Below are 288358 nucleotides of genomic sequence, written 5' to 3'. Positions count from 1 at the left end.
TGCGAACCAAAATAAAGCCCAAAACCTAACCTAATTTTCACTGGCACAGTAAACAGATGCTAGGCAAAAGCCAGAACGTGGTATCCTGATTCCTGCATTCAGCTCTCTGCATGGTAGGAAATGCAACATGGGAGAGAAAATGAAAGCCAAATGAAAGTGCAAAACTGCATGCAGAATATTTGTGCACACTTATGCATGGTGAAGGCTGGGCCTACCAAGAGGAAAAGGGAGGTGGTGATCTCAGAATTAAAATGAGAAACAGGGCCACAGGGTGCAAATTCCCAGTAAGATCTCCAGTATAATGAAATGAATGGGAAGCACACAAAGGAACAGCTCCTGTTCACTACAATAAAGCTTGCAGAGGAAAACTCTGTGGGTTCTGCCACTCACATGGGTCAATGGTAAGACCTAACAGGCTAGAAGACACAAGAGACAGGGCCTTTTCAGTGGTGGCCCCATCACAGTAAAACTTTTTCCTCTGGGATGTTTGTTTGGCTTCCTCACCTATTGTTTTTAAAAGGGTTTGACTGTTGAAAACCCCTTTTTATTGAATAATGATGCTGGTCTGTATTTCCAATCCAGAGTTTTAACTGCTGCTACTGTTTTATCGATGGCTTGTAGAAAAGTTATTTTAAGTTGTTGTTTTGATGAGCTGAACTGTATCTTTTTAATTTGTTTTACTAATTTAATTGTGAAACCACCTTTAGGGGGTTCCCCCTCCAAAGTGGCAAGCAGAAAAATCCTAAAATAAAATCCTTTAATAACACAGAAATCAGAATTTGCACCATGTAATCATCATAATAAAGGCCCAGAATCCTCTCACCACTACCACACTTTAACATATTCCTTAACCTCTGTAGTTATGCTTAACTACCATTGCCTTGACTCCGAACGGAAGCGTCTTCACCAGTTTTGACACTCTGCGAACTTGCCGACACGGAGCTGATGCTTGAAGTCCGAGAGTGATTTTGAGAAGCAGCTGCTCTGCTCTTCTCTCGCTTAAGGTCCATTTTCCCATTTGGTTCCTTTTCAGAGCTATTGAGAAAGTCAAACAGGAGTTCGTCGTTGGGTTCGGACTTTTTCCTTCTCACAAACTGGGAAGACGGTCTGGGCATGGATGCTGCCTCTGTGGAAGGGGAAGATTCCATGGCTATCCTGGACGATGCTTTAACATTGGCGGTTCCTGCCAGGATTGTTGCCTTTTGATGTTTAATATTATCTGCTGCCGAGGAGACAAAGCCAGACTTAGATGATGCTGGATACTGCTGATCCCGGGTCTGTTGGTGCACTTTGGGGAACTCGCCGACATCATCCAAGGTGCTATTGCTGTAATTTGCATTGCCAGAACTCTCTTTCTTGCTCAAAGCAGACGCAGCACCTTGATCCACCTTGTTGAGAAGGTCCTCTGCCTTTCCAGCCAAGTCAGCAAACCAAGACATAATGAAAGTTAAAAAAATATATGGAATTTGAAGATCCAATATCCGCCCTGGTGGGAGAAGAGAAGAGTCAAACAATGGGATTTTTAGATCACACATAGGTTATTATTATCTTTAACTAAAGCATTCAGCTGGTATTTCCTTCAGGTTGCCACACAAAGTCAATTTTGTAGAGCTTGGTGGAGGAAGTTGTTCCATCACCACATAAACCGGAGCTGGAACCCAACAAATCACCAAGTTAACATTTCTCTTACTCTTTAAAATTATATCCTCAATGAAAGTGTCAGGCAGAAGGGCAATGCCTGGACAGCATCTCCATTTCACTCAGCAGTACTTTTAGAGGCAGCCCTACAGGACATAGGCTGTGGGAGAAAATCCATGGGTTTCAACACAGATCTAACTCAATCACACAGAAAGAAAGAATGTCCTATTCAGTGAGCAAAAGGGACGAGTGGGGGAGAAGTATAGCTTAGTTGGCAGAGCATGAGACTCAGGGTTGTGGGTTCAAGTTCCACATTGGGCAAAAAAAATATCCTGCTTTGCAGGGGTTGGACTAGAAGATCCACATGGCCCCTTCCAACTCTACAATTTTGTGACCTTGACTGTTCTGGTGGAGTTGGACTATGGGGACATAAGCTATGCGATGAAGAAAGATACATCTTGGCTCAGCCATGCATTCCTTTTGCTCCACAAATCACTACTTTCTATGACATTATGGAAGATCTGGCTGTAAACATGTGTATTGGATGCAATGACATAACATTTGGTGCTTGCAGGTATATATATGGATTTTGAGAATTATTAAAAGCAGACAAATGGCAGACAGATTTACACAACAAGACAAAATTCACTGTGAAGCTCTTCTGTACAAGTCATGCTGAAATCAATGGAAGCTGTGCCAGAGACAAATTTGGACATATCAGCCTTTTTATTTACAATAAATCCAAGTAGAATTCTATATTACATCAGTTCAAATGCCAAACAGTTTTCTCCAAGGAAGGAGGCTACAAAACAGTACTGGTTTAAGTATTTATATATGACAAGTTCATCTACCCCACTGCTGGAAAATGTGACCAGAAATACGAATAAAGATCAGTCAAAAATATTAATAAGTTTGTTTGGCTGAGCTACCACACATCATCTAGGGTCCATCCACACAATAATTTATTATTCATATGAGCAATTCTGGCCTCAATAAAAATGTTACATTTCTCTAGGAAACACTTTTAAAGAACCTAAAACTTTCTAAGTGTTATACAGCTATTAAAACATAAGAGATCCCCTGTTGGCAGGTTCACAATCCAATAAATATGATACAAAAGGGAAAAGGATGGAGAACGAAGAGGGAAGCAAGCAAAATTTAGAAAGTCACAGCAGAGTGGTTTAATAATAATAATAATAATAATTTTATTATTTATAGAGTGTGGGGAAATACTGCTGCTCCTCTACCCAATGGATGGGGCCAAGTTAGTCTCCCCCTTGCTATGACGTTCATCCAAGGAGGCAAATGTGTGAAAACAATCACAGAAACAGGCAGGCAACACCAAATCCTTGGATCATGGCAGCAGATTTTTAAACCTCTACCATCATGAAAACAGCTGCCAGCCAGTGATTGCTCCACTCATGTTTTACATAAATGTATTCCAGGCCTGGGGATGGTTGCTACTGCAAATCTGGAGGAAAAAAACAACACATTTTGTGGAAAGAAAGAAAAACCACAGCCAAGTTATCTCTAAATATATAGCACTCTACAACCAGTTTTTTTGTTGTTGTTTTGTTTTTAGAAAGCCACAACCTTGGCAAACCCTTGCCTGCTATGTAGATTAAATTGTGTGGGTGTTTCTTCTAGTGCACATGAGGAACATGCTTCAAAAATAAAAACAACATGTGGGTGGGGCCAGGGGTTGGCATAAATACTGAGATGTGCATTGTTATTTGCTCAAACTCCAGTCAGTCAGTCAATCAATAATACTCATTTTCTCCTATTCTATTTGTTTGCCTTTTAAATTTTAATCTTGCTCATCGGATCCTGCTCTGCCAAAGGCTCCATCTTTTCCCAGAGATATTACCTTAATTTCTGCTCCATGCCCTCACTGCAGCCAGTAAATTCCACAAAGCTCCCAACCCTCTTCTTCCTACCTATTTCTTTCTATATTTGACCCGCACATTCCTCTCTATGCAAACCACCTCACCTCTTTAACAAAGAACAGTTCTACAATGGCAGTAATTCCATCACGGCAGGGTTGTCACCTTTTTAAAAATTTTGTGTGGCCAGGCTCCTGTGCCTTTTCCAGCTGAACAACAATAATCTCTTTTTTTGGAGGGCAGAATCTCTCTGCTGCAGTTCTCTACGGGCGGAATTCACCTGCTAAATCTCAACTTAGTTCACATTTAACAGGCTACTTACCTTCACACTGATTTGAAGCCACTGTGTCCTTTCTAAAAGAGGCTCCTGAGAGGCCAGAAGAACATTGCTGGAACAACTCTTGAGTTGGGGCAACTGACTAAAATGTTTTAAAGGGTTCTAATTTTGGTTCCTCTGTTTTGTTTTTGTCCGGTTGATGTTGGGTAAATGTTTAGTTGGGGTTGGCGGTTATTTTAATTTGGGTATAAGTGTAAACTGTTTAATATTTTTATTATTGTTATTGTTGTTATCATTGGTTTCTATTGATTTATTGGTTGGTTGGTTTGTTGATTGTATAGGATCTTTTGTTTTTTAATGTTTGTTGCTTTGTTGTGTTTTTATATATTGTTGCAAGCTGCCCACAGTGGCTGGGCAAACCCAGCAAGATGGGCGGGATATAAATTAAATAATAATAATTATTATTATTTTACACTGGCTCTCCTCTCTCTCCCGCCAACATTAATTATTCGCGGGAGAGAGAGAAGAGCCAGTGCAAAATAGTGATTAAAGCCTTCAGAGGGAAAGGTGGGCTGTAAATAAATGAATAATAACAATTATAAGGGGGCTTAAAGAAATTAATAATAGTAGTAATAATGATGATGATGATGATGATGATGATGATGATGTCGGGCTAAGACCTGGAAGACCAGGATTCAAATCCCCACTCAACCATTAGGCCCACGGGTTGATTTCCAGCCTCTCAGCCTAACCTACCTCGCCGGGCCGTTGTGGGGATGAAATGGGAGAGCGGGGCGAAAATGAAGACTATAAACCGCCGGTGTAATCATAAACAACAAATAAAGTCGCAATCGCGCGGTACTAGCCGCTCCACAAGACACAGCAAAATTACAACCACAGTAGAAAACTTAATTGCAATTATTATTACCATTATTATTGCTACTGTTGTTATTGCTATTGCTATTGTTACTATTAGGGGTCCAAACCCCGCTCCCAGGTAGGCCTCTGCTTACCCTCGCGGCCTCATTCCATGCCGGCTCCTACCCAGGTCTCCGAAGCCGAGGAGCCCACGCTGGGCCTTCGACGCCGAGGAAAGGAGCGAGGCGGGTCAGAAGCCGACAGCGGCAGCAGCTCCTGCCCAGGCCGCAGTCTAGCCAGGGCTCCCCGGATCCATCTTCCGGGAGACGTGGCCACTAACCAGCAGGCACAAGGACCCAGCGGCGTCAGCTCCACGTCGGCGAACCCTTCGCAAGGCGGCTGACCCCGTGCGGAAGTGACGCGAGCACGCACGTCCGCGATGGCCGCGCCCCCGTTACGTAGAAAGGAGGCGTTCGAAGTGTCTAGAGATAGGGCCACGGGTAGAGTAGCCCGTGGAGTTGAAACGTAGCCGAAGTTTCTTTGCTTTCTCCCTCTTTGCCTTGCGAGTGCCTTGAGGAGAGGGAAATCCGCCCAGTTCTTTAGATGGGGGAGTGATCCTGATAGCTGAAGGGGTTTCCCACTCCTACTTCCAATGATTTGAGCTTCTGCCTTTTCTCCAGTTGCTCAAGACTTCCCAGATCAGGGTTTCCCCAAACTTGGGTCTCCAGCTGTTTTTGGACTAGAGTTCCCATCATCCCTGACCCCTGGAATGATCTCTACTACTCAGAAGTAACTGGAGGGAAAGCCTTTATTGTGCACCAGGTGTTTGCACATGTGAAATTCTAGCAGATAGCTACAAAAGTGTCCTTCTCTGCTTCTTATGTGGATGGTGATCAGATGATGATGCCATCATGTTTTAATTGGACTGAGGCTGAGATCACACATTGTTGTCTTAGAAAACTAATCTCTACAGAGGACATTGATATTAAATGTATTTTTGTTTCTTGCAATCCATTTTTGCAATCACTTTAGGTGTGGTAACACTATATTGATGATGTTTTCATCATATGGGAACAAGTATGACAAGTAGTATTTAATAGCCTCATCTTCCATGAGGTTTCTTCCCCCCCCCCAGCACTTCCAAATCCTTTATTATTTTATTCACATAATATACATTCTTTACAACAAACAAGTCCAAAATAAACAGACAACTCCAAAATAAAATCATATGTAACAAAACCGTAAGTCTCATGTTTTCATTTACACTGATCTCTCCGATACCTTTACTTGATATTTCTTGTTGCTTTCTGCTTTCCTTATAGAATATAAAAATTTAAATCTCTTAAATCCTATACCAGTCTTTAGCAATTTCAATTAATCCCTTCACCTCCCTCCCCCACAGCCCAGTACTTCCCTCCACCCATGAGGTTTCCTAATTCTCCTTTAAAGCTTTAAAAGTTGTTGAAAATTACTACATGTTGTGGTAGCGAATGCCAGAGTTTAACTATGAGCTGCATGGCCCTTTTTCTTGCATCCTCATAGTTAAAATTCTCAGGGTTCCCTGGGAAGCAAGATTGACAAGCTACTCTGTCAAACTGTAGTTTTGGGAAGGGAATAAGAGTCTCTACAACAAATCTCAGGACCCTTCACAAACCACAGTTCCCAGGAATCTTTGGGGGGAAGCTGTTCAAAGTTGTATAAAAGTGCTTTAAATGTATGGTGCAGATGCAGGTCTTAGTTATGGGTACAAAACAGGACACAACTTCATTGGTTATAGTACAATATCAGGCTGGGTTATAGTACTATATTGGCTGGGCATGGACAGGAATAATGATCAGATAGCCTGCTGCTGCCCAGTGTTACACTCCAGCCCATTTGATTCTGGTGAAGTGTGTCCATGAACACAAGATATGCACCCACTACTGTCCCATTGTGTATACATGTATTTTGGGATTTTCATTCCATTGCAGAGTGCTGAGTGTGGCTTGCAAAATACTGTTGCATGCTACCCCAATCTCTGAGTGGTGTGAGATTCCAGGGGTTCCAAGCAAGCTTACCCATGGTTTGTGTTTCCTTTCAGAAATGAGGCACAGCGGAGACTGTGTTGTTTTTATGATATATGGTTTATTTACACATATATACAACCTGAGCCTACGATGGAGGAGTTAAAGGATTAACATCCCAAGAGGGTCTTGCTCAGGCATAGGCAAACTCGTCCGTCCAGATGTTTTGGGACTACAACTCCCATCAACCCTGACCACTGGTCCTGTTGGCTAGGGATGATGGGAGTTGTAGTCCCAAAACATCTGGAGAGCCGAGTTTGCCTATGCCTAGTCTTGCTTCTCCCATAGCTGTAACCCTGGATTCAAGCAGACATTATGCTCTGCTTGCTGCTTTGCATCCCAGTCACATAATCCTTAACTCACATTGCTTCTCACTCTAAACCTCTCTAAAATCTGGCTTTATTGTCTAACTCTGAGTTGAGGGAGAGGCCTCAGCCATTTGCTATCTCACACAGTCTCTTTGAAGGGCTCGTTCCATAAACTATCATCTCACAATGAAGCTTACCCTAATTTAATTGGCTTTTTAATCCTTAATTAGCTTTCTAATTCCAGGGGATTAAAAGTGTATTGCACACAGCTTAATACACAGGAGTCTGGCACCTATTCTTAACATCAAGCTTTAATTAAATTCTAGAGCCAGGAGTACTAGGAATGTCTAGTACCTACAAACTCATAACAATATCATAAGCTTGTAGTGAAAGTGAAGTAGCATCTGAGCTAGTGATGCTTTTAGGTAGTATCTGACTAAATTCTACTTAGAGTAGCCCCATTGAAATGAATGGTCCCAAGTTATTCAGGTTGATGACACTAAATTGTTCAGGGTTGCTAAAACAAAAAGAGTTTGCCATGGTTAGTAAAGCTGGGAAGAAAAGTTGGCGCAAGGGCGAAAGAGAGATTAAAAATTAAAAATATGTTTTGAACTGAAACTTCCTTCTCCAGCAAATGGAATTTCAGTTTTCATCCAGCAGAGGTCACTGAAACTTCTCAAATGTTTTCGAAGTATATTGTGTAGTGGAGCCACATGACCTCTAGACCTGTCCAAAGACATTTTGTTCTCTGGGGCAGAACAGCAAACTGGCCCCTCACCTTCAAATCAAGGTACATAACAATACCGAAGGCCAGCCAAGCTGAGAGACAAAATCCTACCCTCCCTAAAAAAACCAGTTGCCTGAGAACAGCCTCCACACTCTTGTCTAATGATAGGGCGCCGGCTGTGCCAATCCGCGTGACCGGTGATTAAAATGTTTGAGGAGAACCTGGGAGACCCGAGTTCAAATCCTCACTTCAGCCATGAAGCCCAGCGGGTAATCTTGGGCCAATCACCTTCTCTCAGCCTAACCTGCTTCACAGGGTTGTGAAAATAAAAATGCCCCCCCCCCGTTTCCCATGGAACTCAATGTATTAAAATATACACAGGGATCGTGCTGTGAGCAAGACTCATAAACTGATTTCAGAAATCATCATCATTTATTGAGTTTATACACCGTCCTATACCCGCGAGTCAAAGAATAAAATCAAGATATAAAACCACAAAATACAAAATAAAAACAAAAACAACCAATAGGGCTGTCCCCACAAAAAACGCATTTTAAGAGAGCATAAGATGTAAATCATTATTATTAGGATGTATTATCATTATTACTGCAAATAATAATAATAATAATAATAATAATAATAACAATTGTTGTTGTTGTTATTACAGGTATAGCCCACTCTTCCGCCAAGAAGTTCAAGGCGGCCCCCTTTTTATCCTCACACCCACGAGACACTAAGCCCCGCTAAACTCAGAGCGGCCTGCCTCGCAGGGCCGGCCGGCCGCCTTGTGTTGTGAGCGCGGCTTTTCCCCCTTAGCGGGAGCCCCGCCCCCAAAGGCGCTCGGCAACGGAGGCCTCCCATTCCCGACATGCACCGCCCGTTCCATAGGGATCTCCATCCCGTCCGATGTGGGCCGACCCCCTCGCCGCCCAGCCAGTGGACTCCAGGCCTGCCCGTCACGCTCTTGCCCCGCCCCTGCCGCTCCTCGCCTATAAGTATCTCCCGCGGCCGCACGAACCTCAGCCGCTGCCGCCGTCTCCGCCACCGCCACCGCCAGGCTTCGGTTTCCTGTGTTTGCAGAGCGCGGGGTGGGCGCGAGAAAGCGGGTGGCAGCAGCAGCAGCAGCAGCGACGACGACCCGCCCTCTCCTTCCAGCTTTTGGTAAGAGGTCGGGGCCCGGGGCCTAAGTCTTAACGGTGCGCGCGCGTATATGTAGCAATGTATAGAAGCGTTATGCGCCCCCCTCCCCTTAAATTTGGGCTGCCAGTTGTGGGGGGCGAGGGCGGCAGTGGGACCGCACTGTGGAGGGTGCGAGTCAGTGAGACCACAAGATTCGTCGCTTTGCTTTGCCGGAGGTCGAGGTGGTCTCTCCTCTTGCCCGAAGCCCGCCAGCCGCTTCGCCTTTTGCGGTGGCTGCAACAACCTTGTGGTTTTCCTGTTGTGCGCCGCCCTGACATTTACGCATCAAAGGGCGGAGCACAAATTTAATCCAGAATAATAATAATGACAACGTGCACAGCAGGAGTTTCTACCAATGTGGGTCACGTGCGCACACCCCCAACCCACACACATCTATGCATCATCCCCAGGTTGTTGGGGTTATACTGGATTTCTGTAGGTATGCACAACCTGATCCTACTCAAGCGTTCTGGAACTCATTTGTTTCCACGGATTGAGGCTCTCATGCATATACTCCCCCCCTCCAATCACTTGCATTACAGTTTTGTACTCATAAGTCCAACTGAGCAACAAGTATTTGATAATGTTTTGCTCAGAGGAGCCCCACTGAAATTAGTTAACTCCCAACAAGAGTTGGAGCACCCCATAGGCTTTGCTTTTAAGGATGGAGGACCGGCTGGAAGTAACATGGATTCTGTTGGGCCGGAGCCCCTCCGAGACTTGGGGCCTAATATCAAAGACTATCAAAGAGACTGGCAGAAAGGAACTGAGAGAGATATAAGGGCCTCGGACGTGAGATCTCCAGGCTAAATAAATAACATAAAGACTGACGGTTATTGGTTGGGGACTGGAACCGGGAAAAGGGTGGGTGGAGGTTGGGAATCCAAAGGGTACATAAGGATAATTTGCTTTTTATATTTTGTTAGTGGTAAGGAATTTGGGTAAATCGTGGAAGGGAAATTTTGGTCGACTTTAGGAAAAAGGTCTAAGAATAAATAATGAGGTATAAGTATTGATCTACAATTTTAAAAAGGTAAAATTGGTTTTTTCTTTTTAAATTAATTGAAAATAAGGTTGCTAAAAATAAATTGAGGAAATGGAAAAAAGAAGTAAAATAAAATAATAGTATGTTAGAATAAATGTTTAAGCTAAGGTAAAGAATTAAGGACTTGCTGAATTGACAATTTAAATTGGAATATAAGAAGGGGAGGTGTGAGGAGGTCTGAGAAATAAGGTTAAGAATTACAAGTAACAGAAACTTTATGTGTTTTTTCTATTTTTTCTTTTTTGTGTTTAGTTTTGAATATTACGTATTTTTGTGTTTTTTGTTTTGTTTATTTTTTGGTTTTTTGCTTGTTATGTGTTTTTTGAAAATGCTAATAAATATTTTATAAAAAAAATGAAATTAGTTAACTCCCAATTATTATTAATATAATAATTTATTATTTATACCCCGCCCATCTGGCTGGGTTTCCCTAGCCACTCTGGGCGGCTTCCAACAGAATATTAAAATGCAATAGTCTGTTAAACATTAAAAGTCCAGTTGCACCAGGAAGTGATCTGACCATGGCTAGAGTGTGGTGCTTGATAACTCCAAGGTCATGGGTTCAGTTCCTCATAGAGGCTGCCTGCATCTTCCTGCAGTGCTGGACTAGATGACCCTCGAGGTTCCTTCCAACTCTACAATTCTCATAGCTGTCAACCTTCCCTTTTTTTGAGGGAAATTCCCTTATTCCAGCACCATTTCCCGCTGCTATCCCGGATTGTTAGATATCTACGCTGATCCCTTATTTTCGAGGCTGCTGATCCCTTATTTTCAAATCTGAAAGTTGACAGCTATTACAATTCTATGATTCTAAGTTAGGTCCATTAATTTCATTTGGTGAGCTCTGAGTGAAACTTAGCGGAATAGCACCCTGGAGGAACTCTGATTACACCCCTCTGTGTGCTTTGGGGTGAGGCAGTTGGTTGTATATCTTTTCCAACCAGCCATGCTATTTGCATTTTAAGATGTGGGAGGACTTTAGGTACCTGTAATGCCTTTTCCTGGAACTCAGACATGTTTCTCTGGTATTGTAACCCTAGTCATGTTGAGTCCTGAGTGGGGGAGGAGTTGGTTTGGTATTCAGCTCCGTACCTTTTGCAATAGTTGATAAGAGAGTTTACAGAGATAAATTTAAAATTCCACAAGTGTAAATATTTAGCTGCAGGCTTGCTTTTGAAAGTTGTTTGCAAACAGGAACCAATAATAGGCAGTGAAGAACTTGTAATGCATACCATATTTTCCCTTGTATAAGACCCCTGTTTTGGGGGACTCCAAATTAAGAAAATGGGGGGAGATTGCCCAGAGTCGTTAAGCTTTTTTGGGGGGGGGGAATTGCCGAAAAACGCTCAACCGCCCGCTGCTGCCAATCGCACACCTTGACCGCCAAATTGCTGCAGCAACAGCCAATCGCAAGCAGCCCTTGCCACAGGCATCAGTCACCCGCCCAATTGCCACTCAAAATCTCCTGCTCGCAGCTGCCACTAGTCACTCATCCCCCCTGTGCACTATCCATGTATAAGAGACCCACAATTTTTAACACTTTGTATTGGTGTAGTTGGTGCGCTTGAACTGTCGAAGCCATGTGTCCTAGTGAAACTGCCAGTAGGTTCAGGGAAGACTAGAGCAGGAACTAATCCTGCCTTGTGTTGAGAGAGCCAGTGTGGTGTAGTGGTTAAGAGCGGTAGTCTCGTAATCTGGGGAACCGGGTTCGTGTCTCCGCTCCTCCACATGCAGCTGCTGGGTGACCTTGGGCCAGTCACACTTCTTTGAAGTCTCTCAGCCCCACTCACCTCACAGAGTGTTTGTTGTGGGGGAGGAAGGGAAAGGAGATTGTTAGCCGCTTTGAGACTCCTGAAGGGGAGTGAAAGGCGGGATATCAAGTCCAAACTCTTCTTCTTCTTCTTGAGAGAATTCATAAGGAATTACTTTCCCACAAACCAGCCATCCAGTGACCTGTTTTGTATAAATTTGTCAAAAGCCATCAGTCATGATGACAAAATGGAACTTTTTGTTTACAGGCTGGGTATCTTTGTGCAGACATATTATTGGCTGCTGAAGACAAACAACCGAAATAGTTACTAACATTGTGCCTGGTCCCTGCTGGGGAATTTCCCAGCAGGGTTTCGCTAGTCATTGAGGGAGACTAGATGGACTTTATTCCAGTTCGGTGAGGCAATTTTGATGATTATTGTTAAGCAGTACCATTCTCCACTCTTCAAAAAAACTCCAAAAATTGTATTGGTTTTTTAAACAAATGCAAATACAATAACCATTAAATACTTATCCAGCAGTACAGCTAACGGTGTTTGTTCTATCCATCGTCTCTAGACCAGTGGTTCCCAACCTTTTTTTTTGCCATGCCCCACCTAAGCATCCTGATCCCCACCCCGTGACATATAATTCTTATTATTCAAAAAGTGAACTCCTATTCACATGGAGAAAGGCCATTAACTTGGTCTAAACAAACTTCCAAATTGCCCCCCCTGTGGGGCATGTGCCCCATGTTCGGAACCACGGTTCTAGTCATACACTTACATATTCAACATTCAAACATACTACCTAACACAACCTCCAGCCATGCTGGAAATCCAGTAACATTTGGAGGATCACAGGTTCCCCATCTTTCTTTTAATTAACGGTGGAACAAATTGTCCTGTGACATGCAAGTGGTGCAGAACTTAATATAGACACCGTCTCCGAGAATCCCTCTGCTATCGCTGCTCCTCAGAGGTGTGCTTGAAATTGAGTTGCGGTGAGGTTAGCGCACACCCTGAAACATAAGGCTGGCTTTGGAAGGCTGTATGTTTGTGACGACATTTGTCAATTACTTGGCTGAACTGGCTGTTCTTGTAAATCGCTTAACCAAGGGTGTAGCATGTAGTGGTGTAAGAAGCATTATTTTGTCCTGCTGTTCAGGAGTTTCAACATGAGTGAAGTTGTATCCTTTTCTAGTATTTGTATAGTTCTGAAGCTGTATGAAAGGGAAGCTTGGTTGAGATGAGAGGTGACAAGACAATCGTCCCCCCCAAACACAGCTTGTTATCAAATTCAAACCTTTCCCTGTGAAGTCTATGGCTTTGCAGACAAGCGCCTGACTCTGCCTACTGTGGGAAACAGGGTGTTGGACTAGATTGGCTTTTGGTCTGATGTGGCAGGGCTGTTTGGTTGTTATGATCAAAAGGGAGTGCCGGGTGTTTGTTGTAGGGTGAACCTTCAGTAACGTGCAGTTGCCTCCTATGGTTCAACAGGCCTAGCCAGCCCCTTGTGTGGGCTGAGTGTGTGCCTGAAGAATACAATTCTTCCATGACACCCACAGAGGCTTCTCCAGAGGCAGTGCAGAAAACACTACTGTAATGTTTAGAATGAAGGAAACCAACTTTAATATTCTTTTAAAAAATACTTCAAAATTCATTTAGTGATTATTATTTTTTAACGTTGATTCCAAATATTGTTGCACTGTGGTGTGTTACAATAGAATCCTAGAGTTGGAAGGGACGCACAGGTCATCTCGTCCAACCTCCTGCAATGCAGGAATCTCAGCTAAAGCATCCATGACAGATGGCCATCCAATCTTTGCTTAAAAACCTCCCAAGGAAGGAGAGTCCATCACCTGTGCTCTGATGGTGTTTCCTGCTTGGCAGGGGGTTGGACTTGATGACCCTTGTGGTCTCTTCCAACTCTATGATTCTATGACCTCTTGTGGGAGTCTGTTCCACTGTGGAACAGCTCTTACTGTCTGATTGTTTTGTTGAAAGTTTAGTCTGAATATCCTTTCTTGTAACTTGTATATTCTATTACAGTTTAACACCATGCATGGGAGACTGGCCGGGTTACTACATATGTGAAATAAATAAAAATGGCCTATACTATTTTAATAAAGTATTTATCAGGAGGCTTTGTCAGAACCAACTGATCTTGGTATGTGTGGTTTTAAAAATATATATATATATATGAAAAAGAAAAGGGGGAAAAGGCAAACTTTAGTGAAATTTCTTTTTGGCAATGTTTAACATTCCATATGTTTGATTGATATTCTGTTGTACTTTATCAAGGAAAGACAATGGAATTCAAACCAAAGGTGATTGGCTTTTGGTGATTTCTATTTAAAATTTGCCGGGTGCTTAGTTTTGCTGCTGTTCTCTGATCAAGTCTGGGATCTGATAATGTCGCTGTTATCACCAGTTGTGCCCACATTACAGTTTAGTCTTCATTTCAAATCTGACCTCATTGCTGTCAGATAAGTTATCCTGGTCTAAGAACTGGGTCAGCACCATGTTGCACAGAAAGGAGAAAATGAACATTTAGTCATGGGTATGGTATAATTGGGACGCGGGTGGTGCTGTGGGTAAAAGCCTCAGTGCCTAGGAGTTGCCGATCGAAAGGTCGGCGGTTCGAATCCCCGCGGCGGGGTGCGCTCCCGTCTTTCGGTCCCAGCGCCTGCCAACCTAGCAGTTTGAAAGCACCCCCGGGTGCAAGTAGATAAATAGGGACCGCTTACTGGCGGGAAGGTAAACGGCGTTTCCGTGCGCTGCGCTGGCTTGCCAGATGCAGCTTTGTCACGCTGGCCACGTGACCCGGAAGTGTCTCCGGACAGCACTGGCCCCTGGCCTCTTAAGTGAGATGGGCGCACAACCCTAGAGTCGGACACTACTGGCCCGTACGGGCAGGAGTACCTTTACCTTTACCTTTATGGTATAATTAAGTTGAGATGAAAGTGAAAAATGAGTGTCCCCCCCCCCTTTCTCTCTCTCACACACACTGATGAGAAGAAAAAAACATGTACTTTCTTAATTCTCACACATTCCCCAGCCCTGCAGAAAATCACTTCCCACTGCTGCAAAAAGGGAGAGTTAGGCTGAGCAAACGTTAGGGTGAGAGTAGACAACCTCCAGATGTTGTTGGACTTCAACTCCCATTAGCCTCAGCCTTTATGGCAATTGATCAGGAATGATAGGCATTGTTGTTCAACAAAACCTTGAGTGCATTAGGTTGGCTGTCCCTGTGTTAGGACTTTCAGACTGCTAAATAATGTCAGCCTCTTCATATTGTATTCAAAGACTTGGGGCGGGGGAGGAGGAAGGAAATGGCTATGCAGGAAGTTTTCCCGCACAAGAACAACTCAAAATGCAAACAGCAGCCTTTGCCAAAATAACAAGATATTTTGGACCACCACCGTACTGCCTGGGGCTCATGGGAGTTGTCATCCCAAACGTCTGGAGGTTGGCAAAGGCTGCATCACAGCCTTGTATTGATCTCCTTTCCTGAAATGACCCAGGTGCAAAAGATTTGCAGATGGAAGGAAAATGATTAACTACTTGATAGTGTTTTCACTGCTTCTAACAGTTGTGCACATTCCTATATGCTGGCTGAAAACAAGGACCAAGGTCCAAAGGAGTGCTCAGCTCTTTTTGCTGCTGCAAGACTTTTTTTTAAATGGGGGGGGTTTCCACAATTTTTGGCTAGCTTTGGTGGTCAAGGCACAAACACCTGGTTGCCATTTTCTCCTCTTGGTGGTTTGGCAACTGTGGAGAGGTTATTTCCCAGTCTTCATAGCCCAGTAGAGGCCAAGAATGGGAAATAAAGGGGGCAGAGGGATATGACTGTCATTCAGTTGTTTCTGCTCCCTCCAAAAAGAAGTGGGAGCTTAGGAACACTTCAAGAAGTCTGCTTCTACTTTTTATTCCAAATGAGGGGGGGACGACATCATGTGGTTAATGTCCTTGGATTTCTTATCACCTTTCTTTCTGTGTTCAGAGTGTGTAATCCTTTAGGAGGAGGTAGAAGATCTTACATAAACTTTAGCCAAATTGACCTTTTCTTCCTGTTGTGATTCTTTTCTGATGATTCAGGCATAACGTGACTTGGCTGAGGTAATTTATTGTAAGCATTAATTGTGTATCCAGGCCAACCAGCTTAAACAGATAACACTTCTTAGCAGAGCTAGCCGTGCTGTGTGGCTTCACTCCCCATGGGTGTAGCTGGGGGGGGGCAGGGGGCAGTTGTTGCCCCTAAATCAATAAAAAACTGAGGTTCTGCCCCCCCTAACAAAAGCCTGCCCCTCCTAACATAAATCCTGGCTATGCCCATGCCCCCCCACACATTTGCACACATGTGAGTGCCCACAGAGTTTAACATGTCCTAGTATCTGTACTTTCATATCATGAGCAGTAGCAAGTTATTGGGAGAACTGTTGTTTGGTAATGGCCTCGTATGTGCTACACATTTAAAGCAGTATCAAACTCTCATGGCTTCCACCAAAGAATCCTGGGAATGATAGTTTAAGGGTGCTGAGAGTTGTGAGGGGAATAGGGGATTGCCTAACCACTCTCAGCTCCCTTTACAAGCTACAGTTCCCAGGATTCTTTGGGGGAAGCGATTAATGTTTAAAGTGGTATCATACTGCAGCTCAAACTTGTGCGGAAGAGGGCAGGCAATGATGACCAAGGGTCTGGAAACCAAGATGAATGAAGAACAAGGTTGAAAGTGTTGGGTTTGTTTAGCTTGGATAAGAGGAGATATGATATCCATCTTCAAATATCTCAAGGGCTGTCACATGGAAGATGGAGCAAGCTTGTTTTCTCCTCCGGAGGTTAGGACTCGAACCAGTGGATTCAGGTTACAAGAAAGGAGATTCTGGCTAAACATCAGGAAACACTTTCTGACAGGAAGAGCTGTTCAGCAGCGGAACAGTCTCCCTCTGGAGGTTGTGGACTCTCCTTCCTTGGAGGTTTTTAAGCAGAGCTTGGATGGTCATCTGCCATGGATGCTTTCTTTTAGATTCTTGCATTGCAGGGGGTTGGACTAGATGACCCTTAGGCTCCCTTCTATGATTCATAAATCTATAGTGCAGATGGGGCCTAAACTATGGACTAGGAAGTTCCTGGTTTTAATTACTCACCTACTGTGAACACAATAGGTGGCCTTAAGGAAGCAACTCTCTCTGTCCTCCATCCACAAAATGGGGCGCAACACTGGTTTTACTCCACAGGGTTGTTGTAAGGATTACAGTATAACTAGAAACTACACGTGAAGTGCTTTAAGGCACTATATCAATGTTTAAGTATTATTATTATTATTACAAATTTATTATTTATACCCTGCCCATCTGGCTGGGTTTCCCCAGCCACTATTAAACTATTATTGTAAAGTAATGGAACTGATGCCATTTATCTGTTGGATCTAATTGGCTCCAGATAGACTCTCTAAGTGTCTTTAAATATTAAAAAGAGAAACCTTTGCCCGAAGTACTATTAATGGTCTGCCTAAATGGTCTGTACTGAACTGAAGTAAACTTCAGGGCAGGCTTCCTTGTAGCATAACAGGGTGTATGTGCCTGGTGAGTTTGTCTGCCCACCGTCTTCTTTTGTCTTTGTCAGAATGATACACCATTGAGTCCCAGAGACTCCTCAGGCCTCCACACACCAGAAAAGACCATCTTGCTCTCTGTACCACCAACTGCCCACAAAGGGAAGCAGGAAGCAATGCTAACTAGGCTGTGCCTGGCTATATTCTTATCCTAGCTGCACTGTGTGGTGATGGGCAAGGATTCCTATGTCCCAGTGGCCTAGTGGGCAGCCACCTTGTCCATTGGGCTACATGAACGTGCTCACTAAGCTCGGATTAAGGAGCTAAGAGTTTCCTGCCAGGCTGCACATCATCCTAGAGGCCCATGCTCCTCCTGTCTCCTTCCATGCTCACCACAGACCAGTGTCTTTGCCCATCCTAAAGGTAAAGGGACCCCTGACCATTAGGTCCAGTCTTGGCCGACTCTGGGGTTGCGGCGTTCATCTTGCTTTACTGGCCGAGGGAGCCAGCGTACAGCTTCCGGGTCATGTGGCCAGCATGACTAAGCCACCTCTGGCGAACCAGAGCAGCGCACAGAAACGCCGTTTACCTTCCCGCCGGAGCGGTACCTATTTACTTGCACTTTGATGTGCTTTCGAACTGCTAGGTTGGCAGGAGCTGGGAACGAGCAACCCGTCGCGAGGGTTCGGACCGCCGACCTTCTGATCGGCAAGTCCTAGGCTCTGTGGTTTAACCCACAGCACCACCCGCATCACTTTTGCCCATCCTACACAGGCTTTATTCAGATGCAAGTCCCAGTGAGTCGCTCTCTCAATGAGCGTGAGTATGATTGCATCTTTGGGAAGACACACCCTTCCTCCTCTAGCTTGGAGCTGCCCTACTTCTATAACAGAGTTTGTATAACTAAATTGTGATAATTATGTTGTCCACTGTCAATTATTCCAACAAGGGATAAAGGCAATCCAAGAGGAATTGGGCAATGTGGTGTTCTTACCCTGGGGGTTCCTCACTCGGTTGCACCAGACTAATTTTCATGGAAGACAGCTTGCCTGCTGCTATTGATCTTCCTGTTCAATGTGAAGAAGCTGTGAGTGGGTGTCTTGATGCATTCCAGGGCGCATTCTGTTTCTAGGATGGGGGTGGCTAGACACTCACACAGGAGGACTGCATAGCAGCTAACCACAGACATGAGCATCCCAGAATGCCTTGCAACAATTAAGGGTTTCCTTATTAGGCAAATCAACAATGGCATTGGTTACCTAAAAGATTTGAAAGAAATACTGCCACTGGATGACAGAACCAGCAGCACAGGAAGCGTGTGAAGAAGAGGGTGCACATAGATTCATAGGCCATTTCATTTAGAACAGGGGTGAGCCTGCTGGGGGAGGCCTTGCAGCCCAGAATCGGGAGAACTGGATGATGGCATCTAGACCTACATGGGAATCGTGAACCTAGACGCTTGAATTTTCTGTTCCTGGTGGAGCTTATGCTCCCAGAGCATTTAATTTATTTCTAAAATCATTTATAGGGCATATTTTGGGATGTAACTCAAACAAGTCAGCTTAAAAAATACAGGAAAAACCTTGCGGAATCAGCTACTTCAGAAACATAAGCCAGTTACAGGAAATAGAAGTGACAAAATATCCTGAATGAATAGAAAAGCTATTCGCCTTTAAAATGGCTCTCTAATACTGTAAGACTTATTTATAAGAAGACAGACTAAAATAAATGATTTTTTAAAAATTAAAATAATCTACTTTAAAAGCTTGCAGCGGCCAAACATACGTACCACAATGCAGAGGGAGTGCTACAATTTGGGGCCATCACAGAAAAGTACCCCCCCCCCCCCGCAGTGCCACCATGAAGCATCTACTTAATATCATTATCTTGCTGCAATCACTAATGGTGGTATCTAATGCTAGTCCTATTTAGAAATCGATAAGGATGACTAAGACCCTTATCTGCATTGTACATTTAATGCATCCACTTTGAACATAACTTCCCCCAAATCATCTTGGGAACTGCAGTTAAGGGCGCTGAGAATTGTCACGAGACCCCTATTTCCCTTGCAGAGCTGCAATTCCCAGAGTTCCCTGTTAAACCACTCTGGGACTGTAGCTCTGTAAAGGAAATAGGAGTTTGCCTAACATCTCTCAGCACTCTTAACTACACTTCCTAGGATTCTTTGAGGGTAAGCCCTGACGGTTTAAAAGTAGTAATGATACTGCTTTAAATTTATATTGCAAATGGTGCCTAATTTCATTTCAGTGGGCCTACTTTGAGTACAACTTAGATGAATGTCGCCCTAATCTTGTGACACGTGATCCTTATCGCACTACCTTCCTAGATTGGCAGCATCACATACACTTTATTTGCCACAATGTGGTGAACAATATGTGAGAACGAGTCTTGTTCTGATTCCCCGCCATATCTTGGATTTGTGTGTCCTCATTTCCCCCGCCTTGAAAAGGAAGTTGCAGATTTGCTTCCTCTGCTAGACATTGTCTTGAGGGATGTGCTGGCAGGCGCAGAGCCATGATCTGTACCAGTGTTGTTGCGTTGGTTGCTAAAAGATCTGCAGTGCCATTTCTCTTCTGCTTTTTCTTAATTCTGAGGCAGACGGAACCATCCATTCCCTCCATCAGGATGGCGCCTTGGTCAAAGAAATGCAAGTACAACAAATTCTAGGAAGTCTGTCTCCTGCTGGTTTTAACTGCTGGCAAGAGTGGTTTTACAACCCAGTGCATGTTTACTTGGAAATTCTTGGGTGGGTCTTAATTCTGAGCAAGCCTTCGTAAAACTCTGTTACCTGACCACACAAGCCCCAGTAAGAACTCAAACTGCCTCTGTTTTTACCTACACCAGAAAGAACATCCAGTGTCCCACTTCCTCTGGACTTTGGACTACAGTCTCTTAAAACTGGCTCTGCACAATAAAATTTAAAGGACATCGGCGGATTGTGGCTCTTCTCCCTCCCTCCTCCCCCAGTCTGACATTTTATTTGTGTCCCATAGTTCCTGTACTTCGTGAAGAAGGAAGAAAGAGCATGGCTTTGAAGGTAGCAGTACTGCTCAGTTTTGTCCTAGGAATCAGCACCTTTCCCCTGGAGGACCCCGAGGATGGAGGCAAGCATTGGGTTGTCATTGTCGCTGGTTCCAATTCCTGGTATAACTACAGACACCAGGTAAGAGTTGGCTGGGCGAAGGGAGTTGTTGCATTGAACAGAGTTGGGTTCTCTATCCTGGCTCTTGCATGCATGAACACCAGTTGGTTTCTCTTAAATAGCACACAGGTGGTGAACCTCTAGCCTGCTGGCTTTCGCACTTGGACCACCAGGTCATTTTGGCCAAGCCACGCCCACTTCCCTTACACCTGATGTCATAGGTAAAGATGTACCAGGGCCATAGGGGGTTTGCAGGCGCTTCTGATCGGCAGCACCTAGAAAGCCCTGCTAGCACCAGACTTTGCTAGCACAATCAGCTAATTGTGTATGCAAGCAAAAATGGGTCACCTGATGTCACTGTGAAATTGGGTGGTTGACAGGTGGGTGGCTCTGCCCATCTGTGACACCTGGCCCATGAAGGGTGTGGGAGAACAGGGATCCAGTCCATTGGCCAGATACAGTTCCCCACCTCTGCTGGAGCACTCCAAAAATGTTTTGACTTCAGCCTCCATCATCCCTGACTATTGGCCATGTTGGCTGGGGCTAATGGGAGTTGGAGTCCCAGCAAGAAAGAGGGAAGCTGCAGGTTCCCCATCTCTAGGCAGAAGGAGTGTCACTAGAGTCTACTGGGAAAGAATGGTCTGGTGATTTTGAAGATTGTGTCTAGGTCATATTTACACTTGCAAGTCAGCACATAACGATGGCGCAATCCTCAAGTGTGGACATTCATCACATGAGCTGAGTATAAGAGTGACTGGGATTAAGTCATTAGGCGGTTTACTTGCCAGCTTGTTAAACTAGCTGATTAATCTGCTAAATATTGCAGTCCGAAAAGCTTACCCTAGCATTCTGGGGACTCTTTCTATTGAAGTGGTGTTGGTAGGCTGCTGTGGTTCTCTGTGCCATCGTAATCCTGCAAGCCTGAAAGGTTTGCACAGACATTTAGGTCTAGCACACTTCTTCCCTCCCCATCTATAGTGCAGAAGTAGGCTGGCACAAACAGAGCTACGTGGGAAAGCTTGTGCAATCCCTACTCAGCTCTCTAACCTCAATTGCAAGCAGGTCAGGGAGAGGCAGTTGTGGTTAGAGGTAGAGGATCGAACAACACTGTGTGGGAGGAGGAGGAAGTCTAAATTCTTTAGGCAAGGACTATGAACTGAAATTCAGACATGCGAGGAAAGCTTGTCACAGACTTCTTATCATAGCAGCCTGTGTCTCTGATGTAGGTTCTTGCACAATTTAGTAACTTTGATTTGTTCCAGGTTTGAATTTCCCAGGGTAGGGTTTCTTAGCCTGTGATCCCTATGCTCCTAGGCAGTCTGTGGTTGAGCTTCAGTGCAGAAGTGTGCAAGTCTTCATTAAGACGAAAGCTGCAGATTTGGATGGCAGCGTTTCTAGGAAAGGATGCAAAAACAGATCATAAAAGAGACCCTCAGCCCAACTGTGGTCTGTTGCCTTTCATGGCCCAGCTCCTTTTTGTAGACGTTCAGGCTGGGATTCTATATCCACTTACCTGACTTGGTCATATGTCACTGAATTAGACTTGTAGTTAGAGCAGACCCCCTGACATCAACGTGACTTAAATTTGTTAAGTCTCATTGGTTTCAGTAGGTCTACTCTAACCATGGCTAAATCTGAATCCCATCCTGTCTTGCCTTGGGGGTGTGTGTGTGTGTGGAGGAATCTCTGCTAGTTTAAACAGGTTATTGGTAAACATTGTGGTGAGTTTTTGCAAAAGGCTTCAATGTTTACTTAACGCTTGAAGTATTTTGAAAGTGATTTCTTAAAGTGGTATTATGAAACTTAAAACATCTGTGTTTGGCTGTCTTGGAGAAAGGGGCAAGGAAATAAAAAGGCCTTTGCAGGCGCTAGATGGCGTCCTACAGTGAGAACGTGCTGAAGTCATGAGAGTTGTTCTCTTGGCATATATGCAAGCCTACATGACGCAGGACTTGTTTCTGCATAGCAGGGGTGAGGGGCCTGGTGTGCTTCAGAGGTTGGACTACAACTCCCATCAGCCCTTGCTCACATTGCAGGTGATTAAGTCCAACAGCATTTGGGGAAGGGGCACAATTTGCCACACTTTCTGTACAGATTGCTTATCTATTTTGTTCAATATCTTCCTGTCCAAGCAGTGTAAAAGCATCACTGTTCATAGTTTTTCCCCTTCCCCCCATTCCTATTTGGATTTACTGCAATGCAGTGATTTTTGTGAGAATATCAAGTTATCAAATGGACAGGGGCTTTGATTGTGGCTTCTTGAGATTCTCTAACCAGCTTTTATTTTATAGCTGCTTGGCGTTTCTCCACCCCAGGTTTTCCCCACAGCAAACATTGCATATTCTGTAGTCACAGAATATCTCTGTCCACATTAGGGTGGGGGGGACCCTCTTAGGGTTTCCCCCTATTTTTGCATATCTAGTGGTTCCCTTGAGTGTGCCAATACCTGCCTCTGTTTTTCCGTTGCCTTATTTTAACTACAGGTGACCCCCCACTTACGTGAGTGTTACATTCCTGGGTACTACGCATATATGTGAAATCACATTTAGTGGGGGGACACCATCTTAAAAAGCCCGCAAACACCCTCTAAACCACTTGCTCCTTCTTGGGTTTCTCAGCACCCAAGGAAGATGATGATGCCTTGCATTTAGGTGCCATCTCAAAATAATCCTCTTTCAAAAATTCATGGGATTGCAGTTGCAAAGGCTTCTGGGATTGCTAGCATTTTCCCTGTTCTTTTCTCTCCATTTTTGCAGTTTCCCCACTCTTTGGGGGCCATTTTTGCCCTTTCTGTGCCTTTTCGCTCTTTAATTTTTTTATTTCCTGGCACCACACATATATGTGGTTGCGCACAAGTTGAATGTGTGACAGGTTGGTTTGGTTTATAAGGAAAGAGGGCTTTGGAGTGGATTGTCCCAGGTTTAACTGGAGATTTCTTTGCGTGAAAAGAGAGACTTCCACTGGAGGCCAGTGACAAGTGCTACAACTTTTCTGTTTCCCGTAACACATTTAAAAATCACCCAGTAAATAAAACTGTCCTGTGTCTTTTCAGGCTGATGCCTGCCATGCTTATCAAATTGTGCACCGGAATGGCATTCCAGATGAACAAATCGTTGTGATGATGTATGACGACATTGCCTTCAATGAGCAGTAAGTATCAGAATTTTGGCAGGAAAGTGAACTTTGTGTGCAGGGCTGTTGCTGCGTATCGGAAGTGGGAGACCTGTGGCCTGTGGTTCATTTGTTGCTGAACTACAACTCCCAGTGCGCATGGCCTGAAGGCCCAAGGAGTTGGTGGGAGTTGTAGTTCGACAACATCTGCAAGGCTACAGGTTCCCTACCCCTGCTGTATATGAATCTAGTGTCTCTGTCACAAGACCTAACAAAAGCATCTCACAGAATGGCAGACTTCACTTATGGTTAGAAGGGGGCCAGCTGCTACACTTCTCAAGTGTTTAGTCTCCTGTTTTCCACAGAAAGAGGGAAATCCCTGATCCTGTATTGTTTGGATGAAGCACAGTTTGGTGGCAAGGAATGCCTTCCATCAGCTTCAGCTGGTGGACCCAGCTGCGCCCCTGTCTGGACAGGAATAGCCTGTTACTGCATGTTGTAGAGGTTTTTTCTTTTTTTAACTTCGAAAAGAAATGACTTCACTTTTTGCCACTTTTAACATTTCCTGTCCACTTCCTCGCTTCAGGAATCCAACCAAAGGAATCATCATCAACAGGCCCAATGGTACAGATGTGTACAAAGGAACACCAAAAGACTATGTAAAAGAGGTAGGAACTAGATTTATTCGCTTGGTAACCTAGGAACATTGCTAGCTTTGAATATCAAAAGTTTCCCGAAGAAATAGGATTTTATTAACCCACCTGAAGAGTGGGCCACTTGAGTTCGGATGCTTTTGTCCAGAACCTAGCGACTTTGCTTCAGTTTAAATGTAAACCACATATTTCAAGTGAAGCAGGACTAGTTAATTGTAAGTACACCCTCGGTCCACTAGCACAAAATCCACTGCATGCAAACCCCCTCCTGCATGGCAGATCACCCCCTCCTTGAATTGCAGCCTGAAGTCTTGGAAGTCTTCCAGGCAGTTGCTTCTTTGTTCTGCAGCTGATGGGCATAGAGATCAATTCATAATTCACCATTGGCTTTCCAAGTCTGTTGGGGATACTCGCTTATCTCAGCCTCACTTGTATTAAATTTAGCTATCTGTATTTCCTTAATTTCCCACCCCCATCAATTTACTCAGAATGCTTTTGAACCATCTTAGTAGCATGTATAGTAGGTTTAGGGGGTAAGATGGACACCTGTGGTAGAGGCAGGATGAACTTTAAGCTAAGATGGTTGGTTTATTAAAGGGATACTATAGACAGATACTGATAGTGGAGTCTTAATGGTGTTTGATGACAGTTTCTGAAGGCTCAGGAGACACTGTCGCTGACACTAGCCTGTAAGATTTTTTTAACTCACTGAATTTCCTAAAACTCCAGCCCAACCAGTTACTCCCACATCCTAGTGCAGCTACTGGGGATAATCTGCCCTACAAAGCAGCCCTCACTCATAGTAGTGGGCCAGTACACAGAGACTCTGAGGAAACACTGTCTATATTAAGGGGTGCAGTTGTGCAGGGTATATGATTCAACCATGCCTGATCTCTCTATTGGTGTTTTGCAACTTCCTGACTTGTTGCAGGACCTTAGCCAGACCTAGCAGAGTGTACACAGAGTTCACAAAAGCAATCGGCTGCAGGCAGGATGGACGAAGCAGGAACCAGTAACTTGTACTTATAGGTGTTTATTATATACAGTGGACTATTTACAGGAACAGAACAGAACACGGATCTTTAACTAGCTCTCTCCTCCGACTCACAACTCTCAAGCCTCCAACTCCTACTCTCTGACTAACACATTCCAGTCAGTAGGCCATAAATCATTATTCCCGTGAGAGCTTGACCAATCATGGAGCTGTCTCCATGCCTCTGTATCACCAGGCAGATTTTACTCCTTCACGTTGCCTTGGCTGTCGGCCAACTCCTAATTGACTATGTGAAGCTGCACGTATTCAAAATCCCAGCACTCTCCGTCTCCCCACATGAACTGAGAGCCAGTCTAAAGTTCCAGGGTTCTGTGGATGTGTGTTGCTGGCGAACATTTTTATATGCAGGGTTCCCCAGAGCACTCTTTGAAAGCCATGGTTCTGCTGGATAGGAGCCAACACGCAGAAGTCAACTTTTTATTTTTTTATTTTAAAAGGAATGTTGCTGGCTGCATTTCAGCTTCAAATCTCTTTCCAACCTGTAGGATGTTACACCGGCAAACTTCCTTGCTGTGCTCAGGGGTGATGCTGAAGCAGTAAAGAATAAAGGATCGGGAAAAGTACTACGAAGGTAATTGGAAAGACGTGAGAATGGAATGCTGTCATTTCTTCATCAATATAGTTTTAACACCAAGTTGGAATTTAAGTAAAAGATTGGAAATTAAGAAGGTTTTCTCTCTCTGCAGTGGCCCTCGGGATCACATATTTGTCTATTTCACTGATCATGGCGCCCCGGGACTTCTGGCTTTTCCATCTGATGATGTACGTAATACTTTTTTCCCTGTCTTAAGTAGCACTGATTTAGTTCGCAAGCCTAGAAACACTTGTTTTCTCAAGCTACAGTTTGGCTGCATTGTATCAGTATATTGTATGAGACTTCTCTCTCACTCATTGAAGGCTAGAAAAGGAGCTGTTTTGGGACTTTGGGTAATATATACAGTGGTGCCCCGCAAGACGAATGCCTCGCTAAACGAAAAACCCGCAAGACGAAAGGGTTTTCCGATTTTTTAGCGGCTTCGCAAGACGAATTTCCCTATGGGCTTGCTTCGCAAGACGAAAGCCCACAGGGAAATCTCCGGGGACAGCAGGGAAGCGCAGCGCGCCTTCTCCTCTGTTCCCGGACCTGTCCTAAAGGCTTGCGGTGGGAGGTCCGGGAACAGAGGAGAAGGCGCGCAGCGCTTCTCTGTTCTTGGACCTGTCCTGAAGACTTGCGGTGGGAGGAAGGTTTGTTGGGATACTGCCAGGGAGATAATGTCCATCTGAGCCCCCAAGCTCGGTGCCGGACGATCCATCGACCTCCCGTAGTCACGCAGTATCAGCAATTTAGCGACACTAAGCCTCTGGCTTAGTGCACACTCTTAACAGCAGAATTCACACAGCAAAAGTTGCACAAGCAGGAGAGCATATTTACAGTTTATTTGGCGTTGGTCAGAACAAAGAAAACATGACCGTCTGCTCCGACTGCTCAGGCAAAACAGCAGAAAACGAAAGGAACAGATAACATAAACATCCTGTGAACAGGAAATACGCAGGCTGTTATACAAAACATCCTGCTCCCTTTTAAGGTGGAACGGAAATATCCTAACAAGGTTTTCCTCCCCACCGCCAACATTCAGAAGGCTGTTCTGAAGGCTGGCGGTGGGAAAAAAAGCCCTTCTCCCACCGCCAGCCTTCAGAAGAGTTCCCCCAGGGCTGCCTAGGCTGCGGATAGCAGCCTGCTGCCCCGCACGAGGAGCGCTCTGCTTCAGAGCGCCCCTCGCGCGGGGCAGACATTCGCAGCTTGGGGAGCCCTGCAGGACTTCCCCGCAGGGCTCTCCAAGCTGCGGATAGCAGCCTGCTGCCCCACACGAGGGGCGCTCTGCGCCCCTGGCGCGGGGCAGCAGGCTGCTATCCGCAGCTTGGAGAGCCCTGCAGGGAACTCCTGCAGAGCTCCCCAAGCTGCGAATGTCTGCCCCGCGCGAGGGGCAGCAGGCTGCTATCCGCAACTTGGAGAGCCCTGCGGGGAACTCCTGCAGGGCTCCCCAAGCTGCGAATGTCTGCCCCGCGCGAGGGGCGCTCTGAAGCAGAGCGCCCCTCGCGCGGGGCAGCAGGCTGCTTTCCGCAGCTTGGAGAGCCCTGCGGGGAAGTCCTGCAGGGCTCCCCAAGCTGCGAATGTCTGCCCCGCGTGAGGGGCGCGCAGCCTAGGCAGCCCTGGGGGAACTCTTCTGAAGACTGGCGGCGGGAGAAGAGCTTTTCTTCCCACCGCCAGCCTTCAGAAGGCTGTTCTGAAGGCTGGCGGTGGGGAGAAAAGTCCTCCCCCCGCCAGCCTTCAGAAGAGGTCCGGGGACAGACTGTCCCCGGACCTGGCCTGAAGGCGGTCTCCATAGGAACGCATTAATTGATTTTCAGTGCATTCCTATGGGAAACCGTGCTTCGCAAGAAGAAAAACTCGCAAGAAGAAAAACCTTGCGGAACGAATTAATTTCGTCTTGCGAGGCACCACTGTAACAGCCAGGAGAATGCATTGACAGGACACCCAGCAAGTGTTTTCAGTAGAGCAGGGGCAGAATTCTTGGCCTTCCCTGCCTCTGTCGGTTAATATGGGAATTGTGACAATGCAAGCCCACCTTGCAAGGTTATTGTAAAGATCGCTGATAACTTACTTTGGAGTGCTTCACATGCCTGATTGTATGCTAGATGTGTTTCTTATTTAGTGGACAGCAGTGGGATATGATCAGGTACTTCCTTGTTTTACAGCTCCACGTAGAAGAATTGAACAAGACCATTTCATATATGTACCATCACAAAAAATACCAGAAGGTAAAATGACTATTTTCCACATTTACCTTATTTATTTAATTTTAAGAGTAACAGCCATTATAATTGCATAGGACTCAGCTTTGTGAACTCTTCCGCTCTAAATGCTAATTGTTACTGGAAAGGATGTTGTAGTAGAGTCCTAAACTCAATAACACAGAAGTATGTGGAAAGGTGGTATGATTAAGCTTTCCCCCTCTCCTTTTTGGACTTTATCATCACCTTTTTCTTGCATATTGAGAGAATCTTGCCTTGGCATACCTGGAGTAATACAGTTCTGAAACTGGAATGGGAAGTGTCCTCTTTCTCTTTCCCAGTTCAAAGTTTCTGATCTTACAGAGCTGGAAAGAGAAGTATCAGTCAACATGGGTTAACCCCAAAGTTTGCAGGTTCTCAAAAACACCTTAAGGTGGGAAAACACCCTAAAGGAAATAACCTATGTGAACCAGGAAGTGGCCTCTCCAGAAAAGGAAATAGTTCTTTCTATAGGCTTTGATTTCCATGTATCTTTCCCCTCTTCCCACTACGTCATTCCATTCCTCCTTCCACCCAGTTGTGAGACTGGGCAGGTCAGCCAGGAGACCCTGACCTGGGATGGGATGGTACAACCCCACCCAACATTTTGTGGCACATTCTACTTTCAGAGTATCTAGTTTGTGTATAATGTTCAGCCAGTTTCTATGCATTCTGCTCTGGAGGGTAATGTGAAAATAAACACTTGTTTTTTAAGGCAGTATTAAAAATTCTGCTTGATTAACTGGAAGTAAGTTCTATTGAACTTGGAAGGTGCATCTTCTGAGTGAATATGAAACATGTATAAGGTCCAACAAATTCTGGTAAATGTGAAGTTGAAGTAAGGTGGCGCCTTTTTTATACCTGTTATGACCACAGCTATTCAAAAAGGCAAGAAAGGATGCTAGAGAAACCCAGGGTTGAACTTAGGGACAATTCAGTGAAAGTTGGTTTTTGCAAGTCTTTTGGGTAGGGCCAGTTTGCACGTGATGCTAATTTCTGAATAGCGTTATGTGGATAAGGTTAGTGAGTGCTTGCTAGAAGACTGGAAGCTTCTGAGTTAGATTAACTACTGCTTAGTGTTGCATTCAACTAACTATGGTTAGCTGTTGAAACAAGCTGTGTTTGATGAAGCTGGCTGGTTTCAGATAGTAATTGAGATTTAATTACCTTGGTATGGTTTGCACATCACAATAAGCCAGTTTTCCTCCCCCTCTAGTTAGAGCCATGGTGAGCAGTAATAATCTATGATCAAATATTAGAGTACCTTCACTATATGATGGAGATGGAGCATGGGTCAGTGAGCTTATGGGTAAGGGAAAGGATACCTGGAAGAAAAAGCGGGTACCAGATCTTTACCCAAACATCTAGAAGTGTGTCTCACTATTTCTTAACATAAATTGCAGATGGTGTTTTACATTGAAGCATGTGAATCTGGATCAATGATGAAAAATCTACCTCATGATATCAATGGTAAGTGAACAGTCAGCGTTCTGGTCTGAGACCAATCATCTGATTGTACTCAAAACGTCTTCATTGGGAGGTATTGAAAACGTGAAAGCATTATTGCACTTTGGGTTAAATATGGTTTTTAAGTCTTATCTACACCAGGGGTGGGAAATTGGATCTCCTCCCACCCTCTTGTTTGCCAAATTCAGCATGAGGCTAGAACCGCCTAGCTGTCAATCGTCTGGCATCACAGTCATGTCAGGTGACCCCTTTTTTGCCTGCAGGGTTTGAAATCAAGACTATACCGTTAACTGAACAGCCTGCAAAGCACCTTTCAAGGTGCTCTGCTGATCCTTTAGTCTTGCAGTTGTGAGGTCTTCTGGAGTGCTTTGCAAGGGGCTTCACGAGATCAGCTGACAGTCAGCTGATCACAGGGCTTTGCAGTTGATTGCCGGGGCCTGGAAAGCCTTTCAGCAGAGTCAGGTCCTTGCCTGCCCCACACCTGACTTCCTATGCATGACATTGGGTATAGCACAGGTTAGGCTTGGCTTGACTGCAGTGGCTCTGCCATCTGGCGAAGCTTGGAGGGGTCTGGAAGTTCACTGCACTGATCTACACCAACCTTGGGTGCTCAGATGAGACTCCAATGGGGATTATGGAGGTTGTAGCAGAACAACATGGGGGCCTTGAGGATGGGAGTTTAAATATTGAGAGCTTTTACTTTTCCTCTACCCAGTCGCTGCTTTGCTCGCCAACCCTTCCAGCTGGCACATAATTGGCATCCCTCTGAAGGGTTGCATAGTTCCATGTGTGGAGCTATATGTGTGAAAGCTTTCCCATTCATTCTTCGTTGCTTTTAGGGGAAGGCTTTTGAATGTGCGCAGAGCTCTAGATTGGATCAAATGTGTCTAAAATTGGCTTAAAACCAAAGTTCTTAATTTCAGCAGGGTTTAGATCAGGCCACTCGGACAAGCGCATACGGCTGCTGTGGGGAAGCAAGTAAATACTGCCCCCTCCATTTGCCTTGCAGTTTACGCCACGACTGCTGCTAATCCTAGTGAATCGTCTTACGCGTGTTATTTTGATGAAAAGAGGCAAACCTACCTTGGTGACTGGTACAGTGTCAATTGGATGGAAGATTCCGATGTGGTGAGTCCCCAAGATCCAGTAACTTGCTTTTTCTTTCATCTGACATTATGGCTCTTGTTTTGTTTTTTAAATGCTTTATTTAGTGCAGTTTTGTTTACCACCAAGAGCCACACTGGGCCCTTTTAGAGTAAGAGAACCAAAGCCAATGTATTCTCAGGAGTGTTTTCTCTAAGCTGACTTGATACATGTCTAGTACAGGCTTTCCATTGTGCACCCCAGTATTACCAGCCACATCTAAGTAAGAAGGTGGCTTGCTGCTTACTAGTAGCGACCTCTTTCAAGCAGGGAACTGACTCACAAGAGGTGCGTCTCTCGATCCACATGCTTGCATCCTGCACAGAGGATTTAGCAGCATCTAAAGGCCTGGGCGTTGTAGATGTCACCTAGAAGTGATGACATTATCTTGAGTCTACAAGCCACAAGCTTTCAACACCTGTGTAAGCTTAAATTTGCTGCCTCAGCCTCTGGGGGCAACTTCACCCATGATGTTGGTGGTACAGGTTCCCCGGACGTTGATCCCTGTGCCACCACTTTATTTCTCGCTGCCATCACCCAGGCCCTACCTGGTACAATACTGAGTCCAGTCAGGGTTAAATTGGAACATAAACTTCTGTTTATTTATTGCAGTTTAACAAGCGTGTGGTTTCATAAACGGTATCGGTCAATTACAATCATGGGGTGCCTATCCAGACCTATAACTTCCGCTACCTGCTCTCACTCACTAAACCACCTCTCAGATATTTACTTGTATTCCAAGCTCCTAACTGTTCCTGACTCAGCTTCTTTTGCTACACTAACTCAACCTACCCACAGACTCTATCCCAATTCACTCCCACTCCAACCAACCACCCAACTCCCAACGAACTCCTCCCTTCGCCCCTCCCAGAGCTGGTTTTATAGACCCACTGACTCCACCCCCCCCGGGTTCTGATTGGGTAACTTGTTTAACTATTTCACCTCCAGCACACTCGTATGTTAATGTCACAGTGCTCTCCTGGGAACCTTTAGAGGTGCCAGGGTTTAATGACGGCTCCTTTGTGTTTCTCAATATCCCAACACCAATAGATGATAAACAGACAAATTCAAGAGTCAGTTGCTCTAAGTTAAGAAGTCTTTCCCCTCTCCCCCCAGTTGTACCCTCTGCTCTTCAGACAGCAGGTTTGCTGGGGAAAGGGCTACGATGGCCTGACAGGCATATCCAAAGTCTGTTTCAGGGGCCTAATCCGGCACGCTGGTTGGTTTAAGCTCAACGACTTCACTCCTAAAAAAGGTCCAAAACTTTGGTAGGCCCCCACAGCCCTTCACTTCATCAAATCTGGCCCTCTTTGAAAAAAGTTTGAACACCACTGGCCTAAGATAACTATTGGTGGGTGGATTTATGCAGGGGACAGCAGTCCAGCAAATACTAGATTCAACAAGAGGTTGTATGCATTGCCATTGTGGACTGTTGTGTTTTGAGCTAACTGCAGGGGAGATACAGGCTGTAAATGTCTGAAAAGGGCACAGATAACTTGTATTTATTAAAACTATTATTAGAACTATTTCCATAAACCAAACAGATAAAAGCATTGGCAGGATTATTATAATAACCCGCAGTTTCATAACAGTGTATATTTATAGAGGAATAAATGAACAAATTAAGTTAATTTGGATATGTAGAAAATGTTAAAAATAAATTTAAGGAGTGGGGGGAGGAAGTCAGGTTTTGAAATGTAAAAATGATTGTAAAATCAGTGAAATGTATAAATTTGAAAAAAGAACTATTTCCACAAACCTGTCATGAAAGCATCACAAACTGTTGAACAAAAATACAATCAAATGGCATTCAAACTTGCAGACTGAATAAATCTATAGTACTATTTGTTCCATAGTTCTTGATGCCCAGTCATTCACTGCAGACTTCCTAACTGACTAAGAATGAATGAATCACGATGGGAGTTTTGCCCAAGAACTAATGATTCACGATGGGAGGTCTGTTGAAGTACCGTTTCAAGTTTTCTGATTGCACAATCACATTAGGAACTTGGTCAGCAATTGCTTCGTTGTCGTCTTTTTTTTAGCTCCCCTCTTTCCCAAAAGGGAAGTAAAACCTTTTCAATTGCGTTGGTATGTAAATAGCTGAATCATGTGCAACTTTTCTTTCTTTTTCTCTCTATGCCTTTTTTTTTTGGTCTGCAGGAGGATTTGAAGAAAGAAACTCTGCACAAGCAGTTTCTGTTGGTAAAGAAGCATACAAACACCAGCCATGTGATGCAGTATGGAAACTTGGTGAGTGTTTGGTCTCAAATGGGCAATTGCGGACAGTTGTGTTTTGCACCAATGTTTACTTTGTATTTCTTACCCTTGTGTGGTTTTGTCTGTGATACTACAACAACCCCTGTGAGGTAGGTTAGGCTGAGACACAGCATCTAGCCTCAGGTCGCCTGGTGAGTTTCATTGCCAAGTAGGTCTCCCAGCTTCCGGTCAAGCACTCTAACAATACAGTGGACGCTCAGGTTGCGAACGTGATCCATGCAGGATGCACATTTGCAACCCACAGTGGCGCGTCTGCGCACGCACAGGTTGTGTTTTGGTGCTTATGCGCAAAGCGCAATTTAGCGCTTCTGCACATGCTTCACTGCCGAAACCCGGAAGTTACCCGTTCCGGTACTTCCAGGTTTTGGCGGTCCATAACCCGAAAAAACACAACCTGAAGCGTCTGTAACCCAAGGTATGACTGTACGCCAAATCATAGCTATTTTGAACTGGACCTTCCAGTCTGCATCCTAAATCTTGAAGCTGGAAAAAGCAGAAACAAATGGGGGAACAGAACCTTTATTTCTTACTTTCCTTAGAGTTGGGGGCGGGGAAGTTGCGTACATGGTTCCTTCCTTCCCTCCATCCCCCCCCCCCCACTTTAACACAATAGCCTCGTGAAGTAGGTAAAGTGATTGCCCAAGGTCTCCTGGTGTACTTCACAACTGAGCAAGGATTTAAACCCAGGATTTCCTAATCCAGCACTCTACTGTTCCATCCTACAGCAACCCTACTTTAGAGGGCTTGTGTTGTGCAATTTGTTCCTTACACTAGTCCTCTGTTCATCCTCTCAAGGAGCTCAGTAGTTTGCTAAAGGCCCCAGGCGCAATTCCCACTCGGGAGGCTTAAAGGCCCAACCCTGCCCTGCTTCAGCAGTCAACCTGTGTCTTAATGCTGCAAGACCAACCATCCAGGGCATGGCTGCTTCCTCTTTCCCCCTTGTCCCTCCAGTTTTGCAACATGCTCTCCTTCCAGAGCTGAGACGACTCCTGGTTTCCCCAGCCCTCCGTGTTTTCAGCCAATTTCCAATTTCAGAAGGGTCCTATATCCCTGTGGTAAAGCACATACGTTATGCATGCAATAGGCCTCAGATCCAGTCCCTGGCATCTCCCTGGGTTACACATGCCCTGGGACCCTGGAGAGCTTCTGCCAGTCAGAGTAGGTAGACAATACTGGGCTAGATGACAAAGCAGTTTAACCTGGTATAAGGTAGCTTCTCAGGGTCGCATCCAACTTAAGCCCCAAAGAATCCTGGGAAATGTAGTTTAAGGCTCCTGAGAGTTGGTAGGAAACCTTCATTCCTCTCACAGCTACAGTTTAACAGTCAAATCCCTCTTTCCAGAGAACTCTTGGGAATTGTAGTGTCATGAGGCAAATAGGTCTACTCTTGAGTATTATTACTATTTGTTACGGTTATATCCCACCTTTATCTTCCAAGGATCTCACATGATTTTCCTCCTCACAACAACCCTGTGAGGTAGGTTAGGCTAAGAGACTAGGCCCGAGGTCACCCAGTGAGCTTCATGACAGAATAGGGATTCAAACCTGGGTCTCCCAGATCCTAGTCCAACACTTCTTAACCATTGCGCCACTCTGGCTCCCAGTGTATCGCCAAGTATGGATACTTTGGATACAGTTTGTACATTCAGGCCTCTGTAAATCACTTGCTTATAAAATCACCGGTGCTCTTGAAGCGCAGCTTAATTCCTCCACGGCCTCTCCATTCGAGATGTTTTATTGGGTGCGTTAACAGTGCCTAGAGACAGATGCCAGAGGACCTAGCTCAGATCCTTGCTTTCAGTCTGCCAGGTAGCCTTAGGAACCTTGCCCATCTTGTCTCAGGGGCTGCTGGAAGAACAAACCAATCGACAGAGAGGACCAGTCCCCTCCAGATTTTCAAGCAATTGCAAGCTTTTGAAAGCAGCACTGCTTCCCAAAAATGCGTCCGTCCCATTAAAGTGGAGGGTGTCTTTTTCTTCTCTCCCCCGCCCTTGCAGTCCATCGCTCACATGAAAGTGGCGCAGTTCCAGGGCACAAGAAGCGCCTCCAGCGCTCCCATTTCATTGCCCCCCGTGAGTCACTACGACCTCACCCCCAGCCCTGACGTCCCCCTTGCGATCATGAAGCGCAAACTGATGGCCACAAACGACGCGGTTGAGGCCAAGGCGATTCTAGGAGAGATGAAGAGACACCTGGAGGTAAGAGCCGAGAGGGGTGCAATATTAACGACAGTGTGGCAGGGTCGGAAGTAGGAGCTCACTGCACCCGTGCGAATGCTGCTCATTCGTGTCATACTCCATTTGATAGAATAATGTTCTGAATCACCAGCCCAAAGGAGGGAGGGCTCTGTGCAGTGGTTGGTGCAGGGGTACCAAAAAAAGGATGTTGAAAACATCCGAGTAATCCATTCTAGTGCTTTATGAAAGAAAGATGTAGACTTGCAGCAAATCAGCCTGTCAGGTCTCGCAGCCTTTGCAGACATGGGACGGACACTGCAACAAGGAGATGCCTTCTCCATGCCCAAGCAAACATTCATATGTTCTTTATACACAAAGCAGCATACGTCACTTGGGCCAGGGCTTCCCATCACTCCACCTGACCAGATAAGGGCGTAGGTGGCAAATACCCAAATCTTCCAGATATTTTCCTTTGCTGGGCTCAGAGACCAGCACCCCAAGCACGCAGATAACATCAAAGCAAGCTGATCGGCCTATATAAAAAATATAAACTTATACGAGCTGATTGTTACAACTACTGCCAGTTAATTGTGGAGTTATCTTGACTACCAAGATGGCATTTGCAGAGCTTCTGAAATACTTTACCTTTGGTCCTACACAAACAGGCAGGATATGCCCCTGAGCACTGTACTCAGCGCTGATCTGCTTGAGTGCTCCTGCTTTGCACGTGCAAGGGTTGAAAAAAAAATGCTGCTTCCTTAAAATACCTCTTCTGCAAATTTTGGTGGTGGACTTTTGAGCGAGGACGAATTCAGCATTGCCTACTGGCAGCAGTTTTTGAGAGTTGGTCAGCATCTTGCAGTACAAAATACTTGTTGTCTGTGTTGTCCATGATACTGTCTCATGATCTGAGAAGCACCTCAACAGGCTGCCAACTAGCTTGGAGGTTTTCTGTTTTCAAACTGGAACTTCCCAAGCTTCCTTTTTCAGTATGTTTTGCGTGCACAGTCCTCAGAAAAGGTGCTTTCACAGCAGACTGCGGGAACCATCTGTTCCAGCGTGAACAGAAGGAAGAGACGTGTTTCCCCCCCACGTGAATGGTGGGGATGTGCTGTGCTTTCCCCCAGAGGTCACCTGAGCACAGCAAGATGCGAAACTCAGCCTAGGATGCTTTCGGTTCTTGTATTAAGAATGTCTCAGCCGAGACTTCTGTGATAACTTCCAGCTCTGAGTTATGTGACCAGAAATGAGATGTTCAAAAGGCAAATGGACATGGTGGTTGTGGCTAGCAGACTTCTTTGGTTTGACCCTTCCCTTCCCCTCCCCCCCCCCCAAAGCTGTGTAAGAACAGGAGGTTTCTGTTAGAGCCGCAGTTGCCTAGAGGGCACTAAGGAGCTGTTTTCTAGATAACAAAAGAGTTACTCTTGCCTCTTCCTCCACAGGCTAAAGAGCAAATCCAGAATGCCATGCGCAAGATTATATCCTTCGTAACGCTTTCCAGTGAGCACACAGAGCAGCTCCTGTCGGAGAGGATGAGCCTCACGAATTACGACTGTTACGAGGCCTCAGTGCGTCACTTCAAGAGCCATTGCTTCAACTGGCATGCCTCCCCTGTGGTAAGTCTCTTCAGACTTGGAGCCAAGGCTCAGGCACTGCACCCTCGAGGAAGGCGCACGTATCAGTCCTTCCCAAAATACGCAGAACACCCTGTCACGGAATTCTACTCAATATTGATCCAGAGTAGATTCCAATGTATAGTTAGCAGAGTAAAAAACAAACACGTTGCAGGATTCCCCCCCAAATAGATCAGAGGCAATTATATTTCATCCAGCAGAGCTTTACTGCTACTGAAGGCAAATGAGCATAATGGTCACAAATCCAATATATTCAAGATTGGCACTGTCCATAAGAAATCCAGTTGCAGCAGACTTGACTGAAACTTACAATAAGACTAAACCTTAACACTATATACAGAACACAAAACCAGAAGGGGGGGAGAGAGAGAGAGAGAGAGAGAAAGAAAGAGAGAAAGAAAGAGAGAAAGAGAGAGAGAGAGAGAGAGAGAGAAACTCAGGCTCTTTCTGGCCCTACTTTTATAGTCGGGCATGATCTTGACAGAAAGAGATGAGAGAACCAGTTTAAGCCAGCTGTACTCAGCTTCTCTGAAGGTATAACCCAAACATCATGAACCTTCTGCTTGTTTCAAACAGAAGCTTTCAGAACCCTCTTGAATTAATTAGAATAGGAAAGATATCTACACATCAGATCAATACTTCTGTACTAAGAAATGCAAACTGACACTCTTATCTATCCCTGGTCACCACCTCTGTCTGCACTGGAAAGAGAAGCAGCAGTTTAAAAAAATGTTTGTATGGTCAACTCCCCACTTGTGCACACATGCGTGGCATTGGGAACCCGAAAGTGGGGAGCAGCCTGGAGAGTCCTCCTGGCTTGTGAGGAGACCCCCCCCAAAGCCTGAAAAGAGGACGTCCTCTTTGGGTTCTGGAGAGGGTTTCTTCATGAGCCACAAGGGCCCCCACTTATGGAGGGGGGGGGCGGAACATAACCACTGTGTAAGTGGGGAGTCACCTGTACCATATTTTGGTTGGCGCAAGGTGTGCATATTTTCCATTTTGCTAAAGTATAGTGACACTTAAGTGCAAGGTGAGTAGACTGGGCTAACTGCTGCATCTCTCTGGGAGGAGCTTGCATCAAGATACCTTGGTTGTCTTGAGAGGGATATTTTATATCTGATCAGTTGCTTTACTTCTGTGAGTGAGCTGTTGGTGAGTGATCAGTTCGTGCCTCTGGCAAGAGTGGTCTGACCTCCCCTGACATCAAACTGGGTGGGAATGAAGGGGAGGGGGAGAGAAGCCATGCCCCATGCCATCTCTTGCTCTGGTTTCACCCCCACAGACTTCAGCTTCACCCCTAGCCATTACTCCCCTCTCCCCACTGAAAGGGACTACAGCCCTCAGATGAACGGCTGCCTGCCTTAGGATTATGCGTTGAGTGGGGAAAAGGTGTAATTTTCCTCCTTGTTTCTATTTTTCAGTATGAATATGCTCTGAGACAACTGTATGCTTTGGTCAACGTCTGCGAAACAGGATATCCCATTGACAGGTAAAATCTGTGTACCAATGATCTAGAGGTGTGATGTGCATTTTCTAGAAGGAGAATATCAATTGTATATTTGGGCTAATTCTTACTACCTTCTATAAGTAATTTGAAGATAGATAGATAAGATAGATAGCCTATCTATTGACACAGGGAGAGAGAACTGTTATATGAAATGTGCTTTTAGCATTTACGTGCCAGTAAACCATAGATAGATATGTGTGTCTTTGTTTAATCTTACTGTACTATATTTGCGCCTGCCCCTTGTCGTGCTAGTGATGGAATGTGCATCTGCAGCCAAGTTTAAGCAAGGTGAGAGAATCATAGAATTGTAGAGTTGGAAGAGGATCATCTTGCCCAACCCCCTGCAATGCAGGAATATGCAGCTGTCCCAGGCAGGGATCAAACCTGCAACCTTGGCATTATCAGCACCCTGCTCTAACCAACTGAGCTATCCTGCTGCCCAAGCAAAAGGGAAGAGCAAGGGGCCATTGCTGCTGCTTCCGCCGCTGGCACCCAGGGGTAGGCAAGAAATGTCCAAGCCGCCCAGAGTGGCTGGGGAAACCAAGCCAGATGGGTGCGATAGAAGTAATAAATTATAATATTATTATAAGCAGGCCAGTGAAGCAAGCAGCTGCCACCAAAGGGCAAGGAGGCAGCGGAATGAAAGGGAGAAATGTTCAAATTGCCGCTGCCACCAAAAGAAGGGAGCCTGTGCTTCAAAACTGCATCTCTCTTCGCGGGGTGGGGGTGTGGGGTCTTTCTGCTCTTTGTCCTCCCACCCACTGGCGGCAGTCAGAAGAAGTGTGTGAGCAGATAGAGAGAGCAAGCGACTCAGGCAGGTGGGTGGCAAAAGGGAGAAGTCAGTTTGGTGCTGCTTATTGAAGATGGAAGTGGGAGGTGCAGGGAGGTCCACCCCACACCCCTTCCCCTCTCTGCAAGTGATCTGAAAAGCTGGGGAAAGCAGCACGACCTTCTCTCACCAGGTGCCACTGTGAAGTGCAAGGAGCTGTGGCAGGTAGGCAGGGCTGGCGGGCAATGCAAGCAGGGGATGCAGCCCCACAGTACAGTGTTCCCAAACTTGGGTCTCCAGCATTTCGGACTACAGTTCCCATCATCCCTGGTCCTGCTAGCTAGGGATCATGGGAGTTGTAGTCCAACAACAGCCAGAGACCGGGGTTTACGAAACACTGCCCTAGTACGCAAAACAAATCTGTGCCGTGAGAAAACTCTTGTTTTTACGCTTGTCGTTTCTCTTGCAGAATACTATCGGCCATGGATCAAGCCTGCAATGAATTTTAACCGAAAAGCAATTCAGTCGAGAAATTCAGCAACGAGCAGTTAATAATGTGGTAGTCGTCAAACCCAGGAACTAACATAAAGCAAAGGCAGACAAGTGTGTCCTCTGTCAATAAAAAGAAAAAAGCTATGGAGGTATAGCCACCAGGTTCTGCACTTTAAAGCCTTTGGGAGGGTGAGACAGGATCCCTTCCAAGGGTGTGTCTCACTCCAGAAGCTGCTCCTGAAGTCTTCTGGAACGGACAACATCAGCGCCTTCAGAATCGCATTATTGAATCCCACTCTCAGACTGTTTTGGCAATTACAACAAAGGGATTGCTTTGAATTGTACTGGTTTTCTTTTCTTTTTTTTTAATCGTTTGCTCAGGTTTTGGTGGCCTCCTTTTTTGAGAATTAACTAAGGAATTCCACACAGAAAAATGGCCTGTGGTGGATATGGCATTTCTGTTTGTTTTTATAATTGGAAATTAATGCTTTAAGGACCCAAGGGTTGACTGCAAACTTCTAGATTGCACATCTCAAGAAGAATAAAAGGCCCGCTGTAAATTGGGGTTGTGCGGAGTGTGTGTGAGTTAATTGCATAATTTGATTTAAAGTGCTTGGGTTTTGTTTGAAGATAAAACCATGGTCGCAAAAGCCCCCCACACTGAAGGAGACAAATGTCTGTTCTGTTTTCTGATTCTTATGTAATTGTATGTTTACACGACTTGGTGGGAGATTGTGCAGTGTTGACCTGTGAAGGATAATAAAACATGTTGAGCTGCTTATGCCTCACTCTAAACTCACGTTTGTCTCCAGTCTTTTAATTGGGTGGTTTGTTAAGCAGCAACTTGCACCTCAGGTGTGTTTGTGGTTTAACTTTAGCCTCTTTGATGCTTCCCCAGTGGAACTACATTATTGCCATTTCCTGAGGCACTCTAGTACTATAATGCAGCGAAAGTAGGATTTATTTTCTCCTATTTTTGCCAAGCACCTGGAACATTGGTGATGTAAGTTAGAGAGAAAGAGGCACAGGGAAAGCTCTTTCAGATAACCACATTGGATCCCATTGTAAAAGCCCACATAGAGCAGATGTGCCCTTGGCTTAGTCCAGTGGTCTGCATTCACCCCTGGACAGCAGGGTTGCATGACAGTGGTGGCTCTGGCCAAAAGTTGGGTGGCTTTATCCCCACACTTGCATACAGCCCCTTCTTCAGCTGGTTGGTGCGGGTGAGCTGAGGTGTTTTTCCCCATCCCATAATCAGGTAATCAAGAAGAGAACATCTTGCATTTCTTAATAGGGTGCTCTGCTCTGCTCTGCTCTGCTCTGCTCTGCTCTGCTCTGCTCTGCTCTCCCCAGCATAGCACCAACTTAATTTCATCCTGTTGCCGCTGCCAAAATCAGTGGGGTCTTGGGGGGAATGTGGCGAAAAGGTCCAATCGAGTCCCCAAACTGGGAGTTAGCAACCACTGAAAGTAGCTATTCACCCACCTTGCTGCCTTTTCCTAGCTCACCGTTCCTTTGTATATTTCAAAAACACCAACTCTCAATAATGTGACATTTTGCAAGTGCTTACAGAGCTGCGGGTGGCGCTGTGGGTAAATCCTCAGCGCCTAGGGCTTGCCGATCGCATGGTCGGCAGTTCGAATCCCTGCGGCGGGGTGAGCTCCCGTCTGCGGTCCCAGCTCTTGCCCACCTAGCAGTTCGAAAGCACAATTAAGTGCAAGTAGATAAATAGGTACCGCTTTATAGCGGGAAGGTAAACTGCATTTCCGTGTGCTGCGCTGGTGCTGGCTCACCAGAGCAGCTTCGTCACGCTGGCCACGTGACCCGGAAGTGTCTGCGGACAGCGCTGGCCCCCGGCCTCTTAAGTGAGATGGGCGCACAACCCTAGAGTCGGACACGACTGGCCCGTACGGGCAGGGGTACCTTTACCTTTACCTTACGGAGCTGCTTGTAGCCCCAATGTTCTATGCTAGGAAGTTGCAGGTAAAATGTTGTCGTTGCCTTCTGAAAACATTGAGGACTCATCCATTCATTATTCGCTGAGACCTAGACTGTTGCGCAGGATCCCATGTACTCTGCATCCTGAGCACTCCCACCACTCTTTCAGAAAGTGGTGTATATCCAATATTATTCGGAGTCCATATCCGTCCTGTCTTTTCCTAGGAAAATACTTCGTTTTGATGCATTCCCCTGCCCCAAGCCGGCTTTTGGTTTGAATTGAGAAAAAGAATGACTTAGCTGTGTTTTAAGCTCTTATACACGCACGGCCCAAATGCTGAACACCAGCAGGATGCAAATTAATTGTATTGTGGCAGGAGCTGTAGTTCAGTGGTAGAGCACCTTGCCTTGCAGCCAGAAGGTCCCAGGTTGACCGGGCATAAGCTCCTGTCTGGAGAGCTGCTGCCTGCCAGTGCTTGCAATACATTGTCTGCTAAGACTCGAGGCAGGTTTCTATGTTCCTAATGCCAGGCCTTAAAAAATTGCAGTAGTGACATGTTTACTAATGAGATATTGGTGTATGGGTGTCTTGAGTAGTATATTTTCCCAGAAGTATACTACTGAGACACCCATACACCAGTATCTCAATAGTAAATAGTATATTTCCCCAGAAATATACTGCATTCTCTGGAGTGACTAGGACATTTCTTCTTGGGCAACAAGTCTCTTGTAATCTTGCAGCTGCTGCCAGTTGTACTCCTGGCACAAAGTAGTAGACCTTTTTTTGAGAGAGAGAGAGAGATCTGCCAGTTAAACCAACAGCACAGATCTATTCTTTATAGGAATGTTTCCAAGACAAGGTGTAGGGGTGCCTTCAGACCCTTTCTATTTTGTGGGTGGGATTTCAAAGAATCATAGAAGAACTAGAGTTGGAGGGGACTTGGGTGGGGGGTCACCTAGTCCAACCCTCTGCAATGCAGGAGTCTTGACTGGCAAGTTCAAGATTGCACAGTGAAAGTGGGTTTGGCACTCTTGCACAACTAATCCGCTTCACTGAGAAGTCATTTTTATTTTGTAATCAGCAAACGGATTGATGCAATATCTTATAACTTCTCCATAAACAAAGAACAGTGCATGCTCAGTAAGTAGCAGTTGTCAAATAATACCCAACCCTTGAGGATTGAAAGTTTGAGGAATTTATATTACATCCAACCTAATCCTATGTCTAGGTAAAGGTAAAGGAACCCCTGACAGTTAGGTCCAGTCATGACCGACTCTGGGATTGCGGCGCTCATCTCGCTTTATTGGCCGAGGGAGCCGGCGTACAGATTCTGGGTCATGTGGCCAGCATGGCAAACCAGAGCAGCGCACGGAAACACCATTTACCTTCCCACCGGAGCGGTACCTATTTATCTACGAGCAACAGGAGCTTACCCTGTCGCGGGGATTTGAACTGCCAACCTTCTGATCGGCAAGTCCTAGGCTCTGTGGTTTAACCCACAGCGCCACCCGCGTCCCTGATTCTATGTCTACCTAGAAGTAAATCCCACTGTGTTTGACCCTGCTCCCAAATTACTATGCATAGAATTCTACCATTAAACCATTTTATATTTTAGAATGTCTGTGTCTGTATGGGTTTGTCATGGCCTTCGGCTAGCACAATTAATTTACTGAATTTGAGTTTGAACTCTGCCAAAATTGTAAGGTCCCTTAAACCAGTTTGCTTTTCACCCCACTTGGATAGCATTTTTATTTGTTGCTGCTAACCACAGAATGCTTCTGCAAGTCTTCCATTGTCCACACTTCAACCATATCATGTTCTGGTATGATTTTGTTCCAACACAAACATCGAATGTTCTGTGAAATGCATGTTTTACAGCTGCTGCTGTTGTTTTTTTAACCACACAATGCTCAGTGTTAGGCCCCAGGATGCTGATTAAATGCTACTTATGTGAAAACCCACGCTATTGAAATCACCACCAAGGCTGCATGTACAGTGGTACCTCGGGTTACATACGCTTCAGGTTACATACGCCTCAGGTTACAGACTCCGCTAACCCAGAAATAGTACCTCGGATTAAGAACTTTACCTCAGGATGAGAACAGAAATCGTGCTCCGGTGGCACAGCGGCAGCAGGAGGCCCCATTAGCTAAAGTGGTGCTTCAGGTTAAGAACAGTTTCAGGTTAAGAACGGACCTCCGGAATGAATTAAGTACTTAACCTGAGGTACCACTGTATTCAAAGAGGAATTCTCTGCAAGAACTTGCCCCCTTTGACTGATCAATTTTTCTGTGACATAGAAAATATCTTTTTTTCCCCCCTGGGAGAGCTCATCCTAGTCTAGTTTTCCACAACCTGCTGCCCTCCAAAACTTTTTGACAACAACTCACATCAGCCCTTCCTGATGTAGGCAATAAAATATCCCTTCCAAGACAACAGCCATCAGTACCCTTTTTAAAAGCTAGGGTATCTCTTCCATTCCTGGATGCACCAGTTATACCAGGAGCAACACTGCTCACTTTACATTTTCTTCAGATATCTTTAATTTCAAACGTGCTTCCCCCTTGTTGCCCAGGGATGGGGAGGAGGCAGCCCTCCAGGAGTTATTGAACTCTAACTCCCATCAGTCACAGCCAGCATGGCCAACGGTCAGGAATAATGGGAGCTGAAGTCCAATAACACATGGGAGGGGCACAACTTGCCTATAGCTGCCTTACCCCGTGGAACATAAGAAAAGCCTGCAGGATCAGGCCAATGGCTCATCTGGTCCAGCATCCTGGTCCCACAGTGGCTGAACACCTGCCTGTAGGAAACCAGCAAGCAGGATTCACACACAAGAGCCTTCTCCTGTGGTTTCCAGCAAGATGCATTCAGGAGCCTTGCTGCCTCCCAGAATGGAATCCCAGGGTGGTCTGCAGGCCATTGCAACACTCCATACAAGGCAAAGAGAGATGATCACCTAAGGCAGTGGATGCTGGAGGGCAGAGAGTGGTTGCTGCACAGTGATGGACCTACATTTGAGGCTCCCTGAAGCTTAAACTGTTATGGGGGCTCCTTTGCAACCAGCAACAAGGTCTGGGTAGCCACTGTTATCTTCTTCAGAGGGGTGGTTCCATGACAGATCACCACAATTTTTTTTCGTGAGTTTGCACTTTAGGTATCTACTTAAGTTGTGTTACAAAAGTTGGGTGCCTCGCCATCTCTCTGCTGAGTGGTAGCAAAAGTCCATGGGGCTCCAGGCACTCACCCAGGGTCTGTGGCCTTTTGGAGAATTGAGACACGACAGAGACTGGGAAACAAACTACGAGATTGTTGATGCTTCAGTGACACACTGGGCAATAGATATAGGACACAATATAGATCTCAACCTCTGGAAGAAACTCTGGAAAAGCGACCTCAAATTTGCAGCATGCTATTCATTGAAAGAGAACTATTTGAAAACGATTCATAGGTGGTACTTGACTCTGAGTAGGTTGGCTAAGATGTATAAGACAGAATCAGATACATGCTGGAAGTGTAAAGAAGTGGCGGGAACATTCTTCCACATGTGGTGTGTAGGAGTGCAAATATCCAGAGTGTGGGGTCAGGTGGGATTACTATGAGGAATTATAAAATATGCATCAAGCCATTGTGTCCACGATGAATGCATTGTGTTGACTGGGTTTGATACATTGACAAAAATTTCTGACCAAATCCCACAACCCTCTGCATCTCTGGCCATTTCCTCTACTGTCCATTTCTCTCTGCTTGGCAAGTCACGTACACAGCCCAGTTCAGCCCAGTTGTTTCGCCAGGCAGGCTCCTGGGTCATTAAAGATAGTAAGCAAGCTTCTTTGAAGTAGCTTTCTGATATGTTAATCTTAGGATGTTAATCTTAGGGCCAGGAAGCAGATCTCACATGAAGGTGATAATGATAGCTGTCCTCCTGGCCATCCTTCTTATCATGTATATTGCTTGTTTATCACCTCCAGGGTTGCCAAATGTACTCCTTTGTAGTTCTGTTAATTAGTTTTGGTAGTTTAACTTTTTCCCCACGTGGGGGTTGTTGAAATGCTCAGAAGAAATCTGATTGGTTCTTATGAACACTCTGTAGAAGTTCTTTTGTGAATAAAACGACCTGGGCCGAGAGGTGGAGAGAGAGACACAGAGAGAGATTATTATACGCACCCTTCCCAGAGTCTTGCTGGTTCAAGCCTCTGTGTGTATTCTTATCAATCAGAGTTCAATCCTTCCTTTACCTTGGGAACGCCTCATGGTGGACATGTAAAAAGGTAAAAGGGTAACGGGAAATAATTTATAATGAATTGAAAAAAATGTTCAAAATTACTTCCCCCCCCTCCAAAACAGAGTCATTTTTGCTGGGGATAACCCAGACTGAAATTCCCAGGTGTCAGAAAAGGTTATTTATGTATGCAACAACTGCGGCCCATGTTTCATTAGACCCCAAAATGGAGAGTCAGCGAGGTCCCAACTAAAGAGGATTGGCAACTTAAGTTGACAGAATATGCACAACCTGCAGATTTAACACAGAATAAGAGAGCAAAAAGAACATATGTTTAAAGAAGATTGGAAAACATTTATTGAATATATGGAAAATAACTGTGTACAGCTGAAAATGCTGGCAGCGTTAAGATAATTCCAACACAGTAAATAATTTTTGATGGATGAAAAAGTGGAAAATTGATTTGAATGGTTATAGTAAATATGCGGGGATATGTAAAATGAACCATGAAAAGAGAAGAAGGGAAGTCATTGGATATTTTAAAGTTTGTAAAATGTTTATTTGAAATTGTAAGACAGAAAAGTTAATAAAAAAATTATTACAAAGACATGACAGAGACCATCGGAGCTTGAAGAAATATGGTTTATTCACCATTTACACCTTCAGTCTGTATGGAGGGAGGGAGTCCAGATTTTATGGTCATTTCTAGAGGGGCCTGTCCCCCACAGCAATGCAGCCCCAGAGTGCAAGGCATCTCTCCCAGCCTTTTCCCTTCTTCTTCCCAGCAACCCTTGCTCAAAAACACTCTTTTCCTGTAACCTCAATCACACACCCCATCACCTTGGCACCTTGGCAACGTCTGTCTCCCCGCCCCGACCAAAGGATTCCTCTCAGAGAGCCCATCAACCCCTTTGTCATGTCAACAGATTTGCTCTTTGCTAGACCAGCCACCAGGGATTCCTTGCCTGGGACAGTTCTGCAGCTTGTTGTTGTTTAGTCATTTAGGGTTGATGGGCTCTCTGAGAGGAACATTTAGTCGTGTCCAACTCTTCGTGACCCCATGGGCCAGAGCACGCCAGGCACTTCTGTCTTCCACTGCCTCCTGCAGTTTGGTCAAACTCATGCTGGTAGCTTCGAGAACACTGTCCAACCATCTCGTCCTCTGTCGTCCCCTTCTCCTTGTGCCCTCCATCTTTCCCAACATCAGGGTCTTTTCCAGGAGCCTCAGCTTCACGATCTGTCCTTCCAGTGAGCACTCAGGGCTGATTTCCTTAAGAATGGATAGGTTTGATCTTCTTGCAGTCCATGGGACTCTCAAGAGTCTCCTCCAGCACCATAATTCAAAAGCATCAATTCTTCGGCCATCAGCTTTCTTTATGGTCCAGCTCTGACTTCCATACATCACTACTGGGAAAACCATAGCTTTAACTATTCGGACCTTAGTTGGCAAGGTGATGTCTCTGCTTTTTTAAGATGCTGTCTAGGTTTGTCATTGCTTTTCTCCCAAGAAGCAGGCGTCTTTTAATTTCATGGCTGCTGTCACCATCTGCAGTGATCATGGAGCCCAAGAAAGTAAAATCTCTCACTGCCTCCATTACTTCCCCTTCTATTTGCCAGGAGGTGATGGGACCAGTGGCCATGATCTTAGGTTTTCTTTTTACTTTCATCCATATACCAATTGATTAAAATCCTACCATTTATTAATTTCTAGAGGGTGGGGTGTCCCCCAAATCTATAACTTCTTTCATGAAAGTAAAATCTCTCACTGCCTCCATTACTTCCCCTTCTATTTGCCAGGAGGTGATGGGACCAGTGGCCATGATCTTAGGTTTTTTTTTACTTTCATCCATATACGACCTTGACAGATTAGAGAACTGGGCCAAAACAAACAAGATGAATTTTAACAGGAAGAAATGTAAAGTATTGCACTTGGGCAAAAAAAATGAGAGGCACAAATACAAGATCGGTGACACCTGGCTTGAGAGCAGTACATGTGAAAAGGATCTAGGAGTCTTGGTGGACCACAAACTTGACATGAGCCAACAGTGTGACACGGCAGCTAAAAAAGCCAATGCAATTCTGGGCTGCATCAATAGGAGTATAGCATCTAGATCAAGGGAAGTAATAGTGCCACTGTATTCTGCTCTGGTCAGACCTCACCTGGAGTACTGTGTCCAGTTCTGGGCACCACAGTTCAAGAAGGACACTGACAAACTGGAACGTGTCCAGAGGAGGGCAACCAAAATGGTCAAAGGCCTGGAAACGATGCCTTATGAGGAACGGCTAAGGGAGCTGGGCATGTTTAGCCTGGAGAAGAGGAGGTTAAGGGGTGATATGATAGCCATGTTCAAATATATAAAAGGATGTCACATAGAGGAGGGAGAAAGGTTGTTTTCTGCTGCTCCAGAGAAGCGGACACGGAGCAATGGATCCAAACTACAAGAAAGAAGATTCCACCTAAACATTAGGAAGAACGTCCTGACAGTAAGAGCTGCTCGACAGTGGAATTTGCTGCCAATGAGTGTGGTGGAGTCTCCTTCTTTGGAGGTCTTTAAGCAGAGGCTTGACAACCATATGTCAGGAGTGCTCTGATGGTGTTTCCTGCTTGGCAGGGGGTTGGACTCGATGGCCCTTGTGGTCTCTTCCAACTCTATGATTCTATGATTCTATGATTCTATGATTCAATTGATTAAAATCCTACCATTTATTAATTTCTAGAGGGTGGGGTGTCCCCCAAATCTATAACTTCTTTCATGAATTCATTATTATTCCTCTAGGGTCTTGACCTCTGTTAGAAAGGGAGTAAAAATATATTAGCCACAGCAGGACAGCCAACTTACCACAACACGACACCTTTACAGCCAACTTACCACAACACGACACCTTTACAATATCTGTGCTACTGACACTCAAACTTTGGGGTTGTTGGAATACATACAAAACAAAATTAATCCATTTGAGTTGCGTGGCTCGAATTGGGTCTTCTCTACCCGAAATGTTTAAGCAATGTGATCTAAAGTCTTCTCTGTAGCCCCTCCAGGATTAGAGGCCCTGAAACTTAAGCTTCATTAGTTCCATAGCAGAACTGCCCCTGGGCAGTGCAAGGGAAGTGTTGGAGGGCCGAGCTGTGTGGGCACCACAAGGCCTGGCTTGCACACTCTACAGGGCCAGCCCAAGACCCTTTGCTGCCTAATTAGAGATAGGTAGCCTTGTTGGTCTGCCGTGGTTAAAACAAAATTAAAATATTCCTTCCAGTAGCACCTTAAGGTAAAGGTAAAGGTAAAGGGACCCCTGACCATTAGGTCCAGTCGTGACCGACTCTGGGGTTGTGGCGCTCATCGCGCTTTATTGGCTGAGGGAGCCAGCGTACAGCTTCCGGGTCATGTGGCCAGCATGACTAAGCTGCTTCTGGCAAACCAGAGCAGCGCACGGAAACGCCGTTTACCTTCCCACAGGAGCGGTACCTATTTATCTACTTGCACTTTGACGTGCTTTCGAGCTGCTAGGTTGGCAGGAGCAGGGACCGAGCAATGGGAGCTCACCCCGTCGCGGGGATTCGAACCGCCGACCTTCTGATCGGCAAGTCCTAAGCTCTGTGGTTTAACCCACAGCGCCACCCTCATCCAACTAAGTTTGTTATTGGTATGAGCTTTCGTATGCATGAAACTCATACCAATAACAAACTTAATTGGTCTGTAAGGTGCTACTGGAAGGAATTTTTTTACTTTGCTCCCTAAGGCAGGCTACAAGGTGGGCTTTCTCAATTTGCCCTTACAGAAGCTGAGAAGCACTTGAATCGGGCTTCAGCACTGGCGATGAGACAGCGTTCTCCACTGCACCCAAGTTAGCTTAGGGGACAGAGGGTATGCTAAATGGTGCAGATAGCACTGCCAAATCCACTGGCTGCTCAAGGTGATTGATGAAGCATCATTCCATCCCAGTGAAATAATTCAATGTGCTGCTACCTTCAAATTTTTGTATACATAAAGATGGCATGTCCAGTGCACTTTAACTTAGCAGTCTCTGAATGTTCACCTAGCTAAGTACTGGTTATTGGCCTTGCTGGCTGGGGTTGATGGGAGGTGCAGTTAAATGATATCTGGAGGGTCAGAGGTTTGCCACTCCTACCATGGAGTTTAGCTCCTTTTGGGTGGTTGAGAGCACATTTAGGGTGTCCTTCAGTGTAATCTTATTCCTCTTTTATCACACTTGCAGTTCAGCATCTTTTCTTTGCTGCTTAGGAACGTGAAGGGAAGGGTCATCTAGGCTCAGTCCCATAATCTTCTGCTTCACAGCCATCAGAGGATATTGCGTCACCTATTAGCGTGTATAGGAGAATGAGAAAAACAAGGGAAAACAGATACCAAACAAAATGAGTGGACAGCCAGATCCTGTTTTTGAGAAAGCAAACATTTTATTTTCTCAAGAAGGATTACAGCAGCAGCAGTTCCCCCCGCCTGACCCCACAAAAAGCAGAAAGTCAGGTTTCTTGATTTGCATGCAGACTGGTTGCACTCAGATTGAAAAAATATCTTTTTACTAAATGCACATGAATTAAGACCCAGTTTGCAGTACGGTTTCCTGTCTTTGAGGAAAGTTTTTCTCTTTTAATATATATAACCCACTCAGCCATGGGCTGTATGGGGGTTAGGGGAGGGGTAGTACTTCTGGGGTAGGGATGCAGGTGGCGCTGTGGTCTAAACCACTGAGCCTATTGGGCTTACTGATCAGAAGGTCGGCGGTTCGAATCCATGCGGCGGAGTGAGTTCCTGCTGCTCTGTCCCAGCTCTTGCCAACCTAGCAGTTCGAAAGAATACCAGTGCAAGTAGATAAATAGGTACCACTGCTGTGGGAAGGTAAACAGCATTTCTGTGCACTCTGGTTTCCATCCATTGAGTCAGAAGCGGTCTAGTCATGCTGGCCACATTACCTGGAAAGTTGTCTGTGGACAAACGCCACCTCCCTCTGCCTGAAGTGAGATGAGTGCCACAACTGAGCGCCTCACCCCATAGTCACATTTAACTGGACTTAACCATCCCGAGGGCCTTTACCTTTTACATAGTACTTCTGGTGGGGTATACATCGTGTTCCTCAGCTCTCACCAGTGGCTCCTAGAAGCTGTCAGCATGTGACAGCAGCCACACCCCAGGAAGTGGCTTTGACTGGCCAGCTAGCCAAGTGAGGGTAGCCAGCGGGTCTCAAACCCTTGGTGGGTTAGGGACTTCTCCCGCAGGTGAAGGCAGGCTCTGGAGGATTGAACGGACGAGACCAGTATTGAGTTCAATGGTCAAGAAGGCAGTTTCTGCCCATGCTGTAGAGGAAAGTGACCGGCAGATGAGGCTTGTCAACCTGGGAATATAGCCCATCTAGGAGGAGGAAAACTCTGATGCTAAGCCTCTGCCATCTTGTGGAATGTTTTTTGGGGAAGAAAAGGCTAAGGAGTAAACCTTACTTAAATCTGGAGTGGGGTCCTTAAGACACATTGTACGTCTCCTTCCAGCAACTCCTACAGCCAAGCTGGTGCCAAACATCTGCTCTGCTATCCTTTGGAGCACATCAGTGAGACTGAGAGGGGGAAGGGTCTTGCCGTCTGAGCATCCCAGGACCTTCATACACACTGCCCAGGCTTGTGCCCCAGTTTAGTGCTGCAAACACACAGATTTGACTTCACCCTTAGAGGCACACTCCATTGACTCTTGAGGCAGATGCCGACAACAACAGCCGTGGGCTCAGGTAATGCCTGCACGCCGAGGACACACTGCAACATTTTGTTGTGGGACCCACTTGTAATTTTGTAGGGCAGCAATCCTTAATGGATAGGGAAGGGAGGCTCAAAGGCGATGAAATTACCTGATCCAAAGCCCTGCTGGTGTAGCACCCTGCTTGTGGTTAACGCTTAGCTGGAATGAAATATTCAACGCAGCAATAGAGAAATTAAAATAATAATTTATTTGTCAGACAAATAAATGAGAGACACAGTGGTATATGGTTACCAAAGCTCTGCCCACTCCAGCCCTGATGGTCAGCACTTATATTTCCTCAGCCCAGCCCCCTTGCTCCTCCTTTGCCTGCCTCTGTCCAATCAGCCTGGTTGAAATTTCTATTGGCTGTTTGCTAGAACCAATCATAAAAGATACACCCATTTCCTATTACCTTTTATGGGAGACAAAGAGCTATATTTCCTTCTATCTATAAATGGCAAACAAGTAGCCATATATCTTACATTTGCCTCAACAAGGCACCTTAATTACCAGATCACCTCTTGCCCTTCTTGCCCTTTTGCCCTCCAAAACAGATGGCTAATGGTTTTAAATTTTTATCTTAAACAGAGGTCAGAGATCTTGGGTTCACATTCTCACACACCATCAATGAAAGATCTCCTTCTTTGGAGGTCTTTAAGCAGAGGCTTGACAACCATATGTCAGGAGTGCTCTGATGGTGTTTCCTACTTGGCAGGGGGTTGGACTCGATGGCCCTTGTGGTCTCTTCCATCTCTATGATTCTATGATTCTACAAAATAAGAATCTAACATAAGAATCTAACATTTCTTACTTTCTAAATCCTTTGTATAATTACATTTAAGCCAATATATTTCATACATAATATATATAGATTTTTAGAAGCAAAGGCCTTTTCTAAGTAAAAACTTATTCAGTTTACAACCTCCTTTCCTGGCCAGTTGCTTTTCCCATTAGCTCTTGCCCTTTAACCTGTGGCTCAAGTCTCTAATGGGAGACACATGGTATTATATTTTGTTAAACAATGAATCCTACTATTTACCAACTCTTAATTAGTGCTTTTGCAGCTTGATTGTATTCTGTAGGGTCAGTAACCTAGTAACCTTTGCTCTCAGCCTGTAATTCCCTTTTTACAACTTTGAGAATTTTGGCTCCTGCTATAAATCAGGGGGCCCTTGTCCAGGAGGATAAACATCTGCCAAAAGTCTTTTAGACAGCTTATCTTCTGCCTGGCATTAAAAACACACAAGCATCTGCAAATATATATATATATATATATATATATATATATATATATATATAAGCTCATTTTAAAATACAAGTCTTGATCAGATGCCTCAGTAGAGTTGCATGAGCGCAGGGCAGAAGAGGGAGGGCTGCTTTCTTCCTTTGTATGCATGTGTCTGCTTCAGGTTTGTTTGTTTTTTTAAAGATTTTCCTGGAAAGGTGGAGAACTGGACTTTAGACTGGGAAAATGAGAAACTGAGAAAAACCAAAACTGACAGATTTGCTCACTCTTAGTTCCTGCTTGCCCAGTGAGTAAGTGAACACATGACCCTATGCCTCTCTCACATGCATTTCTCAGTTATTTATTTATTTGCATGCAAAAACAAGAGTTTTGCAAGGAAACAGATGTTTGTCCCCATTGTGCAACGGTCCCAGAGGGCAAATTTCTCAGATGTAGAGTAGATTTTACTCACAAGTCATATGAATCTCCTGACTCACTCAGGTCATCCCTCCTTTCACATGATCATAGTGGTCACTAGCACAAAACTGCTGCCCTTGCTTTTGTAAAAACTGTGATAGAAAGGTGTGGTTGTCTGGGGCAGTATGATAAGGAGATAGAATAGTCTCCAAGAGATCACAGGTGAAATACTCACAAGGCCACTATCCACACATCAAGGATCATGGTCTGAGCACACACCCCCCCCCCACTGTCCCTCATGTTACACATTGTGCAAGAATCTTCTCTGGCTTGCGTACAGTGTGTTATCTAGTCTGCAAAAGCCTGGCATGCACTGATTTTTAAGTCAGTAGGATCTGCATTGTTTTAGCTTACTATGCTAGAAATTTCTATCTACCAAGCATCCTGGTGTTCCCTGTTTATGGAACGCTCAGGTTTTCATTTAATATTTTTAAAATCTATGTTGGAATTGTTTTGATTGCTGCTTTCATTCAATTGCTGTTCACCCACTACTGTTATCTTCTGATCTATTGGTTTTTACAGTGGGTTTTGGGTAAGCCAAACTAAACATTGTTTTACCCTGAAGACCAGGGAATCAGTTCATTCAAGCCATCCATCCATCCATCCATCTGTTAATCTACTCTGCAGAAGAGAGGCATCTGCTCAGTACTCAGAACTTCTAGGGTCTCAGTGGAGGGAGCTAGAAATACAAATAATGGCAGCCCTTTCAGCTTGCACACTGAGATCATCATGGAGCATCACTGCTTGTCCCCGTAGTTGGTGAGGCCCATTTGGCATCAGCATGAAACTGGACTTTCAATATTATTGGCCTGCTGCTCTTCCAATAGGTGCCTTCTGTGTTAATTTTCAAACAGTTTGCTGAAAACTTTTATTTGCTTGCAGGCAATTAAGGAAAACAGTTTCCATAAGAGCCAGCTTTTTTTTGTTTGTGTGTGTGTGTGGTTTTTATTGTATTATAATCATCCTTAACTACTTTTATTGCTTTTATGGAATTGCAGTATACAAATATTTTGATAATTAAGATACAGTGATACCTTGGGTTACATACGCTTCAGGTTACAGACTCCGCTAACCCAGAAATAATGCTTCAGGTTAAGAACTTTGCTTCAGGATGAGAACAGAAATCGTGCTCTGGCGGTGCAGCAGCAGCAGGAGGCCCCATTAGCTAAAGTGGTGCTTCAGGTTAAGAACAGTTTCAGGTTAAGTACGGACCTCCAGAACGAATTAAGTACTTAACCTGAGGTACCACTGTACTAAAGGCTGTGTTCAACTAGCTCGTTTTGCTAGTGGAAATCAGTGCAAGGAGTCTCACTAGTGCAAGAAAACTTTCCACCTCTAACCCCCACCCCCCATGTGCCCCCTCACCTCCCCCCAATCTGCTCTAGCAGGGGGGTTTGTACTGTTGGGAAAGCAGAAATTATTGCACTTTAAGGTTTTGTTGAATACACCCAACACATTTTGGCACAGGATGACTTCTGAACAGAAGTCACTAGTACAGGGTCCCCATGCTTCTAAAAATGTAGCCCCAGGAAGGATTTCTTTCCAAATGTACTGAGCCTGGAATAAATTTCATTTCAGGTTTCTCTCTTTCTCGTTCTCTCTCTTTCCCTGCAATTGGTGCTTTCTTGTTTTTTGTGGGACTGATAGTAACTTACTATGATACTCAGTTTTCTGTTAGTGTTGGGTACACCATCTCCTGCCCTAAGAGCATAGGAAAAGCCTGACTGCTGGATCAGATCAAAGGCTCATCTAGTCCAGCATCCTGTTCTCACAGTGGCCAACCAGATGCCTATGGAAGCTGGAAAAAAGGATCAGAGTGAAACAGAACTTTTTCCATTAGGGCTCCAGAACAACTAGTATTCAGAGGCTGCCTTCTACTCATAACCCCCATGGCTAGTATGCAGGGATAGCCTTAGACCCTTCCCTTTTCATCTAACCCTTTCTCTTAGATCACTTCCAGATGACCTGCTTATTTTGAAGCATCCTGAATTGTTTGAACCAAGTCTGTGGCAAGGTTAGTTATATATCGAGCGTTCATTCTGATTTGTTTGCAGGGAGGTTATTTCTTGCTGTATCGTATTTTTAGACTTTTAACAAACCAGAGTGTCGGTATCCTAATCTGATAATTAGAATACGCTTTTTGCTTTTTTTTCAGCCTGCTGATTAATGCCTCTTCTTATGACAGTAGTCAATTTGCATTCTGGGTGAGAATTAATTTGCAGATAGACCACCCAAGTAGTAATTGCTTCCAATCTCAAAAGTAATTAAAAGAAGGGAAGTTTTGCTGACATGGTGCCCTGAAGGCTAACCTTTCTGAGCACAATTCAAAGTATTAGTGCTGACCTTTGAAGCCCTAAACGGCCTTGGCCCAGTATACCTGAAGGAGCATCTCCACCCACATCATTCAGCCTGGACACTGAGGTCTAGCACCAAGGGCCTTCTGGCAGTTCCCTCACCGCGAGAAATGAGGTTACAGGGAACCCGGCAGAGGGTCTTCTTGGTAGTGTCGCCTGCCTTGTGGAACGCTCTCCCATCAGATGTCAAGGAAATGAACAACTATCTGACCATGGTTGGTATCATGTGAAAACTACCAGAATTAAGGGCTGAGATGTGCAGAATGGTAAATGAGATGCATCAGGGAAACATCAGATTCAAGATTGCACAGGACCTGTGGAAGATGATGTCGCCTGAACATGAGAAAATACAGGCAAAATGGTGGCGCTGTCGTTATCATGGACAAAACTGACTACATTCAGGAGGCTCACAGACAACTTTCCAATACCGCCTTTTACATAAAATTGGACTCAGACCCCACACAAGAATACAAAAAAGAACTGAACAAGATTGTTAAGGAGCTACCCCCACACATCCAAGAACAGATCCTCACCAACACACCAACAGAACCTCGACCAGGAACTTTCTATCTTCTACCTAAAATACACAAACCAGGAAATCCAGGACGCCCCATCATTTCAGGTATTGGCACTATTACAGTGGGTGTCTCCGGTTATATGGACTCTGTTCTGAAACCATATGCCATCAGTGCTCCCAGCTATGTACGTGACACCACAGATTTTCTGAGGAAAATACAATCTTTAAATAATCTTCCCAACAACACTATACTAGCTACTATGGATGTGGAATCTCTGTATACCAACATCCCACACAACGATGGTTTACAAGCTATAAGGAACACCATTTCAGACAAAACCACAGCGGACTTTGCCACCAAACTCTGCCAATTTGTCCTTACCCACAACAACTTCAAATTCGGTGATGACCTGTTCCTTCAGATCAGCGGCACAGCAATGGGCACCCGCATGGCCCCACAGTATGCCAACATCTTCATGGCAGATTTAGAACAACGTTTCCTAAACTCCTACCCACTCAAACCTCTCTTGTACCTGCGATACATTGACGATATTTTTATCATCTGGACACATGGTCAACAGACCCTGGACACCTTCCACCAGAAATTCAATGATTTTCACCCCACAATCAACCTAACAATGAATCAATCTATGCAAGAAATACATTTTTTGGACACTACTATAAAAATACAGGATGGACGCATAGACACCACCTTATACCGTAAACCAACTGACCGACAAACATATCTACATGCCTCTAGCTACCATCCCAAACATACCAAACAGTCCATTGTATATAGCCAGGCACTACGTTACAGCCGTATCTGTTCCAACTCTACAGACAGAGACTCTCACCTAAGAGATCTACAGCAAACCTTTTTAGAACTAAAATACCCAGCAGATGAAGTTAGACAACAGATCAACAGAGCCAGACAGATACCCAGAGAGAACTTACTGCAAGACAGACCCAAAAAAGAAAATAACAGAACACCTCTAGTCATCACATACAGCTCCCAAGTCAAAACAGTACAACGCATCATCAGAGATCTACAACCTCTCCTGGACAATGACAGTTCTCTTTCTCAAGCTCTGGGAGGAAGACCTTTCATTGCCTACAGACAGCCACCCAATCTTAAACAACTCCTAACCCACAATAATACTACAACCAGACGTAACACGGACACTGGCACCAGAGCCTGCAATAAACCCAGATGCCAACTTTGCTGCCACATACACCCGGACAACACCATTACTGGCCCCAACAACATCACACATACCATCTCGGGACTATTTAATTGCTCATCGTCTAACATTGTATATGCCATCAAATGCCAACAGTGTCCCTCAGCTCTCTATATTGGACAAACAGGCCAAACCTTACGCCAAAGAATAAACGGACATAAATCGGACATCAAGAATCACAAGACAGAGAAACCAGTAGGAGAACACTTCAATCTCCCAGGACATTCTATACAAGATCTCAAAGTAGCTGTATTACTACAAAGGAATTTCAGAAATAGACTGGAAAGAGAAGCTGCTGAATTGCAACTCATTACCAAACTTAAAACCATGGAGAGACCTGGTCTGAACAAAGACATTGGATTCTTATCTCATTATACATGACAAAGCCATTTTTCACCTTCTCACCCCTTGCTTTTTCCTGTAAGACCTATTGCAGTCGTTAAGAGCCGTCAACAGGCTCATCTCAGCTATCTGCCAACCACCCATTCCCACCACCCTTCTGAGTAATACCCCTCCCCACCTTCTCACTATATAGAAGGATCTGGCAACTTCTGCTTCAGTGTATCTGACGAAGTGTGCATGCACACGAAAGCTCATACCAAGAACTAACTTAGTTGGTCTTTAAGGTGCTACTGGAAAGAAAATTTTTTTTGTTTAGGCAAAATGGGAAACAGCAGATGATGAAATGGAGTGGATATCCACATAAGCTTTCTGGAGGACTGAAACAGACAAATTGATGTGGTTGTGATGTTGGAAGAGATGAATAGAATTATAAACAGAGACATTAAGAAACCATCTGAGATGGCAGAGAGAGAGTTGAATAGAATTATGTTGGAAGAGATGAATAGAATTATGATCAGAGACATTAAGAAACCATCTGAGATGGCAGAGAGAGAGAGAGCTGAGAGAGCTGTGTACAAGCTGACATGAACACAGAAGAAAAAGCCTCTAAGCTTTTGGAGATTGGTTTGAAAAAAGAATGGGAAAAATGGAAAAAGGACTTCTCCTTTAAAACAAAAAACCTAGGATGGAGAATCACAGCCAACAGGAAATGGGACTGGAAAATTTGGAATTGGGTATGAATTAATGAAGACATACTTAGATGCCCTCTTTCCTGACAGTTTATATACCACTTACTCATTGAAGTCATATGATGTTGCATCAAGCAATTCCTATTAGCCACATCCCCGTGCATTTCCCACAAAAAGTTGAGGCACATTTGTTTGTTCAGTGGAAGCAGATTTGTTGCACAAAAGCACCAGGTCAACTAACTGCACAACCTGAATTCACTAGTATTCCCTACCACAAAACAGTGACAGTCTTGACATGATCGTACTCTTTGCCGCTGCTAGTGCAATACTAGCGAAATGGAGCAGACAGGACAGAAGGGTCAAGAAGGAAGTGGTCCTTCTTCAGACAGCACCTCAAGTCTTTGAAAAGGGGTTTTATGGTGTAGAAGAGTCAGATTCAACTGAATATTTGTGCTAGCGGAAGCTTGTGGAATGGGACTCCTGCCGGCATCCTCCGCAGATCTGCTCTGGAGAGTCAGGAGAACTCACAGAACAAGACATGAAGGAGAGCGGAGATTGTTCCAACAGCACAAGGATTGCTTGCCGCTGAATTCCACCCTCAGTCCGTCAATAGCTGCTAGGCTTCATGGCTATATGCAGTCTCTGGGTTTCACAGGCAGGATGCCCTGTTTCTCAAAGACATATAATTGAAATAGGATGCTGGTCTAGATGGGCCACTTACCAAAGGTGTCATGGACTTTGAAGAAGCACAAACTCTGGGCAAAAAGAAGAAACGAGCTAAGGGGAAGGCACATTTGGCAAACCCTCACCATGATCAACTCCCACCTGGAAACCCATGTGCCCCCTGTGGAAGGATGTGTGGATCCAGAATTGGCCTCCACAGTCACCTACGGACACACCGTTAAGACTGTGTTCATGGCAGACAATCTTACTTAGCTATGAGTGATTGCCAAAGAAGATGCCCTAACTTCTGCAGGGACTCAATTTTTTTTCCAGGGAGAAAAGGATTGCAGTGACATTCAAGGAAAACCAAAGCCTTTTGTATGGGATTTTAATGCCAAGGTCAAACGTTTTGGAACAGGAGCAGTTTTTCTTGGAGGAACGTTAGCAATGACAACTTTTTTAAACAGCATGGCTTTATATTATAAAATCACACAGCAATACAGCATCGTTAGAAGATTAAACAGGCAACACAGTTAGAGGATTCATTTCCAGGCCCTGAGTATGAAAGGTAGGGTGATAGCTGAGAGGCCACCCAGTGACCTTTGACTTTCTTTATTTGAGCTGTTTCAGAGGACCCAAGCAAAATTACTGCGGCGAGCATTTGTGCCCTCCAAAGTCTTTGATTATGAACCAGACATTGCTCAAAATACATACAGTGACACAGGGAAATAAATACACATAAACAGGCATTACTGCAACAATTTTGATAAACTGCTTCTGTATATCTAAGGTGGAGATGAAATATTTCTATACGAAACAAAAGAACACGTTGTTGGAAGATGCGCCTTTTATAAAGTGACAGAAAAGGCCCTTTCTCCTCAAGATATCATCAGATCAGTCCAGCACAGTAGCTAACTTCCTAAAGAACTGGTTGATTTCAAGCTCCTAAACAGCTCATGCCTCAACAGGCAGGGAGCAGTCAGTGGGTCGTACGTAACCGCGTGCTTTAGAAAATTATGGAGCAGCTTCCCAGGGTGAATGGGTGGCCAATCTGTTTCTAATGCTTTTAGACAGCTTAACTCTAACCTAGAGTTCTAGGGATAGGTTACGCCCTCAGCACACTTTTCACTGCAGAATTGTCACAGAGGTAGACCAGCAACATAGTTCTTCTAGGACATTGTTTCCTGCACAGCAGGAAACAATGTCTGCACATCTAACTAAAGTCACTGATGCAAAATATGACCCAGCAGTTGGCAGTCCACTTACAACTTCTCTGCTCAGAAAAACTGTGTATCACATATCATGGAAGTTGCTACAGCTCAAATGAACAGAGGGGTGGGGAGTAACAATTAGCCACATGTACAAGGCCAATATTATTCACTCAGGGGGTGTATTTCTTAATATCGGAAGACTGTATGCATTGTGTGATTATAAGGCTATGCTGCAAACATCATATGTACTAAGCTGTACAACTTACACCCAGGCTGCCTAGGTTTGTTTCTGTGGCCGCTGTACAGACTTTGAAAAGACCCCCACATTTTATCCACACAGGGTGACCAACAGCAGAAGAATATGCACCATTTATCTCAGTGGTAGCATCTCAAAAGCTGCATATGGTGTTACACAGATTCGCCCCCCCAGCCCCAGCCCTCCAATTTTAACTCCGAACATTTCATTTTCATTGTTACAGAACACAGAATTCCCATAACTAGCTGTTGCTTCTCAAGTCTCTCTTTGCCGCCACTTTCTCTGTGTCCCTTTCTCTTCCTCTACTTCTGCCTCCCTCGCTCCGTGTAAAACTGCCTGCCTTAAACTGTTAGGTGGGATGTTCGTGGAAGGTAAAGAGAAGTGACTTCAATGTGGATTCAAGGCGAAAACATTTCCACCACACTGTGTGATCTGATTCTCGATTACAATTTGTGTCCTTGGTGGAATAAAAAAAACCCTCAATGTTTCTACACATGTGTCAGCTCTGTGTCTTTTGCATGTGAAAGGGCCAGATGGAATCACTGTACCACATGCTGCTCTGTCACCAACAGCCAATGATGCAAGGCAAAGCTGGAGCAATGGACATAATCATTTCACACGTTTCTTTTCCAACTAAATTGGGTGTGCGGAACCTCTGGCCCTCCAGATGTTTCTAAACTACAATTCCCATCATCTCTGGCCATTGGCCATGCTTGCTAAGGCTGATGGGAAGTGTAGCTTAGCAAGCTCTGAAGGGTCAAATGCTCCCTATTCCTGAACTAAATGTTACAAGGAAGAGTAGGAAAGAAACACCCGGGGGTGGGGGAGCACTCTTTTAAAAATGTCTATTTAGACTTAATTTTATGTAGGCACATAACTTTTATATCCAGGGTCTGCCTTACCACTGGGGAGGGTGAGGGGGGGTGGAAATGTTGGAGTCTTGTCAAAAGTGGTTCACATGGCACGTTAAACCATAGCTCAAATTATGATATGTTTAATGCAAAGATTTGTGCTAGTATATGCTATTCAAAAGTCTTCATGGTGCTCCTCCCCTACCCCTTATTTCCTGGATAGAGGTAAAACAAACCAGGAAAACAAGCCATTATGTGTGAACTACCACTTATGGTTCATTGCTTGGCTTACCAGGCAGAGGGCCTTCTCGGTAGTGGCACCCTTCCTGTGGAACACCCTACCTTCAAATGTCAAGGAAATAAACAACTATCTGACTTTTAGAAGACATCTGAAGGCAGCCCTCTTTAGGGAAGTTTTTAAGGCCTGATGTTTTTATTATGTTTTTAGATATGCTTTAAGCAGCCCAGAGTGGCTGGGGTGTAAATAATAAAATTATAATTATTATCGTCATGATTTGTTAGGCGAGAAACAAACCATGAATACTTGGTTTGCATGAAACAGCAAGCTGGTCCCAAGTTTGTTTCCTTGGATGGGAAAGGAAAGGACGCCACATAGATTCATTTTATTATCTTTTTTTACTACTACAAGGAAGACTATTTGAATTTTCTTTGGCGGATCTTCTCTGATAATACTGTTGATTTGATAACTGGATGGATTGATATATTGCCATTTGCCCATAACCACAAACCTACCTACTTTGTACCAGGGCAGCTGGCACAAAAGTTACATCATTTGCTCACGTTTGAAGGTTTTGAATTGTTCAAGTCCAACCCCCCTCCAAGAGTGAAAGCTGCTTGGAATATTCAATTTACTGTGGAAAATGAATTCTGTTGAAGAAATGCCCCAGATGAAGATTTGCATAGGCTTTCGACCATCACCATTCCGCTCAGAAGATGCACTTTGCTGTGCTCCTGTGACCTGGTGGAGATCAGGAAGTTTTGAAATGAAAAATAACACGGCTGTTTGAACGAGTCTGCTACAAGAGAACAGCTTGGCTGTTATAAAACATCTGGGTCCTTGATAACGGGAACTGGTGGTTTCTCTCCGCCCACCTCCTTATAAATAAAATGGAAAGTCGGCTTGGGCTCTTTGCTCAGGAGGTGGGATTTGATGCGGTGAGGAAGGGCGTCATCATCTAGCCGCAGGTTCTTATCGTCAACCTGAACAAACAGCCCATAGTTCTGAGGCTCTGGGACTTCGAATTTCTCAGCGCACTGCTGGTTCAGCTGGTGCGTTGTTGAGTCAGTTCGGTAGGCCAGCGTCCTGGTGTTCGCCTCAGCCTCCATAAAGGAGATTGTGATGAAATCCTGGAAACAAGGAGCGTGGGTTATGTTATCCATAGATATTAAAATGACAATTGATAGATAGTGATCACTAATAGATACTGCGAATCTATCATAATCAACAACATACTATTGATGAGCAATAAAGGCTGTGAAGATGGCGAGGGGCCTGGATATCAAGTCCTATAAAGAAAAGTTGAAAGAGTTAGGTTTGTTTAGCTTGGAGATTAGATGATTAAGAGGTACCACAGTCACTGTCAAATATCCGAATGGCTGTCATGTAGAAAGTTTGAAGGAATTAGACACCTTCAGCCTGTAGAAGGGATGACTGAGGCCCAATCTGTGCTGTACTTTTAAATCATGGCTTCCCTTAAAGAACCCTGGGACCCACAGTTTGTTTAGGGTGATGAGTTTTCACAACTAGAGGCCCCCATTTCCCTCACAGAGCTATAATTCTCAGAGTTTCCTAGGGAGAAAAGACTGCCTGTTAAACCACTTTGGAAACTGTAGTTCTGTGAGGGGAGTAAGGGTCTCTCAATCAACTCTTTATTGTGCAGATGGGGACTATGAGTTGGCATGTTATGCCAAGTATCTGAGGGACTCTCTCCCAACTGAGTTTTAGACTGTAAATCCCTTGAGGCCAGGGAATAGGGCTTTGTTTACAACAAACAAAGAGTGCCCAGAATTCCTGGCATAGTGAGTACACAGCCTTGGTTCTGGTGAAGAGAGCCAAGATGGTATTTTATTCCTGCAGCAAAAGGCAGCTTTGCTGCCACCATGTGGTTGAAGGACAAGATGCTGAAAACTGCCTTTGAACTTAAAATTAGCTTCTCTTTCTCTCTGAAATGTATGCGTGCCACCCTAAACCACAGGCTCTCCCCGCAGCTTACAAATAATAAACCAACAAGCGGAAGCAAGCTAGGATGCCAATTTCATCCTCACTAAGGTGATTTGTGGCCTCTGCTTATTATATTTGTAAGTTAATGAATACAGTCATACCTCAGGTTGAATATGCTTCGAGTTGAGTGCGTTCAAGTTGCGTTCCATGGCAACCCAGAAGTAGCGGAGCGCGTTACTTCCGGGTTTCGCCGCTTGCGCATGTGCAGACGCTCAAAATGATGTCACGCGCATGCGCAGAAGTGGCGAAAAGCGACGTGCGTGTGTGCAGACGTGCCGTCGCTAGTTATGTTTGCTTCTAGATGCGAACAGGGCTCCAGAACGGATCCTGTTTGTATCTAGGGGTGCCACTGTAATGAAGTTAACATAGATTGCTCTTCTTCATTTATTTATCTGCTAACCTGAACAGATGATCGGGAAGCCCGGGCTTTGTTAAGCGTTCTCCTTCTTTCCCAGCGGTGAATGGAATCTTGGACCTCTGAGCTCAGCTGCCGAGTGACTGTGATCTTATCATAGCTCTTGATAAGCTCTACCGCCCCATAAGTAGTGATTAAATAGTAGGAGCCTAACAAAAAAAGAAAAAGAAAAAAAGTTAAAGAGCCCAAACCACTTGGTCTTGATTTTGTACTGCTTCATGCAACACAGGACCCCTCTAGACATTCTTTATATTGTGCATTCAAGTTTACCTGTGTTCATGATGCGATGGGGGAGGTTATATGTGATCATAGGATTGTAAAGTTAGAAGGGACCCCAAGGGTCATCTAGTCCAAACCCCTGAAATGCAAAAGAATTTCTGACATAGCCACTTCTGCCCTGCAAAGGAGGTGGTGTTGCGGGCTTCATGCCCCCACCACGTGCGCGATTGGGGGAATCCCCGGCTGCGTCACCCCCTGGCTAGCCAATCGGCTGGCTCAGGGGGCATGACCTGCCCTATTTAATGCAGGCATGGCCGGGGATCTCCCTCTTTTTGCCGCCAGCTGCTCCTGTTTCCCACCCTCCTGCCCTTTAAGGTTTCCCTTCCTTGACCTTGCTATGGACCTTGGTTGGTCGCCGTTGAGGGGCCTGGTAGGAATTTCCACTTGGCAAATTGGCACCAGCCACTTGGTTTTCGCCTACCTCATAGCAAATCGTCACAACTTTCTTAGTATTGGCGGTTAGGCATTGGTATTGGTAGTGTTATGTAGATGGAAAATGGGGAGGAAGCGCCATCACCTGCCCCGCATATTGAAGGGTAGTCCGATAAAGGATTCTGGGGGGCGTGGCCTTGTCCGAAGCCTATGGAGGTGTGACCCTGGGGGAGTTCCTAGCTGATGTGCATCAGCAGGACTCCCCCTACTGGTGGTTAACCTTCCTGGATTTCAAGTGGACGGGCTGAAGCCAGATATAGTTGGTTAGGACCAATGCCTAAGCCAATACCGCTCATCACCTGTAACCAATAAAGTTGTGGCTTTATTTAGCCCATTAACCTTAATAATTGTGTCATGTGTCTTTATTTCCATTGGGGACGGGCGGGAGCTTGCCACGCAAATGACTATCCAACCTCAGGGTATGGGCCTCTCACCAACCAAAGCAAATATTGCTAAATGGGAGCCAGGTTAAAAGAGATTATAAAAAGCAACATAGCCTTAACATGGCAGGGGACAATGCCAGCTGGAATCTGTGAAGTGGTCCACAGCTCAGGGGAGGCAGAGCTGCTGTTACAGAGATGCTGGCAGTTCTCTTCTGCACAGTGCAGAATACAGTTTGAAGATCAAAGGTGGCAAAAGGAATTAAAAGACTTCTGCCAAAAGGATGCAAGGTCTTCTGGGTAATGATATCTCTCTCTTGGAACAAATCGGTTCGTACATAAGAGGAGATCACACCAATTTTCAAGAGGAGATTCAAACAGTTCCCAGCAATCCCAGAATGGTTTCTTTCTTTCTTTTTGTCAACAAGCTTCACCTAACTTCTCACTTCACAACTTCTTTGAATACTATTAGTGGTTGCAAATGTTTTGGGGTGCTCCTTTCCATCCAGTGCATATGCTGTTACTTCCTGCTGAAATCCTGTAACTTTCCAAACCACAAATGTTTTTGGGGGGGGAGAGCGGAGGCTGTCCCACTATTGTTGTACTTCTTCCAGACATCATTAATGTGGTAGGCATCTCAGAACAACTAATAAAGCAGAATGATTCCACCACTAATGCATTGTATTTCATCAAGAAAAGGTTGCAGAATACGCCTGCGATAAAACACCAGTCTTTATAGGTTGCAGAATACACCTGCTATAAAACACAAAGTGCTTTGCCGCCTCATTGCATATTTCACTGTTGCTGAATGACTGTGCCAGTCCCTGCAAAGGAAGCTTAGTTGGGCAGGGCTAAGTTACAGGCACCTGCTGCTGCTGCCATCACCACTAATATTCATGAGACAGTCGTTGAGAATAAAGGTAGCAAGAAGAGCAATTATTCTGGCTGGCGTAGGTAGATATGTTGCTATGTGCCAGGCATGGACGTAGCTAGGATTTTTGTTGGGGGGATAGGCCCTCAGTTAGCTATGATTTTTTATAGATTTTATTGATTTAGGGAGGGGCAGCCCCTTGACTATGCCCATGATGCCAGGAGAGGAGGGGAACCTGAATCCTTAAAGGGAGACATGATGATTAATGACTGACTGAAAACGCAAATATCGAAATACTACCATCATTGGAAGTGGCCAGCAGATGGCACCCAAGCAACATGCAATTCTGGAACCAACAACAGAGATGCAGGAAGATAGATTGGGTTTATCCTTGCACAATCTGCTATTCAAAATAGTGTAAGGAACATCACCTTATCATGCAGCTTGCCACTAGTTGTACCTAATTAGCACTCCACTTTCTGGTTCCTTCCAGTTTTATCTAACTCAAGAGGTACAAACATTCCCCTTTGGCAGATGTTTTGCAAAATTCCTCATCCCAAGTATTTCTTCTCTCCATTGTTAGAGCTCTTCCCTCTTAAATAGTAATTTAGTGCCCATCTACCCATTTGCTAATAACATTGTGCTAGTTTATTTGCACACATGAAGCGGAGTGTGTGCGTACGTGTGTGCGTGTATGTGCGCTTTTGCCGTTGCAGAAGCTGTTCACAATCCAACAGATTATCTGTTATGTTATTTACGGAATCTGGATAAGAATCTTCCAAGATCTAGCAATTCCTAATAGAGAGGTGGGTCTGATCCTTCTTGAATTCTATTTGTCTGAATTATAATTAGAGTTGTATTTAGGCAGTTGACTAAAAAGGCTCAAATATTGCAATCCTGTACACGGTTTCCTGGGAGTAAGGCTGCAATCAATTATTATTGTTGTTGTTGTTGTTGTTGTTGTTGTTGTTGTTGTTGTTGTTATTATTATTATTATTATTTATACACCAGCCTATACCCAGAGGTCCCACTTACCTGGGAGTTAAGTCCTATTGTTTCTACTTCTGAGTAGAAACGCATGGGATTGCACTGCAAGTCCATTAATTGTGAACATTTTTGCTGATTAAATTAATCAATTTAATTAATAGACTGATTGCTGAAATAATGCCAAAGCAGCAGGTGAATAAAACAATATTTCTGAAGGAAATAATTTTTGGATTTTTTATTATTAGGTGTTGAAGAATAATTCTCCTCAGCAGAAGCACCCTCTCCTTGGCAAGAGAGGAGGTTAATGAACTCTAGCCACTCAACATTTTTTTGTAAACACTTGTCTAAAAAACAATTAATGACTTTATTTTATTTTTAAATCTACTGCCTGATAAATTAGGAACACCTCAAAAGCTCAAATATTTTTGGCCAATCTAACCAATTTGATGCAACAACTAAATATCACAGGCAGCCCTAATTTTGCCAGCTGCGTTTTGAAGCCTGCTGTACTGCTTTTAGGTGAGGGGAATGATTTAAATAAACCCTAAATAATAAGAAGCATATCTGATCACAAATTAAGCCCCACTGAATCCAAAAGAAAAAAAGTTAAGCACATAATTATCTATCCTGTTATAATCAAAGGGACTTCCCCCATGTATGTATTTGCCTAAACTGTGTCCAGGTTGAACCCATTAAAGACAAATGCCACCACCACCTGCCCACACGGAGGGTAGCAAGAGAGAGAGAGAGAGAGAGAGAGAGAGAGAGAGAGAGAGAGAGAACGCACCACCGGAAACATTGCATATGCCAATTTCTATGGATATATTGAATTGAATGGGACTTACAAGTTCTGAGTGGACATGGTTAGGATTGCACTGTAAATAAATTTGGCTGACATTTCACTGGAGAACAATATTTTCAGAAGAACGGATTGCTCTTAAAACGCAGCAGCTGATGTGTTTGGAGACTCACTTAAGTTTCCCCTGAAGGGTAGCTGGGTTAGGCTGCTGCAGTGAAACAACAACAGCAAAGGACCTGGAGCAGAACAGCGTACGCTGGCAGATTTACAGCGCAGCCCCACGCATTTAAGCAAGCCCCACTGAACTCAATGGGGCGTTTACAGTGTGATGAGCTTTCATGGGGTAGATTGCACACCATCTGAGAGCTACCTGTGCACACACAGAGACAAAGGTGTAGAGGGATAAATGGCATCCAGAACGAGGCCAAAAGGTCATGAAATGTAAGAGGTGCAATCTGTGACAGCCTCCCACAACCTGGAGCCCTAGACTATGATGCCCATCATCCACAGCCAGCAGGGCCAATGGCTGAGGATGATGGGGATTATACTCTGAAACAGCTGGAGGGCACCAGATTGGGGAAGGCTGAACTATGGCCTTTCTATGCAAAACTCCAAACGTATGCAAAATAAGCACTGCAACCATTCACAACAATATCTTTCCAAATGCATGTTGTTCTGCTCCCTTCAGGGGCATCACTAGGCTTTTATTACCTAGGCAGCAACACTGTCAAAGGGACCTATTTATTTGCGCAAGTGTCCTTGGGGATCCCTGGGGCATATGACCAGGTGGCAAGTTACTAAAGATACAGCACTTTTAATCAGTGCGACAATTAAAGCCCTCCTGGAAACCTTGGTCTTCAAAGATATACAGACTGATGTGTTGGTGGGGGAACCAGTTCCTGAAGGACATGGAGATGGGGGCAGAACAGGCACTGCCTCAGTTAAAAAACTGGGTGTCCAGCCCTGCTGTGGTGCTCCTGCAAAAGTGCTGCATGAAGGTGTTTGATGCTGTTCTGTCTTTACAACTAATCAAGCCTGGGATCTGGCCAAATCTAGATGGAATACCACATTTCAGAGGAGCCCATCGTATCCTATTCAGAGCTCCTTAGAAGAAGAGCCAGATATATATATTTTTTAGTAATTAGCCTTAATTATACTCTGTTGTTGTTGTTGTCGTCGTAAATATACACTCAACTCTTCTTTGTGATGGAAGGCATAGATGGGCAAATCGGCCTATTTCTGTCCCATGTTGCTTTCTCCTATATGCAAAATAGTAGTAATAAATGGGCTGGTCTGTCCAACTTATGTGCAGATTTTCTTTTTAAAAATATTTTTTAAAAATCCATAACATCCTTGTAAGGCTACCAGGGACACAACATACAGAAGAAAAGGTAGCCATCTTCTCCGTATGATTCCCCAGGAAAGGACGCACATTATGATGCACAGTGGCTTCCCATGAAGATTTCAAATGGCCTTCTTTACCACAATGAAGTTACTAGCTGCTCCAAGCAGCTGTAAAACTTTTTAAAAGAAAGAAGGCAACATCTTTTGAGCATGTTGCCAGACCCTAGCATACATCAGTTCATCATATGGGAAATTCCACATATGTATGTTCTGGGCCGTGCATGGGTCTGGTGGTCCGAAATGGATAGGCTTGCTCCCCAAAGCGGAGCGAATTGGAATAATTTGACATCCCTAATGGAAACATGAGAAGAGTCCTGGTGGAGGAGACCAAAGGTCTATCTAGCCCAGCATCCTACTCTCCCAGTAGCCAACTAGACTCCTATGAGGTCAGCAAGCAGGACAGGAGTGTTGTGGTACTCTGATACTTGTGCTCCCCAGAAACTGGGATACAGAAGCATACTGCCTTTGATTCTGAAGGTAATATAAAGCCATTATGGCCAGTAGCCAACAAGTCTTATCCTCCAAACACTTGTCAAATCCCCTTTCAAAGCCACCCAAGTTGAAGGAAATCACTCCATTTTGTGGCAGGGAATTCCGTAGTTTAACTGTGTGTGAAGAAGTAGTTCCTTTTGTCTGCCTTCCATTTGTCTGCCCAGTTATGCCTTCCTCCTCAAAACCTTGAGCATAGTGTTAAGGTCACATGAAAGAAGAGAGGGGAAAAGCTCACTCAGTGGCAGAGAACATGTTGTGCATGCAAAAGGTCCCAGATTCATTTCCTGATTGGTAGCTCTCTCTCTCTCTCTCTAAGCCACTATAGGTCAATGTATGAAGTGGCTCTGGTATAACAGCCCAAAAACCTATGTCACTGTTGTGCAAACCAAAAGCATTCCCACATCCACTATCCAAGGGCCATCTGCTGTCATGTGAATCTGGCGCTCCCAGTGGCCTCTTGTGATCATGGCTGTAGATCTCAGGAGATGAAGAATGAACAAATAAAAAAAGTAAGGGGGAATCTTGGTGGCTCTAGGATGGCACCCTGAGTGGGACCTTCACAACCTTGAAGAGCCAGAAGAAGTAGACTACAATGCGTTATACGTAGGGCTGCCTCTGAAGATAGTTCGGAAACTTCAGCTGGTGCAGAATTCAGTGGCGAGGTTGCTCACTGGGACAAGACAGTTTTAGCACATGACGCCAATCCTGGCCCAAATGCACTGGCTGCCAATTAGTTTCTGGGTCAAATTCGAAGTGCTGGTTTTGACCTATAAAGCTTTAAACAGCTCAGGACTGCAATACCTCAAGGACCACCACTGCTCATATGAACAGACCTGGACCATGAGATCATCCTCTGAGATCATTCTTCTTTGTGTGCCTCCTCCACAAGAAGTCCGGAGGGTGCCAACATGAGAAGGGTCTTTTCTGCAGTGGCTCCCTGCTTGTCCAATGGTCTCCCCAGGAAGGCTCACCTGGTGCCTTCATCATGCAGCTTTAGGCACCAGGAGAAAATGTTTCTCTTCAACCAGGCCTTTGGCTGATTGTCATCCTTTTAAATGTGGGAGGAGGGATTATTGGTTTGCGGTTGTTCTTATTTTTATTATCTACTTTGGGCTTTTTACATTGTAATTTTATGTTGTGAACCACCCTGAGATCTATGAATGAAGGGCAGTATACAAATTTAATTGATAATCAGAATAAGTCTCTTAGGCTGCATTTGATCCTTCTGCATACTCTGTACAAAGTAGAAACACAACCAATGTTAGGATGGTGGCCTTGGCAAATGTCCTCTGGTGCCAGCCCTGCCATTGGCCACCAGCTGAAGAGCAGATGTAAAGTTGGGACAAACATTTACAATTATGGTTGCTGGGCAGCTTATTCTCATTTCTGCCAGTGGTGTGCCCTTGCGAACCTCCACCCTCGCTCCTCCCTCTGCCACAAAGGAGGTCTTTCATACCTTCACCCAGCTGCAGTGCAGGGTCCATGAGTTCCATCATGTACTCCACATTCAGAAGCACCTCTGGCAGGTCGCTGCGGGCGAGTACGTACATGAGCACCGGGAGGAAGTCATCTGCCCCGTAAAGCTTCCCTGAAACAAGAAGAGGCCTATTCAGATAACACAACCGAGCAGGCTAAGAGCTGATTTCAACATTCAAAACCAACATGCAGGAAGAGAAGAGAAGAGAAGGCACAGGGGCCCAACAGTTGGCCCCCACCATGCACAACCTGCATTAGCCTAGGTTAATGTGCAAATCAGTCCTTCTCACAGATTTTGTAGAGCAGCTGTGCTTCATAGCTGCCAAATCACAGATTAGGAAACAGGGCTGATGAAGATGTAAATGTGCAAATGAATTTGCCAGCAGTACAGGTTTTCATACTCTCCCAGTGGCTTCATTACTGCGAGAAAGAACCGTATCTTGGAAAATCGTATTTTGGAATGAATTGAAGAGCATGAGGGAAGCCTTGTTGGATGAGGCCAAAGGCCATCTAGCCCACCATCCTGTTTCCAACCAAATGCTGTGGTCCAATGGAGCAAATAGCCACGCCATCCTCAATCTGCTTGCAATGAGCCTCCACCTTATATGAAAAAGTCTGATGTACAGGGGATTTCTACAGTCAGTGCTTGCTAAAAAGAAAAAGAAAAAAGCATGGTCTGAACAACTCTGTCATGCAACTTCAGTGGCCCAGGAGCAGCTGTGTAAGCCAATGCAAGAAAGGAGAAATGGATAGTCTGTTTGTAATGTGTGAATGGTCAGATGCAAATCTGAGACACACGAATGGTGGATATGCTTTAGGAATCTCAGTGTGTATGTGACAGTTTTTCATCCACACCTTTGCACATTCCAAAAGTGTGTGTTATTTCCTTATAAACGTTTTGAGAGTTATGTATTAAGAAAAATAACATCAAAAGCAACCTTCAAATTCTATTTACAGGGTTCACAGTCATTTTCTTCCATGCACTACTATTACAGCCATCCATCTCTAAAAGACCAAATGTTGAAGGTCCTTTAAAATTATGTTGTTTAGTCGTTTAGTCGTGTCTGACTCTTCGTGACCCCATGGACCAGAGCACGCCAAGCACTCCTGTCTTCCGCTGCCTCCCACAGTTTGGTCAGACTCATGCTTTAAAATTATACCCACCATGAATTTGCTGTCATGACAGAAGATAGGCTTCCCTTTATTCTCACTGGCCATATTCCACCCCACGTTCAAGCACACTTTAGTCTATTCAAATCAATAAGCTTAAACATGCTTAGCTGTGCATGAGCTTGTGGCCATTGGCTTGTTACAAGTATTTCCTATGAAACACATTTCCTTATATATCAGGCAAAGTCAACAGGGGATTTATTTGAAGCTGACGGTTATACTCAGCTGGAGCCTTATATAAATATTCTTCTGTTCCCTCATCAAAAAATAAATAAACTTTAAGTAAACCAGAGAATATATGTAGAAAGGGAAAGCCAGTTCAGTTAAAACAAAGTGGTGGAACGCTCGAGTGCTAAGACTCTCTTTATAAACAAAATCTTATGCTGTTATTAGCTGGGCTCTGTACGTTATGAGAGTTATGTTTCCTGCTGTGCAAAAAATACACAGCCAGGTTGTCAAACATTTAAAAAGGCTTCATTGTTCAGTGGGTGTTTTGGCAAAATGTTTCCTTTGTACAGTATTGCAGTTTCTGGTACTGAGGAAGTCTCTGGTGGGTGTGGATGGAGGGCTGAATTTAGCTGCAAGAAGTAGGCATCGATGAAAGGGCAGGATCAGCAGTTAATATGGCCAACGCATTCCTTCAGATCTGGCTTAGAGTGGCCATTTATTCAGCCAGGCTTATAGGATGCTCTGACATTTTGTGCGGGGTCACTTGTATTGATCTGTTTGCTGTTGTATTGCCATGCTTTAAAGCTTTCATTTTAAAAATGCTTGTGCTGGTTGTGTTATTGCTTTTATTGTTGTGAACTGCCCTGTGTTCTTGATCGATGAAAGGCAGTGTATAAATGGAAGAAATAATAATCATAATAATAAATGTGGTGTAGTGGTTAAGAGCGGTGGACTCGTAATCTGGTGAACCGGGTTCGCTTCCCCGCTCCTCCACATGCAGCTGCTGGGTGACCTTGGCTAGTCACACTTCTCTGAAGTCTCTCAGCCTCACTCACCTCACTGAGTGTTTGTTGTGGGGGAGGAAGGGAAAAGGAGATTGTTAGCCGCTTTGAGACTCCTTAGGGTAGTGATAAAGCAGGATATCAAATCCAAACTCTTCTTCTACTTCTACTTCTACTTCACTGAGAACAGTTCTCTATTCACAGGGCTGTCCAGTTTAAATATAAAGCAAGGAGAGCAGGGAGGGTCCTGAAATTGCACATCAACAGTCAGCACTTAGACAGCAGACCAAGCCGGTATGCGCTACGGTTATACCTTTTTGGATTATATATAAGTGTGCATACAGATGTATTGGCACATGGAAATTTATGCAGATCTGAATCCTCTCTTGTCCTCTTTTTTTGGTTACACGTTTCCTCTTCTTTGGTGAAATGTTAAGTGGCCATTTGGATTGGGCCTGATGTAAAGTAGAGAGTTGATTCTACCAGCCAAAGTATGCATTAATCACCTATGAATTTCTTACATCAACTCTAGAAAGGTCTTAAATCAGAATGTCACAGATACCACTTTCCTATCTGCTCAGTTACATTAGGATGATATTGTTCGTAGCCTCTGTAGGGGGAAGCAGGGAACATGTAAAGCTCAAGGATGGTCAGGCTGTACTTGAATTAGACAGAGCAACTCTTCCATATTTATTCTAGAAGCCTAATAAACTTATTTCTTCCTTGCAATACATCTTTACTTGATTCTCTAAACACATAATCACCACAGATTAAGAAAATTTCCTTTGTTTAGTGGAACCTGAACAAGAGAACGTAAGAGCAGCCTGGTGGATCAGGCCAATAGTCCATCTAGTCCAACATTCTGTTCTCACAGTGACCAAACAGATGTGCTTAAGAATGTCAAAGAGGAAAGCCACTATAGTTAAATAGGTAAATGTCTAAGGAGCACGCATAATAACTCACCCGCAGTCTGAAACAGTACTGTCCCCTATCTGCCACCCCAGAATTTCTCTGTATAATTCTGATATATGTGTATAGCAGGCCTTCTACATCAGTCAAGAGTAACTCTTTCCATTGCAATGCTTTTCCATGCTCTTCCTCATTTTAATGAGTAGAAGTCTTTGTGGGTTTTGCCCCAAGAAATCTAACCTTTGCTTGACATTATATGGCTGTTGTTACTAAGCTGTGTTCCCTCGCTGAGCTGGTAATAAGCACAGGTAACATTTCTCCAAATTATCACTTTGCAATTTTTGCAATTTCACCCTTGTCCCTTCCCTACATGTATTATAAAGGCTGGTAGGCGATAACAGTTATAATATATGCATTGCTACGAGAACTGGAAATAATCAACTAATTAATCAACTAGTCAGGCACTGCAGGGGGTCAGAACAGATGACCCTTTGTGTCCCTTCCAACTCTACAATTCTATTATTCCAATAACTCAAGATGCCTAAATAAGTCAAAAGGTACATATGGGGTACTGTATTTTGAATTTAGCCATGGAGGAGGAGGAGGAGGAGGAAGAAGAAGAAGAAGAAGAAGAGCCACAATGTAGTTTCAGTTTAAGTGTCTCCAATAATTTAAATCTCTCTTCAGTGACTATATGAGAACTTATCTGCAGCTGTTTTCCTGGCATAAAGTTTGGAACTGAAATATATCTACAGTGGTACCTCAGGTTAAGAACTTAATTCGTTCTGGAGGTCCGTTCTTAACCTGAAACTGTTCTTAACCTGAAGCACCACTTTAGCTAATGGGGCTTCCTGCTGCTGCCGCGCCGCCGGAGCACGATTTCTTTTCTCATCCTGAAGCAAAGTTCTTAACCCAAGGTACTATTTCTGGGTTAGCGGAGTCTGTAACCTGAAGCGTATGTAACCCAAGTTACCACTGTATAATGACATATGATCAATGAATGTGCAGATAAAGGATGGTCAACATATGAAGAGGGGGATGAGTTGGTATCAGTTCAGACTAGGTGTGTAAGAAGGCGTCGATTTCTGCTCCAATACTCAGAAGTGTTTCCATTCCACTGCACTTTGGCTTCTGACAAGAACTACATTATCTATCTCTCTGTCCACACAATTAATTACACTGTTGCACACCATTCATTTCAAGGCAAAGGAAATGCAAAGCATATCGTATGTGTAGGGAGAGGGGGTTGCTGTGAGTAACCAATTATGCATTGTTTGCAGGCTTTAAACAATAACAGCAAAGAGCATCCATATTTGCAGGGCTGATTTCCATTCCAGACATGGGATGAATAAGCAAACACTGACAATTTCTGCTTCCATTTCCAACATCCCTATTTCAGACCAGAGGTGGGAGTTCAATTCTGAAAACTCCTCCAAAAAATATCCCTGCAAATAGAATACCAGCACAACAGAGAGAAATAAAACATCCCATACCTTTGCTACTATGTTGTGTTTGCAGGGAACTTTAAAGGAAGAGGAGCATTAAAATTGTGACACCCCTCAACTACAGTCTCAGATAGTACTGCCCATCCAACTGCCTCCTCATTTTTGTTGCAATGTGTGCAGACCAGGCCAAAGCCATTTGTGTTTCATATGGAAACTGCTGTGAAGCATCTCCTGTGAAGCATCTCCAATTAAATGGACAGGTTGCAGGTGATGTGAAGGACCTCTGCTGCAGGACCATGGATAGCTGCTGACAGTCTGGGTAGACAATGCTGAACTAGGTGGACTCGGCAAAAGTCTGCTTACTGTATTTTTCGCTCTATAAGACACACCAGACCACAAGACGCACCTAGTTTTTGGAGGAGGAAAACAAGAAAAAAAACATTCTGAATCTCAGAAGCCAGAACAGCAAGAGGGATCGCTGCGCAGTGAAAGCAGCAATCCCTCTTGCTGTTCTGGCTTCTGTGATAGCTGCGCAGCCTGCATTCACTCCATAAGACACACACACATTTCCCCTTACTTTTTAGGAGGGAAAAAGTGAATCTTATAGAGCAAAAAATACGGTAATCTGTTCCTAAATGGTGTACACAGCACATGCCTCTCTGAAACCTCTCCCTTTTCTGCAGTTGCTTGTCCTCCCTATGAGAGAGAACCCAGAAGCCTTAAAAGCCAGGCACATCATTTTTCTGCCCCACAATGCACTGCAGACTTAGTATCTACGCTAGTAAACATGAGGAACACGTAATCTGAAGGACTGAATATTTTTGCCTCCCACCATGATTGACATCTTCATCAGCACCTAGCATTCTACAAGCATTTTTACACCTGAGTTCAACTGGGGGGGGTGTGGTTTTGTTGATTTGGTAATGTGCCTGTAAAATCAATGCGGGTAAAAAAATCCCATTTACATCATAACTATCTCTCATTCTCTTTTCTACATCCGCATTAGCTATGATCAGAAATTAGCATAAATAGTGAAAGACAGCTTCAGAGGCAATTTAAGCCTCGCGTATGAAAACTGCAAAAAGAAATATCCTCTTCTGCTACGGAAATGGAAGAGGCAAATGACCAAACAACAAAAGCAAGACTTTATCCATCCCTTGGCAGTGGAACTGCATGAAGCAGTTCCTAGCTTGGCGAAAACCACAGTGGCTTCATGGGTGAAATCCATAAAGGCCCAGCACGCTAAATACGATCCTTACAAAGTGACAATGTGGGTGAGCATGAAAAAATGGAGCCCTATGCAGGACACTCAGTAAGAAGGGTAGTTAAGTGGCATCCAATATCTATAATACATTGATTCCCAAACTCACCCCCGCCCCTGCCAGACCGCTTGAAAATTGCTAAGGGTCTTGATGGACCACTTAGCTCCCTGCACCCTGCTGTAGCAACTGTAATCCTCTGTGCAAGATGCATTATGATTTCTAATTGTATTTGTATTGCTTCTTTTATTTCTGGTGCATTGTGTTTTGTAGTGCTCCACAAAATTCAGACTGCACTACAACAGAATACAATGCTAAAAATAAGAGAGGCCATTAAAATGAGGTACAAATCATCAATATGAATACTGAATGCGATGGATGTGCTGTTTCCCGTTTCCAACTGCGAATTCACAGAAACACCACCGGCCACCATTTGGGAACCCCTGCTATAATGGTCTAAAATGTGAGCTGGGCTTTGGGAATGTGGGTTCGGTTCCATTTGAGAGCTTGGCAAGTCATTCCCATCTTTGGGAGGTTCAGGAAACAGTAAGAGTAAGAGAGAAAGATGTCAATGTATTTATTACTTGTGCAAATATTTAGTACAGGCAGCGACATCCGATATGTGCGCAACTGTGCACACACACATCTCGCCAAACCTGGAAATAACTCAAAAATGTCATAAAAAGGGTTGGGGCAGGGGCATAACAGGTGTTTGCAGGCTTTTTCAATGGCGTTTCAAATATACACATTTTCACTTAAACGTATGGTGCCTCGGAATGTAGCCCCTGCATAAATGGGGAGTTGTCTATACTGATAGATCAATCATGGGTTCGTTTTAGTGATGTGCTGTAAAAATGTTGTGTCCAGCATCATAAGACCAGAGGCTGAAGACCCATCAAGCCCAGCATCTTGTCCTCACAGTGGCCTCTGACAAGCCTGCAAGCAAGATCTGAGTGCGCGAGCATTCTCCCTTCCCATGGCTCCCAGCGACTGGCCTTGGCCCTTGAAAATTTGTCCTCCAGAGGAAGAACTGGAACCAAAGGGCGGAAGTTGCAGGGAAGCAGATTTCACCTTAGCACCAGGAGAAACTTCCTAACACTAAGTGCTTCTCAAAAGCAGATAAGGATGTCTTGAGCTCTCCTATGCTGGAGGCACTTAAAGCAGAAGTTGGACATCTGTCAGGGATGCTGTAGTTGCAGCCTGGACTGTGCACCTAGCCTTGATTATAGCAGATGGCCTCCAAGATCCCTTTTAACTCTATGATTCTATTCCTCCAGTTCTTTTGAAAAACCTGCCAAATGTTTATAAACCAACATTTTATATGGAAATTGCTTGGAATGCATGCAAGGTTTCAATATTTTCTGTTTTTATGGAGGGAGGGAGGGAGGGAGGGAAGAAAGAGAGAACGAGTGAAATTTTGTGCAAACTCAATTGTCTCCTTTACATTCACCCCCTGGCTCACACCACAGAGCTCAGAAACAGCCAGAGGTCCTTCACCGGCTGCTTCAATGACATTGGAAACGGTCTCACTTGTACAAATTAGAATTGCCTTATTCCAAATCCAGCTTGCCTCCCCCATTTATTTCTATTTTTCAATGACATGAAACATTTGTTTCATAAATATCTTTAAGAGGCTTAAAAATAAGCCCTCTCCAGTGCTACAAGCCCCCATGTTATTACAGTCTAGCGAAACTATCTGCAGCATCAGCCTCTGGTTGGGCTCCAGCGCTTGGACAAAAATTGGTATTAAATAATTGAATGCAGAGTTAAAAGGAATTGGAATCCTGCCCAGACCTTCATAAAGGAATGAAGGCTCTGCCCATGGGTTTGCTTCTCCCTTGGTTCCATGGCACAAGGAGGCAATCAATCAATCAATCATTTGTGGAGGAGGAGACTCTTGAGAGTCCCATGGACTGCAAGAAGATCAAACCTATCCTTTCTTAAGGAAATCAGCCCTGAGTGCTCACTGGAAGGACAGATCCTGAAGCTGAGACTCCAATACTTTGGCCACCTCATGAGAAGAGAGGACTCCCTGGAAAAGACCCTGATGTTGGGAAAGATGGAGGGCACAAGGAGAAGGGGACGACAGAGGACGAGATGGTTGGACAGTGTTCTCGAAGCTACCAGCATGAGTTTGACCAAACTGCGGGAGGCAGTGGAAGACAGGAGTGCCTGGCGTGCACTGGTTCATGGGTCACGAAGAGTCGGACACAACTAAATGACTAAACAACAGACCACTCCTATTCATGGATCTCGAAACACTTTACAAGCATCTTTAAGCAAATCATTTGGACATCACCCTATCCAGGGAGTGCACTAGCCCTACAGAAATTCAGGCTGCAATCCTATACAAACACTTACCTAGGTGTAAGTATCATTGAACTCTGAGCAGACATGTAGAGCTCAAATCCCCACTCAGCCATGAACTTCACTGCATCCTTAGCATACTTTGCAAGTGTCCTGGAAAAACTGGGGCATCCCAGTTTTTTATCATGAGAGAACGGCAGCCATTTTGGCTGCCATGATCCTGCACGATTTCCCTTGGGAAAATGCATTTTCTGGGGCCACAATCTTGTGTGGCACCCCAAAACACGCATTGGGTGTTTTGGGTGTGCCTAAAAAAACCCACTTTTTTTAGTGGTGGGGAAGCTGCAGCACAAAATTGCATGAGATCATGGCAACCCAAATGGCAACTGTGGTCTTGTGATAAAAAATGGGAAGATGGTGTGGGGTCTCAGGAAAAGCCATAGAGGCATGTTCTTGTCCTGTTTTTTGGTTAGCTCAGGCATGGGCAAACTCAGCCCTCCAGATGTTTTGGGACTACAACTCCCATCATCCCTGACCACTGGTCCTGTTAGCTAGGGATGATGGGAGATGTAGTCCCAAAACATCTGGAGGGACGAGTTTGCCTGGGTTAGCCTAACTGATGCCATTTTGCTTCTGTAAAAAAAACTGCCGGCTTTTGAATTTAGTAGGGTGAGCCACAAATATGTGAAGACCAGATAACGTTGCTAGGTGATTTTCAGGAAAACCTCCCTCTGCCAGGCAGCTCTCCCCTTCAAGGTCTCCAGGCAGGGTGTCCTATTTCAACCAGCGCAAGGAACCTCAATTAGGGGGAAAGGGAGAGAGGATGCCTATAAAAAGCATGAACAAAGGCTATTTGGGGTGGCTTCACCATCACACTGGTGAGTGTGGCTCATCCGCTCTGTTTTACTCAGCTGAATAAACGAGTGGTTATGGGAATCTCCTCTGTCTATGGCGTTTATTGGCCTTTCAGTGACCAAGGCAGCTTGGGCCTGATTAACGGACCCCAACATCGGTATCTGGGAAGATGGCGTCCTGGATTTGGGCTTCAAAGTGTTGGAAGGTGTGCATTAGGCCAGACATCATTACTCAGTCTAACCTACATCACCAGACTGCTGCAAGGATAAAACAGGGGGAAGGAGAACCATGTAAATAGACTGAGCAACTTGGAGGGAATGTGGGGTATATAGCACATCATCATCATCTCTGGGCTCTCAAGGTCTTCAGCTGAATATGTACACAAAGGCACTCATAGAGACATAGCTGCCTATCACCTTAATTTCACAGTTGCATTTCCTGTGCTACATAGCAGGCCTATTCTTCCCGGTCTTATTGTATTCCAGTCTTCTGTCAGTACAGTATTACTACATTCCTTTGCAAAAAGAAAGATATTCCCTGCCCTACCTGGGCTGCTGTGATTTTTTAAAAGAGCTCAAAACAGGGAGCACAAGGTCTCTCTTTCCACAGAAATACAGTCACCAATAACAGCCACAGAGAAGAGAATAGCACTGCAGGAAAACGCTTAATTCACCCTTCCCCCAGCCTGGTGTCCTCTGCCTGTTTTGGAGTAAAATTCACATCACCCCCAGTCATTGGCCTTGCTGGATGGGGATGATGGGAGTTGTAGTTCAAAACACCTGGAGGGCACCAGGTTGGGGAAGGCCAGCTTAATCCAACACAACTGGGGTCTCAACATGTTTTGACAAAATGCCTTCCTTACACGCAATATTCTTGAATGCTTTCATCGCTTGCTTCAGAAGGTGCTGCTACCGCCACCCTAATTCCTGCAACTGCCCCTGCTGTGCTGAATGAAACTATTTCCTGGGCCTGTCCAAATATCTCTTTTGTGCTTTGGTCTCCATTAACAAACACCGCCAGCAACTTTAGCAGTGGCTTCAGACAAGCTATGACATGCTTAGCAATACAGTTCAGAACTAGTTGTCATACTGTGTGCACACATTACACCTTGAAAGTAAATTTGAAGCACATTTCCCCCTTCAAAAAATTCAGGGACCTGCATTTGTTGCTGGGAACTGTAGCTTCGTGAGGGGCAAACTACACTGCTCAGAATTCTTGGGGAGTGGGTAAAATGTGCTTCGAATGTGTCATTTTACATCTAGTTGGATTTTCTGTAATTCAGAATATATATATCTATAGCAAGAGAAGGAGTTTTAGGATAGTTGTACAGTACCTTGGTTTCCCTGAGTCATAGAGTCGTAGATGAGTTTGCAGGACTTCAGTAGGATGCTAATCTTTTTCTCTGGAGAGTAGGCCTTGTGCATGGTTGTGAATTTGTGCAGGATTTTCTCCAGCAATGCGGATTCAGGCACACTGGTGGTGACTCCCAAGTCAGTGGTCGTTGTGTTTTGTATGACTTGCTGGTTTTCTTTCAAGAGCTTGAAGGATCCATCTTTGCTGTGGATTTCCCTAAGATAGGTATTGATGGCGTCTTTTAAAGGCTTCAAGACGCACTTGTGCAAAGCTGACTCGACAATCACCTCTGGAGTTGAGAAGTAGAGTGGGGAAACATAAGATAGAAACGGAATATGTGAGAAATCAGCATCTTAAAGCCAGCCTGGATAGACATTCATGCAACTTACCCTCAGTATGTATTTTGTTCTACCTGTCCATACTACCAAAAGGTATGAAAATATTGACAAAAATATTTAACCTTAGTAGTTCTTAATCACTTTTCCCCTGCCTCTGTGCATATTAATGAAAATTCCTTCTGGAATTTATAGTCAAATTTGAGAGATTTAGTTTTGGTGACGGCAATCTCTGGAGCCTAGAAACTGTTAAAATAAAATTAGCACATTGTAACTATTGTTGTTGTTGTTGTCTAAAATGCTTCCTTACTTAAGAATATGACCATCCTTTTGCCCTGGAAATTTGGAAGCTCTGGTCTTGACCCTCATAAGCCTCAATACACTTGCTGCTTAGAGCACCATTTATTGGAAAGGCAGCATACATCTTTAACAAATAAAACAAACAAATGTGGTTTTGGGGCCTAGTCTAGCCAGTTCATAGAGATCTCTGACTAGGCCTAACATAATGGAAGAAACTGCTATTTTTTAACTGTAAGTTTTTATATTGTTGTTTTTTAATTGTAGCCCACCCTGGGGCCTTAGGGTGAAGGGTAGGCAATAAATTAAATAATTATAATAATGTCTCTTGGTTTTGACCCAACAAACTGCTGCCATTTTGAACAGCATCCAAATGGAATCTGGCCCCCAGACTGGTAACATGGAAGCGGACTTTTTCACTGGTGGCACCTGTGTTGTGGAATGCTTTTCCTGCAGAAAAACGAGAGGCTTTCTTCGTATTGGCATTCCGTTGATCCTTGAAAACACACCTGTTTAGGCAAACGTTCACCCGAATTTCTTGATCCAACTGTTTTAATTGCTTTTTAAACTGTGTAATTGTTATGCTTTTTGATGGGTTTGTTTTATTGTATATTTTAAATATGGTTATTTTAATGTTTTGATGGAATTGTTTTACTGTGTATTTTAATTATGTAAGAATTTTATAATTGATTATATGTTTGTAAATCACTTAGAAGCCAATATGGCATGCAAACAACAACAGGAAAAGGAACAGGAAAAATCCATGAATGTCTTCAACAAGTTTTACCCATAACGTATGACCAAAGGCAAAGATGAATCTAGCAAAGTGAACTGCTGGGAAATGGGAAGGAAGAGGAGAAGGAGGAACTAGGTTGTTGAGGAATGAATTTCTGTTATCTGGATGAAATATGTCCAAAGCATGGATAAAGGATATTTAGCAATAGGTGCTGAGGGGAGAATGGATTTTGGAAATGTTAAGGAAGAAAAATCACACCGTGGAACTGGGTCTGGATGTGAAGGGGAAAGTGAGGCAGAAGATAATCCCAATTTGGCATGCTCAGGATAAAAGAAAAGGAATTTCTCAATGTGAGTTTAAATAAAATGACAGGCACAATTTCACTGTGTTCAGCTGGAAAGGGGAGAGGACACCCAGGAAGAAGTGTTGACAATGTGTAGAAAGATGGCCTACCAGGGTTGGTGTAAGTTGCAGCAAATTTTTGAAAAATTTCATTTCCGTATAAGGCTAGATGGTGGTTGTTTTGACTTCTACAGCTCTGCTGAATGCAAATCTCTGCAATGCTGGAACTGATTACATCCAGCAGCATGAAACTGCATATTCTTTAGTTCGGGTCACTCTTGTTCATAGCCTTCCGAGGCTATTGCCCAACTCTTGCTTAACATCCAGCAAGTGAACAAAAACACCCAAAGAAACGTCTTTCCATCGAACTTGCAAAAGCACAGCAAATTGCATCACGCCTGTGCTGTTGTCACCTCTGCAGGGCCTATAATCCAAGCACACTCAACTCTGTGTTGGATTCTGGCCAGGGTATCTGCAATAGCTGGAAGAACAGGACCACAGGAGTAAACACTGAAACACATGAAATACACCTAGAATCATAGATTTGGAAGGGACCACGAGGGTCATCTAGTCCAACCCCCTGCAATGCAGGAATCTTTTTGCCCGAAGTGGGACTCGAACCCATGACCCTTATATTAAGAGTCTCGCTTTACTGACTGAGCTATTCTGCAGAAGAGCTCTTATATGAGGGGCGTGAATTAAGTTTCTCCTTCCACCAGAGATCCAACTTAACCTGTTGACTCTAAGGCTGGGCTATGAGCACAGAACATACCCATGGCCAAATTTCATCTGGCCTGCAGCATCGGTCCACTCTGGTGCCTTTGCCCGTTCAGTCTGACTAAAGCAAAAGGGGATAGAGCAATCCTTGACTCTGCCACGACCCAGCTTGATTTCTTTGCTGAATATGTAGAAAGGAGCTTCACACACGTGCAGCACGGAAATGTCACAGGTGATGGTGAAGGTGCCCTCCAGATGTTTTGGATGGCAGTGCTAGCTGGGGATGATGGGAGTTATAGTCTAAAGCAGCTGGAAGGTACCAGGTTGAGGAAGGCTGGGATAGAGTTTCTAGTGTTATGATGCAATGGATGGTGTTTTAAGCACTGAAGCTTGTTCTATGGCCTGGGGATAAGTGATAAAACGGGATAGCCTCAAGCATTCCAGTCTGAATGTAGGAAAGAAGGGTGGGTTACAAACATAATCACTAAATAAAAAGCCTGAGAGGTCTGTCAGTGCTTTGGTAACCTGCTCTTTGGCGGTGTTTCTGCATCTAGACTCCATTACATTTTAAAAATGTAATAGACATGAAAAAATAGTAAATAACCCTGTAAATAACCATAGATGTCTGTATGTCAGCCAATGGCTGACAAATACAACTATTTTATTGTGCCAGTTCTCCTGATAATGTGTTATTTTGATGCATCATGTTTTCACCTTGATTTGCCTCTTGAGGAAGCCATGCACTCAAAAGAAGAATAGAAAACGGAAGCTCTTACCTAGTTGCTCATCCGTGTGAACAGCCTGGTCCATAAAGGTTTTTATCTCCCTGCTTTGTACTAAGTAGCTCTTCAGCTGGGTCATCATTAAGCGGATCTCTTGCAGCATCTCAGTGCTGGAGCTCTGCCTCGCCATCATCTCCAGGCTGTATACTTTATAGTCCTGCACCAAGCGGCCAAAGTAAGAGTCTTTGTCCTGGGCCAGCTCCACAATCTTCTTCTGGAGCTTTCGGTCAGCGGACAGGAAAGCAGTGAAGACATTGCTCAGGCTGACCATGGACAGGCGGTTCTTGGCCCTGCCTAATATCATGGAGCGGGTCTTCTTCACCGACGGGCTGGTCACCAGCTCTAGCTCATCCTCAGTGCTGCTGGTGGAATAGGAGTCTGGCTCAGAGGCTGGTGTCTGAGCCCCCACGTTGCTTACTGGGCTGTCCAGTGAGTCATGAGAACTTTCAAGATCTGAGAAGCTAAGAGGCTGACGGGCAAATTTTGATTCCCTTTTTGCATTGGAGCAACTTTTTTTTACTGGCTTTCCCTTTCCTTTTGGAACCGGCAATTCTGACTCTTCAGCACATACTGGTTTTGAATGGCAAGAGCTGGCGGATGACTCCTGTCGTGAGATCCTTTTCCTTCTTGGGGGTGGGATAGGAGGCCCTGCCGACTTCTCTGGGGGCTTCTTTTGCAGCTCAGCCACCAGCTGGTTCTTGGCCTCGCTGTTGGGCTCCCCCCCTTGACACGATGCTGGATCTTTCTCCGAAACCTCTTCAAACACCTCTGGAGGCTCAACAGCACATGAAATGCAACCTTCATTCCCATTGCTCCGTTTCCCCACCAGTTCTCCACCTGCTGCTGGACATTTCTCAGATTTTCCAAAGCAGCCCTTTCCAGAATATCTCTCGGATATGCACCTCCTTGGCGGAATGGAAGGAGGGATGCATCTCTTTGTGGTAAAAGAATCACTGAGAGACAAAGACGGCCGCCCATCATCTTCTTTGCTTTGGCTAACTTCAGTTTTCATTTCCTTTTTGTTTTTCTCCAGATCCCGAAGCTCTTCAGAAGTGGTCATGGGAGACTTTTCAGGCTGCTTCACAGCATGAAGAGGAGGTGGTGGTGGCGGGCGGCGGATGGGAGACCTCTTTGGAGGCCTTGTCACGGTGTCGCTAGTAAAAGAAGGATCTTTCCTGCAAGTCTCTAGAGAAGGAGGAGGAGGAGGAAGAGGAACATCCGGGGGAAACTGGTTGCTTCTCTCCTCTATAAAAATAGGATTTACAAACCACAGCCTGTCATTTCCTATTGACAGCTCAATTTCACATGAACAATTGTCCGTGCTGCTTGCAAAACACTGGGTAGTTTCCCCCTCCTTTTTCACTTGAGCTGTGGCAAAAGCAAGACCTTTCACAGAGTGAGGGAACTGCCCTCCCCGCCTTTGATTTAAAGCGGAGTCCCAGAAACCTGCAAAAACAAACCAACCAAGAACCATGAGAATTAAAAGAAAATAATCAAGTGCAGGGCAGGAAGAGACTGAAGTCCTTTAACTGAATTGTATTGCATAATGTTTATTGAACACATGCATTATTCTGTATTGGATAGACAGTGCTGCCTTTAAAAAGGTCAAACCAAGCAGAATCCTCATATACAATCAATAGTATTACCTGAAAATGGCTGTTTCGCCAAAAGTGCTGTTTACTGCAAACATTACCCGGGGGTAGGGGTGGCAAATAGCAGCAAGGAATAGGGTGGAATTTCCCCCCAAGCAGAAAACCCAGTGCAGACTGAGAACATGGTTGAGGTCCGAGGCCCAAACCAGATCTTATTCCACAATAAAAGCAGCTACGTTAAACATGCTTGCTTAGACATGTGTCTAATGTTGTGTGTAGTTTGGGTCAGAGTGGGGTAAGAATGAGCTCGAAGGGTAGCTTCTGCTGTACACAAGAGCTGGAGGGTTTGTCATGTAAAACCACAGCCACATACATGCACACACAGACACACACACAGTAACATAGTGTGTTTGTGTACCACCTAAAGAAATATAGCCATTGATCAACCAAGTTACCTTTTGTAAAACAGTAACCCCTGTGTTATCGAAGGGAAAGCGCCACTTTTTCCAAAGTACAAAATACTATGCTTTGAGTGTTGATGAAAAGTAACATTTAGATGTCACCTTGAATAAGTTTTTTGTCTTCCTCAGTATACTATAACTGAATTGATAGAACATTTAGACTAGAGAAAAATGTGGTTTGACGAAGTATGGAAATTGCATGCTCTACTTTGCATTCTATTTTCAGAGAAAATGTCTTGGATAAGGTTCCCATTTCTTGTATACGGAAACTTTAAAAAGGGAGATGTGTAAAATACTTACTAGATTCAGTCCTGTATCTTGTATAGTATAATAAAGGTAAAGGTAAAGGACCCCTGGACGGTTAAGTCCAGTCAAAGGCGACTATGGGGTTGGCGCTGTGGTCTAAACCACTGAGCCTCTTGGGCTTGCCAATCAGAAGGTTGGTGGTTCGAATCCCCGCAATGGGGTGAGCTCATGTTGCTCTGTCCCGGCTCCTGCCAACCTAGCAATTCGAAAGCACACCAGTGCAAGTAGATAGATAGGTACCACTGCGGTGGGAAGGTAAACGGCGTTTCTGTGCGCTCTGGCTTCTGTCACGGTGTACCGTTGCACCAAAAGCGGTTTAGTCATGCTGGCCACATGACCCGGAAAACTGTCTGCAGACAAACGCTGGCTCCCTCAGCCTGAAAGTGAGATAAGCACCACAACTCCACTGTCACCTTTGACAGGACTTAACCATCCAGGGGTCCTTTACCTTTACCTTTACTGTACAATGGACACTGAAACCATTGACATCTTTTGTTGTGGTGATGTCCAGGAAAGTGATGCTAATTCTATTTGTTAATGAGTTTTATTTACATAGCAGAACCAATCTGTGTTATGCCTTTTACTAATTCTGAATTTCGTTTGTTGATATATATTGATTTATAAATCCATCTTTATGCATACATCACCCAGAGTGGCTCACAACACTGTAAAACAGCAGGTGTATAAATTCTAACATAAAATGGCAATGGTGCTAACAATCTTTTACAAAGCTATGCCATTTAAAACCGTTTACAAACGTCAGTATAAATTGCCACCCTAATGGCAAAACCATCTATACTAAAATAACCAAAATAGAGAACCTTTAACAGAATGTGAGTCAAAAGAGGGTTATTTTTTTTAAAAAAGATTCATTTAAACACTGGCAATGTTGAGGCCACACACACACTTCTGTGACGAGGGAGTTCCAGAATCCGGGGGCATGCCAGAAAAGTCCCTATCTCCTGTGCCAGCCAAATCAACTTGGCATGCCATGAGGATATGAGCAGAGTCTCAGAGGCAGATCTTAATAGGTCTGCATTGGTGTAGGTGGCCATTTGGCTAACATTGTCCGAAACCATTTAAGCCTTTAAAGGTCAAAATCAGTGCTTTGAATTGGGCCCAGAAATGCACCTGCAGCCAGTGAAACTGAAACAGTATTAGTGCATATGTGCTCCAATTGTCATGTGCACTGGCAGATGAGGAACAGCATTCTGTACCAGTAAAGGTTTCCCAGTCTGTCTTCCAAGGCAGCCTCACGTAGAGTGCATTACTGTAGTCTATCCTCAACATGGATTACTGAGCCAAGGTTTGATCTCTCTAAATAGGGTTGTAGCTGGCATACTAATCTTAGCAAATATAGGGCAATTCTAGCCACAGGCTCCCCTCTGTGATTCCACAGATAGGGCCAAGTCCAAGTGGACCCCCAAACCAGAAACCTGGTTCTTGCGGGGAAGTGGAACCCCATCCAAACCCAGCTGTACCCTCTTCTCCAGATAAGCAAATCTCCCTCCCTGCCCTGCTGAATACCTATGTCTGGTCTGGATTAAATTGTTCATTTTTTTAATAGTCTGTAATTTTATATTGCGGCCCCCCACAAAAGATGGACTTTGTTCCGTCTACCAAAGTCTAGGCACAGATTGACAAACAAAAGAAGTCTCAATCCCATCCTGAAGTAGAGATTCAGAAATTATCGTACAAGAGCATTTGCATATAAAGTAGCATTAAACAAATACTGTTGCAGAGATATGATTTGTGCCTAGGGCTGTGTGCATATCTCTCAGAAGTGTCAGAACAAAACGGGGAATTCCTCCTCCTAAAACAGGCATGATTCTGGGGGAAGTGGAAATAAGCATTGTAGATTATGAAATCTTTCCTTTTGGAAAAGAAAACTCTGGTTTGCTACCTGCCATCACCTCCTCTCTGAATTGATTAGGGGTTTTTTTTACTAAGGAGCCTAAGAAGCACAATACAGTGTATAACTTCTATGTGTCCTAGAAATAATTTCAAGTGCTCAAAGGTCATTTTGGATGTTAATTCAGTAACCCTGACAACAATCTTGTAGGGCAGGCCAGTCTCATAGGATGTTGTGGCCAGTCTATCTGCAAAAATGCGGCTCAGATTAAATTAGAACCAAGTATTTCCAGCTGATATCTTATGCTCAACCACATCACACCAATCTTGATCAAAACAAAAGACTAGAATGCATGGGCATGCAATGAAGATGAGCGCAGGGAGATTCTGGGCAGGTAAAAGAAAGTACTTTTTCCACACACACCATATTGAATCTATGGGACTCCCATGGCCACCAACCTGAATGGCTGTAAAAGAGGACTGGACAAATTCATGGAGGATAAGACTATCAGTGGCTACTAGCCGTGATGACTATGATCTGCCTCCCTGGTTGGAGGCATTATGCTTCTACAGAGACAGCCCACTTAAGAGGCAGGGCAAAACACCTGCCTTAGGCAAGGGAAGTATACAAGAGGCAGCACCCTACCAGCCCCATCGCTTCTGCCACCTTACAAAACACTCCTCCCTCTCACCAAGGGCGGAGAAGAGGAGATACAAGGCCCTTGAGCAGGGATGATGAACAGGAATGCCTTGCGGAACACTCCCACCTCTTGCTGAGTTCGGCGAAACAAGGGAGCATTCTGGCATGTGATGGAATTGTGCATAGGACTAGAAGCCTTAGGTGTACATCCAAATAATGAACCCATTATTTAGGGTTTGGGGTAAGAAGTTGCTAGGGGTTTCCAACACAACTTACCTATCTCCAGACTAGAGATGGTTTCTAGATCTGTAACACTATTGGCTTCCAATATTGCTTGTGGCAGCTTTAGCGTGGAGGGAAGCAAATCTCTAGGAAGTGAAAAAGAAATGAATAAATATATTCAAAGCTGCATGTGGCTTGGTAAGGAATAAAAGCTGCTTGGTTAGTTCTGCATTATTTCATTTCTTATTCTAGACAGATGCAATGCTTCGAAATAATTTACAATAATTTCAATGGAAACGCATTTACAATAAGTTTATATTCTGAATCATAGAGTGGGAAGTGGCCCTCAAGCAGGGATGGGGGAGAAAGTCCACCTGTGTCCCAAGGCTCTTCAGCCACAGTTTGACATATAAGCCAGGCCTGGGTTCCTGTTACTGCTCTCCTGGACAAACCATGAGCCACAAACCATAGGGCCTTGCTTACAGCTCATGGTTTGCCCAAGAGAGCTAGACTACAAGTCTAGGTATGGGCGACAAGCTAGGTCAAACTTTGGCTTAGCTCAGTGTGGCACAGCAGCAAAACAACCAGGATGGAGTTAGGGATGTCAGAGAATACCAAGGAAAACAGAAATGGAGCAGAATTTGCTGTTTGCCTATGTGCTCTATGTCCAGAATGGAAATCAACCCAGAGAACATGTAATTGATTACATTCCATGTTTTTTCTTGACATTGAAATGACATAATGACAATGTAACTTTGGTAATTAATTTATGAAAGTTATGTACTTTTACTACAGCCACCAGCAAATCGAATACCATAGTTTTGGGTGGAAGACGAACTACAGCAGAATGGAAACAGCTCTGCATGCGATAAGTACAGGGCAAAGCAGAAAACAATAGCTTCTTTACCTCCTACGAGGAGTGAAACAGCCGCAAGCTCTTCTCTGGGAGCCCACACATTTGCAGTGAGCAATTATTTGGCTTAGAGTGTCCCGCGAATGAGACTCAGATCAAGATAGAACAAGCCATCAGCATATTTCCTGCAGGTCAGTTGGTTGTAAAGTGGCACAGGAGGGTAATCCAACTGAAGCAGGCTCTGATGTGGCCTTTGATGACCTGCATTTCTCTCCTGGGATCCTTCCCACAGGAGAGTTCATAGTACTGGTCCTGTGAGATGGCGAGGGTGGGGTGGAGAGGAAGTCTGGCTCTTTTTATTGCTAACCCAAAGTCAATTATAATTCTTTTAAAAACAGCTTGGAACAGCTGAGTTTCAAATAGCTCGCTTGGCTTGTAGTTTCTCTGCACCGCAGGAAATCATTCTTTCACATGACTGGCACGAGTGCTGAACAAACTGCCTGCCTTGACAGATCCCAGGATGGCTAAGAGATGAACTCATGATGGCCTTTCCTCTCCCCTTCAGCTACTGTCGGCCTTAACTAGGGATGAGGGAGAAACTAAGTCCAATTCTCATTTAAGGGTGAATATTCCTAATTCACGAACTCAAACACAGACGTCTTTTGAAAATTTCACTTCTCCAACTCTTGCAGTGTGGTTCTCCAGCCAAGTAATGTATACAAAAATGCACATCTTAAAGTAAAATGTGCATTAAAATGCCTGTATTGGTGAAAGAAACAATAAAAGGCCCCCATACTGTATTAGGAAAAAAATGCATTGCAAAAATGTTTGAATTAGGCAAGATGGCATACAAAAATGTACACATGGAGAAAAATCCACACTAAAATGCTGCTGAAGTTTCAGGGAGACTTCAAAAAACAACAACTGGCAAACTGGTGTGTAAATGTGGAGAACTGAGCACTGGAAAAATGATAAACTGAGAGAAGTCAAAACTGAAATATTCACCTATCCTTAGTCTTAACATTAACCACACAATCTTTTGTTTAGCAAGTACTCTCATGGGGGCAGATGGGGCTTGTCAGCCTGGGAAGGTAGCCCATCTAGGAGAAGGAAAACTCTGTTCCTAAACCTCCACTGCCCTGTGGGATACTTTCAGGAGAAGGTAAAGCTTAGGAGTAAACCCTACACAATTCCGGGGTGGAGTCCCTAGGGTGGTGCCTTGTACACCTCCTTCCGGCGACTCCTGCAGCCAAGCTGGTGCCAAGCATATGGCTCTGCTTTCCTTTGGATTACATTAATCAGTAAGGCTAAGGAGAAGGTCTTGTCATCTGGGCAGCCCAGGACCTCCATACACCCTACCCAGGCTTTTGTCCCAGGGAGGTCCCTTCAGTGCTGCTAACACAGCAGTTTGACTTCACCCCCAGAGGCACACTCCATTGTCATTTGAGAAAAACAGATAATGACAACAACAACAACTCCCATTGACAGGCAATTTTACTTACCACAGATATTCCCAAGGCTAGCCAGAACACTTGATTTCAGAAGACACTTATTTGAAGGAGTCAATTTTCCCTCACTCCTTCCCCTACCTCCTTTCTTTAGTTCTTTTGAAAATCCATACATAAATTTGGACGTCACTTTTACTGAGTCTGTTAAAAATTCATTTGCCAAACAGCCTCTCCCCCACCAATTGAAAGCATTCCGTATGCCCTTGAATATTTTTAAAATCAGGACCTCCTATACCCCTGCTGGTCATTGAACAATTATACATTGTACATTGTCGAAACTAAGAGGAACTCGTGCCCACACTATGTCTCCCCATTGATGTTTAGTTAGAGACTTGGGAACTGATGTCACTACGCCAGAGTTTTTCCACCCCTTGCAAGCAGCAGCCAACAAAGTTGCATAACGGCAAGGAAACAGAGGGCAATGACATCACACAACTTAGTTGAGATTCCTGCATTGCAGAGGTTTGGACTAGATGTCCCTCAGGGTCCCTTCCAACTCTACAATTCTATGATTTTATGTTATTTAGCATTATGAGGAAGAGTGGCAGCAGCTCTGTGTTCACCAAAACATGCTATCAGCGTGGTGTACAGATATAACCAATAACAACAACATCAAATGAGAAGCTTTTCTTCATAATTTGCCTTCTCACATTCACGTACACAAGGGAGTGAATATGCAGTGACAGTTTTCTGGTTTTGTTCAGTTGCAAACCACATTTATTTGTAAAAGATTTATATGCTAACCTCTCACAATATATCAGGGCAAAACAAAACAAAAAAATTTCCTTCCAGTAGCACCTTAAAGACCAACTAAGTTAGTTCTTGGTATGAGCTTTCGTGTGCATGCACACTTCTTCAGATACACACTGTATCTGAAGAAGTATCTGAAGAAGTGTATCTGAAGAAGTGTGCATGCACACAAAAGCTCATACCAAGAACTAACTTAGTTGGTCTTTAAGGTGCTACTGGAAGGAAAAAAAAATTTTGTTTTGTTTTGACTATGGCAGACCAACACGGCTACCTATCTGTAACTGGAAATATATCAGGGCAGTATGCAACGATATATAGACACACACACCATTAGAAGTACCTCAGCAGAATCATTACATGAATGGCTCCTCAAAAAAGTTTTTAACAACTGCATAGACCTGTTGGGATAAATAAGTCTTCAAGATGTCCCCACAGCCAAAAGCAAGGATGCTTGTTAAGAGATGCAAATGTTACGCAAATGTGCCCTTTTTGATTGCTACCCTTTTTGTCCTGTCTTTTTGGCAATGCGTAAGTAATCACCCAATTTGATGGGCTATATTGTCCTAGAATCTCCCCATTGAACATTCCCATATGTGAACAGAGACACCATAATCGGAAAACATAAATCCAACTTACCTACTGACACAGTAGAATGCAATCAGTTTGAAGATATCTTCAAACACGAGAAAGGACCCTTCCAAATACAGTACTGATTGAGAAACAAGAGAGGGAAAAAACAGGGACTTTTCTGTATAAATCAGGAAGCTGATGAATCTTCAAGGAATGAGCACGTGAACACTTCATATTTGAACTAGGAAGCATTGCAAAACACTCATTCACATGGCAAAATGTTAATCTAAATTTTATACATTTTTATAAGATATGGTACAGCGAAATTAGCAAGGAACAGTGAAGGAACTAAAGATATACAGTTTATTTAAAGAAATATTTCACTCTGGTTCATCTCCTAAACTCAGTTCTGCTTTCCCAGTTGTTCAGAGGCAGCATTTTAAAAACGGTTTCGTATTGTGTCATGACCGTTCCACAGACCTAGTATCACATACAAAAGGTCTTGTGGTAGTAGCTTCCTGCTATGCAATTAATTCTCAAGCCACCTAGCACCAAGAGACCAGCTTTCCACAACATATTTCATGTGCTGTTCATGAATTTCTCTGAAGGGAGATATTGGCGGAGTCGCCAAGCTGCAGGCATAGCATTGCCATCTTTCTATAAGTAAAGGATCAATGCTGAGTACACCTGCATAAGAGGAAGAAATCAGTGGGAGAAGCTTCTCCCCAAAATGCACCTTCATACTGGCAAACAATTTAACCTGTTCACTTCTGCATTTTATATGACTGCTGAATTAAAGAATTAACAGGTGATAAACAGGTGATCAGGTACAGCAACTGAGTCCCTTTCTCAAAGTGGAGGGGCTTGCTGCGGTCTCTCAATCATTTTGGTTGCCCAAGGGCACCAGTTTTCTCTCATAATAAACAAAGCATTATAGTGGTTGCATCCATTGCTCCCCTCTCTCTTTCATTCTCTACCTCTCCTCCTGCCCTCCACTCTCCCTAACACATTACAACTTCCTTGCGAAGGTCAGTTCATTCAAATTTCCTTTCATGAACACAATGTAAGTTTCAAAACAAAAAGTAAAACAGACTGTCTTCACACCAGCTACATGAGAGCCCCGCCAGGGTGTTTTCACACACACAAAGTGGCTTTTGCAATGCAAATGTAAAAATCAGGCACTGGCTAGAATGCAGCTTGGATTTATAAATAGCTCTCTTCCACTTTCCACCTGACATTAAGAACATTTGCAGATGAGCGCAAATAGTACAAGAGGGGCTAGAAAGTGCTTTTAGTTTCATATGTGTAAAAAAAATGCCATCCAAGGCTTTTTTTAAGCCTGAGAAATATTAATGTCCTAGACAATGACTTCAATGGCAAGGTATTATATGTAATAGGAGCAGCAAAATGACCATCTCAAAACCTCAAAACATTATTTATTGATTAACTAACTAACTACAGGAGGGACTTTTTGAGTGTGTGTTTTAAAACTTCTTTCCTGGATATCAGCTTAATTATTAGTAGAAAATGATTAGCATACATAGTTCAGTTTTTGTTTCCTGTTCACCTCACTGATGTGGGGGCGGGGCGGGGGCGGGGTGCAGTTTGCAATTGTCTGCTGGAAAGTATCTAGAAGATATTACTGATGGGTGGTTATATAAATGTTAACATCAACAAGAACAAGTAAAGGAGTCTTGAGGCACCTTAAAGGTTAACCAATTCACAGACTCAAGACGAAAAGCATGAAGTAAAACCTTAGATGGCAGGGGAATCCCTGTGAGTCAACTTTGACAGGTAGGGGGGATCGTCCACCTATCAGGTGGCCTACCAGTCACCTAATATCATCCTGACATTGAATGATTGGCACCTGGGTAGTCCCACCCACTTGTCAAAGTTGGCCCATGGGGATGTGGGGAGATAAAGCTCTGACCTACCAAGCCAAAAAGGTTCTTCACCCCTGAACTAGCATGTTCCAATGAGAGAGAGGGAGGGAGGGAGGGAGGGAGGGAGGGAGGGAGGGAGGGAGGGTCATAGAAATATAGAGTTGGAAGGGACCACGACGGAAATGTTGTTCAATCCTCTGCAATGCAAGAATGTCAACATGCAGTCCCCCAACCAATTTGAAACCATACTGGACTCTGCTTAGCTTTGCAAATGTGCTAGCAGTTTTATTGCTGCATCACTATCACCCTTCAAGTTAGCTGAGAGGGTGGGAGACTGGTGGAAATCTCTTAGCTTTGACACCAACACACGGCACCTTCAGGCAGAAGCAGCTTGCTGGCAAGGATAGAGCTGTATGCCAGCTTCCAGTTAGCTGGGTCCCTTTGGCTCACCAGGAGCAGGAGGGGTGAGGTGGCAGCTGGTGCACCAAGTTGGGCCCAACATTGGGGTGCTGTCATGCATGCATGACATCTCACACACACACCCTCTCCAAGTCTGGCCAGGCCTGCTGAGACGTGTGGGTGTCCCTTTGAGGAAGTGATCGCAGTGGGGAGCGGGGAGAGTGAAAAGCGCTCTCCACACCTCCCGCCCCCACCCGGTGCTCACTGGAGGCGGTGTGGAATGGTGGCCCCTCAATATTGGAGGGCTCACCCCCTGCCTACAAATATTGAGGCCCCTTCCACCCCTATAGCAGGCACCCCTGAGTGGCAGAGCAGTCAGCCAATCTAGGCCTTCTGCCACTCCATTTGCATAACCCTGCCCCTTTCTCCTCAGTAAGCAACAAAGACCCACCTGCCAGGAAGCTAGTGTAGCAGCACCACCCCATGTGTCAAACTGCTTCTGCCCTAAGGCACACTCTACTACTGTACTGCCTACTGCTGAGGTCTACCTGCCCTGGGCCGACCTATTTAAATCATTTTTCAATGGTAGGAGTGACCATTTTAACTCCCCAGAGAGATGCTGATGCAAGGTACACCTGTTTTCACTGCCACCTGTTGCTCTCAGGTAAGCCTGCCAGCTATTTTTTTCTTCTACTTAACTGAAGAAAAATTCTGGAGAACTCACAAGCTTGCTCACTATTTTTGGTGGTTAGGTTGGTCCTGCCAAAAGGTATAGCGCTGCTTCGGTGTCCACATATTTCCTCATCAATAATATGTGAATTCTGAGAAACACCTACACTACTCGGGCACAAGGCAAGGCAAGGCCTTTTGTTCCAAAGAAAACAGAACAGAAAGAAGGAAATTGTGCCTACTTACAAGAGGGAGATTTTCTTTCCTTTCCTCAGGAAGTTTCACCTTAGAGAAAGTGATTAAAGTTTAAAATGAAAACTCCTTTGTGTTTTCTGGCTGCCTCAAGAACTGCTTCAAGTTTTCTTTCAAATAACCCGGGGCAGAGTTCCCATCAACTCTGACATTTTCAGGACAGTATGGAAAATCCCTATTATACTTTGAATAAAAAACCCCGACTCTTCTCAGACTCTGGAAATACTCTGATTATATATCTTATTTTTACAGAAAGCAAACTACCCTAGGATACAAAGTGGTCCCCAGCCTGCCAGGCCAACCCAACCAATGGAAATAATGTGGGGGGCCACTCAGGTATCTGGTGATGTGGTGTGCGGGGGCAGCAGTGAGATGTTGGAGGACAAAGCTCTATGTGACACATGGACTTAATCTGCACTTCCTAAAACAATGTGTGAACCGAAATGCAGCTAACCTATTGGTGCTGTTCAAGTCACAAGGATGTCTTTTTGTGCAGTAGAATTTCTACCCCTCTCTTATCCCTCCATGAGCCCTACACCCTCCCCCAATTTGCTTCAGAGGGTTGGGGAAAACCTCAAAACAGATTTAGGGATGGCTGCAAGGTGGGGGGGGGGGATTTAGTTGTGTAAGCAGAAATCCTTGCACAGAAACAATGAGGGAGTTAGTGCTATACTGATTCCTCCCTTTGAAATTCACACTTGTCTTAATCATATGATGATGCGGCATGCAGACTTTTTTTAAAAAAAAAGTGTACAAAACTGGGTTTATTATGGGAAATTGCAAAATGTGTATATCATGCACAACTGCGTAGAAAAATGTGTAGATTAAGGGAAATTGAAACTAAAATGCTGATGAATCTTCATGAAGTTTTTTAAAAAAGCACAAACTGATGTGGAAATGTGGAGAACTGGGAAAATGAGAAAATTCAAGAAACTGAAAAGGAAATTTGTCCGTCCCATAGTAACACTAAAATGCTGATTAATTTTCATGAAGACTTTAAATAAAATAACGAACTGATGCAGAAATGTGGGGAACTGAACTTATGATGGGGGGGGGGGGGAGAATGAAAATCTGAGAGAAACCAAAATGGAGAGATTAGTTCATAACTAATAAATGTAGGGTAGCAATATGTCCTATTTTGCAGGAAACAGGCCCTTGTTTGAAGAGGATCTCTACCTGAACAGCCGTCTGATCCAAGCACAGCTTGCAGAATGACGAGAAAGGAGAGCAGAGGCCTTGAAGTTGCCCATCAACAGAAAGCGCTTAAACATCAGGTTGAACAGGCACATGAGTCCCCTGATCACAGTCTTGTCGACTCTGATGAGAAGCATTGCATTTCTCAGTTTATAGCTTGTACAAATCTTGAGTCCTCTTTCTTGGTGATGCGCAAGCAGCCATGAATCATCACCCCTGCCTTACAAAACTGCCTGAGCAACACTTCCCCTTAAACTTTTGACACCCACCCCTCGCGAACCACTTTGCAAGTGAAATAGTCCCCTGTACATTCATTTGAACAAAAAGCAACCATCTTACAACTCAGTGTTTGCAACGACATAAACGAAATGCAAAGTGGTAGAAAGCCCTATTCCTTTGCAGGTTGTCCAATCCTGTTCTTTGTTTCAGACAACAAAATTTACTGGGCTGGCCCTGCCCGACCCCCAAGAGCAAAATATGTAGACTTCTCTACTAGCTGGAGACAAACTGATACAGGACAGTCTCTCCCGCACCAGGGCTGCCCCCCAACTTGTTGTTACCTGACAAAGAGTCCAAATGACACCCCCCCACCCTTGATAATTTTTTGCCTGGCTAGTTGTCCTTGAGCTCAAATAATGACTCTTGCTTGCCTGGATAGAGGATAGAGAGGGGTGTCAAGTGTGCGTTGAAAGTAGCATACTGCACAAAGGTAACATTCAGGGGCGGCACACCCTGTTTCACTGCCTGAGGCAAAATAGGAATGTGTTGCCCTGCCCCACTGAAGCCTCTCTTATCTGGGATGTGTAGCAGCACCTGCAAAGTGGTGATGTTGACCGTGGGTTCTGGTGAGATCTTGTGAGTCCTTGCTGAAATCTCACGAGATCTCATACCTCACGGGATTTTGACAAGGTTTTGTTAGATTTTTGGCAAGATCTCCTTGGTGCTTCTGCCTGTGCTGCTTCTCCTGTAGCAAAGGCAGGGCACCTGCAGAAGGGCCTGTTCTTGAGCTTCCCCCCACCTGAGGCAGCTGCCTCACCCAGCCTCATGGGTGAGCCGGCCCTGACAACATTTAAACTCATTGTTCTTCTGACCCTGCCCAACACTGGCATGTGACCTGCAGAAGTTTGCCCAGAAGAGATGTGCCCCTCGGACTGAAAAATGTTCCCCACACGTTTGTAAGCGTGCCATGGCTGTGGGGGAAAGAAATGGTAATTGTGTGCTTCACAACTGAAGTAATGCTGGTGGCCATCTCAGGGGGTGGGGGTGGGCCATGCACTATGGAGTCCCGGGCTTCAGCTGCCCCAATCCCTTCACCATGCTTCATGGCAGGACTGCCCCTGTGCCCAGCAACCCTAAGACAGAGAAATAGTGACCTTTAAATTGCTGTGAGGATACCCGTATACCCAAAGTTGCAGTCCAGCACTCTATCCAGCCTGTGATACAGGATTTGGCCCCCGTTAGCACTGCTTTAGGGACGTGGGTGGCGCTGTGGGTTAAACCACAGAGCCTAGGGCTTGCCGATCAGAAGGTCGCGGTTCGAATCCCCCCGACAGGGTGAGCTCCCGTTGCTCGGTCCCTGCTCCTGCCAACCTAGCAGTTCGAAAGCACGTCAAAGTGCAAGGAGATAAATAGGTACTGCTCCGGTGGGAAGGTAAACGGTGTTTCCGTGCGCTGCTCTGGTTTGCCAGAATGCTTAGTCATGCTGGCCACATGACCCAGAAGCTGTACACCGGCTCCCTCGGCCAGTAAAGGGAGATGAGCGCCGCAACCCCGGAGTCGGTCACGACTGGACCTAATGGTCAGGGGTCCCTTTACCTTTACCTTTACTAGCACTGCTTGGAGTCTGTGCCACTACAAACCATTATCAGGAATGCTTTGTTTGAAAGCTACTTCAGTCTGAACAGGCACATTTCCCGGCTATAAAACTTCGCTCTCCTCTGCCTTTGTTTACACTAGTGAATAGTTCTGACCTTAATAATGACATTTGTTTGAGAATCCCAAGGTCAATGGAAGGAATCATGCTTTAGCTCAGCTAAATCCTTTGCTCTCCATGTTTAATCCATGTGTACAGTTAGTCTGAAGCCAATTAACTTTGCTAAAGCAAAGTTACTTTTTTAAAAATAATGATTTAAACTGCAGGAAGTCTATCAGATTGCCCTGGCATGCAGGCACTACCAATGTTATTGTCTTCTTAGAAAAAAATATATGAGAGAGAATTTCTCTTCTTTTAAAAAAAAGTTATACAGATAATTCATGAGTAGATACGACAAGGTGGGCAACTTACCCTGAATGAGGAAGGAAATCCGAGGCACGACCCTGAGTTTGCTCTGGTGTGCTGCGGTCAAAGTTACTAAATATGGAGAATGGACAGAGATACTTGAGCTAAAAATAGAATGAGTCACCATGACCGGAATGCAACATCCCAGAGGCTCCAAGGATCGTCCTGCATGTCTGTGGTGACATCTTCCGTACACTGAATGGGATTGAATTTGGAAATCAAACGTTGTCTTCCTGCCACTTCTCCATGCTACTTAACTCTTTGCTGTCACTGGTCAGAAGGTAGCATTGATGTCGACAGGATACTACTTTGGAACTCGCTCTGCAACCATTCATTTAGCTGGGACCAAAGGCATTTGATTCCTCCTTTACCAAAACTGCCTCCTTCAGCAGCCTTTCCATCTAGCTGAATCAAAGGAAGAGGTAGCTTGGCAAAGTCGACGATCTGGGGGTGAGGCATCAATCTGCTCAGGATCCAGTACCATTTAGCTCTGGGCCTCCACAACTGTCTCCATCTGCACCCATTTCACCCAGTTGAAGCAAAGGGGAACGGTTACAGGCAGCAAGGCTTCCTCCATTAGCCTGGCTAGGACCTGTTGCTATTTGGCGCCTGCCCTCCTCGAAATTTTATTTCCTTATTTCTTTGTTCATTTGTATACCGCTTTTCGTTACATACTGAATACAAAGCGGTTTCCGATACACTACGTGAAAGACCAGATCATTAAAATGCATAGAATCCAGTAATTAACAGTTTGACAGTGATAATAAAATTAATACTGTGGTACAGAACAGCCCCCGCACAAAAAATAAGAATAATACCTCATCTGTAGCCAAGGCAACCGCATTTGCTTCTTCTCCTTGAGACCGGCCCTATCACTGGTTGGGTGAGGCTGCTGTTTACAGGCAGCTGGCTTGGGCTGCCGTGAAAAGGTAGCAAATTGTTACATTATTTAATGATTGCTGTGTTTTTGCTTCCAGAGAGGGGCACGTGTGGAGTTTCCTGCCTTGGGTGCCAAAATACCTTGGCTAGCCTTAGGTACTATGTACCTTGAGCCTTGACTCGCAGGAGGCGATGTCTCGGGATAGCACATATGTCATCAATTATAATCCATTATTTTAACTGTGAAGTGCCTTGAGCTCATCAGCAGAAAGAAGGTACAGTGGTACCTTGGGTTACAGACGCTTCAGGTTACATACGCTTCAGGTTACAGATTCCGCTAAATCAGAAATAGTACCTCGGATTAAGAACTTTGCTTCAGGATGAGAACAGAAATCGTTCTCCGGCGGCGCACCAGCAGCAGGAGGCCCCATTAGCTAAAGTGGTGCTTCAGGTTAAGAACAGTTTCAGGTTAAGAACGGACCTCTGGAATGAATTAAGTTCTTAACCCGAGGTACCACTGTACATAAAACATGGCAAATAAATACAGTGGTACCTCGGGTTAAGTATTTAATTCGTTCCAGAGGTCCGTTCTTAACCTGAAACTGTTCTTAACCTGAAGCACCACTTTAGCTAATGGGGCCACCCGCTGCAGCTGTGCCACCAGAGCACGTTTTCTATTCTCATCCTGAAGCAAAGTTCTTAACTCAAGGTACTATTTCTGGGTTAGCGGAGTCTGTAACCTGAAGCGTATGTAACCTGAAGCGTATGTAACCCGAGGTACCACTGTACAGTATGTACGAACGGTGCAGAGCTCTTTGGAGAAGCAGCAGGAGGGAAGCACGGAATACACATGTAACAAACAACCCCAAGGGGCAATCCTATTACTGGCATTGTGTTGCAATTAGTTTATGCAACATTTCATTAAATCTTTTGCCATGGAACGGAAGATTTCAAAGCGCACAGTATCTGTGGGCTAAATGACGCCCGCCACAAACAACACCGAACTCCCGGGAGTTCCCAAACTGATGCAGGATTAAGCCGGAGCAAAATGGTCTCTTCAGTCAAAAGAATAAAGCTGCCTTTTGCCTACCTCTGCCTAGTTATCCCCTTCAATTCCCTCATTAGCTTCCGTATGAATAATGCATGGATGCCACTCGAGATAGTTTCATAGCTCCTCAATTGTTCAAGCTAATTTAACACTCTCTGAATCATGATATGCCATAAAGCCCATGAATATTCCCCAAGCACTTCTGCGGCTTGAGCAGTTTGCAGTGCCAGATATTCAAAGAAATGTATGCACGCTGGTTGCTTGCTGCTTCTTTTTAACCTTTCCAAAAGCAGCAGCAGCGAGGCAAACGCCACCAGCTTGCAATGCTGCTTATCAGAAAATGAGCTCAAGCTCTCCAGGGGGCATCAGGGTAAAACGTAACTCTCATTTTATTTTATTTTATTTTTCAGGGAGGGGATGCGGGAGGCTGTGAAGTTCAGATGGCTAACTACTGTGAAAAGTATATATGTGTTTAAAGCGTTTGACCTCTCTTTGGCACAACTCATTACCCCTGTGAATGGAGTTTCTGAGAACATTCTGCTGGAGAAATTTCATCAGCAAGAGGGCCATTGTGTGCCAGGCTGCTTGGAGCACAGGGCATTGTATTTTGAAGGCTGTGGTACTCCAGGGTAGCCATTAGCATCTGAATTCACTTAATAACCTTATCAGCAGGAACTGTGAAGGCCGGCATGCGGTGGTGGCTTATGTAACTAGAAGGTCTACGTTGGAAAACTGCCAGTAGTGTAATTAAGGAGGGGCACACATCCCACTTCAAAAATCACATAAGTAAAATGCCTGCTCCCCATATAAGCAAGCAGATCATCCAGCTGGTGTAGTTTTATACAGTTTTTCAAGGATGCCCTGTCTAAGGTTACAAGGATCCTTGGAGCTCCAGGTGGTCACTTATCTTCGGAGATGCCTGCTTCATCTAAGCATCTCTATTTGTAAATATAAAGTTTCCACATGTTCTATCCTTCCTCCTCTCCCTTTCTCTTCACTTGTTTCACCACTGGGCCAACAGCCTTAGACCCTTCCCTCTTTCTTCCCCTTTCCTCTTCCCACCCTAGTTCCTCAGCATCATCGAGGTAGGGCAACATCCTTCTTTTCTTCCCTTCCTCCCCTCCTCCTCCTTTAGTAGAGTTCGTCCTTGCACTTTCCTCACTCTCCTTCCATCCTTGTCTGCCATCCCTCTCCTCCATATCCTCCCTGATGAGATATGCCTTTAAAGCTTCCAGATGTTGTGTTTTATCCAGCAGCTGTGGTGTACTTAATGGTGTGGGCCTCATGCACCCCAACTCCTGTCTGGAATGTCTTGTTGGCCGGGCTGTGGTGTCACATGGAAGCAGCCCACACCAGATGTGCTCCTTTCCTCACCGTCCCTGATTCAAACTTTGGCTCTTTCATTAACATTTTTTTTTGGACATTTGTCTGACCCAGCAAAGCAATTCCAGTGTGGAATTCATGACCTCAAGACATAGTGATGGCCATTATCTTCTACAGCTGTGGAAAAGGATCAGACAAAATCACTGAGGATAGGTCATTACATTAGCCATGATAGGTAAACTAGACTCTGCAAGGGCAGTATAACTCCACAAAGTAGATACTTGAGGACAAGGAAGACAGGAAGGCCATCCAATTCGTGTGAATGCCAAGAAGGAACAGGAACAGGAAACCTGTGTCCCTCCAGAGGCTGTTGGACTCCAACTCCCATCAGACTTGATTACTGGCCATGCTGACGGGGCTGATGGGAGTTGGAGTCCAACAACCTCCAGAGGGTCACTTACTGTCCACCATTAATGTAGTATTACTGGCATGTTGCAGCTTTCTGCAGTAAGAAAAGAAATACAAAAAAAGCACTGTGAAGGAACAAGAATGGATGACATCATCGTATGGCCACCTTGCAAAATGATAATTCCAACTCGAACGCCCAGTGCATAAGCAGTCAGAAAAGTTGTTTGTGGCTCAAAGGGACTCTCACTGAGGCAAAGGAAACTGCCAGTGTGGAATCTTGGCAACTGGTTAGATAAAAAGGATGGGGAGGAACACTTGTATTTAATGTGAGGCCAAGGAGGTCATCAACAGGAAGCCCAGGAGGAGGTGGAGACATAACATGTTTGGTGAAGATAACCAGTGTTTTGAGAAGACACTGATATGAAATGTGTTTATGAGACAATGATAAGAGAATGGAAAAACCACAGGGAAACTCTTTCCTAAGGCTTGGGCTCTCCTTGGCTGGAGGCATTCAAAGCAGCAGCAGGACATCTGTGGTTTCCAGCAATTGGTATCCATAATCATGCTGCCTCTGGACAGTGATGGTAGAACATAACCATCAGGGTTAGTAGCCACTGAGAGCCTTATGTTCAGCAAATCTGTCTAATCCCTACTTTAAAGCCATCCAAGTTGGTGGCCATCCCTACTTTTTGTGGGCGTGCATTCCATAGTTCACCTATGCACTTTGTGAAGAAGCACTTTCTTTTGCCTGTCCTGAATCTTAATGAAGATCATAATGAAGAGACACACACATTTGCATTGAAAATGATCTAGGTGCAGGTATATTGTGGACAGGGTGCAAAATAGTTTGGCGGAGAGATAAGTTTCAAAAGTCAGGAATAAACTTACATGATTTTTCTTCTTTAATCCTGTATTCTGAAATGTCAGAAGCCTCCACCAGGGCTGGGAAATGAACTGAGAGAAGCAGATTTTTCAGGTTCTCATCTTTCCGAACTATGAATATCTAACCAGAGAAAAGAGGGTGCGTGAAATTATATCATGCAACAACAACAAAAAGGTGTCATTCAAGTATGACCTGTTCAGTAGGCATTATATCAGAACTGGGTCAAGATTTATGTACCTTTTATTTAAGAACATAAAAGGTCCCTGCTGGACCAGACCAAAGGTCTAGAGTAGACCAATGTTCTGTTCCCATAGCAGCCAACCAGATGCTTACAGGAAGCCTACAAAAAGGATCTGAGCCCAATAGCCCTCTCTCAACAACTGATATTCAGATACATGCTTTTACCGATCCTGTAGGTAAAATGCCATTCATAGCCTCCACTAATTTCTCTAATCCTCTTTCAAAGCAGTTGGTGGCCATTACTACATCATACATCAGAAAAATACGCAGTTTAACTATGCACGGTGTGAAGACACTGTCTTGAATCTCCCAGTGCTCAGCTTCATTGTATAACCCCAGGGTCTGGTATTTTGGGAGACTGAGAAAAAGAACCGTATCCGTTTTCTCCACACTATGTGCAATACCATGTTATAAATGGCTGTCATGTGCAAGTAAAAAGCTCTCAGTGTTGTCATCTTTCTTCATAGGGTGTTGCCCCAGCTCATTGATCATGTCGATTACGCTTTTCTGCACCTTTGCCAGCTCTACAATATGCTTTTTTTTTAGAATGGACTCTGATTAGGAATGCTGTTAAGGGATGGGCCTGGGTTTTGGGGGGCACTGGGTCCTGGATCTCCTCCCCATTTTTGTCACTGTTAAAACTAAAAAACGAACACACCCTTTACTTTTAGGACACCTCTGCCTGTGAGAGTCAGCCTATGCATCTTAAGTGATAAATTAACACATGCACATTTTATGTATGGACCTCCCCTGGCTATGATGCCCTTTTCTGAAAACACGAAACCAGACTATATACAAGGAAACAGGGGAAACTGTGGTCCCCCAGATGTTATTGGACCAGATCTCCCATCACTCCTGACCACTGGCATTCCTGGGTCAGGCTGATGAGAGTCAGAGTCCCACAGCATCTAGAGGGCCACAGGGCCAAAGTATCCCCACCCATGCTATACACAATACACCAGATAAGGCGCCACCTCTGATTTATATACAGTACTGGCATAATGGTACTAGCTGTCTTATTCTCAGCCTGTTTCCTAATGCCATAGGATCATAGAATTAGTCTTTCTTTCACTGCCTCTCCACACCAGAGTTGATGGTTTCAGTAGGACTCTGCCATATGTCCAGAATTTCTGACTGTCAAGTCCTAGAGCCAAACAACACCAGGTTGGATAGATGGCTATCATTTAAATACATTTCTCTGCTGCTAAAGAAAGGCCACTAGACTATAATCAGAGCACAGGTGGGGGAGAAATTTGGATTTGTTTGCATTTTAATGGGAACCTACCTAATCAGCACTTCCTGAAACAATCCACAAATTGAAAAGTAGCTGTCCCTCTAAATTCCCACATTTCCAAATTTTGCGGTGCAGTTTTCCAAGAAGAAGAAGAAGTGTGTACAGAATGCATATATTAAGGGAAAGTACAAATAAAAATGAATGTGTTAGTGATAATAACTTGCTGAAATGCATTATAAACTTGCTAAAATGCACTATCCCACAAAACGTCCGATAACAGTCTAAAATAGTGAAATCAGTGGGGAGAGGAAAAAAGCTGCAAAATACACCAAGAAAACAGAATCTTGTTTAGGGGCAGGAAATCTGTTGCCCTTCAGATGTTGTTGGATCCCAGATTCCATCACTCCTGTCCATTGGACATACTGGCTGGGGCTGATGGGAGTTGGAGTTCAACAACGTTTGGAGTATAGCACATTGGCTTCCCATGATCTAAGTCTGCATGTCATCTCCCTCAAGAACCACAAAACAGTATTCTTCAGAGAAAGTGTAGACATACCCCTACGGGCTCCTTGCAGAGTATTTGGACAGCTTTTTCCTGGCTGATGCTCAACTGAAGCCAAACCGGGCATGTCTTGATGAGCTTCTCAAGGACACTGATGCCTGGTGGGGGACAGCAATGTCTTGGGGTAATTGGCTTGCCCCGACGGTTCTCATCTTCCACTTCTTCACTGGTGTCTGTGATAAGTCTGCAAGAAGACACAAGCAAATCCCCTGTGAGGCGGCTGCAGCAACTTGACTGGGACAGAGAAGTGTGAATTGAAAGACCCTCAGAAAACACAGGGCAGAGCAGCTTATGTCAGATCCAACTAACCTGCTTCCCTTGATTACTGCGCTGAATGTGTTGGGAATCCTAAGAAGTTTGTGCAGCCATTCCTTGCCCTACAAGGACCCATCTCATCTATTTGGGTTTCTAGCATTTGATTTCCCTACTACTATGGCTACAAAAAAAGTTTCAGTAAATGCAACATGAAATGTCAAACAAGAACTAGTAACTCTTTTCCTTTATTATATGTAATATCAGCCTTGTTTGTAATACATCTTGTTTGTAAAACATCTGAAAGCAGACCTGTTTAGGAAAGCTTTTAATGTTTAATAGACTATTGTATTTTAATATTCTGTTGGAAGCTGCCCACAGTGACTGAGGAAACTCAGCCAACTGGGCGGGGTATAAATAATAAATAATAATAATAATAATAGTTGTTGTTGTTGTTGTTGTTATACTGTTTGGTTAACGTTTATTGATCATTACAGATGTTCCTAATACCAATTTAGGAAGCTTGATTATATATGTATCTATGTTTGTTTACTGTTTATATAACTGCATTAATATCAGATAAGAATCAGTTTTATTCAACAGGAATTAAATATAATAGTTAAAGAATAACTGTCATATAATTAAATAACAATTAAATATATGATGGACTTTAATTATGGAAAAGCTGCAGAATACCTTCACCCAGACAGGTGAACATCAATCAGACCTCTATTTTATCATATTGAATTCCATTGGCTGAACTTTATTTTGCGCATGTACACACATGCACAAAACACATACATTTCAGCAATTTACTCTTCCACAAACAAAGCAATATTCTGAGAAGATGTCTCACTTTTAGAACACAGAGGGCAGGTTACAGCAGGCCAGGACTTAACCAATCTATTACTGAGTCCCTGTAGAGGCTCTACGAAAATATCATTAACACTTTTAAAAATAAACATCCAGACTGTTTTCTGCCTACATTTAGATTTATTCACAGATGTGAGGAGCAGGTGGAACAGAATTTGTGAAGAGTAACATTATAAGCTCCACCTCTGCATTGTTATTGCAAGAGAAATTGCGTGATGGCTCATGCAAGCACAGAACAGTAGAGCTCTGAGGCTTCGTCTACTTTTTTTTGTAGGAGGGAAGGTTTTTTTAAAAACAAACAAACAAACAAGAAAAGCAGTGGGGTGAGAGGGGTGCTGGCCTGTTCCTCAGCTGCAAGCTCACATTTCAAACCCTGCAGGATGAAATTTGCAGTGGAGAAATGCTGGACAAGGCAAAGGGTGAACAACCTCCTCCATCTCTCTCTGCTTTTCCACCCAAAACCCTCATGGTGGCTGGGCTCACAAGGCCCTGATAAGCTTACCAGGACTATATAAAAGTGCAGGCTCACAGAGAGGGTTGCTTTTGGCTACAGTTAGCAAGGCAACAGCTTAACCATGAGTCCTGGGTTCGGGTGGCATACTAAACCAAACTTTGGCTTAGCTCAGCATGATGCAGGGGCAAAACAAGGTCCAGAGAGAAGAGGCAAAGAGAAGCAAAGAGGCTGTAAGCTCCTCTCCAGGGGCCCACACATTTGTGTGGTTCCTGGAAGCCATAGTTTACATTTCTGTGTCTGAGAACCAGGCCCATTTGTAGCCAGTCCTGCAGTTATTATTAAGTTGTAGTCCAGGGAGTTCTGGTGCTCTGCAGTGTGCTTTCAAGTGGTCCCTAAGATGAAAATAATGGTGGAGGGGAAACTCTGTTAAAGGAAGGGCGATAACTCCATGGCAAGGCACGTGCTTTTCATGCTAAAGTTCCCAGGTTTAATTCCCAGCATCTCCTGGGAGGTTGGGGGAAAGTTCCTGCCTAAGATACTTCGGACCCTCTCCCAGTCAATGAAGACAGTATTCAGCCAGATCAGCCAGTGATCCAACTTGGTATAATCCAGTTTTGTATGCTGGGATGCTTTCTCCCAAGCAGAACATTAGGATAGTCCTGCTTCCCATGGAGGCCAACTGGCTGGATATGAGAAGAACAAAAGAAGGGCATGAAGATAAGAGCCCTCTGTGGTACTGTTGTGAGGAACTCACTGATAAATTAAACCAGGGAGTTACTAAAGGTTCAAAGGAAGGAGCATGCCAGTCTTGGCTTAGTTCCTTCGATAATGAGTGATGCCACCTGAACTGAAGGACTTAGGGGCAGCCTTCTCATCCCATCCCAAGGTGCTTCCAGATGACATATTTATTGAGCAGCCATCCTGATTTGTTTGCAGACAGATCTGATGATGTTGGCTTAATGAATTTTTATCCTGATATGTTTGAGAGGATGTTGTATCAAATTCCATGTGTGGCATCCCATGCTTCTTGGTACATTTCCCCATCACTTTCCTTATTGCAAAAATTCCAGTCCTATGGGGGATTGGGTTCCAATCAATAGACCAGGGTTTCCTAAACTTGGGTCTCCAGCTGACTACAATTCCCACCATCCCTGACCATTGGTCCCACTAGCTAGGGATGATGGGAGTTGTAGTCCAAAAACAGCTAGAGACTCAAGCTTGGGAAACCGTGCAATAGACAAAAGTGCAAATGTAAAGTTATAGGACATGAAGCAAAAACTGGAGCAAAAAACCACAATATATTATTTGGAATCATTTTTATTGTTAATTATTTAGGATCAGAGTGGTGACTGAGAACAGTTATTGAATTAATTCAGAGTATTCATAGGGAGGATAATTTTTATAATGATGTGGTTGCATTTCAAGGTAAGAGGATTAGGGATTTGAATGTGCATTTTAATTTTGTACAACCCTAATAGATTTAGAAGAGAAATACAATTGTACTCAGAGATGTTTTCCCAATTATAGATGGGGGGAGGGGGAGAAAAGAAACAAGGTCACTTTTTTAAAGCAAAGGTAGTCACACTGATCCATAAGGGAAGAAACAATGTTTACAGCTATCTAATTTTATTTATTTAACAAAATGTATATACCACTTGATTGTAAATAGAACTTCTAAATGGGGTATAAAAAATAAAATAACTATTAAAACAGTCAACAAAAAAAGTTAAAAACAGGTATTTTTTTTAAAGCAAAATATAATTTAAATCAACAAATGAGAACACATATCAGCTTCTAAATATCTGGACAGGCCTGCTTAAACAAAAATGGTTTTAGCAAGGGCCAAAAAACGTACAGCGAAGCTGCCTGCCTGCCAGGCTTCAGGGAATCCTATCCCTCCCACGGTGGCAGCCAAGAAGCAGATAAACAAGAAAAGTTCTTACCAAGTAGTTTATTCAATATTCACAGAGAGAGATGAAGGAATGCAGTCTCTCTTAGATAATGGTGTTGCTCCAAGTAAAGTCCCATCCCCTCCATCTCTCCTATTCTATGTCATCCCTGCGCTGGCTGACCTGTGTTTTCTGCCTCTGAGCTTTCTGTTCTACTACTCTCAAGGCACACCTCGTCCTGTGAGGGGGTCAGGAATGCTTTCAAGAGACACTGAGTCTGTTAGCTGTCTCTCCCCTGGTGCTTCTTCTTCCTGCTGCTCTCTCAATATTTCCCAGCTTCTCCACTCTGCAGCCTCTGAACTATGACCTTCTGCAAACCACTGATCTAAATCTATACTGTCCTCCTCTTCTCAGGCAGGTTCAGGAAGGGGGGGGCAGCATTCCTCCTCAGTCCAGTCCCTGACACTGGCTAATGTCAATGGGCAAGGAGTTCCAAAGTGTGTGTGCTGCCACACTGGGTCACTCTGGGCCAACCCATAAGCCACAAAAAGCCTGGCAAGCTTTTGAACTCTTCAGCAGATAAGATGTTGCACAAAGCAAGGTGTGGTGGGGAAAAATAAAACCAAAATAGGTAATAAAAGAAAGAGGTGAGTTCATTATGTGCTACACCTGAGCTGGAAACGCCAGGGATTGAACCTGGGACCTTCTGATACAAAAGATTATAATTACTATTACTGTTACTATAATTTATTAGTCTCTAGACACACAAGGCAACCTACAGAATGTAAATGCATAAAGCATGGCATAAACTTAGAAAAAGAACAATGCATTACAATAAAAGCTATGGAATAATCTATAAAACAAAGTCGATAAAACTGTAGCAAAATACATACTTCACAGTTGAGTTATGCCCCTTGATAATAAAAAAGTTAATTTAGCAATACAGTACAGGAAGCAGAAGAGGACCATTTGAAAATGGACCAAATATTCCATTTTTGAAAAGCTCTTGAAAAGAGTCAGTTTTTTAAATATATTTCTTTTAGGTGTGCACAGCAAAGCTGTTAATCTGGGCTTCCTCCCTTCGCCAATCAATCATTATTTTTTTTTAATGTGCCTCTTTAAAAGTTTATTAGAAAAGCCACTCCTTGCTGCAAGGGAACAAAGGCCCACAATTGCTGCAAGCGGGAAGACAGTTTTACATCTAACTGATGTCCCCAGTGGATCTCTCCCCCCACCTCCCCGCCCCCAATCTGCTGAATGTCCAAGTCTTAAGTCATTTTGGTTAATGGAGCCAGTGGAAGCAACATTTGGCTCCAGCAATGCTCTCAGCAGGCAGAACATCGAGAGGCCGGGCTGTGAAAAAGCTTAATCAGCTATTTAATCTGACTCTGTGGCAAACACCACAGGTAGCTGCAGAAAGAAAGGAGAGGAGAAAAATAGGACAGCTTTTGAGCTCCCTTTTTCTCTGCCCTGTCACAGGATTTGTGTTGAGAAGCGGGTCATTTCTATTTTACTCTGTGTGCATCTAATGGCTTATATCTACACTGTGCTTTGAATAGCACCCCAGGCTGACAGCTCCAACCAGCCGGCAGGCAGCACTTTCTCCCTTGATCAAACAGGGGACAATGGGAGGTGGGAGCTTTGTTGGGTTTTTTATGATTGATTTCTGGGTAACACAGTCCTACAGCCAAGGCCATCTGTGGGGTGGAGGTGGGGGGAGACCAGCTCTAATATAGGTTCCCTATATTCAATAATTTTCTTCCCTGAACTTTCAGCAGCAACTATCCAAGTCAGAGGCCCCTTTCTTTAAAGAATTACAATGGAAAAACCTATTGCTTTGTGAAAAGGAAAGCCATGCCCAGTGCAAATGCTACCACCTGGTGCTTTGGCCAATGAGTGCGAACAGACTGGAAGGACTGACAAACACTGGGACCACTTCTTGGCTCCCATTGCAGGAATGTTTCCCTGTCCCTACAGGTGATCAAGATCATGCTATCAGGTCATGAAATAGTCACTCTCTTGATCTTGCATCCTTCTAAGCATATTAACATTGCAGAATGTGTACCTGTTGCATTGCAAATGTTCTTTCAGTTCCATTGTTTAGGATTCCCATTCCCTCCTACCCATGTGTGTGTATACACACAATTATTCTCACATGTGTGGGGGGAGAGTGTGATTGCATCCACCAGTTATGTTCCCTTGGTGCCAATGCACCAGTCAGCAGCTACACATTCAGAATTAATGTGAAGGCGACCTATGTGAGGACAGACTGTGTGGATACTGCCATTATACAGGTTAGTCAGTAGGGGGCACTAGACTTAGTTGTACCTAGGTAGGGCCAGGCATTTCCTGCTGCTGTTATGTTCCTGTTTAAGAGAAATAACAAAGTATGTGCAAGACTGGTTGTAATATCACCAATTAAATGAGGTATTTAAAGGAGATGAAAAGAAAGGATTCAGTTACACTTCATCCAGATTCCAAAGAGAAATGATAGATGATAATACTAAATTGTTTAAGAAGACGTATAACTTATTATCAGAGTGGGAAACCAAAGACGAAGAGGTTAAATGTGCAATGATTAAGTGGGCGCAAGATTTAGGACATAACATACAAATGGAAGACTGGGAAAAATTATGGAAAGTGAACCTAAAATTTACTGATTGTATAATACTGAAAGAGAATTATATGAAAATGATGTAGCGATGGTATATCACGCCTATAAAAATGGCAAAAATGTACAGAACGGGTTCTAACAAATGATGGAAATGTAAAGGAAAAGAAGTTACATTTTTTTCATATGAGGTGGAACTGTAAACTAATTTTAAAAATTTGGGAAATGATTTATAATGAAATTAAATGAATGTTTAAAATGACCTTTGTTAAAAGACCAGAAGCCTTTTTGTTAGGCATTATAGGTCAAGATTTGCCAAAGGAACAGAAGAAGTTATTTATGTATGCCACAATGGTGGCTAGGATATTACTAGCCCAGAAACGGAAAGACGACATGATAGCAACTAAAGAAGAATGGCAAGAGAAACTGACGGACTATGTGGAAATGGCGAAACTAACAGGAAGAATTAGACAAAAAGACAATAGAGACTTTAAAAAGGATTGGGAACCATTTATGTTGTACTTACAGAAATATTGTAAAGAAGTGGACTCACTAGCAGGGTTTGATTAAACTCTTACAACTAACAAAACAATATGGATACTAAAATGTATTAACGAAGAAATAATAAAAAGTAAGAGGTAATTTGAAAATAATGACAATATAAAAATGACAAGATCAGAATAATATTCAAAAATTAAGAAAGCTTTATTGAGATATAATAAAACAAGCAGGAGAAGTTAAAATATAATAAACCAGAAAATGGGGTTGAGAGAAGTAGTGGGGAGGGGGAGGGGGGAATTGGGGAACTGTATTTTTCTTTTTTGTTGAGATAATGTTATTGTGATGAACAAGAAAATTGTAAAATTTAATAAAAATTATTTTTTTTAAAAAAAGAGAAATAATAAAGTTATCTAATAACTCTATGATCATATTGTTGTAACTTTACATGAAGCAGCAACCACCAGCTGTTTCAGATGTCTTGTGCAGACCATATTTTTGCCCAGGCTTTCCCTGACCTATAATCTTGGAACCTGTCTTCATTTATCTGAAATCCCCGAATTCTTGTTTTAAAGGCTTTAATATTGTTGCTTTACTGGTTTTATGCTGTTGTTGTTTTCATGTTAATGATATTTTTACATATATATATATATATATATATATATATATATATATATATAGTACAGTGCTTAGAAAAAAATCAAAAACATTTAGTGAATTATAAATGCTTTTAGATAAATAAATAAATAACTGGTGTGTCCTGGGACCTATAAATAAATGACTTCCTAACTAGTGTGTCCTTTAAGACTTCTGTGACATAGGCATACATACACAGGCCCCCTTCACATTAATGCTGAACATGCAATATCAGAGTGTGGCCAGTGGATGTGTTCTCACCAGTGGGGGCCCATTAGAATAAATGGGGCATTGCCTTACCAGCCTCAATCTGTCCCACCTGCATGTCCCAGGGGTTGGCCCTTCCTCCTTTTGCCCCTGGTAAATCTCAGCAAGGAGGAGGATAGAGGACAAAACCTACCTTTGGGTACCCTGCATCCTGCCCCACCAGTCCCGGTGGGCACCAGGCACCATTCAATCACTGTTGAGAATGCCTGTACAGTGGTACCTCAGGTTAAGTACTTAATTCGTTCCGGAGGTCAGTACTTAACCTGAAACTGTTCTGAACCTGAAGCACCACTTTAGCTAATGGGGCCTCCTGCTGCCGCCACGCCGCCGGAGCACTATTTTTCTTCTCATCCTGAAGCAAAGTTCTTAAACTGAAGCACTATTTCTGGGTTAGCAGAGTTTGTAACCTGAAGTGTATGTAACCTGAAGTGTATGTAACCTGAGGTACCACTGTATGTATATTGCTAAGGGTTTAACATTGGAAAATTCCATTGGAGTGAACTAAGCTAGAAAAAGCTCTCCGAGCTTCTAAATGAGCTGATAATTACCGGTAACTGTTGATGTTCTCTGCTAGCTTACACGTGAGTGTTTAACCTTAGAACATGTGACTAAGGTATTCCATTGCAAATCTCCATTTTGAAGGGAGTTGGCTTTGCTTCCATTACCAGGGATAGTCAGAAAAGGATTTGTAAATGATGCCTCTCCAGAACCTGCATAGCCTCAGGCTTGATACAGACTAAGGGGGAGACAGAGCTTTGATTTCAGCTCTGATTGTAATTAAGTTATATATTTAAGAAGAAGAACCTATGCTTCAATACACATACGCTTTGTACTTCTTTCTGGATGTATCATTGGTGCTTTTGTACTTGTTTTGAAGAAATTCTGGTTAGAAAAGCTTTGAATCATAATTATGGGTCTGGACAATTTTTATTCCAAAAAGACTCAGCTTTCATGCATACAACTGCTTCATGCTGCGAATTATTAATATCTAAAATAATCACACACACCCCTCCCCTGCTAACTGAACACATGAGACGGGTTGTCTTGCCTATCTGCCACTTCACACTTCTGCTAGAAATTTGGCCAATGGGAAGTTACAGCAGCTGCTTAAGAACAGAGCATAATGGTTGCCTTGGATGGCTAGACCCCAGCACACCAACAGTCCCACTTGCAACCATCACCACAAATGCTCAAATTTTGGCTACAAGTCTACCTGGAGAACTACCATATTCCCTAACCACCAAAGAGCCGCTTCCCGGCTATTGATGGGCTAAGCTTATGTAGTGTTCTGCAAAGCAGCCTGACTTGAGAAGAGTAACTGGGGATATGGCTTAATTAATGGCACAGTAATTACATCAAAGCACTGTACTTTATTTGACATGAGTTACGAGACAGCTCAGCTGGAGGCGAGAATAAATGGCATGATAATTTGCCTTTGGGGTCTTGTGGGTATCAGTGCAATTAGTCACGCCACTGCCAAACCATATTTCCTTAGGAATAAGCAGCCAAATTACATGCTGGTTTACAACCTTTTATAACCTTGCTCGATCCAAGAGACTGCTGTGTGCTGTGAACCAGGAAGGATAAGCCCCTCTCCTCCTCCTCCCTAGAACAAAGGAGGGGGTTTTCATTCAGGAGCAGATTAACACACACTTACGCATGGCTGAAATGGCTGAAGGGGTTCCTCAAGCTGGCCTTGCTTATAGAATGATATAATCAAAGGAACCCCTGCCTGAGGTTGCTATCCTTGTAAAAAATAACGATGGGGTAGAATTCAGTGCAGGGCTAAGTGGGGTAGGTGAGCACAGAATGAAGTCTGTGATGGACATGCTTGAGTGACAGCTGTTATCAGTGGGGGAAAAAAACATTTGGATTGATTCCACCATCCAGTCATACCACTGGTTTTTTCCGGCCAGGAAGGAGTTGCTGCTGTTGTAGTTTTGTTGCTTTTTTCTCAAAAGTGGCTCAAAGCAACTTCCAGAAACAAAAAGAAAAAAGAAAAATAAGCATAAGGACAAAAGTAAAACAAACCCAAACCCTAAAATGTTGATCAGTAACATGTACAAAAAGGCAGATCCAACTCGGACTACCCCACTAAAAAGGAGAGGTCACAAACATACTTTAGCCTCCAGATTAAGGTCCAAAGGCCCGAATGATTAAAAATGCTTTTACCTGGCACATAAAGCAGTTAATAATGGTGCCAGGTGTGCCCCCTGGGGAAACATTCCACAAATGGGGAGCCACCACCGAGAAGGTTTGTTCTTATGCCATCACCCTCTGCACCTCTGTTAGAGGGAGAATATGGAGAAGGACCTCAGATGCCAAACCAGGTTGTTCATATGGGGAGAGGTGATCCTTGAGTGACTGGTAGTCCTGAGATGCACAATACTTTACAGGTCAAAATCAGCAATTTGAATTGAGCCTGGAAACTAATTTGTAGCCGATGCCGTTGTGCCAGGGTTGGTGTGAAATGTTCAGACCATCTTGCCCTAGTCAGCAAACGCGCCACTGAAATTTGCACCAACTCTGAACCATCTTCAAAGGCAGCCTTGTGTTTAATGCCAAGGCTGGAGCATCCTGTTATTTGTGTTGTGCAGCAGCACCCCTGAAGCACTGAAAGCAGCTTCCAATGAGATCTAGCAATATCCTGTGTGTTCTGTGAGATCTCACGAGATTTTGGCAAGATCTCACTGGAAATGAGTGCCACTGCCAGCACCGCTTCTCTGGGCTTCTGCCGCTTGACCAGTGGGCTAGACCTGTTTTAACGCACTGCAGTACAGTGGTACCTCGGGTTAAGAACTTCAATTGTCCTCAGTGGCGTAGCGTGGGTTGTCAGCACCCGGGGCAAGGCAAGTAATTTGCGCCCCCTAACCCGGTAGGGGCAGAGAGCTGTGAGTGCGAGCGTGCCCCCCCCAGATGTTGCACCCGGTGCGGCCGGCCCCCCCTGCACCCCCTACGCTACGCCACTGATTGTCCTGGAGGTCCGTTCTTAACCTGAAACTGTTCTTAACCACTTTACCACTTTAGCTAATGGGGCCTCCCGCTGCCCCCGCACTGCCAGAGCACGATTTCTGTTCTCATCCTGAAGCAAAGTTCTTAACCCGAGGAACTATTTCTGGGTTAGCGGAGTCTGTAACCTGAAGCATCTGTAACCTGAAGCGTCTGTGACCCGAGGTACCACTGTAATCTAAAGAGCTGATTTGTCCTCCAGACCTGACTTGCTCTTTGGTTCCCACTCCTGGCTTGCCCTTTGGTCCTGCTTGGCTGATTAGTTCTTCTAGCCACTGACTTGTCTCATGATTCTCAGCTTGTGACTCACCTCCGTTCACAGCCGATCCCTAACAGTGGGAAGTGAGGCAACTATGGCTCCTCCTACTCATGACTTAGTACTTATTTCCCCCCTGATGAATGAGTGGGGTAGTCCCTGAGAATCTTTGCAAAGGAGGTGATATTTGCAAATAAGGTGATATTTATTTTCAGTTCCCTGTTGCCTGTGTCACCACCCTGTTCCCTGTTTCTGCTGGAAACAAAAAGCTTAATGCCGACTGTGAAAAGCCCCTGAAGTACAGAGAGGGGAGGGAAGTGGGTTCTCATCAATACAATTCAAAAGCTACACTCTATAGAGCAGCTTTTGCCAACAGGTGCCATCCAAATCTTTTGAACTACAACTCCCATCAGCTGCAGCATGCTGACAGAGAGAGAAGAGAGAGTTGTGTAAAGAAGTGTTTGGAAAAGAAGAGAAAGTCAAATTTTATACTATCTTTTGCTGGAATTACTAATGTCACAATATCAAATGGCTGAAATTCTGAAAATGCATCTTGATTTGAAACAGGGATGCTATTATGAGGTCAGCATACCGTGAAGAAAATAATACTTTAGAGGTGAGATTTTGCAGCATCTGTTTAAAGCCAGGCCACGGTTGGTGGCTGTGCAGTGATTGCCAATCTGTGTGCCTCTGAGATGGCAAAAGGCATCAGCTGTCACAAGCAACTCATGTAAGAAAGAGAATGACAGATTAACCTTCAGAATGAAAACGCTGAGTGCCTGGGCAGGCATAATTTAGGGCAGGCTAGTTTGTGCCAAAAGCGCATGTGTCAGAACAATATTTCTGATAGACGTAATACCCTCTCGTGAAGGCTTATTGATCTGAGCAAGAGGTAACACCTCATGGGGCCAAACTTACTGCTCTTTTAGAATTAGGTGGAGACTGCTAGAAATTGCATAGAGTTTTGAAGTAAACACATGGTTGCTAAATGGGCAGGCAAGGAGGGTAAGTTTTGCATCAGTAGCCAATACAATACTAGGCCAGGTAGGGGAGGGATTACCTGCCCACACAATAGAGGGAGGATCTTACCTGGGAATCCTCACTTGGCTCTAGATTGCCAGCTGGGGGGGCCTAATTGTACTACAGTGCAACCAAATCAGGAGCAACAAAGACTACTGTACTCTGATCTATTCTGATTGGCAGTAGCTCTCCACTGTCTCAGGAAGAGGGCTTTTTCATGAGCTGGTACAGCATGGAGATGCCAAGAATCAGATCTGGGACCTTCTGCATACAGTTCATATGTTTTGCTGCTGGGCCCGAAGACAGGCAGTCAGGTCATGAATCTGCAGCAGTAACCAGAGGAAGAATGACAGCTGGGAGGAACACAGAATAAATGCCATGGTGCACCTGTAGCAGCAAAACCAGATGCCTTCATCTGCCCCAGCTGCAACAAAATATATCTTTCCTGTATCAGTCACTGCAGCCACAGCAGGTGCTATAACTCTCCAACAGTCTGACTTCACCCCCAAAGGCGCACTCTTCCATTATCTCCTGAGACAGGCGGATGCCAACAATGGCTGAGCGATGGTCCCTGAATTCACTGGAGGGTTTTTGAAAAAGTACTTTCCATTGTGCATTATTACAAAGGGCTTTTAGTATGTTGCTTGTCCCTAAGTAGAATGGGATGTGCGACTCGTCCTCCTCCTTCTAACTCAACCTCCACAAACCTGGTGCCTTCCAAATATTTTGTACCACAACTCCCATCAGCCCCAGCCAGCAAAGCTGTTCTGAAGTCTATGAGATGTGTTTCCACCTCCAAGGCCTGAAGCAGATGTAAACATTAAATAAGGGTCCAGGCATCGGGAGAGGGCCACAGGATCACATATTCCACCTCCCATGTACATCTTTCTCTGGTTTCCCTCCAAAACTTGGAGCTAGCACTACTTCCATTGACTTAAAGGAGCTGAAAGCAGAAGTTTCCAAACCCCTGGTCCATGGACCACAGGCTTCATTTAGGTGTTCTGCCTATGGATTTGTGATTGGAGATGGCATATCCATCACATTGAATATGCATGTTGATTTTTAATTTTTTTATTGCTTCTTCTATTTCTTTTGTATTAGATTTTTTTCTGTTACAATTTGAATTCTAAAGAATTACAATAACTATGGTTGGCATCCGTCTGTCTCGGGAGACAATGCACCTTTGGGGGTGAAGTCAAGCTGTTGGAAGGTTTTAGCTGCTGCTGTGGATATAGAAACTGATGCAGGAGAGACATGTTTTGTTGCAGCTGGGGCAGATGAAGGCTTCTACAACAGGCAGGAAATAAATCATTACATGGTCTGCCAAGACCCTCAGCAATTTTCAAATGGTTCATGGTGTGTGTGGGGGGTGTTTGGGAGCCACTGGCTTAAGGCATGCTGGGTCATAGAATCATAAGAAGAAGAAGAGTTTGGATTTGATATCCCTCTTTATCACTACCCTAAGGAATCTCAAAGCGGCTAACATTCTCCTTTCTCTTCCTCCCCCACAACAGACACCCTGTGAGGTGAGTGGGGCTGAGAGACTTCAAAGAAGTGTGACTAGCCCAAGGTTACCCAGCAGCTGCATGTGGAGGAGCGGGGACGCGAACCCGGTTCCCCAGATTACGAGTCTACTGCTCTTAACCACTACACCATACTGGCTCTCATAGAATTGTAGAGTTGGAAGGGACCATGAGGGTCATCTAAGTCCAACCCCCTGCAAAGCAGTAATTTTTTGTTCAACATGGGGCTCAATCCGACGATCCTGGAATTAAGAGTCTCACGCTCTACCAACTGAGCTGTCATGTCACCTATCTGAAGTAATTGCAAACTGCTACTTCAAGGGGTTGCCTCCTTCATAGCTCTTTGCATTTTTATTTCCAAATCATCATAGGCTGCCTGAAGCAAAGAGAAATCTATATATTTCAACAAACTCTTGTAAAGCATTGCTCACATTGGACGCATGTTTTTGGACAACTGCCTGAGTATTATCCCTTGTGACAATGAGCGATCAGCACTTCATTAAACAGAGATAAATGCTGCTTCTCACTAAGTACAGGCAGCACGAGAGAATGAGTAAAGCAGGTGGGTGAGAAGGATCCTCCCACCACCATCAAATGTAGCGCAAAAGGGGAAATCCACACATATAAGTTCCTCTCCGGGCAAAGTAGGCGAGTGTCCCACAGGAGAAGTGCATGGAGCAAACTGCAGTTTACCACTTGCAAGGCTCTATAAACTGTACTTGCAACACATTGCTACTATATGAGCAGTTTCTAGGCAATTTGTATAGCAATGACCCCTCCCCAGGCAACTTCCCATCTGTTAAGTCAATGCAATGTGGTGAGCAGTTTCTGTTTTCCTTTAGAGAGGGCTTTGGAAGAGTCATCTCCAAAGAATGTGTCCCTCGCACTCAAGGAAAACAGAAACTGCTCACCACATTGCACTGACTTAACAGATGGGAAATTGTTTGGATTTATTGCCAAACTGGTGGTGCGTGAGGCTGGGCCAGGTCCCAGATTCTGAGTTAGCGAAATGGGTGTGGTGGTGTGATGCTGCTGAAAACAGCACAATGCTTATCCCAGGAAGAGAGGGCAGTGGTGGCCTTGAGATTGGGCCGTATTTAAGGGAAGAGTACACAGTTAATTCACTGCGACAGAGTCTCCAACGTATCAGGTAGCCAATACTAGCTGCCCAGGGTGGCTGTGGCAACCCAGTCAGATGGGTGGGGTACAAATAAATTATTATTATTATTATTATTATTATTATTATTATTATTATTATTTGGCAAGGAGATGTTTCAGCACCTTCCTGCCTATGGACCAGAAACTCAAAAAGTTTGCTTTTCATCTCCTTTCCTGCTCTGCCGGCGAATACTTCTAATAGCATGTGTATGGACAGATGAGCTCCCAGTTACTCCGAGCTAAAATGAGAGGCTCTCCCCTGGGTCTGTGCCCTTGGCAGAGGCCAACTTGACCAATCCCGAGGTACACCCCTGTTCTTATAAGCTGTTAAGTCTAGATGACGGCTGGGAAGCTTGAGGTCCCAGGGGCCAAATATCAGCACCGGATTTAGGGCAGTGCAGGCAGTACCTCTGCAAAGGGCACTGAGCTGATGAGGTGCAAAACTGAAAAGCTCCATAACTGAGAAGATCCATTTGTGAGGTGCCAAATGTTGGCCTAGTGCAGGGCGCAATATTACACAAGATTACCTGCAAATATGACCCTCCAAGCCTTTCTATCTGGCTGTCTGAACTCACCCCGGATAACACCCTCCCCTCTCCAGCCCACTCTCCTCACTGGTCCTGGTTTGGTGCCTGCCTGGAATCTGCCATTGAATTCTGATAATGCCTCTTGCCTGTCAGGATCGAGGCAAGTGAGTGTGTGTAGAAACTAGCCAAATATAAAGGTAAAGGGACCCCTGACCATTAGGTCCAGTCGTGACCGACTCCGGGGTTGCGGCGCTCATCTCGCTTTATTGGCCAAGGGAGCTGGCGTACAGCTTCCGGGTCATGTGGCCAGCATGACTAAGCCACTTCTGGCGAAACCAGAGCAGCGCACGGAAATGCCGTTTACCTTCCTGACAGAGCGGTACCTAATTATCTACTTGCACTTTGATGTGCTTTTGAACTGCTAGGTTGGCAGGAGCAGGGACCGAGCAATGGGAGCTCACCCCGTCGCGGGGATTCGAACCACTGACTTTCTGATCGGCAAGTCCTAGGCTCTGTGGTTTAACCCACAGTGCCACCCACGTCCCTCAGCCAACTGTACAAAGGTTAAAATTTGCATTAGGGTGTTGTTGTCGTTGACTCACTTTTGTATCTGGCTCCATTCACCATTAGTATATGGCCCTTGAAAGGTTTCCCAGAATGGAATGTGGCCCTCAGGCTTAAGAAGTTTCCTTACCCCTGCATTAGATTATTTTCCCGAGTCCACCTACGACTCATTACTTCCCCGGCTGTGTTTGTCCTGGCAAGCAGGTTGCTCCAGATTCCTGACCGCCCAGATTTTGCCCTATCTCTGCTAAGAGATACACTAAAGCTGCCAATCTGAGCTGAAGATGGTATGACAAAGGGAGCCAGGAGCCTGGTGTGCACACTCATCCCACTATTGTCTCCCCTTACAGATTTTGTAGTTCTTTCGAAACCCAGGGAAGGTCTTTGATCATAGGTGAACATGGGACAAAATAAACCAGGCGGCTGCCACCTTCAGCTCTCTGCAAATGCATCTTATCGACTCAAAGGATGAGTGCAAACACTGAACCAAACATCATTACTTATCATGCCTCCGAATTTAACACAAGGAGCTTGCAGTCTGTACAGAAGCTGGACAAAGGAAGTGTGCTTGCGGCTGTGGCAGCAGTGGCTGATGAACACTGCATGCTAGTTACCTAGAATTTAGGCCAGACACTGTGTTTGACCACAACAACTTCCCTTCCTCTTGTGTCAGTTATGTAGAAACCACATGCAATGGAAACAAGCTAGCAAAATGTGCTTGCTTTGAAACGCCTTTGTACTTGACTGGCCTGGTTCGCATCTAGCTTGCAACAGAGTGAATCTATTATCTCTCATATTATAAATGGCAATATGTTCCAGACAGAGAAATTCATGGGAGATAAGGTAGTCAGAGGGCGCTCTTCATGATGGAGACAGTGTGCCTCTGAATACCAGTTGCTGCAAATCAGAGGTGGAGAGAGAGCTGTTGTGCTCAGGTCCAGCTTGTGTGTCTCTGGTTTCATTGGACTGGTCATGTTGTGCGGATGCCTGACTATCACCTTCCAAAGCAACTATTCTATTCCGAACATAAAAATGGTAAGCATAATACTGGTGGTCAACAAAAGAGGTTCAAAGACTCTCTCAAGGCAAATCTAAAAAAACACAGACAACTGGGAAACACTGGCCTGCAAGTGCTCCAATTGGAGAACAGCCTTTACCAGTGTTGCCGTGGGCTTTGAAGATGCACGAACTCAGGAGGCAAGGGAGAAACGCATTAAGAGGAAGGCACGCTAGGCAAACCCTCACCGTGATCAACTCCCGCTTGGAAACCTATCTCTCCACTGTGGAAGGTTGTGTGGATCCAGAAATGGCCTCCACAGTCACTTACGGACTCACTTTTGAAACCGTGTTTATGGAAGACAATCTTATTTGACTACGAGTGATCGCCAAAGAAGAAGAAGAAGGTCATTGTGAGAACAAGATGCTGGACTAGACGGGCCTCTGGTTTGTTCCAGCGGGGCTCGTTTTACATTATTATGTTGAATTCATGCACAAAACCTTTGGCTGAACCAAGATTTATTGAACTAGAATCCTTCATCTTAACAGGGATGTAACATGTCGTGGAAACATGGGACACTGCCAACTCAGACCACTGGCTATGAAGCAGCTAAGTAACTGACTGGCAGTGGCTTTATAGGATTTCAGACAGGAGTCTTTTGCCAGCCTACCGAGTGATGCCAGGAATCAAACCTGGTACATTCTGCATACAATGTATGTGCTCTACCATTGTGTTACAAACCCATCATTTGAAACCAGGCTTTAGCTTAGAAAGGGGAACCAGTTTTCCATGCTGATGCTCTGATGTTATTCTTCCAAGGTTGGTGTTTATCAAACTGTGCCCCATGGTGGAAGTGAGTTGCCCATCATACAGTCTTGAGAGCGTTGGATCTAGACCAAGGACATCCTGCTTCTTTTGACTTGAGCACCATCTTTTCACAGCTTTGCACACAGAAGGTCCCAGGTTCAACCCCTGGCACCTCCGTGTAGGGCTGGGAGGGACTCCCTTGCCTGAAACGATGGAGAGCTGCTGCCTGCCAGTGTAGACAATACTGAGCTAGACAGGCAATTGGGGTTGGCTTTCTATATTCCTGTTTAAAATCATAGCAGCTATTTCTTTTGGGCAAATCTGACTCTCTTCTTTTTTTAGAGATGCATCAATGGCCAACTCTACCGGGCTGAGTGATGTGGAAAAGTTCCCTGTACATTTTTCGTGCCCATGTTATGTTACATTAGACAAACATGTTTGGCAGAATTCCCGAACCTAGCTTTGTTTCTGTCAGCATTAATATATTCCCGACACTGCATGTACAGTCTGGGAAGTAAAAAAATAAAATCGCTCCAGACTGAGACCAAAACGTTTGATTTGCTAACATGTGGCTTCTTTCCAGATACAACAAGCCAAAGAACAAACGGCAAATTGTCCCTCGGGGTCTGGAACATTAACAGTGGTGAATCTGGTGCATAGCCACAAACATGCAGTGTGGGCTTAATTGGAAATGATTGAAAATGGAAATTTCTCCTACACTGTACATACTCTTCGCACATACTCTTTCTGGTGAAATCTGCAGGGTCTGAAGCATGACAAGAAAGACCAGTGGGCAGAGATGAGACAGTGGAATTAATTTGCACACCTAGGTAAAAATGTATCATACCACCTGTCTACCCTATGATGAAACCATCAGCAGTTATGTGTAAACATCACATGCATGTAGATAAATTGTGTGTGTGTGTGAGAGAGAGAGGGAGAGAGAGAGAGAGAGAGAGAGAGAGAGAGAGAGAGAGATGTGCTGCACACTTTACACTAAGGTTGCTTAAAACCATTGAAATCAATGAGACTCATTCAATCTTTGTGCAGGATTTCAGCCTATGTCATTATTGGTGTACAAACATACTTGGTATCATAGAATTTGTAGACCCAAAGGGTCATTTAGTCCAGCCCCCTGCGATGCAGGAATAGTCCCAGCCCTTTCTGGAGAAGCTGAGGACTGAACCTGGGACCTTCTGCATACAAGGAAGATTCTCCACCACTAAGACTTGGGGCACTTCCAGACAACCAATTTATTGATCATCCTTCCTGATTTATCTGTAGGGAGATTAGACAAAGTTGGCCATTTAATGTGCATTTGTTCCAGTTTGTTTGAGGGAGGTTTCTGCTGCATCAAAGCAAGTGTTATCCACACTTCCCAGTGGATTTCCCTACCACTTTCCTTAAAGCAAAAAGTCTGATCTTTGGGGAAGGGGGAGCTGTTGTGCAAGACCTCCCAATCCAATATAACTGTGCAACCTGAATTTGCTGATATGTTATTGAATCCCACCCGGAGGTAGTGACAGTCTGGAAGCCACCAAAGTCTCATTTACTTCTGAGTAAACATACTTGGGATAGTGCTGCGTATGGTCTAAGAATTATCCCTTTGCGTTAAAAAAAGGTGGTGGTGGGGTAACAATTTTACCTGCATTGATAACATTGCTACAGTTATTGGGTTGTCGCCAATGTTAGTCATACTCAGAGAAGAACCATTGAAAAGAACAGACATGACTTACTTAGGTTTAATAAGTTTACTGGGTCTATTCTGACTCTCAGTTAGTTGAATACAACCTACCATAAAAAGCAGCCATGACAAATGTTCTTTGTACACAATAACATATTAAGCTGTGTAGACACCATATGTTCAAAGCCCGCACACCCCAAGAATCCTGGGGATTGTGGTTTGTTAAGGGTGCTGGCGAATTTTAGCTTTGTGGTGTGGTGAGTAAACTACGGTTCTCAGGATTCAAAGGGGTTCATTTTAATGTATGGTGTGTACACTGTCCTGCTGTGAATTCATTCTTTGCCATTCGATTTCCAAGAGCAGGCCTTGGAGCTATATTTTCTTCCTTTTTTTGCCCTCTCCCTCATGCAAGCTGAGCTCACATTTCTGGAGAAGGGGAACCAAAAAATTTCATAAGGGAAAGACTCTTGCTCATTGCAAGAATATATTGTGTGTTGCAATAATCTCACTTTTTGTGTTCTGTGTTGCTAAGTGAAGAAGAAGAAGAAGAAGAAGAAGAGTTTGGACTTGATATCCCGCCTTTCACTCCCCTTCAGGAGTCTCAAAGCCGCTAACAATCTCCTTTCCCTTCCTCTCCCACAACAAACACTCTGTGAGGTGAGTGGGGCTGAGAGACTTCAAAGAAGTGTGACTGGCCCAAGGTCACCCAGCAGCTGCATGTGGAGGAGCGGAGACACAAACCCGGTTCCCCAGATTACGAGACTACCTCTCTTAACCACTACACCACACTGGCTCTCGAAGCCAGGAAGTGCAGTTTATCCTGATATCTCAAGCATAAGAATTTGTTTCCGTTCTTTCTCTGTCAGCACAGGCTTTCCCCCTGTGAGCTTAGCCATGCTATATCTGGATATTTCCCCTTTGCAGGGGAAATAGCAACCCAGGGTGTGTACAAAAGATAAGAGATCCTTGTAAGGGCTGGCATGACATGTTTTTCCACATGGTTAGCCAAGATTTTGAACAGTGACATCATCTTCCCTTGATTGTCATTAGTAGGAAAAAAGGAACAACTTTTAGGTTCACTGTCAGGGGGTTTGGCAGAAATAAATGCAGACTGATGTATAGGATAGGCTTGTCCACTTGTTACACTGAACACAGGTAGGCGCTTGCCTGTAAAAATATTTGTGTGAAAGAGTATACATTTGTTGATTTGTACAGCTCAACTACAGTATTGTTATACAGAAGAACAGGCTCTACACTCATTTAATGCAATGTGTGAATCTGCCTTACATGACACCCCAAAGCTGTCTTTGTTCACAAGCAGTGTCTCCTCATTTAATAACTCTTATAGCAATAAACCGAGCATCCTAGCCCCATTGAAGCAAATCATATAAATTAAATGCTTTCAGACTGTACAGTATCTCATGGAGGTCATGTAATAATCATGGCCTGGTCACAAAATCATGAGTCAAGATCCCTAAAAAAAAAAAACAAAGCCCCAAGGTTGGCTTTCAAAAATCTGATTATAAAAAAAGAAATCTATTTTGAGACTCACTTTTTCCCCAGAACACATGCTTCCTTACTCACTCCAGTTCTGCACGCTATAACTGTGGTTACTGAGCTGTTTGTGCATCTGACCCTCTCCGAGTATCCAAACGCCATGTGGATCGCAGATTGCTATGATTACAAACACATCTACATGCAGTGGGAAAAGTGGGCATATGGAACCATCCTGAGTTACTTTTTGGAGGGGTATAACCAGTTTCTTGAAGGGATGTATGATCAGTCCAGCCACCCACCTCCTCCAATAATCCCTCACACATCTTGTTTCCCAATAAGCCAACGGCCCTAGGCTTTGGAGGAAAATTGCCAACACACAGCATGGAATTGGCTAGTAAGTCCATTTGCTGCAGTTACCTCCTGCTTGAAGCAGGAACTGGCCCGCCTGTGATGCAGGGTGCAGTGCCTGCCTCGGGTGGCAGAAGTTTAAGAGGTGCTGCTCCACTCACCCCACCACTTCTGCCACCGAGAGGGAGGCATTCTGGCGCACGGTGTTGCTGCTCATCTTTCCTGCTCCGGGCAAAGCAGCCAAATGAGCAGCAAACACTTGGAAGAGCATCTTGGCTCCCTCCAAGATCTGCAAGAACCAGGGTATGGTGGCAGAAGTGGAGTGTGATGAATGGGGCCAGGAGGCAGCAATTCCCCTGCAAAATGGGACAGGCCACCTCTGCTTATATGCACGGCCACCTTCCTCAATCAAGTGCACTCTGGATGTTTTCACCTGCAACTCATATCATCTCTGATGATTGGCACTGATGGGTGCTGTAGTCCCCAACTGGAGGGCGCCAGGTTTGGGAAACAGGTATGGGGAGACAATAAGGGCATGGGTAGATCTTGACCGTATTATAGGCAGGACCAGAGTGGGGCAGGGGGCAAGTGCCCCCACAATCAATGAGCTTGCCCCGCCACTTGCCTCCCCGTTTCTGAACTCCTATTGTTTGCATAAGCTGTTATTTTTCTTTTGTTATTGATAGCTTTATTAAGACTTTTCATAATATAATAAAAAACTAATCTACACACAAAAGGAAGGGAGGGAGGGGACAGATGAATACAAATATCTTAATTTTTATCCCATACAGAAAAAGGTGCAACCCTCCCAGCTCTCACCTGGGAGCACCCCTTTCTTCCCCCAGCCTCTTTCCCTGTGATATCTCCCCTTCCCTGCTTCTCACACAGAGTCCTTCACCCACTGTCAATCACCTTCATCTGCGTGCAATTCTCTCTTTAACCCATATGCTGTTATTTCTCTCTCTTGCCCACTGAGAAATGTACATTGCCTCTTCTCTGCCTCCCCACTTTTTTATGCAGCACCATTCAGTAGATGTCTCCGTGATTATGAGAACTGGATTTTTATTCTTAACTCATTCAGGATATTGAAAAATCCCTGGATCTCTGCCTTTTAAAACATACACAGACAGTGGCTTCCTGTGCTGCTGGCTTGGCAGAATCACACTATGTGGGAAGGATTCCAGGTAAAGGCCTTTCCTGCTGGGGCACCTCTTTCAAGGAGCGCAAAAAAACAAGCTGCACAACAGCAGGGTCTGCACTGCTTATGTGCCACTACAGCAAAACCCTACGGAGGGAACTTAGCTAGGCCAGCCCTAGAAACCCCAGAATGAAGCAAAGGGAGTTACCCAAAATGGCCTGGGGAGGTAAAAGGTTACCCATGATTTTAAGGGCACTCACAGCAGGTTCTTCACCCATGGCGTGAGCATGGCCTTCCAAGCTGTCCTAGATACATGCATGTCCAGCCTCAGCTTTGCCCATGCTGCAAAGTATCCAGCAGGCTTTCCTCCTTAATGTGGCACTTGTATGTTTATTTGCATATATATATATATATTCATGATTCATTGAGTGAAAACAACTCACATACATTTTTTAAGGAGTTGCCCAAACTGCTCTGGAGGGGACTGGATGTGTTGAGTGGGTGATATTAACCAACAGGTAACTGCTTTCTCCCTCATTCAAACGGAGCATAACATATTTCAGGAGATCAAAATCTATGTTTGCATGCAGAGTTGCAACTCTTACATTGTTATAACTGTCTATATTTCCTGGACCACACATGTTTCTCTGTCTCTCAGCCTCATGCTGTATCAAATTGTTCTTTAGGGTTGCCAGTTTGTCTTGTTCCTACCATTAGGCAGAGTGAGGCAGCTGCCTCGGGTGGCAGATGCTGAAGGGTGGATAGGAGTTGTGAGGTGTTGATGTGTGTTGTATGTTGTGTGGTCTACCCTGGCAGCGGCAGCACCAGGGGAATAAATTCAGGGCGGGCACAGAAGGGGCAAAGTATATTTATAGGTGAGTGAGAGAAAAAAAATAACAGCATGTGTTAATGACAGGAGTTCGGAAATGTGGGTGGGCAAGTGGGGGGGTAGTAAGCTCCTTGTTTTGGGGTGCTTGCCCCTATAGGCCCTCCTCCTACAGGTACAGAAAAAGATGCTGTCCTGTTGCCAATGTAGAAGGAAGGTTCAATCGCCAGTCCAGTCACGCTTTGCACATGGAATAGGAGGGGGCACCATATTGTCCCTCTCAGGCAGCAAAAGGTCTGGCAGCCTGGCATGCAGAAACAGGTGAAGCTTATCTTGCGGGACTTGACATCTTTCCGCAGGGCCTGCAAGACAGAGCTGTTCCGCCTGGCCTTTGGTTTGGACTCAGTCTGACCCTTCTGTTTCCCTCCCCTTACGGTTTTGATTTATGGGCTACTTTTAAAATGAGGCTGCATTTTAAATTGTATTTTAACCTGTATTTTAAATTGGGGTTTTTTTCTATTATGTTTTTATTGTAATTTTACTAGTGTTTGCCGCCCCGAGCCCAGCAAAATTATTATTATTAATTATTATTATTATTACCATGGAGCTGACATGATGGATAAAACATCACCTGTTTTAATCTGCATGTTCTGAGATGCTGATAAAGGGACAGCAGCAGAGCAAGCCAAAAAGAAAGCAAGCCCCCACCCTTCTTTGCTTTTCAGCCACATCTGTGTGACACAGCTGGGGGGGAATCGAAGCCTGTTGCCCCTCAAGATTCATGGAAAAGATTTGCCATGTTTCCAGATACGCACGACAGGCAGCATGGAAACAGCTCCTTCCCCCCTCCCCTCTCCTCCTCAGAGTATTTTCATTTCCTTCTCCCTCCACAGCACCCCGCGCAAAAAGAAAAGAAAAGCTCCTGTTGTTTCAAAGAGGCAATTATTAGCATTCACCCAAGGAAAAGGGCTGTGAATTATCGTGATTGTGGCGGCACAGCTGATAGCTTCCCGTGCAGCCTGCAAGCGGATTTAAGGGAGGGGAGAAGTTTCTTCTCAAAGAGGGAGAGAGGAAAGAGAGCGCGCGGAGGAAAAACCTTTAGGAGGAAAAAAAGTACCGCCGCTAAAAGTTTCAGGACTCACCCAGCTGCCCGGTTTCCCAGCGACGTTGTCATCCTCTCCACAAAGCGCGCAGAGGCGCTTCTCGCTTCAGAACCGTTTGAGGTCTCCCTTGTGAAGAAAGTTATACCTTGGCATTTCCTCACAAAAAAGCGTCCACGCCCTTCTCCTTCTCCCCCACCCGGCAAATAAAATAAAAATGAAATAATATATGTATATATGCAAATGATGGTGGATTCAACACGAAGGAAAGCCGAGCTTTCGCCACAGTAGTTCCAAAACACTGGCGGCTCCGAAATGAGAATCCCTTTCCAAGCGGTGTTTCTGCATTGAGCTACTTTTCTACTTCCTGTATTTGTGTGAACAGGGGCTCTCAGGAAGAGGCTGTCCTTGGTGGTCAAGGGTGTTTTATTTCTTCTTCTTCTTCCTTCCCACCCCCCCTCACCGCCCTACAAACCCATTTTTAGTCATGAACTTTAGCTCAGAGAGTTAGGAAGCCGGGCCTGCGCTCTCGCGCCTCCCCGCCGGCTTCGTACCTGGCTCGCCTCTGAGGGACGCAGTTCCTCAGCCCCGCAGGTACATCAGGAAGAGAGGCGGGGGCCAAGAGGGCCGTGAACTCTGCGAAGCATTTCATGCCGCAGTACAGTGGTGTCCATCTGCAAATTCCTGAGGCATGTGTATTTGTGTTTTGAGTGAGTAACTGGAATCAGATGGAGTCTGGAAACCTTCGCGCTGTTTACATAGGACGTGCTAGAATGGAGGCCCAAGAAGCCAGGGAGAGGCGCAACTTCCTGACAACGCTGCAGTAATAGGTCCTTCTGGGCTTGCTACTCCATGAATTAGTGCCCTAATATATATATTTGTTGCCAGTTAAAAATCACAGAGCACAACTGCTCTCTACCTGTGGTAGGGTACATGGCTTATGCATGGCCAGGGGGAAAAAAGAGGGCAAGGAGGAGAGCTCAGTTGGTGGAGCATGAGGCTCTTAATCTCAAAGTGGTGGGTTTGCGCAAAAATCCTGCATTTCAGGGGGTTGGACTAGATGATCCACATGGTCCCTTCCAACTCTACAATTCTATGAGTCCATGATAGATTTGCAGACTGCTTACATATGCTAATTTACACATATAGATTCAATAGTGGCAATTCTTTGAAATCCTTTAGAAAGAAAGATACATCGCATCAGAGAAGACTGTGGCCAGGTCTTTTCTGCAGGTGGGGAACTTGAAGGCCACTGAATATCTCTCTCTCTCCTGGCGGTTCTTTATCTTTAAACAAGAATTTAAATAGCCCTTCAAAAAGCCTGGGGTCACATAACTATTAATATTATTGCGAACCAAACACATTTCAACCCCAAAAGGGTCTTCTTCAGTTGTAAATATCCCACTTGGCTTTTATCGCAATTGGCTGGTCATACCAGCTGAGATTCTGGTACAATTATATCCTGGCACGCTTCAAATGAAGACACTTTGAACATTTGATTGATTGTGAAGTTGTATACAGTGGTACCTCGGGTTTTATACGCTACAGGTTACATAAGCTTCAGGTTACAGACTCCGCTAACCCAGAAATAGTACCTCAGGTTAAGAAGTTTGCTTCAGGATGAGAACAGAAATTGTGCTCCAGTGGCGCAGCGGCAGCGGGAGGCCCCATTAGCTAAAGTGGTGCTTCAGGTTAAGAACAGTTTCAAGTTAAGAACGGACCTCCGGAACGAATTAAGTACTTAACCCGAGGTACCACTGTATTTCCATTTATACATATTTCATATTGATGTGCAGATTTATGCACTCACACCAAATTTTGCATTTTAGTTAGTCTTCTGAGACTGAGTTTTGTATTGCTTTGTTTTTCATATCCTTGGTAGGAAGCTAGACAATACCGTTAATTATGCGGCTTAAACAAAGACAAAACAGTGACTATTCTAACCCAGATACAATTAAGGCCATTATTATTATTATTATTATTATTATTATTATTATTATTATTATATCACATTAGCCACACAGAAACCTGTAGCAGCATCAGATTAAAATCGCCATAGGTGGCTTCCCTAATGCATGTTTCATGCTACAGTATTGACCTCCCTTCCTCCCTCAACCAAACAACCAGCGCTTTATGATTTCTCAATCCAGCTGTGTCAAGACTTCTGCTATTTTAACTTCGGCATCAACATTCGGTTATGGTTCAAAAACAGCCTTCCTCAACCTAGCACCCTTTAGACATTGTTGGACTGCAATGCCCATCATCCCTCACCACTGGCCACCTTGGCTGAGGTTGATGGTAATTGGAGTCCAACAACACCTGGAGGGCGCCTGGTTGATGTAGGCTCCCCCCCCAGACCACCTTTACTTTCTGTTATCTGAAGTCCTTCACATTCAGCAGGTCATGGAGCTGGATCTTGGTGCAATGGACTGCCTCAGCAATTGTAGTTGTTAGCTAGTGTGTGCGTGCATGTGCCTGACTTCTGCTACTCTTACCTGACACACTGAATACAGTGGTACCTCGGGTTAAGAACTTAATTCTTTCCGGATGTCCGTTCTTAACCTGAAACTGTTCTTAACCTGAGGTACCACTTTACCTAATGGGGCCTCCCACTGCCGCTGCACTGCCGCTGCACGATTTCTGTTCTCATCCTGAAGCAAAGTTCTTGTATCTATGGGACCGCCTCTCCTGGTATGTCCCACAGAGGAACTTACGGTCTTCAAACAAAAACATCTTGGAGATCCCAGGCCTCAACCAGAGCCAGGGCTTTTTCGGCTGTGGCCCCAATCTGGTGGAGCGCTCTGTCACAAGAGACTAGGGCCCTGCAGGACTTGACATCTTTCCGCAGGGCCTGCAAGACAGAGCTGTTCCACCAAGCCTTTGGCCAGGGCACAGCCTGACTCCCTCCTTTGGCAATCTTCACAGAACTCTAGCCCAATGGTTGCCATCAATTTGATTTGAATTAATTTTATAATGAAATGATTTTAGAATGTTGTATTATTTTATTGCTGTTAGCCGCCCTGAGCCCGGCTTCGGCTGGGGAGGGCGGGATATATATTAAAAAATTATTATTATTATTATTATTATTAATCCGAGGTACTATTTCTGGGTTAGTGGAGTCTGTAACCTGAAGCATCTGTAACCCGAGGTACCACTGTGCAGGTAACTCACAACCAAGGGGAAAAGAAGATGCAAAAATGGCATGCACTGGGGGGGGGGGAGAGAGAAAATGGCACGAAAATGGCACATATGGGGGGGAAAGGAGGTAGGAGAGCAGGAAAAAATGGCCAGCAGCCTTCATTAGATTGCAGTGACAGCTTTGTTGAGCCCATCCAGGAAGAAATGGAATCGCCAATTGAGGACCAACAGGTACTGACTGCTGAGCTGGAGGAAATGGCTGGATCAAACTCAGAATGGGAGCATGAGGGTGAGAGTGGTGAGCATGAACCAGCAAGCTGGAACCTGCAGAAATTTTCTCAACTCTTCCAAATCATAAAAGCACACAAATGATCTGATTGCAGAGTTTGACCCCTCAATGGAATGCAGCCTCAAGATCATCCATGGGATTACAGACAGTCTGAGACCAGTGCTTATTTTTTAGAAAAAAAGGTGCAGGAACTCCCACTTTTTTTGACAGGCAACCCTAAGTTGTTGTGCTTTTTTTAGGGGGGAGCCAAAGTTATTCAGCTTTTTTTAAGGGAGAAAACAGCACTTTTTTGGGGGGGGGACGCTTCTCCAGACAATTGCCCCACCGCTGGCATCTCTGTGGCCACATTGCAATGTCACCTGACTCGCCTCCGATGCATTGCCCTTGCATTTTTACACACACTTTCCCCTAACACACACATTTTTGTATATGTTATTTGACTGGCAAAGGGCATCACAAAATTTGAAGAAGTGCGAATTTCAAAGGATATCTGGGTTTCAGTTTGTGTATGGTTTGGGGAAGTGGAAATTGGGTATGCTTGATTTAAAATGTGGACTGAGCCAAATTTCTCCCACCTCCGCAGCCTGAGTATGAGACACTGAGCAGCACACACACAAAAACAGAATTTGAATTCTGTGGCAAGAAAAGCCCTGTCCTGCTCTGAATACACGAGGGCCTGGATGTAAAGAACTAATGTGGGTGTCTTCAAGAGCATTAAGGGGACAGCCAGGAGGCAACTGTAGCAGATCCAACCGCTTATCACCAATTAATAATGTGGCAGACTCACCCCGCTAACTGCCCCCTATTCAATATACAGTGGTACCTCAGGTTAAGAACTTAATTCGTTCTGGAGGTCTGTTCTTAACCTGAAACTGTTCTTAACCTGAAGCACCACTTTAGCTAATGGGGCCTCCTGTTGCTGCTGTGCCGCCGCTGCATGATTTCTGTTCTCATCCTGAAGCAAAGTTCTTAACCCAAGGTAATATTTCTGGGTTAGTGGAGTCTGTAACCTGAAGCATATGTAACCCGAGGTACCACTGTAGTGCACACACCTCAATGTGCACCAATGAACATGAGGTTTTACAAATTTACCATGGGATGTCTAGTGGGGGACTTGTGTGAGAGAAAACTTAAATGATTATAGTCTCAGGCAGAAAATGTTCAAACAAACAGGAAAAGCTTATTAAACAAAAAAAAGGGGGGATTGTGAAACAAAGTGGGTCAGGAAATGCGGTCTTTCAGGTAGAAGTTAACTTATTTACTTTAACTAACTATAAGATGACTCAGGCTTAAACACAGTGTTACAGTCACAGCTTCTCTTTACCTCTCTTTACTCAAAATCAGTTGTTATACTTCAGTTTCTGTTACTTAGTTAAATACAGTTAAATACTTTTAAGACCATACAGCTTCCTTCACCGATTAATAGCTTGGTTCACGAGTGAGGGGCACTTTCCCTCAGTTACACACTCTTTAAGCAATCCCACATCTGAGGTATTCCAAATGGTATAACAGACCCAGGGCATCACCTCACCCCTTGTTACTGATTCAGGAGTCTTCTGTACCTAGAAGAACTCTCCCCTCCTGGCTATACTGAGACCCAGGTAGCCTGTATCCCCACAGGTTCAACCTCTCCCAATTCAGTCACAGTCCTCCTAGAACACTCCTGTCTGTATACCTTTCCCAGAGGTAAAAGGTAAAGGTAAAGGACCTCTGGACGGTTAAGTCCAGTTAAAGGTGACTATGGGGTGTGGCACTCATCTTGCTTCAGGCCAAGGGAGCCGGCATGTGTCCACAGATAGCTTTCCAGGTAATGTGGCCAGCATGGCTCAACCGCTTCTGGTGTATACAATGCCAGAGCGCATGGAAATGCTGTTTACCTTCCCGCTGCAGCGGTACCTATTTATCTACTTGCACTGGTGTGCTTTCCAACTGCTAGGCTGGCAGAAGCTAGGACACAGCAACGGGAGTTCACCACCTTTGATCAGATTCGAACCACCGACCTTCTGATCAGCAAGCCCAAGAGGCTCAGTAGTTTAGACCACAGCCCACCTGCATCCTACCTTTCCAAGGCTCTCAACACGGTCCCCCTATCCAAGCTTCAGGGATCTGTCCTCTTGCTATGGATAGTTTCCTCAGTGTGGATGTTTAACAACTCAGAACCAGTTCTCCCTCAGTCAAATCCCATTCTACTCCCTATCTGTCCCCTTAAATCAAGCCCTAACTCCCTCAAAAACTGCTCCTTTTGTTTTCCCTCCTGAAATGCTGTTCCTTCTTCTTCTGTGGCTATCTGACTTGGTTTACAATCAGAGAGTGGCTCCAGCACTCTGGTGGCATTTCAGGGGGACTGCATCACCAGACTCTGGTCTGGTTCTGCTGTCCGTCTCAGCAACATCCAGGAGGGCAGCTGAAGCTTAATGGCACAGCCAGCTCTTCTCTCTCACTTTCAGAAGAGGTTTGGACATATGACATGAATGGCAGGGGCTGCTGTTCAAGAAGTGCAACCACACGGTCCCTTTGTATGCATGAAACTAGTTGCGTGCACGTTTGGATCACAACCAAGGCAGATTTGCATAGATTTGCTTGCCTTCCACACTTCCAACTGATTCCACCAGGCTTCAGAAGAGTGGCTGCACTTCGTCTTATTGCTAATAAAAAAAAACCTAGCAAGAGTTTTATTCAGTTTCTCTTGCCTCTTGCAATTTAACAAGCCGCCTGTCACTTTCCTCAATTTTTCTCTGTAATCATGAGGTCTAAAATGGTGTGCGTGTATCTGTGTGCATGCAGGTGAGCTGGGTTTAATATGTGTCGCCTGGTGAATGTGTACAACACACACAAGCAATTTGTACATTCATCAGACTTTGAACGAACTGACAGCATCCACTCTTTGGCACCCGGCAAAGGTTTTTTGTTTTTGTTTTTATCTCCCCTCCCCCTGGCTTTAAATACCATCTGTATTGCTTTTAATTCTGTGTCTATTGGCTTTTATTTTCTAATTTGATGTGATTTTTCAGGGCTACTTTTTATTGCCTCAATTGTTTTAAGATTATCCGTAAACTAGCTTGAGAAGTAGAGAAAATGAGTTAATTCTTCACTTGCACAGTGCAATGGTGGGCATTATTTTACCCACCATGCATAGCATATCTATTTAAAAAAACATTTTTGCACAATCTCTTTCCAAATGACGAGTTTCAGTAACGTTCATGAACTTTAACAAGTGCCAAAGGGAAAAGATAGGACAAGATTGGCTTTTACTAAAGTGCCCTCAACTGATGTGCAGATTGCGTAATCGTAATACTTCCCCACCCCCTCTGTCTGTGAGCTGCTATATATCATCTGCAGGCTGCATAAGGACGCTGGATGAGCTGTTGTGGGCTCCTGTACTGTTAATCTGCAGATTACAAGCCCGTTATAGCACAAACCCGCATTACATAACTGGCCAGTGAAGCCTGCTGAGTCAAACTGTTGGCTGAGTGATTTTGCACATTGGAATGGGGCTGTCTCTCAATACAGAGCCTTTTATGATCAGTGTACACACAAATGCTACCCTTTCCCCAAGCAGAAATAAAAGGCAGGATCTCTCACTCCCCCTCTCCCTTCTCTGACACACATACACACCTGTGTGAAGAATGTCCTGAATTTATATTTTGCTCAGCTGACCTAGTGGCTTATTATGTCATACAATCCAGCCTGTTTAAGAATCTATGGACCATCTCTCCAGATCCCTTGCATTTCAGTTGGGGCTCCTTTCAGCTCCAGCATCAACAGAGAAGGTGGTTTTGTCGCTTCTCAGCCCTGCATGTCAAAGTTGTGCTTTCCCAAGAAGTTTGGTGGCACAGGGTAGGGGGTGGTAGTCACCTCTTCCTCTGCTCCCAGTCTGATCTCCCTCACTCTGATCTCATGCGACGACGAGCATCTTTATTTTGGGATGTGGTGAGCAATTAAACAAAAGTAACAACAGTTTGCTTTCTTCTTACTGAAATGCCCAGTTCTTGCATTTAAATGCAACAAGCTGGGTGTCAGAGGGTGTTGTGATGGCACAAGAGTGCCACGCTGGGAACCTCAGCCCTAGATTGTAATGGGGAGGAGGGCACAGCTCAGTGGTAGAGCATGTGCTCTGAATGCAGAAGGTCTATGGTTCAATCGCAACACCTCCAGCTAAAAGGGTGAGGTGGCAAGTAGCAGGAAAGGCTGCTGCCAATTTCTTGCTCTTCATGTTAAAAACAGCTTTGCATATAGGAATATTTTCCATGTAACCCTTTAACAGTCTTGCAGCTGTCTTCAGAATTATTTCCAGCTTTTGTAGGAATCCGTGAAACACAATTTGGAGCACATATAAGGAACAAGTTACAACTTGAATGCAGCCCTAAATAGGAGAGTGTTCATTCCTGATGCATGGACACACTTTTCCTGGGGAAAACATCACTGCTACTCTCTTGTTATCCTTATATATTTTATTGACAGTGTACATGTGTTGTTATACATATATATATAGTGCCTTACAATACTGACTGCTAGGTTTATTTTAAATATAAATCTTCATTTCATATTAACTATTGTTTCCCCCCTCCTTTTCACGATAAAAATAATCAAAGGTCATGCCAATATTATGTAACAAATTATCACGTTTGGAATTTTCTTTATAATGACATACAGATCTGTACAAAGAACCCCCATATCACAAAAGCATTCACAGTGCATAAGGTCACAGTCATTGAAAAAATAAATAACATGATAAATAGATTCTGTGTAATTTACAGTTTACAAAGTTGTCACTTTCCATTCTCTGAGCAGCACTATAAAAAGCATCTCATATTTTTTTTCAGACGAGGTACCACCATACCCCATTGTGGGATGCACACTGCACACACCTGTTGCACATGGAATGGAAAAAGAAAACTACACGGATCAGCAGTTAGTTCTGTGCTCGGAAATGTCCCTGAATCATCTCACTCAACAAAGGGAGAGCTTTGCTGAAGAGTTTTAGCCACTTGGAACAAAACTGCTGCTTTCTGAAGAACTATATACGGTTTTGCTTTTTGCTTTAAAAAAAGGGGGGGAAACACATACAGTTGATGAATATAAAGGCCATAATCTTGTAGCAATGAAAAGTGAGTGTGACAGGGCCGGCCCACCCATGAGGCAAGGTGAGATGACCGCCTCAGGTGGCAGGATCCACTGGGGCAGCAGATCCCAATGTAGATTTTTATTCTCCCCTTGTTCCTGATGCAGATCCTTGCTCACCCCTTCTTCCCTGGTAGGGAGTGGAAGCCATTTTGTGGTTTGCCTCAGGCGCCAAAATGTCTTGGGCCGGCGCTGGAGTGTGATGTGTATTCAGTCATACTCAGAGTAGGGCCACTGAATTTACTCAAAGTATGCTTAATATTGGATATCATCCAAAGACTGGTGATGGGCATAGTCTCATTTGAAGACCTTGCCTGTCTGGCCATGTCAGCTTCTGATGCTTTCAGATTTCACCACAATTCAAGGTTACTGAATATCAGAAGCTATCCACCTTTCAAGCATCTTGAGTTGACAGACCTTAGGAGTTCTACATTCTTTCTGTGGGTGTAAGAACAAACAAGCCAACAGACAGACAGACAGACAGACAGACAGAAACAACATGCTAGCAATTTTCATTAAGGAGTTAGGAAAATGACAGTAGCTCTCGGTTACAATCAATTTTCTTTCAGAAAGTGCTTTGAATTTCAGGACAGCAGCATGGAGAACATGCAAAGTACAAAAATAAAATAAAAGGTAGTGCACATAAAAGTGTCCTTTGCAAGACCAATGACCCAGAGGCATTGCCAAATTTGGTGGTGAATCAGGTTCTACTCATTAGGGGAGTGGTTTTCTGACAGTGCTCCAAGAAACCATGGGCTCCTTTGGAATATTATCAGGGAAGATAAAAAACGGCAGCTATGTTTTCCTGAAAGAGTTTGTCCATCACATCCACCTTCTTGCCCTTTAATATGCATTTGCATGGGAGTCTTGGGTGTTGCACCTCGTTCAGTCACAACACAACAATATATAAACATCAAAACACTCCCCTACCCCCAGAACGCTTTGCAAATGCACTGGACTTTGTTGTGGGGGATTTTTTACCAGAAAAGTTAATGCAGAAAGGATTCCCTGATAGTATTGTGTTTGAAAACCACTGCTTTGTATCTGCAGAAGAAACCATGAATGTGACAGCATCTAAACCAGTCTTTCTCCAACCTGGTGCCCCTCAGATACTGGAGTTGTGATGATGGGAGTTGTGGTCCAAAAGCGTGAGGAGGGTACTAGGTTGAGAAAGCCTGATATAAACACTAAAGACTGATCTAATCAGCCCTTTTAGGGAAGGTTTTGACATGGTCCTCTATTTGCAGGGCAATGGTTTTCTAGTTCATTAGACAGGAGTTGCTTGCTCTGTTCAAGTAAATGGCACAAATAGCAATGCTGCAAACTACTGGTATAGGATAACAGAAGAGCAGATTTCTAAACCATACCAAACACTAGTTTGCCCTAACTGAAAAGGGGAATCAAGGAGCTTGGGATAGTTTGAATACCAAGGAGCAAAGGGACCTTCTACTATACAATTTTGAACTTTTAAGGTGCTGCAATTTTAATGGCAAAAATCTTTGGTTTCACACGGGTACAAATGTTATTCATAATTTGCTTTAAAATTACATTGGAGTTTTAATTTCCTGCATTAACTTCAGCGCTTAGGCAATGTTAACAATGACCTAAACAAAAGTTCTGTTGGAACAACCTAATTTTTAACATTTAAATCAGAAGAAAGAGCCTTTAGATGGAAAAGGACAGAAGGTCGTGGAAACTGAAAGAGAGCTGGAGCGCCAATTTCTACATTCACAACAGAATTTGGTGAGGTGAATGCAACTTTCTGTACACTTTTCAGTATAAAAACGACCTAAGGAAAATAATTATAATTTGGAACCCTTTCCTGTGTCTTTCCTGTGTCTTTATGTTTTAAAATTGACCAAACAACAACAAAAATCCACTGTTGAAAAACTAGCTACTTATTTTGTTGTAACTGCAGTGGATGTAAGAAATCATATAAAAAGAAAATAAACTTGGCACAATGATGATTAAGAGTGAGCGACACGAAGGATAAAATGCTGATCCAAAGGGAAGACTCAGGTAGGCAGTCTTCCAGGCTGACTTGCAACCCAACATCAGAGTTTGGATCATCACAAAGTCATAAAAATAAACACAAAACTAGCTCTTGCATACCATTAAAAAAGAAAAAGAAAAAACCACCCAAACAACCCAGAACCACAAAACCAAACCCTGGTCCTGCAGCATTTATTCAGTTAGTAGTGCTCCCTCTTAGTAAGGTTTGAAGTGCAGATTCCCACTGCAGGATCAGGGACATTGCAAAAAACGAAAACCCAACAGCCATACTACATTCTACTCTGCCGTGCTCTTTTGAGAGAGCTGCAGAAAGCTGGAAACGCAATAGTTTTTGAAAGAGAAATGAAAGTGGTTTGAGAAAGAGCACTGCTTTACCGCCCCTTATTGCACACACAAATTTCTTGTGTCCCACTTTCGTTGCTGGTCAATGTATGGTGTATGATTTTTGGAGGAGTTAGCTGCCTTGAGGTTAGTATGAAAGGCGGGATATATAAACCCCCAAATAAATAAATAAGCAAGTTTTGCATGACTTTTAAAGAACAACAAACAAACCCCAAATGAGGCAAAACCTGCTTACTGGGCGCATAAGTCAGAAGACACACTGCAAGCCATGATCCCTCTTTTAAACCACTTTCAAGTCTCCGAGAAAGGTACAGTAAGGACCTGCTTTGCATCCAGTTTTCTCGGTGGTTTATCAAGCATTTAGCTATCAAAGATCTTTTAGAGGAACTCAGTCCTATAAGCATCTCACACCCCTGTGAATGTAGCAGCAGTTTCATATTTAATCAACTGTAATCCTAAATGTGCTTATTGGGCTAGGAAGTAAGCTCTATTGAAGATAATGGGACTTGCTTCTGAGTAAACACGCATGGAATATTTAGTATGACTCACAGACCTGCACAGGACTCATTTTTCATTTAAGACAGAGTAAAAACAGGGTAAGATGGATCAGTTCAGAAGTGGAGAAAGAGCAGTATATAGTCTGATATAGAAAGGCTATATAAATTGTGACATAAGCAAGTAACAGGCTGCTATCCTAAGTACGCTGGCATGGATTTTGAGCTGAGGTTCTAAACCCACTTACCAGGGATTAAACCCCACTGAAGTTACTTTAGAATAAAGCATGCATAGGGTTGTGTTGTAAATCTCAGTTCAATTTATAGGATTTACTACTAAATAAAGAGTTTAGGATCTTACTGTTAGCTTCCTAAGTAGGTCTCAAACCACAACATTTAACTAAACATTCAAGTACTTGCATATCAAAAAGGTTGGCCCATGAAAAGAGACTTTTTGGGGTGAGTGGGAACCAATATGTTATCAAAACCACCTCCTTTCTCACCTTATTTGCTGCTTGAGGGCAACTGCTAGTTTCTGCAGTCTGCTTCTCTGTTGTCTTTTATATTATTTTATTTAGTCTCCATCTACTTGGAAGCATGACCTGGCCAGCTAAGGGCTGCACTGCATGATGCCACAGAGCCAATCAAATGTGGTGACATTATGATGTCATAAAGCCAATTCAGAGTGAGGTCAACACTTCCCTTCCTTCCTAAGAATATGCAAGCCCCTTTCCGCCCCCCTCCTGTTCATTACTCCCCCTCCAAAATAAATAAATAAAGCTGGAAGGGCTGTGTGCTTTGACGAGCTGTGAAACAAAACCTTTGACTCTGCTCATCACACTCAAAGCTAGTCATGTCCCTAGATTCTAGAACATGAAGCCTAAAAATGCCTTTTGAATGCTGCACAGATAAGCATACCCTTCCTTTTGCCACACAAACATTTCGTATATTGTCACTGCTACTACTCATAGTTGCTAGCTGCACTGAGAACTTGCTAGGTGCACTGAGAAACTGTACAGTACCAGTACAACTTCCTGGGACTGCTCACAAAGTGTCAGGGATTGTGGGAGTGTACTGGGATAGCAATCGTGCGAATCGTCATATACATTTGCTAGTTCAGTGGCTCATAGTGTATAAGACAGCTATGTACTGCTGGTTTGTGAATAATAATAATAAAATTTTATTTGTACCCCGCCCTCCCTGGCTGGAGCCAGGCTCAGGGCGGCTAACGTAATAAAACTAACACAGTTATCAGCTTATGGGGAAATTCATCCATCTTGTACTCTCTCTTTTTTTTGCAGCGTACATTCCCAAATAAAGAAATATTTTCATGTTTAATCTATTGGCCACTTTGGTATCAGGGTAGAGAGCCTTTTCTTTCATCCACAATCTAAAACTTACTCAGCTTCCCCCAATAAACACAGCTTAAACGCATCATTACTGGAATTCCAGTAATGTTTGGAATTCCCCCTGCCCTGCACCCCAAAATACATTAGTAGTTGTATTCTCTCTTCAGACCATACGAGTGAATCTGTTTCAGGAGCAAACACAAGGCACAAGTTTGAGACCAACTTAAGAGATTCTTCCCCCGATACCCCCCTCCCCCCCCAAAAGAATGTAAGAAATATTGGGAGATAGGAGACTCACTTTGTTTGCATGGCTTTAATTCTATGGGCTTTGCATATGGATTAACTATATTATGGGACTCTTCAACATAAATAACCATTGCCATCCTACATGCATTTTTGTCAGATCATGTATTTATGTGTGTGTACATAATGCAGTATAATCAAATACCGCATAGAATAAACCTTTTATCAGGGTGAGAGTATAAGTATCATTCTGTTGAAAAATAACTAGCAATAAAAATAACAAACTGAACAAAATTCAGGATCTGGGGGTTGTGGGGTTTTGGAATCCAAATCCGGACTCCTTTAAAGTGCAGGCAATTTCCAGTCTGCCATGAAATGAGACCTGTGGCTGGAGTTTTTGTCTCTTGGGCCCACAAGCAAAAGGGAAGGAAATTATTAGGCATATATAGACCATTCCTTTTCTGGGGTGGTGAGGGAACAGTACAAGAACACAATGCCTCTTCCTGAATCCTTTGTCTTTACTTCTGGGTCTTACCTTAGATTATGGCATTCCTAGAATAGGAAGAAAGTGCTTTTAGCATGTACTCTGGCTTATATATTATACAGATGTTCCCTCTGGTGCCATAACTCAAAGACACCTGAATGCTTCAAGGTTGTCCTATACAGATCAGGCCTACCTAACATATAAGCAAACCTTCCTTATCCTATTGGTATCCTTTGGACGGGCTAATCCAATCAGAGACTTAAAAGCCTCATCCGATAAGCGCCCACAGTTAGGCAGCAGCATGTGCATACTGTCAGCTTGCGGGGACATCTTGTTCCCTTGCTCTAGCACAAGAGCACCATCCCAGTGGCAATCATTGCAGAATCAGTGATGCTCTTCCACTTATTCTTTGCCATGGTCCCATTGGGCTGGGGCACAAGGGCAGAGGACGGCAAGAAGCCAACTTAAGCAGCATGTAAAGGGCTGTTCACTGGCTCTAGAGCAGGGTTTACCAAACTTGGGTCTCCAGCTGTTTTTGTACTACAACTCCCATCATCCCTAGCTAGCAGGACCAGCGGCCAGGGATGATGGGAACTGTAGTCCAAAAACAGCTGGAGACCCAAGTTTGGGAAACCCTGCTCTAGAGGCAGAAAAGGACACACAAGCATTTGCCTGTACCCACGTCCCCCAGGTATATGGGGCAGAGTATGGCATCTCTCTACACACACACCCTCATGTGCCAAGTATAGGGTACAGGCAGTTTCAACATTTCTGATGCATTAGGGGCAGCTGAAGCTGATTCTTGGGATTCACTTGCCAGCTTAGGTCAATACTGATATTCACCATGAAAGACAAAAGAAGATTAAGTAGTACGTTTCTCCCTTTGCATAAAACTAAGGTTCAAAAGGAGCAATGAATTCCTCATACCAATTAAAAATGAAGTGATCTGTTTGAAAATAATAATTCCTATTTACAGCGCACTTCCCAGTACAGTATAATGAATTTCCTGTGCACATATTTGCATTGAAAGGGATCAGCAGTTCTGTGCAATTTGAGTGATTCATGCGTGCAGGAGACGGCCTACAGCAGACTTTTCCACAAGCGACCCTAGCGGTGCCTTTAAGCTTATTCCTGCTGCTTGTATGGATGTGGGCTGATTCAGACATGCATGCACGTAATCTGATAACTGAATGCTTGGATGCTGAGCCAGCTCACACATTTTTAGGGGACCAGCTGAAAATCACCTGTGAATGCATGGAAACACATTTAGGATACTACACAAGCTACATGTATGCAAATATGTTTTCTATCATAAGCTCAGCAGAGGGCCAGGACTCTGCTGAGTGTACAACACTTTGGCAAACCCAGGCTTGCCTCTATGTAATGTGTGAAACAGCCCTGTGCGATTCAATTGCCTTGAGAAATCTTGTGTCTAAGGTGAAGCATTATGGAAGTTCTATCCCTGATGGTTCACTCACACCTGATGTACACCAGGTGATGAAACATGCCCAGGAGAACTAGCTTGTAAGAGAGGGAAATGGAAGGGGGGAGATTTAAATCTGCATTGCAATCTTGATGTGTTTCAAAATGCTCCCTGTGAGCAGAATATGTGGAACACATTATTCTACTTTCCCATGGAGTAGAAAATTTGTACATGTACACTGAAATTTGAGGGCAGGCTTTTAATGCATAATTTTTTCTTTCCTTCCTTTCCAGAAGTTCCTCTAAGGTCATTGTGAATTGGGCCAGCATGGGCTAAAATGGATGGGTGAAAGGGAAAAGAGTATCCTATTTAGTGGGGAGTGGGGGTTATTGTGTGGACCTTTACAGTGCAAAAAGACTTGAGTTGTGAACAGTGAGAATGATAGACAGCAGGAGGGTTAGTGGCATCACCAAAGATCTGTGTGTAATAATTCAAGCAGTTTAAAAGTCCCTTGTGAGAAGCCCTGCTTGCCTCCTGCCATGGGGTATATAGTATTCTGTCACTGATACAATTAGTGCAGGAATTCTGTCAAATAGCTGAGCATGCAAAAATATATTTAATTTTTTTTCTTTAATTCACAAAATCTTTTAGCTATCCAATATATTTTATTTAGCAATGTACATTAAAAAAATAAAAAAGCTATTTATAAAGATAACTTGTGCTTCTGTAGAAACTGCATTTACCAGCATAACTTTTCGTTATTTTGGAGTCAAGGAATGGTAATTAAAATATTGAATGTTTTTGGGGCGAATCTTGGTGGGATCAGCGTTTCAGCATTCCATGTAGCCAAGGTGAACCACCCCAGATGTAATTAGGAGGTGCTGTGGCTCAGTAGCAGAGCACCTGTGCTACATGCATAAGGTCCCAGGTTCAAACCCCCTGGCAGCTCTGGGAAGAGCTGGGAGAGATCCCTGTCTGAAATCCTGGAGAGCTGCTGCCAGTCAGTGTAGACCAGGCACAGGCAAACTCGGCCCTCCAGATGTTTTGGGACTACAACTCCCATCATCCCTGATCACTGGTCCTGTTAGCTAGGGATCATGGGAGTTGTAGTCCCAAAACATCTGGAGGGCCGAGTTTGCCTATGCCTGGTATAGACAACACTGAGCTAGATGGAGCAATGGCCTGACTCAGTATAAGGCAGCTCCCCACGTTCCTATGTATAAGCGGCTTGCGCTTCGTGTTTTGTGCTTCTCCTTAAAGGTCTAAAGTGGGGCCTTTTGCGTTTCCCTTACACGATCTAGACACAAGCTCTAGATGCGGGTACAAGTAGTGCACCTCAACATGCTGGAGATGTGCATCTCCTTGCTTATACAAGAAGAGCAAATACAGGCTGAAAGAGGTATTCTACTTATTGTCACACACCCCCCCCCATGAAAAACAAAAGCCCAACAACCTTACACTTATTTTATTTGTGATCTATGCTGGTGAGAAAAGGAAACCAGGTTGTGGTTCTAGGGGGCTATGATTCTTAACTCCACTGCCAAGTCAGTCATGATTTGCAAAACAAGGAAACAAACAAGCAAACAAACACCTCTTGGATGCAGATTGAGCTAATATAAATTCTCAGAGTGCACTTGGGCCATATTGGCAGCATACATTTAAAGCACTATTGTACTACTTTAAACAGTCATACCTTCCCCCAAAGAATTCTGGGAACTCTTTTTTTAAGGGTGCCGAGAGTTGTTAGAAGCCCTATGTTCCCTTCATAGAGCTACAATTGCCAGGGTAGTTTAACAGTTCATCTCACCAGCGGCAGAGGAAGCCTCTTGGGTGCCTGGGGCGGCATGCCCAGGGCTGGGGCAAGCCACCGCAGGGCCTCCGGAGTCTGCCTGCCTCCTCCCACTCAGCCGCCCTACAGCTGGGGGGAGGCAGCGGGTGGACCGTTTGGGCAGAGCGGAGCCTGCACGCGCCCAAGCCACCAAGTCTCTCCCAGGAGCGACGCATGGCTCGGGTGCACTGCAGGCCCCTCAGTGAGTGCCGCATGGCATTTTGTCACACACACCCCCAGTGGTGATACCCACGGTGGCCCACCCCCACGCACCCCCTTCCTCCGCCACTGCATCTCACTGCCCAGGGAACTGTGGGAATTGTAACCCTTTGTGAAGAATAGGGGCCTCATCACAACTCTCAAGACTCTGAACAAGCTACAGTTCCCCCCCCAAAAAAAATTGAGAGGGGGAAAGTCATGCTGTTAAAAGTGGCATAAGAGTGTTTAAAAGGTATGGTGCAGATGCAGCCTTGGTGAGAGAGAATTTAGTCTGCAAAGTGCTGAGCAGTGGATGGCAGCAAAGCAATCAAGCAGGTAAATAGCTGGGACCCTTGATTTCCTCCTTGAAACTGCCCATGTGCTTGGATTTAAGGGTTCTCAATTGATATCACCCCCCCCCAATGTTTCTAAGTTTTTTCACTGGACTGGGACTGTGGTGCTGCTTGCCAAACTCAGCAGATACGGGGCATCAATTAGTCTCCGCATTCTTAGCCGATAACGATCACAGTGCTAACAAAGCAAGCGCAGGCTGTGCCCAAAAGTGGGTTCAAATGTGCAGGGCATGAATAATAATGTCTACCTGTGCACACCATGCAGTGCACCACAATTATTTCACTGTGTGCTCAGGTCCCAGTTTTTCAAAGCAGGGTAACAGCTCTTTTACCGTGATCCTACTGCCCAGTTTCCCCCCAAAAACCTTTTGCTAAAACACAAGCCTGTTTGGAAAAGAAAGGCTTGAGCATGTGGCAAAGCGATTGCATGGCCATCTCCACTGGGCACTTAAAGAGACGCAGCTGAAATTTCAATCCACCTTCAGGATGGTGGAGACGAGCCTCAAGAGCAGAACAACAACAAACCAGGGGTTGTGCAACAACTTTTAGAGCAGCTACATCTATTACGAATATGTTACAGACCTCCAAATCCACAGTGCACCTATGAAGACCTGGAAGGCATTTGGATTAGACAGACTTTTTTCTTCTTCTTCGTCAGATGATTACCTTCACAATTAGTGACTGAGCACCCAGGATTTAAGTTTTCAGTTTTCCTCTAAAATTAGGGGTTACGCTTACTGGTGCTGGCACAACATTTTGACTTGTAAGCTTAATATTCCATGTATAGTCAAGCTTGATATTTGCAATTGTTCCTCACTGATTGCAGGACAATGTGTTGTTGCTATTTTCAAGTATGGACAGCCCCATTTTAGGTACCAAGATTTTCAGAGTACATCATCAGTAGTGCTGTATTATCCTTTTCGTTCTCTTACTGTTGCTGTATCTTTCACACCTTTCTTTTTAAAAAATAAAATAAAAAAGTAAAAACAGGGTGACAAAGTACTACTGAACACCACCAATGACTCCTCAGCGTCAGTGAAAGTTCTCTATAAACAGAGCACTTGAAAGGGGGGTGCAAATAGGAGGTCCTTAGTAGTGCATGCCATAGTAAGTCCATTAGAGGCCATGGCCAAGATGCTTGCTAGGACCCAAGATAAAATCTCAACCCTTTCTCTTTCCTCTTAGTTGGAAAGCCAAAGGAAGGTATGTCCCCCACCCCCTGTCCGCAACAAGCTTCATATGAATGTTGATGGATGGTTGACTGCCTAAATGAGCCTGAAACAGGATACCACTGGGCTTTTGCAAGTTTTGCTTGAGATCCACACCAAAGAGGAGCAAGAGGGAAATGCTTTGGTTGCCTTGAGCTTGTTATTCAAAGAAGCATCTGCTTTCCTTCCAAGTAGAGGAAAAGTGCCTGTAAGGTGATGAAGCAGGAAAGACACTGAGATTTTGGATAAGAAGCAGGTAGAAATGTAAAATGTCTCCTGTCATTTATAGCACAACGACATAGATGACATCCGACGGCGGTTTCTTTCAGTCATCTTCTCGGCACATTGGAAAGTTGACAAAAGTGAAGACGTTAAACTCTATCAGTATCGAGAAGCACAAGAAAACGGCGTAAAGGACGAGCACGTAGATGCCCAGTTTCTTGTCAAGTTTCCATTTGTTTATATGGATCCCGCCAACCTGCAAGAATATGATGCATGAGTTAAACAAGTAGTGGAGGAAACAAACGCTTCAGTCTCAAAGGACCTTTCTAAATTTGTATTTCAATCACTGCACAAGGAAACTGGCATCCATGCATTCTGATGTTATGAGGATTTTTACCCCCCACACACCAGTAGCAGATGAGAGACTGTCAGGGGTTTCTGAGTGAAGCTTTGCAGTACACAAACAGCAGGTGGGAGCAGAAGGGGAGCATCTTGTCCAATGCTCACTTGCATAAAAGGGTACAAAAGTGGCGGCAGAGGAGGAGGATATGCAGAGAAATAGGGCTTGGGGGGGTCACCTGTTGTGGTATGGACCTTGGTTCATACCCAGCCCATGATACATATTCTGCATGAAGCCCCAATGTTGGATAAAACCCAAAGGAAGTATATCATCATCATCACTTCAGAACCATTATTTATCTTAAATTAAAGCATGTCTGGAAATTTAATTGACTAACTACAATTCATGTGATCAATCAATTAGGATTTATTTAACTGAATGACAGCCTTGAAACATGACAGCATGTTGCTCTAGTCAGGAGAGATTCGCAGCTGCCTTTAGTGTTACCTAAAATATAAAGGAAATATACCTCTTGAGATTTCATGGATTTCAATGAAGCTTTGGCATCTAAAAATACACGAATTGTGAAGTTCTCTGGAGAACCTGGCTTCTGGCATCACATTCAAATGATATAGCTGTACCACATGAAACTGACTGGATGCAGAGAATGACTAATACAACACACACTTACAGTAAGAGCTACAGATCCCAGGAGAAGGACAACAGAATAGACTAGACCTTTGCTGTTTATCTTGACCTATGAAAATCAGAAGGAGAAAAATGCAGCTGAAAACTATGCCACTGTACCTCAAGGACGCACTAACTAGCAAATTGCTGTTTTCTACATAACATGGTGCATGCAGAAATAATGAACGAGGTTTAGTTCTGTATAAACAAAGGAAATTTTCTGCTCATTTGAAGTCAGTGGGGACTGTGCTATGGACATCAGCGGAAAAGGATCTGATTAAAGAACCAGAGAGAAGCAGTGATCAGACATTTTTTTCCACAACAAAAATTAGCTTCCAACAGGAACCTGGGGTGTAATGCAGAGGTGGTTTTAGGGTAGCAGGACTGCCTCTGCCACACTTGGCGCCAGTGCTGCAGGGAATGCCACAACAATGATGTAGAATGGAGCGTGAGAGGCAAGGGAGGGGTGCCAAAATTTAGCATGGCACAGGGCACTGCTGAAATTTCAAAGTCCACCACTGATCTCTCTGTGCTTTTGACTGGGCAAAGTGAGGCGAGGCTAAGGCTATATCTTTGGCAACAGCAGAGGGAGCAATCCTATCAAACCAGGAGCTGAAGACTAACAAATGAGAAATTAGTAGCAGTTGGGGAAGCTTCAACATCTACAACCACCCATTATATTGAGCTACACAGTGCCTTAGGCCAGGCACAGCCCACTGGGCGTTCCACGGCCTATTGTTGGGTACCCATGAAAAACAGAAGGACACTGCAGATGCCTCTGTATTATTGGGGAGGCTTCTGGGGTGCCTTGCTGCTTTATATGTGGCATTGGACATATATTGTAACTGCGGAGTTTGTAACAGTCATGGCACTACTTCCAGTTGGGCAACTGGCCCATGTGAAGGGAGAAAAAGTGGCCATTGTTTTCACCTGTCAGCAGGGCTACTGAATCAAGGCCCTTCGTGGCCAACTGTCAGGGTGATGTGAGTTGTAGTGCAACAACAACTGGAGGGCCAATGGTTCTCCACCCCTGCCTTGCAAGGCCCAACTCCCCAAACTATAGTGGTGTCATAGCAGGGGATCAAAGTACTTGGTCAAGAAGATCTGGGCTGGAGAAATCAAATTATGGAATCTATGTACAGCGTTTTCTCTATCGTGTGTGTGTGTGTGTGTGTGTGAAATTTTTGGAGGACTGAACACACAGTGAATTTGAACACCTAGGAATTTCAGCTAAGCAGTACCCAGATAATGGTCTTTCAAATGTATCTGCTTCTGAAACAAGAAATTTAATGAGGAATGTCTAAGTTTGTATACGTACAAATGAGCCGTAATTAACCGCCATCGTCTGCAAGCCCCATGGCACTCCGAGGCCCACCAGAATGTCAAACACATTGCTGCCAATTGTATTGGAAACTGCCATGTCACCTAAGCCTGAATAGGGAATAATTTCACAATTAAAACAAGCACATTGATTCATGCAGCGACTGTCTTTACAACCAAGCAAGAAGTAGAGAGGACAAGTCATGTTTAGACAATAAGCTTATCACCATTCTTGTGTGTATTATTTTTATGGTTTTCTCCTGGTACACGTCAGACAGATACAGTAACTCTCGTTATCAACCAAGGGTTAGATGGTCTTAGCTGTCATGGCCTTGGGGGCTATAGGTTTGTGTGCTGGCCAGGGATCTCGCTGAGAATTCTCCCCAGGTTTAGAAAACAAGAGTCTTCATGGCTCATAGTGTGGGAATGAGTCCCATGCCATCTGGACTGGTTCAAAACCATAGTATATTTGTAGTCCTAAGGTATGCAAAGACTAAATCTTGGAGAATAATGTGACACCCTTGGCACCTTAGTCATGTAGCTTAATACAGTGACATTCACTTAATCCTAATAGCTAGTACTTTTTATTTCAGCTGTAATTATTTTCTTGACTGATGATTCAAATTTGTTTCATAATTGCCAGAAGAGACCCAGTTAAAGGTCAAAAAAGTTGATTTAAGATATGCCACATGAACTTTGAGGTTGGAGTAAAAACTTCAGCATGGATTCTAGGGCTCTCCACTGATTGCTTCCCTTGACCAGTACAAAACCCAATCAGAAATGGGAAACCTGTGGCCCTCCAGATGTTGTTGAGCTCCAGCTCCCAGCAACCCCATGCATCATTGGTTAATAGGGATGATGGGAGATGCAGCCCAACAACATCTGGAGAGTTAACCTCTGGGAGAACCCCCCCCCAAGAACAGCACACAAGGGGAGGAGAGGGGAGGTTATTCTGGTAAGCAAGCAGAAATGTTGCACTGACCGAACATTTGTTTTAGTATGACATGGATTCCCCCCTTTCTTTCTAGATGATCTAATATGTGCATAGCAGCAGAGATCTTATATGAAAGGTGGGGCACCTTATAAAAACTGGTTTAAAAATTGCATACGCATACCAGAACCAGTAATTTTTAACTTCTACAAAACTGCAGGTGTCCAGCAACATCTTAAATGAGGTATTCTGTCCTTTTCCTTGCATCTATGCATATACCTGCTACCCAATTAATCAACAGCACCTATTTAGTTAATGAAAAGTATTTATTTGATTAATCTAAGTGATTAACCATTGCAACCCTATTTTAGCCGCACATTGCTTTTCAAACAGGGTCAAACCCATTTATGTATATCACACGCAAGAGAATTGCTTGAATTTGTCGAGAACACACGCCCCATTTCCCTGAAACCGATGCAGACCATACCTTGTCTTGCTACTATTAAACTGGCCATACAGTCTGGCACACTGGTTCCTGCAGCTAGGAAGGTAATGCCCATGATAACATCAGGGATCCCCAGAGTGTAACCAATCACCGTAACCTACGCGACAAAGGAAAACACAGGAGTTGAAAACAATAGAGAAGCCTCTTTTTTGGCGTTCACAAAAGAATTGTGACTCACAGGATACTTTAACTCCTTGAGTGTGTGGGAGTTAAAGTGAATCAAACACACAAACATGAGAATTTCAGAAATGGAACTAAATTGCAGCAATAATCTGCCTAACCACCTAGAACAACAACAACAAAAAGGTGCTTGCAGATAACAGGGATCATCCACAAGAGGAGAGCTGTGTGGTGTGTTCCTTTGTGTACCCCCCATTCATTTAATAGAAATTGTGCAGGAGACATTCCCAGCGCCTGTGTGAGGCATCAAAAAGCATGTGAAGTGGCAGTCTGTACATAAGCTGCCTGGGATGGTTCAGCTATGCAGCCCTTGGGTTCTATCCTAAATGCCTATATATTTCTCCTCCAACGGGCACGACTCTTCGCTGCTGATCTAACACAGCAGGAAAACCATAGAAAGCCAGGCCACCATACATTTAAAGTACTATTATACCACTGTGAACAGTCATGGCTTCCCCCAAAGCATATTGGGAACTGTGTAGTTTGTTAAGGGTGCTGAGAGTTGTTAGGAGAAACCTGTTCACAGAGCCACAGTTGCCAGATGGGGTTCAACAAACAATCTGTCTTCCCCATGGAACTCTGAGAATTGTAGCTCTGTGAGAGGAATAGGGGTCTCCTAACATCTCTCAACACCCAAACTACAGCTCCCAGGGTGCTTTGGGGGAAAGCCATGACTGTTAAAGAAGCATAACAGTGCTTTAGCTGTATAGTGCAGATGGGACCCCCAACATGGTGTGGTGGTTGCAGCAGACGGGCAGGTAAAAAGTGGGCAGAACAATGGGTGTGTCTCTTACCTCTGCCCATTAGGGGAATTTCCAGCCAATCATAGGCTTACTCACAGACACACACAGACACCTGTCTCTATCCAAACAAGCAAGAAGCTGGTTTGAGGACACATTCCACTGGGCAAAAGTCCTTTTGAGGAGGGCACAGAGCAGGATGAGTAAGGTGTTGTGGTCTGGGGAGAGGGGGCTTGGCCTGATGAGAGTCCCAGGAGTGGGGTAGAGACTTGAGAGGACCTCATATGGCCCCTGTGTCTGAGCTACTATAGAAGACTAGAACTAGGAAAACTGAGGCTCAAATCCCCAACTCAACCCTGAAGCTGCCTGGATGATCTCAGACCAGCCACCATAGCTCAGTCCAACGTGTCTCACAGGCTTATTGTGAAGGTAAAATTAGCAAGTGAGAACAATATACAGGTACGTACATTCCTTGGAGGAAAGGCAAAATAAAAATGTGATGCATAAACTTGTTTTAAAATAATTAAATGGTGGTGGTAAGATGGAAGTTCAGTTGCTTATGTTTTTTAAAAAACAAATGACCATGAAATATAATTAAGGCTACAAAACTATACAGTAAATATGTAGATACCTACAATTACACACACACTTTTGCCCCATAGTTGTCGCTGGCCAAATTTGTTTTGCAGGTTAATGAAACCAACAAAGAAATGTCCCTGTTTGTGTGAGCAGAGATGATAATGGGATGAGTGCTTATCTTGGCCAATGGTGCCTCTATCACGTCATCTATTCCCTACCTCCTGTGTTGGTATGTGGAGTTATTCCTTACTGGAACCTGTATTCTGAACTGTATTTCAAAATGAATCTTCATGTTAAAAAGTGTCTTTGCACTCACCAGCCACACCATAAAGTAGGAAAACACAGCAATCCACAGGGTGGATAAGAGAAACGTCAGCATGAAAAAATTCTCCCATCGTGGTTTGCTGCAGTTTGGGATGGTGAAAAAGAGGAGGATTATCAGCGGCCAGGTCAGAATCCACTTGACTTTGTCCATCTTTCCTTCTGAAAAATGAGAAAGGGAAAAGGAGCAACTTGAATATCGGTACTTAAACATAAAACATGAGCATGTTGATAACTTTTTTTAAAATATACCAACATGCAATTTATTAGTGCCCATATGGTACTACAGCAACCGCACAGAATAAAACAAGATGCCAACAAAAACATGGCCCCGATCCCTGCTCCACCCTCCACATTAGCGTTATCAACTACATTCTTTCCTCATGTCTACTTTGGCCTTTAGTATGCATGTACAGACGCAGGTGGCACTGTGGTCTAAACCAGAGCCTAGGACTTGCCGATCAGAAGGTTGGCGGTTCAAATCCCTGCGACGGGGTGAGCTCCCATTGCTTGGTCCCTGCTCCTGCCAACCTAGCAGTTCGAAAGCACGTCAAAGTGCAAGTAGATAAATAGGTACCACTCTGGCGGGAAGGTAAACGGCGTTTCCATGCGCTGCTCTGGTTCGCCAGAAGCAGCTTAGTCATGCTGGCCACATGACCCAGAAACTGTAAGCCGGCTCCCTTGGCCAATAAGCGAGATGAGCGCCGCAAACCCAGAGTTGGTCACGACTGGACCTAATGGTCAGGGCCTTTACCTTTACATTACAGAAAACAGTTAACTTATTGGACAGGATTCAGTTAATGGGTTCTGTCAGTGGAAGCCCTGGACAATGGAAAACCCCTCAGCCTCGACCCACAAGAAGCCACGAAACAGATCATACCCACGAAGCAGTTTGTCTGTTGCACTAGATAGTTGGTGCTGCAGTTGTGGGTTGTTGTTGTTTTTTAATTCATCTGAACTCAGAACTGACAAAACATCTTAGCAGAAAATACTATAATGCACTGGGCTGACAATGCTTGAATGCACCGTAAAAGTTAGTGGAGAAAAATCGGCCATCAATAGCATGGTGGGATGGAGAGACATGACCTCCAGTCAGCTGCACTGCTGCAGTTTTGTTGTAGAGGGAGGCATGAGGTGGCAGCACGGTGCAAATGTACCAGCGGAGTCAATGCAATGCTCCTGGCCACTGTGTTTGCACTGCAGTGCCCTCTCCACTGCCTCCACCCTCACCCTCCTGGTAAGAAACAATGAGTCACCTGCCACGAGATCAGGCAAAGTGCCTCTGCTCCACCATGCCATTTACTAGTGTTGTCAATACCAGGGAAAATGCTAGTGTGAAAGCAAACTAAGACACAGTCATGCTGCTAGAGTGGCCAGATACAACAAGGCTCCTGCAGCTTCAACAGTTTTGTAAACAAGGAGATTCCAGCAGGTATAGCTGTTACGAAAAAGGAGCAATGCTGCTGAGTGCTCCAGATGGCTGGAAAGCCAAACAGGATGTTGATGTTTTGGGACTGTACCGTGGGAACAAGGAACAGTCTATTATGTGCTCTGAGCACCGGATGTTAGCTCAGAGTGTCACATGACCCTGTACTGGAAGTACATGGGTGGAGTTTATTCTCTCTCTGCTGTGGCTGTAAAGAGGGTGCAGACATGTTGTTCTCTGCACTGAGGAAAGACAGAAATAAAGGCATGTAAATACATTTCTGTCTGTCTCTTTCCCCTCCCTGGGGATGGCAGGGAGTGAGGGAGGAGGAGTGGCTGTGTTCTTCTCACGTTTGAAGAAGGATCGGCCGATAAAGACCTCGCCTTGTCTTGCCGGGAGTCGCTGACGGGGGAGGCCAACAAGGAATCAAGCCGGGCACCTGGAGAGTGCCAAATGCCTCTGAATGACAAGGCTTGATATCAACATATGGTAGCAGAGGCTGCTGGTTATCTGATCCATGGGAATCAGCATGAGAGGTGAGAGGTTGATGGATCGTGTGCCATCCTCTGCACCAAGGAAAGAAGATAACGTCTGCAATTGCAGCCAGAAGCTGAACGGCTGGACACCAAGAGGGGGTGTTTTCCAAGCGACGGAGCCCCAAAAAGGTATGCTGAATATCGGGCTAAAAGTGTGAATGCAGATTGATTTATTCTCTGGTTCACGAGAGCTGCGTTTGGAAAAACAGCTCTGAAAGAAAGGCTTGCATACCAGAAATTCTTGCGGCGAGATAAGGATGAGAGGTATGCACAGTTGCTAAGCAACGACAGTCAGGCCAGTGGAAAACTACTGGCACCTGGGGCTGGCTCAGTCAGAGCCGGGAAAGCGAAAGTTTGTTTTGACTTTGAGATAGCTTGGAGATTGCCTGCCTGAGAAAGAGGCAGAAAGACAGCTCAAAACGGAGCTTTTGGATTTTAACTAGCTCGAGTGAAAGAGCTGAGACTTGGATTCAAAATGGATGCCAAGGACAGGGGGAGGGAAGAACGGAGTTCTAATTCCCCCACTGATGTTGCTACTGGAGAGGATGCTGTAGCTTTGAACGCTGTTCGATGTTATAATTGCGGACAGGCTGGGCATCTTCAGCGGAGCTGCAAGAAGCCACGCCAGCCGAAAGGAGCGAAGGGCCGCTCAGCAAAGCCTGAGGCTTCAGGCAAAGGTCATACCAAGCCTATGGTGGAACCTGCAAGGGCTTTGATGGCGAAAGGAACCACGCCAGATGTTGGGAACGCGTTTATTATCGACACTGCAGCGACGGTTCATATGTCCCCACACAGAGGACTCTTTTCATCGTTTAAGAAGCAAAGCTTCGCTGTGACACAGGCCAACGGTCAGGAGCTGGAAGCGACCGGAAAAGGGACTGTCTATCTTAAGAGTCTGAACTTGACAATAAACAATGTTTACTTGGTTCCTGAATTGAAGTTCAATCTGCTGAGTGTTTCGCAGATTGCAAAGAAAGGACTGAAACTGTCCTATGATGATAAGAGCTGCAAGATCTTCAAAGATGGAGAGTTATATCTTTCTGCCAGACAGAAAGGTGGACTGTATTTGTTGGACTTTGACCAAAGTGATTACATGGAATGTAATTCTGAGTCTAACTTGATTTCTCTTGCAGGTGTGACCAAAACGAGTGCCAAGAAGGTGGCCAGGGTCGACAGAGCGTTTCAGCGGGTGTATGCTGATGTGATTGGTCCTCTAGAACCATCTAGAGGCAAAGCAAGATTTTATCTTGTGTGTGTGGATCATTTCTCTAACTTTGTCTGGGTTTATGTGTTGAAGAAACCACAGGAAGCCTTGGAAAGGTTTCAAGAGTTTTGTGACAAGGTTAAAGACATGCATGATGCTAACATTGATTGTCTTTTGACAGATGAGAAGCAGATTTTTCTTTTACAGGATTTCCAGAGGTTCCTGCAGAAGAAGGGGATCAGACACAAGATTGCTGTTTCAGCGGAAGCGTGGAACAGGGGTGTTTGTGTAAAAGTGAACAAAGAATTGCAAAAGGGAATGAATGCGCAATTGCTTAGTTCACATCTGCCACATGAGTACTGGGCGGAGTCACTCATGTCGTTTAGTTATGCATGGGTGAGAAAGGTTTCAAAAGAGTTGGGAAGTTCTCCTTTTGAGAAACTGTTCCATAGAAAACCTTCTGTTGCCCATTTCAAGGTTTTTGGGTCTCATGTGAGGACAGAAGCTCCAGGTGGAGTAAAGAATGCCAGAGGCATTTTTGTGGGGTATGAAAAGGGTCTCTACAGAGTAATTTTGTCTGAATCTGGTCAGGTGATTCTCACAAAATTTCTAGAGAGTGCTCCTGAACAGGAGAGAGTGATAGTACACACATTTCCCACAGAGGACGATTCAGATGATGATGATGATTTCACAGAGTACAGTGGTACTGAGAGTGATGACACTGATAGCTCGGAGAGCTCAGTTGTCACAGTCATTGAGAGGAAGTCTCACACAATGGATAGACCTTCACAGGTGAAGGTTGAACCACTGTTTACTGTTGGAACTGGTTCTCCTAAGAGTCCTGAGACAGAACCAGTGAGCAGAGAGGATCAGCACCTCATACGCAGGTCTGAGAGAGTCACAAAGGGTGAACCACCCAAAAGGTACTCAGAAGAGTATGCTAATTTAGCTGTTGCATGTGTTGCTGTTGTACACAACCGAGGACAGGTTGGAGCTGTGTCTAAGTCAGAGACAAAGACACAACAGATAGTTGCTAGCCAAGGTAATGCAGATGCACTCGTTCCTTGGAAGCCAGACAACCAGAGAGGTACACTGGGGAAACCAGTGGCGGGTAGTTCCAAGGGTGGAACTGAAACAACAGGGGAGTGTTATGTGTATAACAACTGTTTGTTTTCTTCTCTGGATCACGCTTTGCTTGCCGCAACATGCATTGATTCTTTTGGGGGAGGTTGTTACGAAAAAGGAGCAATGCTGCTGAGTGCTCCAGATGGCTGGAAAGCCAAACAGGATGTTGATGTTTTGGGACTGTACCGTGGGAACAAGGAACAGTCTATTATGTGCTCTGAGCACCGGATGTTAGCTCAGAGTGTCACATGACCCTGTACTGGAAGTACATGGGTGGAGTTTATTCTCTCTCTGCTGTGGCTGTAAAGAGGGTGCAGACATGTTGTTCTCTGCACTGAGGAAAGACAGAAATAAAGGCATGTAAATACATTTCTGTCTGTCTCTTTCCCCTCCCTGGGGATGGCAGGGAGTGAGGGAGGAGGAGTGGCTGTGTTCTTCTCACGTTTGAAGAAGGATCGGCCGATAAAGACCTCGCCTTGTCTTGCCGGGAGTCGCTGACGGGGGAGGCCAACAAGGAATCAAGCCGGGCACCTGGAGAGTGCCAAATGCCTCTGAATGACAAGGCTTGATATCAACAATAGCCCTGTCCTCTTTTTCACCAACATGATGCTTGAGTTAGGCCCCAAACAGAGATTTGAATCCAAGTCTCTCCACTCCTAGTCTAATGCTCTGTCAATTTCACCACATTGCCTAGCAGGAATAGTTCTGTCACTGATTACCAGTGATGTTCAAGGCACCTTTCAAATTGCTCTTGGGATCACAATGAGTAGCACAGACTAGGAAAGGAAAACTGCTTACCCTAGAACCTTCACTTAGGACAATTTAAAAGGCAATCCCCACATTGCTTAAACTTATCAATAAATACAGTGGTACCTCTGGATGTGAACAGGATCTATTCCGGAGCCCCATTCGCATCCAGAAGCGAACACAACCCGCATGCGTGGGTCGCGATTCGCCGCTTTCGCGCATGCGCGTGACGTCCCTTTCCTCCCTTTGTGAACAGTTGTTGTGGATCATGAGCTTGATGTGAAGAAAGGGTAAAACCTCCCTCTATGACGATGTTCTCATCTGTCTTCTCCCCCTGGCCTTCCACTGACTATTCATTTAAAAAAACTCATTACAGAAATTCGACGGTCTAGTTTGGCCTTGAGATGTTACAGACCAAAGGCGGGGGGGGGGGTGTAGACATACAGGGGTGTATCCTGCAAAGTCATCTTGTTAACACAAGGACTACTGCCTGTACAACAGGAGCTCCTCTACCTTTCCTCTCTCCATGTGTCCCTAGCCTACCCCAAAAAATTTTCTAGAAGGTTGGTAGAAACCAGAGAACAGATTTGGGGGGTGGCGGGGGGGCCCATGGGGAGAGGAGAGGGAAAGGAATTCTCATTGTGCATGCAGAAGTCCTAGAATATCAACAAAATTCAGCAGAAGAACAGATACTAAAAAAAACCTCGTGATTTTATGCCACAGGTCTTCAGGGCTCTTATGTAAACCCTTGAATTCTTAACTGATCCATTACTCCTTTGTAGTCTGAAGCATAAGAGCTGCTGGTCAGTGCGGTCAGCTGTACATCAACTATTGTAAAGGATGTTCTTTAAAAAGAAGAAGCTGAATAAACAAATTAAAATTAAGCTAGTAGCTAAACCAGCAGTTCTATTCTTAATTCAAACCACTATGCCTTACAGGATGTAAGAAGTTCTGTTTGTCCATTCCTTTCTCCCTCTTTTATTATTATTATTATTATTAAATGTGGGTTGCATTTCTATATATATATATATATATGAGTCTGCTGGATGAGACCAATGGCTCATCTAACCCTGCATACTGTTCTCACAGTGGCCGATCAGATTCCTGTGGGAAACCAGCAAGCAGGATTTGAGCACAAGAGAACAAGAGAACTCTCCCATCCTTTGGTTACCAGCAACTGGTAAAATAATGATGATGATGATGTTCAGGGAGCTAAACAAATCCCAAAAGGGGAGAGGAGGGAAGAGGCATTACAATTGTGACTATAATTTACATTTGCCAGTCAATTTATATAAAAAAGAAAAGGTTTCAAAGTGACTTAACAAGATACGAGCAATGTAATTCACTAGCTACATATTGAATATAGATCAAAGACTATACGAGTTTTCCAATGAAACACAGAGAGTAGAACACAATTTGGCAAATAGCTAAACCAATAGCCAAAAACCACAGATTGGTTTTAAGCTGTTGTCAGCAATTTCTTCTAACCCTAAGGTGAGAAGGAGTTTTGTGTCTTCATAACAATTCACAGCAGTCATTTATTCTTAGGGCTGGATGAACTGGGTCTGATTAAAGTAAGGAAGTGGAAGGCATAAATATTTGACCCAATGGGCACAATTTGCTGCGGGCGCTCCATTAAAATAATTTCCCGGTGGGTATGTTGCAGCCCTGCAGAACCCTGTGGCGTCTGATGAAGTAGTTTCTGGTCCACGGAAACCAGTACAGTACAGTAGATGTAAAATGTAGCTACTTCCGTGATCTGAACCATTTGATGACCCTTTTGATGACCATTTGATGACCCTCCACCTCTCTTAATCTACAGCAAATTGTATCTAATTTATCTGAAGGGGTTTCAAGGAAGGGGACATGTGGGTGCAATATTGCAACTTCAGCATTTAAAGGTGGGGGGGACTGAAGCCTGCAATTCTCGAAGAAGGAAGCATAGATTTGCAGGAAATAGTCTGAATGCACCACGTAAGACTCATCCATATGCCACAACCAGTCTCTGGGGCATATCTTCACATAAATGTACAAGCATTCTATATCACTTTAGCTGCCTTGGTTTCCTATAAAGAATCCTGGGGTGTGTTTTTTTAGTTTGCTGAGAAAGATGAGAATTCTCTTTGCCATCTTCACATAACTGCCCTTTCCTGGGCTGCCTGGGAAGAGGAGTTGTTTCTTAAATCAGTTTGTGATTCAGATATTCCCTTTGTGCACATTTCCTAACCCAAAATACTAAGACCACTTGCAATGGCAACAAATCTAAGATATCGTTCCTGGAAATATAAAGCTGATAAGGAATACGAGTTCACTTTAAGGAGACCAAATATTCACTCACTGAGATCATAACTTGGAGACTACTTTTATTGCAGCCAAACATTTCCAAACATGTGTACAAGATTCACTTGTGTACAGATGAAAAGTTTGCCTTGCATACTATCCCTGGCCCCTGGGTGAGCACACATGAATGAACACCACTCCCTGGAGTCTCCAAATGGTAGATGACCCAAGTAGGCAACTTGAATATACCCATTCTCCTTTTTGCTGGGCCAACCAGTAAGACAAAGCAGAGTAGGAGAATGGGGAAACGACATAACTGGTGATCAGAGGAAAAGGAGAAGATCTGGGTCTCAGTGGCAGAGCACATGCTTTTGATGCAGAAGGACCCTTGCTTAATACCCAGCATCTCCAGGTCGCGCTGGTAAAGACCCTTGCGTGAAACCCTGGCCTGAGCCACTGCTAGTCAGTGTAGACAATGCTGAGCTAGATGGACCAATGGTCTGGTTCAGCTTTTCATGTTCTTAGAGCTGGAAGTGAGAGGAACTGGCTGGCTGGAGGGTGGTGGTGATAGTTTGGAAGCTGAATGCCATTGCTGGTTCCATGGGGCAAAGCGATCTTGCTCACCCATTCATTCTGTAATACAACTGAGATTTACCTGGTGGTGAAAAAGGAGACAGGTTGGTATGTTCATGCTCCTCTTCTTGGTTATCAACATGGATGGCCCCATTTTCGATATTCTCATGCTTCCCATTCTGGATCAGCTTGCCATTGGCAGCATGAATTAGTCGCTGGCGCTAGAAGACATGTGAACCAAATCCAGTGAATACACCATTTCTGGAGTGTTTCCTAATCTTACTTGTTTTTGTTTGTTTATATAATTTTGCCACTCCCTCCCTCCATGTCATCTTTGAGCAATTCTGGTTTTAGAATTCATCAGTTAGCCATTTCTGGCCCTCTATGGTTGGATCCAAAGATTTACTCTGGCATATTTTCAGCACATGTGTGGCTTTCTTTCTTTCTTTCAGATTGAAAATCCTGTTGATATATATGAAATGCTGCTGCCAAAGTTATTTCTATATAATTTTAAGTTTTCCTCTTGCATCAACATAAATAATATCAAGAACCATAAAATTTATTCCTTCCCTTGAGCTCCGATAGAACATTGGAAATGCAGAAAAGAAAGATATCTCAATAACTGGAGGGGTAGCACATTGATAAAATAGAGAGAGAAGAATATTTAATACGCCTACAGTGAAGGTGTAAAGACTCAGACAAGAACTGGGGAGACAGGTTCAAAACTCCCTTGCAACCATACTATCTCAGCCTAACCTACCCTCACAGGGTTGTTGTGAGGATAAAATATGAGTGAGAGGGGGACAGAATCATGTATCCTGCCTTTGGAGGAAAAGTGAACTACTGTTTTTTAAATAAATACAGTGAGATGGGATCTTCTGTATGCTACAGAAAGGGCATCTAGGTTAACAAGAAATCAGATGAGCTGCCTATCTTCATCTGGTCCATATTTTTGCCATCACTAGAAGTGCACTTTAAAATGCACTCCTGTTCATCTTGCCTAGGGAGCCAGTGGCTCGCCAGATGTTGTTGGCAAGTGGCCAATGGTCAGAAACAATGAGCCTAGACATTATCACTGGAAACAAGAGCCCAAATCCAGTTAAGTATTACCTATGAAGCCATTGCTTGCTTAAGCTGTCACACATCTTCATTCTTAACCACACAAAAATACAAATAGGCCTGCTGGATATGACAAAGGGTTAATCTAGTGCAGGGTTTCCCAAACTCGAGTCTCCAGCTGCGTTTTGGGACTACAACTCCCACCATCCCTTGCTAGCAGGACCAGGTATGATGGAAAACAGCTGGAGATCCAAGTTTGAGAAACCCTGATCTAGTCCAACATCCTGTTTCCGCACTGTGGTCAGCTGAATGCTTCTGTCAAGGCAAGAGCAGTCTCCCATTGCTGCTCCCCAGTATACTGCCTCTGGGCAGAAAGGTTCTGTACACTTTTCCAGCTAATATTCACTGATAGATCTTTCCCTTGCAGATTTATCTAATGCCTTTTAAAAAGCTACCTAAGGTGGTGGCTGCTACCACATCCATGTGTGAAGAAGTATTTCAGGACTGCAGCTTGTGTGAAGGAGTATTTCAGATAATGAAATATGGAACCACAACAAATTACATGCATTTGTTCCCTTGTTCCCTTTTTCGCCCCTATCCTTCCTCTTTCCAATTCCCTTCTCGCTGTAAAACTTTAGTAGATTGTGAATGCCTTTGGGCAAAGTACTGTACTTTCCAAATAAATTATTCTGTAAACCATCATATACATTGACTGCTGCATAAACAATACATAACAGTGATGAAATGAATTGCGAAAAATAAAAAATGATTGAGTAAGCGCTTTAATTATTCCCGCCCTTGCAGACTCACCTCATTAATAATAATCCTGCTTGCCATCCGTAGCCTGGTTCTCGGCCCAAATTTGTTTGTAATCATTATTCGCAAGCCAGCTTCAGGGAAACGATATTTTGGAGGACTGGAACAAATGATCTCATCGACCATCACAACGGAGTTTCGGCCATACTGTTGCGTTCCCTTCACTATTGACCACAATGCCAATGGTTAGCTATACAATTTGTTTCCTTTTCTGTGCCTGCCTCTGCCCTTACTTGCCCCTTAATGGCTTTTATAGGCTGCTGAAGCGTAATGTCACCTGGAGCCTTAAAAATCGTAAATCAGCAAAATTAGGTAGTACGTCAACAATGCCATTTTATGCTGCAGTTGTGTAGAAAGAGATTGGGTATGTGTGGAAACAGGCAGGTTTCCCCTTTGCACTTCACCTTGACCCACTAATCTCCTTGATTAATTTAATCAACTGCTTAATAATTTGTCTGTTATAACGTAAGCTTATTGTATAGCATCTACTGAATTTCATGTGGTAAATTTATAATCAAGGCTGCAATCTATCCCAAGTTCCATCTCATTGATCTTAACAGAAACAGTTAGCATGTGCTCACCTCCCTGCCATCAGAATTAAAAGGCCTTAAAAGTGCATAACTTGTCTGGAATATGCACCATCATAATAAATAACTCATTATAACAGGTTGGATTCAGACTTGCCCTTTCATAGGAGGCAATATTCACCAATTACCCCTTCTGCCCATTGCTCTCAGTGCCAACTCCCATGCTGTTCCTAGATTGTTCCCCAACACTTGAGCAGAGATTTTTAGGGGACACAGGGGGCTGCAAGGGGAAAGCAGGGGAATATCTGAAAATCCCTTCCCCCATTTCTGTCAGCAGGACAACATGGAGAGTAGTGTGGGAGTAGTTCTGCACACACATAGTGGGTCCAACCCAATAATAACACTAAAATGTCAATCACTGCTGAGACAGAGAAGAGGGCTCCTCAAAAATGAGTATTACTATTCAAAAGAATGAGCAAGTTTGTAGCCTGCTCATTGCCCTAGCAACCAAATGATTTAATCCTTTCAGCCTCAACTATGATTTTAGAAGGTGCGTTTGTCTTCACTGTAGCTTTTCAGGTTACTGTGCTGCTTAGCAAAGACTTGTTTCAAAGGAATTGCGACAATTTATATATAAATGGGAGCTTTAAGCTATCCTTAACTCTGTTACTAAACCAGAGGGGTCAGGGGGACATGCAGCCCTGAGAATTAATAAAAGGAACACATAATAAATGCATGCAAGTATTAACAACAAATGCAACCAGCTGGACATAGCAAGTGTAGCAAGGCTTAGCAGACAGGAGACATGTGGTGTTAGAAAACACATTGCAATGAAGTAAAATATTAACCCCAGAGAAAAAGGGGATGTGGACAATGGGGAAAGGGAAAGAATGGAGGGGCAATACCATTCTTTATTGCCTCACTTATCAAGTTGGATAAATATATACATATACATTTACAGCAGGTTACTTACATTAGCAGGAACAGGAAAATTTAGTCAACAGGAAAATGAAATAAACAAATGAGTCATTAGTGTAGAATTTCAGTTCAAAAGCAATGGAGATCAGGGAAAACATTCAACTCAAACAAAAGAATAACAGAAGAACCCTCAGAAAAATCTCACACCCGGTGATTACATGCCTGTTATCTAAAACAGATGAAGACCGGTGAGAGAGGTGGGGAAGGGGTCAAAACTAACATTTAGTTTCAGGCTGTATCAGGCTATCACCTGAAGCATCTCCCAAGGCTGAGCTCAGATGATGGGTCCCTGCCCCCTGCTCACACAATTCTGTACTGAACTGGGGGCCCCAGTGTATTCATTTGAAAACAGATGTAGGTGGTCCCAGCAATTGTGTGTGTGTGTGTGTGTGTGTGTGTGTGTGTGTGTGTGTGTATCTACACCTGCCCAATGACATGGTGAGTGGGCATATACCAAGATCACCACCTCCTTCATTCACCTGAGGCATGTGTAGGAAGCAAAAGGTGTGGATAACCTAATCAAGGGATGGGTTTTCAAATGTGTATCAAGTAACTTTGTGGAAGGTAAGATGTCGAATTAATCAAAACTGAAAGCAGCATGTTGAGGATTAGCATGAACGACTCCGGACTGAGAAAAACGACACCTTTGTGCTGCACATAGGTTGGTGGGTATGAAGTCTAAGTTAACTGAACCCAGGCTGCATTGAAAAGTTAGTCATGCCTATGAAGGGACAACATAGCCAGGTATCCCAGGGTCAACCTTAATCTGCTGCAGTGAAGAGCTATGTTCACTAATAGAGGAGTGCCCCTGGAGGGTGTCTTGCCCAAGGGCCTCCAAAACCTGGAGGCAGCACTAGTCATGCCTGCATGAAGCACCATTAATTTCAGTGGGGAATTAAGTACAACTCACTCAGTCTGGATCGAGCACAATGACTGCTGTAGGTGCTTGAAGGCTGCATCTTATGTATGGTACTCTTAATCTTCAGGAAGCTGGTTAAAGACAGTGTGGGGAACCTATAAGTCTGAACTACAACTCCCATCACCCCTCACCATTGCCCATGCTTGTAGGGGCTGATGGGAGTTGCAGTTCTGCAGTTCAACATCCAGAGGTCCAAAGGTTCACCTCCAGTGTAAAATCTCCCCTCAGAGGGTTAAACCAGAATATATGAGCTGGGAAGGGACCAAATGGTTAAAGGTATACAAGTCGGAGCTAAACAGTACAAACTGAAAGCATTTGCCGATGATTTGGTATTGACATTACAGGGGCCAGAATCTAGTACCAAAAGAGTACTGGAACTGATTCAAGAATTTGGACAAGTAGCGGGATTTAAGTTGAATAAGATGAAAACTAAAGTCTTAGAGGAAAATTTAACAGTGATAGAGAGAGAAAGGTTTCAGAAGGAGACAGGGCTAACACTGGTTAAGAAAGTGAAATATCTAGGGGTTAACATGACTGCCAAGAATGTGAATCTGTTTAAGGATAACTATGAAAAATGTTGGATGGAAGTGAAAAAGGATTTAGAAATATGGTCAAACCTGAAGCTATCATTGCTAGGCCGAATTGCTGCAATAAAGATGAATGTATTGCCAAGGATGTTGTTTTTGTTTCAAACATTGCAAATTTTGGATAAAATGGAGTGTTCCAAGAAGTGGCAGAGAGATATCTCTAGATTTGTCTGGCAGGGCAAGAAACCCCGAATAAAATTTAAGATATTAACTGACGCTAAGGAAAGAGGTGGATTTGCCCTGCCAGACTTAAAACTTTATTATGAATCAGCCGCTTTTTGCTGGCTGAGAGAATGGATGCTTCTTGAGAACACTGATGTGCTGGATTTAGAAGGTTTTAACAACATTTTTGGGTGGCATGCATATTTGTGGTATGATAAGGTCAAAGCACATAAAGCGTTTAAAAACCATATTGTCAGAAAAGCACTGTTTAATGTTTGGATAAGATATAAGGATTTGCTTGAAAATGGCCAAATGGCCGAAATATTGGGAAATTTTGGAACAAGAGGGAGACAGATTAAAACTGCAGAGTTTTGAAAAATTAAAAAATAGAGTGCGAGATTGGCTTCACTATTATCAGATAATGGAGGCATATAATTTGGATAAAAAAATTGCCTTCCAGGTGGAAAAATCAAAATTGGAAACAGAACTGTTAGATTCCAAAACTAAGAATTTGTCAAGAATGTATAACTTGCTATTGAAATGGAATACTCAGGATGAAAAGGTGAAATCTGTTATGATTAAATGGGCACAAGATGTTGGACACAACATTATGATGGCTGACTGGGAACAGTTATGGACCACAGGTATGAAGTTCACGGCATGTAATGCCTTAAGAGAGAATATAATGAAAATGATATACAGGTGGTACATGACACCAGTCAAGCTTGCGAAAATTTATCATTTGCCCGATAATAAATGTTGGAAATGTAAAGAGACTGAAGGTACATTCTTTCACCTTTGGTGGACATGCCCAAGGATTAAGGCTTTCTGGGAGATGATCTATAACGAAATGAAAAAGGTATTTAAATATACCTTTCTGAAGAAACCAGAGGCCTTTCTCCTGGGCATGGTCGGCCAATTGGTGCCAAAGAAGGATAGAACTTTCTTTATGTATGCTACAACAGCAGCAAGAATACTTATTGCAAAGCATTGGAAGACACAAGATCTACCCACTCTGGAAGAATGGCAGATGAAGGTGATGGACTACATGGAACTGGCGGAAATGACTGGCAGAATCCGAGACCAGGGAGAAGAGTCGGTGGAGGAAGATTGGAAAAAATTCAAAGACTATTTACAGAAACATTGCAAGATTAATGAATTTAGAATGATGTTGGAATGAATTTATGTGATTTTAGCAGAAATGTTACAAAGATTTAGGAAAAATAGACTGTTAATTGGTGAAAGGAGGGAAAGTAAAGTTATATTAATTTCAAGATAAATTTACAGGACAAAAATTCGAAAAGAGGGAAAGGATTTGCTGAAATGGATAATTGACTTAGAATACAAAAAAGGGAGGTGTGAGGAGGTCAGGGAAATAAGTTAATGAAAGATCAGTAATGGGAAGATTTGTGGTTTTTTATTGATTTTTCTTTTTTGCTTAATGGATTTCAATTCTCTGTTTTTTCTTTTTGATTTTTCTTTTTTTCTTTTTTGTATTTTATCTTTTCTTGTTTAAAATGAGGTTCTTTTCGATTTTTCTTGTTGTATTTCCAAAAACTTTAATAAATATCTTATATAAAAAAAACCCAGAATATATGAGCTGGAAGGGCCTGGTTCAAATGCCAGCTGAGCCATGAACTTAACATAGATGGCCTTAGGCATGCCACTATCTTAGCTTTAGCCACAATACCTTTAATAAGGATGGAAATATTGTTCTATCTATCTAATGCAGGCATTACTGAGAATAATCTATGAGAAGCACTTGAGCACTTAGGCAAAAGTGCTACAGGAGTACTAAGTGCCATTAAGTATGATTATTATCAAGAGCAAGAGACAGCCACAGATGCTTATCGCTGGATTTTAGTGGAAAAAGAAGTCATGACATTTTTTAAAGAGCTAATCTTACTAAGGAAGCCTCTCTCGGGTGAAGCACATTATTAAAAGCAACACTGAAGCATCAATGCAGTTGCTACGGAACTTGCTTGAGGAGCCCCAATGAGACTGAGGAATGAGCATTGAAGTACCTGGGAGGATATACAAGGATGGAGGCTGTACTATACGTATAGAGGCATCAAGGTCCTGGGTTCTGGACCCAGGAAGACTTGGCTGTGGCTGGACGAATCTGTCAATTTTAGCTTCTCTCAGTTTCAGTTTCTCATTTTTCCAATCTTAAGTTCCTTGCACATCAGTTTGCAATTTTCTTAAAAGTCCTCATGAAAACTCACCAGCATTGTATTGCAAATTTCTCCTAACACACACACATTTTACAATTGTTTCCCCTAATGTGCACATTTTTACCAAGCAGTTTTCACTAGCATAATGCATTTTTGAATGTTATTTTGACTGATACATGTATTTTTATGTACACTGTATCCTAGTAAATGCATTTTTGTACACATTACTTCGCTGGAGAAGTGCCCTGCAAATTTCAGACATATATGAAATTCAAAAGATGGCTGTGTTTCAGTCCTTGTACTGTTTTGGAAAGTGCAAATTAAATAAGTTTTCATTTAAATGCAACCTGAATCATATTCTTCCCCCATCACCAACAGCAGCTTAACTGCAAACACAGCACATTACTCTTTTGCTTATAGCAAGTCCTCTGGCTTTGTTGCTTCAAACTGATTCTCTTTGCCCCTTGAGATATACATCAGCACCAAGCCATGGGTACCAAGGAAACCAGGGTGCTGCTTGCATAAATCTCAGCAGGATGAGATGGAACTTCTCAGGTGAAGAAGATGGGAAAGCCTGGAAGGGAGAGCTGAAGGACAGGCAGGCACAGAGACTGGTGAACAGGCAAAGAAGATGAGATGTGCTGAGGCTTGGAATGTATTTGAAGAGCTTTGTAGATGGGAATGGGGGAAAGAATCTGTCCGTTGCTTAAAGAAAAGACCCAGGCCTGACCCATAAACATTTATAGCCAAGTCAGGCTGGGGGAACAAATGTGCTGCCTCCGTGAGTGGAGTTGGGACCTGGGAGAACAATGCCGTTGTTTCCACCAACTTGCTGCAGTCTCAAGTGGATTCGCCCCACGGTGCACTGCAACACAGGTTTCAAGGCTGAGTAGAGTGTTGAGCACATACTGCATTTTACCCCTTGGCTGTTCCACTAAGAGGTAAGCTGCAGCATACCCTGAAGTAGTCCTTTCTAGGAGGTCATTCCCCAGGAGGAAGCAAGCATCTGCCATGGGTAGCTACAACCTTCTAGAGTAAAGTGGGGCAGAGGAAACGAGAATTACTTCTGGTAAAAGTGCTACAAAAATATATAATGTCCTCTTCTGCATAATTATCAAATAGGTAGAAGTCCTGTCCTTTTTCCTTCTGATCACCCTGGTCCAGGGATTTCCAAACTGTGGTCTGTGGACCATCGGTGGTCCACCAGCTTCATCCAGGTGGTCTGCAGAGTGTCTGCAGATTTGTGGTTAAAGGTGGGAGATTGCACATCTATAGCACTGAATATTCAAACTGATTTTTTTATTGTACTTTATTGCAATAATTCTTTCATTTCTTAGAATTCAGATTGTAATACAATATAAGAAATTACAATTGGTACAATGGGCAGAAACATCATTAAGTGGTCTGCCAAGAGCCTTAGAAATTTTCAAGTGGTCCATGGGTGGTGCTGGAGTTTGGGAACCACTGCCCCAATTGTTTTGGGTAAACAGTTGTATCAGACAAAGTGGGCTCTAGCCCAGGGAAATCTATGGTACAACAAGTCTGTTAATCTTTTAGAGTGCCACACATCTCTGTGTTGTTTTTGCCGAAAAAGATAAATGCCACCCTCTGGAATGTGAATAAGTTGTTGAAGCAGCTGACCTTTATTCCACACAATCCCATGCCCTAACGTATTTAATCACTATGGGGTTTCTATTGACTAGCCAGAAATCAAAGCCAATCTGTGGACCATCACAATAAAAACCAGGGGGTCCAGCCACCATGTTATTACTGTCAAAACATGGGCATTAGCAGCAAAGGTACAAATCTTCTCTTCTTGCGTAGAAGGCTTGTCTCTGAAATTGGATTTTCCTCTGGGTGAAAAGCTCTCTATATATGAGAATCCAGTAATAGAAGCTTTTATGTTTTTCCAGTTGAAGCTCTTGGAAGCAATAAAAGTTACAAGCTTCAAAGGCCGCTCAGCAGTCTGTGAACCTCCCTTTTATCTGCACCCTCAAGTAATAGAATTCCCACCATCAGGATGTAGAATGCATTGGGTAGAGAGCAGGTGTTCTTTGTTAGAAAATAATCAGACCTTGCACTCATACACTGGAGAAGATTAAGGTGAGATCTGAGCCCCACTGACCCAAGAGAGGTGTTAACCAAGGACCTGGGCAGCTTTGCTGGAGGCTGTGCTCAAAGCTACAAGTAGGGCATGTTTCAGCAGCCAGGGCAACAGAAAGATGTGGCATATTTCAGCTAGCAGCAAAAAGGCTGCCTGGAGGCAGTTAGTTGTGCAGAGGGGAGGTCAAATGAAGGCAAGCTATTGTGCAGCTTTAACATGGCAAATAGCTTCATTCTGGCTCAGTTTGCACAGTGCTCTTGCAAAGGACAATGCTAGATGGATACTCACGCTGTATTAACATTCCCCCTTGAGTGAAAAAAATTACAGCAAAACCGAAGCAAGGAAGACAAAAATTAAGAACAGACCTCTTGGCATTCTCACTGCTTGAACCCTTACAGAAAAAGCTAACGATAACTGTTGTGTGAAAGCTTTTCTTTTCCATAAAGAGTAGGAGATAGATAGACAGATGATAGATAGATAGATAGATGATGATGATAGATAGATAGATGATAGATGATAGATGATAGATAGATAGATGATAGATAGATAGATAGATAGATAGATAGATAGATAGATGATAGATTAGATAGATAGATAGATAGATAGATATGGAAATCTTTGAGGATCAAAGAAACAGGGTCAGAAATATAGTCTTCCATGCAGCATTAGGAAAAGGAAGGTGGTGGGGGAGAAGGAAAGAAAAAGATGCAGTTCCTTTTCTAAACAGTTTTTAAAAAAATGCCTACTTTTCTTCCTACAAGTGTTGAGACTGTCTGTATATGGTGAGAGCCATCTCTCAATGTCTGCTTCAAAAATTCAAACACTTTGTAGTACCACCTAATGCACCAGTCTCTTGGCTGTTACTTTCCCCACTCAGGAATTGCTGGTAACTTCACAGACGAGCCTGTGAAAGGCAGCATATCTTGCACAGCTGGGTGCCAGTAATTGCTTCTGAGGACACAACATGATACCAAAGTGCCAGAACACTTGCTCCACACTGGAATCCAGCACTCTTATGGATGCTTCGGTTTTCCTGCTGTTCCTCACTCAGCGGCCACACATTAATGCTGAAACAAATGTTCTTCTGTTTGGTGCCTTATTAAAATAGTTTCCAGGCTTTCCACCATTCATATGGACTTGTCAAGGGATTCCTGCACACCTGCACCAGAACCCCAGCATGTTGCAAACGAGGCTTTTGCATGTTCTTAGGTGCAAGAGAGCCGTTGCCAGGCATTTTGGGCCTTTTTGAGGCTCTGTGCATGGCCTCCTGGAATACATAAAATGCTCTGCTGTAGCTGTAAGCTGTCTTTTAGAGACGACTGTCTCCTATTACTGATGTTCTCCAGGGTCCTCCAGAATGCAGCATGAAAAACAATGCTATCCTAAGTCCCAAGGCGGTGCTATATATAATACATCTGGGAGCATGTATCTGCATGAATGATCTATGTGGCCACAAGGGCATGTCAGTCAGGGAAGAAACAGTGTGCCTGTGAGCCAGCTTCCATTCAAGAAATAAGCCTGAGATTCCAAGAGAAGCCAATAAGCACCTGTGGGAATCTTGAGGTGCATCACTACAAGTGTGGCCGTCCCTGAGATCAAGAATGCCAACAAGACGAGTGATATAGGGCATTCTCCCTTCCAGTGACCCAACTTTGGAATGCTTGCCAGGTGCAAAGAGAGAATTGCCTGGTGCAAAATCTCTCTTTTCAGCAGCAGCTAAAGACCTTTTTTATTCAAACAGGTATTCCTAGTTTGTGCAGCTTGCATTACTTGTTTTAATCTAGCTTTTGTTTCCGTCACATGCTGGTTATATTGTACCTTCTATTGACTTGATTGTTGATTTAAATTGGTGTGAGCCATTCCGAGAGGCTTTCACTCGAAGCGTGGCCTATTAATCATCTAAAATAAATAAATAAACCACAGCAAAGCTGCAGGCACAGACATTATGATCCATGTTAGCATCATGTGAACATGTGTGCTAGGGCAAAGGTGGATAACCCTCCCCCCACCCGGTCTTTGGGGCTCCATGTGGCCATCCCAGCATCTCTGAATTCTCCTTAGGCTGCATTCCCTTCCTAGCACATGCCCCTCACGAGCCATGCCCTGTGTCCTCCTTGAGTGCTTTTGTTTGGCTGGAATTGACCTGCTAGCTATATGGATGATGAAGAGATATATCTGATATATGTGGGTGCATAAAGTCTTGAGCTCTGCATATCTGGCAGGTAGCCTACCATACAACGGCAAGAGTCACATCCATTGCTCCACTCCCTTTTGATTCTGGCCATGCCCAACACTGGCATGCGGACCCTGGAAGCTTCCCTACAACTGAGCATGGCCTTCGGGCTGAAAAGGGCTCCTTGCCCTTGCGCTGGGGTAATTTTGAAAAGGCCTAGCTGTGTCAGATGTGATTGGGTTGCATCCAGCTATGTTTTACTCAAACCAGACCCACTAAAATTCATAAACCTAAATTAGTCATGTCCATTGATTTCAGTGGGTCTACTCTGAGTAGGGCTAACATTAGCTACAATTCTCAGAGAGTAGTGGGGGGAAAAAAGAAAGAGCTGGAAAATATTACATAATTCTGCTTGAGACTGTAGGAGCTGGCTAACTTACCCTCTATTTCTGATGTTCAGGCATGAGTACCATTGTTCTTGGAACCAAAACTGCCTCTCTCTCTCTCTCTCTCTCTCTCTCTCCAGTTCTAGTTACAGGTAGGTAACCGTGTTGGTCTGCCGTAGTTGAAACAAAATAAAAAAATTCCTTCCAGTAGCACCTTAGTGACCAACTAAGTTTGTTATTGGTATGAGCTTTTGTGTGCATGCACACCTCTTCAAATACCTAGTATATGAAGGTATATACATATACCTAGTATGTGAAGAAGTGTGCATGCACACAAAAGCTCATACCAATAACAAACTTAGTTGGTCACTAAGGTGCTACTGGAAGGATTTTTTTTTATTTTGTTTCTCTCTCACACGCCCACAACCACCCACATCAAAACAGCCCAGTTGAAAACTGAGCATACTCAGTTGCCACAGAATGGTGATTTGCTCTTGGGCAAGGACCAGGACATAAAAATGGAACAGAATGCCCTGTCATGAAGGAGAGCATGGCTGGATGACTTGGGGCAGAAAAGAGGAGTGTTCCCCATCACAACATTTTGTTGCAGGTGCCAGTTGTCAATGTATGGAGAAACACTATCAGAGAAAAATATTTCTCGTCAAGCTTTTGTCCAGCTCCTGTCTGCTTAGCCTTACCTTTCCACAGCAATGGCAATGAAGGGTCATCACAGCTAATGTCAAAAGATTCATTACCATCTTCCAGTTCACTGTTGACAGTGTTGCCATTGCCAACATTCATGCTTTTGATAGTAAAGAAGTTCTGCATCTTCACATTGTACCTAGATGGAAAGAGGGAGAAAAATGCTAACATTCTAATGGTAGATAGTCAACTTCCAGCAATCTTTTCTATGGCACTTTCCAGTGCTTGTTACCACTGTGAAAAGGGTAGGTTGAGACACAGATATTTGCCAAAGACCACCCAGGGAACATCACTAGATGATGAATGCAATACACTTTGGCCGTGATCCAGCCAAAATTAATCAATTTTACACAGCATTGATTTTCAAGTGCAGAACTAAGAGCATGCCTATATATCTCCCGCTAAATGCAATGGGGTCTAAAAGTACATATGCTTCAGCTGGATCATGACTTATGCTTTTTATGGGTACACATACAAACAAAAGGTATGCATGCAACAATTGTGTATATTACACAGGTATAAAAGCCATGTAATATACATGGTGCATTGCTACATGAACACACACTATTATTAACTTCCTGCAGCAGCTCTCCACATTTCATACAAGGTTCTCTCCCAGTTCCAGCCCTAACTGGAGGTGCAGCAGAATTGAACCTGGGACCTTCTGCATCCAAAGCAGCTACTCTACTACTGGGATAAGGGTCTTCCCTCAAACAAGGCACAATCCCTGGTTCAGATGTAACGGTTTGCTTTCTCTGCAGGCAAGTGGGTAGAACAGAGCCCTTTTATGTGTGATCATGGCAAACCATTAACTATTGTTCAACATGGCAAGAAAACATGACCATTGTCTACTTCTGGTCTATGAAATGAAAAAGATGAACAGCAACAGAAGAAGAAGAAAGAGAGAGAACATCTCCCATGCATATCAGACTTTTGATCTTTCTCAAGATCAAACCTTTCTCCTACTGCAAGTCATGTATTTACTTACACTGGGTTATATCTAATAGTAAAAAAAGTAAAAGGTAAAGGACCCCTGGATGGCTAAGGCCAGTCAAAGGCAACTATGGGATGTGGCACTCATCTCGCTTCAGGCCAAGGGAGCCAGCATTTGTCCGCAGACAGCTTTCCGGGTCACGTGGCCAGCAGGACTAAACCACTTCTGGTGCAAAAGGACACCTTGATGAGTGCCAGAGCGCATGGAAACACCATTTAGCTTCCTGCCACAGTGGTACCTATTTATCTACTTGCTTTGCCATGCTTTTGAACTCCTAGGTTGGCAGGAACTGGGACAAAGCAAGGGGAGCTCAATCTGTCGCACGGATTCAAACCACCGATGTTCCGATCAGCAAGCCCAGGAGGCTCAGTGGTTTAGACCACAGCGCCATCCACTCCTTCCACTGATTAAAGTTTCTTTGATCTAGAGGATGCCTTTCATCAGTGGAACAGCCCAGGAGGCCATTTTTACCAAATTCCCTTCCCCCTTGCAGTCCGCACACCACACCAAACCACCTTGTCCTAGAGGGTCCCCTAACTAGGAATGGGTGAAACCATAAGTTTTGGTTCCTCTCAGCTTCTCAATTTTCCAGTCTTAGTTTCAGTTCTCCACATTTCCAAAGCAGCTTGTTATGCATATTTGTACAGAGTGGATGGCTGGAAAACTGCAGTGCATATTTCAGAGAAGTGTAAATGTCAAAGGATGGCTGTTTTTAAGTTTCCATTTGTTTCAGAATTGGATAGGTTTGCCTTCAAATGCAAACTGAATTAAATTTCTTCCCCATCCCTACCAGCAATCATTTGGAGTAGATTTGGAGGGGAGGGTTTGGTTAGCTTAAGGAGACAATGGAAGGCAAGAAACCCAATTTCCACAGAAGTATTTCTTCTTAGTTGCAACTCCCTTCAGTACTACGGCAGCCTCCACAGGGCCAAACTACTAACTCTCTTTGCTTTTTTGTACACAATATATATCCAAAAATCTATCCAACCTGGGGAATGTTACAGCAATAAAAGGAAAAGGTGATGTTATCTGAGTAATCATTAGGCATGCATTAAATCACAATGCACCCCCAGATTAACAATAGCCAAACACAATTAAAGATCAGTGGGAGAAAAGAAAAGTACTTACTTCATGATAAGTATATAGAACGAATACATAATGATGAGCACAAGACTTTCCCACCTCAAAGAAATAAAAAGAAGGAAATTAGTAAAGTACCAGGTGCAATTAGCAGTGCTGTCACTAGGCCACAAAGCGTACTTTTCTTGGGAAAGCACCACTGATACCACTGCGAGCAATTATTTTCTGCCTTTTGTGCATGCAGGGCTCCCATCGTTCATGCAAACAGATTTGCCTCTTCGGGGCTTTTTGTTGCGGGAAGCAATTCATAAATTTAATAAGCTAAGTAAACTAACTATTGTCATGGGCAAAAGCTCTTTGCTCCCCCTTTCCCTTTGCACCTCGTCTCATTATCTGCATTATTTGGAAGTTCGGATCCCAATTTGTTCATAATTACTTTTTTTGGCTTGTTGGGCCTTTCATCTCTTTAGCCTCTTCTCATGCCATCCTTTCTGCTTTCAGCTCCATTTTCTCTCTTGTTACCTCCTGAACTGGCGTTCTCTAGATCTAACAGCCTCTGCCACTCTGCTTGCCAAACCATTTCCCTCTCCTGAGACACCTTTCTTCAGCAAAGACTTCCCTGAAACACTGTAGCATCACTTTATTCATTTATCTAATGCTACGTGACCTTCACCTGCCCCTTCACCCTGGCTAACCATTCACTTATTTCAATCATCGGCATTGCAATGACAGAATGGGCTCAAGCCAGGGGTCTCTCTCTTGTCATATGGCCCAAAATACTTAAGACAAGGTTACATTCTAATCCTCAATCCATGTGCAAGAAATAAGAACCACAGCTTACCATACAATTTTCTCATCATAGATAAACTAAAAGGGAGGAGAAAGGAGAGAGAGAAAAGAAGAATTATATTTCTCTAGAGCAATTTAACGAATTTCCAGTACATTACACAGCACATGAAAAGGCTTAACAGAGGCAGATATTAATGTCTGGCATAGAATGGTTTCTGGGCAGAAAAATACTTTCAACCACTATAAATGTTTGATACTGTATAACTGTTGTGGCAGTCAAGGCCAAATTCAACACCATATCTAAACTGGGTGTTTGTCACGAAGAGTCGGACACGACTAAATGACTAAACAACAACAAGGTGGCAATTATATTGTACGGATGCAGATCCAGACTCACAGATGGTGCATTAGGTGTAACAGCACTGAGTATATGAAATATTACACACAGGTGTATCATGAAGCCCTGGCATTTTTCCCCCCATTTTTTAAAACATATTTTTTATTAAAGATTTCTTGGTTTACAAAAGTATGTGCAATGTCTCTTTATTGTTTCCCTGTTTAGGGAAGTTTTTTAATGATAATAATAATAATAAAGTTTTTTAATGATGATGATGATGATGATGATAATAATAATAATAATAATAATAATAATAATTTATTATTTATACCCTGTCCATCTGGCTGGGTTTCCCCAGCCACTCTGGGCGGCTTCCAACAGAATATTAAAATACAATAATCTATTAAACATTAAAAGCTTCCCTAAACAGGGCTGCCTTCAGATGTCTTCTAAAAGTCTGGTAGTTGTTTTTCTCTTTGACATCTGGTGGGAGGGCGTTCCACAGAGCGGGTGCCACTACCGAGAAGGCCCTCTGCCTGGTTCCCTGTAACTTGGCTTCTTGCAGCGAGGGAACCGCCAGAAGGCCCTCGGCGCTGGACCTCAGTGTCTGGGCAGAATGATGGGGGTGGAGACGCTCCTTCAGGTATACTGGACCGAGGTCTGATGACTGAGGTTTTAATGTATTTTTAATCTCCTGTTGGAGGCTGCCCAGAGTGTCTGGGGGGACCCAGCCAAATGGGATGGGTATAAGTAAGTTGTTGTTGTTGTTGTTGTTGTTGTTGTTGTTGTTGTTGTTGTTGTTGTTGTTACATTTTCTACAGATCAGTTTCACTTGTTGAGACATTTAGTGTTACATTAGAAAGAAAAGGGGGAAAGAGGTGGAGGGGGGGTATGGTGAGTGGGGGTGGGGTCGGGTGGCAATGTTCCTATTCTACTTGACGTATGTATTATTTTTTAAATAAAAAGTGGCCCTGGGAAGGCTGTAGTTTTGAGTAGCAACATTGCAGGTTACTTTACTCAACCATTTCTAAACTGGTCTCCCAATGTCTTCCCCACTCCTGTTGGAATCTGGAGATATGTTTTTAATATTGGTTTTTCACTGGGGGGGGGGAGTTAAGACTTTGTTCATGTATTTGCATTTGCATGCAGTTCTCCCCTACAACAGAATGCAGTTCCCTGCTCTGGGAACATTGTGAGAATGGCAATTAGACCCAGCCAGCCAGAGCTGCTTGAAGCATTGCTGCTCCCTCTACCACTGTCAGCTGGGTTAATCAAAGTGCCACCAGAGACCATCTTGCCCAGGGCCCTCTCAAACATGGAGCCAGCAATGATGGATTGCATGGGGCTTGAACACTGCACTCTCCTAGGTAACATCATAAGTGGGAGGACTTCCAGTTCCATTTGAGAATGGGAACAGCAGCTAGATTCACAGCTCAGTAGTTTTTTGAGCTTTTAAATTTAGTTTTAAATTTAGTTTTAAGCATCATAAGTGACCTCATCTACTGATTTTTCATAAGAAATCCTAAAACAAACAAGAACTTTCTGGGGACAACAGCACTTCTCAAATTCAGGCCCTTCACCACTTCATGGAGGAGCAGGTCAAAAATGGAAACTTACCGCGATAAGCACGATCACAGAAATGGTATAGTAGACAGAGTCCCTGAACACAGACCACCAGGTGAGACGGACCACCTGGAAAGAGGACAGAGTTACTCCAGAATTACTCCTTAGCCTTCCTTTCATCTTAGGGTTTTAAAGGACTGATTCTGAAAATACCTGGTTGCATAGCTTTACTATACATGAGCAATGCTAATGAACAAAGCGCCGGTTCACATATGCAAGCACATCTCTCTGTTTGCTCATCACATATGACTTCGGACAAGATAGCCAACCTGGTCCTCTCCAAATGATGTTTGATGCCAATTCCCATCATTTTTGACCATTGGCCATAATGGCTGTGGAGGATGGAAACTGTAGTCATACAACATCTGGAGGGCACCATGTTAATGTAGTAAGAACCGTGCTAATATGGTCTATGGGTTATTTCAATGCAATCCTGCCCACCCAACACAACATGCATGGTCTCTTACCTTCTTTTGCTATCAAAGAAGGGTAGTTCTGGATCTCAAGGGAAAGGGCCAAAATTGCCAAAATTCAGTAGTAGGTAAACCATGCAGAGCCACTACCAGATGGGGTAAGCAACAGGGAGTTACATGGACTGATGGTCTGACTCAGTATTAGGCAGCTTCCTATGGTCCTATGTTCTTATGTTTTAAGAACCACATGGGAGACATCAGAAAACAGTAGCCACATGGGTATTCATCCAGGGTACCCTACCACATTGAATGAAACCCCTCATACGATAGGACGGGGGAACTGTTGGCCTTCCAGATGTTGCTGAACTACAATGCCCAGCAAGCCCAGGAAGCATGGCCAGTGGCCAGGGATGATGGGAGTTGTAGTTCAGAAACTTCTGGAGGAACAAAGGGTCCCCCACAGCTGCTGTGGGATATTCAGGGCTATTACGGAAGAACTGCTTCACTCTGACGTAAGAAAAATTCTGAACAACACAGTCTTAATTCTGTCTGATTAAGCACCCACAGGGAAAACAGTTATACAGTGTGATGCTTTGTGGGAATAATTCAAAGTTAAGGACACTTTTAAATCCCACCGACAACCACAGGATATTGAGCATATGCACAAGTCTTTTCCAGTGAAAGCAATGGACTTTGAAGTGCTTCATTTTGGCTGGACTGCACCTCTTGTTCATTACAATTTACCATGAAAGTAGAAATATTCAGGTTTGCAAAGTAGAGAAAGGGCTGTGTGCTCAGCTGAATATAATGAGAAACATTAGGTACTTCTGCTATTCAGATGAGTATTCCAAAGAAGTAATTCTTTAGTAATTACGAAGTATTCTAAAGAACATTCATCTGAATAGCAGAAGTACCTAATGTTCTCCTTATATTCGAATGAACATACTGTGCTTTTTCTCCATGTCAAAGTTGAATATTTCTACTTGTTTGGTAAACTTTAATGAATGTCCATTAATATTTTAAGAACAGGTGCAACACACACACACACACACACACACACACACACACACACGTTCCCAAGGAAGGACAGTGTCAACAAAGCTACAGGGGAATATTCTACAGTTCTTTGTGACTCAGCCTGCTGTGTTGGAGAGAGGTACTCTGGAAAGAGGAAGAGCAGATTTCCCTCCAGAGCCGAAAAACACCTCTGGAGAGAGGGGATTTTCACTGGGATTGTGACGTGGGAGGGAAAAGTTAAAAAATGTATATGCCATAATCCGAAACCTGCTGCTTCCCTCCAACCCTTATTTAATGTTTTTAAAAGAATTGCTCAAATACAAGTGCCGGGTTTAGCATCAGATTCACTTTGGTCAACAGAAACTAAAGCAAGCCCAAAACTTACAGCCCATTTGTTAAGTCTCTTGTTTCTGTGAATAAGGCCAAAAGAAATGCTTCCCTTAAGAGGCAGGACATGAATCCAACCATTAGATATGGAACTACATCACAAGAACTGAGGATATGTCTCCCTCAAGCCAATATTTATTTTTTTTATAAACAAGTGTCTTTATATTTGCACACACACCAGCTGGGTTTGCACATAACACTAAGTCATGGTTTATTTTAACCACAGTTTGTTCAACGAACCACAACAAATCTTACAGTGGAACAAACAAGTCATGGCTTGTTCCTCCAAAGTTTGTGTTGTTTTCCAGGTTGCTCTATAGCTTGGTGAACACCCGAGCAGAGGTGTCCATGTAAACCATGCCAAAGCAAGACTGTTGGGGTTGGATATACCACCCAACCATAGTTAAATAAGCTATGCTTCATAAACCAACAACAAACCACGGCTTCACAATATGGGTTATTACTAGAAAACAAACCATGGTTAGTCTGCTGGGCTGGGTTCAGATGAAAAAACAAACAAGCCAGGACACTGTGAAGCTACTTCAAGTTGATTCATTTAGGTATCATCAGGAAATGAACAGAGCTTATTATGTTCACAATCACATAATTCCTTTGATTTTTATATAAGATTTACTCCATATTATATTATCTGATTTACCCTCCTATGGAGAAGTAATGGTAAAGAAAATGAAAGAAACCTACTAACCTGTCCAGCAAAAAGTCCACAGACCCCAATAATGCAAAGAATATTGAAAACGGCTGAACCAACAATGGTTCCAACTCCTACATCACCATGAGTGATAAACACACCTAGACAGAGAGAAAGAGAGAAATGAAGGAGGGGGTTAGTACGGTAATAGATATGCTAAAAATAACAACTAAATGACACGATCCTTGGGAAGGGCCATAGTTCAGTGGCAGAGCATCTGCTTTGCATGCAGAAGGTCCCAGGTTCAATACCCGCCATCTCCAGGTAGGGCTGGGAGAGATTTGTGCCTGAACCCCTGGAGAGCCTCTGCCGGTCAGTGTAAACAATGCTGAGCTTGATGGACCAATGGATTGACTTGGTACAAGGCAAATTCTTGTGTTCCCAGAAGCTGTGCCAGAGGAGTAGCAGTATGACAAAACATCAACAGCAGCAGCTACTTAAAGAGAGGGAGGTCCCCAAAATAATATACATTATTACGTGGGAGGGGCCAAATGCTGCTTAGAGTGCTGGAACCCCGAGAACAGGGAAAGGGAGCATATAGCCCACCAGATTTTGTTGTACTACAACTCCCACCTTCTCCAACCATTGGCCACCAACAACATCTGGAAGCATGGAGACGAGGAGCAGCATAAGGATTTGGTGAATAAATGAAGGGGGGAGAGGGAAGGGTACAGAATCGAAGCAGAGGAAGCAAGAGGAAGGATGCACACAGATTAGCATATGAGTCTAACGAGGAAAGCAGAAAGACAAGAAAGTATGTAGAAAAACTGAGAGAAGTCTGCATTTAATGCTAAAGTTCACTTTGGTGCATAATGAAATAGAGACTTGGATGTGAATTTAAGGAAGTTCATGAGGAAAAAGTTTCTCCTTCTCTCAACAGCCAACAGCACCTCCCTCTGTTAGCCAAAAACATCCCAAAAGGGGTGAAGGCCCTCTTGGACATTGTGTGTGGCTGAAGTGTAGCTGACTGTACAAACATAAGTTACATCCATCGTTCCACCCATATTTGCCTCTGGATCTGCCCTCACCACTTCCCCACCCCTGACACAGTGTATGATTACTGTGTGAAGTAGGCTCCGACTTGAATACCAGTGGTCCATGCACACATCTGTGTAGTAGCCACCTTAGTACCCTTTCCTTTGGAAAACTGGTGCATATGAACACTACAAAGGAGATATCTTACCTATGACAGATGCAAATAACTCTGGCGTTGAGCTTCCTGCAGCCATAAATGTGGCTCCTGCAACATCTTCACTCAGATGTAGTTTCTGAAAGAAACATTTGGGACCCATTATTCCAGTATGTGATTGGCAGCAATGCTAAATCTTAAAATGCCATTCTTGGCTGACATGGCCTTCAGATGCTGGGGTGAAGCAGACCGCAAACAATTAGAACTAAGAATGGAAGGATCTGTCCATTTTGGTTCTGTCGGTTTCACATTTTTGCAGTAATAAACACATTTTTTATGATATGCAGTTTTGATTAATGTCTTGCTTCACATATTGTTTCGGAAAGTAGATTCAGCTTCAAATGAGACCTGAATCAAACCCACCCACCCCCATTCCTGGTTAGAATAAACAGTCCCGTGTTTGATGTGAAGGATGAAATAATATAGGTTCCATTTTGTCAGACAGGGATGTACCTTCTCCCCCTTAAGTCTACCAACTGTGAATGCATAGGTTTCCAAGAGCAAAAAGCCTCTTTTACGTACCTCACATATTTTTTCTAAAGATGGAACAAAGAAATCATCACACACAATAGCCAAGGCATAGAACATATACAGAGCCTGTGGGGTGGAGAAAAAAACAAGAATATATTACAAAATTTGGTCACAAGTGAAACTCACTTAGTACTGAGTACTGATCCTAATTAAACAAATGAACCCCAAACTCAACTGACAACTGAATCACTTAGAAAAAATCCCCATTACAAGTACCAAGTCTTCGTGGCAGCAGTGGTGATGGTAGGAGCTGGAGTCTAATAAACATTTGTTCCCCATTCCTGTTCTACTGTGTACTCCCTTCCTTCAGCCACTTTTCACCTAGGTCCCCTACCCTTAGCTTTCCTGCCTCCAGTGACTTCCACCTACTGAGTCCTCCATCTCCTTATTTCAGGGGTGGAGCGCTGGATTTGGCCAGCAGGCTAGATTCTTAATTCCCACCCCCATAGGTCAACACTGACAGGTCAGTAGAGTGGTCAACATTCAAAAGGGCTTTCAATTACTGCTGATTGGTGGTTACAGTGAGCTGCTTTGAAGTCTGTTTGCAAGCGCAGTTTGGATTCAAACCACACCTGCAAATGGACAAAGTGAGGCTTCTTGACCGGCACTGACAGTGAACCCATCAGCTGCACTAGGGAGCTCCTGATGGCCCCAACGCTATGAACAAATAGTGTTAGAAACTGAGATACGAAAGCTAGGAGCTAAATGGCACCTTAAACCTAGGTTATGGGTGCAACCATGGAATGTCTAGGCACACTTTTTATAGAAAGAACACAAAGCTGAAAATGAATGAAATGCAGCTAAAATATTATATTCATTTTTCACATGGTCTAGTTCTCATGTGAAGACTGCAAAATACAAAGCCATGCTTCCCCTGCCTGCCCCCCTAATATTCTTAAGAGGGTCTCTTCTCCAGTCTTCAGAGAGTAGCTGGAAGTGGGGAGGTAGAAAAAGGTCCTCCTTTCCTTCCACTCTGCAGTTTTAATCTGAAATCTTAGGCACAATACTGCACCCAGAGCTCAGAAACTGCTTGCGCTAATGAAATTCCTTGTCGCAAAATGTGCCCAGGACAGTGGGCGTTTCGAATGCTGCGAACAAACCATTGAAACTGGATCCGAAATGGATGGGTTTGCTGGTCAAGAAGATTGCAATCCTATGAATAACAGTGACCCTACCCTAGGCCCTCCAACTTGTGTGGCTGCTGCACCGAGTAACCAGAAGGGCAAAGCCTCCGAGGACACCTCTCCAGGTCTTAGTAATACATGCCAGATCAGCCACCACATCAACTATCAAATGGTAGGTCAGGGATCTCTTGTTATGGGCTGATTTGGCCCCTAGCAGCAACAGGACCAGGGATGAGGACTTTCGGTTATGGCAACCCAAAGTCTTTTGTGTGGAAGATGGCCAAGAAGGAGAAATGACCTTCAACTTTCTTATGCCCCTTCTTCTTACCTGGTCTGATCAACCCCTGGTCCCATACCCCCCTCTGCTAGTCACAGCAGCAATACGGGGTGCCAAAACACTCTCTCAGTTCTCCTCACCAAGACAGACCTCTAATCTCTTTTATTATTAAAATAGCAATTTAGCCAGAGGCTATTTGAATCATCCGATTCCTCAAAATACAAACATGAAATTCAGATTTATTCTTTAAAACAGTACAATTGAAAAGAACAATTTGCATTTAAAATGTGAAACCACTGAAGAGGTGACTTTAAAGCAGAAATGTAAATATAACCGAGCCTGATTATGGATACTGAATTGAATTAGTTCAGAAATTTGTAGAACTGCTGAAGAGAAGAGGAGGCTTTATCATAGGCAAGCAATTACTACTTCCTGAAATCCAAAACGGAAATGGGTTTGTAACTTGCTGCCATCTTATAGACCTGGACCCTAACTGTGCTTTCTGTGAACAGAAGGAGTCCTTCCTTTTTCAAAAGGACCTTCAGTCCATTAAAGGCTGGTGGAAGGGAGAAGGAAGGTGATTTCTGCTCATACTGCTTCACCCCCCGCAGAATCCACCCCCTCCCAGCAAACTGTTTTAGAAGGTCTTCTAACATTAGATTTTTGGGGGCCACAAGAAGCTGCAGAGGGGAGGAGAATCAACAAAAATCGCCCCCTTCTGACGGAAGGTGTGTCCAATGAGCAGAAATTGCACCTGAACTGTATGTTAGATGGTAAACAATAAATAAAATAGGTAAGTACCTTCCCTGAACTACACACAGTCAATTGAATACATGGGTGTTTTGCAGGCATGGAGACTCCAAAGCAAGACCTCCCCCCCCCCCGCCTGCAAGATCTTCATTATTCAGTTCTACAGAGAGAAGGTTCCACTTGCTCATTACTGTCTCTTCCATTGACAGGAATGGGGATCCAGAATGGGGAGCCACAGTGCTGTGTGTGTGTCAGTATACACACAAAGCTTGGGGCTGGTCTTCTTGTTTTAAGAAGCGCCATAGGTCTCTTTCCCCTTCTTAGTGCAAACCATCTCACAGCCTGGAAAATGCACCTGCAAGAGTTCTCCTACTGTGCATCTTCCTGTGAAGTCTGTGAGCAGGCCTGCATGTTCAAGAGCTCTGTGTTGCATTGCTGTATACAAACCACCTTAAAGTTGCAAATTCTGCGCAGGCTGATCTAGGAGAAAGTCTCACTGGACAAAATTTGACTTATTTCTGACCAATGTGCATATGATCAGGCTGCATGTGTACTTGGTTGCTTGGAGGGACCCATTTACCAATCCTAGATGAAGAAAACTGGGTTATGCCCAATGGTCTTCTTTCTAGAAAGTTTGCAATGCACCAAAAAGAAACAGCCACATCTCCCTAAAGTTGCCACTTGGTGTTTTGTTTATTTTGTCTTGCTGCTCCCTGTATGGGATATTTTGTAGTCTACCTCAATGAAATCTATATATAACAATATAGGATCTATATTTCACAATAATCAACAGCTGCAGGGGACACTGAAGGTTTTCTTTTAAAAACTAAGAAAACGTTGCACCACAATTGTAACAGGTTTTCCTGGAAATATACTTTATTCTTTTTTCTGAGGGCTAAACTACAATGAATGTTATGAATTGGGGGTCAGTGCACATGGCTGTTAATCAGAAGGTTGGTGGTTCAAGCCCACCCAGGGACAGCATTGCAGGGACCAGATGACCCAGGGGGGGTTCATTTCCAACTCTGCAATTCTATGATTCTATGAATGCTTGCACATACATTTAAAACTGCATGAGGAGAAGTGAAAGGGTTATGTGCTCAGCCCTGCATCCTTGCTCCCAATCAGCTTTTACAATAATAATAATCTCCATCAGACTTCTGTTACATGCATTCGCACTCAACATGTAATTTGGTCCTGAAGCACAAGGAGGATGTAAAGGAGAACTCTCCATGTTTTGCATCAGGATAACCAAAGTTAAAAGGCAAATAAAACAGGACACAACTGCGCATTATGAGGCTGCTAGAAATAGCAGGCAAGTCTTAAGTTATTCCCTTCAGCTTTCCTAACATGCAGCAAAACTTGTGAGTGTCCTGGCATCATCACACTGAATTTCCCTGCCCTTACCAGCAGAAGCCAATGATACAGGGTGAAGAGATATCCTACAGCATTTCTGTCAACCACCAGCCCATATTAAGTGTCATGTGAGATTCTGCCCTGAGCTTTTTTAGGAGCTGAGGCTCTGTGGGCACTCCTACTGCATCGTATCAGGTCAGACGGTTTGTCCATCTAAGCAAGTATTTTCTGTTTTGACTGGCTGTGTGGCTTTTCATAGTCTCCAGGAAGTCTGTCAACTGAAAGCAGAGCTCCATTAAAGAACTTACTCTCTCCAGCCCTTCAGGATGAGGTTGGCTATAAATGGAAGGCATATATAAATTAAGGCCATGGGTGGGAATCAGTGTGTCCCCTTCCCCCGCGATGTTTTTGGACTCCAACTTCCACCAGCCCCAGCTAGCACAGACAATGGTTAGGGATCATTGGGGTCATAGTCCAACAACATCTGCACCCCGAGTTAAGAAATCAATCAGTGTCACGCTTAAGCTAACCATCTGCACAATAACAGCAACATATATGAGAAAAGTTAGGTATACTTACACCAAGAATATGTAGCAATACTGCTCCTTGCTGCCTTTCCTTATTTGTGAATAGATCATCAGGAAATTCATGAATCGCTGAAAGAAAGAAAGAAAAAGAGAACAGGAAATATTAAATTAGGGAGTCAAAAACAAACAAACACAAGAGGGGAGGAGTAGCATTATATGCAAATGATGTGGCTCATCATCATCTTGGGAAAAAGTGACAAGTGGGGTGCTTCAGGGTTCTGTCCTGGGCCCTGTTGCTGTTCAATGTCTTTATAAATATTTAAGAAGGGTATGACAAGCTGAACGTGTGCAGAGGAAGGCGACCAAGATGATCAAGGGTCTGGAAACCAAGCCTTATGAGGAACTTGATGGGGTTGGATATGTTTAGCCTGGAAAAGAGGAGACTGAGAGGAGAGATGATAGCCACCTTCCAATATCTCTAGGGCTGTCACTTGGGAGATGGAGCAAGGTTGTTTTCTCCTGCTCTGGAGGGTCGGACACAAAGCAATGGCTTCAAGTTACAAGAAAGGAGATTCCAGTTAAACATCAGGAATAACTTTCTGATAAAAGAGCTGTTTGACAGTGGAACAGAGTCCCTCAGGAGGGGTAGTTTCTCCTTCACTGGAGGTTTTAAAGCAGAGGTTGGATGGCCATTTGCCATGGATGCTTTAGTTGAGGAGGCTTCAGTTGAGGAGGCTGTATTGCAGGGGTTGGACCAGAAAACCCCCAGAGTCCTTTCCAACTCTACAGTTCTATGATTCTGTATGGCAACAGCACTGACGCCATAAAGAAAGCTTAACATTCAGGAAAGGCTAGGATTAGCTGAGTACACTGCAGACGGCAACACTTTCATTCCGTCTCTGGGGAACAAATATTAAACCTCAAATGAATAAATCTCAATCCAATTAATTTTCCTGAAATAGAGATTTTGGCCTCAATACACCACGGAATAATCTGCATGCAGAGAGCATATCTAAGCCAACGCACACATGAGAGGCAACAGGACTGCAGGGAATCCCTTACACCAAGAAGATTTAGGCACACACATAGTGCTTGATCTCCTTTCCATCAACACCATATCGGACAATACCTAATACTCAATTTGTGCGATAGTAACTTCTGTAGGCTGATTTGCAAGGCTAAAGTGAAAGCTTGCTTTTTTATTATTATTCTTTGCAGCTTCTAAGTGACTGAAGGCCACGGTTCCTACCACATTCCCCAGGATTTTTGAGTGGCTGCAAAAGGATGTTTTGGATGTGCCCCCATTTTACTCTGAAAAATGCTTGTATTTGGTTCAACAGAGCTGAATCAGAAGCACGAGCAGCTCTTGGGAACACAGGAAGCTGCCAGGAAGCTGAGTCAGATGATTGGCTCATATAGCTCAGCAGTGTCTACACAGATTGACAGCATCTCTCCAGGGTTTCAGGCAGGAGGCTCTCCATGACCTACAGGGGATTGAACCTGGGACCTTTTGCATGCAAGGCAGAAGTGCTACCACTGAGCTACAGCCTTTCCCCCGTAGCTCTTTTTAGACTGTCTCCTATGGTCACCCTACAGCATGAATGGGGAACCTTTTAAAAAAAAATCCAAACTGAGCATTCCAGCTCAGTTGGTAGAGCCCCATTGTTGGGCAGAATATTCATGCATTGCAGGGAGATGGACTATATGCCCCTTGTAGTCCCTTCCAGCTCTACAACTCTATGATTCTATGAAGGGGAATCAGCTGAGAGCCACATGCCAGTGTGGGGCAAAGGATGTGTCTCTCATCTTTGTACCATTGGCCACATCCCATTCATGCAAAATTTAGGTGCTGGCAAGGATGTGTCCTGGGGCCCAGACAGAGAGGCCTGGGGGGCTGCATTTTGGGCCCAGGAGGATCCCCACCCTTGCTCTACAGCAGTATTTCCCAAACTTGGGTCCCTAGCTGTTGCTGGACTGCAACTCTCATCATCCCTGACCACTGGTCCTGCTAGCTTGGGATGATGGGAGTTGTAGTCCAACAACAGCTGGGGACCCAAGTTTGAGATGGGAGCTCTCATGATGAAGAATCCAAATAACATGGGTTTCCTGCCACTCTCTCAAGAACATGTCCCTAAGTGTGAGCTACCTTCTCTTTCCCCTATCCCATCATGTTCATTTGGGTCTACACTGTCCCTACAGTCAAAAGCATGTGGTCAGTTCTTCGAGAATTTGCTGTGCAGAGCACTTTGATCCACTTTAATTGCCCCAACCTAAATTTCTGGAATGTGACTGAATCCCTCTCACAAAACAGAGGCAGTCTGGAGGCAACAGAGCAGGCACAGGAGTCAGCTAACCAAAGTCTTCCCCACTATAGTGAGTGAAATATACTCAGAGTCGCAAAGTGATTTCATGCTCTTTATTCAGCTCATAGTGGTGAGGAGGAATGAAGATAGTCCCCTCAAAGTATCTGCTTATGTACATTATTTACACAATGGGCTGCACGTGATTGACTAATTCCGGAATTCTCCTGTAGGCCAATCAGGTTGTGGATTCACTTCTATCTGCAGCATGATTGGGTGGTTCCTGCCGACCAATCATACTGCTGCATTCTGAATCCTATTGTTCTAGGACCAATCAGACTGCTGCATTTTGGATCCTATTGTTCTAGGACCAATCAGACTGCTGCAGTTTGGATCCTATTCAACTCAGTACATAACAGTGAGATAAATTGTATTTCTATTTAAATTAAGGTAATTATTGATAAATATGCATCTAGACACATAAACCAGCACATGCAAATTTTATGCAAATATTTGTATTCTTTTGCAGTGGATAGTTTCCCTTTTCACGTTACAAATTGGCCCCTCAAATTTTAACCATGATTTTCAAACCCAATTCAAATTGTGGCTAAAATCTTGGTCTGTTTGCAATAATGATGTGAATGTGCAAATTTTTTGGGGGGGGGGATTGGGAGAGGCCCATTGCATTTTAAATTTCTGGTGCACCTGTAACAGCAGAAGGGCAACTAACCTGCTTTTCAGAGTGTGTTGCCGAGTACTGCAAATCAGATTTGTTTTGTTTTTTTTTAAGTCCCAAGCCTGGCTCCTTTAAAAACAGCAGGAACTTCTGAAAACCCAGCCAAAAGGAACTAAATAAAGTTGTGTTAATGCTGCAAACTGCATTAAAGGACTGAATTATTCATAATATGTTCAGGAGCATAGCCGATAAATCACTTCAAAATTCAATAGGCAATCAATTGGGAGTAGCACATAAAATGTTGCTTTGATACAGATACAAACCTTCCCAGTTGCACTTTTCATGCCAATGGGCACCAAATGGCGCAACATCATCACAGAATAAAAGAATAATAATGTGCCAATCTTTTCTGAAGTCCCAAAGACAAAGCTGTATTTTTACAAACCTCTCTGCAAATATTCAAGACAAATGCAAATAATCCAGCGGCCAATAAAGCAAGAAGGAGAGGGGGAAGGAGTGCAAGAATTGGGCATATAACAGAAACAGAGTGCTTATTGCTGTTTTTGTGTTCTGCAGTATATTTCATCATTGCTATCAAACCAGAGTTGCCTAGCAATTCTTATATGAAGAGTCACCTTAATTTACAACAACTTTTCTATCTGGATTTTCACTGTTTGAAATATGGCAACCCTAATGTTGTGAGTCTAGCAGAGTGCATATTTCAGCTTACCTGGGAATCTCAACATTCGTTTTAAAAAATCTCACAAGTTCCTAGCCTCCATCACTGCTGAAATCTGAGAAGCTGGGGCAGGGAGAGGCTGAATAAGATCTGAAGTGGTTGGGGAGTCAGTACTGTATTCCAAAGCATACTTACCCCCTCCCCCACCCCCGCCACCAAGAATGGCCGACACAGAATTAATTAAGCAAAGCAGTAAAAGTGAAGTATAATAAATTAAGCTCAGTGTATGATTCATATCAGTTGCAGAATCCATATTTTTTAGCCCAGAATATGCACATGCATGTTCTTTCTCCAGAACCACATGGACCATTGAAGACATGCTTATTACAGAAAAGAATATATTAGGCTCTGCTGCAATTCCATAGAAATGATGTGCTAACTGCTTCTTTTTATATTTGAAATTCTGATCAGGCAACGCTATGCAGAATTCTTGCTAGCAACTAGCTGACAATACAGAGAGTGGCCCAGAAAATAATTTGAGAATGTTACCTACAAGTGGAGGCTGTGGGACAAAGGAAGCACATGCAAAACATATATATCATATGAAACCGTATTTTGCATCCCAAAGTAGTGCAGCCTTAGGGTGAGCTGACCATCATTGGTCACAACCTGACTGTTGCTGGATTTTTGCCATTTCTCAATAGGGCCATATGTCTCTATCTGCTTAAAGGTGCAACGAAAGCTCCAGCCAATAATTGCAATTGAGTGTGCCCTCCATTATGGTGGGTCTTAACCAGGTTTCAAGGTCCAGGCAGACATCTGCAGAGAGAGGCAGTTCTCTTTTAGAGCACCCTCACCCCAAGCTGGTCCCAAGCTGTGAAGGATCTTAAAGTTCAAATCCATGAGTAGGGCCCAGCAATGGAGAACCAGTGAAGATGGCAACGCACTGATCCAATGTGCTTATATTGCTCAGTTCGAGATATTTAGTTCCTAAGCAACTTAAATTTCCAGAACATTTTCAAAGACAGCCCCAAATACTGTGCTATGTTAAAAGAGGGGGGCAGTGAAGAATTCAGGAGACAAGAAAAATGGGGCACTTATGAGGTCACCTCTGAAATGACACTCACCAACTCCTAATGAAAGGGTGGAGAAAGTCACAAACAGGCAACACTTAATTCTCAGACTAGTTCCCTCACTTCTCTCCTTCTGTGCTTGGAAGAGCCATATACAAGGGGTGTGGGAGGGCAAGTGTGTTTGTTTTGAGCAGCAGAGATGAGGGGAAATAGGGAAAGGGAGATTGGCAGCATTTCTGGCACCATGTTCATCAGGAGATGGTGCATATTGACACTGGGATGAAAGTGACATTATTAATCTTCTGGGACGTTGAAGCAGATAATCCACAAAACGGCTGCTGGCGTGCGGTAATCTTCAGTGGTTGTTGTCGATTTTTCGAGAGGCCAGAATCGCTCCACATTATGTAAACCGGATGTTACTAAATCAAGCAGCTCCCTCAAATCACTTGCATCAGGCAGTGCATTATCCTCCTATACAGCTGCCCCCTGCGCTGCTGCTCGGGATTTATCATTCTCTCCCAGACCTCAGTACAAAAGGCAGCATGCGTCCCCATTTATGATTAACCAACTAAATTCCCACTGTGTTGCTTGGCAAAGCTGGTACCAAACGACAGGACAATGTTTATGCACCTAAAATGTAAGGGAGAAGAAAAATGAACATGTGTCCATTATAGCCAGTTTAATTAAATTACTCCCAGCTCCTCCCAGTCTTTCATTAGAAACCTTCAAAAACCCAAACCAATGCAGCTGCGTTGTGATGGTATTAATTGACTGGAAGTTACACCATGACACTGGTGGTGCATCTGGAAGTCTGCAATATTTCTCTGTGTACTTTGTGGACCGTTAATGGTTTTGGATTCAGGGACACTTGATTCGGAACTAAACCATCCCCTTTTCCAATCTTAGCACTGCTTCCTTTCATCCAAACTCATTGTGGCCTCTGGGCCTTGGTGAGGAAGTATGGTAGGGTCTCTCCATCAAGCCAGAAGCTGCATTCAAGATGGCAGGCGGGGGTCAAGAGATGTCGGCCCAGTGTGGCAGGTGTAAAAAGGGCAAGATCCATTCTAGGGATCATTGGGAAAGGAACTGAAAATAAAACTGCCATAATAAGAATCATAACGCCAATATACAAATCTATGGCGCAACTGCATTTGGAATACTGTGTACATTTCTGGTTGTCTCACCTCAAAGAGAACATTGTAGAGTTAAAATGGATAGGAAAATTGGTTTTCAAATAGAGAAATCCAAATTGGAAACGGAATTACTAGATACAAAAACAAAAAAAACCTATCTAAGATGTATAAATTATTGCTGGAATGGCATACGAAAGATGAACAAGTGAAATTGGTAATGATTGAATGGGCCAGGGATGTGGGGCACAATATCTTGATGGAGGATTGGGAGAAATTGTGGAAAAAAGGAATCCAGTTTACAGCTTGTAATGTATTAAGAGAAAATCTGATGAAAATGATGTACAGGTGGTATTTAACACCAGTGAAGTTAGCAAAAATGTATCAGACATGATAATAAATGCTGGAAATGTAAAGAAAAAGAAGGAACCTTTTATCACATGTGGTGGACGTGCCTCAGGGAGTCCCCCCCTCCTGCTGTGGCCAGCTCTGCTCCTCTTCTGGTCTCCCAGAACATGGAATGAAGAGGGCAGAGCAGAGAGAGATGAGACAATGGAGCCTTAGGATGCTGGGGAAGGAATTGAGGGAAGTGCCTTAGGGAGTGGTGGGAAAGCAGGGACCCACTGGGAAGAGTTACTGTGATCACCAGGCCAGCACTGTTTCGGTTTCTTTGAATCTAGAGTTAACTTCACTGACACCAGGTGTTTCTTGCTGACCTACTCCTGACTCCGGGTCCTGAGAGGTGAGTAAAGGGTGACACAATAAAAGTTTATAAAATTATGCAAGGCATGGAGAAAGTGGATAGAGAAAAGTTTTATTTCTCTCTCTTTCATAACACTAGAACTTTTGGATATCTAATGAAGCTGAATTTTGAAGGACGTACTTCTTCACGCAGCACATAGTCAAACTATGGGTCTTGCTTCCGCATAAGGCAGTGATAACCAGCACCTTTAAAAGAGGATTAGACAAATTCATGAAGGATAAGACAACCAATGGTTGCTAGCTGTGATGACTATGCTTTGCTTCCATGGTCAAAGGTAGTAATGCTTCTGAATACGAGTTGCTGGAAACCACAGGAGGGGAAAGTGCTCTTGCCTTCAGGTCCTGCTTGCACGTTTCACACAGGCATGTGGTTGGCAATCAGGAGAACAGAATGCAGGACTAAGATGGGCCATTGGCCTCATCCAGCAGGCTCTTCTTATGTTCTTACATCCCCACTACCTGACCTCAAATAAGTAAGCCAGGGATGTATGTTATTTTATTTGTCTATCTCATTTGCATGCCACCTTTGCTCCAGGGAGCTCACAATAGCATCCCTGGGGCGATCCCATTTTATGTGCACTACAGGTAGGTTAGTCTAAATGCTAATTACTTGCTCAACAGATTCCAGGAAGCTGCACAGCAAAGCCAAGTAAGGATTTCTAGTCCAGCACTATATGCATGATAACACATCGACATGCTAGCAGTGCAATCCTACGCAATGATAATGATGATATTATTAATAATAATGCATGTTTATTCAGAAGTCCCTGTAATTTCAAAAGGGCTTACTCTCTATAAGAGAGTATACACTCGGCAAGCTAAAATTCTATTAAAATAATAATTGTACGTAAGATTGCAGCTTAGGAACTGCATCACTAAGCAGCAACCTTAAAACTTATCAGAGGGTGAGCGCCATTCATCAATAAGACAAGGTGAAGCCATTTGCATCAGGTAGTAGATCCGACCCTTGCCCTACCTTCTCCCCACCCCAGCCACTGAGCTGCTGCCAACCTCCCCACCCCACCCCCCAGGCTTCACTCGCACCACTGCACCCTTGTCACTGCATTACGGCAGCAGTGTGGCACAGCCAAAGGCACCTGTGTAGTTGCACTGGCAGGTTCTGTGGGGTGTGGCATCAGGGCATTTTGCCTACAGCAGCAAAACATCTCAGGCTGGTTCCACTGGACACAGTGGAAACAACTTCCAAGTAAGCATATCCAAGATATGTCCTGTGAATTGCCATTTTAGGTTTTTCTTTCAACTCATTTTCTATTCTTTTAACTTTCCCCCAATAATCTGCTGCGAGCACCAGAAATAATGAAAGTAGACCACTTCTTCCAAACACAGTCTTTCGTTTGTTAAAACCAGAGGTGTGGTGGCCCAGTCATCAAAGGGGATCAAAGACTCAGCAAGGTCCCTGTCTCTAGCACCCTAGAACCACCCAGTCAGCATGAAAGTGGATCTTTCCAGTCACTGACAAGGAGCCGTCTCCCCCTTTGTGCTGATTCAAGCCAATCAGAGTGAAAGGTGAGTCAGCCATTGAGGACTGGCTCCTGTTAGGATTTTTATCTATCCAAGCTGCTCCAGCAAGTGGTACTGTTGTACTATGTTTTGTGTACATCATGTGAGTGTCTGAGTGAGCATGAGACAGGAAGTCTGAGGACTGTTGGAAGTTAGTTTCACTTCTGAAAGTGTTGCTGTTCTGTACTGATGCTGAAAGAGCACAGACGTGCTGATGGAGTCTTTGTATATAGACTGCAAATAAAGTAGTTTTAGAGCTACTGATTGAGTCTTTCTTCTGCAACGATACGCCAGAAGACGAGTGTGCTCCTCTCAGGAGAGAGGGGTCGCTTATCACCGGTCTCTCTGGACTGAGGGAGATTTACAGCCAAGGAGGACCACTGGAGAGACGCCCCGAAGACTTGGGAAGTTGGGGGCCTTCCCAGGCATGTTTCCAACAGCTCCTTGGGCCACTCTTGAGAAGGCACATGGGAAGAACATAATGCAGTTGTTGTTCTGGATGCTCCAAAGCTAAGCATTTGGGAACACTGAAAACAAAGGATGTTCCAAGTTCTGTTATGTAAGATGGAACTTCAAGGAAAATGTCATTCGCTCTGAAAGAAGAGACTGGAGCTCTCCAAATCATTTGCCTATGCACACGCACAAAAAATAGTAGCACATGCATCCTTAATTGCTCTTATTGTATAATTATAAGATTACTGTATAATCTTAGTGGATTATAAAGTCTTATAAGGAAGCATAACAGTGAGAGGGGCGTGGCTGTGATTTGTATGAATGGATCTTGCATATCAGGGACTGGCTAGACAAGGGGGAATGGTGGGAGGCTACAGCCAGGGAACCCACCCCACAGGGAAGCTTCAGAGTGGGAAGGCTCCGAGTCAGGAGAATGGTGGTGGGATTCAGAAGCCAAGTCAGAGGAAGAAAGGGGGCAGACAGGTTGGAGGCTGAGCAAGCAATAGGTTTAATTGAGAGTGAGACAGCTGAGGAGGAGGAGGCTGAGGCAGCAACAGATCCCCAGCAATCTGCCACTTCCACAGTTTCCCCCTCCCCTCCTCCTCTGTCCTGAAGAACGAGGAGGGCATTGCATGCAGCAGAAGAAAAGGCCCAGACAGCCCCTCCATGAAGGAGTTTGCTACTACAGTGGTACCTCGGGTTAAGAACTTAATTCGTTCTGGAGGTCCATTCTTAACCTGAAACTGTTCTTAACCTGAGACACCACTTTAGCTAATGGGGCCTCCTGCTACTGCTGCACCGCCGCCACATGATTTCTGTTCTCATCCTGAAGAAAAGTTCTTAACCCAAGGTACTATTTCTGGGTTAGCGGAGTCTGTAACCTGAAGCGTATGTAACCCGAGGTACCACTGTATTGGGAAGGCAGCTCACCCGGGAGAAATTTTAGGATGAAGTCTGAGGCTCAGATCCACAGTTCTGGCAACTGCTTCATTGCGCTAGTTCTGCCCACCAAGTTCTCTGCTGTGTTTTGTGTCTCTGAATAAAGAATCAACCTTACTGCTCACTTTTGAATTTCTGTGCTGAACCAGCCCTGACACTGCACTTCTGAATTTGCTACTGCACTACTGGTTAAAACACCATGAAAATTTCTGTATCAATCTCTGTATTTACAGATAGATATTTTTTAAACAAGCTTTGGACAACTCAGCAGACGATCATGTGATATGTTTGTTTTTTGAAAAACACTCTCAACAGCTGGGTTATCAACACACAAGTGTTAAATGGAAATGCATTGCTTAAACGACCACTTTGTGTGTCTCCTCTAGTTTTCAAATGTAGAGTGGCTCTGCAGGAGCAAGGGGTGTGTGGATTTGTGACTGACACCTGATGGTTATACTAGATAATGATTGCAGCAGACATTCGTGTATAGCAGGAGAGCATTGCTCCCACATGCCCTGTCTATACTGCTGAAGGCAGCTTGCCAATGGACTAAGTTCCAAAATCTCATAAGCCTGACAGAACATCTCACCAGCCACGTGGAACTGCTGTTTTATAACCCATCCAGGCATGTGATTTCTTCACCTTATCGCCAGATGATTCACCCACAGAGGCAAGAAATCCTCAGCAGGATGCTGATTGTACAGGGCATTCTGTGACTTCCCTGACACAGTTACTGCAAGTGGGATTAGTCCTTCTACAGGAGCCTCCCTGATCTTAAATAGCTATACATAACGGGCTGGGCTATGGGTTATTTTAGGCAGGAATTTGGGTTGATAAGGAGCAAGTTGTTGGAAAATTCTTGCTGATTCTGCAGTTTAATCTAAGCATCCTAGAGGGGGATTTGTTTGCTTGTTTTTGTAGAGCATCCTGTTCCCTGGGGTTAATTTCTGTTCAGGTTGGAAAAGATGACAGGGCTCCTGCACCTTTAATAGTTGTGTAGAAGACGAAATTTCACCAGGTGCAGTTTATTATTAAAGGTGCAGGAGCCCTGTACTCACCTGCTCATTTTATTTCTGTTTTACATGAAATGAATAGGGTCCATTTTAAGACTCACTATCAAGAGCGTGCGTGCGTGCGTGCGTGCATGCATGCATGCATGCATGCGCACGTACACACACACACACACACACACACAGGAACAGCAGATGTTTCTGGGAAGCAGACAACCAGGACATTGAATTGTTCTTTCATCCCAGCATCTGATCACCAGGGATATGCTGCCCATGAACATGGAGGCTCCATGTCTCAATCATCACCAATAACCTGTTAATAAGCCTTTTAAGCCTGGATAGCTCAGCTGGCTAAAACATGGTGCTGATAATACCAAGGTTGCAGGTTTGATCCCCGTATGGGGCAGCTGCACATTCCTGCATTGTAGGGGGTTGGACTAGATGATCCTCAGGATTCCTTCCAACTCTATGATTCTAAGTGATCTGGTTTTTTTATTTTTAAAAAAACCCATTGCACAGTCAAAATATAGCAAGCAGAGATGAAGGAGATCTCTACTAAATGGGTGGGTCATTAGGTCTTTCTAGATTGTTGGCACTGCACAAAACATTTCCTCCCCTACCCCATTCCAACATTCCGTAACATACATTTGTGAAAAAGCTGGCAAATATTAAAGGACCATAACTGCAATATATCAGTTTGTGGCTTGAGAAATGTCTGCTTGTTTATATTAGTACTGTACAGTATATGAAACCAAAGTAACAAACATTCAAGGAAGCAGAGTTGTTGTTTATTTGTCCTCCTGCTACTAGGATCTGTTCAGTTAATTTACTCATAATTGCAAAGTCCCATAGCTAACAGAGAGAGTAGGGACCTTAGATAACCTCCATAACTAGGCAAGACATAGCTTAGTGGCATCAAGTAGGCATTTAATTACTACTTCATAAGTAGGAAAGGCATCTCCTGCCAACCACTATTAAGGAGAATAAAAAGCACCTGTTTCATTTATTTAAAACATGTCTATACTATTTGGATTTAAGGGCAGCATACAACCAATTTATATCATGATATAAATAATAGAGCAGACAAAATCCTTGAAAATGAAAGTAGGATTTACAACATATTAGAATGCCTGGGTAAATGCAGATGTTTTTGCCTGAGGCCAAAATGTTTCACAGGTATCATGTGAGACTGTTAAGGGAGGGCATTCCATAACTGAGGTGCCACTACTCAGAAAGCTCTCTCCCTTGTTCCTGAATACAGCACCTCTATTAATGGAAGCACTCAGGGGATCTCAGTAGAAGTTATGGGCCCATTGCAATGGGAAGAAATGCTCCTTTTTGAATCTACATCCCAAACTATCTATGGCTTTATTAAAGATAATAATGGACACTTTGCATTGATGCAGAGCTATAATAATAATAATAATAATAATAATAATAATAATAATAATAGTAACCTTTTAGACCCCACACATCAAGCTAGGTTTCCCCAGCCACTACGGGCAGCCTACAGTGCATACAAAAACAAAGTAAAATGTCAAACATTAAAAAACTTCCTGATACACCAATTATAAAATTGGTATACCAGGTACAATAAACCTGGCAGTTCCAGTCATAACTATGACCTCTGCATTCTTCCCCAACTGAAGCTTCCAGTTTGTCTCCAAAGGCAGTGCCATGAATGACCCACTCCAGCAATCCAACTGGAGGACCAAAACAAACACCACTGTGGCCAGACTATCTCTGTCCAAAGATCAATTGATTCTATGAATTCATTACAGTCAATAAACCAAAAATAAAAAGCATACAGTACACAATCTCATCACAAAAGAGATTGAAAAGTTTAACATAAAAAACTATCACATAGAACTATAATAAAATCATCATCATCATCTTCATTGAATATGATGCCCCTATTTTCATTGGAGAAATGTTGGAGGGTATGTAGACCTACTGAAATCAATACACATTATTAAGTCACGGCCAATAATTTCAATCGGTGGTCTACTCTGAGTAAAAACTTAGTTGAAGGCCACCCTCTGCCAAAGGGTGATTTCATGCATCTGACAAAATGAGCTCTGCCAGAATAAAGGCATCACACAATACTCTGTTGTTTTTTCTGCAACTGACTAACATGGTTACCCCTCTGGAATAACCTAATCAGACTGTCGTTTCCAAAACAACCGCCCCTTTCTTTTTCAGTTCTTAGCAGTGGGCAGAAAACACCTGAGCTCTGCTTCTGTTAACCAATGAGTTTGTAAGAGAGATGCAAGATGAGTTACAGGCCCATTGATTCAAAGCAACGCACAACTTCATGAGCGACACTGAAAGAGGCTGCAAAGGGCAAGTCCTTCAGAAGCCGTTCTGCACACAGGTTTAATGGGCTGCCCTGCTAAGACAATGACTAGCGGTTGCAAAGGAGCCTGGAATGAAACAGCACTTAGCATGCTTGCAGTCCCCACCCCACCCCACTTCTTCTTAGTAATCAATTTGATGTGGTGAGAAGCCAAAGATCAAACCTTCTCTCTCAGGGAGAGCACCATATGGCAGGACAGGAAGTAAGCTCCTTGTGCTCCAAAACCTGCTTGCTCTCCCTCTCCCAATTCTGCAAGCAACAGCAATTGCTAAAACATTTAATCTCTGCAGTATATTAATTCAATTTGCCTGGCTCAACCAAGAGAAGGCTGCCAAATGCGATTATCTTTGTCACGGCGAGTGGCAGGTTACAAAGCAAACGGCGGAATCGAACTGCAAACTATTAAATCCACCGAATATTTGCATTCTGAAAGGACGGTGTACTGTGTCTTAAAGAAACAAGACTCCAGAAATGCTCTTTTGCTTTGACTATAAACATTCTTTGTGTAAAAGTCAAGATTAGCGAAATAAATGCAGCACTAATTCATTTGGATTTTTGTTTAATTCCCTTAAAAGGTAGTTCAGTACTATTAACCCTATTTTACAGATGGAGGCACTGAGCTGGAGAGAAAGTAGCTTGGGTCACCTCCAGACTGTCAATATTTTTCAGGAGGGATTCAACCACATCGTGGAAAGTTAGGTTTGTGCAATTAAAGTGGATTAAAGTGCCCTATCACTCACAGACACACACACACACACACACACACAAAAACCTATTTTAAAAAAATAAATTTAAAAACCTTACTTTTTTGCTGTTAGGAAGGTGACAGGAAAATACACTGAAAAGTGTGGTATGATTAACAGATGATTAACAGGAAGATGCAGAAACACCCAGCAAGCAAATCAGGATGAAAGCTCATTGTTGTTTTTTTAAAAAAGGTAAAGGACCCCTGACAGTTAAGTCCAGTCGCGACCAACTCTGGGGTTGCTGCGCTCATCTGCTTTACTGGCCGAGGGAGCCGACGTTTGTCCACAGATAGTTTTTACAAGTTATGTGGCCAGCATGACTAAGCTGCTTCTGGCAAAACCAGAACAGTGCATGGAAACGCCGTTTACCTTCCCGCCTGAGCAGTACCTATTTATCTACTTGCACTTTGACATGCTTTTGAACTGCTAGGTTGGCAGGAGCAGGGACCGAGCAACGGGAGCTCACCCCGTCGCAGGGATTCAAACCGCCGACCTTCTGATCGGCAAGCCCTGGGGTCTGTGGTTTAGACTGTATACAAATCAACAAATGATTGCTCAGTAAAATGTAACCTCAATGTACGCTTTGTGCAAACCCTTCAGGATGTCACACTCCCTTCCCAAAAAAACATGACAGTGACTTTTATTTGTAAGGAAGGAAGAGATCTTTATTCAGACTAATTGGGGTACAGACTCAGTAGCAAGCTAAGTCCAGAAGTCACAATTCACAGGTTTAAGAGTAAGGTAAGAGGTTCGTAACTGAATGGAAGCTACAAAGATGTCCCGCCAGTTGACCTGCTCCTCTCACTAAGCTTCTAGAGATGACGTGGGACAAGCTCACTCCTTGCGACTCTTTGGCCCAATGCACACACATGCTCCATTGGGGGGGGGTGTCTGATCCCACCTATAAAGAAGGCACCTGATTCTCAGTGACAAGGCTGTGTCTTTCTCCTCAGCCTCCATGTTTCTTCCTGTTCTAGGCATCTTTCCTTTGTGAGCCAGTTTAATGTACTTTACAGCGCTTCTTTCAAAAGGGAGCGTAACTCTTTCTGTGACTCTGCACTGTGAAAAGATTCTCAGTTATATACCGGAAAAGATTCTCAGTTATATACCCCCTAACTCCACCCTCAAAACCCTGTTACCCACAAGCACTCCTGAAACAGTTCTTTGAAACTCTCCACTGTGGCTGGAATGTTGGAGTGAATTGACGACAGCTGGTTTATTCAAAACCTATGATCTGATTTGTGCTCCAGCTCTGTTAAAACAAAAACAAAAGAACCCTTTCCTTCTATTGTGTTTTGTTGTGTTTTCACTATATTGCTGTGCTACGGGACAAAGCAGCTCCTGGGAAGATTGCAGAAATTCCCAACAGACGATTGAGAGTGAAATTTTGTTTTCCGTATAAGTGTACTTGCTTCCACAAGACTACATGGCACATATTCCTGAGAGACTGAAGGGGGTCAAATATATATCGTCTAGGAAGGAAGAGGTCCACTGGGCATTTCCAAATATTACTTACGTAACCATGCAGAAGAACACAGGGAATTACTTGGAAATCTCAGAAGAGAAGAAGAAGAAGAAGAAGAAGAAGAAGAAGAGGAGGAGGAAGAGGAGTTTGGATTTGATATCCCGCTTTATCACTACCCGAAGGAGTCTCAAAGCGGCTAACATTCTCCTTTCCCTTCCTGCCCCACAACAAATACTCTGTGAGGTGAGTGGGGTTGAGAGACTTCAGAGAAGTGTGACTAGCCCAAGGTCACCCAGCAGCTGCATGTGGAGGAGCGGAGACACGAACCCGGTTCCCCAGATTACGAATCTACCATTCTTAACCACTACACCACACTGGCTCTCAATGAATGGAATGGAATGGAAACTGAGGGCGGAATTTTGACAGCAACTGAGAATGAAATTTTGTTTCTGCACATGTGCACTTGCTTCCATAGCAAGCAATGCCTGGCACATGTCCCTGAGAGACAGAAAGGTGCCAAATAGATAAACTTCAGGAAAGAAGAGACCTAGTGCAGCACAGCCACCATTTCTGAATATTGTCTATGTAACCATGCAGAAGAAGACGGAAAATTACTCAGAAGACATGGAAGATGGCAGGGGTTCTGTGCCTCCCAAGAGACAGGAGCCAGAGCTGGAGGGTGGGGAGGGGTCTGAGCAGTCGGAGACAAGGGAGGAGGTGCAGGCTGTGGGAGAGGAGCTGGAGCTGCAGGAAGGACTCAGCACCAGGAGCTGAGAGATGGTGCCTGAAGGGAGGGGGCAGCAGGATCCCTTCTGTCCTCTCCCCCACTGTCCCCTAGAAACAGGAGGGGCTTGAAAAGGCAGGCACAGTGACAACTTGCATGTAGAAGTTGCAGGATGCTTGCATTCACACCGTCAGATGAGGGTGTAGGCATGGCCACCCATTGCTCCAACCATTCAGGTCAGAGCACAAGCCAGGGGAGGGGCATCAGTTGCCTAGCCACCAGGTGTGTGTGTGTTTGCGTGCGCACGTGTGTGTGTGTGCGCGCACACACACACACACACACAGATTTAGTGCACCTCAGGAGCTACTGTAAGTTCATACTTTGTCAATAAAGAATTAAACTATGGGGCAGCTGTCCTGACATGTTCAGGACAAGCACAAATAATGTTTGATAGTGGGGGCAGGGAACCTCAAAGGCAGGGAGAAACTCAAAACTCAAGGTCAACTAACCAAGCTCATTGGTCAGAGAGTGCTGATGGCGAAATGGAAAACCATGGAGGAATGGGGACCAGAATGAAGTGTAACTGAAGAAGACATGGCTGGCTGGCTGGCTGGCTGGCTGACTAGAAACCTAAACATGAGCTCTCCATACCACATTTGTTTTTATTTTTTGTTATAGATCCCACCTGTAAAATTCTATAGTAATATTTAAAAATAAATAATTATATAAATATTATGATTCTTCTAATCTCAAGAAAGTCCCAAGGAGATTACATCCAAAAAGAACGAGTCCGAGAAAACAAGCTGCTGAAACAGTAAGAAGGAGTCAATCCATTTTTATTGATATCACTGTATCAGGTGTGATTTCCAACTACTCCACTCCAATAACAGAAGTTGTTTGGAAATATTCCTTTGGGTGCATATGACATGAATGTGCCATTGCTCCAAGCTGCAGGATCCGACAGACTTCAGGATGCAAGGCATGGGATCACCCTTGAAGAAGCCACAGAGGTTATTTCTCTAAGTGGAAGACTATTGATCCAGTTGGCATCCACAGTGATCAGGGATGACTGCAAAGAGCTCCTGTGGATTACGGATGGGGGAGGAATTCAATTCAGTTTGCGTCTAAAGGTGAATCTAGCAAATCTGCACTTTCCCAAACAGTATCAGAACTGAAGAACAGCCATCGTTTGAAATGCACACTTTTCTGAATTTCGTGAGGCTGTCCTCCAACCAACCAAAAATGTTTTCATAAACACATATATCAGGGCAAAGTGTGAATAAAAATTGAATACATCTGAGAAAATAACACACAAAAATGCATTATATTGGGGGTAATTGCTTTGCAAAAAATGTTTACGTTTGTAAAAACTGCATACAAAATGTGTTTATTAGGAGAAATCTGCACCAAAATGAAGATGAATTTTCATTAGGATTTTTAGATAGATAGATAGATAGATAGATGATAGATGGATAGATAGATAGATAGATAGATAGATAGATAGATAGATAGATGTAGAACAAATGCAGATTCCTGAACAAATGCGGAGAACAGAATTTAAGATTTAATTTAAAATGTGAAACTGAGAAAACCAAAAATGACAGGCCCTTCCATTCCTACTGTGGATACATGATGTTATATTTTAACTGGCATTCACAGCAGCACTGTGAATCTGCTCTGAAGTTCTAATAATGGGACTGGAAAAAACACCTCCCCCAAAAAAAGATCAGCAAATGATTTCAAAGCAATGCACCACACCCATTAACACCTTGTATTTAAGTGATTATGGGGAAATTTGGATGAACTTTATGCAGGGAGTTTCATCTTGAAGAATATGAACAGGAAGATTAAGGAAATAATATCCATTTCTTACAAATATAGATGCAAGATTATTACAAAGTAACTTGAGTCAGCTTTCCAAGTTTCATAACCTCTTGCTTAACGCATAACAAAACTGCCTAAAAGCAATAAATAGTTAACAGTACCTGTTTACCCGAGGCAACAGTTTGTGCAGACCCAAGGCTCCAGGCAAATTCCTAGATTCTGTACTCCTAGATTCTTGTCAAGTTTTCACTATCTTGGAGTCAGCTGCGTAGTATGTCAATCTAAGGCCACTTAACCAACAGGTCAGCTTTATGTTGTAAAATGACAGTCTGATATTAAACATAGATCCATATATGACAGGGTATACGAGCCCCTAGATAGTATGTATAAGGCAATAATCACTTGAAGCCTGAACTACAAAGCTAAATACACTTTATCTTGATCTTCCATATCCAATAGCTGTTTGGCATTTCAGCATTTTGTTTTCAACAGATTTAAGTTCCAGTTAAGGAGGCAATCCTATACATGCTTCTCTGGGTGTAAGTCCCATTGAGCTCATTAGTGATTACTTCACTAAAGCTTGCATACTCTCCCTTCCCTTTGCATTTAAGAATTAAATCTTCCATTCCTGGTTTGTTCTAAGCAGCAGTTTCCTATTTTGTCTGAATACAGGAAACTGTGGTTTGTAGGAACCACAGTAAGTTAACAGGCCAGGACATCAAACCATGGTTAGTTGTTACACATGAACTGAGTCAGTAAGTGGCTTAGTTCAGTTCAGTTCAGTTGGCCAGCTTCACAGATTTCTAGACTTCATTTATGAAATTGTTAAGTGGGATTTGTAATATACCATATGGAGGTCAAATACTCTCCTGTGTGAACCTCCATGAAACAAAAGGAAAAATGCACTGGAGTTCTGTCATTTGGAGTAAGTTGGAAAGAAATTCAAAACCCAGTAGGAGATGCTATGAGCTTGGTTCAGGACTGAGAAATGGCCTAGGCACTGGCATATGGATGTAGATTTCCTCCTAAAATTTGTTTAGCATGACATGAACAGAATATTTATTACTGTTTAATGAACAAACAAATAGGGGAGACCACTATCTAGGCCTGCCATATACTTACAGCAATTGTTGGGTAACAATTTGAGTTGTCAGTGCTGTGACCTAAATACACTAATCTATATTTTGTCCTTCCTTGAAAACACCTTTTCTTTTTATTTTATTTTTTTTAAAGGTTCCTCCTGTTATCAAAAGCATTAGGAGAATCTACATGCTAATTATTAGCTCTGCAACAAAGGCACAGCTCTGATCTACTTAAACTGCATTTATACTGGTGTCTAAAGTATGATAATGAAAATAAAAATGCTTATTTGAAAGTATCGGTCAAAGTCATGGCTCAAAAGGATAATTCTTAATATACCCTTTTCCTCAACAGCAAACTGCTAGTAATCAATTATCTATAATCAATTATCTATAACTGTATATCTACCTGTAAAATAAATCAAAATAACATAACATAAAAATAAAAATATGATCTCAAAACATGAACAATGCCAGAGAAGCATCACAGGGGGGTGGGAATCTATTATAAAAGTTATGTCAGAGCCAATGAAGCAATACTTTCATAAATAAATTACTGCAGACTGAAATGGATAAGCCAAACTACAGCTCTAAACAATAACAAGTCCTCATATTGAAGAAAGAAGCCAAATTATTGTGGGGGAGGTGGAGGCAGGTCTGAAGAAGAGTGTGTGTAATTGCCGTAATACGTATTCCACTCATGCTGGCAGTGTTGAAACAGCATGCAAAGGACAGGCAGAATCTTGGGAAGCCTCTCATTGTGACACTGTCAGGGCTCTGGAAGAGAACAGGAACCAGAAGAGGTGCCAAGGGTGAATATGAACAAACTCCCATAAAGGGTTTTTTAATTGAAGGAAAGACTTTGAAAATGGAGAAAGGCAAGATAATGGCAGTATTAATGGACAGTGATATATATCTGTCCAGATATAAACTGACCGCAGGAAGTTCATTCCCAGTATATGATGAACACATCCACAACAACAGCAATAACATATTTCTGATACCCCCACCCACCTGACGGTTGCCCCAGCCACTCTGGGTGGCTTCCAAGAAAAATACAGGGGGAAAACAAACATGAAAAGCTTTCTGAAACAGGGCTGCCTTCAGATGTTTATGAAAAAAATTATAGCTGTTTAACTCTTTGGCATCTGCCAGAAAGGCATTCCACAAGGTGTGGGTATGGCTACTGAAATGGCATTTTCCCGAATCACTGTAATTTCACTTCTTGCAGGGAGAGAACCTCCAGAAGGCCCTCAGACCTGGACCTCAGTGTCTGTGCTGAACAATGTAGGCAGAGATGCTCCTTCAGGTATACCAGGCCGAGGCCATTTAGGGCTTTGAAGGTCAACACCAATACTTTGACTTGTGCTTGGAAACATACTGGGAGCCAGTGAAGATCCTTTAGGACCACTGTTATATGGTCCCGCTGGCTGCTCCCAGTCACCAGTCTAGGAGCCACATTCTGGATTAATTGTAGTTTTCAAGTCACCTTCAAAGGTAGCCTCATGCGGAGCATGTCTATGGTGAAATGGTACAAGCTAAACACATGGAGGGAGAAGGGGGATCATGCCTGATGACCTATCTCCACAGGATCCAGTTGAACCTGGGTGTCTATTGTCTTTAAACCAGACTTTATACCAGCAAAGGAACAACCAAAGGGCACCATTAGTCTTGCTGGATAATATAAAATCTAAAGGGAGTCTAAATCTCGTTAAAATAGAAGTGAGGCATATATTCAAACATGTCCATTTTAAATAATACATCTTTCCAATTATAGAGCTTGGGATATTTATTTTGGTATGGCAAACTATACTAACAGAAAAGCACCAACATCACATGCCAAAGATGTCTTCAGTATTCAAATTTACATTCACCAGGGTAGTCCCACACATATTAAGTGTTGCATTTATGATGTTAATAATTTTTTTTAACCACCTTTCATTTCCAAAAAAAACCTGGAGTTGATCACTTTATCAAACTCTGTATCCTTTGCCAAAGATTGCTCAGCTAAAATAACTGCAAAATGAGAACATATTTCTTGGAACAGTGGCAATTTCATTTTGTTATTAATTTACTTTACTGAAACTCCACAAGTTAGTTATTAGTACACTGTGTTTTTGGTATATTTGAGTCACTCTGCGGACAATTAGTATTTTCAGGAGCACTGGCTGTGGAAATGATAGTCATCTTCCCTTCTGCCTCTGCTGGAGAAGCTACGTAAGTTTGCCACCATTACTGTGGCTGTTGACAAAATACAACTCCTTCCCCTCTCCTGACACTTCCACTGGCTGTGTCCATGTTAAACGACACATGTGATCTTCTTTATGGGCACCCTGCTGACATCTGATATTGTTCCTGATACAATATACAAATCTTGTCTCTCATGCCTGCACTTCCAAGGGTAACTCCATGGAGATTGTGCTACGGTAGTCTATATGGGAGGTTACCAAAGTGTGGATCACCATAGCAAGGCTATCCTGGTCCAGGAGAAGCCACAGCCAAAAAGACTTGGGAAAATGCACCAGTAGCCACCAAGATCACTTAATCACATATGATTGCACCCACTGGGTGGCAGTAGCGATGACAAAGAGAGCTTGACTCTCTAAGGACACAGCATCTTCAAGTGGCTGTCAAGCAGCCAAGCTTCTCAAGTTGAAGATGTGGCTGGTTGCTTCCAGTCTACCTTCTGGGTCAACAGTTCCCCCTAAAGCTGAACATGACAATTTCCCAAGGCACTTTCAATTATTTAATGATTTTTTTAAAAAAATCATTGCAGTGTGTTCGGGTACTCCATAAGGACTACATCATGCCCCGTGGGCATTCCAGAAGTTATGGCCCACTGAAATTAATAAGCATGGCAAATTTGGGTCCATTAATTTCAGCAGATCTACTCTGAGTAAAACTTAGTTGAATACAACTCAGGATCTCTACCTGCTTTTTGGGATGGAGCTTTCTTTTCATCTTCCCCAACCCACAAATGGCTGATGGGTGGGTGTATGATTAACTGCAATTATTGGAATAACTCTGCTCTCTGCTCTCAACTTTGGTCTCTCAATTTGGTTTTATTTTTCAGATGCATGTCCTGAAGAGAGAACTGTCCAGGTGTGTTCATTTTCCCCAAATTTCCTTTTATGGTGTCAGATGCAAAGAATGTGCAATATCTTTCTCTCTCTCATGGGTACATATTTCAGACCTTCATTATCTAGAGATATAACTGACTGCCACGCAGACTTTCTACTTCTAATATTTCATATAGTTAAATATCCAGTTTATTTGTTTTCAGGAAAATCCTCTTAGACCTTAAATGTAACTTGCTAAGCCAAATGCACTATTTTTCTCATTCTGATTACACTTCCAATTTTTGCACAATACCTTTTTGGTTTTTAATCTTTTCTTTGTATGGTGCAATTTCATGTCTTTTTCTTCTATATCGTTTTTATTTGATTGGATTGAGGATGCAGCCTAAACATTCTTGGTAAATAGTAAGTGTGGAAATAAAACATTTACCTCTTTAAGCATCTAGTGTACCTAGAACGATGCCCAAATTTCCCCAATACATAGCACTCTATCTATCACATTTCAAGTATCATCTATACCTTGCAAACATCAAGAGGAATCTGGGCAGATGCATGTAATCTTTGAGATTTATTAATTATTGTCTGACCTAGAATTATTTAGATACCTGTTTTCTTTTTATATTGTCCTGTAAGCCAGTAGTGAGCAGACTTTAGGCTACTTTGTTTTTTAATTAGAGCTCTAAGGCTTAAGTGGTATACTAGCATCTCAGCAGGTGAGTCACTTGATTGCTTACCAGGTGTCAGGATGCTGTCAGTGGCTACCGGCTGGTTGCCCAGGAAGTATAAAGACAAGGGAAAGCTTCTTACCGTCCTCTTGGATAATGGCATTGTCCCAAGTGAATCTCCACCCCCATCTTTCCCACTTCCTCATTCAGGGGCTGCTACGTGCCCTCTGTCTTTAAGCTCTTTGCTCTCCTACTTTTAAGGCTTGCCAGGTTCTGGGAAATTGAGGGTCTGGGGTGCTTTCTAATGACACCATGCTAGCCAGCTGCTGCTCTAGTTCTGCCTTCCCAACTTTCCCCCTCATCTGCCTCTGAGCTGTGACCCTCCGCAAACCACTGTTGTAAATCTATACTGTCTTCCTCTTCCTCCTCCCTGGAAGGGTCAAGATGGGGAGGCAGTCTCCACCATTCCTCCTCTGCCCAGTCGCTGACACCAGGAGAGGGGAAAGTTGGAAAGGAGGTTGGCACATTGGACATGCACCAGTAGAGCCAGGCCAGCACTCCTTGCCAGTGTGCTTTTGCACCATGCCGACCTCCCCACCATCTTGGCCCTCTCCCTCCCAGTATGCAACATTGACCTACCTCCCAGGAAGTAGTGTAACAGTCCTGTTCACCTAGCAAGCTGCTTCTGCCCTGAGGTATAACATCCAGAATCAAGGGAAAAGAAGAGACTCAGGAGGAATATGGACACACCCTTACAATTAAAGAACATGGTGCCTCTGGGTGCATACTAAGTCCAAGAATTTGTTTCCAATTCCATAACGGTGCTTCCAGTCCTTTCAAACAAAGATCCACTCCTCAATTTCCTTCAGGCTGGCTTAATTCTAGCAGCCTAGCAGTTGCTGCTATTGCTAGACAACTGGGAGTGAGAAAGTGTTGCCAATCTACTGCGATTCACCCAGAAACCTACCATGTAGGTGCTGATCTTCCCTCTGCCCACACCTGATGTAAGGCATTGAGGCAATCCAAAATGCCAATAATGACCGGAGAATGTGTGCTTTTGGGAACAGCCAATTTTAAAATTTCAGTTTACTTAATTAAGTGACTGAGTGCAAGGATGTCTCTCCTGCCAGATTCATCTGGCTTCTTGCCGTGGCCATTTCCCCCGAGGGCTTATTGTAGGCGATTAAGGCATTTGCTGGAGATGGACCATCTCCCTGAGCAAGTCAAGTCCACTCTGCTGTTAATCAACTGCAATCCCACAAGTTCTAATCAAATGTAAAACTGTGGTATCCGACACTCACTGATTGCTAGGTCAAAATTTTCAACCCAAAGGTGACAATCTGGAACTGTACTGCCTGAAATAAAGGCTTCTGCCTTTTGTTGTGGAGCTAAGGCGTATTGCTCAAGTCGCACATTAGCATGGTGCACTGAGAAAAACCAGTGTTATTATTTGTTAATAGAGTGAAATGTTCTGAGAAAACTCTTGATGCAAATGTTTTATGATGCCAGCTGATCTCTTGGGATCCCCAATTAAGTTCCAAACTGGCAGCGAGCTCTGCGATTTTAACGCCTTCTAGCCTGAACATGAATACGACCCAGCCTCACTCAGCCTTGCCCCATCATGAGCTCAAAGCTAATTTGGAGCTAGCTATTATTCATCATCGCTGCTAAGGTTCATGAGCTGTGTTCAAAATCCACGATTTTCTCTTATGCTTTTTAAAAATACTTTCCTGAAATTAAAATATCAAAAAGCTTTGCCTAGTGCTGTCCAACATGTCAGAATGTTGGCTGTTCCTAGCACAGTACTCTCAAGTCGTCCAACTTGTGCCTCTCTATCCTGCAGCATGAAGCTAGGATAGCCTTCACCAATGATGACAATGTACTGGAACTGCCAGCTGCACTGGGAACTTTCACAGAGCAGGCCTCCTGCTCCCACCTGTCTCACAGTGATTAGGCAGAGAAGACCATATCATCTGTCACCATCAACCATGACTCTCTTTCTGTACGGGATGCAGAGAAGGAGCTCTCCACCTTATGTTACAGAATGAGCAGGTTGGTACAGGTGGAGGCATACTTCAAATATCCTGGACCCAAGCCATTCAGGAGGACTTGCAGTTGGGGCCATTTGCTTTCTGAGGGTCGCTACACTTCTTCCTTTAGAAGAAAGATGGAGGGGATAGCTTGTCCTCAATATCCATATGTGAGGAACTATCTTTAGAGTTTAAAGTGCCCATTTCCTAGTAAGATGGTCTACAGATATTTGCTGGAGTCCCGCAATGTATGAGAACAGAGCGGGGGGGGGAGGGGAGGTTCTTTATAGATTTTAAAAAGCAGAGGTTTCCAGTGCATCGTGCCTCTGTACCAGAGGATAATCCCTGCTGTGGGAGCAGCATAGTACCCATCCCACAGGCATTAACAAGGTGAGATGAAACTTTCAGTGCTCACCTGGAAGCATGATACATCCAGCCTCATTTCTATTGTCCCTCAGTCAAAAATAGCTGTTATGATTCTGTGCACAGCATGCATTCATATTGCAGCCCATGAATTTTCCTTTGCTAAATTGCAACATGCAAGAAACAGTAGAACCCAGAAAGCTTTCATTTTTTTTTCTACTGGGGGCACTTCCAGACAGTTGCTATTTAGCATATGGGATTCAACTGCATACTAGCAAATTCAGGTTCCACAGCTGAACAGGGATTTGGTGATCTTGTGCACCAAACTTGCTTCCTCCCCCCACCCCAAAATGGATTTTTTGAGGTAAGGAAAGTGACAGGAAAATGCACTGGAAAATCGTGGGACAACAATTGCTTGATGTGACATCATATTAAAAGGTAAAAAAAGGCAAAGGACCCCTTGGATGGTTAAGTTCAGTCGAATTCGACTATGGGGTGCGGTGCTCATGTACGCTTTCAGGCCAAGGGAGCCGGCGTTTGTCTGCACATCTTTCTGGGTCATGTGGCCAACATGACTAAACCGCTTCTGGCATAACGGAACACCTGACGGAAGCCAGAGTGCATGGAAACACCGTTTACCTTCCCGCCACAGCTTATTTATCTACTTGTGCCGGAATGCTTTTGAGCTGCTAGGTTGACGGGAGCTGGAACAGGGCAATGGGAGCTCACCCTGTCGCGTGGATTCAAACTGCTGACCTTGTGATCAGCAAGCTCAAGAGGCTCAGTGGTTTAGATCACAGCACCACCTGTGTCCCTTGACATCATATTATCTCCCCACAAGCAAATCAAAATGAATAAATACTCAATTAGCAGCCAACACTGTATTACCTCCCAGAAAGCATTGTTCGAATAAATCTGGATGAATGCTCAGGAAACAGAAGTGACCTGAGGTAGTTCAAAGCCGTATTTGGGGTTTGGCATATTATTTGATGGAAACTGGAGGAGTATTTCCATCACTCCCCCGCCCACCTTTTAAACAAACTGATACAAAAGGAAGGGAGGAACTAAAGTGGATAAGAAAGGAGGGAAGGGAAAGGGGAAGATAATGCCCTACATTAATTCATGTGATGCATCTTTTATGATCACAATCCAAGACGTTGAGAAATCACTTTATCCTAATCTTCTAAAATAAACCCTCTCCACAAACTTAATTGAACTATTGGGGGTTTTGAATGTATTGACATAATGCCAAAAATTTAGGCCCTGTCCATCTTCACCATTCTCCCCTAACATTGTTGTCATCATCAATTACTACCACCAGGTCTCAGTATGGATTATGATTATTATGGTGGCAGGTACAACTCTCTGGGGAGAGCATTCCACTGTCAGGAAGCCATCACTGAGAAGGCTGAATCTTATATTAAAATTATATTAATAAGATGAAATTAAAAGAGAGAGAGAGAGAAGGCCGAGTCTTGTGTTGCCAACATCTGCACCTCCCTTGGAGGATCCTGTGGGTGGAGGGTATCTCTAATGTACTGGGGGTCCTGAACACATAAGGTTTCATAGGTCAAAACCAGTGCATTGATTTGAGCCTGGAAACTAAATGGCAGCTAATGCAGTTGTGCCAGGATTGGTGTTATATGATAAAACCTCCTACTAGTAGTCAACAATCTGGACCGCCTCCTCCAGTAAGGAACCCTTGTGCTGCGTTTGACAACAATATCTCAAGAGGCAATGAAATCTATGGAGAACAGATGGAGAGAAGGGCAAACCACTTAGAAGATAATGCATTTCACAAGAGAATACATCTTTCTATCTGTCTTGGGAATTTTCCTGGCAGGAAAGACTGTGGGGAAATTTCCTGAGCCAATCTGAAGGCTCACAGACGTGTGTCAAGCACCTTCATTATATAGTTATATAGTTTCCCTCATATGCTGAAGATGCACCTCTTTGCCCTGAGAAAAATTATAGTAATTGTTGACCGGTTGCCATTTGGAATTAAGATGGTGGACTGAAATGTGACCATGGCATGACTCTACCTGTAGTCAAACTTAGCACAAGGCTTCCCGAAGTGGGGGAGGCCATCTTCATTGATGTTTGGATGCCGGGGGCCACTTTGAATCAAACTGGTTGACCAAAACATGGCTTGGGAGTGGCTTTGCCTGATTTTTGGCATGACAGGTAGAAAATCACAAATTGCACTGTCCATTAAAAAATCACCAATTTTTTTTATTTCTGCAAATGCCAGAGCAGTGTCATGCGCTCCCTGCCACTATAAAATAAATAATAATAATAATAATAATAATAATAATAATAATAATAATAATATTTCTGCCTCACCCTTCCACCTGCTGTAGCCACATGTCTTCTTCATCTGAACTTTGTAGTACCAAAAGGATTATACAGATTGAGCTGCCTATGCGTTCACATCAACAATTGTATAGTGACTTTTCTCCTTGCTGTTCAAGCCATTCTAGGAGAGCTGCCCCACATGGTTACAAAAGAACAATATAGGAACATAGGAGCCTGCCTTTCACTGTAAGACTATTGGTCCATTTAGCTCAGCATTGTCAATACTGACCAGAAGCAGCTCTCCAAGAGTTCAGACACAGGACATTCCCAGACCTACCTGGAGAATGCCAAGGATAATATGTGGGACTTTTTGCATGCATGTACCTCTAACTGAATAATCTCGGCACACCACAGGGACATCATGCTATTTCTGTTTTGGATAACAGGCCTGAATGCGATTTTTATTGTAAGGATCTTTTGTAAGCTGCTTTGAGAGGGCTAGAAAGTGATAAAAAGTATTATTATTATTATTTATTTAAAAAAATCAGAAACCACCCCTCTTATGCAATACTTTCCTAGCCCCTTATGAATCTTTCCTCTTTCCAAGCTGTCTCCTTTTTTCCATTCTTTTTCAAAAAATGAAATGTAGCGTTAAGCTGTGTGCTTTCTTCTTCAGTGCTGGAACATAAATCTATGGCAAATAATGGTATGGGGTCACATGTAGCCATAGTACCACGAAGCAAGTAGGTGTGCACCAACGCCTGGATGGAGACCCCCCCAAAAAAGTGTTTCTGAGCTTCCCAATGAGGAACAGGATAGTAGCAAATACTCATCTTTCCCCTCATGTATCTTACCTGTTTACAACTCTCCCCTTTATAGAATTAAAACAGTTGTATATGCTCCAGGGAAAGCGTAGTGGGAAAGCGTAGTTAGTGCACTAACTAATTAAGTGTTCTATAACATAAAAAAGCACTCCTAGCAGATTAGGCTAGTGGCCCTAAGCATTCTGCTCTCACAGAGGCCAACGAGTGAAGCCTACAAGCAGCAAATAAGGGCAAATAGCACTTTCCTGCTCAACGAATGTCCAGACACTGGAATTCAGATGCCCCCCTCTGCCTCTGGCACTGCAGGCGCTACAAAGCCATTGTGACTAGTGGCTGTTATCCTCAATGACTTTCTCTCATCCCTTTTTAAAGCTATTCAAGTTGGTGGCCATCACTATACAGAGGGTAGAGCATGAGACTCTTGATCTCAGGGTTGTGGGTTCAAACCCCACCTCGAGCAAAAGGTCTAGATGGCCCTTGTGGTTCCTTCCAACTCTACAATCCTATGATTCTGTGGATCTTCTGGTAGCACATTCCATACTTTATCTGTTCAGCACGGGAAATTTCCCTACTTCAAACACGATGAACAGTTGCAGAATGAGGTTTTCTTCTCTCTCTTTTTTGTTTTGGTACCCACAGCTTGCAGTGGGAGAAGTTAACACTAAGTGTGGTGAGGGTGCCTCCCCTTGTACAAATGTTTGTTGTTGTTGTTTAGTCGTTTAGTCGTGTCCGACTCTTTGTGACCCCATGGACCAGAGCATGCCAGGCACTCCTGTCTTCCACTGCCTCCCGGAGTTTCGTCAAATTGATGTTGGTAGTTTCAAGAACACTGTCCAACCATCTCATCCTCTGTCGTCCCCTTCTCCTTGTGCCCCCAATCTTTCCCAACATCAGGGTCTTTTCCAGGGAGTCTTCTCTTCTCATGAGGTGGCCAAAGTATTGGAGCCTCAGCTTCACGATCTGTCCTTCCAGTGAGCACTCAGGGTTGATTTCCTTAAGAATGGATCGGTTTGATCTTCTTGCAGTCCATGGGACTCTCAAGAGTCTCCTCCAGCACCATAATTCAAAAGCATCAATTCTTTGGCAGTCAGCCTTTTTTATAGTCCAGCTCTCACTTCCATACATCACTACTGGGGAAACCACTATACCTTTTATGGCCACTAAACATTTGTACATCACTACTGGGAAGCTATGGTTTTCCCAGTAGTGGTGTACAAATGTTTAGTGCCTGTAACAGGTATAGGGGAAAGAGTGGCAAATTGGGTTTCCCACCTTGAAGGAAAGGTCTCCCATCATCTACTTTACAGGGAAAGGATATTCTGCTACATGCTACTACAAAGCACAAAGAGGATCATTAGAAGCTTTGCATGGTTTTGCTCCCAGCGTTGCTTTGTCACTACTATTTCATGTATTTGGTTCAGGCTCCCACTTGATCTCTTGCCTCTTTTGTTGTTGCCTTCATTATTTTATTGAAACCCTTATTTCTGTGAAGCACTCAAGGTCATGTCTATCTGAAGAATGAGGCGACTTAAGCTACGCTTTGGAATTAATAAATGCTGAATAGGTAAATTTTTAAAAGGTCATAATGCATTTTTGAATCCTATCTTCTGCTGGAATTCAATTAAAGGGAGGCACCCAAGTGTGAACCTAACCTTTGGAAATCTAACCCTAGGTGCTGCTTCCAATTCAGGATTCGCTCGCAATTGCCATGCAAAACAGATCATTTCTCCAAGCAAGGCTTCTGTCTTTCCAAATATCGCTTCGCATGAAAGAAATACGACCCTATACGCCAAGGAAGCGGAACCTGCAGTCCTACAGATGATGGACCCATTAACCCCAGTCAGCATGGCCAATAGTCAGGGAAGATTGGAGCTGGAGTCCTACCAACACCTGGAGGGCCGCCGTTTCCATAAGAAGAGCCCTGGTGGATCGGGCTAATGGCCCATCTTGTCCAGCATCATAATGGCCAAACAGATCCCTACGGGAAGCTGAAAAGCAGGATCTGAATGCAACAGCACTCTCTCTACCTGTGACTGCTAGCAACTGGAATTCAGAGGAATACCGTATTTTTCCGTGTATAAGACATAATTTTTGCTAAAAAAAATAGTAAAAAATTGGGGGTCGTTTTGTACACGGAACATGGGCATCTGGGGGAATTTTTAAAATATTTCAGCATATGTCCGGGATTTTGGCTTGGGCGGGCTGAGGCGGTCCCTCCTGCTGCCACTCCCCCTTTCTCTCCCCCTCTCCGGGCTGCATGCTGGCGACTGGCTCGCCTCCTGAAGCCTCTGCTGGCTCAACCACCGGATCGAGAGCAGCTGCCAGCGCCGCTGCTGAGAGCTGCCTCAGCTACTTCTCCTTGCCCTTCTTTCCTTTTCCCCCTCTTCCTCTCTCAAATTCCCACCCTGCCCCCAGCCCACTCACCACCTTCCTCAGCTCAGTTTGCTCAATGGCATGGCCCAGCGCAGAGTGGCCACTGCCTCCCCCTGGCTCTTCCTTGGCATCCTGCTTGGGAGCCTGCTTCCCCGCAGCAGCAGCAGCAGCTGCCACCAAGGGAGCGCGTGTGGTGCCCCAGTTGCTGCCTTTGCTTCTGCACCTCAGTGCACTGCATGCACCTCATGCTGGAAACTTTGAGGGCAATCACCCCCTAAAAGATCAACAACATGCCATCGCCAATAATCCAGATTTTCACTTCTATTTTAGGGGTTCGTTTTCTTAATTTTGGGTTCAAAAAAATAGGGGTTGTCTTATACATAGGGGCGTTTTATACATGAAAAAAATACGGTACTTCCTCCAGCAGTAGAGGTTAAACACAGCCGCCATGACTAGACGCCAGTGATAGGAGGTGGAAGTTGAACTGAAGGCCAAACATTTTCTTTTCATTGTAGAAAAATACACATTCCATACATCCTATTCGGACACTCTGGGTACATTCTAGAGTAAAATTAGAAATTTACCAGGAAGAAGCAAAAGTGAGTCCCATTTTGCAGTGAGGCAAAAAGTGGGGTGCTGGGGTCTAAAAAGCTTTCTGTAGACCAGCATCTAGCCATAAAGTACCAAACAAAATTTTAAAAACATAGAATTGTCATTTTTTCCATGACCAAAAAAAATATTTGAAATTTAACTATGAAATAAATTACAATACCATAAAGACAGATGCTTAGAATAGCAATTCTTCAAAAAATATATGAAATATTTTATGAGATAAAACACATGGTTTTCTTGGTAAAAGTTGTCCCACATAGCAAGGGTACATAGGACATTTGCTTTATTGTGATTTTTCCCTAGCTGGTAACGCATTATACAATCTCCTTTTGTAATATGCTGCGGCTTTAAATAGCACACAGTTCTGTCCTTTTCTATAATCCCTTCAGAGCCCCTCTACACATCATTCAGATCTTCTTTGAAATTTCACATCAAAATTTACATTTCAGGAATGGTGTGTTTTTTTAATGGTTTTTTTGCTGTTACTTGCAATGCAATGAAGAACAGGTGAGAGTCTATTTAAAAGCACAAGAGTGACATCTAAGATGAGTAACACAATGCTAAGCTACTTTTCCATTGCTTTTTATTTTAACATCGGATTATAAAATTATCTTTTAGAGAAAGTTTGACTAATGAGAAAGCAATTGCTATCTTGGTAGCCTAATGCCATATAAATAGAATGATAGCTGAAACTAGGTCATGCCAAAGCATGTCTACATAGAAGTAAGCCCCAATGAGCTCACATTGGACATGGGGCTACAGCCTTAACCTTCACAGACTTTATATGTCATTAGACAGCCACCATTTACAGCTACTTTATCCAGATCACTGCATCATAGTAAAAACTATAATTTTTCTTCCATCATCCATTTCTTTTCAGTCGCAAACACTAATTCATGGACAAGGAACCTGTGGCATGGAATTTGCCTTTTTCACAGCTGCTACTGGGTCAATATCTTCATCGAGCCATTACTATAATCCCAAGGTCTCGTTCCTGGGCAGTCAGCACCAGTTCAGACACCCTGAGTGTATATGTGAAATTAAGATTTTTTTGCCCTGACATGCATCACTTTACACTTGTTGACATTGAAGTGCTTTTGCCATTTTACTGCCCATTCACTCAGTTTGGAGAGGTCCTTTCCAAATTCACAGACTCTTTTTGTTTCAACGACCCTGAACAATTTAGTGTCACCAGCAAACCTGGTCGCCACCTCACTGCTCGCTCGTAATTCTAGATCGTTTATGAACAAGTTAAAAAGCACAGGTCTCAATACTGATCCAGGGCTGCATATATTTCTATAACACTCCTATAGATCTCATTTATTCAGTGGGGTTTTCACAGAAGTTCCTGGTGGATTGTGACCAAGTTTTGTAAGGAAAGGTTATTTGACACTTGAATAGGAGGAACACTAAGAATGGGTGTGTGTGTATATATAGAGCGGTACCTCGGGTTACATACGCTTCAGGTTACATGCGCTTCAGGTTACATGCGCTTCAGGTTACAGACTCCGCTAACCCAGAAACAGTACCTCAGGTTTGCTTCAGGATGAGAACAGAAATCGCACGGCAGCAGCGGGAGGCCCCATTAGCTAAAGTGGTGCTTCAGGTTAAGAACAGTTTCAGGTTAAGAACGGGCCTCCAGAATGAATTAAGTACATAACCAGAGGTGCCACTGTATACACAAAATGAACAAAGGGTGATCTAAATTTATTTTAGTTTGCTTATGTCCTTTCAGACTATAAAGTGAAGGCATATCATGCAATAATTGTGCTGAACCTAAGCAGGCTTTGATCCAGTTGGTGCCTGGATGGGATACTACATACACCCTGCCTTGAATTCCACAGAAGAAATGTACAGTCATTTTAGAAATACTTGGGTTCAGAAGGCATTTACCTTTCCTCTTTCTACCTTGCCCCCCTCATCTGCAAGACTATATATTGCATACATTTGAAATATCACGAGCCATCTGCAGGGAAACCATGTAAACATTATTAAGCTTTTTAAAAGAAAAAGAAAAATTATATACCTCTGTAACAAATTAAGCAAGCACAGCAACTCTAACCTCTTTTCAGAATTGTGAAAAGCTAATTGGTTTTAAGACTTTTATAAAGAAAGCTGACAAGCACCTTTAACCTGCCTTGTAAGAACCAATTTGCTTTGGGATTTTTTCCCCCATGGAGTGTCAGATGTGATTCAGCTGAATGCAAGGCAACAAAATACTTAAATAAAAAAAAACCTCTAAAGCACCAGGACTAATAAATAATGTATACTAGGACTCTTTCTTTGCCTTACTTCAGTTCCAACTTTTGCTGCATAAATAACACATCTGCCGTCCCGCCGACCCAAGTCACATAAGGACACATTACAAAGCTTAGCCAAATGGTTTGCTTTTAGTACATTTTGGTTACAAAAAAAAATGCCAACAAATCCAGATTGAGCAAAACAAAACAAAAAATGGCAATAATCTTTAGCAGTGATCATAAAGTTTGTCAGGAGGGTGCTGCAGCCAGCATAGTACAAATGTATGGTTGTGGCATGGATGGTCTCCCCATTGAATTCAGCAGCCTATGCTAGCGTCAGGATAGGCATCAGCTCAGTGAGCATAAACTTTCCTGATTTGGCTGCAGCAGCAACTACCTCTCTGCAAGTTCAGCGGTGCAGAATTTGCCTTGTAGGCATAAGGTCCCAGGTTCAATCCCCAGCATCTCCAGGGTAGGGGTGGGAGAGACCCCCATCCGAAACCCTGAAGAACCACTGTCAGTCAGTGTAGGCAATAAAGAATAAGCTAAATGGACTGATTGTTGAGGATTCCATTCCACCCTTTGCTGCAGACACGGGATTGTTGTGTGTCACATGTCTGTTTACATTCCAGCACAGATTGCTGGCGTGAGCGGAACTTCCGCTCTGTACAGCTTTTGCTTTTCTGTCTCTCTCCGAGAAGACGGCAAGGAGAGATGCCATGTTGTCTTTGTCCTGATTTATGTATAATAAATGTGTAGTTTAGTATGTGTCTACAGCCTCAAGCCTCTTCTGTTGTGCAGTTTACACTGCTGAGTAAAGTGTGCTCAAGTCTGCAAGCTTGAGTCACTGATTACATCGGAGCAGAGGTTGAGGGATCTCCGTAGCGGCAAGGCTGAAGGGAGACGCTCCAGCTGGGGATGAGCCAGCTGGCCTTTTGACCCCCCCAATTCTGACACTAATGGCTTGACTCAGTGTAAGGCAGCTTCCTATGTTCCTGGCTTTATTCTTTCTCAATTAAAATAAAACTGTTAATGATAACATCCGATATGGGTTCTTTTGTGTCTTAATTTCCCATCTTAGAGACAAATTAAATTTTGTTCCCAGCAGGGACAATGTGCATATGTTTAGTAGTGGGATCTGACCTCTTTTTATACTACAAAGCGTGTTCTCCAATAAATGAGAGCATGTGTTGTGGTGTGGGCCGCCGGGCCAGGCCTCTTGTTGCCAGGCAGGTTAAGAGTTGTTGCCTGGCATGATTGGGTAACCGGGTTGCTGGGGCAAATTGTATGTTGCAAATTGGGTGGGTGGGACCATAGTCTTTCAATATTGGTGCACTCTGGTTTCTCTTTCTCTTTGCAGAGTGCATCGGATCAGGAGCCATCTTCTCATTGTCTGGTTACATTTCTTTATTTCCCCCTTCTTTTTAATCCTCTCTAGTCCCTTAATTAATTTAATTTCCCTTTTTTCCTGTTTGATTTATCACCCCACCCCTTACCCTGCCCTGTGGGAAGATTCTCCCTGTATTTTTGCCTGTTTAATTGTGGGGCTAGTCAGGGCTGTTCCCAACTTAGCTGGAATCACTTTCACTTATAGTATCCCCAAAGGCTGGCTTTATTTTGGGTGCATGCAGTGCTGTTGGCCGAGTTTTAATCTAGCCTTGGGCGGGAGCACTATATTGAGTTCCTTTAATATTGCAATGAGACAATAAAAGGCAGAGAACAGAAGCAGGGAGGCCTTCTCGGCCTGCACATATCATTCAAGCCTAAGCCTGCTACAGTTAGCAGTACAGTAAATTGTTAAGTCTCTGTGACATGTGTCTCATTCTCTCTATAAGAATTTATCTGTTTGTTTGCAGGCTCATTTGTTGCTAATGTGTATCTTCGGCAGACAGAGTGGAGCCAGAGGCTCTCTGTGCCTCCAATGAGCACTCTGTGTATGCTCTTTAACTATGCTGTTTCTGAACAAGTTTATTTTCTTCAAGTTTGTTTTGCCCTGATAGTGGCAACTGCCATTTTAGAGACGAGCCATTGTGGCTTAGTGGCTAGAGTGCAGGACCAGGACCTGGGAGTCAGGGTTCATATCCCCCACTTAGCCATTGTTATCACAAAACATAACAAGCTGCTCCTTTTGGACTATTCTGTTGCTGGGTAGTTTGGCCCACTTGTGATATTGCTCCCAAAAAGAACTTTGGGTTTCTTGAGGAGGTGCTTCCCTCTAAAGGGCAAACAGGGGTACCTGGTCAGGCAGTGGGCTGCCTCGAGTTTGTTATCTCATTGGAAACATTTATGTCTGGCCTAGCAAGTGATCTTAGGGCTTGGCCCTCTTGGCCCTAGAATTTGATGGCCTCTGGCAGCGTTTCCGGCCTGAATAGCGTCCCCATGTGGTGCACAAAGCATTGGTTTCACCAGTTCCTCACACTGTTTAGTTTTGGGGGTTTTTTTGCAGACTATGACAGGGCCTTTGCAGATGCCTCCAGAGCTTGCCTCTCCTGCAGAGGTTGACTTGCTGATGCCCTAGGTGCCTTCTTCCAGAAGAAAGCGTCTTCAGAGGCGGCGATCCAGGAGCAGGGAGAAGGGGAACAGGGATGATGCTTACACCTCCTTGCAGGTACGTCAAACCTGGGTCTTTAGGGATCATCCTGGATAGCTCAGCTGGTCAGCGTATGGTGCCGGTAATGCCTAGGTTGCAGGATTGGTCCCTGTATGGGACAGCTGCATGCTCCCCCATCACTCTACCCGGACACTGAGGTCCAGCGCCTAGGGCCTTCTGGTGGTTCCCTCTCTGTGAGAGGCCAAGTTACAGGGCACCATGTGGAGGACCTTCTCAGTAGTGGCACCCGCCCTGTGGTACACCCTCCCATCAGATGTCTACTACAAAACTTTTAGAAGACATCTAAGGCAGCCCTGTTTAGGGAAGCCTTTAATGTTTGCTGCATTACTGTATTTTAATATTTTGTTGGAAGCTGCCCAGAGTGGCTGGGGAAGCCCAGCCAGATGGGCGGGATTCAAATAGATTATTATTATTATTATTATTATTATTATTATTATTATTATTATATTGTGGGAGAGTGGACTAGATGATCCTTGGGGTCCCTTCCAACCCCACTATTCCTTAAGTTGCAATTCACTATGGGAATGTTAGATGCAGGGCTGCCATCATCCCCTCAGCTTGCTAGGATCGCAGGGACAGGGACATGTGGACCACTTGCGCAGCTCCACATTTCACATGGAAACTCCCTGAGCAATAGAACCTTAAGCTGCTATGCAGGAAGCTGGCCCGGCAGCAGCTTTGTTGGGACTTTTTAGGGTTTCTGGCCAGCGTTGGCCCTGTAAATTTACACATCATGGTGGCAACACAAGGCAGGGCATTTTGCCCAAGTGGGGGCTGGGGGCTAGCAAGCAATAACTCAATACCTCTCGCCCATATTTCCATAACAATATCTTCCTTGAAAGCCTTGCTAAAAGGTTATCTAGATGGGTCAGTGGTTTTGTGCTTGTGGGAAGGGTTTTCCCAAGGTTTGGGATTCCTCTGGCTTTTCAGCCAGTGGCTCAGAATACAGCAACTCAAAAGCCAGTCAGAGAGCTACCTGTGGTAGCAAGTAAGAAGGTTAGGAAGCAGCTTTCATTGGGACGTATGGTGGGATCCCCTTGATTCTCCTTCTATTCCTGATTTTCATTGATCCCCTTTGGGGATCGTCCCTAAGAAAGCCCCATATAATCCATATTTATTGCATCCCAAAGGCACCTCAGTGAATGACTCTCCGGAATTGTTCCGTGAAATATGCATCTTTGGATCAGGCAGTTGAGCTTACCAGCCCCATATAATTCCATATGATCCATATTTATCGCATCCCAAAGGCACCTCAGTGAATGACGCTCCGGAATTGTTCGTGAAATATGCATCTTTGGATCAGGCAGTTGAGCTTACCAACAAACTGGAAGAGGTGCCTTGTTGGCATTATGCGATATTGAATTGGCTGTTAGGCTGCTGCCGATTCACCCTCAAGATTTTAAGTAGTTGGGCTTTAATTGGATGGTCCTTACATTGATAAGGCTATGCCAATGGGTTGCGCTATAGGCTGTGCAGCACTCGAGTCCTTTAGCGTCTTTCTGGATTGAACATTGCGAGTCAAGACTCGTTTAACTGGGGGTACCATTATTTGGATTTTTTTTAAAAAAAATATTTATTTTACTGGCTGGTTCACCAGCCTCTGCTTAGGCTTAGTGGACACCCCTTTTACTCCCTGAGGAGTTGGGTGTTCCGTTGGCAGTGGATAGGACAGTGGCTCCGATTGCCCCTTTTAACGTATTTGGGGGCTGGCTGGATACCGTTGTTCATACCTCTGCTTGCCTGTGGAAAAGCTGTTTGCCGTGAAGGACGTTATTCTTGTAATACTTCCTCTGATAGCAAATGTTGCTTTGTCAGATTCTATCATTGCTAGGTCAGTTTAAAATTGGCATGCAGGGTGGTTGTTCCAGGCTGCCCCTTCCATTCCTGCTTGGCCAGGTGGTCTCATGGCCCGGGGTCCCTTCAGCATCCTGTACAGTGGCCTTGAGCCTGGCAGGGCAAGGCAATCACATGTGACCTAACTTTTCTTGAGTTTTCCCCATTGTAGTGCAGCGCACATCTGGACTGAGGAGTACAGGGACCGTCGGGTCTGTCTTGGTCTGATAACCAGGCAGTGTGAGGGTCCTGGCAAAATGGTCCTCATGCTTCAGCAGAGTCTCCGCCCCCTTTTATGTGCTTTCCAGCTGCACTGCTTAAGGTTTAATATTGTGTTTCTGCTCGCTTTATTACGGGATCATCTAATGTTTTCGCTGTCACTCTATCCCATTTTCAGTTGGAGAGCTTCAAATCCTGGGCTCTGGACGCCCAGCTATAGCCGGATTTTCTGGAGCTCCTGTGGCGCTTTGGCAACAATTGATATTTATGAGGAGTAGTAGTTTACATCTCCCCTTCTGCTTTCAGGTCTTATGAGAAGGCCTGGACTGATTTCTTAGCGTTTAGCTGGCAGTCCTCGGCCATTCAGAGGAACTTGCCTCCATCCTCTGAGCAGGACCTGCACTAATTGGCCTACCTGCTGCAGATCGGATGCATTGTTAAAACTATCAGAATTCAGTCCGCTGCAATGTCTGCTAGAGTAAAGCTTTAATTTTTCAGAGACCCTTCTAAAAGTGTGTCGTGCGCAGGGTCTCGGAAGGTTGGAATAGGCTCCAGCCTTCACAGGACTGCAGGCAGGAAGCCGGTCAATCTTGACCTATGCAGTATCCGCAACAAGTTAAGACTTGTCTCCTGGTTCTAGATCTAGACGAGACTTCTTTCAGTATTCCATTATAATTTTGGTGTACTGAGGGTTGGGGAAATTGTGTTGGAGCCAGTGCGGGGCTGAGAGTTTGGAGGCTTATTGCCTCTGGATTTTTCCTTATATGCTTTGGAGCTTGTCATAAGTGTCTGGAGCTCTAAGTCAGACCTAGTGAGCAGGGTTGCCATCATCAGGCTTCCAGTCACAGGTAAGGTGGGCCCTTGCCCTGTTATTGGATACCAGAAATATTTGGCTTTCCATTCCCCTGGGGGCTGGCTTGATCCTAGAAGTTGCTGGTTCTCATGGGTTGCTCCTTCAGGATATATGCGTTCCCCTTTTGGAGTTGAGACTTGTAGTGCGCAACTCCAAAACTGACCAGCTGGGTCGGGGGGAGGTTGTCCGCCTCCCAGCCACTGGGGAGGTGGGCCCGTGCCCGGTCAAGGATGTAAGGAAGTACTTGGCCTTGAGACTTCCTGGGGATGGCCCCCTACTCAAACATGTAAATAGTCACCCTTTGGCGCGACACCAGTTCACAAAAGTCGTGTAAGGCCATCTCTGCTTGTGGGATCTCGGCCTCTGGTTTCTCCCCTCATTCCTTTCGCATAGGTGCAGCGACTATGGTGGCCCATTGGGGCTTCTCAGCCGCCAGGATCAAGGATTTGGGGAGATGGATATCGGATGCTTTCAAGGGTTATGTGCGAAACAAATGCTGAGTTTGGTACTAATGCTTGTTTGTTTCAACCCTTGTAGATCCCACGCTGGTCCGCGTCTGGATAGTGGGACACAGCATCGTTCATTGGGCTGGCAGCAAAGCGAGGCAGTCTGCAAGGGGAGCGTGTCTCGGCCTCCCACAGCACGTGCAAGTGTCATGGTTTTCCAGACGCGGAATGTCATCGGGAGAGTTTATGCCGCTGATTGGTCGCTGGCTGCTCTTCAACCCCCCCACCCTATGGCCATAGTGGTGCAGCTGGGGGGAAATGATGTGGCAACTATTGATTGCCTTGCTTTGCGCTCCCACCTCAATCCAAAAGGGATTTGGAGACATTGGCAGCCTTATTACCTTCAGTGAGAATAATTTGGTCTCACCTGTTGCAGAGGCACACCTGGCGCGGTGTTTCCCGCCCGGAGGCTGCTAAAAGGGCCAGGAAGCGCATTAACTCTGCTGTTTGTGGGAAGGTATTGGAGCTGGGTGGTTTGGTGATTCCCCACCCCAGCATTTATTTTAAGGCGAAAGCCCTTTACCGGGCGGATGGAGTGCACCTTTCTGATTTGGGGAATGATATTTGGTTGGATGCTGTGGCTGAAAAATTAGGTTCCTGGTTGGGTTTGTGAGTGGTTGGCGGCGAGCGTTAAAACTCGGGTGGCGGTTAGGCATTGGTTATAATATGCTGGTGGTGGAGGGGTCAGGATAGGCTGTGCCTGCCCCTCCTATTGCGCTGAAGGGAATTTCGTTAAAGGAATCCTGGGGCTTGCCACGATTTCGTCCAATCCCTGTCATGGGACCAGGGCCAGCAAGCTTTCGGGGAGCTGCTGGGGTGAGCGGCGTGGGACCGACGCTTAGCTCAAATGACCCCCAAGTTTGACTTTCCCTTCTACTGGCTACCGATCGGACCTTGGGATGTCAGTTCTGTCCCAGGTGGGGGGACAGATAGTCATAACCAATGTCTAAACAACCACTCACTGATTTTGTATTTTAATAAAGTTGTGGCCAAAATAGTGCCCAAAAACCAAAACTAAAATTACGTGTTATGTGTGAAGTTATTTGAGGGGTGGCCTGGGGACCTACACACGCAACTGGTTTTTAAGGGATTTTGGTATTATGAAGCGCTAACCAACTCGGAAGACCTGCTGGGGTACTACATTTCTATTAGGATGCTTTCTTTGTTGCTTTCTAATAAGGATTCACAACAGAATGAACTACTGAGCATTCTTAGGTTTGGGGATTCAGTGGATGCACCCCCAGGACTTCATCCTGCCAGAGATTTGGTGGTATGAATATAAGAAGAACCTTGCAGGATCCGAACAAAGGACTATCTTATTTCTGACAGGAGACAACCAGATAGGAAAACTATGACATGAGGGCAATAGCCCCCTCATGATACAGTTTGCCAGAAGGTGGCAGTCAGAGGCATCCTAGAAATAGCATTGCCATTATGACTACTAGTAGCAAATGGCTGCATTTGGACATCACACTAAACCACAGTTTAGAATGATGTAAACAAGTGTTTACATGACTCTCAGGATCTTGTGCTCTCCTCTTCTCCTCTAGCACAACCATGGGGTAAGGGGGTGATTTGGAAGCTTTTGCTTAACCGCAGCTTGTTGCATCATCCAAACCAACTTCCATGCTCCACTCAACCGTCTTCCGCACTGACAGTTAACCCCCAATTGACAGGAACCTCCAGCCAATCAGAACTTGCTGCCACCCAGACCAAACAGACTGAATTTACCTGATGAAGGCCCCACCTAACAAAATCATAAAGAGATGTTGTATCTCTCTCCTCTCAGAAGCCGTCAACAAGAACTACTGCTACAAAGTGGTAGCTTGAAACATCATAACACTACAAGGCCTCAAACTTTTAAATATTTAAGTATATTTTCCCCTTCGAAACACAAACAGACATTTCGCTGCACTGGCCCTGAACTTGCGAACTTGGTAGCAGAACTCTGCTAAATTTGTTCCTTTTGATCCAGTCTCTGGATCTTTTGTAATCTTCCAAAAACTACAGGGGAATTCTATTGCCATCATATATGGGATTAGATCAGGGATGGGGAATGTGTATCCTCCAGATGTTGTTGGGACTCCAACTCCCATCAGTCCCAGCCTGTACAGCCAGTGGTTAGGGATGATGGGATTTGTAGTCCAACTGTATCTGGTTTCTGCTTATAAGATTACTACTTCAGAGTACAACACTATGCATGTCGACTCCATGGCACTTGTTTTCAGGTCAGTGGTATAGGACTTAAGTGGCAAGCTTTTTTAAAAAACATCCTGAAAACTCTAATTTTGCTGAAAAGGATTTTGTAAACAGATATATTCTATTCAAAAATTCCCTTTTTACATTGCTTGTGCCACCAAGCAAACCTCATATGTTTGAATTCACCTTGATTTCCGCAGTCATTAAAAATGGTGTTAAGAGTACAAATATTCCTTTTTAATTGCCTTCAATACATTAGTGGTGGTCAGATGTCCCCTTTTCAGAAAACAATAATAATAGCAAAGTGTACCGAGGGATTACACAGAGAACTATGTAAAGCTGTGCAGCCTCCAGAAGACTTAATGTGGCCACTTGCAGATTAAAATTCCTGACATTTTTCACTTTTCATAAAGTCTGAGCGCCGTACACTTACAATATGCTTGGCAAGTCCATTTATTGTGCTGAATGGAAGCAATGCAAAAAAAGAGACTTAATCTTTTTGGGGGGAGAGGCCAGATGTTAAAGGCAAGGAACCTCATTTACCTTAATCATACCTTAAATATCTATTCTGAGATATGCCAGCATAAAATAATGGCTACTTACACAGTGCTGACCTTCTATATATTCAATAGCCCCATGCAGTTAATGAAGCTCACTTGGTGGCCTGGGGCAAAACCACGGCCTCGCAACCTGTTCTACCTTACAGGGTTATAATGAGGTTAAAATGCTGCTATGAGCTCCTTGGGGAAACTGTGGGATAACAACTTAATGAATAATATGCCAGACATTCTACAGATAGTAGAAAATACCGTAATTTTCCATGTATAAGACTATGTTTTTTGATCAAAATTAGGAGTCGTCTTATACATGGGAGCATTGTGGGGCCGTGGGATAGGTTGCTGCCACGAGTTGGGGATTGTTATTGGTGGCTGCTGCACAGGCTGTTGTTGATTGGCTGTCGCTTCGGCAATTGGGCGGGTGATATACACCAGGGCGTGTTATACACGGAAAAGTACGGTAACTTCCTTGCCCATTGAACTCCACTTAGGCTTCTATTTCAGAGTTGGCTTATGCATTCCCTGGGTTGAGCCAAAAGGAGTGTTGGTGCTGTTTGTTAATACCATTAAGCACAGTCAAGGGGTGCCCCCTTTTCAGGCGGTACTTGGCAAAAAAGGGGGAGAAACTGGTCATTCAGGGTGTTGACCCAGAAAAGATTGCCCTCACACAATCTCTGTGATGTCATCATAGAGCCAAGTGTGATTGGCTACATTGTGTGATAAGCACATCCTGCTCGCTATGTCAAGGGGACTCAGGGGGTCTGTGGCACCATTCACATAACAAAAACTACCATAGAGAGATCAAATTTTTCAAAAGTAAAGGGGGCCTTGGCTTGGCTTTTGAAAAACAGGGGGTCTGCGGTACTTAGGTAATTGTGAACCACTACACTATGTGATCTCCAGTTGGCTTAGGAAAGAAAATGGCACAAAACCCCCTCGATGCTGAAGCAATCAGGCAGTGACCATTTTAAACATTAAAAAAATTAAACATCCAAATTATAGTGAGTGCCTATGAAAAATGACACGACCCACAATGAAATCCAGCTTTGATGCAAGCCAACATGTCTGTATTTATGATTTCAGGTTAAAATTACGACCTTTTGCTTGAGAGATTGCATTAAATCTTTTTTATGTAAAAGAAAAAAACTGGATGAGGTTTGTAGACTCTGGCTATTGACATCAATCATTTAAGGCCGCATCTGCACTGTACATTTAGAGCAGTATCGTGCCACTTTAAATCTTGGAAATAATAATAATAATGATAATAATAATATTTTTTTATTTATACCCCGCCCATCTGGCTGGGCGGCCACTGTGGGCGGCTCCCAACAAAAGATTAAAAATACATTAAAATGTCAGTCATTAAAAACTTCCCTAAACAGAGCTGCCTTCAGATGTCTTCTAAATGTCAGGTGCTAAGAGTTGTTAGGAGACCCCTATTTCCTTCACAGAGCTACAATTACCAGAGTTCCCTGAATACAGGGATTGATTGTTGAACCACTCTGCGAAACGTGGTAATTGTTTTCTGTTTCCAATCTAACAAGTAACAGATATAATTAGGGTGTTCTTTTGGGGGAATATAAGTAACAGCTTGCTTTTCGTAGGCACTATAAAAAAGAAGAATACAATACTCTAAACTTCATCCTCTAGCAAAATGTTTATTGACGTTAATGCTGAAAAACGCAAACACGTCAGGTCAGTCCACAGATAGCTTACAAAATGATTACTCCAACTGCTTCAATAATCCCTTTCACACATGCTATACATCTTTGAATTTTGTTACCTGGCAGTCCAAAATAAGTGGAAAAATAAAAGCATCTTCCTTCATTAATTGCATATATTTCTCTTTCCAAAGACAGAGGGTGGGGGAGAAAGAAAAGTGAAAATACTGTTTCACTCATCCATAACTTTGAGCGGTGAGAAAGTTGTTCAGCACTTACTGGCGTTTGATTTCTTTTTGAAGGAGGTCATCGGAGGCTTATTGGTATTTTATGATATTCAGTTTATTTACTAATATACATGTTGAGCATATATGGAGGCACAGCTTAAACACTCCATTGGACACCCCAAATTTACCACTCTCACACCAGACACTAGTGAGGCACCATCCTAACAGAGCCCAAACTCAACTCTCTGTGCCCATAGCACCCTCCCAAAGAATCCTGAGAACTGTAGCTTGTGAAGGGTATTGGGAATTGTAGCTGTGAGAAGTAAACTACAGTTCCCAGAATTCTGGGGTGGTGGTGATGTGCTTTAAATTTATGGTGTTTACACAGCCTCCAAAACCTAAATTGCAGTCTGTCTGCTTTTGTTTCCTTCTTTCAAAAAGATACCTAGATCACACCAGCCCCCAGCCCCCGGAGTGGAGGGACAGGCTCCTTTTCAGATATTATATTGCTGTTTACAGAGCAATGTTGGATGGTGTGCAATTGCCTCTCAGTCAACCAACACAAACAGATATGTGGCAGTGGCTCTGCTGAAGAGAAGGTCCCAGTTCTACCAAAGTGGGAGGTCAGTTACCACCAGCAGCAGCCTGAAGAAATCCCTGAAATTGAATATATTGTTGCTGGGCACCAGCAGCTTTGACTGTCCTGGATTCAAAGACTTGTGGATCTGCAAGTGGTCTAGTCCTTGGGTCACTGAACTACAAGAGCCTGGAGCTGGCATGACAAAACCCAAAGAAGAAACGTTCCACACCTTGTGTTGGTCTGTTAGTGAGCAATCTGCCTAACAAAAGGAGAACGTACTTGGCAGCTTTGCCAGGACCATTATGGTATTTCTGACTCCATTAAATCTCTCTTGCCCAACTTCCCAATTTTTCCCAGAAAACTAGACTCTCTAGCGCACAATCTAGAAACAATCTAGATTATAGAGAGTGGCTGCTCTAATTTCAAACACCCAAATAGTGGAAATAGTTTTACCTTAACAACAGAAAAGGGACTGATGATCGTATGTTTCTCTCATGCAGTGTTACATGTTCTGTGTCTTATTAACGGATCCAATTTTTATATTTACATATATTTTTCAAGCAAGTTCCTAACGCTCATAGAGATAAATTTGAAAATGTAATTACAAATATTAAACAATGAAAATGAAGTGGCTTGTTTTTTAAAAATAAATAAATAACAAAACACCAACCTTCACTTATCACAATTTTTCTTGGGCTGAATCACTTCATTTCCACTTTTGAATTTAACAGCTCTCTCAAAATATGAATATTACGGAACAAATTCAAAACTGTCCACTAGAGAGTAGTAGGGGTTCCATATCCCAAACCCCCAAATTCAGACAGACTGATTTGAATAATTATACAGAGTGTTTGCTAATTATGCAAATCAAGAACAACAATTCAGATATTTTGCACCAATTGCTTTGTGGCAGTACCTCAAAGGCTGGCAAAGAGCCTTTAGAAAGATACCTGATCATGTTGAAAGACTGGCCTCAATCATCAAATTTGCCTGACTTTCTTCTCTGAGCCTAAGAACACAGCAAAACCCATTCAGGAGAGATGCAGAAGGTCAATCATATTGCTCCCTGAGAGGAAAGACAAGACCTTCCTCTCCCACCGCTATTCCACATACAGAAGCCCAGAAGACTTGCACTTGAATCTTACTTCAACACTGACAATGATTCAGCATCCTCTAGTCCACCTGAAGGTAGCAGGTTAACTCCACAGGTGCAGGGCGGGCTGTGTAGTGCACATGCGCTCTCTGTCTCCTTACTGTGGCTCCTAGAAGCCATCAGCATGCGACAACAGTCACACCCTGCGAAACAGCTTCAACTGGCCAGCTAAACAAGATGAGAGTAGCAGTTGAGTCTCAAACCCTCACCCAGAGGATTGAGCAGATGCAACTAATACGTGGATCCAATGGTCAAGAAAGCAGCTTCTGCTTGTGCTGTAAAGGGAAGTGAGGGGAAGATGGGGCTCATTGACCTGGGAAGGAAAGCTCTGATCTGCTGCCTTGTGGGACATCTTCAGGAAAAGAAAAGGCTAAGGAGTAGGTAAAGGTAAAGGGTAAAGGTACCCCTGATCATTAGGTCCAGTCGTGACCAACTCTGGGGTTGCGGCGCTCATCTCGCTTTATTGGCTGAGGGAGCCGGCGTACGGCTTCCGGGTCATGTGGCCAGCATGACTAAGCCGCTTCTGGCAAACCACAACAGCACACGGAAACACTGTTTACCTTCCCACCAGAGCAGTACCTATTTATCTACTTGCACTTTGAGGTGCTTTCGAACTGCTAGGCTGGCAGGAGCAGGGACCGAGCAACAGGAGCTCACCCCATCGCGGGGATTCGAACCACCGACCTTCTGATCGGCAAGTCCTAGGCTCTGTGGTTTAAACCAATTCGGAGTGGAGTCCCTAAGATGATTGGATGGCACTTGGTATGCCTCCTTCTGGCAAACTTGTGCCAAATGTATTGCTCTGCTTTCCTTTGGACCACATCAGAGAGGCCAAGGTGGGAGGGTGGACCTGGTCGCTTGAGTAGCCCAAGATCTCCATACACACTGCTCAGCCTTGCACCTTGAGGAGGTCACCAGTGCTACTAATGCAGCAGTTTTACTTCACCCCCAGAGGCATAATCCATTGTCTCTTGAGACAGACAGATGCCAACAACTGTCCCATAGTTCAGCTTCACTGGATCACCCTGCATTCTAGTATCATGAGATAGCAAGAGGTCTCTTTATCCACAACACACATATTTCCATACACTTCTGTCACATTCCTCTTTGCTCGCCTGTTTTCTAAGTGAAAAAATCCCCAAATGTTGCAAACTTTCCTCACAGTGGAGTTGCTCCAGCCCGCTTCTGGTTGTCCTTTTCTGCCACCTCCTCTTCAGATATAATCATCTACACGGTCCTCCCTCCAAGGAGTGTGTGCATCTGTGCCTACTTCCCCCCTCTGGCAGTGAAACTGGGTGTAAACACTGCCTAATGCCACAGCCCTGCTCCTTAAGCCTTTTAAACAGTAGAAAAACCTTTTGGCTAACAGCAGATTCCTAGCCAAAAGGTCAGATCATGCTTTCGGTCAAAGAGCACATGTATTCACACACCCATGGACTTAAGGCAAAATGAAAACACAGTGTAACTCCGGCTAATCTTATAATTACAAGAGGCTTTTGTCCGTGGCTGTTAAATAATAACAAGATCCAGCGTCTTAGTTCAAAATATGAAGTCACCATGTAACCAAAATAGCACACAGGGAAAAGAGATTGGATTTGCTATATACCATTTATATAAATAATATGTAAGCCTGTAGGAGTAATTCAAAGGGAAGGTGAATAGACCGCTCATACACGCTGCATGGATATGTCAAACTGATAGCCGATGTACAACTTCCTAATGCCAACGGGGTCAAAAATGAGCTAAAGCAATAGCCTTCAGCCATTCCAGACGTGGGTCGCACATTTAATCTCATTCTACAACATGGGCTCCACGTTTACTGTATCACTCTCTTTCCTTTGCCTGTGGAAAAAGTTTGCAGCTCCCTTGCTTTTTCCAGGGGTCTGGAAAAGACCTCTGCCTAGAATCTGGAGTGGAGCAGACAATATGGACCAATGGTTTGACATGGTGCATCATGGTTTGACACCTTTCTATGTAGAGAACTTGTTTTATTTTGAAGGGACAAGGGTTTGCATTGGATGGGTCAAATGAGCTTTCAATGCCATGTAGCACTGAAGAAAGCTTTAGCTACGAAATATGCATTTTCCTCTTATCAAAAACAGAAAGCATTGCTGCATTTACATACGATGGCCCTAGTCCAACTAAGCTTTGGCTTAGTTATGACTAACTCGAACTATTGATTTCATCTAGGTGGAACAATCGTAGGATTTCACATAAAACAGCTTCTGGGGGTGTCCCCCTACACAGTCCACCTCCATGCTGTGTCTTTAAAGACTGGCCAGTGATTCTCATTTACAAAGAAGGGCTGAGAAGGCTCATTGCCCAGCACAGCAGCAGAAAACACAAGAAGACGCTTGGCCCTTCCTTCCCTTATGTATATAAAAGGTAAAGGTACCCCTGACCATTAGGTCCAGTCGTGGCCGACTCTGGGGTTGCGGCGCTCATCTTGCTTTATTGGCCGAGGGAGCTGGCGTACAGCTTCCGGGTCATGTGGCCAGCATGACTAAGCCGCTTCTGGCAAACCAGGGCAGTGCACGGAAACACCATTTACCTTTCCGCTGGAGCGGTACCTATTTATCTACTTGCACTTTGAGGTGCTTTCAAACTGCTAGGTTGGCAGGAGCAGGGACTGAGCAATGGGAGCTCACCCCGTCGCGGGGATTCGAACCGCCGACCTTCTGATCGGCAAGTCCTAGGCTCTGTGGTTTAACCGACAGCACCACCCGCATCCCACGTATATATATATATATATATATATATATATATATATATATATATATGCATAAATAAAAGTATGTATATGCCACCCTGTTGCAAAATATCAGGGCAGCTTACATTAAAAAAACACATTTGAAAACAATACAGAACCATCATTAAAATGATGGGCTACCATTGCACATGCAACGCCCCTCCCTGCAACTCAGGATCCAAGCCCATATTTGCAGCCAGGCTCTGAAGACAACAGGTAGAGGCACAAGATTAAGGCATACCCTTTTACTCCTCTCTCCTTCTTCCTACCTTCATCAGCACTGGGGTTTGAGCTGCCCCTTCTTGTCCAAGGGATGCTATGCCCTTATTACTTTAACCAATCTCCTGCTCTTTTAAAACGCATACACTGAATTCTGCATTATCTCTGGGCTGATTCACACAGCCATTATGCCACAGGTAGGTTGCTCGTTATTTTTCCATTTACAATTTCCTCCCAGTGAAATAATCCCACAAAGGTTCCATCACAAATGTAACACATTGCAAAACAGATTGTTGTGAGTGGATGGATCACAATGTGGTATTACAGAGTAGCAGGCAAGAAGAATGAACTCATTGTGCATTATAATAATATATATATATTTAATAAAGAAAATCAACAACAGAAAGGCAAATTATCTCCCAATGCTTATTGGGGAAACAGGAACAAAGTAAGACCCAAATTCCAAATATCCACTTCTATTGCAGCCAATTCAGTGCCTTCACTTTTAAGTGTGAAAACATAATGTTCAAACCACACATGAAGTGGTGCCAGTTGAAGAATGAACTTTTTCTCCCATATTTCATATTCTTATCCTCTCTTCTAAAGCCCCAACATTGCAAAGCAGTCCATTTTTTTACATTTTAAATAACAGCTTTTATTTTGACTTCAAAATGTGCGCTGATGCTTTGAAGCTAGGCAATCCTTTTAATGACAAGATACCGTCCTATTTCAAATGACGGTGTATTTTCTTTTTGAAGTCCTCAATTAATCAACCCGATTCAGACCCTTATCACAAGGAAAAGATGTTATCAGATTCAAATCGATAAAGACATGGATTGTAAACTGATGACCTTGTAAATACCCTCCAAAAAGAATTGCTGTGTCTTTCGAGAGAGAGAGTTTAGGCAGTTTGGCATATTTCCCAATTCTCTAATTGTTCCTTTGTCTAAATAATTAATATGAATGTAAAAGGAGGACTGAACCCAAGTCACTACTATAGATACCTCTTCTCATTTTGGACCAAACTTGATATATTTGGCTATGAGAGGGGTATTTTTTTTATTAAAGAAAAACACATTTTAGATTAAATGGAGCGGGCGGCAGTGGAGGACAGGAGGAGACAGGGAGTGGGGAAATCTGCCTGACTTCCCTGCTTTCAGTTGTTTATAGGTTTCCAATAGACCCGCTGATACTAGAAAAGAGATGGGTTAAAGGGAAAAAACTGCTTTAAATAGCACTGAATGAGGAAATAAGGTGGGGAAGAGACCAATTTCACACTCATGGTGCCCCTGCCCCCTGTTATGTACTGAAGTTCTCAACATGGGCCAGCAGGGGGGATACTGTAGATAGTTTTCACTCAGGTCCACATATGCAAATAATGAATTGAAAGTGATGTTCAGTGATTGGATAGTTACAGAAAGTTGTTACTGTTGCTCTGTAGTAGAGCTCTATATAAGCAGGTTGGCTGAACCCTTCAGTTCAGTTCTGTTCTGGCCTGTGAATAAACAAGAGCTGCTTAAAGAATCCCTGTGTCGTCTGATATGTTTACTCACTACTTAACACCCCCACCCCTCAAACTTAAGTCAAAACGAAAAGCAAAATCCTGCCACTTTAGAGTCAAACTAGGAAATGGGTGTTAGCAAACAAGGAGAGAACACAAGGAGAGTTTGGCCCTTTGGCATGACTCTGACATAGCCACCATCAAACAGAGGGAGTTGGTGTGGCCCTTGCTACGGTATTCACTGGGCCTTGCAAATCCTAGAGTTGTAAGGGAAACAGCCATTCCATTATTTCTCCCCAGCCTCTAGTATTGAAGCACAGTTATTCCTAAAATATTTGGCATTTGGCATCCATCTGTTTGCAGCGTTTCAAATGCCCCCTTGCTGGAAGTTCTGCCAGGCACTTGATAAAATGCCGGGAACTTCCATAGGGCCTAGTAACAAATTCAGAATGCGTTCTTGGTGCAGAAGAAGAAGATGGGTTTCTGACGACAAGTACCAGCTGATTCTAAATAAGCCATGGAAAAGGTGAATTTTAAAGCCACCACACAATTATCCATTGCCCGAAGCAATTTGCGGAGGAAGAAGAGCATTATGACAATTTGCTATGCCTGCTCAGGATGCTGTTTAAGAAGCAGCATTGCTCTTCTCCCAGCGCCTACTGCAAAGAAAGGATAAGCTGAGGTAAGGGAAATGTGCAAGTTGGGAGATAAAACACAGGCACCACCACAGAGCTCAAGGCAGGTAAGTGAGGTAGCCAGGTGGCTTGAAAAGTGTAGCATCCTTAGTGCTTAACCACTATTCCTATTTTAGTGATGATGTTCCCAGAAAACAGTTGCTATGGGTAAGCACTTCCCAGGCAACCCAGGGCCTCAGACAGACTTAATCCTAGACTTGCCCCCGAACTGAAACAGGGATTAATGAGAGCACAGCTGGATTTATAATGCCTTTTCAACTCCAGTTTCCAGGAACAGTTGAATGAAGCATGAGAACCACTCTGTGTGGTACTGAGAAAGAGGAAGAGGAGAATTTCCCCCTTCTGGCTGTGGGAGCGCGTAGCTATGTTCTAGTATTGGTAAACACTGCAAAAGATAAGCATAAAGGAACAAACACACAACCAAAATTACAAAGCAGTGCCTCTAAGGGACAATGACCACAACTGTGGGGGTTAGAGGGTTGTTGTTTTTCTCCAACCAGGCATAAAAGCTGCATAACTTCTGCACGTTTTAGTACAGTAATACGTAAAGGAATCCAGTGGGGCCTTGTTAAATCTCTCTGCCAGGTAATTTAGTACAGGATCAGTCCCTCTAATAATGAACTCAGGTGGTGTGTGCTAGCAGGATTGGATAAAAAATGGGAGCACCAACAAACAACGGGGAAATGTCAGCATGTTCAAGGAACCACAAAGGTTTGCAGAAGTTGTTTAAAAAGATTCTTTTAGAAAGAACTAAAGGGGCATTCTTCCCCCCCCAAAAAAAAACCCCACCAGCCCATTGATTGTTAATCATGCTCATTAGCATGCTCATTAGAAGAGACATGGGGATTGGGGCGGCTGGAAAGGAGAGAGCACTCCTGTTTTGCTATTTGTCATTCTGCAATGTTAATCTGATAGAGAGAAGTAGAAGGAAAGAGGAATAATGTAGGAAAAGTTTCTTACACAACATGCTGGAAGCAAAATAAATTGCATAATATAATAGTCTTGATGCTGGATTTTAATTCTGCGCTAACAAATAAAATTATATGAATTCTTTTTTTTTTTTAATTGAAGGACTGAAGAACCGTGACCCACAAAACCAATCAGCTGTCAATCAGCTCACCAAGGTCTTGATAAATCTCATTTTTCCTGCCTGGCACTGCAAAAACAGGAGGATCATCAAGTACCTGGCAGGTATTCATAGATGGGTTGTAGGACTGAGTTCAGCTTAGTGGATCACAAATTGTACAGGTCCAGGCTATGGTAATCAAAGCAGATGATGTCACTGTTCTGTCCATAATTTCTGAAATATATACAGTGGTATCTCAGGTTAAGTATTTTTTTTTTTTTTTTTTTTTTTTAAATAATATTTATTGAAGTTTCCAAAATACAGAAAGAGAAGAAAAGAAATTATGAAGATACATTCAGAACCTTATTTTCAAACATCCACTTTCTGGGACTCCCCCCTTCCCCCACCCCTACCGTATTCCCCTTTCATATTGTTGTTTCCACAAGTTCTATTTCTGATTTAAAGCACAATTTATATACCCCATTGTTCAAATTTAAATTTATACAAACCTTATGCAACACCCTTGATAAAAAAAAGCAAAAGATCTCTCCCCATAGCCCACCCCCTTTTCTTTCCACAATGTCCCCCTTTTTTCCCATTAAAGTAAAAGCACACAGAATAAAAGTATAAAAAAATAAGAAATATATTAGAAAAAAGAAAACCAATTCAGAAAATAGTTGCAAGCCTTTGGATTCTAATTCTCCCTCCCCTTCCCCGGTTTAATTTCCCTTATCCTCCAATCTATGTTTCCAGCCTGGAAATCTTAAGTCCATCAATCCCATTTTTCCCCCAACTCCTTGCAGAATTATTTCCCATTTTTAGGATTACTTTTTAAAAATTAATTCCTAAATCTTTAAAAATGTCAAATTATAAAATTCCCCCCATTGTTCTTTCAAGGTTATAGTCCAGCTTCCTCTTGTTCCGCTGCTAAAACTTTCTTATTCAGAAGTTTAGTAACTCTACATGGGTTGTTGTTATTCAGGAACAAAAACTTGCGTTCAGTCCCTTCCTTCTTCAGTAAAGTATTCTGTTGTCTCCTTTTAGTCTAAACACCCTGTAGACGAGATTCAGTTTCAGTTTTGCAGCTTTCCCAGGAGATAACCAGTTCTGTGAAATTCCGAAGTGTTGTATTTTTCCCGGCTTACGCCCATCTTTGTAATGTCCCGAAGCTCCTCTAGGGGGGTTGTTGTAACTTTGTTTCCAAAAATCCGATTGTTCTCCGTATTTTCGCCATTTTGTATTCAAGTCTTAACAAATTATATCAAGTTGTAACAAATTTGACCAGCAAGGTCCTTGTAATAAAATCCTCTTTAAAATTCCGACTTTGACAGCTACTTTGACAGCTGTCAAAATCACCGGCTCTTTTCACCAGGCTCACTCCTCAATCGCCCCGGTTCCCAGGGAGGGGGGTGCATTTTCCTTCTCCTTCAATTCTTCCTCCAGCACAATTCTTGTACTTTCCCATCATGGAATTCTTGATTTTAGCAAAGATACCGTTCTTTTTGGGCCTTGGCTTCCCAATCCTTGTTTTAAAATGTCTACAATAGGGAGGGGGACTGACTTCCTTTTTAGATCCCCCCCCGCTCGTCTCAAATCCAAAAAATTTTTCTTCTTTTAAACCCGATTTCCAATTTACTCACGGGTTGTTGTTAAAAGTCCAAATTCTCAATGGAAGAAGTCAGCGCTCTCCGCCGGATGGCATGCGGCTTCGCTCGGCAGGGATGGCAGAGGACTCAAAGCACCACGCTTCTCCCCGGCACCCGATCCGTAGCCTTTAAAAAGGCTCCTTCACGAGTCGGGAGGGCGCTAGCGGTGCTAGCCGAGTCTCCAAGTCCACGGCCCCCGTGGCCGTGGTTTCTAAGGGTCCCCGCATCGCCGGTGCGGTAAAACCCAGCCCCTGCCGAGCCGGCTCCCTCCGGAGCTCGGAGGGAGTCCGCCATTCGGCGATGGCGCCAACCCGGAAGTCCTCTCAGGTTAAGTATTTAATTCGTTCCAGAGGTCCGTTCTTAACCTGAAACTGTTCTTAACCTGAAGCACCACTTTAGCTAATGGGGCCTCCTGTTGCTGCCGCGCCGCCGGAGCCCGATTTCTGTTCTTATCCTGAAGCAAAGTTCTTAACCTGAAGCACTATTTCTGGGTTAGCGGAGTGTGTAACCTGAAGCATATGTAACCTGAAGCATATGTGACCCAAGGTACCACTGTATATTTGTTTCATCTTCCAATGGTGTTCAGATTAGGGCAATGGGTGGGAAGCAAGGTTCTATAAGTGATCTACAAATGAAAATATATGCTGCACCTTAGAACAGAGCAGAAGCTAGGAAAACTCATATTCAGCGTAGTATAAAATACAACCAGGACATACAGCTTTATATATCAAGATCCAAAAGAAATTAATGATGGGCATGAACACAGGTAAAGTTTGTTAACAGAGCTGGGACATTTCAAGGTAGAAGGTGCTCTTTGTAATGGAATATTTAGTTCTTGTTCTAGAACAGAATATTTCTTTGAATGCAAATGCATTGTGCCTACTTCAAGACAATCTGGGCTCTTTCCTGTTACCCGAGGGCTATGATCAATCTTGTTTCTAAAAGTCAGTGCATGGTATAATTTGTTCCAAAGTAAACGAAACACTCTAGAAATATGTTGCACAGTAACCTGCCATTCTACCATGCACTGTACTAGGAAACGAACCACATTATTATTATTATTATTATTATTATTATTATTAGCACCACAATAACGCATCAGCTTTTCTTCAGGTTTGAATCCAATTTCAACAAGCTGAACATGATTGCAATTTAATTTCAGTTCACTGAAGTAAAAAGAACAGCCAGCTTTTCTGATTCTAAAGTTGGATAAGAAAAGGAAGTACATCAAATTATGTGTGTAGATTTTGAGAAAGTTTGTTGCTGCTCTCAGTTGCATCCGCTACTGAAGCAAAGAAACCAGTCTCAGCTCAATGACACATCCAAAGAGGTCCCAGGTTAAGTCTGTCACATCTTTAGTTGAAAAGGATCCCTGGTCACAGAACGAAGAAAGACTTTTACCTGAAGGCCTAGAGAGCCACTGTCACTCAGATTAGACCATTCAGATGAGACCCTCAGTATAAAGCAGGCTCATATCTCATTAATATGAGGTAAGGGTCATAGCTCAGATATAGTGCAGGTGTTTTGCATGCAAAAGGTCCCAAGTTCAATCCTTGACATTTCCAACTTAAAAGAAGATGAGGAACTAGTCTGCATAGGCATGGCAGCTCCATATGTTCATAAAGAAATATGATGAGATTCTGAATGAAAACTACATCTGAAGCAAGAACCTGAAACTAAAGACAGCCAGTCTGGTGTATTGGCTAGAATACTGAACAAAGACATTCGCAATCAAATCTCTGCTCAACTCTACCTGAGCTCATTGGGAGACTGTCTACAGTCTGTCTGTCTGTCATCTCTGGGTAAAACCATATGTGTGTAAGCAAATAACATTCACTATATTGAAAATGTAAATAGTTGCTGCAGCTATTATTATTATTATTATTTCAACTTATATACCACCCTACACCCAGAAGTCTCTACTAGCAAGCAGGATCAGTTCCATGGTGTGTGCATATAAGTGGGCAGGATGAGACATCATAAATAAGTTAAGAGGCTGAAGTTCCAATCGGCACATTAACAGAGGGCCAGTCCATACATGAAATGGCATCATTTGATGCAAAAGCCCATGTCAATGTCCTCAGTTTTTCTCAGAATGCCCTGGAATGATGCTCTGACCACAGCATTCGGAGGAAAAAATGGCATCTGTGAGCCAGCAGACATCAAGAAGAACTTTGTTGAAGTCACAGGCAAGAGCACCAAAATAGTAATAAAAGAAGAAATCAGCACTGGACAAGGCAAATAGAAAGCCTCCCTAACTATTTTAATGTGCACACCCCCCCCCAAAAAAGAATGGCTAAATAGGTTTTGTAAATTTGCTATGAAATACCTCCACCTGAAGACCCAGAGAGATGCTCCCAGTCAGAGTAGACAATACACAGACAAGTTAGATCTAGTATGAAGCAGCTTCCTATGTTCCTCTAAGCTTCTGCTAGATCTTGCCTTCCACACCTTGCTGCCACCTAGTTGTTTTGGACTTCAGCTCCCATCATCCCTGAGCAACTGGCCATACTGCTAGGGACTGATGGGAGCTGGAGTTCAACAACATGTGATGGGCATCAGGTTGGAGGAAGCTTCTTTTGATTATGGAATGAGCTTTGTTATGCAGCTGAGCTCCCGCTGAAGCAATATGTGTCATGCAGTGGAGCCAGTCCAAGATTGCTACCTCCCTGCCTCCCCCCTGCTCTGGAAACAGGTTTCTGTTGCTTGCTAACTGTTGATCATAGAATCATTAAGTTGTATAGTTGGAAGGGGCCCGAAGGGTCTTTTGATCCAATCCCTGCAATGCAGGGATCTCAACTAAAGCATCAATGACAGATGGCCATCCAATTTCTTCTTAAAAACCTCAATGGAAGCACAGTCCACCACCTCCCAATGGAGACCATTCCACTGTTGAACAGCTCTTACTGTCAGAAAGAGTTTCCTGATGTTTATTTGCAATCTCCTTTCTTATAACGTGAATCCATTGGTTTGAGTCCTACCCTCCAGAGCAGGAAAAAACAAGTTTGCTCCATCTTCCATGTGACAGCCCTTTAGATATTTTGAAGATGGCTTTCATATCTCCTCTTAGTCTCCTCTTTTCCAGACTAAACATACCCAGCTCCTTCAACCATTCCTCATAAGTCTTGGTTTCCAGACCCTTGATCATTTTGGTCTCCCTCCTGTGCAGCACATTCCATCCAGACTAGTGCCTAAAAACTCCAGCCACAGATGAAACAAGTTCAAGTAGGTGCAGCAGCCCAGTCATTGCATTGCTAGCTGCATTTTTAGAAGATGAAGACGACAGTGAAAGCAACAAATGAGTATCAGAAACAACAACAAAACCACGGAGACAGACCTGCCAGTTGACATCTTGATCTAAACCTCAGCCGCATCTGTTTCTGTGGCTGTTCAACAGCTGGGCAAATAAACGAAGGCACACTGTCATGATGAGATCCTGTCATCCGAGGAATTTAGGAATAATATAACCTATGAAATTTGCACAAGGCAAACTCTAGCATTGGGCTTATTCTCAAGAGTGTCTTTGCAAATGGCGGGGACCAGAAAAATTCTGCCCACAGTGTAAGCTTCCAGCTTACTCCAGCTCAAGGCAAATAGTGTGCGCAAACTGTCATGTGCAGGATCTGGCCTTTGGCATGCATTCAGAAATGTCATTCTTTCAACAAAGCGTACTGAGAGACAATAAGGTGAATCTTCCCCAATTTCCCCAATCTTCCCCTATTTCCATGCTCACTGCCTGGTAACATGAAGACTAAATTCAGGATGTAACAGATAGGTACAATTTCCTGGAACAGACAGGTGGGAAGCCCGGTACTTCTCACCTTTACATATAGAAGCTATAGATTGCTGCAGTTGTTATTCAGTGCCATCTGCATGGCATTTTACAGGGTTTCATAAGCCACCAAGGGACTCACAGTATAAAAACAACAAGGAATAACTGCATTGGATCCAGTGGAAATGTCGACAGAAGGGGGAGTTTGACTTTCCTGACCCAGGGATGGAGGAGAAATTTTATTCAGTTTGCATTTAAAGGTGAACTTAACTAATTTGCACTTTCTGGAACAATGCACAAACCAAAACACAGCCATCCTTCATAATTCACACTTCTCCAAATTTTGCAAAGTGGTTCTCCAGCCACGTAATGTGTACCAAAATGCATATGCTGTGCACAGGTGCATACAAATGCATATATTAGTGAGAATAACATGCAAAAATGCATTATATTAAAGAAAATTGCTTGGCAAAAAATGTATATATTTAGAGAATTCACAGTGAAGTGCTGGTGAATTCTCATAAGGTGATTTTTGGGAGGCGGGTTGCAAACATTTGTGAACATGTGGCAAACTGAATTTAAGACTGGAAAAATGAGAAACTGCGAGAAAGCAGAATGGACCTATTTGCACATCCCTACCTGACCCCTCCTCTCTCAGCAGTCCCTGGTGCACCACAAAAAGCTTTTCCAAAGAATCAGGGGACCCTGTTAAATGGGATGAGTTGTGGCACAGGAGGCTGTGGGGGAAGGGGAGACCCCTAAAACCCAGCAAAGAGACCTTCTGGGAACAGACCTCCCTTTCATGGAAGGTGCCGTCACCTGAACTTCAGTAATTCCCTCTCAGTTCTCTCATGCTGCTGATAGCGAAGTCCCAGGTTTTGTAATTCCAACAACCACAGCCACCCCATTCAGCAAGAAAGGCTTTTCATAGGCTCAGCAGCAGACCACAGGAAGGAGGGGTTCACATTCTGACACCAACATCCCTTTGGGTGGTAATTTCTCTGAATCCAACCTTTGATTTTAAAAAGTTGCAGAGCACTTTTCAAACTCTGTTGAATATCAGAATGCTAACATTGCATTCCCTTTCTATCTACTTTACCAATATTAGCAAACAGATGGGTTCCTGTTCTTTGTTTCTCTCCATGCCTCCTCACAGCCCTAGGCTACTTTTAAAATGTTTTTTTTTTATTTATTTAAAGTACTACTAGATGAACTTTAAAATGTTTTCTGTTCCAATACAGCAATTCCAGAAGCATTAATAATTTGCTGAAGAGAACACAATGTAAGTTGATGTACGTTTTACTTCATACTTTATGCTTTCTAATCATTTTGAGAATTCTTCCCACAAGATACCCTCAAGCTCTTGGACAAAGGAACAAGTTACCTTGGAGAGTTTTAGAGCTGCTGTCTCTGGAGTATGTTAAGAAACGTCAAGAACCATCACATGGTTTATGTAATTTAGATACAGTGGGGAACAGCCTTTTCAAACTCTACTATCCAGTGTCTTGAGTAGAAAATTGTGGTACTGACCACAATGCCACCCTAGGTGCCCTCCTAAAATGGTGCTGGTTTGTGGTTCAGATAAATAAAATATTCCATTTATAATCAATCCACTTAATTACAACTGCTTTAAATAAGTGCTAATTGTCTTCTTTGGCCTGGTTGAGACATGAGGCTGAGCCAAATAATGGCTATGCATTAACACAGAATTTGTGGCTACTCACAGAAAAAATCATGATCGTTTCACTCCTCCCCTGGTCCTGCTGCTTCCACACAACCCAGAACTAAACCATGGTTCGGCTTTGCATTGTGTCCAAACTCAGGCTCGTTTTTTAAAAAAATAATCTTTATTAATTAATCTTTATTAATTTAAATTACACACTTATACAAAGAATTTACAATCTCATACTACAAAAAGAAAATTAAAGAAAAAACAATTAAGAAAAAAGAAAAGAAAATACAGAAAGAAGAAAAAGCAAATTTATGTACACATAAATCTTCCTAATTAATACTTAATTAAACACAAATAAAAAAGACTTCTGACAAAACGAGTCTTCCAATCATTCTCATTGTACTGTTTATACTGTCACTGTTTTTTCTGCACAGTTTTATATTCTTTAATATTGTTTCCGTCTACTCCACAAACTCAGGCTCATAGTTTGACTTGTTCTAGGCAAGCCATGATTTGTAGCAAGGAAATGTTACAGAGAGCAGTTCTATATGTTCAACTATGTAAAAATCAAAGCTGCCACATGGGATAAAATATGATATTCTGAGAATCCCCTAGATGAGAACACATTCATGAATCAAAATAACTATATCTTTATGGAGAAAAAAATGCAAAGCAGATAGTTATTTTATAAGGAACATCAAATATTGGTTCTATCTGATATCCTAACCTAATATCACCAACTCCCCTCTTCAACAGGAATGCTAACCACCAGCCTTTTAAACAAGTAGCCTTCTCTTTCTTTCTCTCTCATATTTCCTTGTTTCATATCTCTACAACTCTCTGACCCAGTTCTCACGTAACACTAAACCAAAACACAGCTTAGTAGTGGATACCGCAGCAGCAGGAATAAGGAAGGAGCACGGCAGCTGCGGTTGTCACTATAGGAATCTGCCCATTTGCTCATTCACACTAAACCATGGTTTGCCTTAGCAATATGTGCAAACTGGGATCCCAGATAATCCACGGACCTTTGGGGATTTGTTTGCTTTTTCGTACGGAGAAGCATTTGATCACATGAGCCTAGGCTGCAGAAGGAAGTGGTACGGTCGAGATACAGATTTATCACCTCTGAAAGAACTAGGCCTGTGGGATCTCTTTTATCTTTGTGCAGGGATGTTATCCTATTTGCTTATCTTACAAGGATAATTAAAACTCTTACTCATGGGCTCTTTCCCACAGATTAGAACAAACTCATGATTTCATACAACCCTATAAGAAGATCTTACACGCTAGCAACTGAGAGAGGTAATAGCCAGTTACAGTTTAGTCATTTCAGTGCCAGCAGTGGATGCGAGCTAAGTTAGTTCCAAAGTCTCCTTTTTCTGCTCCCTTGGGAGTTGCACATGCAACTCAGCTGAGATTTCATGGATAGGCACTTGGAGCGCAAAGCAACTGAAGATGGCCTGCGTCACTTTGTCCTGGAAGAGCTAGCATGGAGGTGGAGTACAAGAACCATCTGTGCTTCAGTCATTGATGGCATATGAACAGTGGAGCCAGGTGCTTCTTTCCTGATTGTTGTTAGCACCAGGCACAATCTAGCAGGACTTTTCCACTACTGTGATTTTGCATAGCTCATTTTAATGGTGCTTGTGAGATAGACGTTCTTGTGGGGATTGTGTTCATTTCATGCTAAGGGTAATAGCTACAGCCACAACCCAAGCCTCAGGATGTGTCTGATCTGAGAACCAAGTGAGAGGTTTTTTAATGTTGTGTTTTAAATGTTCCCCTTACATGGGGAAACAGTGGTGAAGTTACTTGTAGCTTTAGGGAAATGTTAGGCAATAACTTCCTGGGATGGTTTTTTATTTTAAAAACAAAACAAAACAACCCTATGCTTTTGCCAGCTAACTTTACAGACAACCACAATAAAAATATTAAATGGCAATTAGATTAACATGACTAAGGTTTGAAAGTAAGACCAGGCTTCTCATCACAGTCGGTTTGCTAACCTTCTCCTTTCCAAAGGAATTATCAAAAAAATGAGAAGGTACCGGTAATATTTTATGTGGGTAATTTTCAATTGCTACAGAATTTCCTGGTTCTCCTTGCTTATCAGCAGATTGCCTAGATTTCCTATCTGGTTTCTCTTATCTCTGGCTCCATTGAAGTTTCCCTTTGAACCCTTTGAACCGAATGCTCAACAGAGGATCTACAATCTAGCATGGTTGTCTAGTCTCTGTTTAAAGTGAAGAAGAACTGACTACCCACAAGATGGTCTGTTCCAATGTGGAAGAGCTCTTACCATTAGGAAGTTTCTCCAAATAGTTGGCTAAAATAAACAAGTGCAAGCTGTGAGTGCATAAATATTGCACTGTTCTAGCAAATTCCCTAAAGTGTGTGCTATCCAATAACTGAATAATAATAAAAAAACTAGTGCACTTTTTATCAGAAGCAATCTGAATGATGTTATGCTATTTGTATTGGGTGCTATTCTACTAACTCATTCAGTCAGTGCAATTATTTTTGCTGGCGCGACAGAACCTCCTCCACTAGCCTCACTGCACATGCTCTGTACCTTCCTCAAATCTGTTCTGGGAAGTTGGGAGAAACCCAGAACAGGTGCACAGGGAGAGGAGGGCGTTATGTTGAGCAAGGGGGAAACTTCGAAAACTACTCATTGTCAGTGGTGTGAAGAAAGTGGTAATGTTTTCTCTCTTTCAGAATACTGTACTAGTAGTCAAGGTCACCCAATGAAAGTAAAATTCTGGACCAGCAAAAGGAAATAATTCTTTATGCAATTCATAATTAACTTACACAACTCACTACCACAATATAGGTTAGGCCTGGTGGCTTTAAAATGGGATTAGACAAATTCATTAGCTGCTATTAACCACAAGCTAAATGAAACCCACATGTTCAGAGGCAAGAAGCCTATAAATATCAAATGCTGAGGACAAACCACAGAGGCCACTGATTTTGTGTTCCACTTGTTGACTACCCTGAAGCATCTGTCTGCACAATGACAGAAACAAGATTCTGGACTAGGTGGGCTTTTGATCTGATCTTGTATTGCATATTTATGCATACAAAACACTGTCATATGGGTGGTGCATGGTTCCCATTTTCCTTTATATTTAGCAGCTCTATAGAAAAAAGAAACCTCACGCTGGGAAAGCAAGGCTAACAAAAGATTTCTGTCCATCAAGCTCCTTTAGAAATGCACACGCGTAAGAATACTATTTGAGGAGACATCTAAGTATAGAAGCTTGGCAAAATCCCAATGTTGTAATCTGTGCTTGGTAGCATTAATGGAATTGATTCTGTCAGCTTCTGGGAGTGGATTCTGTTCTCACTCAGTGGGTGACCATAAGCCATGATGTAGGCTTCAGCCTATACTCTATTCTGCAAACCTTGAGCCCATATTCTATTGTGAATCCAAGAGAGTTGAAAAGAATTAACCTGAGGGATAGATCAGTTGGTAGAGCATGAGGCCCTTAATCTCAGGGATGGGGGGGCGGGGGGGCCCTGAGCCTTATGTTGGGTGAAAGATTCCTGCATTGCAAGGGGTTGGACTAGATGATCCTTATTGCCCCTTCCCACTCTACAATTCTATGAAAGGGGGAAATGGTAAGAGTGAGGTAGCCAGTGAGGAAATGTCTCAAATATCCAGCTAAAGCAAGCCATATTTTCTTTCTGAAGTTAACCAGTACACTAAGAAGGTTACAGAGCACAGGTCACAGCCAAATAAGGCTGAAAGAGTCCACTGGCTTCTTAGAGCAGAGAGCAGGTCCTTCTTACCCTTAGAAAAATCCTCTCTGCAGTTTAGGACTGAATCAGAGCATGTGCATATTGCTACATTTGCAATAAATAGTAATGTGGAGGCTGGCAAAGTAGGAAGTGAGATTAAAGAATCACAGGATTCTGTGACCCCAGAGTAAGAATCCGCAGAAACTTTTGATTTGGTCATGACCACTGTCTTCAAGCGCTTCTGCAAGAGATGCTAAAAACATTTTTATTTTCTCTAATTGGCTATTTTTTCCATTTATGAATATGAGAAAGAGCAATTATAAGCTCAGATGAGAGCCCCATTCCCATCTGAATGGCTAAAAGAGCATTTCCAGGTCTGTGAACAGATGTGGACTTAAAAGACACACACTTACCTACTTACTTACTTACTTACTTACTTACTTACTTACTTATTTATTGCTTGCCACAAGGAAATTAGGATATAAGTTGTCTTCCTGAAGTGAAAAATGCTACACTGAAAAATGGTGTGTGTGTGTGTGTGTGTGTGTGTGTGAGAGAGAGAGAGAGAGAGAGACATAATTTAGAGTTTTTATTAGAACGTCAACATTTTAATGTGTATAACTTGGATCGGATTTAAAATTATAATCACAAAGGTTGTGATTAAACAGCTTAATGGAGCAAGCAAATGAGACTGCAAAGCACAAGAGGTTTTGAACCAGGCTGTGGCAACAAGGGTCAAGTCAAGCACCTTGCCCTTGATGCAACCATGGTAGCTTAACCAACAAGGGTAGGGCAGGGTGGGGGGAGCTGTTGACATGTTCCCTGCCAAGAGGGCACCCAGTCCTATAAACCTTTGGATTCCCAGAAGTGACAGGAGAGGAGGAGGAGCAGCAGCCAGAACAACTGCAGAGCAGACGGAACTTTTGCTGTATCTCCCTGCTCTAAATTTGCTGCTGCTATCTCTGCAATAGAGGAGAGCCATTAGGATCATCCCTGGAAAAGGACCCTCGCCCATACTAATTTACAGCAGCCAGCCTGGACACCGAACCTCTGGGTGGAAAGTTAAATAATAAAAAAATACAAACCAGGAACACTGGGTGGGGGGGGGGGAAGCTGGTGCTGACTCTTCCAAGTTAGGGGTTCCTGGGCCAAGGAGAGGAATATCAGTGTTTGAGCTTTTATTTTTCTCTGCAAGAATATAGATTTGTTTTTTGTGCTGCCAATGCTGTTATCACTGTTATTGGGGGAGGGAAGGCTCGTGTGTGTGTGTGTGTGTGTGTGTGCGTGTGCGTGCACGCGCACGCTATATGGATTGTAAACCTTATATAAGGTTTTGTTTTTGTTAATCTATTTTACAAGGTATTTTTGTCTATGTTCTTCAGTGTAAGTTGCTTGGAGATCTGTTAGGTGATAAGAGGCTAATAAATTTAATAATTAATTATAATTAATTAAATTTCTAAACCACCTTCACCTGAGGACCCACGGGGCGCATTACAATATAAACAAACAAAAAATACACAGCACAATACCGAACAAAAACAATAGCCTCCCAATAATTTAAAAGGCCATAGATTGTTTTATTGTCCAAAGGCTAATATTATTAATTCCATACTGGCTCCTCAACCTGAGGCTGTGTACACAATACCATTTACTTCAGCTCCAGTGCACTCTCACCATTGGTGTTGTGTACACATGACAACAGCCACACTCCATAACTATTCTGCAGTCTCTCGAGAAATACTGCTAACTGATGTGTATTCCCTCGTACTCGTATCCAATTTGAAAACATAAGCCTCACGAACTGCACAGTTAAGCCGAGATGTGTAAATTTCAGACAACCACTGCACATGCGCAGACCAAAGCATATGTGTGGATGACAACTTCATGAATGGGAGTCCAGGGGGTTGCAGGTACAGGGAAATCCAACAGGTAATGTGCATCAGGTGAAGACATCCTCTCTCTTTCTCTGGTATGTACAACAACATGCCAATGCTACTTGAAACACAACAAAGTGTAACAACCTCGCTGTGTTTTAAGTGTTTTAAGCTAATGTGGATACAGCCTGAGTAACTTGCTGCTTTGGTATGGAAAGGGCTGCTTGCAGACACCAAACTTATCAACCTAACTACTAGGTGATGTGACTGCTTACCACTTTCCAAACTCCTTTATCTACCTGGGTCACACTGCACAGTTAAAGCACACTTACTCCATTTTTAACAATCATGGAGAGTCCTGGGAACTGCAGCTTCTTAAAGGTACGGGGAACTATAGATCCGTGAGGTCAGTGCTTCTAGCATACTACAGTTTCCAGGATTCTTTGGGGGAAACTATGCCTGTTAAAGAGTGCTTTGAATGTATGGTGTAGATGTGGCTGGTCAGTATCTGCTGACCAGCTCTGCTAGTGATAAAAGCGATGTTTTGGTTTTTCCCTCTTTCTCTGTAAACATTATGTAAAGGTAAAGGTCCAGTCGTGGCTGACTCTGGGGTTGCAGTGCTCATCTCGCTTTATTGGCCATGGGAGTCATGTGGCCAGCATGACTAAGCCACTTCTGGCGAACCAGAGCAGCGCACGGAAATGCTGTTTACCTTCCCCCTGGAGTGGTACCTATTTATCTACTTGCACTTTGACGTGCTTTTGAACTGCTAGGTTGGCAGAAGCAGGGACCAAGCAACGGGAGCTCACCCCGTTGCAGGGATTGGAACCGCCGACCTTCTGATCGGCAAGTCTTAGACTCTATGGTTTAACCCACAATGCCACCCGCGTCCCAAACATTATGTATATACCAGTAAAACTGGGCTACGCTAAATATAGTCGTTTATAACACAGATCAAGGCATCACCAAACCAGAAGAAGATAGGTAACTTTTCAAAGTCACATATAATAATAATTTTTACTGCAATGCACTTTGTTGTCTCAACATCCAGGCACAAATAATAACTTATGCATTCACAAGGTATAAGTATCTACAGGAAAACCACTGTGAATGAGGACTTGAGCACTGTTTGTGTGATGGGAAAATTACCTTCCTGCCTGCTTAGGCACAGCCTTACATTCTTGTGTCAGTTGTGTCTCTCAACAACTTTTGGGCTCATGAAAACCTTCTGACATGGCACAGTCTTCAGATCTGGCAAACCACTGCAGTTTTTGCACAGCAGAACTGAAATATACTTTTAAGCTCCCCATTTCTTACCTGGCTTTGTGCAGTTCATTTCTTCATGTGACTCATTATTTGATGCCATCAATCTTCTATTCCTCCATAACTCTGACAGGATATTTCTGTCGACTATAGTTGATTCTTGTCCTGCATAAAAAGACAAACACAGTATATTTGCACCGGCAAAAATAAAAATAAAAATGCTGCCCCTAGATATCTATACATCTAAATTTTCACTAGATCAGCCTTCCCCAATCTGGACTCCCATCAGCTTTCAGACAAAATGGTCAATGTTCAGGGAAGATGGGAGTTGTAGTCCAGCAACATCCACTGGCTGCGTTAAGATAAAGGTTCTCTGTGACTAAAGCAAAGCTTGGTATCTTCTGTTGGTAAACAACACATTATATAAGGGTTGATGCATACCGGAGAACAAGCTGTGCTAAGGGAAAAGAGCCATTTTGGTATAATGGTATGAGTACTGAACTCTGGCTGAGGAAATCTGTAATAATCCTGATTATAATGCAAGTCTGAAAAACCTAACATTATATATATCTAATGTTCAAATCAGGGGACATGAAACTGAGGCCAGCAATCAGCAATCCCACTAAAAGCAAGCCAAGCCACACAGAACAAGCATTAAGAGCTCTGCAAGACCAAACGAAAGGCGTACGTGGTCCATTCTCTTTTCACAGTGGCCTAGCTATGGGAAGCCTGCAAAGAGTATGTGCATGCAACACCACTCTCCCCATTTGTGTTCCCCAGCAACTGGTATTCAGAGGCATATTGCCTCTGAATCAGGTGAAACCATCAAGGCGTGGATAGCCTTGTCCTCCATGAATGGTGGCCTGTGGAAGTTCTACACACCAAAACACATATGAACGGAGAGAAAATGGATTTTCAGTTCCAACCAGGAAAGGCAGTTCAAACACAGGTCATTTTACACAATAAGCACTGTGTGGAAATCCCTTTTCAACAATTATTCGATCAGGAAAGAGAAGGGTTCATTGGAAGACGCGGAGTTACCAATTGTTTGCAGACTGCAAAGTGGATAGGGTTCATATACCAGATAAGATTTAAAGTTTATCATTCTTGAACTAAATGCACCATATAAGTTGTCCCAGAGTAGATTACCTGCAATAACCTTATCATGATCACTTGGTGCTCCAATCTTAGATAACTGCAAATGTCTGACAGTGAATAAAAAAGAAGTCTGCGTTGCAAGTAATATCAGATTGAAAGAGTAAATAAATGAACTGAAAGAGAAAATCGACTTGGAAATATGCCCCTTGGCAAATGGCACAACTGACAACAGTGGTCTCGAAGCAGTTTTCTTGGCCAGCCGCATGAATTTAGACTTGCCACTTTTCTTATAAATGTATACATTAGCAAGATTGGCCCCTCTAGCCCAGCTTCCTGTTCTCACAGTGGCCAACCAGCAACTGGTACTCAAAAGCATTCAGTACTGCCTCCAACAGTGGATGAAAAACATATTATCCATCACAGCTAGTAGCCACTGGTCGCCTAACCCTTCATGAATTTTTCCAACCTTCTTCCAAAGCCATCCAAATTGGTGGCCATCACTGTCTCCTGCAAGAAGCCAATTCCGTAGTTTAACTACGTACTGTGTGAAAAAATACATTCTTCCAACACTGCACTACCCAAAAAGTCTCAGCTTCCCTCATTCAAACTGTACCCGAAAAACCAAACATGAAGAACTTTGTCCCCCCCCTTTTTATAACAGCCTAGAAAAATGCATTTGCTATTAATGCCATGACAGCCCCATCAAACCACCTCTTCCACTGTTAAAATATTACATCTGCCTTCATTCTCTCTTTCTTCAGCAACAATATGGGCTTGGTCCTTAGGTACTAGATATGTTTTTGTATCATCGTCCTTCTGGGGGCTTGCAGATTCTCAGGGGGAAAAGGTTTATTACATTACGACTGGTACAGAAGGAAGATTCACGATTAAACGTATCGTTCAAGTGACCTTCTTTCCGATAAGGAAACTGTGGACCCAATAAAATATGAAATGCTCCAACAGACCATAGAGTTAAAGGCTCTAAACCAGCACTCCCCCTGTGTTTGCATGAGGTTGCCCTTTATTCAGAAGTTTTTGCTAGTGCAGAATTTGCAGGTTTGCTTTCTTCCTGAAAGGGAGGGGGAGGAATACAAACACCAGCATCTGTGCTCCCTCCCTCTAATACTCTCTTTAAAAAAAACAACCCTATAGTTTATTCAAGTTCTCATATTATTACAATAGAACAGAATGCTCCTTCCGCTCCTCCTCGTTCATTAAAGTATTTTCATGCCTGGTATTCAGTTGCTCAGAGCCCACCCCGCCAACTAGACTTGGACAAAAACAAAGCCACTGTGAAAGAAGAAGGAGCTATCGCCTTCCTTCAGGTATCTTAACATTTGCACAAGTACACTTTTTTTTTTAAAGGAGGGGAGCGAAATACCCCCAAAAAACCAAGCCCAATGTAGACAGAGCATGCTCAGTGTTCAGCAGAAGCCACAGAATGTTAAGAGTTAGCTGGATGCAAACAGAAATCTCTGAGTGGCCAACTTGAGCCTCTCCCAGTTTATATATTCTGGAAGAAAGCATGGCTGGTTGCTGGAAAACTGAATAGGAGCACTCCTGTAAGAGACCAAAGGCAAAATGCAACATTTTGTTTTCCGGTTCCACTTTATTTATTTATTAAAAAAATTATATACTGCTTAATTGTAAGTAAAACCGCTTGTGACTCATTATTATTCAAGATTAACTGAAGACTGATTCTAACTTCTTTCCATTGTTTTGACCCTGCCTACTTAGAAGCAAGTCAAATCACAGATTTGCAGAGTTGGAAGGAACTACGAGGCTCATCTAAGTCCAACCTCCTGCAATGCTTTCTTTCACTCAATGTGAGGCTCAAACCCACAACCCTGGGATTAAGAGTCTCACGTTTTACCCAACTGAGCTACTCCCAGGTAAATGGGGTTAGGGGTGCAGCTTTAGGCATTTAACCAACCTCCTCCTTGTTGTCCCATCAGAAAATGTCTAAAGCCACTCAACAGTGCCCTCTTAACAAAACCATATGTTCTCCAAAGTACCGTAGAACAGCAAGAGAATGCATAGGGAAGTCCATAGTGATTGCCACGTGAGTGGAGAAGTTGTGTACCTTGCTACTGAAATTCCCTTTGTCTGGAGACTAACAAAAGCCAAACAATTTCTGGAATTATTTACAGTCCACACTTAAAGTTTACGGGCATGGCCAGATGGGGTTTTAGCAAAGTGTTTTGATCAAATAGCTACAAAAACTGGATACTTATCCTACTGATACCTGTCTCTGCCTTGTATTCCTAGGGATGGCATAGTGCAGGAATACTTATATATGAAGTACTAATAATACATTACATTCAAATAGCATATTTTGGTGTCCAAAATGCTTTATGCACATATCTCAGTAAGCCTTGCAACAACCTTGTAAGGTTGATCAGTGTTATCATGTACACACATCCATATTATTAATAATAATAATAGGCTTGAAAGAATAATGGAAGGACCTAAGGCAAGGGACCATAGGTCAACAAGTAGAGCACCTATTCTGCAAGCAGTCCCCAAGTTCAGTCCCTGGCATCTCCAGCTAAGAGGATCAGATGGCAATGCGACATGAAAAACCTCTGCCTGATGCCCTGGGGGAGCCACTACTCATCAACGTAGGCAATACTGCACCACAATGACAAACAAGTCTTTATTTTGTCAGGCAGCTTTCTAAGTATCTTGAGAGTTTGTGGCAGAGGTAAAATTTGAACCTATGGCTAACTCCTTAAGGCAACAAGGCAGGGCAGATTGCAGGGAACTAAAGCTGGCAAAAGGTAGGAAGGGATCTGCAGAGAAGAGGTCTGAGAAAGCTGGACAAAATCTTCAGACAAGGACATCTTTATGTTACCCTTAATCTTAATTTTCACTGTGCATGTTGCCTTTCGGTTACGCTACTGAGAACTGAAAGGTGGTTTTTTTCAAAGCAGAATTTGGTATATTGGCTTCGCTTGCTTGAACGTAAGAGGAGCCCTGATGGATCAGGCAAAAGGCGCCTCTACTCCAACTCTCTGTTCCCAAAGCAGGCAAACAGATGCCTATGGGAAGCCTGCAACAGGAGATACGTGCAACAGTGTTCTTCTACCTTGCGATTCCCAGCAACTCGTATTCACAGGCATGCTGCCTCCAACCACTGTTGGAACGACATAGCCGTCATTCTGCATCCTCCATAATGAGTGGGGTCACTTGCACGTGTCACCTGCCAGAGGGCTGTTGGGTTTGCCTTCTGTTTGAGCACCCTCTGCCCTTTGCTTGTTAAGGTGACCCAGTAATGATCTATGGCCCGGGAGAGGACCCAAAATCCAGAAGTTGCCTTTTCGTTTGATTCGGGGACTTTCTGGTTTAGAGCTCACCCTGACGTAGCACAATCCTATGCATGTTCACTTGAAATTAAGTCCTACTAACTTCAGTTACTCCAGCTAAGAGTGTATATGATGCCCCATCCTTGGCCGCGAAGCTGTGCCAGCTTTTAACAGGGGAAGCCACAGAAGGAATATTTGTCTTTCCCAATGGCCGCGCACGTCTACTTCCTGGTGTGGCTTTTGATGCTCTACTTCCCCAGCACCTGCTGTTAGCATCAGGATAAGTAGCACAGCCGCGGCTAAGCTAAGGAGGCCTGCCAACACATGGCCTCACAGGTCATTCCTTTAATAACTACCTGGGCCCTGGCAGACTAATGTTTGGAACAGCCTGCTTTTCTGGCAACAAAGGGAGGAGCCACCGCACCTGCCAAACTGCCTCTCTCATTAAAGGAACAGGAGTCCCATTGGTGGGGGAAGGGGAGGAAGTAGTGCTACAGCAAAGGTGGTGAGATGTCCATTTATTTAAGAGCCTATTGTATTTCTGTAGTTCGGGAACACCTGCTTTCTGATTTGACCCTGCTTTGTCAAACTCTACAGAACAGAGAGCAAAATTCCTTGGTTCCTTCCCCCACCTCCACTCCATCCCCATGTTGATCTGGCAACCCTTGTTCTAATCTGCCCATTTTGGAATTACTGTTCTAAGCCTACAGCAAGCAGCACAGCAGGCAAACAGAAAATATTTCAGCGGGGGTTTTTTGCACCAACTCAGCTTGCAAGGCAGGAATGAAGCACATTAGATCGGCGGCAGCATTTTCCAGCAAATTCTCTCTTTCTCTTTCTCTACTGAAAGTTGTCAGTTGGGGCTGTAGCTTTTATGCAACGTATAATAAATGGGACACAAAGTCATCAGGTTACTATTGCTGAGACATTGTGCACTGCTATATGGGATCTCTTCCTCATCAGGTTTGTTCTGTTCTTCCTACATTTCCGAACTAATACTTAGCCACAGTCATTCGCACATTATATTTAGTAGTCATGAAAAAATCACTCCTATAATGGGATCCCACGTCCCAGGGAAATATAATGTTCTGTTTCAGAAATGTTCCATCTACTCATCATCTCCAGATCTGACTCTGGAATTCACAGGTATGGAATCAGTTTGAATGCACAAGTCACAGGACTGTTGCAAAACTGAGTGTACATGAGTTTATACGGATATGCAGTTGTTTTCTCCTAGATGGAAGTTTGTTCCTCTATGAAAAAAATGTACACAAATCCGCCTTGTATTGCTGGTAGCCAATCCTTAACCGTTTCCTCAAATATTCAGGAGTAATCTCACCCTTATGAACCTATAAGCATGAAGCATTATCCCATGGGTGACAAAGGATGCAATCCTAAACACACTTGCTCAGGAGTAAATCTCATCGTATCTTCTGAGTAAGCATAGCATAGGATTTCACCGCAAGCAGGACCTGAGAACTGCCTGACACTTCACTATTCCTACTGGCAGAAGATTCAGGACAAAAGGGGGGGAGAGCACTTCTTCACACAATAGTGTAATTCACTTGTGGAACTCATTGCCACAAGATGTACTAGTGACATCCATTAGCTTCAACGGCTTTAGAGCAGGGGGAGATGGCAAATTCACTGAAGATAACGCTGAGAATGACCCTAGTTAGATCGGCTGTACAGAACCACCAGCTTCCAGAGGCACTTTTGCTTTTGACTATTACCAGTTGCCTCCACATCTCACTTGCGGGCTTCCCAGGTGAATCCAGCTTGTTGCTCCTGTAGGAAACATGGCCCTTTGCTTTGATCCCACTGCATACACAGAGTACATTGAAAGCCCCTAAGAATCCCGGGAAGTGTGGTGGTATGAAGGTCAATCTACAATTCCCAGGACTCTTGGGAAATGTCTGGGGGTACACAGGATCGCCCAGGTGTGCATGCATGCCCGGTTCCGCAACAGCTGTTGCGCTGGCAGGGAAAGCATCCTGGCCAGATACTGGGCGGGGGAGATAAAGGACACAGGCAGCTGCTACCTTCTGTTTCTGCCAGCTCAGCCTCTAGCCACCCACCCACCAGGGGTGCTAACTTGAATAAAATACTGGGGGGGGGGAGGTAAACCCCTCCCCGCATAATTGACCACATGATGTGATGCATGGACACAATTTGAATGGCAACGACCATCAACTTTGGGGTGCCCGCCCCTCTCAAATATTTCATTGGGGGAAAGGAAGGGACCCTGGCCCCTAGGGGTCACCCACCCACCCACCCTTCCCAACCCATCCCCTCTGGCCAGCCACCTACCTAGCTTAGACAGCAGGGTGGACATGCCCCAGACGAAGAATAGGATCGCGCAGATGAAGCCGACCTGCTGCAGGAGCATCTCCCGCCTCTTGCGAACTTTCCTCAGCTTGAAGAGGGGCGCCTTCGGCGGGCCGCTCGGCTGCACTTCCAGCCCCATGGCGACCCCGGGGGCTCGCTGCACAGGATGGGGAGGCCCTGCGGGTCAAGAGGAGGCAGCCTCCTTCTCCCCCCACCCCTCCGCGCCTTCGCGAGCGGGGCTCACTTGCGGGGGGTCCCCGCGGAGGGCTCCATCCCCACGGCCAAGAGCCGGGTGCGCATCAACAGGGAGTCACAGGACGGGGAGCGGGGGGGAGCGGGCCGGTGCGCAGCAAGGCAAAGCCTCCTCGGCAGCTTGCAGGTGGGGAGTTCGGGGTGGCTTCGCGAGCTCTGCTCAGGCTCAGGAGCCCGTCGTCGCCCCACGGCAGGCCTGGCGCCGGAGGCAAAAAAAATATTAAAAGATCCAGGCAAGAAATCACCGCCGGCGATGGAGAAGCAGTTGCAGCAGCAGCAGCAGCATCCAGCAGCTTCCCTCCACAGCGGTGGCGGGAGCCGAAAGTGCCCTTGAAAAACCCCAGGCAAGCGCCGCTTCAGGACAGAGAGCGATCAGGACCGCAGCAGCGCAGCTCCGCGCAGCATCCCGCTGGAAAGTTTGAGAGCCCCCTTTCTTCCCTCGCCAGCGGCTTGCGAAGCATCAGCGGCGGCGGCGGCGGCAGCGGCGACTCTCCTCCGCCTCCTCCTCATGAGGCTCCACATCCCTCTGGCGGCTCGGAGTTGTTGGGCTCCCGGGCGCACCAGCCACGCGCTCTCCTCCCCCTGCCTTTTTCTCCGGGCGAGGAGCCACCAGCAAGGGGCAAGTTCCTGCGCTGGCTGGCTGGCCGGCTGGCTTGCAACGCCTCCTGGTCCTCCTCCTTATCCCGCTCGCGGGCAACTTTCTCTCCCTCAGAAGCACCTCAGCGCTTCCCTCAACCCGCGCAAAGTCACCCCCCACATACACACACTCACTCGTCCGCGCAACCAACGCGCATGCGCCTCCTCTCCGGGCACCACAGGGTCCCCTCTGCGCCTCGCGCTGACGGTCACCTGCAGAACTGTTTGTGCATTTTCCCGCGCTCGGTTCTTCGCGGTGGGCGGGGGGAGAGAAGGAGGAGCAGGAGGGGATTAACTGACCAAATTAATCTTTTCCCCTAAATGGCGCAGGAATTATCTCTTCTCTATTTAGCGCTTGGCAAGTGCTGTGGGTTCGGGGATGAAGCGTGCAAGAGCATGTGCTTGCGCCGCTGAGCCCAGCCCTGTCACACTCAAGATCACACCCAAGTTGCTTCCCCCCCCCCTCGCCTTTCCCCTTCCCTCAAGGTGGAATGAATTCCCTCAGCGATGAAGCCATGGGCGTAGCTAAGGAGGGGAGCAGCTGCCCCCTCAGATCAAGTAAAACAATAGAAATACTTCACTAACTGACCAGTCAAGACGATTCTGCCCACTGACAAAAGTCCTATCCCCGCTAACAAAAATCCTGGCTATGCCCATGGATGAATCCCGCCTTTTCGAAATGACGACATGATGGAAAGGTTGAGGTGGACTGGGGACTGTATGAAGCTGCCAATTTGGGTGAAAATGTTTATTTCAGACATTTAAACATAATTTGAAGAAGAAATCAGAAACACTGGCTCCTGTGGGCTCTTTCAAACTGCCTTTCGTTGAACGCAAAAGTTGGGTCTCTGCATACCCTCCAACATTTCTTAATGAAAAATGAAGTTTACTCCAAGTAGACCTGTGGAAATGAATGGGCCTTACCCTTACTTCATCATGTTCATTTCAGTGGGTTTGCTTTGAGTAAAAGGCAGCTGAATACCACCCTGGGGCATCTGCAGTATGGTTCCTCAGAAGGTTTGCTTAATCACTGCAAAAAAAATTTAAAAGGCTACAAAATTCACCAAAGTCCAGTGGTACCTCTGGTTACAGACGCTTCAGGTTACAGATGCTTCAGGTTACAGACTCCGCTAACCCAGAAATAGTACCTTGCGTTAAGAACTTTACTTCAGGACAAGAACAGAAATTGTGCGGCGGCAGCGGGAGGCCCCATTAACTAAAGTGGTACATCAGGTTAAGAAGAGTTTCAGGTTAAGAACGGACCTCTGGAACAAATTAAGTTCTTAACCCGAGGTACAACTGTAATGCAAACTATATGTTTGTATTTCAGCCTCAGTCCATTAATGTGATACTTAGGTAAAGGTAAAGGGACCCCTGACCATTAGGTCCAGTTGCGGACGACTCTGGGGTTGCGGCGCTAATCTAGCTTTACTGGCCGAGGGAGCCAGTGCAACTTCCGGGTCATGTGGCCAGCATGACTAAGCCGCTTCTGGCGAAGCAGAGCAGCACACATAAACGCCGTTTACCTTCCCGCCGGAGCGGTACCTATTTATCTACTTGCGCTTTGACGTGCTTTCGAACTGCTAGGTTGGCAGGAGCAGGGACTGAGCAACAGGAGCTCACCCCGTCACGGGGATTCGAACCACCGACGAAAAAGAGGTGCCGGAACTCATCATGGACGCCCCCCTCTTTCTCTAAGAATGGCAATGGCACCTACACAAGAGGTGCCGGGAATGAGGTCTGGTGAGTTCCCCCCTGAAAAAAAGTCATGGATCTACTTTTGAATAGAAATACATCTCACCATGGGGACGCGGGTGGTGCTGTGGGTTAAACCACAGAGCCTTGGACTTGCCGAACAGAAGGTCGGCGGTTCGAATCCCCGCAACGGGGATTGGCCGGCTCCCTCGGCCAATAAAGCGAGATGAGTGCCGCAACCCCAGAGTCGGCCACAACTGGACCTAATGGTCAGGGGTCCCTTTACCCTTTACTTTTACATCTCACCATAATGGGTATCTAATAAAGTCTGCTGTCTAAGTGCTGTTGATGGGCAACTTCACAGCCACTGCTCTCCCTTCTTATGGTAATTTATCTTTAAAATGGGCCAGACAGCTGTTCAAATAGATGACTGTCCTCTAAAAACTAGAACATAGTCACCTTATTCATAAATTGCCTGATTTCCCTCCAATTGAACCCTAACACGACTCTATTCCAGAGACAATCATGATAGGAGGAGGAGGACAAGACCTAAGCCAGGTCATAAAAGTGACATCTGGCAACTTCACCAAATCCTTCAAAGCTCCAGCTGTATCTGTTTAATAGCACTTGTTTCTGAACTGTGTGTACTGACTGATTGTGTGTGTTCAAGCTGTACCTCGTTCTTAGACTCACCTGCCAAGTACACTCATTTGCCTGGCACAGCACTGCTCCCTCTTTTTCTTGGAAACTGGAATTGGCAGCTTTGCTTGTATGAACTGTTTTAAATTATGGATAGCTTAATATTTTAAAATCCTATAATTACTAGCCACCGTAAATATGGCAGGAAGCAGGATCTGAGTGCTGAAATTAACAAATTCAAGGAGTGATCTATCATGTGTTCATATAGTAAATGTAAGACTTATGAGCGCGAAAGTCGGCTTTCTACATTGTAGAAGTGCATGGTGATTAATATTATTTCCATCCTTTGTCATTTCAGGTAACTTTGCTCCACAAAAAATGCCTCATACAAAGCTTGCTAGCATACTATTATCAGGGGTCAGCAAACTTTTTCAGCGGGGGGCCAGTCCACTGTCCCTCAGGCCTTGGGGGGGGGAATATATGGGGGGGGAATGAACGAATTCCTATGCCCCACAAATAACCCAGAGATGCATTTTAAATAAAAGCACACATTCTACTCATGTAAAAACACCAGGCAGGCCCCACAATCCACAGATGCATTTTAAATAAAAGCACACGTTCTACTCATGTAAAAACATGTTGATTCCCAGACCATCTGCAGGCCAGATTTAGAAGGCAATTGGGCCGGATCCGGCACCCAGGCCTTAGTTTGCTTACCCTTCCTATTATGATCCCCTTGTTCAATTAACTTGAAACAGGGCATGTTTTCTTCTGTCAAATGTTAGCTCCCCCTTTCTACCCAAAGATACCTTCTTTCTAAAGGTAGTTCCAGAGCAAGCTCCTTTTTTATTGTTTTGCGTGCAACAACAGTTGGGAGATATTTCTTTCTTTTTTACAATCCCTGTGCAGGTGTCTGGAAACAATAGGCACAAAAAGAAATACAATTTTGTGGGAGCTGTTGTTTTTTTTGTGTTTTTTTTTTTTTTTGTAAAGGAGAGAGAACTTTCTAATCTACTAAAAAGTTCTAGGTATATGCATAGAACTATATGCGGAGAATATAGAGAAACATACTTAACAAGTCTGCATGATTTTCTCAGAAGTTCCAGATTTGAATCTATTTTCCAAGACTGTGATTCTGTGCCTTTGTTCCTTCTCAGTCCTGGAAAGTCCTTGATTTTGCCTCAATTCTCCCTTCAACAGCACTACAAATTATTGTGATGACAACCAATTCAATTTCTGGCTCTTTTGGCTTGGATGACGATGATGATACCACCCTTTATTTGAAGATCACAGGGTGGTTTACATTTGCCACCTTTTGTTGCTGATAGCCAGCATCTCCCAAGGTCCTTAATTTGCTCCTTCAACATTTAAAACTCTAGGTAAACTCAAAAGTATACACTCTTGCCAGGGACAAAACCATGCCCAGTATTTGCTTCTTGGAAGCATTTCACCCTGCTCTTCAGCTGAAAAATCTCCCAGACCTTACAAGGTTCAACAATAGGACAATAGGTTTTTTTATTTCAATTACTTTGTTCCTCTCTTTTCTTCCATGGGAATCAAAAGAACCATGATGGAACCCTGAATTACTGAATCAAGGAGTTAGCAAAGAGTGCATTATATACTGATGTTTTTGGTGCTAAATTTGAACTTCTATTTTTTAAAAATGCAGTAATGCCCATGGCTCTGCTTTTAAAATGTGCACATTTTCAATCAAACTCACAATTCTGAAGGTGCAATGAGTTTGTGTGTGCAGACCCAGTCCCAACACAGAATTGCATGAGAAGTTCCCATATGAATGAGAACTTCATGTTTGCATCAGAGTCCTTTTGTCCATAAGGAAACTGTATGGGGATATGAATTTTTAATCTGGATTTGTAAATGTAAATGTGAAACCTGCATTGTTGCACACACACACACACACACACTTGATCTTAGCCCAAAGGCTGAGAAGTGATACCAGTGTTTTAGAAGACATCTGAAGGCAAACTTTTAGAAGACATCTGAAGGCAGCTCTATTTAGGGAAGTTTTTAATGTTTAATAGGTTATTGTATTTTAGTGTTTTGTTGGAAGCCGCCCAGAGTGGCTGGGGAAACCCAGCCAGATGGGCGTGGTGTAATTAATAAATTATTATTATTATTATTATTATTATTATTATTATTATTATTATTATTTATTTATTTATTTATTTATTTATTTCGTCACCAAATGAAACAATTTGGCTCTCAAACATCTACAAACTATTACAGGTTTTTTAAATATGTTAACATGAGAGGGTGTTTCAGCAAAAGCTCAGTTGAGCAGGAACATCAACTGCAAGGCAGGGGAATTGCCAGCTTTCCTCTTGCGCAACCTGCACTTCGGGCTTCGGGTTCTTGCCATGCTGCGTCGTCATCATGCCAGTCTCCAATGGGGTGCAGAATTTGAATGAAGCAATGCCTTGCTGTGTGGCTTTTGTTTTTGAGGGATGCAGAAGCAGGAGAACAAGTCAGTAGTTTCCATCTGGCACATACTGTCTCTGCAGTGTGACTAAAGCTGCTGACATCACGAAGCACAATTCCCCACCCTCCTTGCAATTTGCTGGCAGTCACCTGTGGGAGAAACTAAGCGGATGGGAGGGAATCAGAATGGGAGGACTCCGAAACAGCTCTCAGAGTGAGTAGCGTTAGTTTGTCATAGTTGAAGTGCTGTAACTATAATGCTGCAAATTACCTATTTCAGTTGACCCTGTTTTCAAAATAGGTTGTGACCTGGGACTGGATCCAGACTTAGCCATGGTTGGAGTAGACCCACTGAAAACAATGGAACAAGTTGGTTATGCTATTTACTAATATCCCCAAATATTTGCAGAGCATGTGTGGTTATATTCTGTTTCAGTTTTTCAAGCGTTCTTTATCCTGTAGGAACCAAAGCGCATGCGCGCGCGCACACACACACACACACACACTCACTTCATTAAAACCACTAGCATTCAATTCACAAAGACTTCTCTTAAGAAGAGGATGAGCCAGATTCTGAGACTGGGAGGGGCATGCCAGGTAATTCAGAGTTTGAATCAGACTATGTAAAGGAATAGAATCATAGAGTTGGAAGGGACCCCAAGGGTCATCTAGTCCAAACCCCTGCAATGCAGGAATCTCAGCTAAAGCATCCATGACAGATGGCCATCCACCCTCTGCTTAAAAACCTCCAAAGCAGGGAGTCTGTGGGAGTCTGTTCCACTGCCAAACAGCTCTTACTGTCAGAATTTCCCCCCCCCAAATGTTTAGTCAGAATCACCTTTCTTATAACTTGAAGCCATTGGTTTGAGTCCCACCCTCCAGAGCAGGAGAAAAACAAGCATGCTCCCTCTTCCACGTGACAGCCCTTAAGATATCTGAAGATGGCTATCATATCTCCTCTCAGTCTCCTCTTTTCCAGGCTAAACATACTCAGTTCCTTCAACCGTTCCTCATAAGGTTTGGTTTCCAGACCCTTTATCATCCTGGTCTCCCTCCTGTGCACACATTCCAACTTGTCGACATCCTTCTTAAATTGCTATGCCCAGAATTGGACACAGTATTCCAGTATTCTGGTAGGCATTCAAAATGAATGAAAAAATAAAATGACTGGGACCCATTTGGTTCAACTATAATTCATTCTAAAATGAATGCATTGTACAACACTTTGGAATGTTCTTAATTATCCTGGAGTGCCCATTCCTCGTTCAGCAGCAAGGAAGACTTGTGACATGGATAACAGTGCTGGATTTAGAGCAGCGTGGGAGGTTATCCCACACAGGGCACTGAGCCAAGGGGATGCAAAATTTCACCCACTACCTTTTCAGTGCAGCAGGAATAATTCCTTTTCTCAAAGCAATACTGATAATTTCTGAGTAATCCTGGTCCTAGCAGATTCTGATAGCCAGGATAGGCAAAGAGTCTAGTACACAGGTGGTAGTCCTCAAAGCCTCAAGTACCTTTTCCACATCCTTTAAGTAGCACTAAAGGTATCCAAAACTATCTAAACTAGACAGTCTCCTGGCTGCATCCATCACTGATTCTGCGAACAATATGCATAGCTGTCAACGTTTCCCTTTTTTAAAGGGAAATTCCCTTATTCTGAATAGGATTCCTCACAAGAAAAAGGAAAAGTTGACAGCTATGACAATATGGCATCCAAGTCATTACATATGCGGGTGGATTTATCTGCAAAATCTGACGTTTCTATCCAAAGAACTTTATGCTCTTCCTCAGCACCAGTTATTGGAAATTTGCTATCTAATTAACTAGCTCAAAAGTTAAAGAATTGGCCAGCTTTTAACTTTAACTAGCTGGATTTTCCGGTCATCAACTTTCCATTTTTGCTAGATAAAAAAGAGTTAACTTTAACTTTCTTTGAAGTACAAGTCAAAAGTTAAAAAAAATGAAATTCAGCTTTCCCAGAATTTCCCCCCACACAGACACTTGCTAGGATTCCCTATGGAATAACAATATTTCTTTAATTGAAACTCTAGGATCTGGGCTGGCTCCAGATTTCTGGGAGTTCTTCCTGCACACTGGGAATCAGTGGGCCTCCCTTTTCTCCTCAAGCCACAACCTCTTGGCCACATCCAACAATGCAAATTGTTTGGGGTTTTTTGCAGTAAGTTCTGCTCTGCTTACATCTGAGAAGCATTAATTTACAGAGCCTCCACCTGGATCTGTGATGTGCTGCTGCTTGTAGCTGAGTCCCCAAATATAGCTTCCGTTTGTACCAATAGAACACACACACATAAGCTCATTCGATCACATGCTGTTACCGAGAAATTCCTTATGACTGACTGTATGGATCACAATGAGAATAGGGATTGTAAGACATAGCTGAACAGCTTTCTAACGAAGTTCACTAACACCATCCTGTTCATATGAGAAGATGAGCGATTTGTTTTAGTGCACAAGCTAATAAATTAACTGAGCTACAATCCGACAACGATGTGTGTAAGCCTCTCACAAATCACTCCTAACTCCTGTAGTTACTCCTCACTTCAAGTGCCAATGTTTGACCACGTTGGAACATTTGTCCAGCCATAAAACTGTCAATACTGAGGTGTAGAGACAAACCGAGTAACCTTTCTATAAAGCCAGTGTACAACATTCATAGAAACATTTACAAATCCAGATTAAAAATTCATATCTCCTTAACAGTTTCCTTATGGACAAAGTTCATTTTGTGAAGCAGAGCAAGCAAAGGGTTTAGTCATATGGCTGCATTCAGATCAATAATCAGCTGCTGCACACTGGGTCAACATCTTCATCCACCTGTGTACTACAACCCCAAGGTCTCATTCCTGGTCAGTTACCACCAGTGTATATGTGAAATTAAGATTTTATGCCAAGACATGTATCACGTCACCCTTATTTACATTGAACTGCATTTGCCATTTTACTGCTCATTCACTCAGTTTGGAGCAGTGCCAGATTAAAACCTGTGGAGGCCCCTAGGCAGTCAAAATTTTGGGGGGCCACCCCCACAAACTATCTCCTAATACATTTTTGAAAACTTCGTATCTGGAGGTTTCTCGTGCACATGCTCTAGTGGGAGAACATTGAACTAAGAAAGCTTTATTGTAATTTTCTTTCGGGATCAAATCAATATTATTTTGATCTGTTGTCGTGGGGTCCCTAAAAGGCATGGGGCCCACAGGCCAGTGACTACTCTGCCTCTTTGGTAATCTGGCACTGGTTTGGAGAGGTGCTCTTATATTCTGTAACATTACTTCCAAGGTCAAAATAAACAACTACGGGGATAAAGGGCAGCCTTGCCTAGTTCCTTTTCTTGTTAAACATTCATCTGAGAGATCATTACTTACTAATATATTTGCAGATTGTTCAGTATAGATTGCTTTGATTCTTGCTAGGAATACAGATCCTTTTGTGGGGAGGGAACAGTGGCGTAGCGTGGGTTGTCAGCACCCGGGGCAAGGCAAGTAATTTGCGCCCCCTAACCCGTGGATTTGCGCCCCCTAACCCGTGGATTTGCGCCCTCTAACCCATGGATTTGCCCTAACCCCAGATGTTGCGCCCGGTGCGGCCCGCCCCCCCTGCACCCCCCACGCTATGCCACTGGGAGGGAAGACACTTTCTATAGCCCTACCTTTTCGAAAACTAAGCTGACTCTCCCACTAGCTAGATCTGTGTTGTGTGGAGCCATATGCATAGTAGACTATTCTTTTCACCGCTTTTCCAAAACTGGAGTTTTTAGCCTAGTTTTCTGCAGCCCCTCAAACTTCTCTGCTGGGGTAGCGCAAGTTCCTGCAGACTTTCTGCACTTAGAATTTAGCTCCTAAGTGCTTTCAGGATGTGGCTCCTACCACATGTTGACTTTACTGTGCCCTTATTAGTCTCTGGCCTGTTTTAATTAAGTAAGTGGGTATTGCTTACCCTCTCCTTGCATGTCTACTTAACTCGCCTTGGCTTTTTGTCAGCTGGGGCTGAGACGCTTCATCATATGAAATGAATGGAAGCACAGTGAGGCCTCCAGAGGAGGAAGTGTTCTTGGTAGATTATGCCCTCAGAGGCAGAACTGATAGGACATGCAAAGGGTAACAAAGAGCCCAACTATTGAGTGGTATTTCACTGAACGTTTATTCAAAATACTCTGGAGATCCCTATGCTTTTCACTGAAGCAAAAGCAAAGAAAAGGGAAAAGTTTACAGGACAGAAGCGGAACTTTAACTGAAATGTTGCTGTTTGGGTTATTTCCTCTGCACAGATAATTGTTTAGATGCCCTCAGATGCTCCCAAGTTATCTACAAAAGCAGTGTGTTCTTGTGGACTAAAAACAAAAGCCTGGAACAGTTCAAACGATCTTTTATCTTTTAGATCTAAGCATACCTTGAAACCAATTGTGTGCTGTTTACAGGAGATTTACCATGACATTTAATGACCAATCAAATGCTATGGAATTCTCATTTATTTTACAACCACAATCAGAAGACCAAGTCCATAAATATCCTGCCCTGCAAACCCTGCCCCCCCCAAAAAAAATCACAAACAGGTGTGGTGATCCAATACTCTGACCATGCTGGGCAGCTGCAACACCCATGCCTATGCCTGTAGAGCAGGAATGAGGAACCATTCTTGGCCAGCAAGGGGGTCTAATTTGACCTGTGAGGCCATTTCCACCAAACTGCTTGCACCTGCCCATCAGCTGATCCTGCCTTCGTTGTATGCCCTTTTCCTAGGAGGGAACAGGATTGCATGGCTAAGGTAGCAAGATTTAAAGCCCTTTGCAAAAGCACTCTTTGAAGCACATCCATGCTTTTTCTTTAACCCACCCCCTGCCTGTTTAAAAGAGAAATACTTCAAAGCGCATGTTTGCAAAGGATTTTAAGACAAATCCCATGCTCCTGTTTTAAGACTCAAACGGGAGTTCAGGGGCAAAAAGCCCTTTGCGTACACCACGCACAAGGGATTTTGAGAGTTAGGTGGAGCCACTCACCTGTCAATCATGTGAAGTCATACTAACACCATGTGACTGATAGTTGGCTGGCCCCACCCACATGTCCAAATAAGGATCTAGCCCACGGAGCCAAAAAGGTTCCATATCCTTGCTATATCGCTCCCTATGCTGAATCACTAACAGAGAAAAGGGTGCAACAGTAGCCACAGAAAGAAAAGGTATCAGGTAGCTCTGTGCTGTATGAATTGGGAAACATGTCAAGTGACAGGGGCAAGTCTCATCATAAAGCTCTACTGTGGGAAACAGACCTCTCCCCCCCCCCAAAAAAATTAGGAATCGTATTCTTGTAAGTGATTATAAAAAGAAAGAGAATGCTGTATTTCACTAGGTTGGTCTTATTAAAAATAATCTCAACTACTACTTCTGGTCAGGCTACGGCAGGTTTGCATGGAGCAGCAGAGTGTATTGGATGGGAAGACGTTGGTATGATCTTGTGCTTCTGCAAATGAATGGTGCAGAAGCACATTCCCTAATTTCAAAAGCCACAACGGGGAAAGAATTAATGTACAGTATTGTTAGAAGCCACTTCCTTTCACCCAACATGTGAGGGATTATCATTAATGCTGTCAGGTCTCATGGAAATCACAAGGATCAGACCTAACTAAGCATGTGGTTACTCACAGGCAGGCAACTTTCTGGTCTCCTTCTCGACTGAGAAGTTTCTCTTGGCTTTAAATGCAACGTTGTGCAGCTTTAAGAACCTGCTGGGGATGCACGACCCTTTGGAGATTAACTGAAAGGGAAATGATGTTTTGTGAGTCAACTGAACAAAGGAAACCCACTAACCATAAGAAGTAATCTCAGTTCAGATCATATGACTACAATAGTGCAGTTAAAGCTGGAATTATACTAATCTTCCAGGCGCAAAAATAATTCATACTTCAAAACCACATGATTAATCAGCAGTCAGTGATCAAAGTGCAAGTCAGTGAATGTGTCTACATACCAGATAAGATTTATACAGGACCTGGCATCCCAACCCGGCAGGCAGACATAGCTGAGATGAGCACAGAGCTCTGCCCCCTCTGAACAGGTTACAACTGGATACAAAAAAATTAAGGTTTCCCCACATTGAAGAATTCAAGTCTGCATAGAGGCGACATCTTCTGACCTGCTCACACTGATCTCTAGGCGTGGGTTGTGGGAACTGGCTATGCATGTGCTACTAAGCATGAGGACTAAGCATGGTTGCTCTCTTAGGGTGCCTGCAGACTGTCGGTATTTTGCAAAGGCTGATTCTGTCACTTGCGTGTTGAGACCCTGAAACCTCCCCCCTAAATAAATCCACACATGACTCAAAATTTTGGTTTGGTTTTTGGCAGAATTTAGGCCACAACTTTATTGATTACAGAAAGTGACTGGTTGCATAGGCTCTGGTTTGACTAGCTCCCTGCCATGCAGGTAGCGCTGACCCAGGATTCCAGCATAGGTCAGCCAAGAGTGAACACCTGAATAAGCAGAAAGCCGGGAATGGGCTAACTCCACCCAAATGTCCCCCTGAACTCAGACACGGGCACAACCCCCTCTCAGGGGTTGACCAAACCATTGAGTCCCTAGATTCCTTTAACGGGATACATTTCACATAGGGATGGCGAGAGCGTTCTCCCATCCCTATCACCTGAACAAGAGCCTATCTGCAACCTTACAAGTTGTGACGATTTGCTCCGCGGCAGGCGAAACCCAAATGGCAACAGCCAATCAGCCAAGTGGGGGAAATTCTTGCCGTGCCCATGTCCCAACGACGGACGACACACGACGGCATAGCAAGGTCAAGCGCAAAGCCCTAAAAGTAGGGAGACATGTGCAGATGTTCCAAATGCACACGCCGAAAGAGGAAGCTCCAGGTCACATGCATGGGCATAAATAGGTCCCTCGAACTGTTTGGACTGCATCCCATTGGCCAGATTGCACCCAGCTACAAGGGACCTACCAATCGGGTGTTGTAGCTGACCAATTGTACCCACCCACAACACAGGGTGTTGGTTTGCCAGGTTTCACGCAATACATGCCCTCTTTAAGGGAGGACCTGATATACCAGCCTTTAGGGTCTCATCCAGAATGGTATTTTATTGCAGGTGTATTCCGCAATATGTTCTCGACATAATAGTAGTGCATTGTTGCAGGTTTATTTCACTTTTGTGTCCTTTGTGCTGCTTCCACAATGCTATACCACATTATTGCTGTTTGGGTGGGTGGGTGGGTGCGTGTGGGTGTGGGTGTAATGAAACAGACGCAAGACAAAAATATAAAAAAAGTGGGATGAACGAATGACCAACAGGAAGACATGAACACACCAAAAGCAAATCTGGATGAATGCTCACTGCCGTATATGTGTCCTTAAACAAATCAGAAGAAATGCTCAATAAATACTGGATATAATTGCATCTTTTTCCATTTTTGATGGGTCTAATATAGGTTTAATATGTGAACCACTTACAATTTTTCTGTTAATAGCTGCTCAGTTGACCATATCACAGGGCTAGAAGGATTCATTAGGTTTTTCTTTAAATATTTGGTTTAATAAAGCAATTTCTGAAAAATTGACTCAAAAATTAAGGGTATCTTGGGGTATAGCTAAATCTATGGATTTTCCCTTTGTTTGGCAGCCATTTGCTATTTATATGAGAAGTCAATCACAGGGATTGCAAGTCCCGATGAAATATGGCATTATTTGGTATTCATAACATTTGTTTTGTACTCTCTTTATATCTGGTCAGTTCATGTTGTAACATCTAGTTTATTGGGTAGTCTCTTGAGAATGTACTTTATTTTATGTGGTAAACAGCTGTGGACCAAGTTGTTGTCTTTTGTATAGTTTTTTTTCCTTTTTCCTGTTTTTGTTCCTTTATATTTTTATATTTTTTGTTCCTTTATATTTCTTACTGGCCAGTTATTTTAATGTTACAATACAGTTTTGCATTATTATTATTTTTTTAAAGACTGGCTATAATCTTACACAAGCCTTGGCAGTGTGTATAGAGGTCCCGTGCTGCCCAGATGACAATTCTCACTGCTCAGCTTCACTGAAGTGGTTCTTTCCTTTCGTTGGACAGAGGAGAGAACATGAGACTTTTGTCCCATGAACTTCTCAGGTTCAAAAGTCAATGAATTCTCCCTCATCCAATTGCCATGTCTAAGATTTACAGCAGCAACTTATCTTTAGGAAGAAAACTCTGCACTTGCTAGCAAACAGCTGCCATAAACCTTTGAGCCAGGGAACTCCCTCTGAGAAGATAAGTGAGATCAGTTCATTTGATGAGAATGTAGTGGCACTCAAAGAAAATCGTGAGCAAACCAGCCCAGACTAAAAGCTCTGGCTATTAGCCACAGATTGCACCAGTTTTCACTGCCGAGGATCAGTCTAATGAAATGTGAAGTAATAATGTAGAAGTGGGTGTCTTGAGCATATGCAGAGTGCCCTGGCTCACTAAAAAGTAACTTTTACTAACTCCAGCAAATAAGGGATTAGAGGGAAAGGCAGAAAGCTCTCCAGGTCAAAGGATGTCCTACATTAACCCTGTCTAAAATTACAGGGAGAAATAAAAGTTATGAGACGCACACTCAGTTTCACCAAAGAGGGTTCACAAACAGGGGCTCCCTGAAAAACATTAAGGTAGGCCCAAGTTAACGTTATGATGACCCTGAGGAAGAAAGGGTCTAGGTGGCATGTTAACAACTGATGATGATGATGATTTTTATGACTAAGTATAAATAATTAATAAATATGCCCAAAAAGACTTCTGCTTCAATATAGATGTCATCAAATTATCTAAAATTAAGAAAAAAAAATTCAAATCAAAAAGCAGATCTCCAAAAATGAATAATTCGCTACACCAGTTTCTGTAAACGTAAAGAAAAGCAACCCAACCTGGCTTCGAAGGTGGAATTATGTATCGTAATTCGTCTGAGGTACTCATGGTGGCACACATACATGGCTTTCCCTTCCTCCCTGTCCTCACAGCAACAGCAACCCTGTAAGCAGTGTTATCTGAACTCACCATGAGCACCTCCCTCGTTCTCTTATAAGGCAATGGCACCTACCTGAGAGGTAGCAGAACTGAGTTCCGGCGAGTTCCGGCTGAAAACAAAAGCCCTGCCTGTAAGGAAATAAGGGCTTGTCCCCATTTCCACTTGTCCTGTGCTTAGACAGCATGGGCTTGAGTGGTTTTCACTTGTCCCCCACTTTCTAGGCATGGATCTGAGCAGTTTTGGCCCACTGCTTTCCCCTGGAAAACCCACTCTTCAGCGACAAACCCTCTGTTCATCCCTGGAAATGATAGTCATTTGTTCCAGTTCTGCTCTAAAGATCAGGTTTTCCCAGGCGGAAGCGGTGGGACAAACAGAAGCCCTAAGTCTAAGAGAGAGAAAAAGAGAGATTAGCTCAAAGTCACCCAGTGACCGCTGAGCTTGGAAACAAAGAGCCTCAAAAAAATATGAGAGCTAAGGCCCTGTTAGGCCTTCATCTGGGGATATAAGGAGGACAATTACTGCAACAGAATAATATTGAGTAGAAGCGTTTTCTACCTGCACGCTCTAAGTGTGCAGCTTTGGCATGCGGCTCTTTTGCAAGTGTGCCAAATGTATTTTAAGCTCAGCTTTCATGGATGCTGACACCCGTCTCACTTATTGCAAAGTATCAGCAATAAGCTACCTTCCAGCATTCAAACAACAACCGCATTCAGGCTGGCCTGTCCAAGTCAGGCACCAGCTGGACACAGAAGTAATGCCACACTCCTGTGTCATCTTAAATAAAAGCATCAAACAGGATGGCTGAGGGGGTCAAATAGCTGCCCTTTGCCTGGCTAATTTTGCATGTCTTTTTCCTTGTTTTGTTTAAATACTGAAGTGCCTAAATCCTGAGCCACATTTCCACCTTTCTCGGGATGAAGTGATGTTTGAGCCATGTCACCATGGAAACCTGGATGAGGTAGCTGAGTGCGAGAGCCGGTTATCCAGCATTAAAATATCCAGAGATGTCCTGGACCATCCTTAAGAGGGGGGGTGTTCATTATTTAATTGTGTTTGGGGTTGTGCTTTGTGTCCATCTTCTTATCACTGTATGAGATGGCGCTTCTTGCATCCACTATGAATTAGGTTGTGCGTGTTTTTCCGCCTTCTGAAATCCTCAGCACATAAAAGGATGCTCAACAAAAGAGTCTGTCTTATTCTTTGGGCATAAATGGCAGCAATTGTAGGGCAGCTGTCACTCTCCACTGATAATGGAGTGTGTCATTTTGAGAGGAAGTAGTCACATTTAAAAGGTTCGTATCCATCCTTGCCTTTGCCCGTTCCGCAGGAATTAGAAGGAAGAGTTCCATACCAACTGGTTGTCTCAGAAGGAGCTTGCTAACCAGAAGGCTGGTGGTTTGGCAGCCCACTCAGGGACAGCTGTGGACAGGATTCCTGCATTGCAGGGGGTTGGGCTAGATGACCCCAGGGTCCCGTCCCACTCTACAATTCTATGATTCTAAGAGGTAGACTCGGTTAGGGAAGGGAGACCATGGTAGATGCCCTGTCCAAACTGGTTGGTATGTTGGAAGCACAACTAGAAATTCAGATGCAATGACCCATTGTACCACACACACACACACACACACACACACACACACACACACACTATCTCTCTCACACACACACATGGTTGTTAATGACACATTTAACATCACATCTAGTTTGGCCTTTACTGAAAGTTCTAAGTATCTGAAGAAGTGTGCATGCACACAAAAGCTCATACCAAGAACAAATGTAGTTGGTCTCTAAGGTGCCACTGGACAATTTATTTATTTATTTATTTATTATATATTTCTACTGAAAGTTCTAAGTGATCTTTTCTGTTTATTTTCTTGCACTCCTCATCATGTGTATTCTGTTCTGTTTCCCCATCATAAAACCTTTCCTCCATTGAAGATCATTTGTTTTGCCCTGGCTTATTCAGTCACTTGGCTTGGTACGGGCTCAGTATCAAATTTGTTTTGCCTCTCCACTCAAGAGGAAGCCACAATCAACCCCAGCTTTCTGATGACAATACTCTATAATGTACATGTTTTCAAACACCTACTTGTTCCATTCACATTTTACATTATTGGCTGTGAAAACCACGATAAAGTAAAGTACTTGCACATCTTAACCCATTTAGAAATAAGTATGTGGTTAGGGACATGGGTGGCGCTGTGGTCTAAACTACTGAGCCCAGGGCTTGCTGATCAGAAGGTCAGCGGTTCGAATCCCCGCAACCGGGGTGAGCTCCCGTTGCTCGGTCCCAGCTCCTGACTACCTAGCCGTTCAAAAGCACATCAAGTGCAAGTAGATAAATAGGTACCTCTCTGGCGGAAAGGTAAACAGTGTTTCCATGAACTGCTTTGGTTTGCCAGAAGCAGCTTAGTCATGCTGGCCACATGACCCGGAAAAACTGTCTGTGGACAAACATCGGCTCCCTCGGCCAGTAAAGCGAGATGAGCGCTGCAACCCCAGAGTCATCCACGACTGGACTTAACTGTCAGGGGTACCTTTACCTATGTGGTTAGATGGTGCCAAGATGCTCCCCAGTGAAGTGCTAGTTTGATAGCCCACTTCTGCTTTTGTAAATAAAAAGTATGAAAGTATGAAAAGTACATTTGCTCAAACTAGGTCAGTCTCTGAATCTGTGATAGGAATGCTGCAGAACTCTCTGACATATTGACTATTCTATCCTGGCAAAGCCTCTGATTATTCTGGTCTGCCAAGTAAACTACAGGGGGGTCAGAGGAAATGCTGTGTGGACTGTGCACAGACACACTACCAGACCACCGGTCTATTTAGTTCGCAGAGAGTGTATTTTCTGACTCATCTACCATGAGCAAATGTTATCCACCCTGCACATCACCCAAAGTGCACTTAGAGGTGGTTGGCAGAAACATGCAAAAACTCACAGCTTCTGCTTGCAGAAAATGAGTAAGACAACCCACTTGCCATGAGCAGGAATCCACCATGGACCCTGCCAGAGTTCTGCAGGTAAGGGAGCTCTGCTGCCTAGAAAAGGAACCCTAATGCCCTTTGCAAACCCTACTGCAGCACGGAGCTTTTATTTATTTCTCTTGGTTTGGACTGTTGCCATTGCATTAAAGAATGAGGCAATCCCTAGGTAGATGCCTTTGTGCCTGCATCCCTATCAGTTGCTGCGCTGCTACCTAAGTGGTTTCACAGCAATATGCTCAGTGGGAGTTGAAATTCTCCCCTACAGGAAAGGCAGAGAGTGATGCTTTGTTTTTGTTTTGCTCTCTCTATCCAGCTTGCAGGTTGAATGTGATTCTCGATCGCAACGGAGAAAATTTCCATTGGTCCACTGCCTTTTGCTCAGAACTGCATGCTGCTACACTTTGATCTCTCGTAATATTTGTTCACACAGGTACCCTGTGTGTGATCATTTTATCTTTCCAGCTATCCCATAGTAGGAGGACATCCTCTACCAGCTCTCATTCAGCCAACATGACAGTCCCTACAGGTGAATAGAGTTGGTGAGCAGGGTGGTGGTTCAATATTACCAAGTTTCAGATATAAAGCAGGGGTCATCAATGTGATGCCAATGGGCAGAGCAGTATCTCCTCTATGGCATCCATGAAAGGTCTCAGTGAATATCCTTTCAAAACTTCACAATGCAGTTAAATCTGTTTGCTCTTCTTCTTCCGTTTGTGTTTGCATCGGCTAAGCCTCCCCTACTCTGAACATGCCTAGATAAACATGTTCATTGGATGCTAGGATTGGAAACCCAAAGAACTTCTCTCCGTGAGTGAACACGGTGGTGGCTGGTTCCCAATAATGGGGAGTCTGAGGAAAGGCATGCACAAACCATTTTGTGCCCCTGTCTCTTTTTCTGCTCTTTTAGATATGGCAGTCATTTTGTGTTGTGCCGTGTCCTCACAGTGATCATTTTGTGACTGGTCTCTGGCACCCAGAGCACTTTCTCAAAATTCCAAATATGCCCACTGGACCAAAAAAGGTTGATGACCCCTGATGTAAAACCTTGGTCAGCAACTAGTTGCATGGGCAGCCTAGTTTGAGACGAAAATTAAAGACAGTGGACCAGCTTCATGCCCTAGCCCCAAAGAAGACGGCCAGCAAGTCCCGTTGCCATGCCAACCTTCCCTCAACGCACATCTCTTACTTCTAGGTTGACAGCTGGGATGGGGAAAGAAGCAGCTGACACTCTCAAAGGACCAGTTCTGAAAAGGCTGGTGGTGACAGGGATTGTCATAGAATGCTTAGAGGATGCTCTAGTCAGGAAACTAGGCCAAAACTTCATCTCTCTCCTCTCTCTCTCTCTCTCTCTCTCTCTCTCACACACACACACACACACACACACACACACACAGAGGAACAGAATAATAACTGGAAACTTCTGGTGCCCCTGAGCTATAGCTAAATCCAGTGCCACCTAGTGTCTAAACTATATAATGACATTATCCACACAGTGAGAAGCAAGGAAAAGACATCCAGTTTCTCAAGTGTGTGTATGTATCTGAATTGGGACGATTTGGGGAGGGGTTGGGTGTGTGTGGAATTTTGTGTTTTGTAAAGTGACAGTCATAGAATCATGGAATTATAGAGTTGGAAGGGACCCTGAGGATTATCTAGTCCAACCCCTTGCAATGTAGCTGTCCATACGGGGATCGAACCGGCAAGCTGGGCATTATCAGCACCACACTCTAACCAACTGAGCTATCTGACCAGTCTTCAGAATATATAACAGGTGCTGAGCAAAGTTAAGGAGAGAGAGGTAAAGGGGAAGGCACAAGGGTTATCTATTATTATTATTATTATTATTATTATTATTATTATTATTATTATTATTATATCTACTGAAAGGATTGGTGCATTTTAGATAAGTGAACGTAAGAGTCTTGTTTATTGTGCACCTGTGAACCAATAAAAGCTGTCCTGGGGGCAGGAGAGAGAGGATAGAAAAGGGGAGAAAGCAAAATAGGCAGCTGTGCCAATCAGGGGCATGTTTACTGGAGCAAATTGTCTTTTAAAAATGGCACTGGAGCTAGAACTAAAAATATAAGTTCCAAGGGAGTTTCAAGACATTGGACAAATACTGACTACTAGTTGGAGGGGGGGGGAATTCCCATTTGGTTTAAAAGAACATTCCAAAATAAAGGTGGGCAAGGATGAGCCCACAAGGATGAAAAACACTGTGTGAATGATATCACTGATCAGCTTGTCACAAAAGCATCAGCTGTGACAATTTAATTCCCTCTTAGCATTTTGTTTCAAATATGGAAGGCAAAAGAGTGATGCTTCTTAATAATGATTTGTTGTTGCTGCTGCTGCTGCTGCTGCTGTTAAAACTTGTACAGTATCTGGATAACTTTGGGTCATTTCGACCTTCCAGGGTCATTGTGGAGATAAAAGAGCTACTTGGTAAAAAGATAGGATATTAATGTAATAGATAAATACATTTTAATGGGTGCTTAGGGTTCTGTGTTTAGGCTAATAGTGCTATTTCTGAAATGTCCATCGAATTTATTTTATTTATTGGGGGGGGGCAGAAACTCAGCTGAGATGCTTTACAACATGAGCCTCCGCCTCAGAGGGAGTTCTGTCGATTTCCAGGTAAGCTGCCTCTCGTTTATATAGTGTGTTGCTAATTAGCACAGCACTTGCAGTTTCACAGAGGAAACTTTAGGAACATCCATTGAATGTGCAAACACAAACAAGCAAGTCGAGAGAGGAGGAGAGGTTTTCTTCTTGTGCCGTTCAGCTCCGACATATGCACACCTCAACCATAGTTTTACATAAATGTAAAAACATATCTGGAGAGTTGCTCTTCTTGTTTTAAAGGTATAGGGAAATGGGTTTTTTAAATGAAATATAAAACAAAACAAAACAAAACAAAACCCATAGTTTTATTTTATTTTTTGGATTGAAAAATAATGGAATAAAAATAATTAGATGAATTTCTTCCGCAGTAATCTTCTGAAATGAGATATGAACAATGGGAGACGGCATTGCTTGGTCCTGAGCAACCGCAACCCAGATTTTAAAACGAGCTGTGCAACGTTTTGCCTGTCCGTGATCTTCTATGTAGCTACTTCAGTAAACAATATGCAAGAGTTTCCTAAGAGACATAGTCAAGAGGGAGTTCCTAGCCTCCAGGTGTCCCTGGGGGATTTATAGTCAAAGAAACAATGAATGGGCTTATCCAGCCCATAATATACTTTGATGACTGAGGTGTCTCTTGTGCTGCCATCCTGTGCAGATCTAAGAAAGGTCCACTGTGTTCAATTAGGCTTAGTCCTATCTGTGTGTGCCTAGGATAGCAGCAATACAGAGCAAGCCTATGCATGTATAATTAGAGATAATTCCCACTGTGTTCAATGGCAAATGCATAGGACTGCAACCTGGCAGTGCAATGCTGTGCATGTCTGCTCAGAAGTCCGCTTGATATCAGTGTGGCATACTCTTTTTGTAAACCGCTTTGACCTTTTTCTCTCTTTTTTACGCTCAAGCGGTATATAAATTTTATGAAACAAACACTCCCAGTTAAGTGGGTTTAGGATTGCAGTTTATAATGTCATATTCAGTTGATTCCAAGCTTTCCCAGAGTTCCAGGCATCCTTTATCTTGAGGAAATGCTTCTATGGTTGAAAAACTGTATTTCCCCGACACTGCTCCATACACACAGCACATTTAAAGCACATTTTTTTCCTCCCAAAAAGAATCCTGGGAATTGTAGTTCACCTCACGCCCCCTGCGAGCTACAATTCCCAACAGCCTTAACAGGATTCTTTGGGAGAGAGAAATGTGCTTTACATGTATGGTGCCCAAATTGCAGTACTTTGTTGTTGGGGGGGGGAATGCAACCCTCTACTTTATCTGCAAGCAATTCTGCTGTGATGGCAAGTGCTGAGGTAGCTGTGGTTGTCCCAGTGACCCACACACTCATTGGATGAAAACTAGGCTTCCTTCTTGTTGTTGTTGTTGTTGTTGTTGTTGTTGTTGTTGTTGTTGTTGTTGTTTAGTCGTGTCCGACTCTTCCTGACCCCGTGGACCAGAGCACGCCAGGCACTCCTGTCTTCCACTGCCTCCCACAGTTTGGTCAATCTCATGCTGTAGTTTCGAGAACACTGTCCAGCCATCTCGTCCTCTGTCGTCCCCTTCTCCTTGTGCCCTCCATCTTTCCCAACATCAGGGTCTTTTCCAGGGAGTCTTCTCTTCTCATGAGGTGGCCAAAGTATTGTAGCCTCAACTTCAGAATCTGTCCTTCCAGTGAGCACTCAGGGCTGATTTCCTTCAGAATGGATAGGTTTGATTTTCTTGCAGTCCATGGGATTTTCAAGAGTTTCCTCCAGCACCATAATTCAAAAGCATCAATTCTTCAGTGATCAGCCTTCTTTATGGTCCAGCTCTCACTTCCATACATCGCTACTGGGGAAACCATAGCTTTAACGATAACAGACCTTTGTCGGCAAAAGCTTCCCAAGAACATGAAAAGGCACTGTGGATCAGACACAAACCCAAACAGTCAAGCATCCTGTTCTCACAGTGGCCAACTAGATGTCAATGGGGAACCTGCAAGCAAGTCATGAGTGCAACAATACTCTCCCCAACTGGGCTCCCCAACAACTGGTATTCAGAGGAATACTGGGCCTGTTGGTGGTGGTAGCACACAGCCTTGAAGGCTAGTGGCCAGTGATAGCTTTCTCCTCCTATAATTTGTCTAAACCTCTCTTTTCTTCCAACCTAACAAACACAATCCCACCAACCCTACGAGGCTGTTATTACATGCCGTACATATTTGTTTGGGTTCTTTGTTGTGCCTCCTTCCACTCGCAGGACCACCCTGCAAACACCAAATGATTTAAAGGATGCCTAAAATGAGGGCTTAGAATAATAAGCGTCTGCAGTCCTAATGGGTGCTGCTGTGACAATGCTGTGTCTGGGAATGGCTCCAACACGAGTGCGATAGAATCAGCGGTGTTCCCACACTGTGCAGGCTTCTCATTTAAAAAATAATAACAGCAGTGATGATGGGGTCTCTTAAGTGTATTTGTATGAAAAAAGTGTAGTTAGCCTTTGCATGGAGTGGCTCTGCACCCCAATGAAGGGCTGAATGACAACTGGCAGTTGCCATAGGGACAAATTGTAACCTGCAACTGGGTAGCAAGCCATCTCCATTCCACTTCTCATGTAGGCAACCCCTCCCCATCACCACACTGCAAGTGTCCATGCCCTCCACAGTATCAGCAAGGAATGTGGATGAAAGGGGGGAGTCACCTGGGGTTGCCATATGTCCTCTTTTCCCAGGACATGTCCTCTTTTTCATGGGCAGTCATAACGATACATAGTTAAAAGCAGAAGTTGGCAAATGTGTCCTCTTTTTTTGCTCTTCAATATATGGCAAGCCTGGTATATGCATGCATCCATGCCGTGGACTACAGCTGGCCAGGGGTGAGAAGAATTATGGCCCACAACATCTGGCAAGTACCACATTGGCTGCTCCTGAATTATGACTAAAATGCAGATATTGCCATGTAGCATCTCTGTTCAATTTTATCATGTTGTAAACCAAAAGGAGCACCACCATACAAATATTGCACGGCATTGTCCGTTTATCTTTGGCAAGTTACTGCATCTTCAGCATTATAAAAATAATCCAGACCAAAGTTTCCCAAACTTGAGTCTCCAGCTGTTGTTGGACTACAACTCCCATCATCCCTAGCTAGCAGAACCGGTGGTCAGGGATGATGGGAATTGAAAGAAGAAGAAGAAGAAGAAGAAGAAGAAGAAGAAGAATTCAATACTGTTAAACCATCGTAAAAATATATTTAGATGTCTTTATGTTCTGGCAGCCTCTCAATGGTTTCTTCCTTGCCTGTTTAGTTCGCCTCAACGAAACATTCCTCTCTATAGGCCTGCTCTTTCACGGACCACTCAAACAGGTGAAGTGTTTCAGGTGAGGTATTGTATCAAAATACACAAAGTCCTTTAGGAAAAGCTTAATGGTTTGTTCATTTACTGAAATGCATTTATATACAGTCGTACCTTGGTTTTCAAACAGCCTAGTTCTCGAATGTTTTTGAACATTCTTCTGGAAGCCGAACGTCCAACAGGGCTTCCACAGCTTCCGATTGGCTGCAGGAGCTTCCTGCAGCCAATGAGAAGTCATGCTTTGGTTTTTGAACATTTTGGAAGTCAGAGGGACTTCCAGAACGAATTCTGTTCAACTTCCAAGGTACGACTGTAGTGCTTAATATTTTGAAAATCTCTAAGTCTTAAACTAAAACACAACATAAAACCAAGTAAAGAAGCAATATAAAAACACACACGTGCTCAGAAGTGGAGGGAAGATACAACACCAACAAAGGAAGAATGGGAGGCAAAGCTAATAGAATATATGGAAATGGCAAGACTGACAAATAGAATAAGCAATCAGGATAAAAAATTATTCGAGGAAGATTGGAAATGTTTTATAGATTATTTGGAGAAATATTGTAAACACACTAAAAAGTTAACAGTAATAGAATAAATTCAGGAGTTTTAAAAATACTGAGATATGAGGGGAAATAAGATACATGGAGAAATCAGAATACATAGTGGGGGGAAATGTAATAAAATGCACCATGGAAGCGGGGGAAGGGGAGTCAATATTAATTGTGTGGAGGGGATTTATTTGAACTATTGCTGCTGTTTCAAGTGTTAAATGAAAATGAAAATGGAGGGGGGATCCAAACACGCAAGCATATTAGATCAAATCAAATAGAAATTCAGAAGATTCCAAAAGATAAGTTTTTTTCAGATGCCTGAAGGCAGTGCTTTTTTCCATATATATATATATATATATGGAGAGAGAGAGGGGGGGTACTCTCATTTTCCTACTCATATTGAAATACTGCCCCTCAATGAGGCCAAACTTAGATTCACAAAATGTTTAGGGGTATGCGTACCCCTGCGTCCCCCCCCAGAAAAAAAGCACTGCCTTAAGGATATATGTTAGTTACAGCTTCATGTATGGTAGAGTAAAGGGAATTCTACAGTTACATGAGGCATCAGCAGAAAATGTTGAGTTTCAGGTCAGTTGGGTGTGGTGCCACAAGAAGAATTTTCCCCAATGATCTAAGTCAGAGGTGCCCAAACCTTTTTCAAAGAGGGCCAGATTTGACAAATATGCATGAGGGCCAATTAAAGTTGTTGAGCTTTTTTTAGCATTGAAAGTCCTGAAATCCTGAAAACCTTTGAGGGATGTTCAGCTGAGAGACAGTGACTGGTCCAAGGCCACCCACTGAGTGGGGAACTGAACCCTGTTCCTAGTCTGACAGCTCTAACCACTACACCACACTGCCTCTCGGTACATGTTAACATCATGACATCGAACATGGCCTGGAACATAGTTGTCAACTTACAGATTTGAAAATAAGGGACAGCTGCCTTGAAAATAAGGGATCAGCAGCCAAAATAAGGGATTTTCCAAGCACAGGTATGTTCAACTTCTGAGCCCCTCCGAGCCAAAGGCAGAAAGCCCAGCCAACAGCCAAATGAAGCCTCAAGCGGTGGTTCCCACAGCGCAACAACCCGGCAAAGGGGATGCAGCAAGGAAAACCACCGTCACCTCTCCGCTGGGAAGCGCTGAGCAAAGGCGAGTCCCCAGGCAACACGGCCGATTTGATCGGCACAAGGCATGCAAGCTCTTAGACTCCTTATTGGGTGAGCAACGCAGCCAAGCAACACAGTTGGAGCCTCCCTCCTCCCTGGCCGGCAGGGAGGGAGGGAGAGCAGCTGCTTCCTTTGAAACCCGGGAAATTTAAGGGACATCATCAATAAGGGACAGCAGCGGGACACAGCGCTGGGATAAGGGACTTTCTCGCCAAAGAAGGGACGGTTGACAGCTATGGCCTGGTAGCTGATATAAGGTATTAGATATACACCGCAGTGCTAGAGGGCCCTGCTGTGCCTCTGCTAGTGCTGTGTATGGGAGTGGTTCCAATACTAGCGTGATGGAACCAGCTGCATCCCCACACTGCAACAGCACTCCCAAACCTGATTTTTATTAACTGCTGTGCCTGAGCTACAGCACATACAAGGCAGGCTGCAAGATCTGGAAATGAACACCTCATCCCTCCCTTTCCCCCTCCCCAAGAAAGTAAATTATTTTGCAGAAAGGGTTTCAGTTCACCTCATTTGCTGTAATTGTGTAATTCCTCATAATTTTCTCATCACAATGATTTCCCCCACAAGCTTCAGGCGCTGGTTTTCATGGATATCGCCAGCTGTAACATTTCTTTGCGGCTCATTATAACTTGTTTGAGGAACCAATTAGTCCATTTGTTAGCAAGTCCAGAGAATGGGAGAGAAGGTGTTTGAATATGCTGCTAGCAAGCAAAGTGTCACTCAATCAATATGCTAAGATTACAGACCTAATTGACAATCCACAGTATAATTTCTCATATATATATATATATATATATATATATATATATATATATATATCCTTTCCAGGAACTCTTAGAGAGTGGGATGAAGCTGGAAAAGGGAGACAATGCAGTGAGAAGGCTGCTGTTATGCTGGAATGGCTCAAACACTTTCTCGCACATCTACCCACCTGTACATTTTGGTTGTTGCCCCCCATGAAATAAGATCAGCCCAACGCTTGAAAAGCGAATGGGAGGTGAACATTTTAAGCAGTGGCAGTCAAGTCTGCAAGAGTCCAGTTTCAAAGACAGAGAGTGTTATGTACTGAAGTTCTCACCCTGGGCCAGCAGGGGGATACTGTAGATAGTTATGCAAATAAGGGATCGAAAGTGACGTTCAGTGATTGGATAGTTTTAGAAAATTGTTACAGTTACATTGTACTGGAGCTCTATATAAGCAGGCCGACTGAACCCTTCAGTTCAGTTCTGTTCTGGCCTGTGAATAAACAAGAGCTGTTTGGAGAATCGCTGTGCCATCTGATATGTTCACCCACAACTTAACAGAGAGAAAGGACATTCACAGAGAGCAAACCCAGCCAGGAAATATAAACTATGGTTTGTAGAGTTCAAAGTGCTTGTATGTGCTTTATGATAAGTAAATTCTGCAGTGTTGTGTCTCCATCATCGTGATGCACCTGTGAAAATGCCAGGCTTCCATTTTTATTTTATTTTTACAACCCACTTTCTGGATTTCTTAAAAGGTTTAATAAGCCACAACTTAGAAGGCCACTGAATTGTTCCAGTAGTTTCCAGCTTCCATAGTTGTCTATATAGCTATAATGCAGCATACAGGAAGACTTCATAACTTCCATGGAAACTGGCCCAGGTTTTTTGGAAAGAGCTGCAATGCTTTTTATTTTTTACCTGTGATGAAATAACACCAGATGTCTGTAAGTGGAACACCCCCATGTTGCCAAAGTAACCTGTAAAAAAAATGGGAAGAATGTTCCTGTGCAGGGCTTGAGCAAATAACATTTTTTTACACTTTGAGAGCAGATGTCTTGACAGATTTCTAAGCGCTTTGCAAATATCAGCTAAAGACCCACAACACACTTCTCAGCTTATGAACACTTCAGAGATGAAGGATAACTCCAGAATATTCAGAATTCCAATTCCCCAATCCTATTGGTCAGTTTAAGCTGAAGCAACACCAATGGCAACTTGTGCTGCTATTAACGCAGCGTGATCCCATGTCTAGGAAGCAGGATGGAGCAGTCTGGCTAAAAAGATCTCCTGCATCCAGAAAAACATGATTTCAGTTATATCAAGATAAGACATTTCTATGACCTAAAAATATCTACAGAGACTTGCCTGCAAATGTTTTTA

General features: G+C 43.8%; 4 protein-coding genes and 4 long non-coding RNA genes across 22 annotated transcripts in view; 3 read left to right on the top strand and 5 right to left on the bottom strand.

Annotated features, from left to right (window-relative positions):
- Positions 1-5208, bottom strand: part of GOLGA5 (golgin A5) — a 496232-nt gene extending 491024 nt beyond the window's left edge. For all 3 annotated transcript variants that reach the window (XR_014548075.1, XR_014548076.1, XM_083613800.1), the window contains exons 1-2: positions 4812-5208; positions 875-1486 (exon numbers count right to left, since the gene is read on the bottom strand). Coding sequence is in view for 1 of the 3 variants with exons in the window: in XM_083613800.1 (XP_083469926.1) it covers positions 875-1439 (565 nt within the window). In the remaining 2 variants the exon portion in view is untranslated. The remainder of the gene's footprint in view (positions 1-874; positions 1487-4811) is intronic.
- A 3419-nt stretch (positions 5209-8627) lies between these two features.
- On the top strand, positions 8628-40343 carry LGMN (legumain). Its single transcript, XM_083617631.1, has 14 exons — positions 8628-8915; positions 20298-20467; positions 23499-23596; positions 24144-24225; positions 25750-25835; positions 25951-26026; positions 28001-28063; positions 29479-29545; positions 30552-30670; positions 32849-32938; positions 34963-35163; positions 36585-36758; positions 38198-38265; positions 39522-40343. The coding sequence occupies exons 2-14, from the start codon at positions 20330-20332 to the stop codon at positions 39559-39561; spliced, it is 1302 nt and encodes a 433-aa protein (XP_083473757.1). The 5' UTR covers positions 8628-8915; positions 20298-20329; the 3' UTR covers positions 39562-40343.
- Positions 40344-59326: 18983 nt separating this feature from the next.
- Positions 59327-131389, bottom strand: RIN3 (Ras and Rab interactor 3). Of its 7 annotated transcripts, XR_014547575.1 has the most exons (11): positions 130488-131388; positions 106506-106695; positions 104481-104595; positions 93326-93398; positions 89633-89724; positions 84501-85952; positions 81278-81586; positions 71030-71161; positions 63915-64078; positions 60699-62640; positions 59327-60603 (listed from the first exon to the last, which is right to left on the bottom strand). XR_014547575.1 is itself a non-coding variant. In XM_083611794.1 (10 exons), exons 1-10 carry the CDS (start codon positions 131095-131097, stop codon positions 62332-62334), a joined length of 2934 nt encoding a protein of 977 aa, XP_083467920.1. In that variant the 5' UTR covers positions 131098-131389; the 3' UTR covers positions 59327-62331. The 7 variants fall into 7 exon arrangements, 4 of the variants coding, with proteins under 4 accessions (XP_083467920.1, XP_083467921.1, XP_083467923.1 ...); XM_083611794.1 differs by having other exon boundaries at positions 59327-62640; positions 131000-131389; XM_083611795.1 differs by having other exon boundaries at positions 59327-62640.
- An 11715-nt stretch (positions 131390-143104) lies between these two features.
- LOC310746374 lies at positions 143105-146931 on the top strand. Its single transcript, XR_014540684.1, has 2 exons — positions 143105-146382; positions 146517-146931. It is a non-coding gene; the product is annotated as an uncharacterized lncRNA (long non-coding RNA).
- A 1755-nt stretch (positions 146932-148686) lies between these two features.
- SLC24A4 (solute carrier family 24 member 4) lies at positions 148687-262098 on the bottom strand. Of its 2 annotated transcripts, none has more exons than XM_083614802.1 (17): positions 260867-262098; positions 254208-254318; positions 188387-188463; positions 184292-184366; positions 183764-183848; positions 182578-182681; positions 180049-180123; positions 178147-178172; positions 177354-177407; positions 175228-175370; positions 164514-164683; positions 162727-162865; positions 154749-154915; positions 152916-153030; positions 151496-151608; positions 150182-150247; positions 148687-149406 (listed from the first exon to the last, which is right to left on the bottom strand). In XM_083614802.1, the coding sequence occupies exons 1-17, from the start codon at positions 261021-261023 to the stop codon at positions 149254-149256; spliced, it is 1830 nt and encodes a 609-aa protein (XP_083470928.1). In that variant the 5' UTR covers positions 261024-262098; the 3' UTR covers positions 148687-149253. The 2 variants fall into 2 exon arrangements, with proteins under 2 accessions (XP_083470928.1, XP_083470929.1); XM_083614803.1 differs by having other exon boundaries at positions 175285-175370; positions 260867-262085.
- Positions 204973-207817, bottom strand: LOC310766279. 5 transcript variants are annotated; one of them, XR_014550004.1, is made up of 3 exons: positions 207481-207817; positions 206154-206365; positions 204973-205250 (listed from the first exon to the last, which is right to left on the bottom strand). It is a non-coding gene; the product is annotated as an uncharacterized lncRNA (long non-coding RNA). The 5 variants fall into 5 exon arrangements; XR_014550005.1 differs by having other exon boundaries at positions 206154-206321; positions 207481-207814; XR_014550006.1 differs by lacking the exon at positions 207481-207817 and adding an exon at positions 207115-207471.
- On the top strand, positions 210504-218422 carry LOC310766733. Its single transcript, XR_014550395.1, has 3 exons — positions 210504-210553; positions 212657-212865; positions 217998-218422. It is a non-coding gene; the product is annotated as an uncharacterized lncRNA (long non-coding RNA).
- Positions 262099-266318: 4220 nt separating the features above from the next.
- Positions 266319-276005, bottom strand: LOC310766508. 2 transcript variants are annotated; one of them, XR_014550210.1, is made up of 4 exons: positions 275585-276005; positions 272208-272319; positions 266817-266896; positions 266319-266707 (listed from the first exon to the last, which is right to left on the bottom strand). It is a non-coding gene; the product is annotated as an uncharacterized lncRNA (long non-coding RNA). The 2 variants fall into 2 exon arrangements; XR_014550211.1 differs by lacking the exon at positions 275585-276005 and adding an exon at positions 275455-275557.
- Positions 276006-288358: the final 12353 nt, after the last annotated feature.

The sequence above is a fragment of the Podarcis filfolensis genome (genome assembly GCF_964270895.1).
Source record: "Podarcis filfolensis genome assembly, chromosome: 1".
Classification (NCBI taxonomy): Eukaryota; Metazoa; Chordata; class Lepidosauria; order Squamata; family Lacertidae; genus Podarcis; species Podarcis filfolensis.
This window is presented reverse-complemented; position numbering and strand designations above follow the sequence as displayed.

Bases quoted from the DNA above. Each gene is read 5' to 3' on its own strand.
- LGMN (XM_083617631.1), top strand. From the start codon at position 20,330: ATGGCTTTGAAGGTAGCAGTACTGCTCAGTTTTGTCCTAGGAATCAGC. The intron at 25,836-25,950 runs GTAATTGGAAAG...CTCTCTCTGCAG, and splicing joins TCGGGAAAAGTACTACGAAG to TGGCCCTCGGGATCACATAT. The intron at 35,164-36,584 runs GTAAGAGCCGAG...CTTCCTCCACAG, and splicing joins AGATGAAGAGACACCTGGAG to GCTAAAGAGCAAATCCAGAA.
- RIN3 (XM_083611794.1), bottom strand. From the start codon at position 131,097: ATGAAATGCTTCGCAGAGTTCACGGCCCTCTTGGCCCCCGCCTCTCTT. The intron at 85,953-89,632 runs GTAAGTTGTGTT...TTGTTTTTGCAG, and splicing joins CATCTCTAGTCTGGAGATAG to GTTTCTGGGACTCCGCTTTA. The intron at 71,162-81,277 runs GTACTGTACAAC...TTCTTGTTTCAG, and splicing joins TATGACTCAGGGAAACCAAG to GGAAGCTTTACGGGGCAGAT.
- SLC24A4 (XM_083614802.1), bottom strand. From the start codon at position 261,023: ATGGGGCTGGAAGTGCAGCCGAGCGGCCCGCCGAAGGCGCCCCTCTTC. The intron at 183,849-184,291 runs GTACGTAAAAGA...TGTTTCTTTCAG, and splicing joins CTTTAGAAAAAATATGTGAG to AAACTACATCTGAGTGAAGA. The intron at 153,031-154,748 runs GTGAGTGCAAAG...TTTGTCGCGTAG, and splicing joins CCTACTTTATGGTGTGGCTG to GTTACGGTGATTGGTTACAC.